The sequence below is a fragment of the Oryx dammah genome, unplaced genomic scaffold (assembly GCF_014754425.2).
Source record: "Oryx dammah isolate SB20612 unplaced genomic scaffold, SCBI_Odam_1.1 HiC_scaffold_7, whole genome shotgun sequence".
In the NCBI taxonomy this organism is placed as follows: Eukaryota; Metazoa; Chordata; class Mammalia; order Artiodactyla; family Bovidae; genus Oryx; species Oryx dammah.
In genome coordinates, this window is record NW_024070191.1 from 32,525,662 (window position 1) to 32,812,897 (window position 287,236).

Consider the following 287,236-nt stretch of genomic DNA (forward strand, 5'->3'; position numbering starts at 1 on the left):
CTTTTGGCATGTTTCCCCCAGTCGCCTAGGCAATTTCCACATGCAACACTTTCCGTCCTCATTGAGAGCAGAGTTGAGAGGGCTTGAAATAAAAGACCTTGCAGGTTTACAGGATTGGAGGGGGTGGGGAAGCCATCTCCACTGGATGCCAGGACAACTGGTCAGTTCAAACACTTTGGTCCGAAGCCCCAGTCAGTGCAGAGGAATTCAGGGCCTCATTTCTCATGATTAAGGGTAGCCTTCAGAGCTGATTTTTTTTTCCCCTGGGCTGACATTTAGCCCAGTTATAAAACCAAGCAACAAGACAGTCAGCTTTTGTAATGGCCAGGCTACTGAAAAGAGATTGCTGGGAGAGAGCCTCGAATTATCAGTGGGAAGGGGGACTCTGTAGCCAGGCTGCAGGGTGAAATCCAGGCACTGGGACTTCACGGCAGCCACAGATGGTCCTCTGAGAGGCACGCAGACACAGGAGAGCCAGGTCAACTTGGGAATCAATGTGGGTCAAATTTGGAAGTGCTCGGAGCTCCGGTCAAGCTGAGAGTGGCCAGGTTGCATATGAAGCAGCCCTTGCTTCACCTAAGAAAGCCAAGGAGCAACAAGGAAAAGACAAGAAAGCTCACTGGACCTCCAGGGGATGCTCAGGGTGTTATCTCAGGCTCTCCCTTGGGTAAGCCACACGCACCTCTTCCTCTGCATCCCAGAGGTTACCTTAGGATGAGAAGGACGAGGAGGACCATTTTTATCGATGAGACACCAGACTCTACCCAAAGGGACCACTTAAGTTACTGAAGCTTTAAATGAAGTTGGACCCTTAGTTCCTTTCCCTTTCTAATCAGTGGGTGAAGAGGGCTCAGGGAAGACCAGCAGAGTTCTAGACAAACGAAGTGCATCTTCTCTGCACAGCCCTGCTGTAGTGTGGATCAACCTTGCCCTCTTGCTACGGGAAAAGCAGGGCCTGGCCCCCTGCTCCTCAGCCCACGTGGTTCCTTCACCTCCAGGCAAACAGGGCCCTCTGGGTCTCTGGTCCTCAGGTGTTCTCTGTTGATGACAAGCTGCGATTTCCCTCCGTCTAGCCCGAAGGTTTGGGCTCCTGGGCTCCTCTCTCCCTGGCTGTGTTTACAAGTTTCTCACACATCGGGCATTCCGTTATTTCCACTCTGCAGGTTCTCTTCCCAAATCTCATCCATTGAGGAGGAATTGTCCTTTGTTCTCTTCCAAGGTTCCCAGGGGAAGGACCAGACCTAAGATGCATCCTGGCCCCAAGGCCATGAACGCGATGCAGAAAGATATCCTTGAGAAGGATCTCAAAGCTACACGCAAACGGACGAAATGCAGGCTCCTTAGGACATCTTATATAGACACAGTGTACCTAGGATTAAGTCAACAGGAAATCTTAGAAAAAAGAAAAAGGGTCTATTATATTTCTATGTAAAGATGGGCTCAATAAAGGACAGAAATGGTCTGGACCTAACAGAAGCAGAAGATATTAAGAAGAGGTGGCAAGAATACACAGAAGAACTGTACAAAAAATATCTTCATGACCCAGATAATCATGATGATGTGATCACTAATCTAGAGCCAGACATCTTGGAATGGGAAGTCAAGTGGGCCTTAGAAAGCATCACTACAAACAAAGCTAGTGGAGGTGATGGAATTCCAGTTGAGCTGTTTCAAATCCTGAAAGATGATGCTGTGAAAGTGCTGCACTCAATAGGCCAGCAAGTTTGGAAAACTCAGCAGTGGCCACAGGACTGGAAAAGTTCAGTTTTCATTCCAATTCCAAAGAAAGGCAATGCAAAAGAATGCTCAAACTACCACACAATTTCACTCATCTCACATGCTAGTAAAGTAATGCTCAAAATTCTCCAAGCCAGACTTCAGCAATACGTGAACCGTGAACTCCCTGATGTTCAAGCTGGTTTTAGAAAAAGCAGAGGAACCAGAGATCAAATTGCCAACATCCGCTAGATCATGGAAAAAGCAAGAGAGTTCCAGAAAAACATCTATTTCTGCTTTATTGACTATGCCAAAGCCTTTGACTATGTGGATCATAATAAACTGTGGAAAATTCTGAAAGAGATGGGAATACCAGACCATCTAACCTGCCTCCTGAGAAATCTGTATGCAGGTCAGGAAGCAACAGTTAGAACTGGACATGGAACAACAGACCGGTTCCAAATGGGAAAAGGAGTACATCAAGGCTGTATATTGTCACCCTGCTTATTTAACTTCTATGCAGAGTACATCATGAGAAACGCTGGACTGGAAGAAGCACAAGGTGGAATCAAGATTGCCGGGAGAAATATCAATCACCTCAGATATGCAGATGACACCACCCTAATGGCAGAAAGTGAAGAGGAGCTAAAAAGCCTCTTGATGAAAGTGAAAGAGGAGAGCGGAAAAAGCTGGCTTAAAGCTCAACATTCAGAAAACGAAGATCATGGCATCTGGTCCCATCACTTCATGGGAAATAGATAGGGAAACAGTGGAAACAGTATCAGACTTATTTTGGGGGGCTCCAAAAATCACTGCAGATGGTGATTGCACCCATGAAATTAAGAGACGCTTACTCCTTGGAAGAAAAGTTATGACCAACCTAGATAGCATATTCAAAAGCAGAGACATTACTTTGCCAACTAAGGCCCATCCAGTCAAGGCTATGGTTTTTCCTGTGGTCATGTATGGATGTGAGAGTTGGACTGTGAAGAAGGCTGAGTGCTGAAGAATAGATGCGTTTGAACTGTGGTGTTGGAGAAGACTCTTGAGGGTCCCTTGGACTGCAAGGAGATCCAACCAGTCCATTCTGAAGGAGATCAACCCTGGGATTTCTTTGGAAGGAATGATGCTAAAGCTGAAGCTCCAATACTTTGGCCACCTCATGCGAAGAGCTGACTCATTGGAAAAGACTCTGATGCTGGGAGATTGGGGGCAGGAGGAGAAGGGGACGACCCAGGATGAGATGGCTGGATGGCATCACCGACTCGATGGACATGAGTCTGAGTGAACTCCGGGAGATGGTGACGGACAGGGAGGCCTGGCGTGCTGCGATTCATGGGGTCGCAAAGAGTCGGACACGACTGAGCGACTGAACTGAACTGATGTTTCTAAAGATGCCCTGGTACGGATGTTGCCCGCTCCTTAACCGCAGCCCCATTCGCCTCCCTCCCTAGCGCTCTTTTCTTCCTTTTTGTTTGCCTATCTTTCTCCTAAGCGCCCGTGATTAATAACAACAATGAAAAATTGCCAACACTTACTGAGCACTTACTATGTGCCCTGGCTCTGTGTTAAGTGCTCATCATACGAAGCCACATCTGTTCTCTGTGGTTGAAGAAATACTGGGGATGGAAAAATAAGCGGAGGAAATTGCGGCCGGGGGTGTGGAGTGGTGGCCGGAAGAAGCTGGGTTGGAATACGGACAAGACACAGGCTCCCCAAATCATGCTGGACGCAACTCCTTTCGAGCTAATTTCCAGACTTTCCTGTTCCTTTTGCTGCCAAAATCCTCCACTTCTGTGGCCACACTCGCGGCTCCGTCTCCTCTTCCCTTAACCACTGACTCCCGCCCCCGTGACTCTATGGAAACATGTCCTCAAGGTCACTGTGACTGTCTGCTGGCCAAGCACAGTGTGTTTCCTTCCCCGTGGTCCTTGTCCTTTTTGACCTCACCGGCAATACTGGATGTAGTAAATGGCCTGCCTCCCTCTCTCTCTCCCGCCCACCTGCTCATTTGCTGTGCCCTGTGTCTCCACCACCACCCCCTCCACCCCCCCACCCCCATGTGTGGATTTTGCAGGGTCTCCTCCCCATCCCCTCTTCGCCGGTTGTAACCAGATGGTCTCTGTAGGGCTCCCAAACTTACCTCTCCAGCCCAGACTTTGCCCCACCATACCCCACGCTCTACGGTTACCTCACCCCCTTGTTGTTGCCGTTCAGCCACTAAGTCATGTCTGACTCTTTTTGCAATGCCATGGACTGACTGTAGCCCAGGTGGCACCATGGTAAAGCACCCACTTGCAATGATGGAGCCACAGGAGATGCTGGTTCAGTCCCTGGGTCAGGAAGATGACCTGGAGACCCCCTGGAAATGGCAACCCACTCCAGTACTCTTGCCTGGAGAACCTTATGGACTGAGGAGCCTGGTGGGCTACAGACCTATGCACAGTTGTGTCTGACTCTTTGCAATCCCAGGGACTGTAGCCCACCAGGCTCCTCTGTCTTTGGGATTCTCCAGGCAAGAGTACTGGAGTGGGTTGCCATGCCCTCCTCCAGGGGCTCTTCCTGACCCAGGGATTGAATCGGTGTCTCCTGCAGCTCCTGCATTGCAGGCAGACTCTTTACCACTGAGATACCTGGGAGGTCCGTGCCACACCCTGTGTATCCAAAAATAAATGTGTCTTCTTCCTTCAAATTTGCTTCTCCAGAATTTCCATCTCTAACCTGTATCTATGGCAAAAACAACTCCAAGGCCTTGGAGTCATCTGCTCCTGCCCTCCTTGGTCTCTACACACCCAGGCTCTCAGTGCCTTCCACGTCAGACCTCCCCTCCACCCCGACTCTCTGTCTAGGTCAGACCGTTTCCACCTCACCCCTCCTCCTTACACTGGTCTTCTAGCTAATTTCAGAGCCTCCACCTCTCTAGGGCTCAGTATTTTCCTAAAACATCTCATTGGAAAACAATTTTCATGAATCAACACCTTTAAAATCATCTTTGATCTGGAGATTCTATGTCCAGAAGTGTATCCTAAGGAAATTATTGAAGATGTGTGAAAACAAAGATTCACGAACAAGAATATTAAGTGATAACCAGTTAAATGGACAAAGGAGGTGTAGGGGTTAGTAAATATGTTGCAGTGAGTCCATCGCAGGGGAACACAGTGTAGCCCTTAAAAACCATGCTTCAGAAGGATGTTTAGTGAGAACAGAGAAATGTTTATCCTATGTTGTTAAGTGAAAAACACAGGCTACAATCTGGATTGTACACCATGACCTCTGTCTCAACCCACTCTGCTGCTCATTACATTCCAGTAGCATTCTTCTTCTTTCAGTTCCGTTAAGTTCTTTCCTTCCCCACGGCATTTGCACATGTCAGGAAAAACTGGGAAACACTTTGAGGTGGGGGCAATTATGGGTGTCTTAACTGGTTTGCTCATCCTGGTTATCTATATCTTTCCTTTTCTCAGAGCTAGTTTACAAGCCTATAAGTTGTAGATAACTGAGAATAATGCAAATGATTATTTTCCATATACCAGTGAATTCTGTCCAGGGGTTATTGTTGTTCAGTGGCTAAGTCATGTCCAGCTATTTCTGACCCCATGGACCACAGCATGACAGGTTTTCCTGTCCTCCACTGTCTCCCAGAGTTTGCTCAAGTTCATGTCCATTGAGTTGCTGATGCTGTCCAAGGGAGAGACAGCTAATCTTCTTGTACCCAGTTTGGCATCTGAATATTTGTATTTCATTTCAACCTTCCCGATTGATAAGTGTGGTTCTTTGAAGTCTCCTTTGGACCAGTTGTAATATCTTACTGGTTCTCTCATTACTTTATGAGTTAAATAAAATCTTTGATACACATTGATTGAGTAGTTCAACAGAGTCATAATTTACCTTTAAAAAAAATGTATCATGTAATCCTATTCCTCCCTTTCTTCACCTGTCTAAACCTTGCTCACAGCTTAAATATCACATCCCTGGGAGGGGCCTCCTGGGAGGGGCCTCCTGTGTTCTAGATGAAGTCCCCCGTTACTCACTTTCTTATTTATTTCTTCCTTCATAGCACTTGTTACATTTTGTAATTTTGTACTCTGCATGTTTATGAATCAAATTTATGAGTCAAATTACCTGTGATTTGCATTTTCTTCATTTTATTTGACAAATTTTCTATAATGAATATGTACGTTTCCTAATATGTATGTATTTCCTAATGCTATCTTTAATCACTACTTTCAAAAGGAAAAAAAAGAGAACCACAGTATGTCAATTGCCTCTTGCATGTCCAGTGAAACCTCCCTCCTCCAACTACCCGGGCCACCCAGATTGCTCCCTTACTTACCCAGATTACTCCTGTTGCAATTATTTTCTGTTTCACACAATTACACTTACTGGAGCATTCAGGAACAGCATAATGAGCACCGTGTGTGTGTGTGTGTGTGTGTGTGTGTGTGTGTGTGTGTGTGTGTGAGATGAACCCCTAAGAAAAGTAAGCTGTCTTTCCACCCTGGGGGAGTTTATAACCTAATGGGTACTTTAGGACAGATTAAGTGACAATGTGAGGTATTATTTAACAAAGTGCCAAAGCTCTACTATACAAATGTTCCGGCTGGAGTTGACTGAGGGCCAGAACGATCAAGTGGCCTTATGCCATCTCAGGTTTTCAGTTTGTTATTTCTGTAGGTCAAACTCGGATGCAACCTCACAGAAGCCCCAACCATGGTTTGGCTTCTTTAATACCCACAGGACTGAACGTGGCCCCGACACACGGCAGAGGCTCTTATCAATTCACTAATTCCCCATGATGACTGGCGAGGTCAAGTCTTTGCACTTTACTCAACTGAGAAATGGGAGTTATGCTAAGAGGCCATCCCCACCCCTGCAGCGGCTGTATCCATGTTTACCCTATAAACCTCCAAGTTATTGAAAAGTTAGGTATTCATGATTGCCCAGCTCCCACTGGGACTCATATAGGAAAGGTGGGGAATCACGCAAGGGCTGATGAAATTGAGATGTCTGAGTGTGGGCAGAAGGTTCTGAGACCTCCGCCTTGGGGTCCTCCCCTTGGCAGTGGTGGGGAGGGCAGCGGTCGTGACTGCTTCCTGTAAGTGGTCCTATAGCCCGGGGTCCAGGCAGCAGCAGTGTTTCCAGGAAGATGAGAAGCTTTGCTTAAGCAGAAGCTAGAGACCAATCACCTTCCCAGGCCAGGATCCCTAAAAATTCCATGCAGTCACTAGGGTGTCGACTCTCGGACAACAACTTGCTTAAGACTCCAGTTCAGGAACCCTGGGGTCAGACTCTGCCATCCTCCTGTTGTTCGACATCTTGCCTGATTTGAGTCTTCTCGGGGCCTCCTTGAAAATTGTCCCCCTCACCAACAGTTGCACCTTTGTATGGTGGCACAGCCTGAGCCACTTCCATGTTTGGATCTGTATAATGATCTGTGCGAAAATGAATGAATCAAAGGAATTCTGACTGGAGAGGGAGTTACTTTTTCATCACAGAGCTCTCTAAACGTTGGGTACCATGCTTTTTCCAGGTAGCCTTAGAAACTGGCCTTAGAATATGGTTCTTGGCCTTCTGATCTCAAAGTAGTTTAATACCGCCCCCATCACTTTGCCAACAAAGGTCCGTAGAGTCAAAGCTGTGGGTTTTGTCGTAGGCATGTACGGATGTGAGAGTTGGCCCATAGAGAAGGCTGAGCACCAAAGAACTGATGCTTTTGAATTGTGGTGCTAGAGAAGACTCTTTAGAGTCCCTTGGACTGCAAGGAGATCAAACCAGTCCATCCTAAAGGAAGTCAGTCCTGAATATTCTCTGGAAGGACTGATGCCTGAAGCTGAAGCTCCAATACTTTGGTCACCTGATGTGAAGAACTGATTCATTGGAAAAGACCCTGATGCTGGGAAAGATTGAAGGCAAGAGGGGAAGGGGATGACAGAGGTTGAGATGATTGGATGGAATCACTGACTCAATGGACACGAACAAACTCCGGCAGACAGTGAAGGACAGGGAAGCCTGGCATGCTGCAGCCCAAGGGGTCAGACACAACTTAGTGACAGAACTGAACTGATATCCCTTTTTAGAAAAACCTCTGTCTGCATAACTTGGGGTCTCATTTCACGAGGAACCATGTATCTCTCCATCTCTCTTTATCACTTTCGGGAGGCATCCAACTGACAGCAAAGAAGTCAATATACCGTCCCCCCTAGTTCTGTGATGCTGTTTTCAGGAAAGGCTCCTGGGCTGGATGAATCAGGGTCTAAACCAGTGTGGCTGTGATTCTGGAACAGCACCTTGGGGTCAGGGCACTGGTGCTGAGTAGTGACTGGCAAGGGCAGCCAGGGTCCCAAGTTGTGAACTCCGGGGCACCGTGGGGGTCCCAGGGCCCGCCTGTCTGGAGAGCATCGTGGGCTGTCTCCTGCCGGATGGGAAATTCTAGCAGCCAGAGGTGGGGCAGGAACACCAGAAGGACTATACCCTCTGCTCACAGTGTGGCCTTTTATCCCCCTCCAGGGAAGGATGAAAAACCGCCCTGTAAGTCCTGCAGCCTGGCTGTGATGATCTGCGCAGCAGGCATGTGGGCCACATTGTTCTCCCTCTCCAGGAAGATCTTTGGCGCTCTCAGCCCTGGCTGGCTCCCAGCAGGCCTCCCTGCAGCTCTGCTCCGAGGCCTGGATGCCTGGCCTGATTAATACAGTTCAGCTTTCCCCAAAGGTGTCTGGGGTTGGGGGTGGGGGGCGGAGTTGGGGGGAGCAGGAGGCAAGTCGTTCTAACAGCCTAATTGAACGATCATTTTTATTTCTCCTTTGCCGTTGACTTCCTGTTTACCGCTCCTTCCCCAAGCTGTTTGCAGCCCCACAATGTTTTAAGATTCTCTTCATTCAGGGAGAGCCCAGAGACAAAACTGCAGTCTGCCTGAGAAAACAAAAGAAACCCGGGCTCGGAGGAGCCGTCTGACTCCCCGTTGCGGGGGTGGCTGCCTACCACTCTGCCCTGCGATGTGATGATTGCAGCCATTAAGCTTGTCTGGTGGTGGGGAGGCTGAGTGAAGAAAAACAACAATAAAAGAGAGAGAAATGAGTCCCGGGGACTGAGAACTGTGCAGGCAGAGGAAAAAAAAAAATCTGCTGCACTCCTTTTAGAGTTCATAGCCAGAAGGATAAACACCACTTAATTTGCAAAAGATTGCCATTTGGAGATGATAAAAAAAAAAAAAAGTAAATGTGGCTGGAAGAAACACTTACATGGAAATCGCTAGATCCTGTGCTAAGAACGTGTGTGAATTTCTCAGCGGTCCCTGTTTGCAGCTGGACTCCAGGGCAGTTTGGGTTCTTGGTTTTTACAAACAGTGTGGCGGACTTGGGTGAGAGGGTGATTCCGCCCCCACCCTTCCTGAAGTCATTTATTGATGTCCTGTAGACGTTTTCAATCGTCACAACTCCTGTGTGTGTGTATATTTTAAATTATCACAACTCCTCTGTGTGTGTGTGTGTGTGCGCGCGCGCGCGCGCGCGCCCGTAGCGGGGGTTGGGTTGTGAACACGGGGCAGGTTCCATCCCTGGACAGGGAACTAGATCCTGCTTGCTGCAAGTAAAGATCCCGTATGCCACAACTAAGACTGAATAGCCCCGTGTGCTGCAAATAAGACCAGTCTTAGTTCCATTTAAGCACAGTCAAATGAATATTATTTTAAATATTTTAAAATAATAAAATCTAGGGCAGCCATCGCCACCTTCCATGGACCAAATGGATCAGAGGTCCATACGTGTACCGCCACTGCCCTCTAGGGGAAGAAATGCATGGAGCTGCCCACTGTGAGGACGGTTTTCAGGCAATGGGGTAAAACCTCGGTAAGCCCCTATTCACTTTAATGGCGTCGGGTGTGTGCATGTATGCTAACTCGCTTCAGCAGTTTCTGACTCTGCAACCCTACGGACTATAGCCCCCCGGGCTCCTGTGTCCATGGGGATTCTCCAGGCAAGAATACGGGGCTGGGTAGCCATTCCCTCCTCCAGGGGATCTTCCTGACCCAGGGACAGAGCCTGCATCTCCCGTGTCTCCTGCATTGCAGGCCGATTACCGCTGAGCCACCAGGGAAGCCCAGTGGCATCCGGTAAAGAACCCCAATTTTTAAAAATTTATTATTTATTTATTTTTGACCATATGTCGCTGCTGCGTGGGCTTTTCTCCAGCTGCAGCGAGTGGGGACGACTCTTCGTTGAGGTCTGCAGGCTTCTCATTGCGGTGGCTTCTCTTACTGTGGAGCGTGGACTCTAGGATATAGAGGCTTCAGTAGTAGAGCACAGGCTCAGTAGTTGTGACGGACTGGTGCTTGTCGAATCTTCCTGGACCAGGGATCGAACTTATGTCTCCTGCATTGACAGGCCTATTCTTTATCACTGAGTCACCAGGGAAGCCCCCCAAACCCTAATTTTATGGTTAGGAGACTGGTTTCAAGCTCTATCGCTTGCTCAGACTGACAAACCTCCTTAACCTCTCTTAGCCCCCCAGTCATGCCCTTTGTACTTAGTTGGTTCCAGGCATCTCACAGGAGCTTGGCTGAGCCGGTACTGGAGAGGCAAGAACATAGCACATAAATAAACATACACTGTTATGGTAACTCTAGGATTATAAGGTTGTGCATGCCTGCTAAGTCGCTTCAGTTGTGTCCGACTCTTCATGACCCCATGGACTGTAGCCCGCCAGGTTCCTCCGTCCATGGGATTCTCCAGGCAAGAACAGTGGAGTGGGTTGCCATGCCCTCCTCCAGGGGATCTTCCCGACCCAGGATCGAACCTGAGTCTCTCATGTCTCCTGCATTGGCAGGCGGGTTCTTTACCACTAGCGCCACCTGGGAAGCCCATAAAAAGTAAAAGTGAAAGTGTTAGGTGCTCTCTGTGACCCCATAAGTTTATCACCAGCCAGTTCCCTCTATCCATGAAAATCTTCAGGCACGAATAAAGGAGTGGATAGCCATTCCCTTCTCCAGGGGGTCTTTCCCACCCAGAGAGTGAACTTGGGTCTCCCGCATTGCAGGCAGGTTCTTTACCATATGTCAGAGATGCTCAGTTATTAACAGTAGTTACTGAAGGCCTGTCATGTACCACACTCCCTTGTAAAAACTGAAAATGTAAAGTAGACATGACTACGTCCATGGTTGGGGGAGACGGATAATAAACTGTCAACAAATAAGGTAAAATTGTTCTACCAGCTGGTGTCCATGGCTGTGGGGGAAATGCATTTAGGATGATGGCATAGAGTAAGACTGGGGTTGGGAGGTGGGCACTGCTTCAGTTAATCCAGGTGGTCAAGAAAGGGACAGAGAAGAAAGTGCCCTTATGAACAGAACTACACTTGGACCAAGGCACGTGGCAGTCTCTGGGCCCTGCGTGAAGAGGACTCTGAGCATCCTCACTATTTTACTGTTTGGACTCCAGGGAAATGCTTTTCCACTCTGCTGTCATGAGGCTAAGTAACAAGGAGAGGATTAGCATGGCAGGGGCCACTTAGGAGAGGGAAAGGACAATGAACTGATGAGTTAATTGGTTAAACTCTTCTCATATGGCATCAGTGCAAAGAATACTGCCTAAAGAATTGTTTCCCAGAATTCCTAACATACTTTTTTTTGTTTTGTTTTTTCTTTGTGTTCTGGAGATGCCCATGGTGCAATGTTAATAATTCATATTTCTCTTAAAGTTGTATGTCGGTGGGTCTAAAGGTTAGATGCCTGATGCATACCGATTATTTTCCTTGACAACGACATGGACATGCAAGACTCATCAAAGAAGAATTTTTAAAAAGAAGAATATTTAAGGCTTCCTTGGTGGCTCAGTGCTAAGAATCCACCGGCCAATGCAGGAGACATGGTTTCGATCCCTGGTCCAGGAAGATACTATAGACCTCGGAGCAACTCAGCCCGTGCACCGCAGCTCCTAAGCCTGTGCTCTTGAGCCCATGTTCCACAACACAAGAAGCTTGTGCACTTTAACAAAGAGCAGCCCCGACTCACTGCAACTGGAGAGAGCCCCCGCAGCAGAAAGACCCAGCACAGCCCCAAAGTAAATGATGAACATTTTTTAAAAATTAATACAACTTTGGTAAATGCTCCTCCAAAGTTCTTCAGCTTTATTTAAATAATTCTAAGTTAAAATGGTCACACCTGCCAACTATCATATGTATTTATGTCATCTTAAATAATTTTGAATGTTTGAGGAAAATAATTTCTTGAAAACATACATGAGAGCATTTTTAACTTTTCATTGTGTACACTTAACGTTCAGTTACATTTTTAATGACAATATATTCAGATTTTGTACCTCTGAGGACAATAACATTTAAAGCCTTTCAGATCATTCATCTCAATAGAATACAATATTCAAAGATGATTTTACTAGTGATTTCACTTAAAAGCAAAACAATGAATTTTTGTGAAGTAAACATATAAGTTATGAATAATGTATATATCTCTCGCTTATTCTAATGCCACCCGCCAACCCACAGACAATAATAATTAGATTCAATTTTGTGTTGTATTTTACTAACATACAGTCGTAAAAACCATAAGTTTATGCATATTTTTCCATTTTGCCATTAGAAAGGCATTTGTCACAGTACGAGGACAGAGCATACCTTATGTTAGAGTTTAGTGGTGTGGGGGCCTCCATTTGCAGTCTCTTCCTGGGCCCCTAGAATGTTAGAGGTGAGCCTGTGGGGAAGGAGGCAGTAACACAGTCAAAGGTCCTGAAGCAGCAAAGCGTTTGGTGTATTGGTGCGGCCCAGCCTCGGTAGTTGAGGTTGGAAGGGATAGGCTATCCACTCCAGTATTCATGGGCTTCCCTGGTGACTCAAACAGTAAAGAATTCACCTGCAGTGTGGAAGACCTGGGTTTGATCCCTGGGTTGGGAAGATCCCCTGGAGGAGGGCATGGCAACCCACTCCAGTATTCTTGCCTGGAAAATCCCCATGGACAGAGGAGCCTGGTGGGCTACAGTCCATGGGGTCCAAAGAGTCAGACACGACTGAGCAGCTAAGCACCACACATTGGAACTATCAGCCACTAAACTCCTTCCCAACTTTGAAATTCTATGATTTTAAGGTGACAAGGTAGGCCCTCAAAGTATTTAAATTTGAAGAGGAGGCTTTTTGAAAAGAGAAGGAGTCAGTCTGTAAACCTGGAGATGTGTGTGTGGCAGACTTTACACCAAAGAGGGTGCACCTTCACGCAGACGTCCTACAGTCAGAACTAGAAGCCTAGATTAGACGTCACCGTGCGCTCTTCTACGAGCCCACAGCGCTAGCACTCAAAGCCACGGCCCACAAGGACCAGGAAGAAGCTTAGGGCACAGCTGCTCTGTTAGTTGTCCTGATAAAGAAAGTGGGGCTAAGCTGCCACTTGATGGTGGATGGTACTGTTACTGAGAGGTCTGGCTCAAAAGCCAATTAAGAGGCCACGTTGGTCGACAGCTGGCTTTATTTTGGATGCCAGCCACTGAGGTGGGGGCAGGGGGAGGGCGGATGTCTGTCCAAAGGCTGACTCCACCCCCTGGGCGGGGCAAGAGGTTTAATAGAGAAAGAGAGAGGGGGCTCCGCGCAGCAACAGCAGTCAGCTCTGACAGTCAATTTGAAATTGGTCATCAGTGGTCTGACCAGCATCATCTTTTGATTGTTTTAAGTACAGTTAATCTTCAGTTCCAGGGTTGGTTTGTTTCCATTTCTTTGAGGCCAGTTCTTGGAATTGTGCAAGATGGAGCAGCTTATGTCATGCCTATAGTCTGGTCATCATGTAGCTAACTTTTCCACCTGGTGGGGTTTCAGTATCTATGAGACAGCTCACAGGATATGGCTCAGAATAAGATCTATAGCCCTTGGGAAGGAACTAAAGGTCCCTGACTATGCGTAAATGACTGCATTGTTTGGTTTCCTCTATTTCCTTTGTTTCTGTATTTAAGCATTTTGATTAAACTTATTCTTCAGCTAAAGTTTTTCCATAGACAAAAAAGCAGGCAGAGGACATGGGAGGCTGCTGTGTTTCGATACAATCACACAGCCAGCTGGTGCTGGACGTAAGCCCTGAGCCCAGAAGCTGGGACTTCCAGCCCAGCGTACTTCCCACAAGTAGAGTCTCTCTTCCTGGGGTGAAGCAAGGGGTTGTGCAGGGCCAGGACCTGACTTCAAAACAGGTCTCAGATTTCTTGCAGTGACAGCACATTCAGGCCATTTTCAGCTCTGTAGAACCTTATCATAAATCCCAAGAGCTCAGAGTTCTTTCATAAATATAGCAGCAGCATCCCCACTGTCATTCATTCAACCGACCATTCAATGGAACATTTATATGAGTGGCAAGCTCAGCGGTACTCAGGACACAAAATAGAACACAGCGCGTCCTCAAGGCGCTGCCCGCGTCTGTGTGTGATGGGGAGGGTGGAGGCGGGGGACACACTGACATCGAAGATTCCAGTGCAGTGCGTTCGGTTGGGAACCGTGGTGGCAGTGTGCCCAGGGTCCCCGGGGATGGCCCAAGACTGGCAGCAGAGAAGGGTAGGTACCGCACCTGCCAACACTGAGCCCTGGGCTGCAGTCAGGGGCTGCTACTGCTGCTGCTAAGTCACTTCAGTCGTGTCCGACTCTGTGTGACCCCATAGACGGCAGCCCACCAGGCATCCCCGTCCCTGGGATTCTCCAGGCAAGAACACTGGAGTGGGTTGCCATTTCCTTCTCCAATGCATGAAAGTGAAAAGTGAAAGTGAAGTCGCTCAGCCGTGTCCGACTCCTAGCGACCCCATGGACTGCGGCCCACCAGGCTCCTCCATCCATGGGATTTTCCAGGCAAGAGTACTGGAGTGGGTTCCCATTGCCTTCTCCTGAGAGTTAAACACCCAATCAGTTGCCCATGGACTGTAGCTCATCAGGTTCCTCTGTCCATGTAATTCTCTAGGCAAGAATACTGGAGTGGGATGCCATTTCCTTCTCCGAGTTAAATAGGAGAGAAGGGAAAAGTGTTGAAAGCGGTTTTAGGAAAAGGGAACAGAGCGCGCAAAGGCAAAGAAGGAAGGCAGAACCTGACACATTTGAAAATTTTCCTGTACTTGATACCTCGGAGCCCCGGGGGCAGAGCCGGGAGGCGGGGCGGGGGGGCGGGACATGGGGTGGGGAGTGGGCGGGGCCAGGGACTGTCACTTCAAGACGCTGGTGCTTCAATCCGAAGCAGGTGAGATTCCCAGGCCTTCAGGCTATTCGCTCCAGGGTCAAGAAATGCCTCCTCCTAAGGGGTGAGGAGGGGTGTGGGGTGGGGGTGATGCTTAACCAGTGGAAATCTTCGGAGCGAGTATCAAGGATAAGCACAGGCTCAGCAGACCAGGAGCCTATTCATCACCAGGTACCTAGCATGTCAGTACGTGCTTACTATATCTTCGTCATATGAACGAACGATGTGAATGCATCCGTAGAGATTCTTTGCTTTGTTCCCCCACCGCCCCTTTCTCTCATGGGCCAGGCCCCAAATCTGATTAGCTGGGGTTGGAGAGAGAGGAGCCTCATGGGTTTTTGTGTTAGACGGCTTCAAGCAAGCCGTCAACTTTTATCCTCACGACACCCTTGCGGTCCATACTGCAAATCCACAGTCTCTTACCCAAAAGCCAGGTGTGCTTCGGAATTCTGAGTCATTTCAGATTATGGAAATGTAGCGCTGACATTTTATGATAGTAAGCCCCCAGTGGACCCAGGGAGCACCTTGCCATCAAAAACAACATAAACCCTTTCTGCCGGGAAGTGTAAGAATATTCACCCTACATAGGAAAACACGTAACCTCAGATTGCTTTAGGTCAGGTCTTGCTGGCAAGTGAGTTACGAAACGCTTCTGGTTTGCCGAGTGCGGAGTCTGGAATGTGGACAAGGGAGTGTGGACCTCTGAAATCCTTGCTTTTTGGAGGAGGCAACTGAGGTTCCCAGAGTCAAACTCTACTCAGAGAGGGGGGATCTGAGTTAGCACACAACTTCGCCCAGCTCCAAAGCCCATGCTCTTTCCACGGCACATTCTGGACTCCTCTGCTGGTCTGCTGCCTGATGCAAAAAGGGATAAAGGGCAGACGTTGCTGATTCTCAGTTGCCCTAGCAATCAGTCAGTTCAGTCGCTCATTCGTGTCTGACTCTTTGCGACCCCACGGACTGCAGCACGCCAGGCTTCCCTGTCCATCACTAACTCCCAGAGTTTACTCAAACTCATGTCCATCATGTCGGTGATGTCATCCAACCATCTCATCCTCTGTCATCCCCTTCTCCTCCCACGTTCAAGCTTTCCCAGCATCGGGGTCTTTCCCAATGAGTCAGTTCTTCGCATCAGGTGGCCAAAGTATTGGAGTTTCAGTTTCAGCATCAGTCCTACTGAACATTCAGGACTCATTTCCTTTAGGACTGCCCCAGTACTCTTGCCTGGCAAATCCCATGGACGGAGGAGCCTGGTAGGCTGCAGTCCGTGGGGTCACTAGGAGTTGGACACGACTGAGCGACTTCACTTTCACTTTTCACTTTCATGCACTGGAGAAGGAAATGGTGTTCTTGCCTGGAGAATCCCAGGGACGGGGGAGCTCGGTGGGCTGCCGTCTATGAATGACTTGGCGGCGGCAGCGGCAGCAGCAATACCGTTTGGAAAGTTTTCTTCCTGGAATAACAATGCTGCCATCTAGTGGGCAAACCTGAGAATGACATCCAATGGACACGGAGAGAGAGGTTGATTGGCATGGAGGTGGCCTCTGTAAAGGGCAGCGGAATTTTCTTTCCCTCTGTAACCTTGCAAGCCGTATTTCAGGGACCAGGAAGCTGCTAATAAATTACCTCTATGTAATCCGTCCTTCAAAACAGAAGAACGATAATAAGAATGAAACTTCTTTTACCCAATTGCCAGAAATTCTGGACCACTTTCACCATTCTCACTCAGCACCTCTCAGAGCATCTCTTCGATAACATGACTCTCCCATGCTTCAGACTGTCCATCAATTACAGAACCACCTCCATAGGCCTGGTTAAAACCACACTTGCCGCTCCAGCCATTCCCCATGACATACATTCTCTGCTTTCGCCGGGCCCTTATCTTACCTGTACCTTCTATTGCCCATGACACTGCCTTCTTTGCTTGTTTCCTTTGCCAGACTCATAACTCCTGTACATTTCGGGCTACCTGGAATATAGTAGGAGTTTGATCACTTTTGAGAGATGAAAAAATGAGAATGAATGTGTTTCATTAGCTTAAAACACCCAACATTTTGTTCATTAATTACATACACATACAGTCAGAGCTGTCAGGCTTCTAAATCTCAGGTAGTTTTACTTTCAAAGTCCTTCTTAACATGCAGTTTGGTAGAGGGCAGGATAGAGAGAGTTTGGGGATATTTGTGTCCCCAAAGAAGGAAGATTATTAAAGAATCTCAATATGCAGAATAATGTGTTCCTCTAAGAAAATGATTCTTGGGAGCTCCTTGGTGGTCCAGTGGTTAAGAATCCATCTTCCGATGCAGAGGACATGGTTCAGTCCCAGGTCAGGGAGCTAAGATCCAACATGCCGTAGGCTACTGAGCCCACGCACCACATACAACTAGAGGGATGCCCCCCACGCCGCAGTGAAGATCCTGTGTGCAGCAACTAAGACCTGACGCAGCCCAAAATAAATAGTAATAATAATGAAGACTCTTTCCTTGAGTTTCCCACATCCTCTTTTCTTTTCTCAGACAGTGTCTTGAATTTCTCAAAATAAACCTTCAGATGAGTTAGTCAAGGAAACAAGAAACTATACCCAAACTATGGCACTTAAGAAGTTGGGGTTAGATTACAAAATACACAGAAATAGTTATCTTTTCAGGGATGTGTATTATTTTTGCAATAGCTTTATTTAGATATAATTTACATGCCACAAAGTCACCTATTTAGAGTGTACAATTCAGTGATTTTTAGTGTATTTACACAGTTGTGTGATCATTGCCACAATCAGCTTGAGAACATTTTTATCATCTCCCCCACTAAAACCCTGTACTTCTGTACCCTGTACTATCTCCTCCCAGCCCCCAGTTTCATCACCACCCCAGTCCTTGAGAACCATTAATCTACTTCCTATCTCTAGGGATTTGCCCATTCTTGACCTTGCAGGATAAATGGAATCATATAATTTGTTGTCTTTTGTGTTTGGCTTCTTTCACTTTAGCATGATGTATTCAAGGTTCATCCACATTGCACATAAAGGTTTGTGCGTGTGTGCATGCTAAGTCACTCCGGTCATGTCGGACTCTTTGCGACTCATCAACTATGGCCCACGAGGCTCCTCTGCCCATGGGGATTCCCCAGGCAAGAACACTGGAGTGGGTTGCCATGCCCTCCTCCAGGGGATCTTTCCCATCCAGGGATCGAAACCCAATCTCTTCCATCTCCAGCACTGGCAGGAAGTATCCCAATTTGTGCTGGCATTTGACAGTTCACAGACATGACACCCTCCAGGTGACTGTTGACAGCTAAATCTTAGGATGCCTATTTGCAACCCATCCCCACCCAGCACCTCCAAGAATCACAACCAGGAATCTTTCAACCTCATCCCTTGCAGGGGTTGGGTGGGTGGGGAGGTGGGAGGCGCTGAGGAAGTGGAGCTTGTAATTGGACCTGGTCTCCATTTAGGAAAGATAGCCAATTCCTGGGCTTCCATCATAGAAAGATCTAGAACTAGGAGAGAGCTGGAAGACAATCACTACCCCTCCCCTTTGACACGCAGCACACGTGGCCAGTGGGCAAAAGTGTGTTTGGGGGTGAGAGGAGGCTGACCAAGAAGGACCCCAGGAGCCCACAAACTAAGAACATTATCTCTGCCATCTTTCACCAATTTTATTATTTTTGTTATTTTTCCATTAGAGGGGTAGGGGGGAAATGTCAGGAGGGATGTGGGTGTGTATATTTCTTGGAATCCAAAGGTTCAGAGAGGGGAGGAAATTCATCAGAAATGTCCCCAGTACAAACGTTGGCAAAACAAATAGCGCGCTCTCTCTCTCTCTCTTTTTCAATCTTAACTGTGTAACAGGAGAAATTCTCTCACGAGGGGAGAGTGTTCCTGAGCCAAGTTTAGGCCTAGGGAAAATTTTCCAGCATGTCAGGAACGAAGCTGACGGTCTATTAAGGAGGGGAAAAAAGCAAATAATAATAATAATAATAATAAAATAAAGTGCTGGAGGAAAGCGTAAGGCGGGGAAAGCTCCAGGATTCAGACGTGGCTTTGCATTCCAGACCCGGCCGCAGTTGAGAGACCCCAGGAAGCTCCCTCTAAAGGGAGGCTGCGGAGATGCACCCTGGGCTCGCAGCCCTAGTGCACACTTCCTGTTCTGCCCCTGGACCTTCAAGCCAAAACTTACAAAACATCCTTTCCCCTGGAACCAAGTGCTTGCTTAGGGAGACCCACCCCTCCCCACGTCAGTGATCTCAGCCTGCCCTCCCCTTCCTTCCGCGGAACCTCTCCCACATCAGAGGCCCTCGGCTTCCCGAGCAGAGATGCTGGATCTGCCGTAGCAGGTGATGCCCGAGGGAGCGAGGCAACCGGGGACCACTGGCCACGAGGTAGGAACGGGGGGCTGGGCGCCCTGGGTTCACTTGGCATTTATTGAGCAAAGCGAGGGCTTGACCTTTAAGCCCCGGGCTGGGGCGTTTTCTGGCTGATGGGGGTATGCGGTGAGTGAGTGGACTTTGGGGGAGGTCAGCCTTTCTTTTCCCTCTTTATTTACAAATTTAACTTTAATTCTGGAGTCTCTGGAAGCACGCCGCCGTTGTTTGCCTGGTGTGGCTAGTGCAAGGGCAGAATTCTGGGGATTCCCTGATTTCTTTTCTCTTTTGCTTTCTTTTCTTGGAGAGAGGGAGCATGGGGAGGGGAGTCCTGGAATATCAGGGAAGGTTCATAAAGACCTTCAGCTCTGAATAGATTCAGAGAGAAAGGACCACGTGGATGCACAAGGAAAAGGCATTTTTGACTTGATGAACTGGGGTCCGGCTGTTTCCCAGGACCTGGGTCGTGTGTCCTCCTGGCCCCTGATGCCCCCCTCCCACCCACCCCCCCGCCTGCCACCTGCTGTCTTGGGGACACACACCTTGAGCTGTTTCTCAGCATGGGGCTGTGGCACACAGCCCCAGTGGCATGTGTTAATGAGCAGAACCCAGGCGTCCCTAGAGACTTAGATGTCTGTCTGTGGTAGAGCTAACTGGTCTACCCGGAAGGCAGCATGTGGCTTGTTAAAGACATGCCCCAGCTGGTGGCTGAGAGTCTGGCCTTGGCAGCACATGCTGACATTGGGCTGACAGTGAGCTCAGCAGGGCTTCTGCACAAGGAGTGCTCAAAATTTTATGAAGCAATAATAAGTGAAGCATTTCAAATGCCCTTTCTCTGAACTCCTATGGCCTTTATTTCTCTGCAGGACGCATTTGGCTTCTTATCCACATACTGCCTTGCACTGTTTTCTGGGCTTGCCTGATAGCTCAGTTGGTAAAGAATCTGCCTACAATGCAGGAAACCCTGTTTCAATTCCTAGATCAGGAAGATCTGCTGGAGAAGGGATAGGCTACCCACTCCAGTATTCTAACCAGGCAAATAAATGCGAGTGTATTGGACAAATGAGCCATAACCTGTTATTTGGTGATCCCGAGATAGGTACTAACGCTTGTTGAGCGCTGGCTGTGTGCCAGGCACCATTCTGAAGGTAGCAGGTATCATTATCATCACCATTTTACAGATGAGGAAACTGAGGCTGTAGACACAACTAGTAAGTGCAGAGGAGGAATCTGTACTGAGTCCAGGCTGCCATCCTCTGAAACCAGGATGGGGTTTGACTCTGGGGTCCTGCATTGTCTAGCTGGGTGACTTCAGACAAGTTAAATATCTTCAGCCTCAGTTTCCTCATCTGCAAAATGAGACAATAATAACCCCACCTGACAGAGGTGTTGTGAGAGATAAGTTAATCTTAGAAATTATTTTACTGAAGCAGGTCAATGATTCAGGCATGCTCCTCCCAGCCCCTATCTACCCTGTGCAGTATAAACACGGAGGAAACTTTTGCAACTGAAAAGCCTCAGGGCTCTGTAGAAGGTAGCAACGGTGCCTTGCTAGGATTTGTACCTTAAATGAGGAACACTGGAGTTCACTTACCAGCCAGTGCAAACCTGTAGCCACCAGCTCACTAACTCTAAGTTCGCTAAGAGCAAAGTTCAAATCGTATACAGGTTCTGCGTTGAACCAACCTCGGAAGGCCATCTCCAAAAAAATTCCAGAAAGTTCCCCAAAGTAGAACTTGAATTTGCATGTGATTATTTACATAGCATTTAGATCATATTTGGATTTAGATTGTGCTTACATTTAGAATGTATTTACATTCTTGTATTAGGTTTTAGAGATGATTTAAAGTATGAGGGAAGATGTATGTAGGTTATATGCAAGTACGTGCCATTTTGTGAGCTTCCTAGGTGACACTAGTGGTAAAGAACCTCTCTGCCAGTGCAGGAGATGTAAGAGACACGGGTTCGATTCCTGGGTCGGGAAGATCCCCAGGGGGAGAGCATGGCAACCCACTCCAGTATTCTTGTCTAGAGAATCCCATGGACAGAGGAGCCTGGCAGGCTACAATCCATAGGGTTGCAAAGAGTCAGACATGACTGAGGTGACTGAGCTTGCATGCCCTTTTATGAAAAGGACTTGAGCATGGGTGGGTTTTGGTGCCTGCAAGCATCTTGGAACCAGTCCTGGGGGCAAGGGGAGCCAAGGGATGACTATATATTTGTTTCTCTTGGAGTATGTTTCTCAAGCTGTGGTCTAAAGACCTCGGTGCCCTTTCGAAGGGACATGGGGTCCCTCTGGGGAGGAGTTCAACAAGTGGGTGCTCCAGGAGCCTCCTCTTCCCTCTCCCAACAAAGCAGCTCTGTCTTCACCTGACTGTGTGTTAAGGAGCCGAGTCGAAAGCAAGTTTTGAAATCAATGTTCAGAACTGCTAACCTGGGACAGGTAATGTTGTGTCTCAGGAGAAAATGACTGCTTACAGGACGGGGTTGATTTACAGAGGAGTTTCCAGCTTGGCCCTGTCTGGGCTCTCACTTGCCTCTCCGCATCACCTTCTACTTAATGACCATCTCCCGCCCTGGGGAACCCACAGGTGTCGTGTGCCAGGCAGGCTTGGGGGTGACCCCTTCTGTCTCAGGCAGCTGGTCCTCAGGTTCAGGGACGGATAAGGGACAGGGCCCCAGAGAGCATATATGACAACCTGGGCTCTCTCTGAGTCTTCTTGGAATGTGCCCTTCTCGGTTCTACTCACAGTGATAGACTGTACGATCAATACTCATAATAGCTCTTATTGATCTCCCTTAATGATGACAGCTTCCTTATTGAGCCCAGCGTTGTGCTGAGCACAGATATGCTCACGCAATCCCCACAAAAGCCCTGGAAGGCGGTTTCTACCTGTTCCCCTGCTCTACTGGTGAGCACGTGTGGGTGAAGATGTGGTGTGACTTGATTAAGGGTGCCCAACCAGTTAATGTTGAGGTTGGACTTGGAGCCCCTCCCCCAAGTCTGAGCCACCCTGCCTTGAATATTTTTGCAGCCCCCTTTGACAGAGGTGAGAAGGACGTTGTTGTTAGTAGGGTATTTCTTTCGTGTTTTTGGTAAAGGATGTCCCTTGGGAATAGGCTGGGAGAAATGGGGCTAGGACAGAACATTCTACGGAGGAAGGGTGCTGCTGTGAACACGGAGAGTCGGAATTCTTGTGCAAACTGCGTCCCTGGGAAACGTCACCTCTCTTAGGAGAGGGGATACAGTTCGGTGGGCAAGAGCCAGCTCTTTAGCCAGACTCCCTGGCCTCAAATCTCTGCTCTGCCCCAGATCAGCTAGATCCTCTTATGCTGCTGCTGTTGCTGCTGCTGCTGCTGCTAAGTCGCTTCAGTCGTGTCCAACTCTGTGCGACCCCATAGACGGCAGCCCATGAGGCTCCCCCGTCCCTGGGATTCTCCAGGCAAGAATACTGGAGTGGGTTGCCATTTCCTTCTCCAATGCATTCAAGTGAAAAGTGAAAGTGAAGTCGTTCAGTCAAGTCCGACTCTTAGTGACCCCAAGGACTGTGGCCCACCAGGCTCCTCAGTCCATGGGATTTTCCAGGCAAGAGTACTGGAGTGGGGTGCCATTGCCTTCTCCACCTGTTATGCAAATTTCCAAAATAATATTTCATGTAGAGAGATGATAATAATAGTACTTATATTATAACAACGTTATGAGAGAATGACTTAGTCCACATAAAGCATTTAAAACTGTGTCTGGCACATAGTAAGGACTCAATAAATATGTTACTATGGAGACTTCCCTGGTGGATCAGTAGTTAAGACTTCGCCTTCCAATGTGGGTTTGATCCCTGATCAGGCAGCTAAGATCCCTCACACCTCATGGCCAAAAACCCAAAACATGAACAGAAGCAATATTGTAACATATTCAATAAAGACTTTAAAAATGTCCACATCAAGAAAATCTTTTTTAAAAAATGTTATTATGTGTAAAAGAGTTTGGATTAACCTTAGGTAAAGTGGTTGGGTGGCAAGCTGGAAAGAAGAAGTAGCTAGTATTTGAGATTGAAAAAATCAACACCAACAATTTCAACTGTGAGCTGGGGGTGGGGATGGGGTGTTTACCCAGACCCAGGGTCCCTGAGAGACAGCTTACAACCTGCGAGAAAAAGCTTAAATGTTCTCTTGGAAGTTTAATAAAACTGGAATAACTAGTCTTCAGAATTGGACTTGCCAAATTGGATTTTTTGATTAAATGAAGTTTACCTTATTTATATTTGGAGTTATGGAAATCAGTCTCACCTCTGACCTATTGTTATTTCTGGGAAAAAAAAAAAAAAAAAAGAACCAAAAAAAACAGCTTGCTTGTAAATGCCATTGGCTGAACCACTTGTACTTTTGGAAGGATGACTTTAAGATTTCAAGCTGAGATATAAAATTTAAGAGCTAAATATAGCTGATAAAAGAGAAAAAAAAAACAAACCCAGGAAGGGATCATGACTTACAAAAGAATTTTGTGGCTTTCTCAGAGGATAAATCTGTGAGCGCCGCCTAAGTCTAGACTAAGTTTGTAATGATTTTGAGAGTAGCATGCACCCGTTTGCCTACCCTTACTGGAAGTAAAAGTAGGCAGGAAATAAACTGGGGGACTGCCATTTATTGAGCACTTACTATGAGTCATGCTTTGTACTAAGTGCTTCATACACAGCATCTCATGTTTAATCCCTACCTCTCCCTATCAGGGGAGTACAGTTGATCCTTAAGCAACACAGGTTTGAGCTGCGTAAGTCCCTATAAGAAAATGAAAGTCGCTCAATTGTGTCTGACTCTTTGCAACTCCATGGACTGTAGTCTATGAACTTCTCCAGGCCAGAATACTGGAATGGGTAGTCTTTCGTTTCTCCAGGGGATCTTCCCCACCCAGCGATCAAACTCAGGTCTCCTACGTTACAGGTGGATTCTTTACCAGCTGGATCACAAGGGAAGCCCAAGAATACTGGAGTGGGTAGCCAATCCCTTCTCTCGCAAATCTTCCCAACCCCGGAATCAAATCGGGGTCTCCTGTTGGTGGATTCTTTACCAACTGAGCTATCAGGGAAGCTATCCCTGTTACTACCCTACCTGGGGCTGGTTGAATCCACAGATTCGGAATCTTGGATATGGAGGACTGACTCTGTGGAGGGTGGTGGTCCCGAACTCCCCCCATGGTGTTCAGGGGTTAACAGTACTACAATTATCCCCAGTTTACAAATGAGGATAATGAGGCTTGGAGAAGGAACTAATGTGCACAGAAGCACACAGCTGCTAAGCCCTGGGTGGGAGTTCTAACTCAGGCTGTCTGGGTGTGGGTGTGAGGGGTTAACTCTGTTTCCCTTGTGGCTCAGACCGTAAAGAATCTGCCTGCAATGCGGGTGACCTGGGTTCGATCCCTGGGTTGGAAAGATCCCCTGGAGAAGGGCATGGCAACCCACTCCAGTATTCTTGCCTGGAGAATCCCCATGGAGAGAGGAGCCTGGCGGGCCACAGTCCATGGGGTCGCAAGAGTCAAACACGACTGAGCGACTGTGATTCACATTCATTTATGGTAAATGGAATCCTCCTGGATTTTAGCCCTTTCTGTCTGCCTGAAGAGGGCTGTCTGTGGAAAGGGATGGAGGAAGCAGTTACTCACAGCCTTCTTAGGCAGATGGAGAGCAGAGGTCAGAGGATGCAAAGGTGCCTGACAGAAGAGGCCCAGTGCAGCTGCAATCCCAGCCAGCAGACGGTGTCAGACTACCAGGGGTGGGGTAACTTCTGGATGCAGGGCTTTTTTTTTAGGGTAATCTCCTTTACTTGGGCTTCCCTGATAACTCAGTTGGTAAAAAAAATCCACCCGCAATGCAGGAGACCCCGGTTTGATTCCGGGGTTGGGAAGATCTGCTGGAGAAGGGATAGGCTACCCACTCCAGTATTCTTGGGCTTCCCTTGTGGCTCAGCTGGTAAAGAATCCACCTGCAATGTGGGAGACCTGGATTCGATCCCTGGGTTGAAAAGATCCCCTGGAGGAGGAAAGGCTACCCACTCCAGTATTCCGGCCTGGAGAATTCCATGGACTGTACAGTCCATGGAGTCGCAAAGAGTCGGACACGACTGAACGACTTTCACTTCCTAATCTCCTTTACTTCGGGCTTCCCTGGTGGCTCAGACAGTAAAGAATTCGCCTGCAGTGCAGGAGACTCGGGTTTGATCCCTGGGTCAGGAAGATCCCCTGGAGTAGGAAATGGCAGCCCACTCCAGTATTCTTGCCTGGAGACTCCCGTGGACAGAGAAGCCTGGCGGGCTGCAGTCCAGAGGGCTGCAGAGAGTCAGACACGACTGAAGCGACTTCACACGCACGCAGAGTTAGGGGCAAAAGAGGAATCTGTTGTATCTCCCAGCCCACCCAAGATAGGGGACTGGGGGTTGGGAGAGGTAACACTTTCTGCACTTTCAGCCCTGGAGAGTCTCCTGGCTTCACCTTCTATCTTCAAAAGGATGTTCCATGAAACAGAAGCAGACAGGAGTGATTGAAAAAGCAGCCAGAGTGCAGAACAGAATGCCCCAAGGCAGCAAGGGAAGGTTTGGTGTCTGCTCCTCGGTCAGGACCCTTGGAACTTTCCACAGTTTGGCTTTCTGGCTAATGATTACCAGCTGCGTGGGACTGGCAGCCTCCTCTGTGCTGGGTCAGCCAGCCTAGAGGCCTGAGGCCCCTAGAATTTTCTTCAGGAACAGGCGGACTTGCCCCGGAGCTGAGGGGCTGGCCTCTCCCCATTGGCTGTCCAGAGCCCCTTCTTGTTCTTCCGACCTCGGGCTTCCTTTTCCAGCCTCCCCGGCCAGCTCCTTTCCCAGAAGATGCTCTGGGCTGTGTGCACTGTGATGCCCGCCCAGATCTGTGGGGCATCCCAGAGAAGAGAAGCAAGGAAAGAAACAGCTGTGGGACTTCAGGCATGTTCGGATCTGCCTTAGCCTGGGAAGGCGATCAGTCTGCTTTTGGAACCATGAGCCTCAGATCCCCGAAAGGGCTCTCAGAGGCTTCCTGGTCCAAACGCTTCATTGTGGGGACTTCCGTTGTGGTCCAGTGGTTAGGACTCCGAGCTTCCGAGGGAGGGGGCGTGGGTTCATCTCTGGTTGGGGAATGAAGATCCCACAAGCCCTGCAGCATGGCTAAAAAAAAACAAAGACAAAAAAACTCATTTTACAGATGAGGAGACCATTTCCTGTGGAGGAGAGCTTGGACCCACAAAACCAGCCTGCTGGACGGGTGGTCTGGAAGAGGGTTACAGTATCTCAGGTGCTGGATGTTTCCATGGGCGCCCAAGTCCCCTCCCACCCCCTTCTCCACTCTCCTCTGCATCCGGGAGGCTGACCCGAATGGCTCCTTTGCAGCTGGCTGCTAGTTCAGGTTCAGCCAACCGAGGCCTCAGGCGGGAGGCCAGAGGGAAGAGAGAGGGACGCGAAGGCGGTTATTCCCCTTGCTGCCTTTCCTGCTGTGTCGCCTGGGCCGGCCGTGTCCCGTGACACTCCTGTCAGTGGCCCTCCTCAGAGCTCTGTCCCTCCCACCCCTGCAGGCCCAGGGCGGCAGCGTCTCCCTGACTGTACCCACCTGGAGAACAGCCCTGTCTCCCGTCTCCTGACTGCACAAGGCCTTTGTAAACAGTCCCTTTATTAAGCTCTCCAATTGGAGAGTGTTACCCTGCCACGTCCTGGCAGATAAAAGAGGCTCTGTGTACTAGAGAAAGAAAAGTCTATACGAAAGGAAGATGAAGTTTAGCAAGAGGGTGGGTTTGTTTCCTGAGGCTGCCGTGAGAAATGATCGTGAACTTGGAGGCTTAAAACAACAGGCGTGGGCTTCCCTTGTGGTTCAGCGGATAAGAATCCACCCGCCAATGTGGAAGACACAGGTTCGATCCCTGGTCCAGGAAGATCCCATATGCCGCAGAGCAACTAAACTCGTGCCCGCAATTACTGAGCCTGTGCTCTAGAGCCCGTGGTCCGCACACAACAGGAGAAACCACTGCAATAGAGGCCCATGCCCTGCAGCTAGAGAGTAGCCCCCCACTCACTACAACTAGAGAAATAGCCTGTGCAGCAATGAAGACCCAGTACAGCCAAAAGTAAAATAAATAAAATTGCAATACAAAACAAAAACAGGCATTTAATATCTCAAGGTTCTGGGGGCCAGAAGTCCAACCTCAGCATCACTGGGCAGAAATCAAGGCATCATCAGGGCCATGTTCACTCCAGCCTAAGAGAGGATGGTCCATGTGGGCTGGAGTTGAGTATTTCCCTTCCCAGATCAGTTAGACTCTGATCATAGCAGGGTAGACTCTGGTTAATTAGTTTTTGCTGAAGACTCACAGAATTCAAAGGCAAGGGGGAAATGGGGGCAGGGCAGAAGTATGGGATTGACATATCAGTTCAATTCAGTCGCTCAGTCGTGTCTGACTCTTTGTGACCCCATGGACCGCAGCACACCAGGCCTCCCTGTCCATCACCAACTCCCAGAGTTTACTCAAACTCATGTCCATCGAGTCGGTGATGCCATCCAACCATCTCATCCTCTGTCGTCCCCTTCTCCTCCTGTCTTCAATCTTTCCCAGCATCAGGGTCTTTTCAAAGAGTCAGTTCTCATCAGGTGGTAGCCAAAGTATTGGAGCTTCAGCTTCAGCATCCGTCCTTCCACTGAATATTCAGGACTGATTTCCTTTAGGATGGACTGGTTGGATCTCCTTGCAGTCCAAGGGACTCTCAAGAGTCTTCTCCAACCCCACAGTTCAAAAGCATCAATCCTTTGGTGCTCAGCTTCTTTATAGTCCAACTCTCACATCCATGCATGACTTCACTATCACTGAAAGATTGACATATGCACGCTACTATATTTAAAACAGATAACCAACAAGGACCTACTGGATAGCACAGGGAACTCTGCTCCACATTCTGTAATAACTTAAATGGAAAAAAATTTGAAAAAGAATAGATACATGTGTATGTATAACTGAATCACTTTGCTATACATGTGAAACTAACACAACATTGTTAATCAACGATACTCCAATATAAATTAAAACTTGAAAAAGAAGAACGGAATTCTCTGGCGTGTTTCAAATGGTTTCCTGCCCCTTACCTTTGCTGGAAGCCCAAGGTGATTTTTCTCTGTGGGAATCTGGTTGAGCTCCTGGAGGTAAATCTCACAATGCTGGGTCCCCTTGGAGTTTTAACCCTTCCAAGTTGTCCATACTGAGCCCCCCGCAATTCGTCAGGGACTGTTCATCCCAGCGTGATTTCCGTGGTGGTTCTGATTGTGTATTTCTGCTCTGCTAAGTGGTGACTTCCTGCCTTCCCTTGTACGTCTCTTCAGCCCTGGCTGCAGTGGTTTGCGCTCTGTCTTCCCCTCCTCTCATGAATCCCAGACGAGTTACTGACTTTTCAGTCTGTTTATCTTTTTACTTGTTGTTAGGACAGAGTGGTGACCTCCAAGCTCTCTATATGCAGAACTGGAAAACTCCACACATACGTTGACATGCTTCACAGAAACATCATTCAGTCATTGGGGGATACATGTTGCTGAGAAGGCCTTTCAGCCCCCAGACTCTCTGGTTCTCTTATCTTTGGGCCTGGCAGCTGGCCATCACAGTGACATTCCCGTGCTGAAGCCAGCCGACTTGTCACCAGATGAAACACCATAGGAGGCAAAATGCTGGCAGGTGTGATGGGGACAGCAAGATTGTGGAAGAGCCCAGCCAAGGGACATCATGGGTGCGGAGGCCGTTTGACTCCAGAGTTGAGTCCTAGAAGTAGGGGTTGGGGATTAACAGAAGCAAACTATTGTATATAGAATGGGTGAGCAACAAGGTCCTCCTGTACAGCATGGGGAACTATATTCAATACCCTGTGATAAGCCATAATGGAAAAGAATATAAAAAAGAATGTGTATATATATATGTGTGTATCACTGAATCCCTTTGGTCTACAGTAGAAATTAACACAACACTGTAAATCAGCTACACTTCTGTAAGATTGAAGAAAAGAGTTGAATCCTGGAGCACAAAAATTAGAATGCTCCCCAAAAAACAACCCCCCCAAAAAAAAACAAACCATGGACTTCTCTGGCAGTCCAGTGGTTAAGACTCTGTGCTTTCAACGCAAAGGGCATGGACTCGATCTCTGGCTGGGGAACTAAGATCCCACATGGCACGTGGCATGGCCAGTAGACAAAAACAAAACAAATCCGAATACCCTCAGAAATTACCTGAATCCACCACCTTGTTTTACAGATGAGGGAAGTGAGGTCTGGACAGGGGAATGTCCTTACTCACAGCTGGTCAGTGACGGATCCAGGAGAAGACTGGATGTCTCAGCACTCAGTGTGACACAGCTCCTCCCCGGTGCCCTCCTCTGAACAGTCTTTGCGTATTCTTTGTAGGATTGCTACCCCAGTTAAGTCCCACCTACTAGAAGCTGGTGGGCAGCAGGAATGCACTGGATGTCAACTGTATGTTACTACGTGGAAGGAGGAAGCAGTGCTGAGGGTTGTGGCCGATTAGTGACCCAGTCCACATGAGGTGAGCAGGCTGAGGCAGAGGAGAGGCCACACACAGCTCCCTTCACTGAGAAAGCCTTGCTATGGAAACAAGTCAGCCCGGCTAAACAATGCATTGACGATGTAGTCGATACTCATTCTGCTACAAGTTCTTTATCTGATCACACACTAGCGTGCTGATCTCTGGATAGAGGACCACTGGAAGGGCATCACTTCACTGCTGATTAAGCAAACCATCCCCTCAAGTCATATTGACAGAAGAATACATCAGAGAAGACAATAGTCCCGCTGTCCAGAGTGCATCTATTGGTAGAGTTCAGATCTGGAGCTACTCTTTAAGACTGAATGGCATTGAGTAAAATGATTGACAGGCAGATGTTAACTAAATATAGGAAAGTTAATATAAGGGAGTGATTTTTTAAAAATAACTTTTGTCTTTTACAACGGTTTCAGAAAAATTGTTGAAGGGAGTGCAGACTGCTCCAATATAACCCAGCTCCAAAATCCCCTATTGTTATCATCTAACAGTTGTGTGAGGCGTACATGGGCTTCCCAAGTGGCCCCAGTGGTAAAGAACACTCCTGCCAATGCAAGAAAATCCTCTGGAGGAGGGCGTGGCAACCCATTCCAATATTCTTGCCTGGAAAATCCCATGGACAGAGGAGCCTGGAGGGCTACCGTCCACAGGGTTACAGAATTGGACACAACTAAAGTGACTCAGCACGCACGCACGTGGTGCATGTGTAACAATTTTTAAAAATATTTTTTGGACCATTTTTTAAACGTCTTTATTGAATTTGTTTTAATATTTCTTCTATTTTTATGTTTTGGTTTTTGAGCCTTGAAACACATGGGATCCCCAACCTGTACCCCCTGCATTGGAAGGTGAAGTCTTAACTCCTGGACTGCCATGAACCAATATGGATACATCATTATTATTAACTAAAGACCATACGTCATTTCGATTTCATTAGTTTTTGCCTAATGTCCACTTTCTGTTCCCGAGATTGAATAGGACAGCCTTCAGACAGTGATGGTACAGGTCGGACTAAGTCTCTGCTGAGCTAACGTGAAACTCTAAAGCAGAGACTGGCAGAGAGAGACTGCCCACACTGGGCTGGAATGGCCAGGAGTTTGTACCCCCACCTTGCTCAGCCATTGACTGGGGGCTGCCAGAGAAGGCTGATAGCTCAGAAGCCCAGGCGTTTGCAGCAACGTGGATGGAGCTAAGAGTGTCATACTGAGTGAAGTAAGTCAGACAGAGAAAGAGAAATATCGTATGATATCCCTTAAATGTGGAATCTAAAAGGAAATTATATAAATGAACTTATCTACAAAACAGAAGCAGACTTACAGACGTGGAGAACGCATGTATGGTTACCAGGGGAGCATGATGGGGGATGGGATGGTTAGGGAGTTGGGGGTGGACATGTACACACTGCTATATGTGAAATGGATCACCAACAAGGACCTACTATGTAGCACGGGGAACTCTGCTCAGTGCAGTGTGGCAGCCTGGATGGGAGGGGAGTCTGGGGGAGAATGGAGGCATGTGTGTGTATGGCTGAGTCACTCTGCTGTGCACCTGAAACCATCACAACATTGTGAATCAGCTATATTCCAATATAAAAGGCTTTTGTTTAAGTTAAGATAATAAATGTTTTGTTTAGCCAGATTGTATATAAAGGAAAAAAAAAAAAAAGCCTGGGCAGACTCTGAAAGCAATAACAGCTGGATGTTAGCAGCTACCCATATTTCTTCATATGCTGTGTCCTCAGTTGCTCAGTTGTAGACTGTAGCCCACCAGGCTCCTCTGTCCATGGAATTTTCTAAGCAAGAATACTGGAATGGGTTGCCATTTCCTCCTCCAGGGGATCTTTCCCATCCAGGGATGGAACCCACGTCTCTTGCATCTCCTACATTAGGCAGATTCTTTACCACTGTGCCACCAGGGAAGCCCACATTCCTTGATGCTGGGTTGCTAAATCCATTTTTCACAAGAGTCTGAGTGCTGCAACTCTTTGTCTGCCAGAAAGACCTTTGAAGTTTCCAAGGAGAAGTTGGCTGACCATTGGTCAGGAATCTTGAGCAGAGGTGGTCCCACTGGCTTCTTTCAGCTCTTGGGCCCCATGACGAGCTGCTTTGATCCTGAAGACTCAAGGATTCCATTTCGCATATTCATTCCACCTTGCTCAAGCCCCTGTCTCTCTTCTTACACTTGCTAGCTTATGCCCTGCTCTGTCCTAGAGATAAGATCAGGGACCAAGCATATTCATGGAGGATGGAAACTATGACTCCCACTCTGTTGCCCACACCTTCTTAGACTCCAGATGCTCAAGAAAAGGAGGGGGGCGAGGGTAGATTACAGTACCAATAGCAATGTGGAGTGTAAATAAAAGGCTGTGAGTATCAGCAAGAAAATGTTGAAAAATTCAAAGCTAAGACTACATAGGCCAAATCCTGTTTGGAAATATCCCGTGCCTTGAACATGAAAAATTGCAGAACAACAGCACTACCTTCTGATCTGTGCATATGCCACGCCTGGCAAGGCAGGATACTTTTGTTTTCTTCCATCTTAACTCCTATGGGTGCCCCTGGATTTTTATCTGCAGATGTGGAATCACTGCAGTGCAACTCTGGTCTTTCAACCTGCAGGAAAGTGGAAAACTTCCTGAAGAAAGTGTGGCTCTGATGCTTTGTTCTACCTGTGTTACTTTTTCTTTTATTTAACTTATTTAAAAGGTTAAAAGCCTGTTTTATTCTTGCAACTTGGCAGCTCTGCCTGGCTCACAAATGTCCTAAGATAAACAAGCAAGGTCTGTACATAACCTCTTAGGACAGTCTTAGCTTCTGAGCCAAAAGGACTTTTAATATTTACTTTGTTTCTCTTTAAATATTTCCTTTTAATGTTTGTTTCTGCTTTGAAGTGTTTTCAGATTCCATAGACCCTGTTTGTTTTGCCCAGCCAGAGAATAGTAGATTTCTTTTTCTTATATTTATTCTGCTATTTTTAAACAGTGAACCATGCATACTGATTTTACTCTAAAGGTTCACATATGAAAGTGCTTCCTTGAACCCAGACCCTTAGGACTTTTGCCAGGCTTCTCATTCTCATGTCTGCTTTGTCATTTTTTGGTGGAATAACTGAAGTAAAAACCTGCTGGGTCAGGGGGTGGAAATAAAGTATTGGTGGATGAACTCTTCTGACCTTCCACTCCCAGGGCCAGATGGTGGGGTGGGAGCTGGTAGGTGATGATTTAGTCATTCAGTCATGTCCGACTCTTTTTCAACCCCATGGACTGTAGCCCACTAGGCTCCTCTGGAGTGGGTTGCCATTCCCTTCTCCAGGGGATCTTCCTGATCCAAGGATCAAACCTGCATCTCCTGCTTGGCAGGCGGATTCTTTACCACTGAGCCGCCAGGGAAGCCCAATGGAGTGGGAATCCATGTTTAAATACCCAATGGCTATTCCAGGTCACTACCCCAAAATTACATGAGACCCAGAAAAGTCCTAAGAGTTAATATTCCAAGAAGATACTTGTGGTTACTGAATCCAGGATGTTTGAATTAGAGGCAGTTTCTGTCTCTGAATACAATACCAGAGCACAAAAAAATACTCTGCCTAAAAAGTAAATCAATAAAAAGCTCACAAAGCTTGCAGTGTCCCTGAAGCATTATATAGAACTAGAAATGGCAACTAAATGAAATTTTTTAAAAAGAAGAAGAAGGTTTTTAAGTGCATTCATTCCTCTCCCTGAGAATACAGATTGAAATCGTGAACAGCTGCTTCTACAGGAGATCAAGGTCACAGGTCTGAAGAACGAGCTCTCGTCTGGAAACTTTCCGCTTATGATGGATGACATTTGCCTCACCTTGAAATAGGGGAACACTTTCTCCCCCAACACCCCCACTTTTTTTTTTTTTTTGCTAGCACAGCGTGTTGGAGAACAGTCACACCAAGTGGCTGTTGAAATTACAGAGGAATTGCTGAGAAGTCGCCTTGGGCGAAGGGCATTTGGCTGTAAACTTGCACTGAAAAGTTACTTTTTGAGTCAGCATGTGACTTCCACCTGACTTAATTTTCTTCAGTCCCAAGGGTTCCAAGCCAGAGGAAAAAAGGTCCTGGTCTGGGCTGCTGGCATGTTCATTCTTCACAGTCAATTGGGAATCAGTTCAAAGACAAATCAACAAAGGTAACTTCTTTTGACACTGAGGATATATGGGAGAGCTATTAAAGTAAAATGTTTTATTTTCGAATCAAAGTAACAGCCCTGTAATCTTTGTATTTGGATTAGGTGTGAATGAGGGAGGAACAGAGGACTGTGCAGGGATCGGCAAATATGCCTCCGGGTTCCAACCTTGGCTCTGTCTCTTGACCTTGGGCAAGTTGCTGGTGCACCAGGGCCTTGGCTGACTTATATTAAAAAAAAGAAGGTGGAACTAGATGGCCTCTAAAAGCCTTTCCAGCTCTGTTTCAGGAATCAGCCTCTTACTTTTTCATTTTTGTTCTGTTTAGGCCAAAACAATGATGCAAGGTGGAATTAGGATGTGGATTTGCAAGAAAGTCATCTTTAAAAATTTTATTTAAAACAATTTATTTTTAATGAATATAGTTGATTTACAATGTTGTATTAATTTCTGCTGTACAACAAAGTGAATCAGTTACACTGTTGTGTATATATATAAATATATATGTGAGTGGTATATATACATATATCACATATATATATGTCATATATATACAAATGACTGGTATATATACATATATCCACTCCTTTTGAGACTCTTTTCCCATGTAGGTCTTTATAGCACTGAGTTCCCTGTGTTGTTCAGTAGTCCTTATTAGTTATCTATTTCACATATAGTAGTGTGCATATGTGGAGAAGGCGATGGCACCCCACTCCAGTCCTCTTGCCTGGAAAATCCCATGGATGGAGGAGCCTGGTAGGCTGCAGTCCGTGGGGTCGCGAAGAGTCGGACACGACTGAGAGACTTCACTTTCACTTTTCACTTTCATGCATTGGAGAAGGAGATGGCAACCCACTCCAGTGTTCTTGCCTGGAGAATCCCAGGGACAGGGCAGCCTGGTGGGCTGCCGTCTATGGGGTTGCACAGAGTCGGACACAACTGAAGCGACTTAGCAACTGCAGCAGCAGCAGTGTGTATATGTGTGTACATGTCAATCCCAATCTCCCAATTTATCCCTCACTCTACCTCTTTCCCCCTTGGTAACCAAAGTTTGTTTTCTACATCTGTGACTCTAATAAGTTCACTTGTACCACTTTTTTAGATTCCACATACTAGCAATATCTTATGATATTTGTCTTTCTTGCAAGAGGGTTGGTCATCTTGAGGCTGGTAGCAGGCTTCAGGCGATTTTCACTTCATCCAGTATGTTTGCAAAGATGAACTGAGATTAAGACAGGCTTCAAGGTAGGCGTTTATATATACTTGTCAGATGAGTGAGTGAATCAATCAGTCAGGATAGCACCGAGGGAGAAGGGAATGGAAGCATTCCATTCAGTTCAGTTCAATTCAGCGGCTCAGTCGTGTCTGACTCTGCGACCCCATGGACTGCAGCACGCCAGGCTTCCCGGTCCATCACCAACTCCCGGAGCTTGCTCAAACTCATGTCCATTGAGTTGGTGGTGCCATCCAACCATCTCATCCTCTGTCATCCCCTTCTTCTCCTGCTTTCAATCTTTCCCAGCATCAGGGTCTTTCCAAATGAGTCAGCTCTTTGCATCAGGTGGCCAAAGTATTGGAGTTTCAGTTTCAGCATCAGTCCTTCCAATGAATATTCAGGACTAATTTTCTTTGGGATGGGCTGGTTGGACCTCCTTGCAGTCCAAGGGACTCTAAAGAGTCTTCTCCAACACCACAACTCAAAAGCATCAGTTCTTCGGTGCTCAGCTTTCCTTATAGTCCATACATGACTACTGAAAAAACCGTAGCTTTGACTAGATGGACCTTTGTCGGCAAAGTAGTGTCTCTGCTTTTTAATATGCTTTAGCATTCCATTGGAGGAAGTTTATTTGGAGTAGGGCATAGATTTGCTTGGGCTTCCCAGGTGGCTCAGATGGTAAAGAATCTGCCTGCAATGCAGGAGACACATTCAACCCCTGGGTCGGGAAGATCTCCTGGAGAAGGAAATAGCAACCCATTCCAGTATTCTTGCCTGGGAAATCCCATGGACAGAGGAGCCTGGCGGACTACAGTCCATGGGGTCGCAAAAGTGCTGGACATAACTTAGGGACTAAACGACAAATAACAACAAATAGATTTGCTTAGCAGTGATGCCTGGGAAGAAGTTTTATGGAGAGGTTCAGCCAGAGCTGAACTTCAGGCCTGGAAATATGAAGGTTAAGACTAGCTTACATAGCACTCTTTATATATAGAACAAAATGGGGTGATTACTGGTAGCCTGCCTAGTACGATAATTCTTACAGCTACAGGAGTTTTAAACTTCAAGACAATGGGACTCTTCTTCTCCCCGCTTTAATGACGAGAACATTGATTTGTATTTGCCTTGGCTGAGTCTTAGAGAAATCCAAACTAACAGTGGCTAAACTGTATGTAAGTTTGTTTTTCACTTACCTAAAAGAAATCTGTTGGTAGGCAATTCAGGGCAGGCTTAGAGGTTCTGTGGTGTTATGGATGAGAGTCCTTCCACCTCAAGTTTATGTAGGGCTTCGTGAACTCAGCTATTTCAACAGCATTCCAGCCAGCAGGGAAAAGAAAGAGTCAAAAAAAAACACAAAAAACGGTAGGGGGGGATCACCTCCTGTCTTAGTCCATCTGGACTGCTATTACAAAATACCACAGCCTGGGTCATTTATAAATAACAAAAATTTCTCATAATTATGGAGGCTGGATGTCTGAGATCGTGGTACCAGCATGCTGCTTTCCAATGAGGGCCTCTTCCCAGTTCATAGCAATGCCTTCTAACTGTGTCCTTACGAGGTGAATGGGGCAAAGAATCTCTCTGGAGCTCTATAAGGGCACTGACCCCATTCATGAGGGCTCCACCACCATGATTTTAGTGTCTCCCAACGGCTCCCTCTTCTAATACCATCACCTTTGCATGTTCGGATTTTAATATGAATTTTAGGGGGATACGAACATTTAAGCCATAGTACCCTCCCCACTGGCCCTGAGTGGTACTTCTCGGAAGTTGAACTTGACACCTCTGTTGCCATTCCATTGACCAAAATTTAGGTACTTGGTCACATCTAAGTGCAATAGAGACTAGGAAACATAGTTTTGTTCATAATATCTAAAAACCAGCATTGTTTTCACTTGTTTTAAGAGAGAGGGGGAAAACAGGTATTAGGGAATATTAGTCTCTGTCACCTTGAGAGATTACAAACTTATTACAGTTATGCAATGAACTACTTTGGTACTTATCTCTTAAAACATCTGCAGGGCCCATAGCAAATTATTTTTAGTATTCCAAATGAATAAATGAATCTGTATCTTGTGGAGGTGACTTTGATTTTTGAAAGCAGGCCAAAACTGTGATGAGTAAGATGTGTGATAAAGCTGAGAATTACCATTTCATAAGAATGAGATACGGGCTTTTACTCCTGGATATTATAGGCTCTACTGGGCATTAGGATCATTCTGACAGAAGTAACTCTAAGGACTTTACTGGTGGTCCAGTGGTTAAGAATCTGCCTTCTAATATAGGAGACATGGGTTCAATACCTGGTCAGGGACTAAGATCCTCCGTGCCTTGGGACAACTGAATCAATGAGCTGCAGCTAGAGAGAAAGCCCACCACCACGATGAAGATTCCACATGCCACAAGGAAAGATTCTGAGTGCTGCAGCTAAGACCTGAAGCAGCCAAAAATAGATTAACCCCTGGTGGCTCAGAGGTTAAAGCATCTGCCTCCAATACGGGAGACCCGGGTTCGATCCCTGGGTTGGGAAGATCCCCTGGAGAAGGAAATGGTAACCCACTCCAGTATTCTTGCCTGGAGAATCCCATGGACGGAGGAGCCTGGTAGTCCACGGGGTCGCAAAGAGTTGGACACGACTGAGCGACTTCACTCACTCACTCACTCAATATATATATAAAAAAAAGAAACTCTAGAACTTGGATAGGAAACATAATGCAATTACCTAAAGGCATTGAAGAAACAGAAATAGTTAGATTCTGGTGCTACATGTCGCTTGGAGAAGAGGAGATGAGTCAGACAAGCGGTCTCTGTGGCACAGGTTTTTTTTTTTTTTTTGGCTGTACCTACACCTCAAGGCATGTAGGATCTTAGTTTCCTGACCAGGGATTGAACCCACACCCCCTGCGCTGGAAGCCTGGAGACTTACCCACTGGACCACCAGGAAAGTCCCTGCTGCCAATGTTTTTGGCACAGGGCTGAGTGTAGTCCACACAGTGGCTTGTGTGATAAAGAGGCATACATGAGAAGCTCTCAAGTCCTGCCTGCTCTTCTAAGGGATGAAAGAAGTGAAGTCAGGAAATGCTGAATGCTGAAAAAGTGGGGGAACCCAGAAAGTCAAAGAGGAGATCCCCAAACCAAGTCACTGACTGACCCTTGAAACACGAGTGCAGAAAACACTCAGAGCAGTTCCGCTACACAGAAGGTCTGCACTCAGACTGGAGCTGCCACCCAAGAAGCAGGGAATGAAGTTCAAGCCCATCGAGAAAATGATCTGCTGAAATGAAAGAAGAACTCTCACCAGTGAAAAGTAGTGGAGCCTGAAATCGCCACAACTTAGTATTCAGGATGTCCACGATACAGCCCAAAATTAGATATCTAACATACGAAGAACTATTGGGCTTCTCTGGTGGCTCAGATGGTAGAGGATCCGCCTGCAATGCAGGAGACCTGGGTTCGATCCCTGGGTTGGGAAGATCCCCTGGAGAAAAGAATGGTTACCCACTCCAGTATTCTTGCCTGGAGAATTCCATGGACAAAGAAGCCTGGTGGGCTATAGTCTGTGTGATCGCAGAGTCGGACACGACTGAGTGACTCACACTTTCAGTTTCACTTTTCATGAAGAGCTATTAAGCCACAAGAAAGATATGGAGAAATCTTTAATGCATGTCCTAAGTCAGTCAGTCTTCAAAGGCTACATATTGTGTGATTCTAACTATGTGACGTTCTGCAACAGGCAGAACTATGGAGACAATAAACACATAATATCACTGGTTGCCGGGGAGAGGGAAGGGGAAGGATGAACAGGCAGAGAACAGAGGATGCTTAGGGCAGTGAAACTATTCCGTATGACACAGCAATAGTGAAGACGTGTCATTGTATATTTGCCAAAACTTGTAGGCTACATACCAAGAGTGAACCCTGATGTAAACTATCAACTTTGGGTAACAATGACATGTCAGTGCAGGTTCACTGGTTGTGACGTATGTATCACTCTGGAGGGAGGGGGTGTGAGTTTGAGGGCAGGGGCCATATATAAACTCTCTGTGCTTTCTGCTCATTTTACCTCTGCACCTAAAACTACTCTGAAAAATAAAGTCCAGTTTAAAAAACTTTTTAATGCAAAGATAGAAATGGATGAAAACTATTTAGTTAGTTCAGTCACTCAGTCGTGTCCGACTCTTTGCGACCCCACGGTCTGCAGCAGGCTAGGCCTCCCTGTCCATCACCAACTCCTGGAGTTTACTCAAACTCATGTCCACTGAGTCGGTGATACCATCCAACCATCTCATCCTCTGTCATCCTCTTTTCCTTCTGCCTTCAATCTTTCCCAGCATCAGGGTCTTTTCAAATAAGTCAGTTCTTCGTATTAGGTGGCCAAAGTATTGGAGTTTCAGCTTCAACATCAGTCCTTCCAATGAATATTCAGGTCTGATCTCTTTTAGGATGGACTGGTTGGATCTCCTTGCAGTCCAAGGGACTCTCAAGAGTCTTCTCCAAAACCACAGTTCAAAAGCATCAATTCTTCTGTGCTCAGCTTTCTTTATAGTCCAACTCTCACATCCATACATGACTACTGGAAAAACCATAGACAGACCTTTGTTGGCAAAGTAATGTCTCTGCTTTTCAATATGCTATCTAGGTTGGTCATAACTTTTCTTCCAAGGAGTAAGCGTCTTTTTCTTTCATCCTGCAGTCACCATCTGCAGTGATTTTGGAGCCCAAGAAAATAGTCTGCCACTGTTTCCACTGTCTCCCCATCTATTTGCCGTGAAGTGATGGGACCGGATGCCATGATCTTAGTTTTCTGAATGTTGAGCTTTAAGCCAACTTTTCCACTCTCCTCTTTCAGATGGATAGTAAAAGATATATCAATATTAAGCACAGAAGGCTAGAGAGGCTATATTAGCATCAAACAAAAGAGAATTCCAAAAAGAATTTATTACTAAAGATAACAGAATGATGAGTGTTATTTACTCAAAACGCCATAAAGATCACAGATTTGTCTGTGCTCAATAACAGCTTCAACATACATGCAGCAAAAATGGACATAATTAAAGGTAGAAATAGGCCATCATAACTGGAGATTTTAATGTCTCTCAGAAATTGAATAAACAAACAAAAGTGAGCAAAGACAGAAAATCTTAACAACCGTATCAGCCACCAGGACCTAATTGGTATTTAGAGAAACACTTCACCCAACAACCACAAAGTATATACGCAAGTGCACACAGTGGGTTTATCAGGATAGATTATATTCTGGACCATAGACAAGTCTCGGTAAATTTTGAAAGTTTGTCCTCCTATCACAGCAAAATTAAATTAGAAACTAAGAACAATAAGAGAGTGGGGAAAATCCCAAGTATTTGGAAATGAAACAACACCCTTTTAATATTGACTGGTGTGAAGAAGAAATCACAAGAGACAGAAAATATTTTGTACTGAAGGATAACAAAAACACATTTCAAAATTTGTGGGATGTAAGTAACATAGCACTTACAGAGAAATAATTTATAGCTTTGAATGCCTTTAAGAGGAAAAAAAGAAGGGTCTCAAATCACTGATCTAAGTTTCCACCTTTAAAACTAGAAAAAGAGTGGACCAAATTAAACCCAAAGCAATCAGAAGGAAGGAAATTATAAAGATAAGACAGAAATCAATGAAATAGAGAACAGAAAAAAGAAAACCAGTAAAACCAAAGGCCAGTCATTTGAAAAAGTTAATAGGATTGGTAAATTTCAAGCTTGGTTGACAAACAAGAAGAAAAGAAATTGCCAATATCAGTAATGAAAGAAGATGTTGCTATAGATCCCTCAGACATTAAAACAGATCCAAACAACAATCCATTATTAGTAGTATGAATAACTTTATGCCTTTAAATGTGATCCTAAGGACCTCCCCAGCAGTCCAGTGGTTAAGAATCTGCTTATCAATACAGATATTGTATAGAAAAACCTAAGGGGATGTGGATTCAATCCCAGATTGTAGAACTAAAATCCCACATGGCAACTAAGCCTACACGCCACAATTACAGAGTCCATGTGCTCTGGAGCCTGTGTGCCACAACTAGAGAGCCAGCAGCTGAATGGAGAGCCCTCGTGCTGTGAGGAAAATCCCTCATGTGGCAACTGAGGCCGGATGCAACCAATCAACCAGTATTAAGAAAAAGGAAGGCAAGAAAGGTTATTGCTTAACAAAAAATGACCACTTAGGTGAAATGGACACTTTCTGGGGAAGATGTAAATTATGAAGCTGACCCAAGAAGAAACAGAATGCTTGAACAACCCTGTATCAATGACAGAATTTGGAGTTGAAAAGCCTTCTGACAAAGAAAACTCCAGGCTCAGATGGTTTCACTGGTGAACCCTATCAAACATTTAAAGAAGAAATAATGTTAATACCATTCCTTAAAACTCTTTTTTATTTATTTATTTTTTATTTTACTTTACAATTCTGTATTGGTTTTGCCATACATTGACATGAATCCACCACGGGTGTACATGCGTTCCCAAACATGAACCCCCCTCCTTAAAACTCTTAAAAAAATAAAGGGAGTGGAGAAGGCAATGGCCACCCACTCTCGTATTCTTGCCTCGGAAGTCCTGTGGACGGAGAAGCCTGGTAGGCCACAGTCATGGGGTTGCAAAGAGCTGGACATGACCGAGCGACTGAACAATGGTAGCAGCCAACACCAGCCTTGGACAGCACAGACTGCAGCCGTGGAGGCCCGCTTTTTAGATAAGATTGTTTTCTCAGTTAATATTGCAGTCAGTACTGCATGGTCCATGGTTGGTTAAATCCATGGATGTGGAACTACAGATACGGAGACCCAACTGTCAAGTTTTATGAGGATTTTCAGCTGTGCAGGGGCCAGCCTCTCCAACCCCTGCCTTGTTCAAAGGTCAGCAGTACTATCTTTTCCCCATTATATCTTCTGTTTGTTGTTGCTGATGAATGAAAGTTATCCTTATGTTTGTTTTGTTCCCACTATCTTGTTGAATTCTTACTGTCATAGTTTCTTTAGTTGACCTTCTTGTGTTTTCCAAAAATACAACCATTATCACCTTCAACAATTGTAGATTTATCCTTTCCCACAATTATTATGCATCTAATTTATTTTTTTAATCTAATTGTATTCAGACCATTTTCCCTCCTTTAAACTTCTTCCTTTTTGTGTAAAAAAAATAAAATAAAATAAAATAAAGGGAGAGGAAACACTTTCCAACTCATTCTATGATGCCAGTATTATCTTGATTCCAAAGCCAGATGAAGACATCTTAAGAAAGAAACTACAGACCAATATCCCTCATGAATATAGATACAAAATTCCTCAACAAATATGAGCCATCCAAATATTAGCAGCATATAAGAAAACTATAAACCATGATCAAGTGGCTATACAAGACTGATCTAACATCCAAAAAAAATCTGTGCAATTCAACAAATTAATAAAATATGGGGAAAAACAATATGATCATTTTAATAAATGCAGAAATAGCATTTGTCAAAATTCAACATCTTTTTATCATAGAAGTGTTTTAGTAAATTATAAATTTAAAAAAATCTTCTCAACTGCATCTACAAAATCTGACAGCTAATATACTACAATGTGAAGGATTTTATGCTTTCTACCTAAGATAAGGAATAAGGCAAGCATTACTAGTTTTATTTAACAATGTATAGAAGTGCCTAGTCAATGCAGCAAAGCAAGGGGAAAAGAGCATACAGATTATAAAGAAAGGAGTAAGACTACCTTTATTTGCAAATGATATTGTATAGGAAAACCCAAGGAACACACAAAAAAGCTATTAGAAGTAATAAGTGAGTTTAGCAGGGCTGCACAATACAATATACAAAAATCAACTGTATTTCTATTTATTAGCAACTAACATTTAGAAAGTAAAATTATAAAACGATTCCATTTACATAGTATAAATACACTTAGGAATAAATTTAGCAAGAGCTATGTAAGACCTGTTGGCTAAAAACTATAAAACTATGGGAAATTCAAGAAAATCTACATGAATAGAGAGCTGTATCATGTCCACAGATCGACAGTCTTAAAACTGTTAAACTGGGAATCTCCATTTGAATTAGTCAATAGAATCAATAGAATCCCTGTAGAAATACAAATAGGTTTTTAAAAAAGAAATTTATAATTTTACTTTAAATTTTATTTTAATTTATTTAAATAATTTTATAAATAAATAAAATTTAGTTTAATTTAAATCATTTTATTACTAAATAAAATGATTTAAATAAAATTTAGTTTAAAATTTATACAGTAAGACAAAGGATCTAGAGTAGTCAAAACTATTTTGAAAATTGAGAACAGTGTTGGAGGACTACCTGGTTTCAAGAACAGTATGTGACTCTTAAGCAGTAAATCCAGTTTTATCCTATGGCTTATAAGCTGGCATTAAATAATTTCCAAAACAGGAAGGATGGTACAGCTCTAAGATAAGCATATAGCTTCCCAACTTGTCTACTTTGAAGGGTATTCATTTGGCATGATTACTGAGGATGGGGGGAAATACGTGTGAAACATAAGTTTCGTAATCAAGACAGAACTGGGTTTAAATACTGGATATACCACTTACCTCTCTAGTTGTCAGTTTCTTCAGGTTAAAGTGGGGTGCACAGTGTAAAAATTAAGGAAATACAGCATAGAAGCTAAGTTCTGTGTGATAGCTCTGGATCCAGCCTACCTGGGTTAGAACCTGGGCTCTGCTATTATTTATTCATTTACTTATTGCTGTGCTGGATTTTCATTGCTGTGAGATGGCTTTCTCCAGTTGCGGTGCAAGGCCTTCTCATTTGTGATGGCTTCTCTTGTCACAGAGCAAAGGCCCTGGAGCATGTGGGCTTCAGTCTTTGCAGCATGCGGGCTCAGTAGTCATGGCGCACAGGCTTAGTTGCTTCATGGGATGTGAGATCGTCCCAGACCAGGGATCAAACTTATCTCCCCTGCACTGGAAGGTAGATTCTTTACCACTGGACCACTGCTATTTCTTACTGAGTGGACTTAGGTGTGTTTAATCTTTCTGTTGAGCAAAGAATGCTCAAACTACCACACAATTGCACTCATCTCACATGCTAGTAAAGTAATGCTCAAAATTCTCCAAGCCAGGCTTCAGCAATACGTGAACCGTGAACTCCCTGATGTTCAAGCTGGTTTTAGAAAAGGCAGAGGAACCAGAGATCAAATTGCCAACATCCACTGGATCATGGAAAAAGCAAGAGAGTTCCAGAAAAACATCTATTTCTGCTTTATTGACTATGCCAAAGCCTTTGACTGTGTGGATCACAATAAACTGTGGAAAATTCTGAAAGAGATGGGAATACTAGACCACCTGACCTGCCTCTTGAGAAATCTGTATGCAGGTCAGGAAGCAACAGTTAGAACTGGACATGGAACAACAGACTGGTTCCAAATAGGAAAAGGAGTACGTCAAGGCTGTATATTGTCACCCTGCTTGTTTAACTTATATGCAGAGTACATCATGAGAAATGCTGGACTGGAAGAAACACAAGCTGGAATCAAGATTGCAGGGAGAAATATCAATAACCTCAGATATGCAGATGACACCACCCTTATGGCAGAAAGTGAAGAGGAACTAAAAAGCCTCTTGATGAAAGTGAAAGAGGAGAGTGAAAAAGTTGGCTTAAAGCTCAACATTCACAAAACGAAGATCATGGCATCTGGTCCCATCACTTCATGGGAAATAGATGGGGAAACAGTGGAAACAATGTCAGACTTTATTTTGGGGGGCTCCAAAATCACTGCAGATGGTGATTGCAGCCATGAAATGAAAAGACGCTTACTCCTTGGAAGGAAAGTTATGACCAACCTAGATAGCATATTAAGAATCAGAGACATTACTTTGCCAACAAAGGTCCATCTAGTCAAGGCTATGGTTTTTCCTGTGGTCGTGTATGGATGTGAGAGTTGGACTATAAAGAAAGCTGAGCACTGAAGAACTGATGCTTTTGAACTGTGGTGTTGGAGAAGACTCTTGAGAGTCCCTTGGACTGCAAGGAGATCCAACCAATCCATTCTGAAGATCAACCCTGGGATTTCTTTGGAAGGAATGATGCTAAAGCTGAAACTCCAGTACTTTGGCCACCTCATGCGAAGAGTTGACTCATTGGAAAAGACTGATGCTGGGAGGGATTGGGGGCAGGAGGAGAAAGGGACGACCGTGGATGAGATGGCTGGATGGCATCATGGACTCGATGGACATGAGTCTGAGTGAACTCCGGGAGATGGTGATGAGCAGGGAGGCCTGGCGTGCTGCGATTCATGGGGTCGCAAAGAGTCGGACACGACTGAGCGACTGAACTGAACTGAACTGAACTGAATCTTTCTGTGCTTTACTTCACTCTTTGTAAATTGAGGCTACTAAAAGTACCTACCCCAGATGCCGTGATGTACTAAATGAGTTAATAAATCTAACGCACTGAGAAAAGTATCTGGCACATAAAGTGTTCAACAGATATTACCTACTGTGATCCTTCCCCAGTACTCCGAGGACTAACTGTGGTTACTTCTGTCAACTACTGAGCACAGGGTACGCTGGTACCCATTAAGCATTAGCTCACATCCCTCTTCTGAGCAAAAGTAACCTTCGGGGGGTAGGATTTGACACTGAAGGGTGTCTTTTGCCATCTCAGGGGAAATCTTGAATTTTGGTTGGTTAAATTTTCTTTTTTTACTCTTTTTTCAATGTTTAAAAAATGCCTTACTAACAGAATTACAAAGCACAAAGGGAAACCCTAACACTGGCTATCAGATACTACCCCTTTGGTCCCCATCAGGCCTTTTCTTTGAAAAGCCCTCATTACGTTTATTTCCCCCAAAACAGTAATTCCCTTCACTAACAGACTCACGGACTTAGAGAATAAACTTATGGTTGCCCGGGAGAAGGGTGGGGGGAAGGGGGAGTTGCAGAGTTTGGAATTGACATGTACACACAACTATATTTAAAATGGATACCCAGCAAGGACCTACTGTACAGCGCAGGGAACTCTGCTCAGTGTGATGAGGCAGCCTGGATGGGAGGGCAGGTTTGGGGTGGAATGGATACATGGATATGCATGGCTGAGCTCCTTTGCTGTGCACCTGAAACTCTCACAACATTGTTAATCAGCTATATTCCAATAAAAAGTTAAAAAAAAAAAAGAATTCCCTTCACTGACTTCACTGATGACTCCTGGCTCTATATTAGCCCGGGCAGCAAGAGCAGTAAACACAAGCGTCTCAGTAGAGACGCCCTTTGCGCCCCTGTGGGACTACCTTTCACATACTTGTGCAGACTCCTTTTCCCCTTCATTCTCTCTGTTTCTCTGCACCGAAGTAGGATATAGGCTTCATTTCTTTTCCTTTCAACCATTTTAGTGATGCTACCCTCTGCTTTTCTGCAGAAACAGTAAGAAAGCTCCTCCCAACAGCTCGTCTTGTCTACTACGGGTGGGGAGGGGGATAAAACTTTCCCATCCCGCTTTTCCTTCTGCCGAGGCTTCCCCTCCCATTTCCCCCTTGGAATGACTCACCTTTCTCCCTGAGAGGGGCTGAAGAGTTCCTCGGGAAGGGGCCACAGCTCTGACAGGGTTGTTGGCCTTCTCAATGACACTTCAATCATATTGCCTTAATATTCCAGACAGAATGCCGGCAGAATTCGAACTTCTAAAAAAAATTATCTGCCAAGAGTTAACTTTTTTCAGCTCTATGAAATCCTCCCCACAAAACCTCATTCCCCCATCTCACTCTACTGATGTACTAATTAATGTTTCTTTTCCCAGCCCCAAATATTCTGCTTGTTTATGTCTATCTACAACGCAGCAGCATCCTGAACGCTGGGGACTTGCTGGCTATGGGAGGGTAAAGATAATGTATAAACAGGAAGTCAACATTTGACATAAAAAAAAGAGAGAGTCATTGTAAATATAGTAGGGGTTTCCCATCCTTTGTGGAAACATGAAAATGTAGCCGCATACTTCTTTCCTAGCTGTAGCTTCCATTCAAGGAGGAAGTTAACGTTCAGCACCAGTCTGTGTGCTTAACCACAGACTCATTCATTCATTTGGCAAATATTTATTGTACATAAACCAGGATACAGGCGTTGTGCCAGGCAGTAAACTTGGGTACAGAGATAAGGGTTTTCTTGCCCTTGAAGAACTGAAAGACAAATAAATGAAGAGATAGTTGCAAAATAAGATGGGTAGGTGCTGCTGCTGCTGCTGCTAAGTTGCTTCAGTTGTGTCCGACTCTGTGCAACCCCATAGACGGCAGCCCACTAGGCTCCTCTGTCCCTGGGATTCTCCAGGCAAGAATACTGGAGTGGGTTCCCATTTCCTTCTCCAGTGCATGAAAGTGAAAAGTGAAAGTGACGTCTCTCAGTCGTGCCAGACTCTTAGCAACCCCATGGACTGCAGCCTACCAGGCTCCTCTGTCCATGAGATTTTCCAGGCAAGAGTACTGGAGTGGGCTGCCATTGCCTTCTCCGAGGTAGGTGCTATGCTGGAGGAATTAACAAGTGGTATGGGAGCAGGGTGCTAACATATGTAGAATGGATGCATTTATCAGCACTGATGGTTATCTACTAGGTATGTGCCCGGCAGTACTGGGAAGACAAAACGAAATAAACTCCCAGTCTTCGCGGAGTTTACTTTCTAGTGAAGGACAGGCAATAATGAAAAGCTGTAAGATCAGAATGCAGGATAGTGGTGTGGAAGGCAATCTGAATTGGGTCTGGAAGGATAAACAGGTGTTAGGAAAAGAGGGCATTCCATATTTTAAACTAAAAGAAACCCTGGGATGGAGAAGAGATAGCTGGAGGGGAGCGAATTGGGAAGTGGGAACGGATGAAGTAGAGCCTGAAATATTTTGAAAGGAAGTTATAAGGAGTATGGGGTGTATGTTAGCCTCTCAGTTGAATCCGACTTTTTGTGACCTCAAGGACTGTAACCAACCAGACTCCTTTGTCCGTGGAATACTCCAGGCAAGAATCCTGGAGTGGGTTGCCATTCCCTGCTCCAGGGGGTCTTCCCAACCCAGGAATTGAACCTGGGTCTCCTGCATTGCACGCAGATTCTTTACCCATCTGAGCCACCAGGGAAACCCTGTAAGGAGTATGAGTAGGTACAACACAGGGGTGATGGGAGGGACAGGATCTTATTTCCAACACAAGAGTTCGGAAGAGGAATCATTCACTGGTTGTCAGAACCGGAAGGGACATTAAGAGGTCAAGAATGATCATAGCCCTCTTATTTTACAAATGAAAAGAGAGCAAGACTCGGGGAGGGCGCAGGAACTTGTCTCGAGTTTGGGGGGGCACGAACAGGTCCCCTCCGTTTTCTACACGACTCTGCGCAGCTCTCTGTGCCGGACAAGCAGCTGGGGGAGGCCGCCTGGCAGGGAAGGCGGCCCGGGTCTGGGGTGGCGGCGCACACCGCCCCCTCCCGGGGCTTCTCTGCACCGCCGCCCCGCGGGGCCCCCTCCCAGCTGCGCCGCTGGCAGCCGCGCGCGGGGGCTCCCCGGGGGCCGGCCCGCGGCCCGGGCGAACTGGGAGGGCGACTGCAGCCGGGCTCCCCCCTCCCGAGTCCACCTGTCGCCCTCCGCCGCCCGGAGCGGGGCTCTCTGGCTGCGTGACCCGCGCGTTCAGCCTCGCCCGGGCGGGATCTCCGCGCGGGGGTCCCCGGGCCGCCGGGCGGGCCGAGCCCTGCGATTGGCGGAGAAGTCGCAGCGTCTCCAGCAACGCCCTTTCGCCGGCGCTCCCGGCGGCCGGGACCCTGTCCCCGGCACCCCCGCCCACCCCGCGGCCCCACCCTTCCTCCGGCGCCCGCCTCCTCCTCCCGGCGGGGTCCGGGCCGGGCCGGCGCGCCGCGGAGCAAGCACCGGTGGGCGCAGCCGGGGCCCCGCGCTCTGAGCCATGGGAGGTGCCCACTCTCAGAGCCCGAGGGGCCGGGAGCCGACCGCGGAGAGGTCCCCGAGACCCCGAGAGACCGCGTGAGTCCCAGCACCCCCCACTCCCCGCCCCCCAGACCCCCGGGGCCGCTGTTTGGGGCTTTGAGTACCGGCTCGGGATGGGAGCGCACGGCGCCCGTCCCACCCGGGCTGGGAAAGTGGGGACTCCCGCGCGCGCCTTCAGGGTGCAGGGGTGGGCCGGGTGGGACATCCCGCCCCGAGCCTCACCTTGCGGGGCCCGAGGGACGCACGACCACGACCCCACGGGGACAGTATCGCCGGCAGGCGGGCTACTGACCCGCGCCCGCCCTTGCTGAGCCCGGGGCGGGGGGAGGCGGGGATTAGAGGACCCCGAAGTTTTCCAGACTCGTCCAAGCAGGAACACACACGTGTCCTCAAGGGCTCAGAAACACCCCCGAGATGGAGCCAGTTGCCGCAGGAGTAGAGATTAGAAAGGGACTCGAGTCGCAAAGATAACTCAGCTCGTGTTGGCCTTCAGGGTCCTGGAACTTGATGCCGTGCTCGTTGTGCGCAAGAACTCCCTCTTGTTTGCTCCGAGGGCTTCGCGATGATCTCAGAGAAAGGACTGTATTGTAGCGGCAGCAATTAGGCTTTTGTTCTGGGACAGCAACAACTGGGGACACCAAGTACTGAAATGCAAGTTTCGAAGGGCCATTTTTAGGAACGTGATTTAGAGCAAGTTGCTGCGGTTTGAAAGATGGCCTTGCTGTCTTATCGCAGAGAGGATGTGTTGATGATAACTATTTATCTGAGAACCCAAGCCATCTTTAAGCGTTTAATTAAAAATGTTTAAAGTGTGTGTGTGTGTCTTGGAGGTAATGTCAAAGAATCCATACTCTATTTTAATTCAGCCAGTGCCAAAGCTGTTTAGTTTGAGAAAGATACACTTAGCCATCACATACAGACAGCCTGGGCCATGGGAGGGGCCTCTTTGGATTCTCTTTTCAAGACAAAGTAATTTCCAGAATATCCAGATGATAGACATGTTAGTTGTTCCTCCTGATGGTTTACATATGTTCTCGAATCTAAACTTAGTCCAGGCATCTTATTAATCATAAAAATAGTTGAGAATTATTGAGTAGATTAAAAATGTGCCAAACCCTGTTCTAAATACTCTGCGTGTTAGTCCCCAAGAACACTGAATTCGTTTGTTATGACCCTCATTTTATTGGTGAGGAAGCTGAAATATCAATACAAAGAGAAGTGACTTGTTCAAGGTCACAGAGCTACAAAGTAGGGGACCGAGATTCTGATTCCAGAGGTCCTGCTGCAGCCATTTCCCATGGGAGCGTTGGGATTGATTTTAGGAAACAAACTTTTATCTCAGCAGGCAGAACACACCCCACTTTTTCCTTTAATTCCTCGCAAATGAGGGGGAAATCTGAATTAGCAATGCTTATAGCTAATGAGAAAAAAATTGCCAAAGTTGATTTAACTTTATAAAAAGCAAACGTAAGGGATGCCTCTGGTGGTCCAGTGGTTAAGACTTTGCCTTCCAGTGCAGGGGATGAGAGTTCGATCCGTGGTTTGGGAACTAAGCTTTCATGAGGCAGGAGCATGTTGTGGGGGGTGTGGCGGGTATAGGGCAGCTAAGCCCCTGCACCGCAACTACTGAACCCTCCTCTGGAGATCCCTGGGCCACAACTAAGACCCAATGCAGCCAAATAAATAAATATTAAATAAACAAGCAAATAGAAGAGGCAGTGTAATAACTGAGATGATGTTCAGAGTTTGAGAGGCAGATTGCCTGGGGTTGAATTTTAGGCTCTGCTCCTGAGTATCTGGACCTCTTTTATCTGGTCCTTAACCTCTCTGAGTCTGCTTCCTTGTATGTAAACTGGGAATGATGACAACGCCACTTCACAGGCTGCTCTGAGGGTGACATAAAGATCATATATTTATAGGAAAACCAAGCTAATAGGTTTTATCTCTGAGCAATAAGTTGTTTTAGCCAAGGATGACGGTTGACTATTTAATCTTGGTGAGCATGTGGCTGGTGTAACTCAAAAGTAAATATTTAAATCTTCTCTGATAGGATGCTGGAGAAATGAACTCAGGGCTTTTTGTGCTGGATTCAGCTGTCCAGGTGAGGAATTGATTCTCGATTGTCAGATTATCCTGTGCTTTTGGAATAGAGGGTCTCTTTCTCCAAGGAGATTCTGCACATGCCTTATGTATTTACCAAAGCTTGCCTAAAAATAATCATTAAAGCCAACTTTGGTCTAAGCCTAGGAATACCACCCAGGAATGCCCTACTCTGCTGGAATGAGGGCATTAAGAAGGACATAAACACATGTGGGCTGTGTTGAGAGTTTCGGCCTCATCAGAGTGTGCAGGCTTAATGAGTCAGCCCTACAAACCACTTGGCACAGACCGGGTGAAAGATGAGAAATACGAGCTTTGATGCCTGTGATATACATGAAAAGCGAAAAGCATGCTTTTTATCCTGCCTCATTCGGATGTACAGCCACAAGTGTCTCCACGGTCATTGTTAATGTCACCGGCTACAGATTTCCTGCCGGACACATGGTGGCCACGGATAACACTGACCTCAAGGAAGTTCCCCTACTCGGGCTGTTGCATTTTCAAAATCTATTGTTCCTTTTTTTAAAAAATAAAAATATACGAAAATCTCACAAGTGATGTGTAAATACTGGCATTTGTCTTTTGAGGGAGAAAAGTATGTTTCAGAATGCTCACAATTTATATTTTAGAAGAATTTAATCAGGTATGAAATTTAACCAGGTAAATCTGTCTTAACAGAGTTCTACTATGAAATATCAACACATATGGGGGACTTCCCTGGTGGTCCAGTGGTTAAAACTCCACACTGCCATTGTAAAGGGCAAGGGTTCAATCCCTGGTCGATGAACTAAGATCCCGCATGCCATGAGGTGCAGCCAATAAATAAAATAAAATTACTTTAAAAAAGAAATGTAAACAAGTATGGACATGTATGAAGAGAAAGTTCTGATTTTAAGATAAAACTGATTATTATGGAAAATTATAGCTTATAGGCTTGTAGGAAGGTCTACCTTCCCCAAACCGGAGGAAGCAAGTGAGTTGGCTTTGGTAAAAGCTACAGGGAAGTGTCATTTCAGTTATTCAGGGAGGCTGCACAGACAGTGATTAAGAGCAGAAGCTGTGGATCAGGCAGACCTGGGCGGGAATTCCAGCAGTAGCTTAGTTCAGGAAGCTTTGGAAAGTAATCACTTAACTCTTCAGTTGGGCAGATGTCCACATCTTTAAAATGGCAATGATAATCATACCTACCTTATGAACTAGTGTGTATTATTAGTGCAGGGTTGGTACCTAAAGCGTGCTTGCTTACCTGAGTTATTAATACATTCCCATGTGTCAGTTCAGTTCAGTTGCTCAGTCGTGTCCGACTCTTTGTGACCCCATGAATCGCAGCACGCCAGGCCTCCCTGTCCATCACCAACTCCTGGAGTTCACCCAGACTCACGTCTATCAAGTCAGTGATGCCATCCAGCCATCTCATACTCTGTCGTCCCCTTCTCCTCCTGCCCCCATTCCCTCCCAGCATCCGAGTCTTTTCCAGTGAGTCAACTTGAGGTGGCCAAAGTACTGGAGTTTCAGCTTTAGCATCATTCCTTCCAAAGAAATCCCAGGGCTGATCTCCTTCAGAATGGACTGGTTGGATCTCCTTGCAGTCCAAGGGACTCTCAAGAGTCTTCTCCAACACCACAGTTCAAAAGCATCACTTCTTCGGTGCTCAGCCATCTTCACAGTCCAACTCTCACATCCATACATGACCACTGGAAAAACCGTAGCCTTGACTAGATGGACCTTAGTCAGCAAAGTAGTGTCTCTGCTTTTGAATATGCTGTCTAGGTTGGTCATAGCTTTTCTTCCAAGGAGTAAGCATCTTTTAATTTCATGACTGTAATCACCATCTGCAGTGATTTTGGAGCCCCCCAAAATAAAGTCTGACACTGTTTCCACTGTTTCCCCATCTATTTCCCATGAAGTGATGGGACCAGATGCCATAATCTTTGTTTTCTGAATGTTGAGCTTTAAGCCAACTTTTTCACTCTCACTTTCATCAAGAGGCTTTTTAGTTCCTCTTCACTTTCTGCCATAAGGGTGGTGTCATCTGCATATCTGAGGTTATTGATATTTCTGGTATTCCCATGTATATGTACCTATAAACCAGGTGCTATGCTCGCTTCTGTGGGATGTATATTTTGAGTAAGGCTGAGATCAGTCCTGGGTGTTCTTTGGAAGGACTGATGCTAAAGCTGAAACTCCAGTACTTTGGCCACCTCATGAGAAGAGTTGACTCATTGGAAAAGACTCGGATGCTGGGAGGAAATGGGGGCAGGAGAAGAAGGGGATGACAGAGGATGAGATGGCTGGATGGCATCACCGAATCGATGGACGTGAGTTTGAGTGAACTCCGGGAGTTGGTGATGGACAGGGAGGCCTGGCGTGCTGCAATTCATGGGGTTGCAAAGAGTCGGAAATGACTGAGCGACTGAACTGAGTCTGTTCTGGGGCCCTTCCAGGTGGCTCTAGTGATAAAAAAAAAACAAACACAAAACTGCCTGCCAATGCAGAAGATGTGGGTTTGACTCCTGGGTCAAAAAGATCCCCTGGAGGAGGGCATGGCAACCCACTCCAGTATTCTTGCCTGGAGAATCCCGTGGACAGAGGAGCCTGGAGGGCTACAGTCTGTAGGCTTGCAAAGAGTCGGACACAACTGAAGTGACTTAGCACCCACACACAGCTCTCTTCTAAAGGGAAGGTTGACTTGCGTGCTAATTCAGCGAGGCCTCTTGGAGAACCAAGACTGGCTCTTTCGAATTAACTTTTTCCTCAATTAATTTCCGTTTTCCAGAAAGAAGCACTGTCCTGAGAATGGCCCTGTGTTTGGGGATGTGGTAGTTTGGTGAAATGTTTGAAAACACTAACTCCTGAGTTGAACTGTTTTTGGCAATGGGGCCAAGATGGGTTTTCTAAGAGCAGTAAATAATTTGTGGAGCGGTTTGGACAATGACATAAAGCAGAACCTATTTTTCCGTAAGGACTGTGGTGTGTAACTAACTCATCTAGGGCGTGTTGAGTTTGTCCGTGAGGAATGAACTATAATGCACTTGTCAACGCTTTCAGTTAAATTTCTAGGGCAATCTTGGTTTGCATTTGGAATATATTCTAATGGATTAGATTATGGGCAAAGTCAAGAGTTTCTGAGAACTGGAGTGTTTTTGCCTTGGGGTTTTCTGATCACGTGAATTATATGCAGGTTCTATAAAGGTCTCATGAACTGCAGAGATAGCAACAACAACAGAGATAACAACAACAAAAGATAGAGCCTTTTGATGAACGCAAGTCCTGACATAAAGAGGTGCTGGCTTTGAAGTTTTAGACACAAGCAAACAGGATTCAAAACAAGTAATCTTAGGAGGCAACGTACTTGAAACCCACGGCTTTCAAATTCATAATGTTGTTCACCGCTCAATTTTTACTGTCATTGAAAACATTTCAGTCCCCAGTTGCTGTAGAAATTTTTCGAACATCCATCAAAACTGTTTTAGTGTACAGTTAAGAGAGAGACTTAGAGTCAGTTTGTGGACAAGATCCAGAAAAACCTGCTCTATGAAAAAATGTTAAAAGAAGTACTTAGCTTGAGGGAGAGACTGGTGACATGGTGGAAATATATAATTTTTAGAGGATGTTGGCTGCCTCTCTCTCTGGTGAAGTCAGCCCCCCCAGGAAATGGTTTGCATTGTAGGACATGGGAATTATTTGTGTGTGTATGTTGAGTTTAGATAGCACAACTTCTAGATGGAGAGGGTAGCTGATATACTAAACAAGAGTTACTAAGGGAAAAAAATCCCTTTTTGCAAATTATTAAAAGGTAAGAGAGATACTCTCTCAAGGATTGAGACTCCAAGGAGGTTCTGGTCTGGTTTTGCTCAATTGCTTCTTTCTTTGAGCATCAGGGAGCACTTCCCCACCCTTAACTCCACCCCACAGCTTCTCCGGGCTGGTGTATATTTCGGCTGGTGTATATTTCATGTCAAAAATCAAGAGGTGGGGGGGAGCAGGGCGGATGGGCACAGCTGCTGGTGTCCTGGGCTAGCGAAGCGGGTTATTTAATATCTTTGTTGGCTGGTAGCCAGAGTGGGCTGCAGGCTGTGTGAATTTGTTCACCCCAGGTCAGGAGATGAATCGGTAGCATCCTGAATGGCCATGGAACGTACCATGCAGGTCCATGTTCTGAAACTCGCTCTGAGTCCTATAGGATGCTTTTTTTTTTTTTTTTGGCAATTTTTTATTGTAAAGTATATGTAAGATAAAATTCACAATTTTAATCATTTTTGTGTTTAATTAAGTCCACTGACCATGTTGTGTTACCGTCACAAGTATCCATTCACACTTTTTCATCATCCCAAAGAGCAGCTCTGCATCCAGTAAATAATCACTCCCCTTGCTTCCGTCCCCCAGCCACCGGTGACCTCTATTCTACTTTATGTCTCTATTTACCTGTTAAATAGAGTCATTGAAATCATTTAGGTCCCCAGTTGCTGTAGAAATTTTTTGAACATCCATCGAAACTGTCATTTAAGTGGAATCATAGAATATTTGGGAATCATAGAATATTTGTCCTTTTATGGCTGGCTTAGTTAACTTAGAATCATGTCCTGAAGGTTCACTCATGTGTAGCATGTTTCACAGTTTCATTCCTTTGACTGGCTTAATAATATTCCTGTGTATGTAGAGACCACATTCTGTTTATCTGTTCATCTCTTGATGGACACTTGGGTTGCCTCCACCTTTTGGCAGTTGTAAATAGTGCCGATACACACACTGATGTGCAAGTATCTGATTGAATACCTGATTTCAGTTCTTTGTGGGTATTTGCTGAGGAGTAGGCAATGGCACCCCACTCCAGTACTCTTGCCTGGAGAATCCCATGGATGGAGGAGCCTGGTAGGCTGCAGTCCATGGGGTTGCTAGGAGTCGGACATGACTGAACAACTTCACTTTAACTTTTCGCTTTCATGCGTTGGAGAAGGAAATGGCAACCCACTCCAGTGTTCTTGCCTGGAGAATCCCGGGGACGGGGGAGCCTGGTGGGCGGCCGTCTATGGGGTCACACAGAGTTGGACATGACTGAAGCGACTTAGCAGCAGCAGCAGCAGCAATAGACAATGGCACCCCACTCCAGTCCTCTTGCCTGGAAAATCCCATGGATGGAGGAGCCTGGTAGGCTGTAGTCCATGGGGTCGCTAAGAGTCAGACTCGACTGGGTGACTTCACTTTCACTTTTCAGTTTCAGGCATTGGAGAAGGCAATGGTAACCCACTCCAGTGTTCTTGCCTGGAGAATCCCAGGGACGGGGGAGCCTGGTAGGCGGCCGACTATGGGGTTGCACAGAGTTGGACACGACTGAAGCGGCTTAGCAGCAGCAGCAGCATTGCTGGGTCACCTCATAACTCTGGGGCTTCCCAGGTGGTACAGTGGTGAAGAATCTGCTGGTGAATGCAGGAGACACAAGAGACACAGGTTTGATATCTGAGTCAGAAAGATCCCCTGGAGTAGGAAATGGCAACCCACTCCAGTACCCTTGCCTGGAGAGTCCTGTGGACAGAGGGGCTACAGTCCATGGGTCGCAAAGAGTCAGACACGGTTGAGCACGCATGCACGTAGTAACTCTATGTTTAACTTATGAAGGAACCAGCAAATTGTTTTCCAAAGGACTTTACCATTTTACCTTCCTGCCAGTTATGCATGAGGCTTGCCATTTTTGCTCATCTAAGTTAACACAGTTAATAAATATTCTTATAATTATTTGTGCATCTCTGGTCAATAATTTAGAACACATTCCTAGAAGTTTAATTATAGAGTAAAAAATGTAAATATTCTAAAGGGTATATTTTGTTATGTATTACTGTATATTGTCAAATTATTCCCCCCAAAGTCATCCCAAATTATACCCCCCACCCTCACACTGCCACTTTCAGCTCAGTTCAGTTGCTCAGTCATGTTTGACTCTTTGTGACCCCATGGGCTGCAGCACGCCATGCCTCCCTGTCCAACAACTCCTGGAGTTTACCCAAACTCATGTCCACTGAGTTGGTGATGCCATCCAACCATCTCATCCTCTGTTTTCCCCTTCTTCTCCCATCTTCGATCTTTCCCAGCATCAGGGTCTTTTCAAATGAATCAGTTCTTCGAATCAGGTGGCCAAAGAAGGGAGTTTCAGCTTCAGCATCAGTCCTTCCACTGAATATTCAGGACTGATTTCCTTTAGGATGGACTGGTTAGATCTCCTTGCAGTCCAAGGGACTCTCAAGAGTCTTCTCCAATACCACAGTTCAAATGCATCAATTCTTCGACGCTCAGCTTTCTTATATAGCCCAACTCTCGAATCCATACATGACTACCGGAAAAACTATAGCTTTGACTAGATGGACCTTTGTTGGCAAAGTAATGTCTCTGCTTTTTAAGATGCTATCTAGGTTGGTCATAACTTTTTTTCCACTGCCACTTTAGCAGTGTAATAGTATCCTTTCCTATGCTAGGCACTTTGCCAGTTTGGTAAGAGGAAAAAATTATAATCTTGGTTTGACTTTTTACATTCCTTATCAGTGAGGGCGAACTCCCCCCTGTATGTTTATTTGCCGTTTTTTTGGCTGCCCTGGGTCTTCACTGCAGCACACAGGCCTTCTCTAGTTTAAAGGCTTGTTCTGGAGCACAAGCTCCAGAGCTCAGGGACTCAGTAGTTGTGGAGTGCGGGCTCAGTTGCCCAGAGACATGTGGCATCTTCGTTCCCTGGCCAGGAGTTGAACCCTCATCCCCTGCATTGGAAGGAAGACTCTTAACCACTGGACCACAGTGGTTAAGCACCCAGTTCCTTATCAGTCATTTGTAATTTCTTAATATCTTAATTTCTCTTTGCCAGTTTTATACCGAGGTACTGATTTTTCAGGGCTTCCCTGGTGGCTCAGATGGTAAAGAATCTCCATTCAATGCAGGAGGAGACCTGGGTTCAATCCCTGGGTTGGGAAGATCCCCTGGAGGAGGGCACGCAACCCACTTCAGTATTCTCGTCTGGAGAATCCCACGGACAGAGGAGCCTGGAGGGCTACAGTCCATAGCATCATACAGAGTCGGACATGACTCGAGTGACTTAGTATGCATGCACGCACTAATTTTTCTACATTTTTTGGTGAGAATTCTTTATACTATGAAGTCAGCTAACATTTGCTGAGCACTTACTATGTTCTTGGAAAATGTTAGTCTCCCACGTGCATTCACTAATATGATTTTTTAAAATTATTTTTTAATTGAAGGATAATTGATTTACAGAATTTTGTTGTTTTCTGTCAAACCTCTTAAAATAACCCAGTGAAAGTGTCGCTCAGTTGTGTCTGACTCTTTACGACCCCCTGGCCTATACAATCCATGGAATTCTCCAGGCCAGAATAGTGGAGTGGGGAGCCTTTCCCTTCTCCAGGAGATCTTCCCAACCCAGGGATTGAACCCAGGTCTCCCACATTGCAGGCGGATTCTTTACCAGCTAAACCATCAGGGAAACCCAAGAACACTGGAGTAGGTAGTCTATCCCTTTTCCAGGGGATCTTCCCAACCCAGAAATCAAACCCAGGTCTCCCGCATTGCAGGCAGATTCTTTACCAACTGAGATATCAAGGAAGCCCCAAATAACCCAGTCCCAGGGACCAAAGTCTTGTCTCTTATGTCTCTTGCATCGGTAAGAGGGTTCTTTACCACTAGTGCCACCTGGGAAGCCCAAGGAAACAGATACAGAGAGGTTAATTAACTTGTCTAGACTGTCACAGCTGGAGTGACAGAATTGAGATTCAAGCCTAGGCAGCTTGAATCCAGAGACCTACATGCCTGGCTGTTGTCTTCCATTTTTGTTTTGTTTTGAAGGGGAGGTGTTTTGTTCATTAGCTTTTTATTTTAGAACAATTTTGGATTTACAGAAAATTTCGGCAGAAGTGCCAAGAGTCCCCATAAATTCCACAAGCAGTTTTCCTTATTATTAACGTCTGCTATACTATGGTACTTTTGTTATAGTTATTGAAACCATCACTAATATACTGTTATTAACTAAAGTCCATATTTTATTTAGATTTCCTTAGTTTTTAACCTGATTTTTTTTTCTGTTCTAGAGCATATTACAGTTAGTAGTCACATTACTTTTTAATATAAAACAACTTATCATGCTTTGCTTTTGGGTTTTCCCCCCTCTGTTTTGTACTTATAGTAAGCTCTTCCCTGTCCTCAAATGAGATAACTCTTTTCTTCCAGTTGTTTCATGAAGTCCTTCTCTTTATAAGAAACCAATTACTCCAATTACTGAAATTTCTAGAATTACTAGTGTAAGATAAGGCTCTAATATGTATTTTTTCAAAATAGATAACCAGTTACTCCAGTACTAGTATTTTTAAATAATCCTTTTTCTCCCCACCGATTTGTAATACTTTTTTTTTTTTTGGCCATGTGGTGCTGCTTGTGGGATCTTAGTTCCCCAACCAGGACTTGAACTCAGGCCCATAGCAGTGAGAGCACCCAGTCCTAGCCACTGGACCACCAGGGAATTCCCTGTGCAGTAACACCATTTAAAAAATTCTTTCCTTCTGTTTAACCCTTGATGGCTTTTTCTCTATTCTCACTCATTCAACAAATTTGAGTTGACCACTTTCTTATGTTCAGGCACTGTGACTGTTATTTATTATTTACATGGAAATTTACAAGGGCCGAGGAAAGCATTTCTAAATGTATAAAATCTGAATATTCATTGATAGTATTAGGGGCAGGACATTTGCCAGAAATTACAGTCCATGGGGTCGCACGACTGAGCAACTTCATTTTCACTTTTATGCATTGGAGAGGGAAATGGCTACCCACTCCAGTGTTCTTGCCTGGAGAATCCCAGGGACGGGAGAGCCTGCTGGGCTGCTATCTATGGGGTCGCACAGAGTCGGACGCGACTGAAGCGATTTAGCAGCAGCAGCAGCAGGACAAGGGGAGGTAACTTGTGAAAGGAGTTTGGGGCAAAAGGACATTAATAACTTAACTTTTCTTGTAGGTCTTACACCGCCCTGGGTCACTCTGCAGTACGTCTGAAGGTTTCATTTCAAACAATTTAGCATCCTGTGCAGAAACAGTAGTGCCCTCAAATGTTCTCAGGTCACCCGCATGCTTTGGCAGGCTCACATTTTTCATGTACTGTCTAGACTTTAGTTTCTGCAGTAACATGATATAAAGTCCTAGCAGATTTAGATCAAGAATGACAAATGATAACCCACTCTCCTCCCCTCCTCCTGATCATCCACCTCTTCTACCTCTGGAGACTTGGGAACCTTGGAAAGTGCGAGAATCCTTCACTTTGACATTTCTTCATTCTCTGGATTCTTACTGTTAAGGATACTTTGGGTATCTTTATTTTACTTTGTTTTGCTGTGCCTGGTACAATTTCACCTTTAGCCAATCTGATGATGTGTCTGCTGTGAGTGTTATTAATAGCAATTTTAGGCAAAATAAATTATATTTGGCTTTAAAAAAGAAATTATATTTGGCTTACTTATATTTAGGGGTTAGAATCGTATCTATTTTCTGAAGGCAAGATAGTTCTCTTTCTAATATAGCCCGTACATCTGTCTTGCACTGCATGTCCCCATAAAAGCCTGATAGCTTAAGAAGTCGCTGGTGAGGATGCGACCTCCCAGGAACCTGACAGAGAGGCTTCACTTTAGAGCAACACCTCTGAAAACTCATTGAGTCAGAGATCCCGTGATAACATAAAACTTTTATAGACTTTTTTCAAACAAAAAGACACATCCACACAGTACAGAAGAGGCTCCCCTGGTGACTCAGTAGTAAAGAATCTGCCTGCCAGTGCAGGAGACGTGAGTTTGATTCCTGGGTCAGGAAGATCCCCTGGAGGAGGAGTGGCTGGCTGGCAACACACTCCAGTATTCTTGCCTGGGAAATCCCATGGGCGGAGGAGCCTGGCAGGCCACAGTCCATGGGGCTGCAAAAGAGTCGGACACAACTGAGCAACTGATCAACGAACAGTATAGAAAAGTTACGAGAGTCAGAGATCCTGAGGCCTAGGCATTCGCTCGTTTCATCCTTTCAGGGACCCTGTGAAGCAGGTCTGTTTCCTCCATTTTACAGGTGAGTAAACTGAGGCTTGGAAAAGTTCAGAAACTAAGGCTGCAGAGCTGGCAGAATTCAAGTGAACCTGGCTGAAAGGAAACGATTACCGGTCATTTCCGGAGTGGGTCTACCGTGGAGCAAATTATTAACCAGCTCAGGCTTCTGTTTATATGCTAGAAAATAAGTTTTTATGGGTCTCTCCCTACTGATAACACAATTTCAGGAAAGTAAATATTTGAGAGAAGTAAATGTTCGAAAAATACAGCCCATTTTGTAGACAGATACCCGAACACTGTGTTGCATTTACACAGGGCGGCTAGAACGCCTCTCTGGGGTTTCTTTGCTGAATTATTTTCATCTGTGAGTCTTCTTTCCTAACAACTGCAAAATGTTATGTTTCCATGGCAACCTCAAAACTGTTCTTAAGTAGGGGGTTGAGGAAACAAAACTCGGAAGGCTTGGGCCGGACATAATGGTGGGAAGAGGGCTGACGTTTTCCCCACTGAATATCACCTTCTTGGCATTTCTCTGAGTCCAGTGGTGTCTTGTCTGTCCCTTCCCCAGTTGCCTCCTTTGCCTTTTTCGATCCGTGATTCTCTGGCTCCACCACGGGTGAAGCCATGATTCCTGTGAAATGTCCACTGATGGATATTTGGGGAAACAAGTTGTGAATAACATGGGCCACCTTTACAGGTGATACCTGGGGCTTGGCAGGTTCTATTGAGGACAAGATTAGAACTGAGAGATGTGCCCACATTTCAGGAGTGGCTGGCGGGGAGGAGGAGGAGACAGAGATCCTCAATGGACTTCGCCTGTTGTCCATCGGCCTGTGGCCCGGTAGAGGGTGCTGTTCTCTAGTTCTCCCACCAGGGGGCGCCAGCCACCATGTGCTTAGTTTCTGGCCTTGGTTGGCCAGAGGTGACCAGGCCGGTCTTTAGCCGGTTCCTTGGCCGGGTGGGATAAAAACCAGAGAGTCTAAGGATGCTAGCTTACATGTGCATGTAGGGGAAAAGGAAACAGACTAGGGGGCGCAGGAGGATGAAGCTGAAGGTTTTGATATTTATTTCCATTTCCTCCTGCTGGCTGGGATCCACCTCTCCTGGGTGTGCTATTTCTCATCACTCCTCCAAACTGCGTGGTTCAGAGCATATTTTTGTGGAAGTCTCCCCCCTCCTTCCCATTGTCCACCGGTTGAACTGCAGTATAAACACCCAGGGTTGGACTCAGACGGGGCTCACTGTGACCTTTTGATGGATAGAAAAACAAAGCTGAAAGAAATGCCCTTCAAAAAAATCTGCTGATTGAATGTGTAACAGAGTTTTCTGACGCCCCCTGGTGGCTACTGTGGAGTTCGGTTTCGTCCTCAGAAAGGGGGAGACCCCCCACCCCACAGCTCACGGCGTCCCCTTCAATAGGCCTGGGTCATCCCAGCTTCAAGGGCTACTCTTCAGAGACCAAAGCCCAGACAGTTCTAGGACTTGACTGGCTCTTCCAACGTGCCTTTTTCGCACTTTCTTTTGCCTTGCACTTTCAAATTCGTCTTGTGTTTCCCATTTGGCAATCTTTGCCCAGTTCAAGGCCTTTTTCTTTTAAGGAAAAGTTGTTTTTAATCCATGACAATTGTCTGTTTTGTTTGGTTGATTCCATACCCCTGTTTGGATGGTCAGTGCGACTGGGGAGGGTTTTGTGTTTGGGACTGAAATGCTTGAGTGCGGTGTGTGTGTGACTATGTGTGGCTGAATATATATATATATGTGTGAGGTGTGTGTGCGTCTGTGTGGCAGTGTGTGTGTGTGTTGTGCGTAGGTGTGTGCGTATATGTGGGATGTGTGTGTGACTGTAGTGTATAGGATGTGAGTGTGTGTGTGTGACTGTGTGTGGGAAGTATATATATATGTGTGTGTGGGGTGTGTGTGTGACTGTGTGTGTATGTGTATGTCTGGTATGTGTGAGTGTATGTGGGATGTTGTGAGGGTGTGTTGGTGTGTACATATATGTGTGGTGTGTGTGTGACTGTGTGGGTGAATATATATATGTGTGTTGTGAAGGTGTGTGTGTACATCTGTGGGTGTGTGTGTTTGTGTGTGATTAGGTGTGTACGTATATGTGGGATGTGTGTGTGACTGGGTAGGAGGTGAATGTGTTTATGTGTGGTGTGTGTGAGTTTCTGTGGGATGTTGTGAGGGTGTGTGGGTGTGTACCTATATGTGTGGAGTATGTTGTGAAGGGTGTGTCTGGGGGGGGTGTTGTGATTGTGTGTAGGTGTGTGATGGTGTATGGGTGTGTACAGATATGTGTGTGGGGTGTGCATGTGACTGAGTGTGTTTATGTGTGGTGTGTGTGAGTTTATGTGGGATGTTGTGAGGGTATGTGGATGTGTGTTGTGAAGGGGTGTGTGTGGGTGTGTGTGTGTGAGATTGTGTAGGTGCGTACATATATGTGGGTGTGTGTGTGACTGTGTAGGAGGTGAAAGTATGTGCATGACTATATGTGAGAGGTATGTGTGTATATGTCTGTGGTGTGTGCGTGTGACTGTGTGTTTATGTGTGGTGTGTGTGTTTATGTGGGATGTTGTGAGGGTGTGTGGGTGTATACCTGTATGTGTGGTGTGTTGTGAAGGTGTGTGTCTGTGGGGGGGGTGTTTGTGATTGTGTGTAGGTGTGTGCTTGTGTGTGGGTGTGTACAGATGTGGGGGGGTGTGCGTGTGACTGAGTGTGTTTATGTGTGCTGTGTGTGTTTATGTGGGATGTTGTGAGGGTGTGTGCGTGTGTACCTATGTGTGTTGTGTGTTGTGAAGGTGTGTGTCTGTGGGGGGGGTGTTTGTGATTGTGTGTAGGTGTGTGCTGTGTGTGGGTGTGTACAGATGTGTGTGTGTGTGTGAAGGAGGCCCGGTGGTGCCAGCCCTGACTTGCTGGCGCGTCCTTTGTCACGGAGCGGTGACCCTTTCACACACACACACACACACGTCTGGAGGCGCGCCTTCCCCGCTGGGCTGACGGTCCGCGGTGAGTCTGGTGTGGAGCGTGAACACCCCACTGACCCATCAAATCCTGCGTTCTCCCTTTCTTTACGAAGCGCGGAGGGGGTTCGCCAGCCTGAAACTCTCTCCGGGTCCCGCGTCTCCCCGGCCCGCAGCCCCTCCTCGCTGCCTGCACGCACGCATCGTCCCTCACGCGGTCGAAAGCCCGCTATGGAAGCTGAAGCGTGTCGCTTCCTTTTTTGGCCAGCCTGGAGCTCTCCTGCACTCGCGTCACTCGAGGGTGTGCAGCACATCATTTCCTCGCGCTGTGTGGTCTGTAACGTGTCTGCTTTATGCCTCTGGAGTTCAGAGAGTGCCAGCGGGGCCCTGGGTCCGCCCCATAGACGCTCTTGAACAAGTCAGTTTCATCAGAGTGTGGATGCAGAGATAAAACCATCCTGAATATCTTATTTGAGTACAAGAACAACAACAACAATTAGCATCCAAGGGAAAAAGTGAAGGTCCCAGCACAAGGGCAGGTGATGTCTCTGAGCTGGGGAAGTTCTGCACATTTGGCCCTTGGTGTTGGCGAGGGGGGCAGTTCTAGGAACGTCCGAGACTGAGCTTGCCCCAGCAGACACCGGGAGCCCTGGAGTGAGGCTGAGGAATGTTGCCACGCGGCCTCCACGTATCCACCCCAACACCCGCCAGCCTGGGAAATGTGTCTGCCAGCTGTCGCTGCTGAAGGCTTACGGAGCGTCTCAAAGGGATTATGGACCCAGGAGGCTGGTGACTAATGGAAATGCCCATCCTGGTGGCTGATCCCAGCACAGAGTCACGTTTCTGCACGTCCGGTCCCTGAATACGGCTGAAGTGAGCTCAGCCTGTCCCCCTGGGACGCAAGTGGCCCCTCTGGGCAGTGGTCAGCACACCCTCTCTCCCTTGGGAATCCTGCAGAAGGGCCTGGATTTGCTGCAGGAAGTAGGAGGGGTGGTGATGGAAGAGTTGAGAGAGGTTGTCCAGGAAACAAACTTTCTGCGGGCTTGGGTCCTGGGCCCTTGGGGGAGCCGAGCTGTCGGCGTGGGAGGACTGGAGAGAGTGGGGGGGAGGTGGTGTCGAGTCAGGCCTGAGTCGCTTTCCCACCCCTGTACTAGAGCCAGACCACAGGTCCTGAGAGTGGAGGGTCAGAGACAAGACAGATTGTGGCTCAAAAAAGGGGACCGATGCTGGGCAGATGAGAACAGGGAGTCCCTTCTCAGCATTGATTTGGCTGTTGTGAGTTAGGTGAGTTTTGTGGTGTTAATTCACAGTCTCTCTCTTTTTAAAAAAGTTTTTATTGGAGTGTGGTTGATTTACAATGTTGTGTTAGTTTCAGATGTACAGCCAAGTGAATCAGACTTAGATATACATATATCCACTCTGTTTTAGCTTTCAGCCCTGTATAGAGTATTGAAGAGAGTTCCCTGTGCTATATGGTGATGGTGGTGGTTTAGTTGCTAAGTCGTGTCGAGCTTTTTGCGACCCCATGGACTGTAGCCCATCAGACTCCCTGTCCATGGAATTCTCCAGGCAAGAATACTGGAGTGGGTTGCCATTTCCTTCTCTAGGGGATCTTCCCAACCCAGGGATGCGTCGTTACTGCTGAGCCACCAGGGTCTTAATTAATTATTTACAGAATCTTCTGGACTAAAGGTCCTTAAATGCTGATTTAAGGAGGAAATGTTGAGGATGCAGTTGATCGAAAAGCTTTGTGTCACCAGTTTAGAAGTTAGGGACATGTTTCTTATACAAAGAATGAGAGTCTAGTATGACTGAAATCCCAACGATTGAAGGCATTTCAGCGTCCATCCAGAGTGGTCATCCACTGGATGACCCATGCCCAGAGCTTCTGATTCGACAAGTCCAGCGTGGGGCGTGGGAATTGGCATTTCTAATTCCCAGGTGATGATGCTACCTGGTCAGGGACCCCTCCCCCCTTCATTTTACTAATTTCGGGCAAAGGATTGAAACACTCTACTTACCAAACAAAAAAAAAAAAAAAAAAAAAATAAAGAAGAAAAGGAAGAAAGTCCGCCAGCGTTTCAATAAATACAGGACAAGATGTTCAGACTTCATGGATAATCAGATGTGTTCAGATAAAGCATCGCATTCCTTCCCAGTTGCCAGGGTTTTAGAAGATGGACTGACGTGGCCTGGGTGAGGATTTAGGGAAGGGGCTGTCCCCTACTCGTTGTTTAAAACTGTGAATCAGTACAGCCTTGCTGGTGGGCAGTCTGGCTCTGTGTCTCCAGGTACAAAACGTGATCTAGAGTTTTAACTCTAGGAAGTAATCCTGTATATGGGACAAGATGTGTTATTCATCCCAGTTTCCTTTGTAAGGAGGAACAGTGAACCGCCTAAACATCCCTCCACAGGGAGCAAGTTTTGTAAATCACATAGACACACCAAGGCTTGTTATGCGGCTGAAAGGAGATGAGAGCGTGGGCTCTGCGGGGTCAGGAAGGGTCTTGGCCCCACTGCCTGAATTCCACTTCCTCCCTTTGGGAGCAGAGCTTGTGATGAAAACAGGAGACGCTGGGAATAAACCCTTACCTCTAACTGAGAACAGTACATTTATTTTTTAATACATTTTAAAAGTATTCTTTTTCATTATGGTCTACCTTAGGAGATGTAAGAGGTGCAGGTTCAGTCTCTGCATCAGAAACATCCCCTGGAGAAGGAAATGGCAACCCACTCCAGTATTCTTGCCTTGGAGAATCCCATGGGCAGGGGAGTCTGGTGGGCTATAGTCCATGGGGTTGCAAAGAGTCGGACACGTCCGAGCGACTAAACCCAAACACATTTCTTAATTGGAGGGTAATTGCTTTGCAGTGTTGTGTTAGTTTCTATTGTACAATAGTGTGAATCAGCTGTAAGTATACATGTGTGTGCTCAGACACGTCAGTCCTGTCCAACTCTTTGCGACCCCATGGACTGTAGCCTGCCAGGCTCCTCTGTCTATGAGATTTCCTAGACAAAAATACTGAAGTGGGTTGCCATGCCCTCTTCCAGGGGATCTTCCCGACCCAGGGATCGAACCTGAGTCTCCTGTGTCTCCTGCATTGCAGGAGGTTTCTTTACCGCTGAGCCACAGAGGAAGCCCATACGTATAAATATATCCCCTCAATATGTATATTTAAATTTCGTTTGTTTAAAAGTACCCATCTGTCTGTCTGTTGTCTGTTTAACTGCTCATCTGTCTGTCTGCTTATCTGTCTGTCTATCCATGCTCATAGTACATGCTTGCATGTAGGAAAACAGCATGATTTGGGAGGTTTCTGTCTGTTCATCTAGTCGCCACATATTACAGAGCAAATAAATCAAGGTAGACAAGACGCTTTGTGTTCACAGAACACACTTCTGGTTGGGAAAGACAGTAAGTGGAAAAATAGAAATAATTTCATTCCAAGTATAAAAGTTGCTTTAAGAAAAAGATAAAAACGGGGGTGTTGCTCACCATCATCTTAACAGTTGGCTGTTTAGCCAAAAACAGAACTCTGGGTAAGTTTTCCTTTCTTCCTTGTATTTTTCTGTGCCATCCAGAATCCACCATTTCAAAGACTGTGCTCCTTGATGTTCGAGGATCCTCCCCCCGATCACTTGGCTTAAGTCCCACTTGCTGCCGAGCCAGGGCTGCTGACCACACAGTCCTCAGGCTCCTCCCTCAGCTGATCCTCAGAGCAGCCTCCCCGACTCCCTGATTCACCCCGACTCATCCTCCCTCCTCAGCCTGCTGTGCCTCTCTGGGAGGTCCTGCACTTTCCTTATACATCACTCATGACAACTAATAAGTTACACACTTTCTTTGCTTACCGAACTCAACACTGTGCAGGCTCTGTGATGGCAAGAAATGGGTCTGCCTAGGCATTTGTAAAGTGTGCGGGATAACTGAACTCAGGTTCGGCTGCACGCCACTCAAAAGCCAATAATTCAGGAGGCAAGGGTCAATAGAAAGGAAAGGTGCTTTCATCAGAAAAGCTGGCAGTTGCAGGGAGAAGGCGGACTCATGTCCTGAGACCACCTCCAGAGATTCTGCTCAGCCATGACAGTGTTTGGGTTTTTTGTTTTTGTTTTTGTTTTTTCAATATTTATTTGGCCATGCCGCATCTTAGTTGTGGCACAAAAGATCTTCCATCTTAGATCTGCTGTGTGTGATCTAGTTCCCTGATCAGGGATCGAACCCAGGCCCCATGCACTGAGAGCGTGGAGTCCCAGCCACTGGACAATCGGAGAAGTTCCTTCTTCCTTTTTTTTTAAGTGTACTTTAAAAAAAAATTATTTCTCTGGCTGCATCAGGTCTTAGTTGCGGTGAGTGGGCTCTCTCCTTGTGGCACGGGCTCAGTAGTTGCTCCACAACATGTAGGATCTTACTTCCCCGGCCAGGGATCCAACCCACATCCCCTGCATTGGAAGGAAGGTTCTTAGCCACTGGACCACTAGGGAAGTCCCTTCCTTTTCTTTATTAAACAGTTCATGTTGCCTTTTCAAACGAGGTGAATTTGGGGAGATGTTGTATCTCTGTTGCTCAGGTCAACTGTGTACATTGTTGGGGAAGAAGATATTTTCCTCTGCCCTTCAGGGTTCTTCTAGCTAGTCTAGGAAGTAAATGGATGTAAGGGCTTCCTTGGAGAAGGTAATGGCACCCCACTCCAGTACTCTTGCCTGGAGAATCCCATGGACGGAGGAACCTGGTAGGCTGCAGCCTATGGGGTCGCTAAGAGTCGGACACGACTGAGCAACTTCACTTTCACTTTTCACTTTCCTGCATTGGAGAAGGAAATGGCAACCCACTCCAGTGTTCTTGCCTGGAGAATCCCAGGGACGGGGGAGCCTGGTGGGCTGCCGTCTATGGGGTTCCACAGAGTCGGACACGACTGAAGTGACTTAGTAGCAGCAAGGGCTTCCCTGGTAGCTCTGTTGGTAAAGAATCAGCCTGCAATACAGGAGGCCCAGGTTCAGTCCCTGGGTGGGGAAGATCCCCTGGAGAAGGAAATGGCAACCCGCTCCAGTATTCCTGCCTGGAAAATCCCATGGACAGAGGAGTCTGGCCGGCTACAGTCCATGGGGTCTCAAAGAGTCAGACTGGGCGACTAAACCACCAGCAAGACTGATTAATGGGAGAAAATCAAACAAAAGTTCAATAACATATGTCCATGGGAGAGACCCCGGAAAACTGTCACTCACCAAAGTGGCAGAAACCCTCACCTTATATACCACCTTCAGCTGAAGATGAGAGAGGATGTTGGAGGTAATGTTTTGGGACTTCAAAGGGATGGAAGGAAAGTCACATCAAGATGGAAAAGCAAATGTTTGGTAAGCAGCTGTGTGCTGGGCCTGTGGAGACACTGGGACCCAGAGAGGACCCTGGTCTTTACGCCCTGTCCCCTGCCACACCAAGCCCACTCTGCAGATGACCCTGGTGACAGCTCTATCCTGGGAAGAGGACCTCTATTTGATATTTAAAAAATAATAATTTTATTTATTTGTTTATTTTTGGCTGCACTGGGTCTTCCCTGCTGCTTGCAGCTTTGTCTAGTTGCAGCAAGCGGGGGCCACTCTCCAGTTGCGATGCACAGGCTTCTCTTGTTGCGGAACATGGGCTCTGGGCAGCACAGGCTCAGTAGCTGTGGCTCCGGGTCTCTAGAGTGCTGGCTCAGTAGCTGTGGTGAGCGGGCTTAGTTGCTCCCTGGCCTGTGGGATCTTTCCTGACCAGGGATCAAACCTGTGTCCTCTTCATCAGCTGGCAGATTCTTTACTACTGGACCACCAGGGAACTCCCTATCTGAATGGTTTTAATCAGTTGAGGGAAGGTCAGAATTTCTTCCTGAGTTTTGGGGCCTTGATTATTTTTACCTTAAAGTAATCCACATGCCAAAGAGACATTTTGGGGTAGTGAATTTTGCTTCCCTATAATATCCTTCAGGGTTGGGGAGAAAGCTTAGAATTCAGATGTCCTCCCCAAGAAGTCTGAGTCCCAGCCATGCAGACTTTGGTGCCTGGTACTCCTCAGACGTACTCCTGAACGCCGAGGACTCACCGGCCTGTCTGGAAACCAGAATACTGGGCCCAGTGATCTTTGGCAAAGGGCCTTTCCAGCTAAAACTTCCTGTGGTTCTGCGAGATCTGGGGTGCATGCTTAGGCTGGGCGTCAGTGACTTGTTAGTTCAGGAAACAGCTGAACACAAATACATTCTACTCAGTAGCCAGCTGTGCCTTGACCAAAGGAAATAGAAAATACACGTGATCTTACTATATCCTATGTGGTGAGGTGCCAAAAAGAGCAAAGGGTAACCTTGCTTACACTAGGTTTGTAAGATAATTTTAACAAAATATCCTGGGAATTCCCTGCAAGTCCAGTGGTTATGACTCCGCACTTTCACTGCTGAGGGCCCAGGTTCAGTCCCCGGTCAGGGAACTAAGATCCTGTAAGCCATGGGGCATGGTCAAATATATATATATATGTATTTACTAATTATGTGTCCATAAGAAAATAGTTTCTAGGGACTGCCCTGGCGGTACAATGGTTAAGTCTTTGTGCTTCCAATGCACAGGGTGAGAGTTTGATCCCTAGTCAGGGGGTTAAGATCCCACATGCCACATGGCTTAGTCAAAAAGTTAAAAAAAAGAAGAAGAAAATACTAAGGAAATCCTTTGTTGGGTGAGTGCTGAAAATCATCAGGCTTCCCAGGTGGCTCAGTGGTAAAGGACTACGCCTGCCAATCAATGCAGGAGATGCTGGAGACACCGGTACTATCCCTAGGTCAGGAAGATCCCCTGGAGGAGTAAATGGCAACCCACTCCAGTATTCCTGCCTGGGGAATCCCATGGATGGAGGCGCCTGGCGGGCTATAGTCCATGGGGTCACAAAGAGTCCAACATGACTGAGTGACTGAACATGCACATGCTGAAAATCATCACTAACACCAGTTAGTGTTACAGACAAAGGATAACAACGATTAATTTATTTATAGAGTATCGGCCAGTTATTTTGTTGTTGAGTCACTCAGTCGTATCCGACTCTTTGCGACCCCAGGGACTGTAACCTGCCAGGCTCCTCTGTCCATGGAATTCTCCAGGCAAGAATACTGGAGTGGGTCGCCATTTCCTTCTCGAGCGGAATCTTCCTGACTCAGGGATTGAACCCGCATCTCCTGTGGCTTCTACACTGCAGGCAGATTCTTTGCCACTGAGCCACCGGGGAAGCCAGTTATTAGTTTAGTTTTTGAATTGGGATAAGATTCTCATATTTATTATATAGTATTTCCGGATTTATAAAAACCGTTATTTTCAAGGAAATCTCCCCAAACAAGATAATATTCTTGTCACAATATCCAACCTTCCTTTCCCTCAATGTATCAATATTTCCACTTACCAATTTGAATTTACCATGAAGCTAATGAAGCTTGAACTTCAAGACTCCTCAGTTATGCGGTCCCTCCTTGGTCTCCAGAGGGGCTCTGGCATTCTATTTGTAAGGTTCTTTTGTAGTTTTCTTCAGAAGAGCCCCCGACCCCTGCCTGCCTCCCAAATTCCTAAGCTTCCTGCTTCACAAAATGGGGCTTTGGCAGCCTGCTCCATTGCCACCTCCCTCCTCAGAGCCCCCCACATTTCCCACTTTTTCCCAGATGGGAAGAAAAGCTCCCAATAGTGCCATCTGCCTCAGCAACATGGTTTCCTGGAAGAAACCAACCTAATGGGAATGTTAGAAAACAATTCAACCAAGTCAACTGAAAGATCAAATTGGCTTTATTCTATGAGCCAAGAATCAAGCAGCATCCTATGGAGCAAATAGGAAAGAGTTCCCTGGAGCTGCATGAAATGAAAGGCTTTTATGGACAGAGGGGAAGGAGAGAGGAACTAGCAAAGAGTGGGTCATTTTCATAGGGAAGATCACTTCCCTATGGGGGGCTCACTGTAGGGGGCTATGAGGCATTTGCCTCCCTAGTGCTGACCAGGGAATTCCAGACTGTCTGGTTAAGATCATATTCCTGCGAGAGGCTGAAACTGCAAGCAGGTTAGGTATTAAGTCTCCATTTGGCATGGTATGCTTAGCACAAGTGACTCCATTTGGGCCTGTTGTCTTTTTTTGAACAGTTTCCCCTTTTGATCAGACCTTGAAAGTCACTCAGTCCTGTCTGACTCTTTGCGACCCCATGGACTGTAGCCCACCAGGCTCCTCTGTCCATGGAATTCTCCAGGCAAGATACTGGAGTTGGTAGCCATTCCCTTCAGGGACTCTTTCCGGAACAGGGATCAAGCCCAGCTCTCCTGCATTGCAGGCAGATTCTCTACTGTCTGAGCCACTAGGGAAGCCCATTTGTCACTGAGAAATGTGGTAAAAATTTAAGGTGTTAGTGCCACTCTCAGATACTGTTCTCAAGTTCTCTGTTTTTGTTGATTTACAGGTTGTAACTTCAGGCTCACTGTTTTTCGGCTGGTCATTGTCTTCATTCCTTTTCTGGCCTTCCAGTCTTAGGGAGATCATTTGCTTGGTGGTTAGTGGGTACGAACATACATTTAAACCTTTTGAGAAAATACAGCATGACAGGGAGACTACTATGATTATTACAAACAGGAAAATTTCCTAATGTTTGGAGTGCATTTTGGAGCCATGGTCCCCGTGATACAAACCAATCAACATCAAGTAAGTCAAAGAAGGACTCCACTGAAGGAGTGAGAGTTTATCTATAATATCTGTAGTTTGAGTGAATTCCTCTTTTTTCAATATCCTGGGGTTCCTGAGCCTGTCAGGCAATGATTTTCTTTGTTGTTCAGTCAATAAGTTGTGTCCAACTCTTTGTGACCCCATGAACTGCCACATGCCAGGCTTCCCTGTCCTTCACCATCTCCCAGAGTTTGTTCAAACTCATGTCCATTGAGTCAGTGATGCCATCCAACCCTCTCATCTGTCACCACCACCCCCCCTTTTCCTCTGCCCTTAGTCTTTCCCAGTATCAGGGTCTTTTCTAGTGAGTCAGCTCTTCACATTAGGTGGCCAAAGTATTGGAAATTCAGCTTCATCATAAGTCCTTCCAGTGAATATTCAGGGTTGATTTCCATTAGGATTGACTGGTTTGATCTCCTTGCAATCCAAGGGACTCTCAAGACTCTTCTCCAGCACCACAGTTCAAAAGCATCAATTTTTCATCTCTTAGCCTTCTTTGTGGTCCAGTTCTCACCTGTATATGACTATTGGAAAAACCATAACTTTGACTATATGGACCTTTGTCGGCAAAGTAATGTCCCAACTTTTTAATATGCTGTCTAGGTTTGTCATAGCTTTCCTTCCAAGGAGCAAGCATCTTTTAATTTCATGGCTGCTAAAAACCTTAATTTTTAGTGAAGATAAAGTGATAAACAATTGTGAACCTTCTTTCATATTAGCATTTTGTGGCCTGTGAATTTGTAAATACTCTGTGTATGTGTCTGTGTATAAATGCTTTCTATAATCTGTAGAAATGTGTTCTCATAGTAAATTTTTCAGTGTGGCACAAAACATGTTTACTAATAAACCCAAATATCTTTAGGTCCTTTGTAGAAGAAATCCCCAAATGGACAAATCTGTGTTCAATAATTGTTTTGTCTTATTTGGAAATGATTTAGGTATTTGATAACTATCCACCATTTAATTTAACTTGGCAAAACTTTAAGGTTTCAGGTTACCAAAAAGATTTGGGGAAATTATTTCAAAAGTTCACATAAAATTTTTATTCTGCAGTATCGTATTTATTTCTCCTGTTCTCAATAATTATGCTTAGACTAAACACAGAACTTTCATAAGATGTTTTGACAAAATCAGCCATCATCCCAAGCTGTTTTTCTTGCTGACAAATTTCATAGCAGAGATAACATGAACTTTTTTTAACCAATGGACCCAACTAAGATAATATGCTTTGGCATTATTTTAATGCTGATAATTCTGAAGACATACCTATCCAACAAATTTAAACTAGGCTTTATTTACCAAAGATTTTCTCAGATCAAGTAAACCTGAAAAATATTTGAGTTAGTTTCTATCATATGTCTGAAAGTTGTAGGTATCCTTCATATATACAAGTGCTTTATTCTCTTCAAGCCAATTAAATAGAGCTCTACAAATTAATTTTAGCAATACCATCTGAAGGTGGATAGTACCATACAACACATATACATAGACATACACACACACAGACAGAGGCCAGCAGAGACCTTATAGCTGTTGTTGAAAGATTTAGCCATGAATCGGGTAGTATAAAAGAGATTGGATCCAAATTATGTTTCTAACAGCTGCAGTAACCTAAGGTGACCTGTTGAGATGGCTAAAGCTTTTTATTAATATTTATGGAGAAGACCTTTAGGATTTTTCAGTTGCCTAAGTTTCAAAATACCTTTTATCCCTTCTGTTTTCCTTCTGATAAGAATCACCTCCTTGAAGTTGGTATTTTAAAGAGATGACCTAAATAAAAGTTGCTGGAACAGAATTTCTGGTTTTTCAAAGATATGTGAGAGAAGGACAGTTGCTTTTAATTCCTGAGGATTTGGGCTGCAACTTAAATGATATCATAGGTCGATCCACCTATAAATCCTTTTACAGGGGCTTTAGAAGGTTTTTCTTTCCTTCTGAGTACATAGTTTTATTTTAGGGAAGCAGGCCTTAACGTTTTTCTATCAGGCTCTGCAACGTGGCCAGTTTCTGACCACAGAGATACTTCGTAGCTGTCACCTGGGACAAACAGTAAATATTTCTGACAGTACTGAACAACCGCTTGGATTCAAGAGGTACCTGCAAAGAGGGCACAGAAGGTATTTTATTTTTGGACTTCCCTGGTGGCCCAGTGGTTAAGAATCCACCTGCAGTGCAGGGGACACGAGGTCTCTCTGTGGTCTGGGGAGATTCCATGGGGCACCCAAGCCTGTGCCTGACTACTGAGCCCATGTGCCCTAGAACCGGGGCTCCGCAGCAAGAGCCATGCACCACAACTAGAAAGGAGCCTCCGCTGGCTTCAACTAGAGAAAGCCCACGTGCAGCAACGAAGGCCCAGCACAGCCACAAATAAACAGATTTTTTAAAGATATTCTAGGCGAGTCTGGAAGAGCCGACTGTGGTGAGAACTGCCACCCTTAGGTGGCCTCGTCTAGAGGCCACGAGTAGGATTCAGAGTAGAGAGGGGAGGACCAGTAATCTACCAGAATTTAGCCTGGTTTCTCATGAATGTTAGTTTCCCTTGGCAGTTTAAGGGAATAATGTCGTGGTTTACCAGAAAATTCTGGTAAAGAACTCACCAACTCATCAAGAGACATCCCTGGTGGTCCAGAGGTTAGGAACCAATGCTGGGAAAGGCCCATAAGGGGGCGCCTTCCTTTGAGAGTAGATATGGGGGTGTCTGTGAGCCTACAAACTTGGTGGATTTTTGTTTATTGTGTTGTGGTCTCTTCAGAGTAGAAAGACATTCGGACAGAGGATTGCTAGAAAGAATTGAGTGCTCAGAGGAGGAGAGAGGGGAGCTCTTACTGAGTTCCTTAGATAATAACAGTGCCAGCTTTGGGTTGCCACTATTTTCCTCAGCCTGTCGATTTGCCTTTTAAACGTGTATTTATTTATTCGGCTGCTTTGGGTCTTAGTTGAGTCGTGTGTGGATTCTCTAGTGGTGTGTGGGCCTAGCTGTCCCATGGCTACGAGATCTTAGTTCCCCAATTACGGACTGAACCTGTGTCCTCAGCATCGTAAGGCCGATTCTTAATCACTCGACCGCTAGGGATGTCTCTTGATTTGCCTTTTAATTTGAAGGCAGACATTAGGAGTTTTCCTCCTCTTATGGAGCCAAATCTCCGATCATTATTTTGTGTGTTATTTTGTTAATTATGCCGAAGTTTGGACAGTCAGCCTTCTAACAGAGCCCTGGCAGATTCTGTTGCTTCTTGATGGTTTTCTCCCCGTGGTTTGATTTGTACTATTTAGCCATCTAATCCATCTGGAATTTATCCTGGTATATGCTCTGAGGTAAGGGTTGAATGTGATCTTTTTCCCATTGCCAACTAATTAGTCCTTCAACCACATATTAAGTCATCTTCCTTTCTCCACTGTATCGTAACCTCCCCTCTATCATATAATAACTTCTTGTATCTTACCTGTAAGACAAGGTAAGATATCTTACCTTTCTGGGCTTTTTGTTCTGATTCACAGAACCAGGATATGCCTGTTTCTGCATAAATGTTTCTAAATGTCTTGCAGAACTAATCCCCTTCTTGACTTTCAGCTAGTCACTTAGCTTGTGTTTATTAGTGAGGAAAATGAGGAATGTGTTAACATTTGGCACTGTCACAAATTTTAACACCCACAGAAAGGACAGACTTCCCTTCTCCCTGCTTTGTACTGTAACAGAGATATAAAAGGACACAGTTTCCTTGAATTTCCACACACATGTAGTCTCAGAGCCAACTTATGGCAGTGAATCTTTTACTGTAAAAGGATAAAAGCCAGAAGTAACAGAAGGTTGCATACCATGTTACGGAATTTGCTTCTTAGCTTCCTATCTTTGTCTTTGAGAAACATGAGATTTTCAGCCACAAACACATGAGGTCCTGTGATGAAATCCCCACACATGTCCAGAGTGAGCCTTTTGGTGGAGTGAGTTTCCCAGTTACTCTGGAAACCTTTATGTGGTTTCATTCTTTCTTCTGAGTACATACCCTTCTCCCATCCTCCTACAATGACTCTCTGCTGCCCTTTCTAATTGCCCTCCCAGTCTGTACCCTCTAACTTCTTTTCTTCTTCTTTTTTCAGTATTTATTTATTTGGCTGCGCCAAGTCTTAGTTTCAGTAATGGCACGTGGGAGCTTCGATCTTAGTTGCAGCGTGAAGGGTCTAGTTCCCTGACTGGGAATCAAACCCAGGGCCCCCTGCACTGGGAGAGCAGAGTCTTAGCCACTGGACCGCCAGGAAAGTCCCTGTACCTTCTAACTTTTTAGTGACAATGTTTCATAAGTGAAAATGGGGACATATATTTATGAGAATGGTGGATGGAAAATCTAGGCCATCTGATTAATGATCTTCTAGTCTAATAGATGGAGAGGTTTATTGGGGGAGGTTTATTCTATTTTGGAGGTAAGGTAGAAGAGACGGAGTCAAAACAGAAGAAGAAATTGTATTCTAATTTGATTTCCTAGGTTCCCCAGGTTTCCCAAATTCCTTCAGCCTCCTTCACTCCAACCAGTCGCAATTCCAGTCTCCCTTCACAGGTTCATGAAGTAAAGTAGATCTCTCAGATTTGGAGCAATGTGTATTATTAGAAAAACTCATAAACAAGTTAGGGTTTCAGATGGGTGTCTTGTCTAAGGTTCTGTGCGTGAAGCTCTCTGTCTTGGAGCTCTCTGACCTTTTCTAATCTTTCATCTTCTGAAAAGAGTGTAAGTTCCACAGAAGAAAACAGAATGTGCTAAATCAGTAATTCTGATATACCTGTTGAACAGGCTCTGCAATTGCAGTGATGTTGTTTAGCAGGAAAAACCTTTATCTATTAGGACAGGTATTTCTGAATTTAAAGATAGTTCACTGCTCTCAGTGGGTCTTTTGTGTTTGTTTTCAACTGTAGATTTGTGGTAGTTGGTGAAGGATCAGTGACAATGTTTTTTTGTTATTTTCCTCACATAGAACAGACTGATTGACCTAAGTCTGTTTATATCTTTTGTACTCAACAGCTGTTTTCCTAGTACTCTTATATTCCAGTGAAAGTGAACTTTCTTATAAAGTCAGTAAACATATAGTCATGACATCTGCTGGGGAAGAGCAGAAAACCTCACAGAATGGGTTCTTCCATGATACTGCATGCTAAGTCGCTTCAGTCAGGTCTGACTCTTTGCGACCCCATGGGCTATAGCCCACCAGGCTCCTCTGTCCGTGGAATTCTCCAGGCAAGAATACTGGAGTGGGTTGCCATGCCCTCGTCCAGGGGATTTTCCTGACCTAAGGACTGATCCCACGTCTCTTGTGTCTCCTGCATTGGCAGGCAGGTTCTTTACCACTAGCGCCATCTGGGAAGCCCCTCCATGACACTCAGTTCAGTTCAGTTCAGTTCAGTCGCTCAGTCATGTCCGACTCTTTGCAACCCCATGAATTGCAGCACGCCAGGCCTCCCTGTCCATCACCATCTCCCGGAGTTCACTCAGACTCAAGGCCATCGAGTCCGTGATGCCATCCAGCCATCTCATCCTCTGTTGTCCCCTTCTCCTCCTGCCCCCAATCCCTCCCAGCATCAGAGTCTTTTCCAATGAGTCAACTCTTCGCATGAGGTGGTCAAAGTACTGGAGTTTCAGCTTTAGCATCATTCCTTCCATGACACTAGCTGCGTGTAAACATCATAACATATATCTGTTCCTTTTCTCACTTCTCTGAAAGCTGGCATGGTGTAACTCTGTTGTGTTCTCCGCTAGGTCTGATTGTGATCTAGGTGGAATGACATACTTTCTGGGGAAGTCAAACTTTGCTCTAGTGATAGAGAACAAAATAAATGAGAAAGTGGATCTGATGAGAGTCGTTCACCAGAGCAGAGCCTGGACAAGGGTCTTTGAGGAGTTCCCCTAGGTGGGATGCTTGGTGAAGTCTTTAATGGATGCAATCTGGATCGCTTTTCATCTTTCTGGAGCTCTTCAAGCATCTTAGCTGTGGACATAAATCCAGGTTTTCTGTTTTTTAAAAAAATGAGACAGTTCTCTTTAGGATGTAATTTTTGGTATAAACGCATAGTATTAATATAAGTCCCCTGGTTTGGACATGTTGGAGGGAAGTTTGAGATTCTGTAGCCTGCAGGTAAAGGATAACATTAGATCTTGCAAGGTTTAAGACTGTAATGTTGAACTTAACCTGAATACCTCAGATGCCATTGTTGGCAATGGCATTTCTTCGTGGGTGGAGTGAGGTACTCCTAGTTGGGAATTTGTAGCCCTGGCCAGGTAAGCAGGAAGCCAAGACTGCAGCAGCAGCAAGAAGCTGAGTAGAGTGTCCCGCTGATGGAATCTCAAGCTGCCAAGTGGCTGCGAGTGCTTTCTGCGTTCTTCAAGGAGAGCACTGAAAGGTAGGACTAGGCTCCTGAGTCAGCCCTGTGCCACAGTTTTAGGCTGGTGACTGCCTTTTCTGCTTCAGTTACCGCATCAGCAAACTGAGGATGAGAAAACCTGCCCCACTCCCGGAGAATGTTGTAGAGATCAGAGGAAACTTGATTATGTAAGGTACTGTTATCATTGCATCTTAGAGACCTTCTGCTCTTCTATATTCGAGAAGACAAAAGTGGAGGGTTGAGGGGGCTTAGCTCAGTGTGTGGGGTGAGATGAGACCATCCAGTGGTCGGGCTGGTGGAATGAGCACGCACCGGGAACGCCCCACTGTGCCGTATGTTCCGTGAACAAGGTGGGTCTCAAAAGCAGGATGGGGAGGGGAGATGGTCTACTGAGGCATCCATACTTCGTTGCCATCAGCTGTTTCAAGTCGCATGGGCCAGGGCCTTTTCTCAGCCCTTTAGAGCCACTCCTCTGGTTTGATGACATTCATCCATCTGGCATGCGTGTGCTCAGTTGCGTCCAACTCTGTGCGACCCCGTGGACTGCAGCCCGCCAGGCTCCTCTGTCCATGGGATTCTCCAGGCAAGAATCCTGGAGTGGGCTGCCATTTCCTCCTCCAGGGGATCTTCCCCACCCAGGGATCGAACCCGTGTATCCCGAATCTCCTGCATAGGCAGGCAGGTTCTTTACCTCTGGCGCCACCTGGGAATCCCTCAATTTGTCATTTCATCTTAATTGAAGTTAGGTGTACCTTTTGCTCACTGAATTTGTAAATTGTTAGGAAATACAGATAAGTTGATGGGTTTGCCTGTCCGCCAACCTGAGCTTTCTCTTCTCTCGGTGGTGACCTCAACTCTGTGATTTCCCTGTTGCCACCCTGGAGCCACCCTCGTCCTCTCCTGGAACATCATCTCACAGACACGGCCTTCTCGTTTCACTGGCCGTCGGAAAAGATTTTGTTCACAGTAGCTGTTTTTCCTTCCTTCTGTTGTAAAAGGGTTCCCATTGTGCGTGGATTGCTTGCAGCTCCGATACTGCTCGAGTGAAAGATTTGTTGTTATTGTTTAGTTGCTAAGTCATGTCCGACACATTGTCTAGGAAGGGAGTTGTGTTTGCTTGCCTACTGCATGATAAAGTTCAGTTTGAGTTAAGACCCAGTCCTTAATGGGCTTCCCTGGTGATTTTTAGTCGGTAAAGAATCACCTGCAATGCAGGAGACCCGGGTTCAATTCCTGGGTTGGGAAGATCCCCTGGAAGGCATGGAAACCCACTCCAGTATTCTTGCCTGGAAAATCCCATGGACTGAGGAGCCTGGTGGGCGACCTGACTGAACAACTAAACCACCACCACCTTAATTAGGTTTAGGAATTCTTCCTGGTCAGGCCCTGCCCTACCCCACCCCACCCCCACCCCAGCCCCTGACATTCTCCCAGTAGCTGTGCCATACAAATGGAGAGTTGTTTGCTTGTGTGGAGTTAGCTTACTATATTATTCTATTTTTTACCAAAGAGACCCATTTCGCAGATTCCTCTGGGGCATTCATTAGTGGCAAGGTATGTGTGTCTGCCCTGGCCACCACTGTGGACGTGTCAACGAGTTTCGTTTTAGATTTTAATGGAGTATTGACCCAAAGCTTCTGTGAAGGGCAAGAAGCAGAGGAAGGAAGAGAACAGATGGGCCCTTCCTGTGCTTCCGGTCATTTCCAAAACAAAGACATTCCATTCGCAGACATCTAGTCCTTGAAGCTAAGGGCGTAGCAGCAAAGTGATTTGATTTACCTTCTTGGTCAAACACTGCCTGTTCCTTCCAGAGTTATAGGAAAATTGATGTATCAGCCTCATTATTTGTTCTTCTAGACAATAAAATTAATTCAAGCTATTGAATACTTATTTTATTGCTGTTCCCATTAAGTCCAGAAGTTTGCAGAGATTTTCAGAAACCTGAGCTTTTGTTTCTCCAATTTCAAGAAATTTCTGTATAAGCTTTTGTCTTGCTGGGGCCATCACTTGTCTGGTTTTCGTTGTAGGCTGGTTCAAAATCTTGATTTTGCCAGGAAGAGTCAGGCTTTAGGAATTTCTGGCACTGTAGCCAAACTTAGAAGGTCTGTTTGTAAACTGGAATATTCCTTTTCTGCACATTAATTCAACACCCTACTGACAGTGCGGTCCGGTACTGATCTCTGGGCAAACAAAAATAAATCATAACTGCGATGTGGCCCCTACTGTTTAGAAGCTTATGGTTCAGACATGGGAAAGACATGTAAACAAACATGTTATGTATAGCGTGTAGGATGACCTTATGTCCTGGGACATCCTGTTGTATGCCTCTTGTCATGGTGATAACGATTAATAGTTGTTTAGTCGCTCAGTAGTGCCCGACTCTTTTGCGACCCCAAGGACTGTAGCCTACCAGGCTTCTCTGTCTATGGGATTCTCTAGGCAAGAATACTCGAGTGGATTACCATGCCCTCCTCTGGGGGATCTTCCCAACCCAGGGATTGAACTCATGTCTCCTGCAATAGCAGGCAGATGCTTTACAACTGAGCCACAGTGAGAGTCTCTATGAATGTTTAGGGTATAGAGATGGTAGAAAGCAGGGAGAATTCCCAGAGGAGACACCTGCGCTGGTATCTTTGGACCTTCAAGGTCTGAGGGCTTGAGGTCAGGGTGGAGGTGGGGGGAAGAGTGTGCAAAACACTGCAGGCAAAAGGGAAATTGTTCCAGAAGCAACATTTAGTCAACTCAAGCTAGTCATTGTTCCCAAATTTATCCTGTGGAATAAATTCCCCAGGACACTTGGTCAAAATACAGATTTCTAGAACCTGCTGGGGCAATTTGGATTTGGATTTTAAAAAATTTTTTTCTTTTCAGTCCAGGTGCTTGTCTTTTTTTTTTTTTTTTAATGTTTACTTGTCTGCACTGGGTCTCAGTTTCGACATGTGGGATCTAGTTCCATGACCAGGGATCGAGCCTCAGCCCCCCTGCACCTAGAGCTTGGAGTCTTAGCTGGTAGACCACTGAGGACCTCCCCTGGATTTGGATTTTTAAAGAAGGGCCACAAATGATTCTTGGACATAGTAAAGGTTCGGCACCAATTCTGTAGGGATTATGGCTACGACTATAAAGGGCTGGAGCAGAGGAGAGCAGGAACAGCAAGGCTAGAGTAGGAGTCACAGATCAGCCAGGCAAGGGTGACCTGGGCTGGAAAAACCCTCAGAGGTCGAAGCGGTTGGGAGACATTTACAGAGGATCTATGAAAAATGGGGACTGCAGGAATCATAATGGAATTGCAGAGGAATGTCCATCCTAAAGGAGATCAGTCCTGGGTGTTCACTGGACGGACTGATGTTGAAGCTGAGACTCCAGTACTTAAAGACTCTGGTGCTGGGAAAGATTGAGGGCAGGAGGAGAAGGGACGACAGAGGATGAGATAGCAGGATGGCATCACCGACTGGATGGACATGGGTTTGGGTGGACTCTGGGAGTTGGTGATGGACAGGGAGACCTGGCGTGCTGCTGCGGTTCATGGGGTCGCAGAGTCAGACACGACTGAGCGACTGAACTGAACTGAAAGGATTCGAGAACATTCAGGAGTAAGAATGAACAGGACTTAGTACATAACAATTACTGATGTATATTTGTGTGTGCGCTTAATTGCTCATTCCTGTCCAACTCTTTGCCACTCTCTGGATTGTAGCCCCCTAGGCTCCTCTGTCCATGGGATTTTACAGGCAAGAATACTGGAGTGGGTTGCCATTTCCTCTGCCAGGGGATCTTCCTGACCCAGGGATCGAACCCACGTCTCCTATGTCTCCTGCATTGCAGGCAGATTCTTTACCCACTGAGCCATCAGGGAAGCCCACTGATGTATGTGGACAATATCATTTCAAGCAGCAAAACGCTTGTGTCAGATCCAGGAACCTGCGGAACCTTATAATCTGAAGGGTTGGGTGGTGAGCCATAAATCTAAAAATACAAACAATGGGAGCGTGTTGTGGCATATTTCATGTAGACCTAAAAAAACAACTCCTGCTTATTCTTTGTAGTCTCCAGAATGATCGAAACTGTTGTGTTTATCTCTGGGAGCTGGATGAATTGTAAAGTATCCAGACACCCCAGCCCTCCTGTCTAGACTTCAGGCAAACCCCTCCCCTTCTGTTACGGTTAAGACCCACCCGCCAGGCCTTATCTTGCATCATTTTTTGCTTTTGTTCTTGTTATCAAAATGTGTAAGGCAGTCATGATTCATCAACAGTATGCTATGCCAACCCCTTTCAGGGGAAGACGTCTGTCTGGCAGTGTCAGCCTTTGTTCTTAAATCTAGAGCTGCTCTTTCTGTGGGAACCTGCAACTCTGAAAATTAAGAGTAGGATAAGAAACGCCTTTATCCAGGCACGGAGATCATGAAGTTGAGGCAATCCATTTGCTTGGTGCATTGGTGACTCTGAACTGAATTCCTGGAATGAAAATGAAGAAAATCCGAGGACAGCTCTACTTACTTCCCTCTCCCTTCAAACATACAGAATTTTTTTTTTTTACTTTGAAGGCTGAAATCACCAGGCCTGTTGACCGACTTTCGAAGGAGCAATCGGAGTCAGAAGCCGAATCAGAACTTATGAAAAGCCTCAAAAAAAAAAAAAAAAAAAAAAAAAGAATGGGAAACGGATCAGGCTATAATTTCAGTGTCATTTAGCACCCTTTACCCAAGACCTGGCCACGGCGCGTCCACCAGTTTGGACTGGGGAGCTAAAAAAGTATCGAAAAATTCCAGCCCTTGGCTACTCTTGTACCACCGCTGAGGGATCTGACGGGTGAGGGTGAAAAGGCTGACATTTTCCACGCCGTTCTATCAGAGAGGGGAAAACGCCGTTAACAGCAGCCTCAAAAGTTGGTTTGGGGTTGTTTTTTTTTTTTTTTTACAATAAGAGGCTTAACTTCTCTGTGAGCCCGTATCACCAACGCCATTAAGTCGCAGTAGCAAGATGAAAAAATAAACAGAGAAGGAGGGACACCCAGCGTGCGCCGACTCGGAAAAACGGGAAGCCGGCAAAAACCGTTGACGGCGCCCGGGTCCTCCGCCCGTCACCGCCTCCGAAGTCGCAGCCGCCAAGCCCCTTCCCCCGCAGCGCGGGCGCGACCACCGCGGCGCGAAGGCGGGGGGGGGGGCTCGGCAGCTGAGCCGTGCGCTTCCGAGGCCCCGCCTCCGCCGGCGCCCCTCGCCGCGCGCGCGGGTGGTACGGCCCGAGGGGGGCGGCTCCCGGGGCGCGGCTCCGCGGCAGCTGAGGCGCGGCCGGCCGGCCGGGAGGCGGGAGCCGGGAGCCGGGCCCCTCGGAACGCAGACGCCTAACCGCCGGGCAGCCGAGGCCGAGCTGCCGACCCGGGCTCCCCTCACCCCACCCCGAGGAGGCCCCAGGAGGGGCTTCGGCGCCGCGGCCGCGCGTTCGGGAAGGAGGACGAGGGAGGAGCGGCGCGCGGCCGGCCGGCTGAGAGGAAGCGCTGCGCCCGCGCCCCCGACGGCGCCCGTGAAACCACATCCGCGCCTCCGCTGGAAGCGCGTCCGGGCCCCTGTCACCCGGTCCCTCCATCTTGAAAGGGAGAAAAAAGCGCTCTCCCGTCCCCGCTCCCCTCCTCCCAGGAGCCGGGGGCCGCAGGAGCCGCGCGCATGGCGTTCAGCCCCTGGCAGATCCTGTCGCCCGTGCAGTGGGCGAGATGGACGTGGTCCGCGGTGCGCGGCGGGGGCGCCGGAGAGGAGGAGGCCGGAGGGCCCGAGGGCGACCCCGAGGACGAGGACTCGCAAGCCGAGACCAAATCCTTGAGTTTCAGGCAAGTACACGCGTTGCTGCCAAGATTCGGACGCGCTGCCATCCATCCATCCATCCGCGGCTCATTCTGTGTGTGTGCGCGCGCGCGTGTGTGTGTGTGGTCGCCACCCGCGTTAACCGTGTTCATGGCAGTGCTGCCGTCCCTGCCCGTAACCAGGTCCCCGCTGTGCAGTCGGAAGTTCAGGACGTTGTGCCCTCCCGCCGGGTGCTTTCCTCCCCTCGTTTCAGTGTGAGCTTTCTGAACCTAACCCAGAATCTGCAGTCTCTCCGCATCCCCGTGTGCCTCAGTCCCTTTCTCTAAGCTTCAAGACCCCAGCCCCCGCCCCTGCACAAACACACACACACACGCACTGTCGTGGATCCCACCCGCTGGCACTTGGGGCCCTCCCTACGGGGAAGAAGTCGCTCCCAGGCCCTCCTGGGACTCCCCTGTGTCCCCGAAAATGCAGCCTTGGTGAAGAAGGTCGCGTGATGCAGGGCCCCCTGGCCGCTGGGGGAGAAACGGTCGTCTCTCCTGAGCTGTCAACCCGTGTGATTGCGGGAGACAGGTGACAGCGTCCTCGGCCTCTGGCCGGGTGCCTTGCAAACAGGTAGAGAGAGGCCTAACTCCAGAAAAAGGGCATCGAGGCGAAAGCTGGCTTCGTGATTTTAGGCTGAGAGAGGCGATCTGAATTTTTAAGCCTGTGGCAAAGGGCTTTTTTGAGAAAAGGAGTCTGTTGAGGAGCTTTTGGGGGGCTGTCAGAGGAAGGGAAGGATGACCTCAGAAATAAACGTTGCTGGAGAAAGGCCCCGGAGGATGGAGATTTCAGGGAGACGGAAGCTGGAGGAGGGCGCTGCCTCAGCACTGCTCTCCCCTCCCCCCCATCCCGGGCCAGTCCACACTGAAGACCCCCGCGCGGGGTGCGAAGTTAGCAAAAAATATTGGACCTTGTGGAGATGTAGCCTGTAAAGAGGTATCGGAAATACCGTTGAAAGTGGTAATTCCTCATTTTTCCCCCTTGGCAGCTCGGATTCTGAAGGTAATTTTGAGACCCCTGAAACTGAAACGCCCATCCGATCCCCTCTCAAGGAATCCTGTGAGTCGCACCTTGGACCGGCAGGCTCTGGGGCCAAGACCCAAGGTAAGGAAAGACTTCCCTTGTTCTGCCTTTTTCTTGCTGCTGTTGTTTAAAGTTTTGAAAATGTAAATAAGGGAAGGAAAAGTGTTAATGCAGGGCCATTTTAAAAGGTGGGGGGTTGTCTCCTTACTCAGCAGGAGCTGTTTGAAAGCTCCTGGCATATTTGAAATGGTTGGTTTGTTTGTATTTTTCCAAGTGTGGAAGCCAGAATCTTTCTTCCCTAAGTAGGTTGTACATTTTGCAGTATGAAATTATCATTATCAGAACATTCCTGCTGGGCCCTGAAAAACAAAAATGTGTGTGGTGGTGTTGGGATGGAGGTGTGTTTAGATTTGGCTTCACACATTTCTCAGGCCTTCGCATTTTCTCCAGGGTGTGGCTGGAGACAAGAATTATAGGTAGGAGTTGAATTTTTTTAGACAAGGAGGAATCTTAAGAGGCGGTGTCAAAGTTCTTCACCGCCCCCGCTTCTGCCAGGGATGGTGGTGAGCCCCAGTCTACCCAAGAAAGCCTGGCGTGGAGACGCCCTGCTGCCCTCAGAGCCCAACCTTGAGCCTGCATTTCATCTGCAGAAGCTGCTGCTGTTCCTCTCGATTAGCGGAAACCGTTTTTGTCCCACAGCCAAAATCTCACCTGGCCTGATCGCAGTTAGATGTTCAAAGTGGCTGTGATTCAGCAGTGGAAACAGTCCCCATCTCTGCAGGCCAGCGTCGTGGAGGGAGACGGGCCTTTCAGAGGTTAAGCAGAGTGTACCTACCTGTCAGCTTGGCCTCCCTGGTGGCTCAGTGGTGAAGAACCTTTCTGCAATGCAGGAGACACAGGTTCGATCCCTGGGTTGGAAAGATCCCCTGGAGGAGAGCCTGGCAGCCCACTCCAGTATTCTTGCCTGGAGAATCCCATGGACAGACGAGCCTGGCGCGCTATAGTCCTGGGGTCACTATGGTCCTGGGGTCACAAAGAGTCAGATACGATTGAGGTGACTTAGCATGCACGCGTGCACCCGTCAGCTTTGGCCTAAGTACAACAACGGAGAAAAATGAAGCCGGGGAAGGGGGAACAGAGTTGGGGGAGGGTTGGTAGGAGGTGCTGAAGGCTGATGGGGGTGGGGAACCTGACTGGTTAGGGGATTTGAGCAGATTCCTGAAAGAGAATTGAGGGGACATCTGTGCAGTTTCCTGAGGAGAACTCTTCTAGCAGAGAGCATGGCTCCTGGGAAGGTCTGAGACAGCACCAGCCTGAGGTAGAGGGGTGGGGAGGGAAGTGCCCAGGGGGGCAGCATGTTGGAAGTCAGGGAAGAGGCCTGGTGGCTGTAGCAGCCGGAGTCAGCCAGGTAGGGGGCTTTCTGGGTCCTCTAGTCGCAAGGTGTTCATTTTTCCTTCTGAGTGAGATCAGAAGGGCTGCCTTTAAAAAAGGCCACAAACCGGGCAGCTTAAAACAATGGAAATTGGTTCCCTCTCTGTTCTGAAGGCTAGAAGTCTGAAATCAAGGTGTTGGCAGGGCCAGGCCCCTTCCAAAGATTCTAGGGACAGATTCTTCCCTGTTTCTTCTGGCTTCTGGTGGTTGCCAGCGATTCCTGGTGTTCCTTGGCCCGTGGCAGCAAAGCTCCCATCTTAACTGGTCAACTTCTCCCTGTGTATCTCTGTCTCTTCATGTGGCTTTCTGAGGAGGACACAAGTCATTGGGTTTAGGGACCACTCCAATCTTAAGTCGACCTGTTACCTTGATTGCATCTGCAGAGATAACTGCAGTTGAGCCTTGAGCAACATGGGTTTGAACTGTGCGGGTCCATTTGACACAGATTTTTTTTCACTAAGTATGTTCTAGAGCAGGGGTCCCCAACCTCCAGGATCTAACTCCTGATTATCTGAGGTGGATCTAATGTAATAATAATAGAAGTAAAGTACGCAGTAAATGTAATGCAATTGGGTCACCCTGAAACCATACCCCATCCCCTACCCCGGTCCATGGAAGAATTGTCTTCAGTGAAATGGGTCCCTGATGCCAAAAAAGGTGGGGACCACTGTCTTAGAGTACTACACGGTCCACGGTGGGTTGAATCCAAGGATAGAGAAACGTGGATATGGAGTGTTTTCAACTGTGCTGAGTGGTTGGGGGTAGACACCCCTAACCCCCACATTGTTCAGGGCTCAACATTTATGTCCAGATAAGACCACATTCCCAGGTGTGGGGAGTTAGGATTTGAGCTTGTCTTTTGGGAGGAATATAGTCCATCCCACAGCAGGGCTTTGAACAGAGGGACAGTGCTCTCGCTTCCTTTTTCAAAGGATAGCTGGCTGCTGTCTGGAGAAGGCGCACCAGGATGGATGTCCTTTTCCTGTGTTTTCTCTATTCCAGTGTGTGTCACTGTCACCTGCAGTGACAAAGTAGAGCCAACTTTCAGTTACCCTGTTACCTGAATTTTGATCGGGTCATGAATTTATTCTCCCAACGGTCATTATATTTCCTTGCTTAGCAACTTCCTCAAAGGTCACCTGGGGAGGTCACAGGAAGTCCGTGCTGGATTTCGTGATGGAGCTGGACTTACTGGGGAAATGTTACCAGCTTTTTGTGATTTGGTTTTGCTTTCAGTGGTGAGCTACAGGGACTTCCCTGGCAGTCCAGTGGTTAAGACTCCATGCTTCCCATGCAGGGGACGCGGGTTTGACCTCTGGTCAGGGACTGAGATCCTGCATGCCACGTGGTGTGGCCAGAAAAATTTTTTTTAATAGATCAATAAATGGTGAGCTCCATACTGGGCTGCCCTGCTGAAAATTCCCTCAGCTGGCCCTGGGCTGCTTTTTTTACCATGAGTTCAGGCAGAGACCACATGGGAACAGGCAGGTTTGCATGTTGGAGGACTTGTGTGTGCCACTTGGCTGGGTAGCAGTCTCCATGACAGAAGATGCTGCTTCATAGCTTCCCCTTTCTTCTCTCAAGATTGGCAGATCTGAAGGGAGATTTGAAAGCCTGAGAGAACTATTCTGTGGCCTTCCCCTCAAATTTAAATAAAGCTCACAAGACAGTTTGAAAGCCTCTTTGAATTGCTCAGCCTGGGCCGCCTGCTTCCTCACCATCCTGTCAGCTGGTGGTCTGATTCATCCTGACAGATTCTTCGCTAATTAAATGGAGGCCAGTATGGCCCAGGCCCTCAGAACCACAGAGACCCAATTGTTTGGTCCTTCCTATGCCACGGACTCATTTTTACAAGTTTTGGTCACTTACGGCTCATACTCTCTTTTCTCGGTCTCTCTAGAATTTTTCTTTTTAGAGAGTCAGGGACCAAGTCAGGAACTGGCTCAGCAGTAAAGAATCCGCCTGTAATGCAGGAGACGTGGGAGATGTGGGTTCCTTCTCTGGGTCGGGAAGATCCCCTGGAGGAGGAAATGCCAGCCCACTTGAGTATTGTTGCCTGGAAAATCCAATGGACAGAGGAGCCTGGTGGGCTACAATCCATGGGGTCATAAAGAGTCAGATGCAGCTGAGCGTGGATCAAGAGAGCTCAGCGGAGTAGCTCAAGATTGTGGACCATGAAAGTGGCAGGCGGTACAAACTGGGAAAAAAGCACTGCATATGAAGAAGTCTTGCCATTTAGTGTCTTTAAATAACAGGATGATTCCCCATCAACCTGGCAGTATCCTGCCCTCTGGGGCTTCTTCTCCCCAACACCAGTCCTTGTCGAGAGTTCTGTGGATGGCCTTGTTATGCATACACAGTGAGTGTAAAAGTACAGCCAGAGCACAGATCTGACCAGGGAAGATATCAGTGGGCAAAAATGGAGTCTAAATGTTGAAGTCTAACTTCTCAGCCTGGAAGCTTCTCTTTCTAAAAACTGTTGATTATTCGACTCCTGATAAGGTGGTGTGCATTCTCACTTTTGCTCAGTTGTGTCTGATTCTTTTGATCCTGTGGACTGCGGCCCTCCAGGCTCCTCTGTCCTTGGGATTCTCCAGGCAAGAATAATACAGGAGCAGGTTACCATTTCCTCCTTCAGGGGATCTTCCCCAACCGGGGATCAAACCCGCATCTCCTGCCTTGACCGGCAGATTCTTTACCACTGCACCACGTGGGAAGCCCCCTAATAATACGGTTAGTCTTTGATGCGGGGGAACAGCGCGTGTAGGTCATGTAAGACTGTCTTCTGGCAGGCTGTTCTATAAGCTCTGCAAAGGGTGTTGAAGTTGCTGATGTCACTGTTCTTTCTCTTTGCTGGGAGATGTATCAGTAAGGAGACATCACCTAGGAAAGGATGTTCGAGAGGTACAGTCTCAAGTTTATCATTTTTTGGCTTGTTTGTTTCCAGTGCTGATGGACTGTGGTTTTGTCCCATGTTTTAGATTATAAAAGTGAAAGCTGCAGTGGCTGTCCTCTGTTAATTGAACTCTCCCCCAGCCGGCACACACAAACACACACGCCTTTATTTACAAATTGTTACCTTTCTTTGAGAGAGGGAATTTTAATTCACACTGAAGCTCTTTATGCCCTTGGAACAGTTATCCTGTTTGATGTGTTGATTAGATGACTAGATACACCAAACACATAAGGTAGTTCTCCAGAACAGGAGAGAGATAAACAGGGTCAGTCTATAGGTGTTTACTGCCGGAGGGTTGTGGGGACTGCCGACTTATTTGTTGACATAGTTTGGGTCAGTGTAAATCAGGCATCAGCCAGCAATAGCTCATGGGCCTGCCGTTACCTGTTACTGTTTTGCTGGAGAGCTGAGAACTGTTTCTACATTTTTAAATGGGGGAAAACAATATTTTGTGTGAAAAGTACATGAGGTTCAAATTTCAGGGCCCATAAATAAAGTTTCATTTTGGAACGCAGCTGTGCATTTAGGTGTAGTCTGGCTGCTTTTGCAGTAAGATAGCAGATTGAATACTCAGAACAGAGGCAAATGCCTGAAATATTTACTATCTGGCTTTTTACAGGAAGTTTGCCGACCTTGATCCACACTTGCAATGATTTTGGTAAAATGATAAAGTTTAAATACTTTATAATTTGACCTTTATAATTGAACTTTAGTTTTAAAAAAAGCTACAAGGCTTAGCTGATTAATTAGCAAGTGAACTGTGGGAACTGGGTGCCACTCCTGTAGGCCTGAACGGTCAGGGATGGCATCAAGAAGAGACTGGTTTGGACTGACTGTTTATCTCCCTTGCAAAATGACGTTTCAGTCTGGCTCATACTTAATTTTCAATTTTCTAAAAGATATGAGCAAAAAGGAAATTAGGGAAGAATGGGGAGAATTTGGCAATCATTTAATATAAGTACAAATGCAGAGACTTTTCACTTTTGTTTCTAATGCAACTTTGGGTGTTTGAGAATTTGTAATTTGACTGTTGCTATGGTGTATTTTTGGTATAGGTTGTATGGTTGATTGGTTTAGATTGTACCTATGTAAGAGTTAGAAGGGAAATCTTATTAAAATCTGAACCTTAGATGTTTGATCCTAAGGCTTTGGGCTACTTGTATAAGCAAATATACAAACATTGAAGTGTTCTAGTCGAATCTGTGAGTGTGGTTCTCCTAGGGACTGTCTGGCACCCTTTCCAGGCTCCTACTGCAGGGATTGCTTTATTAGAATATCCTAGAGGTAATGGGACTGATGGACCTCCCTGGTGGCTCAGATGGTAAAGAATCTGCCTACAATGCAAGAGACCTGGGTTCAATTGCTGGGTCAGGAAGATCCCTTGGAGAAGGGAATAGCTACCCACTGCAGTATTCATGCCTGGACAAATTCATGAACGGAGGAGCGTGGCGAGCTACAGTCCATGGGGTCACAGAGAGTCAGACCCGACTGAGCAACTAATACACACACACGACGCGACCAATAAGGAGCCTTCATGCCACCTGACAGTTCACCCCAGTGGCTCCTTCAACACCATTCCAGGTTACTGCTCTCATTTTCTTGGCTCTTTCACACAGTTTAAGTTTTTATATTACACTACTTCATATTATTATGAAATGCACTTAAAAAACCTCTGCAGCAGGATGCAGTTCCATCCCCCACCCCCTTGCCCTGTATGTTTGTAGCTCTCAGCTTGGAAATTCCCACTAGTTAGTAAACGGGATGAGGCCATGCGGCTCTGTTGCTTTATTTTATAATAACGTAAAGGAGCCATGTGGGCATCCCTGGTGGCTCAGCAGTAAAGAATCTGCTTGTCAATGCAGGAAACACAGAGACGGGGTTCAGTCCCTGGGCTGAGAAGAGCCCCTGGAGAAGGAAATGGCAACCCACTCCAGTCCTCTTGCGCACAGAGGGACCTGGTAGGCTTCAGTCCATGGGGCCACAAGGAGTTGGACACGACTTAGTGACTAACCAACAGCAACAACAAAGGAACCGTGTAAGGAGCACCTCTTCCTCTGTGTGGTGCTCCACCCAAGGAGATACTTGGGGGAAGAGTATCATTTTTCCAGCAGAGACTCAGAGAGTATTAAATAAAAAGTTGGGGGCGGGGCAAAGTCTGCATGCTAGAAATGAATATTTTATTTTAGTAACTGTCAAAGTAGTTATTATTCTTTTAAGGTGAATAGCGAATTCAAGACCTTCTTAAATATCGTGATGATTATACTCACCTCACACCTGCGTTTCCCAGTTTAGAGCTTACTTGAGCTCCAAGTGAAGCAGTATAGCTTCCTTTGAGAGCTTCTGACGGTGGAGGTGTTTTCTCTCGTGTACTGAGGGGGCAGCCCTGCTAAACTGTATTGCTACCACTTAATTCCCAGGTGGCACAGTGGTAAAGAACCTGCTTGCTAATGCAGGAAACACAAGAGACTCGGGTTCTGTCCCTGGGTCAGGAAGATCCCCTGGAGAACGAAGTGGCAGCCCACTCCAGTATTCTTGCTTGGAAAATCCCAAGGACAGAGGAGTCTGGTGGGGCCATCTCAAGGACAGAGGAGTCTGATGGGCTACATACAGTCCATGGCCTTGCAAAGGATCGGACACGATTTAGCAGCTAAACAACAGCAGTGCTCCACCTACAGAATGGATGTGGTCTGAAGCCTTTTAACACATTTAAAGAGCAGTCATAGTTTCTTTTTCAAGTGACTAGTAATACTACTTACTGTTCATAGGAAACCCGAGCAGAATATACCATTTTGTCACAGTCTTCTGAACTCTGGTGAGTGACAGGAAGACCATGGTTTATCCACCCAAAACAGCCATCTCTGTAGGGATTTGATAACTAGGGGTCCCTGAAGTGTCCAGTAAAGGTTTAACCTTGGGCCTGGAAAGGGATTGCAGCTTGTAAGTTCAAGGTCTCACCCTCACCTTCACACGTACATGAACCTAATTTCATGGGCTTGCACAAACATAATCAGATCCCCAGGGCCTAGACTGATGATGGCCAGACTTGGCAAGAGGATAGTAATCAAATGGATTATCTCATTAATTCACAAGTGGAAAAATGTGATCTGGCAGCTCTGTTTGGCAGATCTGGATACTGTCCTGGCCAGTCCTTGTTCGCTATGTCATTGCTGGAAATATGACAGCAAATTATTGATCTCCAGCTTTCCCACTGCAGAATTCCGACCTAACAGATTACCAACTTTCTGTTCCAGCTGCATTTATCGTATGTGTTGAATGCAGTTTTTTTTCAGCATCTTACTTGGTTTCATAAAAATGATGCTCCGAAATAGACCACACATGATTTCCAGTCTAAAAATTGGGAAACGGAGCCTATACTGCTAGTAGTACACAGGGGTCATAAATTCAACTTTTAAAAGGAAGATTTGTTTATTTGACTGTGGGATCTTTAGTTGCGGCCTGTGGGATCCAGTACCCTGACCAAGATCTAGCTCTTCGTTGGGAGGGCGGAGTCTCAGCCACTGGACCACCAGGGAAGTCCTGTAAATTCAGCTTTGAAGATCACACACCCAGCTTCTCTGCAGGGAATGTATGTATCTCTCTCTTCACTGCCTTAGGAAATGACTTATCAGAGGAAATGAAAAGTTCTTAAAATGTTACCAGGACAGAGTATATGATGGGGGAAAGCATGTTCTTTAGTATCTTGTAAAATGATGTAATTTGAAAAAAAAATCAAGAGATTACATCTTTCACACATGTTAACTTAGCATATATGATGTATGAAGGATAAAATGTATTTTAGGAATTTTGAACATCAGAAGCTTACAGTACAATTTAGACATCAAATCAGAAGGGGAAAAAGTAAAAGCATCACTGGGTAAGCAGTGCTGTTGGATTAAAAACATTTGCTTCCTTTGTGCTCAGCGTCTGCTCATCCGTGAGAAATAAAAAGGCACTGGGAGCATTTGCCTTCACTTTGCTTCCCTCTCCACCCGTGAGTCATGTGTGGGTGAGGAGAGGCAGGTGCATGGGGGCGTGTGCAGCCTCCTGGGACTTTGCACCCATTTTGGGGTAGAAGGAGGAGGTTCTTAAGAGGCTGGTATTGCTGCATAGCTTACTCCTTGGAAGGAAAGTTATGACCAACCTAGACAGCATATTAAAAAGCAGAGACATTACTTTGCCAACAAAGGTCTGTTTAGTCAAGGCTATGGTTTTTCCAGAAGTCATGTATGGATGTGAGAGTTGGACTATAAAGAAAGCTGAGCGCCGAAGAATTGATGCTTTTGAGCTGTGGTGTTGGAGAAGACTCTTGAGAGTCCCTTGGACTGCAAGGAGATCCAACCAGTCCATCCTAAAGGAAATCAGTCCTGGGTGTTCATTGGAAGGACTGATGTTGAAGCTGAAACTCCAGTACTCTGGCTACCTGATACAGAGAGCTGAGTCATTTGAAAAGACCCTGATGCTGGGAAAGATTGAGGGCAGGTGGAAAAGGGGATGACAGAGGATGAGATGGTCACATGGCATTACCGACTCAGTGGACATGAGTTTGGGTGGACTCCGGGAGTCGGTGATGGACAGAGAGGCCTGGCGTGCTGCAGTTCATGGGGTCACAAAGAGTCGGACACAAATGAGTGACTGAACTGAACTGATTGCTGCATAGCAGATAACTCTGAAACTGGGTAGTAGCTCAAGCCACTGGATGTTTATTATCTCACATTGTTTTCAGAGGTCTGGAACTTGGGAGCAGCCCAGCTGGGTGGTCTGGCTTGGGGTTCTTGGTGAGAATGCAGTCCTGGCGTTGGCCGGAACCCTAGTCATCTGAAGGTTGACCAGGTCCAGAGGATCCCTCCTCAGCCACGTCTGGCACGCTGGTGCTGGCTGCGGGTGGAAGATCTCAGTTTTTTACTGTGCGGTGGGGCTCTGTCTGGGGTTGCCTGAGCGTTCTTCCAGTATGGCAGCTGCGGTGTCTCTGATGACAGCCTCAGAAGCCATACTCTGTTATTTCTACAATATCCTTTTGGTTACCCTAGCCCAAGGGTGTGAATCCCAGGAGGTGGCACTCGCAGGGGCTGCCTTGGAGACTGCCTGGCATCAAGCTCTTGCTTTGCTCTGCCTCTCTGGTCCTCCTTCTGCCCCTCTTTTTTAAAAAAAATTTTGATGTGGGCTCTTGTAAGAGTCTTTATGGAATTTTCACAATATTGCTTCCGTTTCATGTTTTGGTTTTCTGGCTGTTGGGCATGTGGGATCTTAGCTCTCTGACCAGGGATCAAACCGGCACCCCCCGTGATGGAAGGCAGTCTCACACACTGGACCGCCAGGGAAGCCCCCTGCCTCCCTTTTTAGGTACAGGAACAGAAGGGCAGGAGCAGCGACGTGGCCTCCGGCCAGGGTTCCCGTCCTGCCGCAGAGGCGTGTGGTTGCTCTGTCTGGAGGCTCCTCTCCTGTAGAACATTCTCCCTCTCTCTATCCTGCGTCAGCTTCCCAGCTCAGTGTTGGCGGTTGCTACTTTGCGAGAGAGGCAGTTGGTGTTGTGAACGCTCTCGTAATGATTTCTGAAGGTGCGCGTTGTGGTGGTTTAGCTGCAGTGAAGTTCAGGTCTCGGCGAGGAGGAGCCATCTGTTAACACGCGCCCTTTCTCCTCTGCTCCTGCTGCTGCCTGCTGGGAACGGGGAGCAGATGACTCTGGGGGGCCTTCCGGGGCTTCTGTCTGTTTGGGGGGGTCTCGGCTCCACTGGAAATGCAGCCTTAAACAAATCCAGGTGGTTGCAAAAACCCAGGGCACCTGCTGAGTGCAAAGAGAAGGCACACCCGTCATTGGCTCAGCTTCCAGGGAGGCTTGGGTTCAGGGTGGGGAGGGCCGACTCCTACTGGTTATGGGCCCCACCCTCTTATCTTAACCTTGGCCTTCAAAAGGGAGGGTTTGGGTCTCTTTCTAAATAAAACAGCACTGAGCACTCATTTGAAAATTTGAGGTACTTTCTTCATCCTTAGCACAAAGCTTTTCCAGTTTATCAAATGGCTTTCCAGATTATTCTTTACCTGTGGAGTCTTGCATGTTAGAGTGAGCCTCTCTCAGGAGTTAGAAGCTTCCAGCACCTGGCCCTGACTATTACAAAAAGCAAATAAATTATCCCCCTCCCACCAGCTCCTGGGTGATATTTTTGTTTGGTTTTGCGGGGAGGAGATTTAGCCAGTTTGTTGTCTGGGTTCGGGCATGGGTGTCTGTGTGCGTTGGTGGTGTTTCTCTGCTGTTAAGTAGTGACGCCTTAACATTGCAGCGTACCTCAGAGGCTGTTCTGCTTTTTCCCGCCTTGACTCATCCACCTGGACCCCTCTCGCCGCGCCCAGGCTCTGTGTGACCTGGGGCCCCCTGGTTGTTGGGAACGTGAGTCCTGCAGCCCACACCATTGGGGTCTACCCAGCAGTCCTGGAAGAGGCCTTCCAGTCCTGTTATCCTGTCTGTGGACAATACACTGTGTCCACTTCTACTCCATTTTAAGGCTGATGTCCTGGACTGAGTGGCTAAGAGCATGCATTTATGAAATATATTTCAACTTTGGGGGAATTCGAGGGACTGGGATCTCAGAGTCATTAAACTGAGAAAAAGGTCCCATTTTGGACACTTGCCTAAATGCGAATGTGTACCTTATTAACAGCCTTCTCAGATCAGACCCCCTTGTCTCCCTTCTGAAGCCCTGCCTTGGTTCAAACTTGGGAGAGCAGGACTGGGAGGGAAGACCCTGAAAGGAGGAAGGTCTTCACAGGGAAACGGTCAAGTGAAGAACAGGTGTTCCTCCTGTGGGTAGGAGCGCTGAGCGGCTGTAGCCCCACTTACTTTGTATACATTTTTCTGTATGAAAGGTTATCAGGCAGCAGGGGGTCCTGTATGTATCAGACGTCTGCTCAGCAGTGACCCTGTGCTCAGCTCTGTCTTGGGCGCTCAGTTTCTGCTTTGGGGACTCAGGGAATCGGTGGTAAGATCCCTGCTGACCTCAGTCTGGAGGGAGCTGGCTGCCTTCTGTTCCCCAGGCCCCTTGGCCTCCTTGGCTTCCCTAGACGTTTTAGCAGCCAGTAGTTTTAGCAAGGGAATGTGTGAGGGAGGTCTGAGAAGGCAAATGTTAGCAAGAAATAAATGAAAGAATTTTTTTTTAAAAAAACAACCCTACCCCCACCCCCAAAACAAAACCAAAAGCCTTTTGAGTGTGCCAATTGTCATGTCTCTAAGATGCTTCCTATACTTGGTTACATCTGTTACAGGAAAAAGAGTGATGTCATTTTTTTCACCTCTTTCTGTAAATAGAATTTATCTAACACATGGTAGGCTTCCTTAAGAAAAATTTGAAATCCCAAATTGATGTGATGCTGAGCCCTACCAGCTCTCTCAAGTATGGGACATGCATAACAGACTATTTAAAGCATTTTCTGAAGTGTAAGTCTGCGGTGTAATAGAACATGTTATAGGAATTGCAAGACATGCTTTCTACCCTGTTACCCTCTGAGTCTCTTTGTTCTGTCTCTTTTGTAAGCAGTTTTATTGAGATATAATTCACTTGCATGCAGTTCACCATTTAAAGGGTTTATAGTGTATGAACAGAGTTGGGCAACTATCACATCAACCTAATTTTAAGAATGTTTTATCACCTACCCCAAAGAAATACCATACCCGTTAGCAGTCATGCCCCCATTTTTCTGCCACCCCTAGTCCTAGGCACCTGATAATCTACTGTATTATGTCTCAGTACATTTACTTATTCCGGACATTTCATGTAATTGAAATTATACAGTATATAGTAGTCTTTTCTGATTGGTTCTGTTCACTTACCGTAATGTTTTTCAAAGTTCATCCATGTATATATATTGGTAGTTCATTCTTTTTTAAAATTCTTGATTAATACTTCATTCTCTGGATAAACCATATTTTATTTACCCATGCATCAGTTGATGGACATTTTAGTTGTTTTCACTTTTTGGCTGTTCTGAATAATCCTGCTGTGAACATTCATGTTCAAGTTTTTATGTGGGTGTACGCTTTTCATTTCTCTTGCTGTATACCTAGTCGTGCAATTGCTAGGTCATGAGGTAAATATTTCTAATTTTGAGGAGCTGTCAAACTGTTTTCCAAAGTATCTGCACCCTTTTACATCCCCATCAAGAGTATATGGGGGTTTTCAGTTTCTCCACATCCTAATCAGCACTAGTTATCTGTTTGATTGTATCCACCTTCATAAACATGAAGTGATGTCTCATGGTGGTTTTGATTTGTGTTTCCCTAATGACTAATGATGTTGGGCAGCTTTCCACACACTTTTTGGCTGTTTGTATATCTTCTTTAGCAAAATGTTTATCCAGATTCCTTGCCTATTTTTCAATTAGGTTACTTATCTTAAGAGAGTTGTAAAGAGTACTTTATGTAGTCTCAATACAAGTCCCCTATAAGGTATCTGATTGTAAATATTTTGTCCCATTCTGTGGGTTGTCTTTTCACTCTTTCTGTGATAGCATTTGAAGTGTAAAAGTTTTTACTGTTGATGGAGTTCAGTTTATGTACTTCGTTTTTGTCATTTTTTTCCCCTGCTTTTGGTGTCATATTTAAAAAGTCTTTGCCTTACCACAGTCATAGAGATTTACTACAGTGTTTCCTCCTAAAACTTAATAGTTTGAACACTTACATTTAGGTCTTTGATCAGTCTTGAGCTAGTTCTTATTCACGTTGTGAAGCAGTGTTACAGCTTCATTATTTTGCATGTGGACATCCAGTGCTCTAGCACTATGTTGAAAAGACTTTTTTCCTCCCTTTTAATTTAATTTTGCACCCTTGACAAAAATCAGTTGACAAGAGATGTAAGAGTTGAACTTTTGATTCTGTTTTTATTGATTTGTATATGTCTCCTTAAACACACTGTCTTGATTATGGTAGATTTATAGTAAGTTTTGAAATCAGTAAGTGTCAGTCTTCCAACTTTGTTATATTTTTTTCAAGGTTGTTATAACTATTCCAGGTCTATTACATTTCCACATGAATTTTAGGATCAGCTTGTTAATTTTGCAAAGAAATCAGCTGGAATTTTGATAGAGATTGTGTTCAAACTATAGTCAAGTTTGGGGTGGATTGTCACCCTAAGATATTAAATGTACATGGAATGCTTTTCCATTTATTTAGATCTTCTCTGATTTCTTCAATTAGTATTTTATAATTTTTATAGAACACATCTTGTACTTCCTTTGTTAAGTTTATTTCAAAGTATTTTATTCTTTTTGATATTGCTGTAAATGGAATTGTTTTCATAATTATGTTTTTGGATTTTTCATTGCAGGTGTATAAAGTTACAGTTGATATTTGCATATTGATCCTTCCTGAAACCTTGATGAATTCATTTATTATAATAATTTTTGGTGGATTCCTCAGAACTTTCTGTATAAAAAGTTGTGTCATCTGCAAATACAGATACTTTTCCTTTCCAATCTGGATGCATTTTTTTTCTTTCTCTTGCCTAATCAACCTGGCTAGAACTTCAAGTACAATTTTGAATAGAAGTGGTGAGAGCTGACATTCTTACTCTTATCTCATTCTTGATCTTAGGGTAAAAGCATTCAGCTTTTACTATTAAATATGATATTATCTTTTACTATTAAATATGATATTAGCTGTGGAATTTTCATAGATGTTCTTTATCAAGTTGAAGAAGTCCTTTTTTTTTTTTTTTTTGGCCACACTGTGCAGTATGTGAAATTTCCCCAGCCAGGGCTCGAAGTCATGCCCCCTGCAGCGGAAGCACAGTCTCAATCACTGGGTCTCCAGGAAGTCAGAGGAAGTTCCCTTTTACTCCTTATTTGTTGAAATTTTTTTTTAAATTATGAAAGAACATTGGATTTTGTTAGATTCTTTTCCCATGTATATTGAGATGATTATATGGGTTTTATCTTCCGTTCTATTCCTATGATATGTTACACTAAATGATTTTCAGATGTTAAACCATCCTTGCATTCCTGGAGTAAATCATGCCTTTTCATGAGTTGGTGGACTTGGTTTGCTGGTATTTTGCGGATTTTCAATAAGGAATAATAGTCTGTAGTTTTTTTGGTTTTGTATTTTCAGATATGTTTGGTTTTGGCATCAGGGTGATATTGGCCTGATGGAATGAATTGGGAAGTGTTTCCTCTTCCTAAAGTCTTTGGATGTTTTTGAACAATTGATGTTAATTATTCTTTAAATGATTGATAAAATTTACCAATCTGGTTCAGATTTACTAATTCAATCTCTTTTATTTGCCTTAGATCTATTCAGATTTTTCTATTTCCTCTTGAGTCAGTTTCAGTCATTTGTGTCTTTTTAGGTTTTTGTCTCTTATATCTAACTTATTAAATTTGTTAACATACAGTTATTCATAGTGTCATTTTCTTATTTTCAAGCAGAATTAATCAGCCCTGCCATGCCTGTTTCACAGGGTTGATTTGAAGATCAGGTTAAGCAGTATGTATGGAAGTGCCTTGAAGACCGTATGACTGTGAAGTAGTGTATTTGTGTAAATTTTTAGTTCCAGGGCACCACAGTCTGCAGTTTATGCAACTTAACATTCCTACTATCTTCCCCCTTTGTGAGTTGCATTTCATGGGTGAGATTGTCGACCTTGTTACCAAAGGACTATAAGCTAAGATTGGGCTGGAGGGGAATTACAGTGGTTTGGGGGCCTGCCTCCCTGCTTCTTGAGGGGTGGCAGAACATAGCTTGTACACTTTCAGGGTTGGAGGGCATCAGTGCCGCATTAGGAACTCAGCTCCTGCCCAGCCCTGAGAACTGCTGGTTCAGCCCCAGATGTCCTCCTCTCTCCTGTAACCTGTACCTTAGAGGCACTGCATTCATTCACCTCACCTTCTCTCAGCTTACTGCTCTGTCAGCAATAAAAGTCCTTTTATAATACAACCTAGTGACTTCCTGGAGGTCCAGTGGTGAAGCCTGTGCTTTCACTGTGGAGGGCTCGGGTTCAGTCCCCAGTTGGGATTAAACTAAAAATCCTATATACTTGGGATTGAACTAAGAATTCTATAAACCGCACAGCCAAAAATATAAAAATAAAGTACAGCTGAGTTGGTTTTCAAAAATGAAGAATTACTGTATTCTGGAAAGTTCTCTTGCTAAATATGGAGGCAGATTCATAGGGGAAATAACCCACTTAGAAAGGGAAGGCAAGTCCAGAGATGGAGCTGTGGTAATATCTTTTCTGTAGGAACAGGGGAGGTGGCCGTCACGTGAGAAAGCGGTAGGAACTTCCTTAAGCTCAACTCCTGACTGTTCTCCATAGGGCCTTGGAGTGTGGCTCTCATCTCCTTGACGGGATTATAAACCCCACGTGCTTATTCTCTGGTCACTTCATGCCCGGTGCAGCGCGTGCTGCAGGTTCACAGGGCCTGTGGTTGGTTGGGTAGATGATTATCTTAGACATTATTTTATGATTTGATTTTAAAGCTTCAGGTCCTGATGCAGCTAAGGGTTTAAGCTAATTAGGGAGTGCTGACACTGAACATCTGGTTTGGATCTTTATGTAGGATTTCTTAGTGCTGTGACTCAAGTCAGCTTGGCTCATAGTCAGTAATACAATTGTCAAACTTCTCTGTCATCGCCAGACCCTCCAAGTTTGTGTTATTTCTGCGTATATCATCTCTTTGGTCCCGAACCGCAGAGACCCACCCTGCGGGCTAGAGTTCAGAAATCCAGGCCCCAGGGCCTTGGTAACCAGGGGTCCTGTTCTCGCAGCTGTCAGATTGAGCTTTGCCAATTATGAGACACATTGCAACCCAGAGGGTTGTGTGAAACTGTGGGATCACCTCCCCCGAAGTGAGGGAGGAATAGTCCCACCTTTTTGTTTTCGTTGTGGCTGTTCCATGCATGTTAGTTCCCCAACCGGGGATTGAACCCGGGCCCAGGGCAGTGAAAGCACCAGAGGCCTAACCACCGGATTACCAAGGAAGCCCCCAGTCCCACCTGTTTGAATGTCTAGCCCAGTGTGGTCACGTGGTTCCACCCCTGCCTTGTGAGCACTCAGAAGCATGACATGGATAGTTTGTTCCTAGAAACGGACAGCCCGCTGCTTCCATCCTGACTCAGGTGCCCACCCCCTTCATAGATGTAATCCCGTAGAGCGATATACTTGACTCTGTCCTATTGTAGCATTGAAGCTCCACCTCAAAACCTCTCTTCTTGGGCTTGTGGCCCTATTAGGGTTTTCTAAGAGTCATCCCAGGAGTGAAGAGAAATTGAGTGATTGAAGACAGCTCTAGAATTAATTCAGAGGCTACGTAGCATGGTTGAGCCGTAACCCACCTGTACCCTCGACCCAGCTCCACGCCTCTCCTCTCTCCTGCTCCCTCGCTCTTGGTTCCAACCTTTCTGAGCTGTGGTCTCGTCACCTGTAAGATGGGGTTAAGGAACACCTCGTAGGGGTGTTGTGAGTGTGAAATAAAGTGCTGGAACTCACAGCACAGTTACAATAGTAGTGTTAACTATGAAGAACTTTGTCAGGAGGGAGATCCTTCAAAAACAGCCCTTTATAATAATAAGTCCCACCCTTCTGTCTTGGGAAGAGAAGGCAGGGTGGGGCTGGGTAGGCTTGGAACAAGAGTCCTGTGTTGAGATGAAGACAGAGGAGAAAGGGTAGAAGGGGATTAGGTTTGAGAAAGAAGAGGTTTTTGTGCTTAAGAAGGATTCTGGGCCTCGAAATGGGAGGATTGGCTTAATATTAGTCATTTGTTTATACATCTGAAACACTGAGGGATAATTTAGTACTTATCTAAGGTTTATTGCCTGAAAATCATTACACAATAAACAGTCTGTGGATAAGTCATTCTGAAAGTGAAGCCAAAGTTCTGGTCCCAGTGTTGTCTAGAAACTGGTTTCTCTAATAAGATATAGCGAGCATCTTTCCATGTCATTAACTACTTCAAAAACAGTTTTTAATGTTGCACCACAATATGTTGTTTTGCTTTAATCATTGGCCTGGAATCAGACAGCTATTAGCGATAAAGGTAAACAGTGCCGTGGGGAGACTTTTCCTCTGTTCTTTTTCCTGGGGGATCAGGCAGGGTTATCACTGCTGGACGTTTTACAGCGTCTGCCTGGTTTCCCTTGTGAAGTTCCTCAGCCTTGGGTAATTGTGAATCAAGCTGCTTTTTCCATCACTTGGAGACAGAACCTTTGTCTTGCTACTAGATAAGACTATGTTTCTCTTCTGCCCATGATCAACCTGTAGGTTATTAGCAGACGTAAATATGTGAATAAATGTAAATAGCACTTGTAGTTGAGAGTGGTTTTCTTTTTGACAGCAAATATGTGGTGTCTTTTCAAACACCAATTCCCTGAGGGCTGGACCCACTGACTGGGTGTCCTTCAGTCCAGTCCTGGTCTGGCACTAATGCCGAGTTAGCATCGAGGCTGCCCTCGCCTTAGCTGGCAGGTGTATCCCAGCTCCCCAGGCTGCCCACATTTCCCTTCTGCTTGGCTGCAGCCCTGAGGGGGCTCCCACAAGCCCCTCTCAGCTCCTATAATTCACTACAGGGGCTCAAACAAAATTCAGGAAGATACGCTTACTGCTTTATTGTAAAGGGTGCAACTGGAAACAGGTGAGTGGCAGAGATGCAGGGGCCAGGTGGGGGGCAGGCACCTCCCCAGCACCTCTGTGGGTTCACCAGCCTGGGGGCCCTGTGACTCTCACTGTCGAAGGCTTCTTATAACCTGACCAGTCGCCAGCTCCCGAAAGTTCCCACCTTCTCATCACGAGTTTGGTCTTTCTGGTGACCAGCCCCATCTGGACACCCTCTGGGCCCTCCATCCTGAGACACCTCATTAAACTCAGGTGTGATCAAAAGGGGCTTGTTATCAGTCGCCTGACACTCCAGTCATCCAGGAAAGTTCCGAGGGTTTTAGGAGCTCTGTGCCAGGAACCTTGGACAAAGGCCATTCTTATTATACTACATCTTCTAGTATGAAGATACACAGAAAAAGGTTCATCACAGCAGTGATTAGAACGACAAAGGAATTTGGAGACCCTCAAAAATTGCCTGATATGGGACTTCCCTGGTGGTCCAGTGGTTAAGACTCTGTTCCCAATTCAAGGGGCCTAGGTTCAGTCCTTGGTCAGGGAACTAGATCCCACATCTAAGAGGTCAGATGCCTCAACTGAGACCCAGCACAGCCAAATAAATAATAAGTAAATGAATAAATGTTAAAAAAAAAAAAAAAGCCAAATTACCTGCCATGTAGTGTGACTTCAGTGTTGCTGTCATTAATTGAACAAATGAGTGTGTATTTTAGGATGGAGGGTAGGGGAGGGGCAGGGAGAAATGCCAGGTGCTGCTGAGTGTGAAGGAGGAACAGGAGAGAGGACGTGAGGGCAGGCCCCTCTCCCGCCCTGAGAGCCTTTGCAGACAACTGCACTGGACGCATCTGTTTCCTTGGGCCTGCCTTCCATCTGTCTGTCCGTCGGGCGCTCCCGCGTTCTCCACCGTCGCACAGCTGGCTCACCTTCGGCTCCGTCCCGCAGCCTGTGCTGTTCCATTTCTGCCTGAAACCGCCTGCCGTTTGCTTGCCAATTTTACACTTGCTAATATAGCCAGACTGTGATTATCCTTCCCGCTTCAGCTCTTGGAGAAATGTTTTGTCTGGTTGCATCGTGCACCAACACTGTGTTTAAGTTGCTTCTCGTCCTTCTGACAGGCTGTGTCTGGAGGTCGTTTTCTGAAACCAGGTTTGAAAAGCCGTCAAGCACATCCAGGCACTGGCGGGGGTGGGATCATAGGGATCCGCGCTTCTGTTCCTTAGCGTTGTGCTGGGGGTGGGAGGCTGAGGGTGCTTGGAAAGAGAGGGAACTTGTCTTGAACTCTCCGGAAATATGTATTATTGTATGTGGCTGTGGAAAATTATCTTAAGTCCTATTAATTGTAGATACAAAGTAGAAAATAACAGATAAATAAGAGAGGAAAAATAATAAAAGTAAGCTATTGTCCCAATTGAAGGGATTAACTATTTAAAAATACACATCTTTCCAAAGTTTTTTCTAGATATTCTTATTTTTTTAATCTTATGAAAAGGGTAGGCATGTAATAATAGAGTATAATGGATCTGCATGTATTTATCACTCCATTACAACAGTCAACATTTTACCATGCTTGCTCCTTTTTTTTGAAGGATTTATAAGATGAGACATTTTCTCTAAATATTTAAGTGTGTATCTCTAAACATAAAGATGTTTTTCCTGTTAACCATAAGATTGTTATCATATCAGTAAAGTTAACCTAATTAATATCATCTAACCCTGGCTGCCGTCTCTAGGGTCGCACAGAGTCGGACACGACTGAAGTGACTTAGCAGCAGCAGCAACCCAGGCCATGTTCAATCAGGCTTCCCCAGTTCTCCTTAGAATGTCTTTTAACATTGAATCCAAACTAAGTCACATATTGCATTTGATAGAATTAATGTCTTTTTGGTCTGTGTTAGTATATTAACCTGTTTCCTCCATTCCCACACCATCTCTGTATGTTCCCCTTAACTTCCCTTGTGATTACATGAGTCTTATTTGTTAACTCCCCCGTCCCCAAGCAAACCCAGTAATCCATGCCTGACTCCCTCCTCCTCTTCTCCACCGTGTTGCCTTGCTGGGTACCAGTCCTGCTGGAGGCAGTCTATCTCCTGAGGCCCAGCCACGACCCCAGCGTCCCCTGCTTGTCTGGTGTGCACGCCTGTCTTCTTGGGGCCTCAGACACTGGGCTGCTGCGGGGCCAGTCCAGGCCCCGGGTCCCTGCAGGCTGGCAGTGTGGCGGCCCCTCGAGGGCAGGCTCCTTGGGTACTGGCAGTTAGTGGAGGTGAGGGGCTCCTTTAAGCAGATCGTGGAGAAATCTCTGCAGACTTAGGCCAGGTTTTGGCTGCCTCCTGCCCTTACTCTGCCCTCCAATTCCAAACCACCCTCCAGAGAAGGAAAGTATTCACCCAGGTCTGTTCCTCGGAGACCTGGCTTCCCATAGGGTGGTCTGTCCCAGCGCCACTTCCTTCCACACCAGTGCCCTGCCAGGACCACCCCCACCAGCTTTCACCACACGTTCGGTGCCCCTTCGGGCCTGGCCACACACACCCCCCTACCCCTCATCATTCCCATCTTAATGTCAACATATGCAGAGCCAGTGACTCAGTCCTGTTTAAACAGACTATTGAAATGTGTGTTTTGGTGAGTGTTCCCTCTCAGAGGTTCATTCCACACTTAAAACTGCTTAAAACAGCACTCGCAGCATTCCCTTGGAATGTTCTGGGAGGTGGTGAGCTTTGTTCTTTGATGTTAGGATATTTTCCCCAGTAGCTAAGGGTCCTTTAAGCCTTGATGTGGTGATTGCAGGGTGGATGGGGGGTGGAGAGGCAGTTGAAGTTGTAACTCTCAAGTAAAGAGAGGAGCCCTTCGAGGTGCCCTAAATATGCCGCTGAAATACAAGCTTCTGCTCCGTGGCTTCTGAGGCTAGGCTTTGGAGAAGGCTGTGGATTTTCTTCCCTGGAGAAGGCTCTGATGTAATTTTTCACTGAGTTTCTGGGGCTTCATGGACCCTCTGAACATTTATCTGAGACCCTTTCTTCCTGAATTATTGTACAGACATTCATTTTCATGTACTCGGAGATTTTGTTTTAGCCTCAGAGTCAGACCTTGCATCCTAGACTTGGATGTGAGATGCTGGTTAAATTTTGAGGTTAAGAGGCCGGAATGTGTGTTGACACAGGAGGCCTGTTCAAATTTTGGTGGATTTATCACTTTACATGTTCAGTATTTGTTTGTTTTGATTTTTGGCCCCACTGCAAAGCATGTTGAATCTTCGTTTCCTAACCAGGGATGGAACCCGGGCCCCCTGCAGTGGAAGCGCAGAGTCTTAACCAGTAGACCACCAGGGGAGTCCCACATGTCCAGTATATAAAAACCCATAAAAGAGGGGACTTCCCTGGTAGTCCAGTGATTAAGATGTCACCTTCCAATGCTGGGGGTGCAGGTTCCATTCCTGGTCAGGGAACTAAGATCTGACATGCCTCAGGACCAAAAATACTAAAACAGAAGCAATCCTATAACAAATTCAATACTTTAAAAATGGTCCACACACAAAAAAGAAAAAGCTGTAAAAGAGACCTCTTATAGCTGAAGCAGAAGTAGTGATGGGCAGATCCAAAAGGAGCTTGCTGACAGCGTTTCACCCAAAAGTTAAAATCTGAGGTGGAAGAGTCAAGCATATTTGAGAAAAATGCCAAATCTGCAGTGTTAATATACAATGTTTTCTGAGTGGTTGCGGTTCACCTCCTATTAAATGAGGTTATCCATGTGGAAGCAGCCAGCTGAGCAGGTTCTCAGTATATGCTAGCTGAATACATTTCTGAGTTTCGAAAATATTTTCTGTGCATGGCATTTTCCCCTCTTCTGAGGGGAAACCTTTTCAAGGTTTTTCATACACTTGTATTTGAACCCAGTGTATTTTCAACATGCCGCAACTACTGCTTAGTCGCTTCAGTCGTGTCCAACTCTTTGCAGTCCTGTGGATTGCAGCCCACAAGGCTGGGATTTTCCAGGCAAAAATACTGGATGGGTTGCCATGCCCTCTTCTAGGGGATCTTCTCAACCCAGGGATCAAACCTGTATCTGCTGCGCTACAGGCAGATCTTTACCACTGAGCCACAAGGGAAGCCCATATTTTCATCGTACCAGAGTACAAAGCAGAAAGTCAAGCTGTTACCGCAGCCTTTTGAATTTTGGCATTCTGTGCCTTTTCTTTTAAAAGTATTATAAAGGCGGGGTGGGGGCGGGGAAGGGAAGATCCCTTTTTACAAGAGACTAGCCTACATCCTGAATAAGCATAAAAGGCATCTGTGTTAGAGCACCCATGGGTGCATCACACATTTTAGATCTAGGGGAGGGTGCTTGTTGAAAGGAAGAGTTTGATTAACAGCAACAGACGTGCCAGAAGTGGAGATGTCGGTCTGGTTTTGGATTGCCTCAGTTTTTGCTTTGAAATCATCCACTGCTCTCATCTCTGTCTGTTCATCGTGCCGCCAGGCCGTGCTGTGTTTGTCAGAGTCATCCAGACGCAGGAGACTCATTCCAGGGATACAGCTTATCAGCGCCCCCGGGAGGAAGGCTCTGAAGGACAGCAGGATTTGCGTAAAAATGGAAGGGTGAATAGAGGTTAGTTACATAACGGGCTCTGAGATGAAAGCCAGGACTGAAGACCGAGGTTAGAACTCATGCTAACCAGTGGGAGACCTACCCGGAGCCTGAGCACACTGGCTGTTTTACTTCTTCCAGTTACTAGTAGTGCGGTGCTTGCCCTTTAGGTCCTGTTTCAGGGCAGCCCCAGGTAGGGGGTGTCAGCTGGCACCGGGACGCTTGCTGACGGAGAGTATAAATGCAAATAAAACATCACTCAGACGTATCACTTCAAGTTAGATGAGAAGCTTGGGTTTAGCTTTTACATTTTCTCAAACTCCCCACCCTGGCTTAAATCATTGAGCTGTCCTCCCCCTCCTCCCATCCCCCCACCCCCTCCACCCCCACCCCCCCCCCCCCCCCCCCCCCCCCACCCTCCTGCCCGGCGGTGCTCTGTCCTGGTGACTGACGATGCCAGACCAGGCTGGGGCCTGCAGGGAGTGTGCTTAGGATGGGCAGGATTGCCCACTTGGTACCTGCCTAGAGTTGGACAAGAAATCCTGGGGTGGGGGTCTTCTGCTCAGACTGGGGGGGTGAATTCAGATGAGGGGTCTTGTCTGCCTTCCCCTCGCCCTTGCCAGGTGGCATGCTTTAGGATGCAGCAGCCCTCCAGGTGTCCCCAGGTTGCAAAGGCATATCCATCCTCATCCCTCATCCCTCATGGCTGGTGGACATGGGGAAGGGTGGGGTCTGGAGGAGTAGAGGCAAGTGGAGGGGGGTGGGAAGTGGGAAGGCCCTGCCTTTGCTAATAGGGGAGACTAGGACAGAAGTAGAAAGCTAGGAGAGACTCAGAAGGTGACTCCAGAGGTCTTTCCTCCATCTTTGGGAGGTGCGGGATTGATGGTGAAGGAATCAGGAAATGAAGACCAAATGTTGCCGTAAGGGACAGGGCCGCTGGGCTGGAGACACTGTCTTCTCCTGTCTCAGCCTCACCCTTCCCCTCAACTGATCTCCAGCCTGTGGGGGAAGAACACAGAGGACAGGGCTCCCATAAGAGAGACCAGCCGTAAACGTTTCTTTGATTGTCCTCAGCTCCCAGTGTCATATGGAAAAGCGGAGCCTCTGTTCCTACCTCCTGGGTTAAATCATTGTCCAGATTTTCTCAGACTTGGTCCCATCGTCCCCTCATCTTCTTTTTCTTCTGTTTTATTACTTCAGTTATTTTTAAAACAAATTCCAGATAGCATGTCACAGATGTTTCAGTAAGCATCTTAAAGATGTGTGGACATGTTCCTATGTAGCTGACATTGTATTGTTATTAATAAAGATACAGATGTCATTATTAATAGCATTACTTTTAATTTACAAAAGATACACTTCAAGTTTTTATTTAATCTTTTTTAGGTTTACCTTCTTTTGAGAGAAAAAGATAATCAGCTTGTATCTATAAAATATGCTAAGGCTCAAAGATGGAGATAGTGTGTAGAAGGGAGATACCTTTTAGTTGTGTAGCATCCAGTGTGACTTTGAAGGTAATGACATGAACGTCATCACTTCAGTTATGTCCAGTACTCATCGCAGCTTAGATCTCTCTGTGCTCACTTACTCACTTCCTACTCAGCTTCTCTGTTTCAGGGTCCCAGACAGCTCTCAGTGTCCAGGGGCCGACCTTGAGCCCCATTCCAACAGCCCCAAGCTCCTTGGCTGGTACCCCCAAGTCTCACTGAGTAGTAGCACCATCCCATTTCACGAGCAGAAAACGTACATGCCACCCCTGATGCCTCCTCCTCCTTCAGCTCTGCATCCAGCGCCTCACAAGCCTTCTCCGTCTCACCTCATTTTCTCAGTTTCTGTGCACGTCTCTTCCCTTCCATTAGCACCGCCCTAATCAAAGCCCCAGAATAACACACTAGCAGTTCTGTTTGTTCCTTTTTTGACCTCCTTCCATCCCTTCCCTGCATTTCAGCTAGAGATGTTGAGAACATAAATATGATTTATAAGTAAATCTGCTTAAACACTCTCTGTGGCTCATGTAAAATAAGTAGTCACTTTCTGTACTTTGTGATAATAAAGATTTTATTTTTTTCAACCGACTGATGCTAGGGTATGAGCAGGCGTGCCCAAACCCAGCCTGGCTTCTAACCAAGACTGTCACATGTAGATTTTTGCAGCCCTGGGTTTTTGATGGCATGTTTTCACTGTTACTTGTCTACCTACCTCCCATCAGCACAGAGAAACAATCAGTAACACCCTCATCACAGCTCAAATATGTAGGAAGAGAATAGAGAATCTATATGCATGCAAGTTAAATTGTCAGTACACTTTAAAATGTTTTTGTTAAAATCCTGTGTGTAAGGCAGTTGAGTTTTGAAATTTTTTATTTTGCAAGATTTTAAGCGTATACGATAGAGGAAATAGTACAATGAAAACTCCAATTTACCCAGCCCTGGATTCAACAGTTACCAAGATTTTGCCACACTGGCTTTGTCTTTTAAAAGAAAATCCTTTTAAAGTATGTTCAATCCTAGATACCACACATTGAGAGTTTTATTAAAAATTCCAGCATTGGGGACTTGCCTGATGGTCCAGTGACAAAGACTCTGCACTCTCAATACAGGGGTCCCAGGTTCAATCCCTGGTCAAGGAACTAGATCCCACATGCTGCAACTAAGACCTGATTCAGCCAATAAAAGTAAATTTCTTTTTTAATTCCAGCATTCAGTTCAGTTCAGTTTAGTTGCTCAGTCGTGTCCGACTCTTTGCGACCCCATGAACTGCAGCACGCCAGGCCTCCTGTCCATCACCAACTCTCGGAGCATGCTCAAACTCATGTCCATTGAGTCGGGGATGCCATCCAACCATCTCATCCTCTGTCATCCCCTTTTCCTCCTGCCCCCAATCCCTCCCAGCATCAGAGTCTTTTCCAATGAGTCAACTCTTCCCATGAGGTGGCCAAAGTACTGGAGTTTCAGCTTTAGTATCATTCCTTCAAAGAACACCCAGGATGATCTCCTTTAGAATGAACTGGTTGGATCTCCTTGCAGTCCAAGGGACTCTAAAGAGTCTTCTCCAACACCACAGTTCAAAAGCATCAATTCTTCAGTGCTCAGCTTTCTTCACAGTCCAACTCTCACATCCATACATGACTACTGGAAAAACCATAGCCTTGACCAGCATTAATAACAGTTAAATATATCTTTAAGAACAAGACAAAAAAAAAAGAACAAGACATATTGAACGTTAGTAGAATATCTGAAGTATCTGTGCAGAAAAGTTTATAAATGCACTGCCCAGTTCCAACCATAAAGGAATCATGTAAAAAGATGTGTGAATGCTTTCAAAACCTCTCCCAGTGATACTCAGCTCTTTGATCCTGGATTATGATTAGGAGGTATGACTAGATGGTCATTTCTGAGTTTTTGTTAAATCATGAGATACTATGATAATAACCAGTTTACTCAGTTTTTGCTGCTACTCTATTGTCATTTCAGATACCTAAGTCAGGAAAGCACTATCTTAATTTGTGCTTTTAAGAAATACCCTCATTTACACAACTTCTTGGTAGCAGTGTTTCTCCTTGAGTTCAGTTCAGTCGCTCAGTCGTGTCCGACTCTTTGCGACCCCATGAACTGCAGCACGCCAGGCCTCCCTGTCCATCACCAACTCCCGGAGTTTACCCAAACTCATGTCCGTCGAGTCACTGATGCCATCCAGCCACTGATGCCATCCAGCCATCTCATCCTCTGTTGTCTCCTTCTCCTCCTGCCCCCAATCCCTCCCAGCATCAGGGTCTTTTCCAGTGAGACAACTCTTCGTGTGAGGTGGCCAAAGTATTGGAATTTCAGCTTTAGCATCAGTCCTTCCAGTGAACACCCAGGACTGATCTCCTTTAGGAGGGGCTGACCCCAGTTAAAAAGGATCTTTCATTTTCACAAATGATTTGAGAGAATTCCTGGCCAGCTGAGAAACAAAGCTTCTAAAGACATAAAACTTTTTTATGATTTGTGTCTTAGTAAAATAAGGACTGTTTGTTCCTGAAACCACTTTGCTATCTCTGCTTTTTCTAATTAGCTTTTTTATTTGCTTCTTTTGGTTTTTACATGTACAGAGAAGTTATTCTCAGCAGACCATGATGAGTGTTTCATTTAATTTTAAAACAGTCCAGTTATTTAAATTCTATCCTGGGGAAGAAGGAATTCTTATTTTTAACATCCAGAGATTAAAATCCATTTGCTGCATAAAATCCAGACCCTGAACCTCTCAGGCAGTGCCTGGGAACCATGTCCATGCCAGATGAGATCCCTGTTTGTGAGCTGTCAGGGTTCAAAGCTTCTTCCAAACCAGTTGTTTTAACCTGTGGAATTTCAGCATAATTTTAATATGCTTTGCAGAGGGCCCATGATCTACTTCACCTTTTCTTAAATAGCTCTGTTTGGTATAATTACTATTTGTATAACTTTTTTTTTTTGGCGGAAGTCCCGTAGCATGGGCTATCTTTAGTTCCAGGGACTGAACCATGTGCCCTGCAGTGGAAATGTGCAGTCTTAGCCACCAAACGCCAAGGAAGTCCTAGTAAATTATTATTATGACTTGGGTAATACACAGGCACCCTTTAGAGCGTAGCACCAAGTCTCCCCTTTCAGGCCTCACCTCCATCAATACAGAACCTTAGGGATGCTTGTAAAAGCAAAATGGAGAGAGCCTGCTATCTGTCTATGTGGCTTCGGCTAGTAGAGAAGATTCACTAATGTCGAAAAGGTCATCTGTTAACCGACGGCTTTTGTGTTTTGTTTCAGACTCACAAGAAGAGGACGAAGAGCTGGTGGCTGAAGTGGTTGGAAGCTGTTCATCTGTGGCCGCTTCTCGACCCTCAGGGCAGGAGGCAGCGTCGCCCGCTGGCGGGCCTCGCCCAGTCAAGGATTTCCGAGAAGAGCCCGAACATGACGCAAGCAAGATCTCTGTCGTTAGGCCATTTTCCATAGAATCCAGGAACTTCGGGGACGTCCCCGGGGCGCCTGGCACAGCCGTGCTCCTGGGCCCAGCCGCGGGCGTGCAAGACAGCGAAGCCATGACCGCTGGCACCACCCTGGAAGCCGACCCCGCGGCGGGCAGCCCACGTCCAGAGCCCGGGGCTGGCCGGAGCCGCCTGCGGAAGCCGCGACCCGTGCCCCTGCGGAAGAAGGCGCTGGGCGGCGAGCTCTCGGAAGCGGCCCCTGCCCTGGAGGGTGTGCGTCCCGACGGGGAGGATGGGAAGGCTGGGAGCCAGAAATGTGCCCCTGAGATGATGGAAACGCCAGGCGGAGATACCCACGACTCGGGGGCCGAGCGGCCAGAGGATGCGAGGAGCCCCCTGCTGCAACGCGAGTTCGATTTCGCCGAAGATGCAGAGACCGTGGAGTCCAGGAGAGCCCTCCCGAGGAAGCCTGGCCGGAAACCGGGCAGCAGAGTCATGCCACAGGTTCATGGCGCCAAGGCGCCACCGGAGCCGGGCCCCGGGGCGAGCCCCACCCTGCAGCCCTGCGGCGGCCCCCTGGCGCGGCAGCACTCGCCCCCGCTCTCCGCCCAGGGCTCCTACCACTTTGACCCAGACCACTTTGACGAGTCTGCAGATCCCTTTAAACCCAGTATGACTTTCACCAGCGGTGACTTTGGTTCTCCCGCCGGTAATCAAGTTAATGAAATCTTAGAATCACCCAAGAAGGCCAAGTCGCGTTTAATAACGTGAGTGGGGCCGGGCGTGGGTGTTGTGTTCTGTGTCCTCTCTCAGAGTCTGGCCACTGCTTTTGGTTTGGGGGGAGGCCCCCGGGGCAGACACACAGCTTGTAGCCTCTGACGCAGCCTTCACTGTTGTGCCTGACTCTGCTGTGGAATCAGAGATGCCAGAGGTCTCCTTTTTAGATATCTGCCTTGCTTGTGAATCCTCAGCTTATTCAGCTGAGTTCTTTACCCCCTAACCTTGGATACGTTTTTTCCTGCTTTTAAAAAGAAAAAAAAAAAAAAAAAAGAATATCATGAGCTAGGCAGGTAGAGATCTGATGGTTTTCAGAAATCCTGTCTGAGCTGTGGGGTGTCATAGACAGAACTCAGGGATCAGTGCCAGCCACCGTCTGCAGATTCTCTGGATGGAACAAAGCTCCCAGGGCTGCAGGTTGCCTGTGTAGTGTCAGTAACCTGGGGGAAGGGGCGTATAGAAGTCTTTTCACTTGAACAGAAAGCTGTGATTCCTGTTGAAAACAAACCTACCACTCAGAGCTACTGTGAATTCTTAGGTCTCCTGGTCAAACTTCTGGCTCTTATCAGTAAGGAAGTGAGTTTCCAAAAAGAATCAAGAATCTTTTAACCAGTTGCCTGAATCTGACTCACCTCTTCAACAGCCTTAGAATATGAAAGGTCATCTGTTGTTCTTACTCTGTTCTTTGATTGTTAAGTGGTTGCTGAGCCAGACAGGCAGTTAAACAGTTGCCAAAAAATATTGATCAGCTGTCCTCAGGATGCTCTTCTGTGGCTCGGGTTAGTTACCTGTATCTAGTTACGTGTGGCCTGGGGGATGTGATGGCCAGGTCTTTGCCTAGGTGCTTTCTAATATGGGGTCCTCTAAATATCAGTGACCCTACCTCTCAGGGTTGATAAGGGCTCACTGGGAGCCTCTCTTTCAGTCGCTTATTGAAGATGTGGAGCCCGTGCATTCATGTGGCATAAAACTAAATCCAAAGGGAGGAAAATTAATCCTACATCTTGTTTTCGGTAGCAATAAGTACCCTCTCCCAGCCATACTTCCCTCACTTGCTAGCATTTTCCTTCCATTCTGTTTTTGATGAATGAATTTCTTGGTCTAAAATACCTTATGTATTTAAAAAAAAAAAAAAAAAACTCGTTTGCAACCAAGACTCTTGCCTCCTTCTTTCCACAGGAGAAAGATGCTCGACCTGTTGTGTAACTCTGGGGTTTTATTTAGCAAATTCCATTATTGTAGAAAAGAGTAGAAGTAAACAGGTAGAAGTAGGTAGCACCTAGCAGAGAGTTCGAAGTTCTGATAACAGGGTCCTTGTGTGACTTCTTAAAAGATGATACGACTGACATCTCAGATTCTTCTCCTGTAATATAGACATCCAGTATAAAGACAGTTTAATGCATGCTAAAGTTTCTTTACTAATCTTTTTTATTTAAACTTAAATTTTTTAAAAATTTCAAATAATATTTAAATCTTCTTGGCTAAGTCTATCAAAATCTCACTGACTTTGCAGATAGAGGAAGACAAATATCATATGACATCACTTAGTATGTGAAATCTGAAAAAATGATACAAATGAATTTATTTAGAAAACAGGTGTAGACCAACAGACATAGAAAACAGTCTTCCACAGAGGAAAGGTAGGGGAACAGGGCTAAAATAGAAGTTTGGGATTAACAGATACACACTCCTATATATAAAATAAACAGCAGAGACCTAATGTATAGCACAGGGAAATAGAGTCACTGTTGTATAATAAAAATGAAATAAAAAATAAAACATCATCCTATGATTGGGATTTTGTTGGGCAAATAAGATGAATTAGGTAAAGTCACTTTGAGTTTCTTAGTGATAGACACAGGTATAAGCAGATATATTTTCAATTATATTTTTATTCATGCATTGATTATCTTTAATCTGGATGACTAGACATTTAAGAGTAAACATACTCAGCAGTAATGTTATTTTTTTTACATTTACAACTGTTTGGTAGTTTACTTTTCATCCTTAAATTTGACCGTGTGGCATTTCTGAGTGTTTCCACCACTCTCTTACTCCTGAGAGTCATTCACTCACTAGTGGTCATATTGATGAATCTGACATTTATAATTTCTGTCTCATCTCATAGAACTTTGCAGCCTTTACGTCTGCCAGACTAGAGAGAAATATTCCAGGCTTTACATGATTTTTTCTCCATCTGTCTGTCTTTTTCCCGTCTCTAATTTTGTTGGTGCATCAGGACTACTGAACAAGTGACATTTCTCTGTTTTCTGTTGTAAGTACCCCTGCTGTTTCGGGCTCCCCTGGGACCCTTGGCAGTTCCTCCCCCGCCCTCCCCAGACCATCTCCTCCACAGCATGTTGGCTTCCCTTTCTGAGTTGAATCTTCTGATGACTTTTTGCATTTCATTTGCCACTTCATGAGTCAGCTTAGCCTTGCCATCTGTACCCAAAGGCTTGGAGACAGGCCCTCCCACCTTAGGTGCGAGAGCTTGCGTCCCTGGCTTGGCACGCCCTGTGTGGCGCTGTGATGCTGCGTGCTGGCTTGGCCGCCTGGTCATCCCCGCGGTGGTTTGAGGAACTTCTGGGCTGTTTAGTGTCAGGAACAGTTGACTTTTTTGATAAGGCTGCCGCCTTGGAGCACAGGGGATACATTTTCCTGAGTCAGCTCAGCTTGAGTTTGGTAGCAGGGTGACACTCAGGCATTAGGAAAGAAAATCAGGCACTGACGAGGTGGGGGTCCATATTCTGGTACCGTCTATGCTGGTCTTTGTTTTTGTCCCACAAAACGAGAAGAACTTGCAATTTGGTGATGGGGGTGGGGTGGGTCAGAGTGGTGGTATTGGAAGTTTTAGGTTCATTAAAACAGAACGGAATTCTGGACTAGTCTTCAGATCACAAATTACATGCGAGTTTAAACATAGCGGGCGGTGTGAGTGTCCCCAGTTCCGGCCATGATGTTCATTTTCTATCTTACTACTGTGGTAACAGATTGCTCAGATATTTTTATCTTCATATTTTCTGTTGCCCACAGCCCTCTGTGAGCACACAGGTCTGGAGCTGTCTTACCAGACTTCTGTGGCTTTTAGCACAATAAAGAATTTTTAAAGAATGTGGTCCGGCGTGGTAATTTTTCTGGTGCCTGTCAAAGCCAGGTGAGCGCGGATCACGTGACCCGCCGTCTCTAGGTGCTGGGGCTGTTCTTGTGAACGCTGTTGCAGTTAAAAACCATAGGGGCCCGAGAGCCAGTGTTTAGCATCCCACAGAAACAAGCGAGGGGATCACTGAATTACAGTTTTCGCTTGCCCTGTCTCTTGGGAGAGGATTCAGAGGCGCCAAGGTGTTCCCGTCTCTGACATGGGGCGGTGTGACTCGTGTGGGGCTGTGCGCTTTGGCTGGTTTCTGCACACACCGCTATCTGCTCCATCTCACGGCTTGGGAGCTTGTCCGTGTGATGCCAAACCAGCCTGGTGTTCTGTTTGTTTTTCCCCAGGAGTGGCTGTAAGGTGAAGAAATATGAAGCCCAGTCTCTTGCTTTGGATGGGTGTTCTCAGGTAAGTCTGTCCCTTTCATCAGCTTATCTCTTAGACCAGTGTTCCCCATGAGGGTGGTGGCTAATGAAGATTTTTCCAGTGGGATCTGAGTATTCCGCTTTAAGGAAGCTGATTCCCAGTCCCTTGATCCTAAGTGGATCTGAGAAAGGGCCCTATTCCTTTGGGAATAGTTACTTTGTTCCCACTTTTTGGGGGGAAAAGTTCCTTCTCACCCACTCTCCGTCTTGTTGTACTATTGGATATGGAACCTCTGAGCACCAAAGAGGGATTTGAAATGTTGGTGTAAGTTTTAAGGTGATTGACTGCAATAACTGGATAATATATTTTTAAAAGTCAGATCGTTTTCCAGTTCATTGCTTTCCACCAAATAGGAGAACCTGAATTGTCAGCTGATAGATGATTAAAAATAACTTTTGACACAGTGATATATGTCACTTATATCTCCATTAAAAAGAAAATTATTGATGATAGAATTTTTTGGTACATAACTTGGAAAGGGGTTCAAAGAATTGAGACGTTTCTGTTATCAAACTTTCTTCTATTTAACTTGTTTATTTTAGTAAGGCTTCCGGCTTTATAAAAATGGAAAGCAGGAATAAAATTGATGCTGACTTTTGCTTTATTCTAGCAGTGAATATTTATCCTTGACTATATGAATTAATTGGAAAACACAAACCCCCCCAAACCCAGGCCCATTTGATTGCAGTGAGGTGCTTTATTTTTCCTTTTTAAAATTTTATTTCAGTATAACCATTGCAGAAATACATTCATTGATTAATAGAATGCATTTTAAGGTGAACTTAACACAGGACCAAAAACTTGGTACATAGTTTAAGATTAAAGAAAAAGATTTGCAATTTGATTTTTCATCTATTACAAGTGTATGAACTATCTACTTTCAAATGCTGCTAAAGAGCAGGCAAAAAGAACCATGAAAAATTTACCTTTTTTTTTTGTTTGCCTTTGTTTTTAAACTTTTTTATTTTAGAATAAAGCTAGTTGACAATGTTGTGATAGTTTCAGGTAGACAGCAAAGGAATTCAGCCATCCATATTTCATGTATCCATTCTTCCCCAGACTCCCCTCCCATCCAGGCTGCCACATAACAATGAGCAGAGTTCCCTGTGCTGTATAGTAGGATCATTTGAAAATTATCCACATGAAAAATTTACCCTGGACTTGCTTCGGAAAAATAACACGTATTACTTTGTAAAATTACTTTTAAAATCGGTGCAACAAAATGTTATAATTTCCATTTTTTAAAAATTTACTTTTGTGTTTGATTGTACTTATAAAACACTAATATTTTTAGAATAAATTGTGTATTTGTAAATGAAATAACTCTCCAGAAGAAAAAAAATGTTGACACTTGACTTAGGCTTGTAGAAAAAAATTTTTTTAATAAATATAATAGCAGAACTTCAAAAGACTTTCAAGCATGCAAATACATTTCTTTGGGATAATTTCTTAATGGAAGTAGAGAGGAAATACAAATTTAGAGAGGAAACGGAATGATGTAGATTTCTGACCATTAAGAGCATATTTATGTTCAACTTTAAATAGATGATAATGTATCGGATCACTAGAGTAACTGAATTAAAGCAAAATCAATATTTAAAATAGAACAAAATTTTTTTCCTTTATTTTGTATTTATATGAGAGGATAGATTTTCTCTGAACTTACTGTAATAATTTCATGACGTCTGTAAGGTCATTATGCTGTACATTTTCAAGTTATATAGTACTGTATGTCAATTACATCTGAATGAAACTGGAAGGAAAGATAAATAAGCAAATAATATATAGCAGATATTATATCCTTTGTGACTGTTTAAACTCATACTGAAAGGTTTTAGATGTCACCTGAAAAACAATGGGTTACACAAATTTTCCCAAGTAATTTAGTAACTATTGGAGCAAAAAATATGAAGACCACTGCCTTCGGCCACTTAAACTTCTTTCTTATAATTTAGGCTAGAAAAGCCTAATTTTTCAAACCCTGGAGTTGAATCACAGAGGGTAATCCCTAGAAAATACACCTTACATGGTTCAGAGGCTGCAGCTTCTTCCTTGGTTGGTGCCCAGGTCCGTGGAGAGCATCGTATAGCATGGAGGCTGCTTTGCTGTTCCTGACGTGTTAGTTTCCCTCCTAAATGGCAGCATCGCCTCTGTTGTCTTTCTCAGGATGAAGGAGCAGTGATCTCCCAGATCGCAGACATTTCCAACAGGGACGGTCATGCTACCGATGAGGAGAAGCTGGCATCCACGTCATCGGGTCAGAAACCCACTGGGGCTGAGGGGAAAGGTGAGCCAGAGGACGACCTGGAGTACTTTGAATGTTCCAATGTTCCCGTGTCTGCCATAAATCATGCGTTTTCATCCTCTGAAGCAGGTATGGAAGCAAATCTTCATCTTTCTTACATACATAAGCATAAAAATGCCTGGAAGCCTAGGGCAAGGAGGCAGCTTAGAGCGATTGGAGAACTGGGCCCCCAGAGGATAGGTTAGACTGCTGGTCTGTGCTTTGCTTCTTTGCCTGGAGAGGAGACACCAAGGGGCATCCGTGGAATGCCAGGCAACATGTGGATAAGTGTGACAGAGTGTGCGGAAACACTCGTGTGTGGGACTGATTGATTTCTTTAAATAATTTATTTCAGTCTGGCCACAGCTTCCAGTGTAGTGATCTGCAACCATGTTGTGATTTTTGAGTTTCGTGTTTCATGTATAGAAATAGTAGTAACTAACAGATATAGTTACTTCCACATGTAGGCACAGGTTAGAGTGCTTTATGCATAGTAAGTCATGTCTCCTCACTAGATAGTGTTCTTTTTTTTTTAATTGCAGTTGATTTACAATGTTGTGTTGCCTCCAGCTATACAATAAAGTGATTCAATTATATATATATGTAATATATATGTGTGTGTATATATATGTATTTTTCAGATTCTTTTCCAATATAGGTTATTATAAGACATTGAATATAGTTCCCTGTGCCATACAGTAGGTCCTTATTGTTTATCTGTTTTATATAAGGCAGCACAGGTAGTTCCCTGTGCTGAAGCTTCTTGCTGTTTTCCACCTTAGAACATTCTAGATCCGAGGCCCTTTGCCAGGTCCCAGATTGTATCTGTGGCCTTAACCTTGACTTGTGAAGTGCTTGGCACCATGATCCTGACTTCATTAACCATTATTGGAAACTAAGTATCTTCAGCAACATAATTTAATGTGAGGCTTTTATACTTAGATTTTAAAAGATCATGCTCTATCAAATCAGAGAAGCAGGTGGAAATCTGCACTTTGCAAGCGTTATCTCCCCAGCCACCACCACCCCCACCCCTATCCAGATCTCAGTTTCCCGTCTGTAAAATAAATACTCCAAGGATTGTTCCAGATTTCTTCCCAGGCTTCTTTCTGCTTTGACATTTTCCCCAAAGACCCTTTTTGCCTTTTTCCCCTGTGCCCCTTTGCCTGTTACTCAGGCTCACCCCAAGGACTCTTGCCTACACTTATTTCTTATGTATGAAACACTCTTCTGCACCCTCACCCTGTAAAAACTCTTCCCCTACTTGCAGGCCTCTCAGAAAAGTCACTTGGTTCCCACTGCATCTCTTCTTCTGTTCCCGTTCCGTGTAGTAGTCACAGAAGGTCATTTTTGATAACTCCTTGAGGTTAAGGACTGTGAATGAATGACTCATCTTCCAAGTTTTCCGTGGTGTCGGGGACTTGTCCATATCTGTTGAATTACGCCCTCCCTCACTAGGAGGAGATTCCTTTGGCAGAAGCTTACAGAGCCACAGGGTTCTGCTAACAGAACAGCTACTCCTGTTAACTCTGTTGATGCCTGAGTAGTGAGCAGAGGCCCAGTTGCATGGGGCGGGAGGGTGTGAGTGTGCCGTGCTTGAGCTGTTCCCGGGGGCCACCTTTGGGCTGGGTCCTGATGGATATGTAGGCAGAGGTGCCCCGGGGACTCTCTCACGGGGGTGGGAAGGAGCCTGCTGCATGGCTAGAATGCCCAGCAGTTCCCCGGGAGTCCTGGGCAGGTGGGAACTCGAGGCAGGGTTGTCCTGAGGAGTTAGGGCTTTTGACTATAGGGTTTTTAAGTGGAATACCAATGGTCCCATTTGTATTCTGAATAATTCACTCTTGACAGTGCCCTAAAATAATAATTTGTGATTGTAGGTGGAGGATTGTAGCTTTAGCATTTTGTGTGTTTTTCCATATTTAAAATTTTTCTTCGGCAGATGCGTATACTTTCATTAGAAAAAGCATAGTGTTGGTTTTTTGTAAATGTTGATTCCTGTGGTAGAGTAAGAATGAGGAAACCAACTTAAAGGGTGTGGAGAGGATATTGCGTTTCCAGGCATCAAAATTTAGAGCTTTTTTTTTTTTTGATCTGCTACATTAATTCCATTGAGGGTACCCTTCAGGGTTAGAATTTAGATTCTCTCCTCAATTTGGTAATAAAATACTTTTCAGTGTTACTATTGGAGAAGGCAGTGGCACCCCACTCCAGTACTCTTGCCTGGAAAATCCCATGGATGGAGGAGCCTGGTAAGCTGCAGTCCATGGGGTCGCTAAGAGTCGGACACGACTGAGCAACTTCACTTTCACTTTTCACTTTCATGCATTGGAGAAGGAAATGGCAACCCACTCCAGTGTTCTTGCCTGGAGAATCCCAGGGACGGTGGAGCCTGGTGGGCTGCCATCTATGGGGTCGCATAGAGTCGGACACTATCGTAGCGATGCTGAAGCGATGTGGCAGCAGCAGCAGCAGTGTTACTATTTCCTTTTTGTGAAATGATCCTGTGGTTAGTACAGCTCATTTGCAAAACTCTTAATGGACACAAGGGGGCAGTCTTGCCGTTCTCTCCACTTGAGGACACGATTCTGCCTGTGGCCGACTGGCCCCAGCGCTCTTTCCTCTGGGCGTTCTGGACTTTGAACACAGCACAGCGGTCAACAGAATGCAGTGTACCTTTAAGGGTCTTGAGATACTGGGGTTCAGAGGTCCATAGATGTCCTTCCAGGCCCACACTGGGGTTTCCCGGAGTCTCTCAGTGGGAAGGAAGGGCACCCACCTCTCGGGATGACTATAAAAATGACCCTCTGTGTTTTAGGCACTGAGAAGGATCCGTGTCAGAAGATGGAGAAGGATGGATCCACCGTGCCCGTGAGTTCCCAGGCTCATGGGGGTGCAGGGTGGGCACGGGAGCTTTCAGTCTTTGTTTTGAAGCCCATGTTAACTCAGTAGTTAAATTCTCATCCATGTTTGGTGATGGGCGCGAAATAGAAATAAAGCTCAGTTCCTTCAGCTGGGGAGCTTAGCACCTGTCTGAGGCGTCTTGAGCAAGACCACCAGCACTCAGACGGCAGCTGAACATCCTCAAATGTCCCCCAGGTGTAAAGTACAGCGAGCATTTGAAGCCGCAGTACCAAAAAAAAAGGAAAATGAAATACCTATAGCTTTTTATATTGATGACATGTTGACATTTTGGATCTGTTGTGTTGACAAAACTATATTATTAAAATTAATTTCACCTATTTATTTTTACTCTGTAAATGCGGCTTCTGAGAATTTTTAACTTCCACATGGCTTCCGTTATTTTCCTGGCCACAGATGCAAGGTGGAAATAGTTCCCCTGTGGGGAATGTCGCACAGGGTGCGTCCCCCGGGCGGACCCACTGTATGGCAGGTGTCAGGAAAGCTGGATTTGAGCTAACTGAGCTAAAAACTTTTTTTAACTTTTAGGCTTACGAAAATAGTACAGAGAACTCCTATACCTCCTGTACCCATCCATGCTCCTCAAACATTAACCTTTTCTGTGATCACAATACAGTTATCAGAATTCATTAACACTGGTGCAGTATTGCTATCCCGTCTGTAAACCATATTCAGGTCTTATCAGCTGCCCCAATAATGCCCTTTTTCTGGTGCAGGATCCAGGGCAGGACCCCACAAGGCATTTGTTCCCGTGTTCTCTGTCTCCTTTAATCTGTGATAGCTCCCAATCTGTCTCTGTCCTCCCCGACCTTGACTCTTTTGAAGAGTGCTGGTCAGTTGTTTTGTCAACTTTCTTGCAATTTGGGCTTGTCTGGTGTTTCCTCCTGAGGAAATTCAGTTAGTGCATTTTTATCTCAAGTGCGTCAGAAGTGACCTTGTGGGTATCAGTGTATCCATGTGTCCGTTATTGGTGCAATTAACTTTGATTAAGTGTTGTAAATCCATCCACTTTTGTCAAACCCGTGGCCACCACCAGCCTTTTTAAATATGGTGGCAGTTTCCTAACAAACTTCCCTCTTCCTGGGGTTTTTCTGTCCTCCTTTTCCATAAGCTGGAGTCGTTCCCTTTTGCTTAAACTGTTTCATTGGCTTTCCTTGTCTCTAGGCTCATCTCAGACTCAACTGCTGCTGACTTGGTTTTCTGCAGAACCCTGCCTCCTTCCCACATCACATACGTGCCCAGGCAGACAGGGTTTCATTCGGTTCTGTGGACCTGCCCCTTGGCTCTCTTTGGCTTCCTGCCTGGCTTCCTCCATGAGGTGGGGCCATGACTGTGCTCACTGCTGTATCCCAGCCTTGACCATAGTGACCACTGCTGAACATAGAAGCCCGGATACTAGGAATACAGGGAGAGCTGAGTCGTGCAAGTTCAGTGTTAAGATGTGTGGCCTTGAGACGTCTGTGTGACCAGCTTCTCGGTTCACATTTGCTGTAGGCCCTGTGAAGCACAGCACGAGCCCAAGAAAAGTGTGGTTTGGCTTAATAGGTCTCAGGGGCCTTAGGATGGTTGAAATTGAAGGAGTAGGTGACGTTGTCATGGAAACATTCTTTACATTGATCCACGGTAAAAACACATGTTTGCATCTTTTTCTGGCCACTCCAGTAGGCTTGCAGGATCTTAGTTCCCTGACCAGTGATTGAACCTGGGTCCCCGGCAGTGAGAGCATCGAGTCCTCACCACTGGACTGCCAGGAATTCCCATGTTTTGCATCTTAACTAATAGATACATAGGAAACTGTCTCCACACATGCATTTGTATTTTTATAAAACAAACTGCTCAAGACAGTATCCACGTTTCTTTCAGTGGTTCATTCTGATTTTTTTCGATTGCATTGCCATTTTTTAATGCACATTGTTTGCTCCAGGAACTGTTTTCATGACTCACCGTGAACCATGTGTTTCCCTGGAGGGTGCAGAGTGAGTGATGTGGGGCGGGGGAGGGGCTTGTGGACACCAGGCAGGAGGAGGACATGCACACAGGGATCGGGGACGTCACAAAGGACAGTTGTTTCTCGACAGAAGCACTCCTCTGGGATTTGAGGGGGTTTCTCTGCAGCGCCCCCTGCAAAGAGCACATCCTGGGTCATGATTTTTGAATGGTAATCCCAGTTGAACTGGCTGAAATTAATTTCTGCTTAGAATGTTGAACAAACACTGCATAAAGAACTTGTGATATTTAAAACGCCACATGAGAAACCGGCTCAGGGCTTCCCTGGCGGTCCAGTGGTTAAGAATCTACCCAGGCGCTCGCTTCGGCAGCTCATATACAAAAAAAGAATTCCCCCCGGAGCAACGAAGCCCGTGTGCCACACTACTGAGCCCCCACTCCTAGAGCCCATGCTCCGCATCAAGAAAAGTCACTGCAGTGAGAGGCCTGTGCTTTGCAACGAAGAGCAGTCCCCACTCACTGCAGCTTGAGGACGCCTGCTCACAGCAACAGAGGTCAGTTACTTAGGAAGAAGAGAGAAACCTGTTCAGTCTAGCCTTTGCCTTTGTGAGCCTCTGGGTGTTGCTCCGAAGGGCGTTCCTGTTGCATCCTCCATCCAGCTCTGGGGAACGGCCAGGGTGAAATTACTCAGGCCAGAGGACAGTTGTCTCACTTCTCAGCAGCTGGTCTGCAGCATCTCTCACTTAGGATTGAGTTTATTATTTTTTTCAGAGAAACCTTAAACTTCTCAAACGTTGAGCTCACAGTGTGTCTCTGTTAGAAGTGGTGGGGGCGGGGGGCCCCTGCTCTGACAGGTTCAAGGACAAATGGGATGAGCCTGACAGATGAGGAACCCAGATTCTACCATCGCCAGGACAAGTACAGAGAACTGCTTTGTAGCATCTGTGCTCACTGTCAGCTTGCAGCCAAGACATCCCTGGGCCCCACTGTCTGTAGACAGGTCTTCATGGACCCTCAGGGTAGGTGCTTTGTGGGACGGGGTTAAGGACTAGGAGATGTGAAGCAGGACCCTCTCAGAAGGATGTCAGTGATAAGTGATCTGATTGGTTTAACATCTTCATTAAACACATACTAGGTTGCCCAGCCTGGAGGAGATGGCCGGGCCAGTTTCTGATGATGGTAGATTCTGTAGGCTTTCTGTGTTGTTTGAGAAACATTATGAAGGACTGAGGAATGTAAAAAAGCTAAATAAATCCTAGAGGACCAGGAAAGGCAGCTAAAATAGGCCACAGCTATAAATTCCTCATAAGAGCCATTGCATTTTGAGGCCCTAGGCTTGTGGCATGTGGCCAGGCAGCAGGGGTGGCCAGGGAGAGCCCACGCCTCTGGGTGTGTTCACTCCCGTCTAAGGTCTGTCTGATCTTCCAGCACAGAGTGCTGCCCCTTCCAGATACCTCATCTGTTTAGAGAGAAGTCGTTAAACAAGCAAGCAGGCTGAGTTCATTTATCCCCTCGCAGATGACTGAGGTGCAGAACTCCAGAAGAGACAAGTATTTTCCCTACCAAGAAAACTTGGCTTATTTCCCAAATTCTTGCTAACATGAGGGTCATGGAAGGCACAGGGGGCCAGTTTCCCAGAGTTGACTTGACTCAGTTAAAGTAATGAAAGACAAAAGACTGATATAAAATGTATTAATTTAAAGTCAGCAGTGTAACAAGATGAACCAAAAGTGTGGGCAGTACCTAGTAGGCGAGTTACACAGGGGAAGCGAGGCTGCTGCGGGGAGATTTCTTCGTTTAGTTTTTGTTTTGTTTTGTTTTTTTGCTGCATCGGGCCTTAGTTGTGTCATGTGGGATCTTTCATCTCGGTGCTTGGACTCTAGCTGTGGCTGGAGGGCTCAGTAGTTGCAGCTTGAAGGCTTAGTTGATCCATGGTATGTGGGATCTTAGTTCCCTGACCAGGGACCAAACCTGAGTCCCCAGCATTGCAAGGTATATTCTTAACCATTGGACCTACCAGGGAAGGCCCCAAGGGGAGGTTTCTTGATGAGGAGTGCGTGGCACAAGAGGTAAGGGGCTGACTCAGATGTGCAGTGTGCTAGTGATCAAGTGACACACTCTCAATCTCCTCATTTTGGGGTCAGGAATCCTGGGGTGGCTGGGCTGGGTGCCTCTGACTCAGGGTCTGTCACCAGCTGTGGTCACCTCCGGGCTCGATTGGGGTGGATCCGCTTCCAGACCCTCTCACCAGGCAGAACCTCCCCACATGGCTTCTCCGTAGACCTTCTCACAGCCTGAAGCCTGTTTGTAAACCAGTGACACTCCGTGACGTTTACCATCTTCTGTTTTTACACAGGTGTCACTGGGTCCAGCCTAACTCAGGGTGGTGGGAGGCTGCATGAGAACCCATACAGGAGCTGGGGTCACTGGGGGCTGTTTTGTTAGAGATTGCCGACCGCAAATGCCTTCTGGCTCTGGTGACGGGTCTCTCCCAAGATAAGAGTGTTTCTGGGGGACCTCGGGCTTCTGTCAGGTGGTGGGCTGCCCTCCCCCACATGCTGCTGGAATGGGCCCTGCCAGCCTCTGGCTTTTGCGTTTCCCGTATCTGTGGCCTCAGCCCCAGATTTCTGTGTTAGGCCCTCGGCTGAGGGCTGTGAAGCTGTATGCAGAAACGGTGTGTGTGTGTCCAGGTGTTTGCTAGAGTGAGAATGAGTGTCTGAATGTTTTCTAAAGTGAGGGTGAGTCCATAATGACCTTGAAAAGTTTACAACCCCCTGGTCTAAGTTGACCTTGGATCTCCTATTCAAATTTGATTCAAACAAGACACCAGAGAACCAGATTGATTATAATCAGTAATTGGTCAGTCATACTGACATTTTAGATTATTAAGATTATTCCAGAATCCTAACCCTAATTCTAATAATTAAAAAAAAAAAAAAGATTCCCAGGTCACTTTGACTGGCATTTTGGGTGTTACTGGATCAGATTTTTCTCCATTTATACAAAAAGTTAACATAGGTGGGGGGAAATAACCCTCAAAAATGCTTTTTAGGAAGAAAGGTGGTACAGAGCCCACATTCCTGTGAAAAACAAAATCCTAACCGCACGTGGCTCCCGGGAACACGTTTATGGTAAAAAATCAGGCTGGCACCTCAGAAGGTGACATATTCACCAAAGGAGCTAAAAACTCTGGCAGGAAGGCCCGAAATGAGGAACTGCAGCCCAGACCCTGACGCCTGTGCCCCTGACGGCACCGCTGGATCCGCATGCCAGTCCTCGGGGCCTCTGCCCTTCCCAACGACCCCGGGGCGTCGGCGTTCACTTACCTTCGCCATATGTGCCTGCCTAGGCCTGAAAGTCACATTTCCATCCAAAGTCGCTAAAGCATAGTACACAGAAGGCAGTATGTAAAAAGGTTGACGCTCGTCTTGAAATTTATTTCCATGGACCACGTCATCCCGAGACCCCCAGGTTCACAGGATATTAACAGCGGGTGTTTTTCTCTCTTCTGCACATGACTGTCTGGTGACTGACCTCTGAGATAATTACACTTTCTCCTTTTTGAATGAGAAAACTTCTCTAAGTCACCTGTTAAAAGAGAATCTAAGACCTGCCTGATACTCATTAGAATGTTTTTCCCTTTTAAAAAAATTTTTTACTTTTTATTTTTGTATTGGGGCATAGCCAGTTAAAACTGTTGTGATAGTTCCAGGTGCAAAGCAAAGGGACTCAGCCATACATGCACATGTATCCAGTCTCCCCCAAGGGCTCCCCCTGGCTCAGAAGTAAAAGAATCCGTCTGCCAGTGCAGGGGACGAAGGAGACTCGGGTTTGATCCCTGGGTCAGGAAGATGCCCTGGAGGAGGGCATGGCAACCCACTCCAGTGTTCTTGCCTGGAGAATCCCACGGACAGAGGAGCCTGGAGGGCTACAGTCCCCAGGGTTGCAAAAAGTCAGATACAACTGAGCAACTTAACACACAGATTCTCCCTCAAACCGCCCTCCCATCCAGGCTGCAACATAACATTGAGCAGAGTTCCCTGTGCTGTATACAGCAGGTCCTTCTTGTTGGTCATCTGTTTTTAAATACAGCAGTGTGTACCTGTCCATCCCCAACCCCCTAACCATCCCTTTCCCCTGTTCTTCCCCCTCCCCCCACTCACAACCATAAGGTCATTCTTTAAGAATGGTTTTTCCTTTAGACTGTACTCTAGCTAGATTTGTTGTTTTGTTTTTAAGCTTTCTCCCTGCTGGTTCCTGCCCCGCTTCCAACCTGTTTTTAAAGGATGTGATCGTTCTCATCAGGAGGAAGTCACGGAAGGGTATTTGGGGTTAAGCAGCCGAGGCCCATACGTCTTAACCTGCGCCCACTCCCCCAACAGGCACTGCTGGAATCCCCGGTGGAGAAGACCCCTGTGTCCGTGGCCTGTGGGGTGGAGAGCCCCCTGGACGGCATCTGCCTAAGCGAATCAGATAAGACCGCTGTGCTCACCCTGATAAGGGAAGAGGTGAAGGCTTCCCCGCCGCGTCGTCTGTTGCTCATTTCTTTGTCAAGCCTGTGTGCCAGTTGGGGAGGTTCCATCTCTGCTGGCTTGAGTTCTTGCTCCCCAGCTGGAGAGCTCATATAAAGGGCTCCCTGTAAAACAACCCTTTGGAGCTGGAGTCCTGGCCTTCTGGTGTCCAAGGGGCAAAGCTGACGCTTGGAAGTGTCCTTGAGAACTTCAGGACACTTCTTTATCGCTTATCCTTGAAGTTTTAAGTACCCAATTTTCCCAACTTTACCCACATACGTAACTAAGTCAGCACCCCTTTGTTTTACAGAGGATATAGGCTCATGCCTAAAAGTTCCTCAAATTCTAGACTTGTAGGAATATAAAATTGCTAATTAACTCTCAACTTCCTCTGTTGTGTTTATTGAACATCTTCTGTTTGAAATAGATCACTGCTGGGCCTTTCCTGGGTGATCTGGAAAATAGACACTTGTTACATACCCTTAATTCGTCTCCACCCTCCCCTTACACCTCTGTGCTGTGTTTGATATGTTTGGTTTATATGTTTCTTGGATTTCTTCCACTTTTTTAAAAGAAGGTAATTCCCTTGGTGTAGTGATTTTATTTTTATAATGTGATGAAAATGGTTAATTAAGTACCGCTGACCTAGGTCTTTCAAACCTTTAAAACAGAGCAATAACTTTGGTAATTAGTGGTGTCAGTTAGTCCTGTTGTCAGAACGCTGTGGTCAGGAGGCTCCACAAAGTCTTGTAAATGAGAAAAGTGTCTTTTTTCTTCTGAGAGTTACAATTATGAGATAACTACGAGCAAAGATATGCTAGGACTTCCCTGGTGGTCCAGTGGTTAAGACTTTCCCCCCCTGCAGGGGGATCTAAGAAAAGGTCCTATATGCCGTACAGAGTGGCCCAAAAAACAGAGATGTGCCTGCTTCCTCCCTGAAGCAGAGAGGCTGGCTTCTGGTTCTTAAAATCCTGCTTCATGGCACCAAAATAAAGATTGTACCAATTAGAAAGAAGCACAGGGAAGTATAATCACAGGAGAACAGTAGATTCCCATCTGAGCCCTGTGCAGGGGAAGAGCCATTTGAGACCGTGAATCTAGAGTGTTTCTTTCCAGCTAGCATGGGCCTCCCAAATGTAGGATATGGGTCTTGGTCTAACAAGCAGGATCTTGCCCACTGTGAGTTGGATGCCTCTGCCTGGAGGCACTGACCTTCTGGGCCCTATTCTGACTCAATCTGAAATCTCTGCAGAAAGAGACTGCCTGGCCAGGCCAGCTCCCCCTGCTCTGATCCTGTGACGGTTTCATGTCTCAGCCTAATTACTAATAAAGTGGGGTTCTGGCGTCTTACCTTTAAGAGGAGTCTGCCAGACCAGTGGCTCAGCTGTTGGCGTCCTGACCCAGCAGGGTTCTAGGCCGAGAGCCAGACCCTGGACTAACATGGAGTTTACAGAGATGGTAATTCCCACCTGGGGCTTTCCTGAGAGAGGTTCTCCTCTCCTTCATCCTGGTGACCGCGTTCCAGCATCCTTATGTGGCTGACATTTCCCCAGTGTCTGTGTGCAGTACACACAGAGGTTGAGGTTTTTTATTCCTAATGTAGAATATCTTGGGATGAACATTGGCTGTGTGTTGTTTTCAGGCTCTAGTCTTGAATTCAAACTGTAGAGAGACAGAGCCAGTAAAACTAAGCTTTGTCTGCATTATAATCTAGATAATCACTAAAGAGATTGAAGCAAATGAGTGGAAGAAGAAATACGAAGAAACCCGACAAGAAGTCTTGGAGATGAGGTTAGACTGGAGGTTTGAGGGAGGGGTGGGTACCTTTATGTATTATTAGATTTAGTGCAAAGGAAGTGATGACAGTACTTGCTTACATAGACCCAGCTCTTGAGAACTTGAGGGTTTTGCTGTTTGCACCTTAACTTGTGATGGGTAAGGTCATTTCCTGAGGATTGCTGACCAGTTACTATATTCAAATGTGATAGTTTATTTTGGGTTGTTCAGAAAATGACAAGTAAGCAGAACCCACAGAATCCCTGTCTTTTGAAAAGACAAATTTGTGCAAAAATACCCATTCAAAACACAGAGTAATAAGATTTATTGACATCTTCAGTTATGGAGGCATTACGATCCATAATCCTTTTCTAAAACAAACTATACATGGTAGCTTCAAATTTCATAGCCACGAGATAGAATGTAAAAAGCATTTTAACAGGAAACAAAGCTGACTGACTCTAACTTGGAATCTCTTTACTTTTACTATTCATTCCTACATTTAGGAGCTGTGAAATAACTAAAAATGGCATCAAAGAGTGGGGGGCATAAATAATTTACAGACTGTTCAGTGGGCACTTGGATGAAACATTTTAAATGGGTCCACTCTAGTTTGTGGCTCTTGTATTATTTGGTGTTTCGAGTGCTTGCTGGGTCCCTGTGCCGGCTTGCTGGGGAGGAAGGCACAGCCCCTGATCTCAGCGAGCTTTCCGCTGCCTTCATGAGAACTTGGATGCCTGGTCAGAGTGAGGACTGGAGTTCTTCTCACCAGGGGTCTCAGGGAGGGGCACCCACCACTGGAGGGTCAGGAGAGACTGCACTTTTCCTGCATGAACAGGACAGGGTGATCTTTAAATAACTTTGAATAACTAAAATGCTTCTGTAATTAGGACAATAAAAAAAAAAACCTGGATCTGAATCATGGGACCCACTGCCTATAAGGGTGGATTGGGGCCAGGAAAGCCTGAACTCAGATCAGGCCTCTTAGGAGGAGCCCCCAGGAGATCATTAACTCATTTTGTAAGAGTCACTTCTCTAAGCAGAATTCATGGACTACCTTGGCGTCATTCACAAAGGTGCAAAGAAAAATGAAGGCAGTTGTTTCGGCGGATTCTTTACCAACTGACCTATCAGGGAAGCCCAAATAAAATGCAAGCCTTGTTAAACAGAACCTTGAGAAAAGCCTTTCTGAGCATTAACAAATCTTATATTAAATATTTAAAAAGCAGGGGGGCACCCCAAAGCAGGTGGCTGGGTTACGTAGGATTGTCAGTGCATGTTACTGTGTTTCATTGTTTACAGCAGCATTTGTGCGACTTCCCTTGTCTGGATATTCTCTTCTGATAAGACTTCTTGTCTGTTTGTTTAAGGAAAATTGTGGCTGAGTATGAGAAGACCATTGCCCAAATGATTGGTAAGGAAATTTTTCTCTAGAATATGAACCTCAGGATCCAAAGACGATTTTCAAATCATGATATAAATCTCAGTTTGTTCATGCCTGAGATACAGTTGAGTCTCATTATATGCAGTTCTTGTTTTTATAAAATTGCCACAAACACTGAATTAGGCAATTCTAACCCATTGATCCTCAGAAAGGCAAAGCAGGTGCCTATGAGCCTGTGGTCACAACAGTTTTGTCAATACATAACCTTATTTAAGGTGTATTGTCGTTTCATTAATACTAAGCTCATGCCTGGACGAAGCTCATCTCACATGTGTTTTCCCCCAAGACACCTCCAACCTTGTAGCTTTTAAGACACAAGACAGCTCCACAGTGCCAGGCTTGGGGCCCATTTAAAATTCCCCAACAGGAAGCACAAAAGTGCAAAAATAAGGCCCGAAGTAGACTAAATAGGGCCCTTGTTGGCAGTATGCAATATGGCAGAGCATCTCCTGGTCCAGCCTTAGGCGAGAATGTGCTCAGCAGGTCACCTCAGTTCTCTTCCACCCGACACGTGCCCCTGAATGGCCAGGAACCCCCTGCATGTCTTGACTTGGAGGCGACATGGAAATTACAGCAAGCAGGCGAATTCACAAATACAGAATCTGCAAATACTGAGGCTCCATTAAGATTAGATTCCTTGTAGAGATTGAAACTTCCAACACCAGGGTGGGCGGCCCTCTCCACATCCTTCCTCCCCGCCCCCTCTGGTGGGACGTCTCTGGGCCTCACTCCACTGCAGGTCCCGCTTTCCCTGCGTCAGACCCATCAAGGCCTTTAGAAAGGATAGCGCTTCATCCTCCTGCATTGAATTTAGAACCTCTTGTAGCCGCTGTTGTAAGGACTGTCCCCAAGTCACTTCAGGTCTCTCTGCATTAACCGAAGTGCTGAGATGATAATTTATGCCATCCACGCCACCTGACACCTAGGAGCTGCCTGGCTCCTGCCCTCGGCTCCTCTGGGTCTCTGCTTGCATCTCTCCTCTGACAGAGGCCATTTGGTATAAAGGCACCCCACCTGCTTGCCCTGCTTTGTTCTTTTCCCCATCACCTGTTGCCTGTTTCCCCCACCAGAGTGTCAGACCTTGAGGGCAGAAACTGGTCACCTTCCTTGCTGGGTTCCCCTCCACCCACCCAGAGTAGTGCCTCGCAGCTCAGGAGGGCAGCTGTGGACTGTCTGTTGAGTGAATGTGTGTTCTCTGTGACTCACAGAAGATGAACAGAGGACAAGCATGAGCTCTCAGAAGAGCTTCCAGCAGCTGACCATGGAGAAGGAGCAGGCCCTGGCTGACCTCAACTCGGTGGAAAGGTCCCTCTCCGACCTGTTCAGGAGATACGAGAACCTGAAGGGCGTCCTGGAAGGGTTCAAGAAGGTACCTGTCCTTTGCCTTCTGTGTCCTCGATGGCGTGTCTTCTTGCTGATGGGTCGTCAAACCCATGTGCCCAAAGTGTGGGTGGCCCAGAAACGGAATCAGGGACCCTGGGCAGCATGTCTGAATCCTTCCTCTCCTCAGTCAGGGCAACAAGCCCTGGACACTACCAGAGTGTGGCACAGCGTGTAAGAACCTGGGGCCCTCAGACCTTAGGAGAGTTCTAGAAATGTTCTTTTTGATCATTCACCAATTTATCAAAAGTAAAAGGGAGTCAAGCCATAGCACTGAAAAATTCAAGCCGAAAGTATCAAAGAAGGAAGTATGAGGTTTCAAATACAGGTGTAAGTGGACATATTGACTTAATTTGGTCACTCACTATCACTAAAGACACACTTACAGCAGGGAGCATTCTTTTTTTCATATTAAAATAAAAATGACCGTCCAGTATGTCCAAAACAGGAATCAGATTGCCCTTCAGGTTTTTGTTTGTTTTTGGCTGCCGAAGTTTCCGTCGCTTTGCTCGAGCCTTCTCTAAGTGCGGCAGGCCACCCTTGGCTGCAGCGCTCCGGCTTCTCTTCCTGTGGAGCTCGGGCGGTAGGCGTGTGGGCTCCAGCAGCTGCTGCCCTCGGGCTCAGAGGCTGTGGCCCACGGGCTCAGTTGCTCCCGGCATGCAGAATTTTCCCCAACCTGGAATCGAACCCATGTCCCCGGCACTGGCAGGTAGATTCTTATCCCCTGCGCCACCAGGGAAGTCCTACCCTTCAGTTTTGAATAACTTTGGCCTTCCTAAAGCCAGGTGGTGCTACTGGAAAAGAACCTGCCCGCCTGTGCAGGAGACATAAGAGATGAAGGTTCGATCCCTGGGTGGGAAAGATCCCCTGGAGAAAGGGCATGGCAACCCACTCCAGTGTTCTTGCCTGGAGAATGCCGTGGACAGAGGAGCCTGGCGGGCTACAGTCCACAGGACCACACACAGTCAGATATGACTGAAGCGACTTAACACACGTGTGCACACTTCCTGAAGCAGGTGTGTCAGAACTCACTATCTGATTTGAAAGTTACTGCGTGCTGTTATCTACAGTTTCCTCAGTGGGAATTATTTGTGCCTTTTTCAAAGTACCATGGAATCTTATTTGAAGGCACCTGAAAGTAATTAGGTTTTCTCATGTTTTAAAAAAGGAAAGCTCTTGACACATGGCAGGTTACTAGTAGAAAAGAAACAAAATGACCTGTTTCTTTCCTTTTATATTGTCACTTGGTAACAGAATGAAGAAGCCTTGAAAAAATGTGCTCAGGATTACTTAGCCAGAGTTAAACAAGAAGAGCAAAGGTATCAGGCCCTGAAGATCCATGCCGAGGAAAAACTAGACAAGTAAGAGCCTGTGTGGAAGAATTCCATTTTTCCTATTGTGCAGGACGACTGACACAGGAGAGAAAAAAAAGAATTACTGGTTTGCATTTGTGTGTGTGTGCTTTTTTTTTCATTTTGTTTTTCTGGAAAGGCGTTTTATTTTAAATAAAGTACTGTGTACCTGTTAGTCCCACACTCCCAGTCTGTCCCTCCCGCTCCGCCCTTCCTCCCTGGTGACCAGAAGTTCATTCTCTAAGTCTGTGAGTCTGGTTCTGTTTTGTAAATCACCTCATTTCTTTTTTTTTTTTTTTTTTTGAATAGGTGAAATCTTCCTCTAGTTCAAACGTTAAAAAGAACAAAGAGGATACTGAGTAAAGTAAATCAGACAGAGAAGGAGGAATATCATATGACATCCGTTATGTGTGGAATCTAAAAAGAAATGATACAGATGAACTTACTTGCAAAACAGAAAGAGACTCACAGAGTTAGAGAACAAACTTACGGTCACTGGGGTAAGGGTGAGGGGAAGGGATAGTTAGGGAGTTTGGGATGGATGTGTACACATGACTATTTAAAACGGATACCCAACAGGGACCTACTCTACTGCACAGGGAACTCTGCTCAAAGTTTTGGGGCAGCCTGGATGGGAGGGGCGTTTGGGAGAATGGATGCAGTATGGCTGAGTCCCTTTTGCTGTCCACCTGAAACTGCCGCAACATTGTTAATCAGCTGTACCTCGATATAAAATGAAAATTTTTTTAAAAGAATAAAATGATACAGTCTCTCCCTCCCACCTTGTCCTCCCCCTGCGGAGTTCCCTCCTCTTCCCTCACCCCAGGAAATCACCATCCTTTTACCCTTTCAGACATGCTCCCCTCCTTGTCCCCCACCCAGCTGCACTGGGCAGTGAGCGGCGGCGTGGAAGGCTGAGGTGTGCAGTGCTGATGTGATGCCCTTAGCTTTGCACCACCATCGAGCTGGCTCAGGCTGTCACAGTCCTTTTTTTTTTTTTTTTTAAATGTGATGAGACTCTCCTTTTTTTTTAATATACAGGTGGTAGCGTACTCACTTTTTTTCACTCAGCAGTTTATTTTGGAAATCTTTCTGTGTCAACCCATGAAGAGCCTCTTTATTTATTTATTTTTTAATCTGGTGTTCCGTTGTCGGAATGTATCCTTTACTTAACCAGTCCTGCCTGTTGGACACTTAGGTTATTCAGCACCTCCTGCTACAAACAGTGCTGCAGTAAAGTAAGTAACCTCAGACGATTACCGTCTGGGAGGCAGGTGAGATCCCTATATGTGAACTGCTGGGCAAAGGGATTTATGGATTTATAATTGTGATCATATTGTCCAGTTGCCCTCGTTAGACTTTTATTACTTTACAACCCTGCAGTGTGAAAGCAGCTCTTATCTCATACAGCTTCACCAACAGATCAGGATTCAGGTTTTCGATACATCTAACCAGTGAAAGATGGTTATTTCAATTTAGTTGAGTTTTTTCTTTTATTTCGGCAAGCAACACAGGATTTCTTTCATTCAATGTAGTTTTGATTTATATGTATTTTATGAGTGAAATTGAACACATTTTAGCAGCAGCAGCAGCATACATATATTTAGGCAATGGCAACCCACTCCATACTCTTGCCTGGAAAATCCCATGGGCGGAGGAGCCTGGTAGGCTGCAGTCCATGGGGTTGGGAAGAGTCGGACACGACTGAGCAACTTTGCTTTCCTGCATTGGAGAAGGAAATGGCAACCCACTCCAGTGTTCTTGCCTGGAGAATGCCAGGGACGGGGGAGCCTGGTGGGCTGCCGTCTGTGGGGTTGCACAGAGTCGGGCTCGACTGACGCAACTGAGCAGCAGCAGCAGACGTGTGTTTGCTTCTCCGTGAGTGTCTCTTCTTTGCCTGGTTTTCTAGTGTCAGCTTATGTATTTTAAATAGAAATATATTGCAGCCCGTTGTGATATGAGTTGTGAATAATTTTTCTAGTTTGTTACCTTTTGGCTCTGCCCATAGTGTTAGATATGCAAAATTTTACTTTCATATAATGTAATTTCTCAATCATTTATTTTATAGCTATGAGATCTTCTGTCATAGTGACAAAGATCTTCATCCTGCTCAATGTAAAACATTTTCCCCTGTTTGCCTTCCGGTACTTTTAATGGCTTAGTTTTCTTTTTGTTGTTTAAAATTTGTTTTGACTTCAGTTGAAGTATAGTTGATTTACAATGTTGTGTTAGTTTCAGTTATATATATGTATATTCTTTTTCAGATTCTTTTCCATTATAGGTTATTAAATAAGGCTTAATTTTTTTATGCTTAAGTCTGATGCATTTACAATTTATCTTGGGGAATAAAGGATCTATGAAGGATGTACCCAACTCTCTTTTTTAACTAAAGAGTAATACATCCTTGTACATTCTGCCACCTTCCTGTTTGTAAAGCCTTGTAAGTTCCCCTTTTCCCTCCCCACCCTCAGAGGTATTGGTATTAAAGGTTTATTTTGCATCTTTCTAATCTTTTCTATGAGCCTTTACAAATACTACCCAATGGCTTTGGGCTTTTTTTAAAAAAATAATACAGTATTATATAGGTTTCTATTTTCATGTAATCATATATTATGGCCCTTTTTTGTCACATTAGAACATATTGCTCAATCTAATTATTAGTTTGTAGACTATTTCATGCCTTTAGTGGATAGGCATTTCACCCTTTTCCTGTTGCAGACAGTGCGGCAGTGAACACCCTGTGCCCTCAGCGTGGTGCTGGGGAGTGTGCTCCTCGGGAGATTGCTAGGATGGACTCATTGGGCCGGAGGCATGCGGTAGTTCCCACCACACCACATCCACAGAGAGGGCTGTGTGGGTTTTCTTGGCCCGTCAGCACCCGAGCCAGTTACCTTGCATCTTGGCCAACACAGGCCAAGATCATCCTGGCTAATTTCTGCCAAGCTGATACATTTTAAAAGTTTATCGTTTTAATTTGCACACCTCCAATTACAGTGAGTTTTTAGCATCTTTTCATCAATTAACTGTTTCTCAAATGACATCTGTGGTATTTAAATTTTCCTTTTGCATCTCTTCAGTAAAGTTACCTGTAGGTCTGTGTTTCATAGATGCCACCAGTTAGTATCCTGGTTTGTTAGCTGTTAATCCACAAAGATCTTGCTTACTGTTGTCCTGGGTTTTAAGAAAAATCTAAGGTTGTTGTAGAAACTGGCCTGTGATTCCACTTCTGGGTGGCATGTGAATTTTGAAGGGCACCATGTGCCTTAAGATGAATTCTGCCAGTAGTTTGCACCAGGGAAATCTCCTTAGCGGTTATGTGTAATTAAATTTTTATAAGTTAAAATTGAATCCTGTAGCTCACTGATGCCTGTCTTCCCTCTATGGTGAAGTCAGCTGACTTAGTCCTGTGTCACAGATGGCAGCTGTTAGCATCCTGGCTCTTGTGCCATGACCAATGACAAACCGTGTGTTTTTTATCCCTTCCTTCCATAACAGAGCCAATGAGGAGATTGCTCAGGTTCGAACAAAAGCCAAGGCTGAGAGCGCGGCTCTCCACGCAGGGCTCCGGAAGGAACAGATGAAGGTGGAGTCCTTGGAGAGGGCCCTTCAGCAGAAGGTACGAGGGGTGGGATGTCATGCCCAGGAGACCTTTGGTTTTCCTCCTCATCTTGGGTCTGGATGAAGGAACCTTGTCTCTGCTCAGACACTTCAGTCCACTGACTCGAGTGGAGACAAAGGAGGGGAGCGTGAGTGGGACCTACCCACAGAGGGGGCAGAGGGAAAGTTGCGTTCACGGAAGCTCGGTGGACCCAAGGCTTAGGCTCCGAGGCTGCCTTTTTTCTTTTTTTTTCTGTAACACATGAAGCTATTGTCCCACTTCATTGCAGTTTTGCCCTCCAGGAGCCATTAGGCAAAATCTGGAGGTGTATGTGGTTGTCTGGACTGGGAGATGCTATGGGCATCTTGTGGGTAGAGGCCAGAGATGCTGCCAAACACCCCAAGGTGCACAGGACACCACAGAATCAAGACCCTCTTGCCCCGATGTCAGCAGTGCCACGGTCTAGAAACTGCTGTTGTCGTCGTTGCTAAGTCGCTTCAGTCATGTCCGGCTCTGTGCAATCCCATAGACGGCAGCCCACCAGGCTCCCCTTCCCTGGGATTCTCCAGGCAAGAACACCGGAGTGGGTTGCCATTTTCTTCTCCAGTGCAGGAAAGTGAAAAGTGAAAGTGAAGTCGTGTCCGACTCTTCAAGACCCCATGCACTGCAGCCTTCCAGGCTCCTCTGTCCATGGGATTTTCCAGGCAAGAATACTGGAGTGGGGTGCCATCGCCTCCTCCATTAGAACCTGCTACATAAGCAAAAACCATGCTGCCCAGTGATTCTTAGACTTCATTCCTTGTACCTCTTCTGTTTTTGTTACTGTGTTTCCAAACATGTTTTCAGGCCTGTGGCATCTGTTCCACCAGGGCAGGGGTTTTATTGGGGAATCTGATAACCCCAGAGAAGGTGGCCCTTGGCGTTCTTAGCCTCCAGAATCCCAGGTCCCTGGAGATGCTGATGGAGCAAGTGAGGCCCAGATATCTGGCATTTCTAACAAATACCCCCAAGTAATTCTCGTGATAGCAAGGAAATTTGAGAAACAAACTTTAGAGGGCCAGTCATTATACTCGCCCCTTACTCAGTCTGAGCAGAACTTGGCAAACACATGATCATCTCCTAGGAGAGAAGGTATAGAGCCTTCCCTTCTTTAAAGGGCTTCCCAGATGGCTCAGACAGTAAAGAAACCGCTTGCAATGCGGGAGACTGGGATTTGATCCCTGGGTCAGGAAGATCCCCTGAGGAAGGGAGTGCCAACGCAGTCCAGTATTCTTGCCTGGAGAGTCCCCGTGGACAGAGGTGCCTGACAGGCTACAGTCCATGGCATCACAAGAAGTTGGACACAGCTGAGGCGACTAGCAAAAAGCTTTCTTTAGAAGGGTTTCTGATGCAGAGCAGTGAAGAACCATCGAGTCAGGTGCCTAGAGAGGGCATGGGCAGTCTAAGGACGACTTCACCACAGTCCTTTCATCTTGGGACACACAGTGCATCATCCCATTGTTTATTTTTCAGAACCAAGAAATCGAAGAACTGACGAAAATCTGCGACGAGCTGATTGCCAAGCTGGGAAAGACGGACTGAGTTTCCCCTGTAAGCTCAGCAGATCTGCATTCGGCTGCTTCTCTCGTGACCACAATTATCTTGCCTTATCCAGGAATAATTGCCCCTTTGCAGAGAAAAAAAAACTTTATGAAAGCACATGCCTACTGCTGCCTGTCCCGCTTTGCTGCCGACACGCCCGCCCCGAGAAAACGCTGGAGGATTCATCACGCAGACGTGGAAAGAGTGGCCCGACCATCCTGTTGATGGGCTCTGGGCAGGATTCTCTATCTTTGGTTCATTTTAAAGTCGTCTTTACTTTGCCCAGGTGCGTTCAGTTTATGATTTGATGGCTATTACTTGGGACCATATCCTGTCCACCTGATATTTTTAAGTTTATTTATTACATCTTTTACATTTAATTTTTAATATTAGTGTTTTATTTGAGGAGATGATTTGGCCTATTGTTACTTCCAGTTGAGTACCTATTTATAGACACATTCACTCTCATACACATACGTGCATATTTATACATGATGCTGGTTTGTTCCCCCCACCCCCCAGGAGCATAGTCAAATAAGAACTTCTCTACAGAAAGGCATATTCCCATAAACCATAAAACCTTATTTGAAAACAAAGTCCTGGCTCAAAATGCCGATTGCAGAATGTGAGGGGTTGAAGAGGTGAAGCCTGCAGACTCCATGTGTGGCATGGCTCGTAACCTCAGACTCAGGTGTCACGTGGGGGACACTCTCAGCCACAGCATCCTGTCCCCCCCATGTCTGGATGGCGCTCAGCCTGGGGGCCGCCGCCCCTCTGGGGTTAGTTCTCAGACCCAGGGGATCTACTTTGTTCCCTCACAACTGGGGTTCGCAAGTCTGTCCTAGAGCCATCAGTCCCCTCTACTTCAGTTTGTTGCTACATTTGCTCTCTCTTGTCTTTCTGTTTGAAATATGCAAAGGAAATCTGCTTATAAAAGGTTTAGACAACCTTCTTGAATGAACCCCATTAGCAACTGTAAGGTAAAGCAGCAGTTGGATTTTTGCAAGTGTGATGAATTATTCTTCAGATTTTTTTCCCCAAAGGCTACCCGCCGCCCCCCCCCAAAAAATCCTTTCAAGCTGAAAGATAGTAGAATTTAGAATTTTCAACCAAACGGGCAGGAAAATCACATGAGCCACTCCCCAAATCAGTGCATTTTGAGTATTTTTAGACCACAGTCATTTGAATACTGGTGGAGGGAGCAGACCCCTACTCACGAAACCAAATTCCTCAAGCTGTTCCTGGACTCCATTCAGAGTGGCGGGGAACCTTACTCCCAAATGGAAGTGTCCTGTGTGAACCCCCTCCCGTTCAATAGGCAAAACCAAATCCATGCAGGCGTCTTAAAGCGCTCTTTTGTCTTAACCTGAACACCCGGCGCGTCTTCATGGTGACATATGTTATCTCCAGTGCACGTAAGTTGTGTTACTTTTCCTGTACAACTACTGCATGGTCCAGCTTCAGCAGTGAAGTGTGCCTCGTGGAGACCCTCCCTCGCTCTCTTAAGGTGACCTTTTCTTTAGCCATGTACTGTTCACGTGGTGCAATCTTTAGCCCCAGGGAGGTCAGTAATGTCTTTTAAAGCCAGAAGCCCCGTTTTTGCATTTCCCATAATTGGTGCTTAGGCTGTATTTTAAAGCCTACTGTCTTAACATTTTGTACAAAAAAAGAAAAAAAAAAAGCAACAACAAACCAGGACAGCAGAAATGATCTGTGTTTGGAGAAGTGATGTGACAATCATCCAGGCCCTGGAAGCAGTCCCCTCGGTGTGAGGTGAGTGCCCTGCTGCAGCCTGTGCCCTGCAGGAGCAGGCGCCTCAGGTGTGACCGCACCCTCTTCCAGCCCTTCACGACTGGAGAAACTCGCTTCACAGTTTTGCAGAAAGAAACGTTGCTAAACCTCTTTGCTGCTGTGTTTTGGTGACATACCCATGCTTACTTATTTCATATTGCTCTGTTTGACACATGAAAGGCTTATTATCATAGTCTCCATTAGAATCCCACAGTCCTCTTTTTTTAGGCTTCTTTTTTGCATAGAAAGAGAAAAAAGTAGCTGTGTATTGAAACAGAGGTGATGACAATCCTTCCTGAGCACACTGCTGGGAAGAGACCCCTGAGAAACTAGACCCTACCAAGTAAAGTCACTGCGCAAGGAAAGCGAAACAGCCCACATTAAGTAACATTTGCCACTGGCCACTCTGCTGTGGCCATTACAAGGAAATCGTCTTTCTTCTGATTTAGTGGATGGACAGTCTCCTGCAGGAAGAAAAATGTAGCGTGTACAGCTGTCACATCAGGAGAATATACTAAGCAGAATGAAGTATGTTTATTTTAAAAAATAAGGGTAAGAGACCTACTCTGGGAAATAAGAATACAGCCTAGAGTTTTGCTTCAAAACACCCGTGGGCCATATTACTTGTGAATTGGGCAGTAATTCACCCCGTGACAAACATGAGAGGGAAATGAGAAAAAGCCGCAGGCCTGGACAGTGGTTTGGGAGCGTGAGTGGTCTGCTTGAGGCTTTTGATCCAGAGCTGTTTTTTGGTTTTGTTTTTTAATTTTTGAGTTTGCCAAAGTGTAGCTAGTCTTTACCTAAAAGTGTTTTAACTGGAGGATCTAATGTAACCAGACTCCTCAGTCTGTCACTTGGTTGGCTAAGTCATTGACAGACCTCATGACATTTACTTTATTTGGAGATGCTCCTGAAAACAATGAGAAGCCCACTTTGCTCATGGCTTCTAGCGTCCTCGGACCCAGCCCAGATTAGGAAGTGCTGAGGCGCCTGACCGTGAGAACACCGAGGACCTGGCGGCCTTCCCAGGTGGCATGGAGTCCAAGGAAAGGTTCACTCTGTTTTGGAGGATGGCTCAAGTCAGATCTGCTTACCAGCCAGTTACCCTTTCTTCCTATCCCACCCTTTCTGCAACTCTCACAGAAGTACCTAGACACTTTTTAGCTGGGTCCTGGATTCATCCTGACTGGTTATAAGCTGGGAGAGTGAACTGCCCCAGATATCCCTGGGCTGACTCAGTGCAGCCAGAGGGAAGCAGTCATTGTACCGACAGGTAACAGAGGACTTGATGACTCTGAAGCTCAAAACCGAGTTGTGAGGATCAGGAGTGTGGCGAGTCTGAGTGCACTAACTGGAGATGAGCCAGCATGTCCTTTTTTAGTGGAGTAGAATCCGTAAAGCTCCCCCTTTTTTTTCTCCCCTTTTTGGTCTTTTGCTGCAGTTCATAGCTGTCTCATGAATCGTCCATGACTGGTGTTCTTTGTAGTTTTGTTGACCGTGCAAGTTTGCTCTCAGACTCGGGTGGTTTCTTATTTTATCCTCTTGTTGGGGAGAGAGAAACTAGACATTGGAAGGATTCAGTGATTCAGGCAAAGCATTTTAAAGTAAAGATGTATATATTCTGAAGAATTGAAACGATGGCAGATTATTATTTCCTTATTAAAGAACAAATAACAGTCTGGGAATCCCAGAATGTCAAGCCAAAGGTCTATAGGGTCATCTTCTTCAAAGCTTTTCATGAAGAAGTATTTCAAGGAGACTTCTGTACAAAAAGGTTTGACTGGCTTCCAGATCCCAGTGACTTAAAGATAGCAGTCTGTCTCTCAAACCTTGAGTCTCCCATGTAGAAAAAGGAATAGACGTAATAGAGCCCTCTCTCTAAGGATCTCCTCTGGAAGGTCTAAAAATGACACTTTCCGGGGAAGACTTCCTCCCTAGTGCCCAGAGCTAGCATTCTGGAGACTAAAGATTGCACTTTTCATAGTTTTTTTCATCCAAATGCAATCCCATTTCTGTGCCTCTTCGCATGCAGTTAGATTTGGACTAACAAGATTCCTAAGGAATGACTTTATTAACTATAATATGGTTACAGCTACTATATATATATATACACACATCTGTACACACCCTCTGGTTATAGTTGTCCCATGGAGATGGGGCGGGCGATGCTGGCCATGGCAGTCGTCCATCCAGCACTCTGACTGAGGCGGCGAAGGCCAGGCATGGCGCTGAGGTGTGGCCTGAACCTTCCCGGTACCCATTCATCACTTTAGAATCATAAAAATGCCACTTTTCTCCCCCTCTGCCTTTTAGCGGCATCTGAAACGTGCTCCACAAAGTATCTCCCTGTCCCACCATTAAGTGATGCTCTCTGGATAATTTTCAAGGGGACATATAAAAATGTGAGCTCTGAAGCCCTCCCCCACCTTCCCCCCCGCCCCCGCCCTGCCTGCCCCCACCCCCCACCAGTGCAGGGTGGTCTGCAGGTTTCGTATCCTCAGCCTCGCGCTCTGCCCTCCCGCCCAGTGAGTCAGGGTCCCGGCATCTCTTTCTTCTCAGAGGTGGCAGACTTTTCAGTGTTGCTGTAGCAAGTGTGTCTTTGCCAATAGACACCTCTGTGTACTTACTAATGTGCCAACAAGTAAATGTTAATTAATTGCACATCTGCTTCCACTGTGTTCCCACGGGTGCCATGACGTGTGTGAGGAGCCTCGTCCGGAGGAATCTAACGCTGCATTGACTACTGCTGTCAGGATTGTGTTGTGTGGAATGATCATCAACATAAATTTTATATGCACAAGTGATTTCCCTTTTATATGTCAGGTAAATATTTGTAAAAGTTATACTCACAAATGAAATTATTATAATGATTACTAATATATTTTTTCCATGTTTCATTGCCTGAATAAAAACTGTTTACCACTGTTAGATGTGGCTTGTGTAGACTTCTTACCGCCCCCCCACCACCCACAGTTATAAGTCACTTTATCCCCAAACATGAAGATTCATGACAGCCTCGCTTTTACGGGCTCCATATTTCAGTCTAAAAATAGAAAAGAAGACATTTCCACTACACTCATTTTGTGAGGTTTTATGCATTTGGTTGGGTGTGTTAATTAAAAAACGAATTTTGGAATTCGGACCTTGCCATATAAATTTCCATGCCTTTGCATCTGTGCAAACAAAGTGTTTGACTGGGTACTTGTTGGTTTTGCTTACAGACTGCCTGTCTGCCCCGGCATATGTCAAGCTGTAAAATCCTAAGTCACTCCAAGCTTTCCAGCTCTTGAAGGACACAGGGCCAGCCCGAACCGTGTACCCATTGCAGTGCAGCCCACAGAAACGAGATGATGTTTTCTAGTTTTCCCAGGTTAATATTAGGAGAAAAGTTTCTCACTATTAACCAGACCAACTCTCTGCTTCAAGGAGAGGATGTCATGAGTTTTTTTACAGGAAAGGATAAATTAAGAGGCCAGTTAAGTCTCCATCTACAGCTTAGGTAGGTATCCTGAGGAAAACCGGAGCACTGTCACTCTTAGATGTGGCAGCCTCTGAAGTTCTTAAAAAGAATATTTCTCACTCACGAGCCCCCTCAGCTGCCCAGAGGGAATCCTATAAAATGACCAAAGGAAGGACTTCCCAGTGTCTGGGACTCTGCACTTTAGGTGCCGGGGGCCTGGGTTCGATCCCTGGTCAGGGAACTAGGTCCCACATGCCTCCGCTAAGACCTGGTGCAACCAAATAAATACATCTTTTTAAAGAAATGACCAAACGAGGTGGCATGGCACTTAATAAATTAATACATAATAGAAAGTACAGTAGGAAGTAGCGTGTGTTACACAAAAGGGTGAATATTCATGGAGTTTCAAATATAAGCAAATGTGTGCTAGGTCATGATGAAAAATTATTTTCTTGGGACTTCCCTGGTGGTGTAGGAGTTAAGACTCCATCCTTCCACTGTAGGGGCACAGGTTCAATCCCTGACCAAGGAAATTTCACTTGCCACTCACGTGGTATGGCCAAAAAAAAAAAGGAAAAACAATCTCTTGCTGTGGGTGGTGGTCAAGTATGAAAAACTCTTGTCAACAGAGTCACTTTACTGTGGGAGACCCCGAGGCCCAAAGAGAGCAGAGCAGTGCCAGGACTGCAGAGCATCAGCGCTGTTACTCAGAATGGGCAACAGAATTCGCTGCCTCTTGGTCCTTTGTTCTGCCTGCAAGTGCTCCCAGGTTTGGATGGTGGTATATGTATGTCAGTTTCTAAGTCGAGGCATTTAAGGACTAATCAAAAACCAAAGACCTTTTTTTTCTACCTTCATTCATTTACCATATACTGCATTTGCAGAGTTAAAGTGAAACAGGCAAAAATCTCTGAGGCTAACTGGGAATTTGCTGTGTGAGTCAGGAGTACTCAAACTGGGGATCTGTAACAACCTGGAGGGGTGGGGAGCAGTGGGAGGTGGGAGGGAGGTTCAAGAGGGAGGTGACACGTGTATACCTATGGGTGATTGAGTCTGAGTGAACTCCGGGAGTCGGTGATGGACAGGGAGGCCTGGTGTGCTGCAATTCATGGGGTCGCAAAGAGTTGGACACGACTGAGCGACTGAACTGAACTGAGCTGATGGCAGAAACCAACACAATATTGCACAGCAGTTATCTTTCAATTAAAGATAAAATCAATTAAAAAGATTAAAGAGAAGCGATTGAATCTTGTAACAGGGTATCATTTCCCACCAGTCAAAGTGGTTATCATTTAAACATCTACGAATAAGTGCTGGGGAAGGTCTTGGGAAAGGATGACCTCCTGTACTGTCCAAGAAAATGAAAAGGTATAGAGCTGCATGCAGAACACTATGGAGCTCCTTTAAGACACCAGAAGTCAAGCTGTCAAGATGATGAGGCGACACTGTGCCTGGGTACATACGCTGTGGTGCTGGTTTAGTCGTTAAGTTGTGTCCGACTCTTGTGAAGATACAGACCGTAGCCCACCAGGCTCCTTTGTCCATGGGATTTCCCAAGCAAGAATGCTGGAGTGGGTTGCCGGAGAAAGCTTTAATTTGAAAAGGTGTGGGCACCACAGCACTCGGTACTTAAAAGAACCAAGTCACAGGTGCGATGAAAATGTCCATGGAAAGACGAGAGCATAAGGAGAAAGTGATGCAGAGAGAAAATGGGCTCTGAGCCACAAAGAGGAGTGAAGTCCACCCCGGTAACACGAATGGACCCATATATGATCATACTAAATAAAAAAAGACATAGACATCATGTAATGTTACTTAGCGGTGGAATCGAAAACGCAACAAAATGAACTACATTTCAAAAGAGAAATAGAAAGCAAACGTATGCTTACCAATGGGAAAAAGTGGGGGAAAAGATAGAAATTAGGAGGTGGGAGAAACCTAGATGCACTGAAACGTATGTAAATAGTTCACGAGCAAATGTACTTAAGAGTAAAAGGAATGCTAGTCAACATGCTTCAATAACCTGTACTAGAACATAAGCTCCAAAAACTTCTTTGCGACCCCGTGAACCGTAGCTGCCAGGCTCCTCTGTCCATGGGGATTCTCCAGGCCAGAATACTGGAGTGGGTAGCCTTTCCCTTCTCCAGGGAATCTTCCCAATGCAGCGATCGAACCCAGGTCTCCGGCATTGCAGGCGGATTCTTTACCATCTGAGCCACAAGGGAGGCCCTGGTGTGTGTAGATATCAATGAATCTGTCTGCCCACATAAAAGAAGCAACACGCTGTCAGTCAATGATATTCCTATTTTAAGAAAAAATTAAAGTTGGCTTCCCTGATAGTTCAGGTGGTAAAGAATCCACCTGCATTGCAGGAGACCCCAGTTCGATTCCTGGGTCAGGAAGACACCCTCACCCCCGGGGAAGGGAAAGGCTACCCACTCCACCCTTGTGGCTCAGTTGGCAAAGAATCCTCCGGCAATGCGAGAGACCTGCGTTCGATCTCTGGGTTGGGAAGATGCCCCAGGGAAGGGAAAGGCTGCCCACTCCGGTATTCTAGCCTGGAGAATCCCATGGACTGTATAGTCAGTCCATGGGGTCGCAGAGTTGGACACAACTGAGCGACTTTGACTTTCATAAAAATTAAATAGAGAAAAATAAAATCTCTGAGGCTAGTCACCTAAACAGAAATGTTTTGAAGTTTCCCTGAAACTTCACTCCACTATAAACAGTATGCTAATAGAAGCTATTCTTTCCCAGAAACCAAAAAGCCCTTCACATCAAGCAGCCAGGAGCGCGGCTGGCGTGTGAACCCAGGTCTCTGATCTGGAATCCCACTGTTCTTCAGGCCACTACGTGTCGTGTCAGGCACACTTTGGAAAGTGTTCCTCACCAGGACTCAGGAGCCACTCTGTCTTCACCAAGTGAATTTGCTTGCTGTTTTCTCCTCTCAAGTGAGAGTATTTCAGTGAATGTCAGAGAAGCCATTGCATAATCATCTCACCAAAGTTTAATAAGAACACAAAACCTGAAGATGCATAATTCATTGTTGTCTTGGAAAGGCACCGGGAGGGAAATCAGAGCTCCAGTTCTCCTTTCTGCCCTCCTTGTTTGCAGAAAGAGCTTTAGCGTGAAGGCTGAGATGTGCTTTCTAGTCCTGGTTTGGGTCAGCTACCTTGATCAGGCCCTTAACCCCCTCCTGTGCACTAAGGATGCTAGCAGGCCCTTTCCTGTGATCTGTGATTTTACAAGTCTGCCTCAAGTACTAACTATAAGGTCACAGTCCCCCAGGTTTTCTTTGAAAATCATTCTGAAAATGCTGGTTGTGAGATGCCCTGAGTAGTGGACTTGCCGTAAGATGGTGGATCCGCCGGACTTTCTGCCGTGTTCGCTGTGGCTACAGTGTTGAGAGAAGTGAACGCTAGCCCACGTCACCTGGGAAGGGAAGAGGCCTGGACCCAAGTCCCAGGTGAACACCCAAGCCCATGCCCTTGTGTTCTCTAGCCATTGCAGCTCCCTGGCTCAGCTTTGAAGGATGGACAAGCTGGGTTCTATCCTCTGAGGCCTCCCCCAAGAGTGAAAGTGTCACGTTACCGGCCCTTTCCTCAGACAGCAATACCGTAGAAATGAGTATCACTTCCCCAAGACTCAGGCAAGAAAAGCTTTTAATCATTAGACAGCTGTGCTTTTTAATAAAAGAGATAGTTTGTGCCCAACACTGAAGGTGGAAAAGAGTGCCAGCTCCTGGAGTAGAAGGAGCAAAATTGAAAGGGTTAGTTGCTCAGTCGTGTCCAACTCTACGACCCGAGGGACTGTAGCCCGCCAGGCTCCTCTGTCCATGGGATTCTCCAGGCAAGAACACTGGAGTGGGTTGCCATGCCCTCCTCCAGGGGATCTTCCTGACCCAGGGATCGAACCTGCGTCTCCGGCATTGCAGGCAGGTTCTTGACTGTCTGAGCCACCAGGCTTCTAAAAGGGAGGTTTGCCTTAGGATCACTGATAATTTCTAGAAATCGTCATACTTCTTTGATCAGCTTCAAGTGGCTCTTTTAGTGGCTGTCAGGAACAGGAAGGGCTTCTCTGAGGGGAAAAAAATACATGAGCATTTTCTGCAATAAAGCACCAGAACAGAGAGAAGTTTAAAATTTTTAGTGGAACTTCTTTCTTGTGGCAACTAGGTATACTGGTGAGTGTAACAGAGATAAAGTGAATCTTTTATTCCTTCAAGCCTGTTTTTTTTTTTTTTTCCTCCGGCCTCAGGCCTCAGAATCTTTGTTTTTAGTTTCCAAGGCCTGTTTTGCCCCATGCCATTCCCCGGTCCTTTTCCAGAATGGCTGTGCTCTTGTCCTCCTGCCCAAACTACAGCTGCTGGATCCACTACCCAACGTTCCTCCACTAACGTGCCCACAAACCCAGCAGCTCAGTTGCACGCCACGTGAAGGAGGCCAGCCTGTCTTGTCTGCATTTCTGAAATAAGCTGACTAAATGTGTTCAGGTCTTAAAATACGCAAGCTCATAATCACAAATATTCAACCAGAAGACACTCTGTAGATTCAAAAAGGCATTTTGGTGCTAGATACCAAAACTAACAGCACAATGAGCGAATTTGGTGCATTCAGGCACACTTGCAGTATTTTGCTGAAGTCTCTGCATCCCCAGACAGACCAGTCCAGGCTTTGTGGTGACCTACCATGATGTGCCTTCTACTTCCCTGGAAAACTGGCACTGAAAGTGTGTCTTTTATGAAATCCTGATTTTCGCCACCCCCCCCCCCCGGATGTTTTTCTTTCTCCCTTTCAATTGATCTTTGTAACATCAGTTTTAGGCAAAAATACGTTGGGGAATTCCTTGGTGGTCCATTGGTTAGGACTCCATGCTATCACTACCAAGGGCTCGGGTTCAATCCATTGTTGGGGAACTAAGATTCCACAAGCTTCACAGTGAGGCAAAAAAGAAACGAAGGAGGGATGTAGGGAGGAAGGAAGGAAGAAAAAAAGAAAATAATAACACAATTTTATTTGCTGCATCAGTTTCTAATGCACATGTGTGAGACTGGTCACTGGGGGGCCCCAGTCCCACAGCTTACAATCAGCCTTTCGGACCGTGGTTTTTAAACTGGCAGGTCAAAACCCACTTAAGAAGATATGGATTAGAAAACTGCAGAAAACTCCTTTTGTAAGAGTAAACAGTGAAGGCAAACATTGTTTTGTGAGACTTCTATTTCACTTAAACATGCACACGTGTGTACTGGCTTGCAATTTTTAATGTCTTAGCTTGGGGGCCTAAAAAGGCCAGGCAAAGAAAAAGGTTGAAAGCCACTAACTTTAGGTTATTGGGGCAAAAGGGGTTGTGGATTCAGTCAGGATTTTATGGGAGGAAAAAATAACTTCTGTTCACATTATCCATCTTTTAAAAGTAAACTATAGAGTTAGTAACCAGCAACCACAGTTTATAGTAACTTAAATAAATCAAAACTTTAGCACATGAAGCTGCGTTCAGGAAAGAGGTCATGATAACCATTTCTTTCTAATGCTGATTTGCCTATTACATGGCAGAAACCAACACAGCATTGTAAAAAAATTTTTTTAATATATTTAAATTTTTTTAAAGTTGTCTATGAAAAACTTACAGCTATTATTACGCTTAGTGGTAAAATATGGAATAGGAATAGGGTACAGATGTTCATTTTTATCATTTCTATTTATCCCTATAAAGCAATGAGGCAAGAAAAATAAAAGATAGCTGAGAAGGTTCTGAAGAAGGAAACAGAAAGCTAACAGGCAAGCATATGAAGAAGAAAATCCTCTGAACCTGAAACTGCTCTAAAAAGTAAAGTGTGTTAAAAAATAAATAAAAGCGTAAGTCTTTTTTCCTTCCCCAAACCCCTCCTCCCCTTCTCTGGCAGTGGAGGGAGAGTTACTTGGGTTCAGAAGCCTCACTTTTGTTTTGCGATCATTGCTTTAAAAAAATGAACCCAACCCACATCTGAAACCTCCTGTTAGAGGGGCTTTCTTGGTGGCTCAGATGGTAAGGAATCTGCCTGCAATGCAGGAGACCTGGCTTCAGTCCCTGGGTGGGGAAAATCCCCTAGAGAAGGGAATGGCTACCCACTCCAGTATTCTTGCCTGGAGAGTCCCATGGACAGACGGGCCTGGTCTATAGTCCACGGGGTCGCTAAGACTCGAACACAGCTTAGCAACTAAGCACACACTTCCTCTGTTATAAGCAAGAATTCTCCTTGATTGTACTTAACTCTCTTTTTACAGTTCAGTTCCAAATGATGAACATTTGTAGCTGCAGCCACTGAGATCTGAGGTAAGTCTTCACAAGATGGGGGTGATTTTCTATGACCACATAAGCCATCCCTCACCCTGGTAACCACAAGCCGTTAATCCACGTGTCTGAGATGAGTGACTACGTCCCGAGGGGCCCATATATTTGCAAAAGGGTGATAAAGTTTGAAGTTGAATCTGAGCGTTTGAACTGAAGACATAAGTGTAAGAAAAAAGTAGGAAGGTTCACCCCAATGTCAAGCGGGTAGAAATCAGAGAGTTCCAGAGGTTCTGGAAAATAATTGGTCGGTTGGAATATTTGTTGAAATTGCTGCCGCTGCTCAGTCGCTTCAGTCGTGTCTGACTCTGTACGACCCCATGGACGGCAGCCCACCAGGCTCCCCCGTCCCTGGGATTCTCCAGGCAAGAATACTGGAGTGGGTTGTCATTTCCTTCTCCAATGCGTGAAAGTGAAAAGTGAAAGTGAAGTCGCTCAGTCGCTCAGTCATGTCTGACTCTTTGCCACCCCATGGACTGCAGCCTACTAGGCTCCTATACCCATGGGATTTTCCAGGCAATAACTGCAGGCTTCCCTAACGGTTTTAAATTTATTTAGCAATAATTGCAGATGTACAGGAAAGTGGCAAGCCGAGGCTGCCTGCCTTTTTACAAGAATGATTGTACTCGTGTGGTGAGCTGCACAAAGGGGCAAGGATGGACCACGAGCTCGTCGCCCCATCTTAGACACAAACATCACTGCAATTGTTGCTGGGTGGTGGTATCTTGGGTAATCTCTCTCCCAGTAAGATGTAGTACCTTAAATTAAAAAAAATTTTTTTTGTTTTTATTTATTATCTATGGCTGTGCTGGGTCTTCCTTGCTGCTCAAGGGCTTTCTCTAGTTGTGGCAATCGGGGGCTCCTCTCCAGTTGTGGTCCTTGGGCTTCTCATTGCAGTGGCTTCCCTTGGGAGTGTAGGGTCTAGGGCATGGGCCTCAGAAGTTGAGGCCCACGGGCTTAGTTGCCCCGAGGCATGTGGGATCTTCCGAGAGCAGGGATCAGACCCATGTCCCCCTCATTTGCAAGCAGACACTGAACCACTAGACGATCAGGGAACTCCTACCTTAAATTTTTTAAGTCGTTATGTGATAATTCATCTTAGATGAAAGAAAGGCCCCCTTTGTTCCCTGTCTGCATCTTCTATGCTAAGAGCCAGAGTCAAGTGGAAAAAGAGAGCTTGGCTGAAGGCCATGGGGCTCTGGACAGTCACTGTCTGGACCTCCTTCCTAACCTATAAAATACCAGGAGTTGAGACTTGGTCTATGACTCTATGTTCTTTTTAAAACTGTGTAAGTGTTTAGGCATTCTATCATTTTAAATATGTCTTTACATAGGAAGGCAAATATCATATGTTATCACTTATCTGTGGAACCTACAAAAAATGATATGAATTCACTTATTTACAAAGCAGAAAGAGACTCACAGACAAATGTATGGTTACCAAAGGGGAAAAGGAGGAGGGATAAGTTAGGAGTTTGGGATTAGCACATATATACTACTGTATAGCGAATAGATAAATAAGGGCCTACTTATTTAGTTCCCTGAATAGCCCAGGGAACTATATTCAATATCTTGTAATCACCTATAATAGAAATGAATCTGAAAAAGAATATGTTGTTGTTGTTCGGTTGCTAAGTTGTGAGACCCCAAGGACTGCAGTATGCCAGGCTTCCCTGTCCATCACTATCTCCTGGAGTTTGCTCAAACTCTTGTTCATTGAGTCAGTGATTTGATCTAATCATCTCCACCTCCACCGCCCCTTTCTCCTTTTGCCTTCAATCTTTCCCAGCATCAGGGTCTTTTCCAATGAGTTGGGTCTTCACATCAGGTGGCCAAATTATTGGAGCTTCAACTTCAGCATCAGTCTTTCTAATGAACATTCAGGGTTGATTTCCTCTGGGATTGACTGGTTTGATCCCCTTGCAGTCCAAGGGACTCTCAAGAGTCTTCTCCAGCATCACAAATTGAAAGCATTAATTCTTTGGCACTCAGCCTTTTTTATAGTCTAACTCTCACATCCGTACATGACTACTGGAAAAACCATGGCTTTAAATAGAAACACATACACGCACATATATATAACTGAATTGCTTAGCTGTACACCTGAAACATTGCAAATCAACTCTTCAATTTTTAATTTTTAAATTTATTTTTTAATAATTAAACACTTTTAAATTTAATTACCTTAAAAATAAATGTGTCTTTAAAGCTCGAGCTCTTTTCCAGTTTCTGTCCTGGTTTCCTTCCTATTCCAGAGAGTTTCTCTGGATACAGCTGTTCTAATTGATCTGGTCATAGGTCTGCCTTAAGAAATATTGCTTTTTATGGGATTCCTGTTTGGAACCTCGCCCTCCACAATAACCTTTGCCTGAGCCCTAAATGAAATTGGAGGCACAAAAAAATGAAATGGAATTACAGTGGCTCAGACGGTAAAGAATCTGCCTGAGTCGTGGGAGACTAAGTTTGATGCCTGGGTCGGGAAGATCCCCTGGAGAAGGACATAGCAACCCACTCCAGTATTCTTGCCTGGAGAATCCCATGGAGAGAGGAGTCTGGCAGGCTACAGCCCATGGGATCACGAAGAGTCGGACACGACTGAGCAACTAATACAACAGAAAGCAAAAATACGGCCGTACCTTTGTGGCGGTGACTTCAGTGACAGTGTTTAGGGGCTATGATCTTCAGGGAGGCTGGAGGCAAATGCTCCTGTTGGTCCAGGAGAAGACACGGGGGAGGGGGTCGGAGAGCGAGGGGGCAAGAGGCATGGTCACCCGGAGGTGAAGCCTGCGGCCTCCGGAGCTCCCGCCGGAGCCTCTTGTCTCAGAGGTGGATCACACTCATGGGCCTCTGTGTGTTTGGTCACTAAGATGCCAGTTTCCTAATTCTAGAAAATTCCCAATTCAGGTCTCTGAAACTGACCGGTGTCGATAGAATAAGTCCAACAGGTTTTCTAGCTTGTCTGGAGAAGGGATCCTGTAATGCGATTCAGGTCTTGTTTTCTGACCAGCCTAGACTCTTCAGAATTATTTATAATTCCATTTTGTTCTGAAAAGGTTTCGAGGCAGCCGATGGGCAGGCCGTAAAAGCGTCAGTGTCACTGAAGGTTTCAGTGAAGCGTGATGATGACAGAGACTCGGCTGACGGGCGTGGGACCACTCCTTCCCACCCACCCGCGGGCCAGGCCCCAGCCACGCTTGCATCCTCCTGTCAAACTATAGGTTGAATCTTTCTGAAACGATTCAGTAAGTTACTCTCCCAAAATGTCTCCCTTTTGCCTTTGTCCACGTGTTGCCTAAGCCCACAAATATCTGAACATCTATTCCACTGAAAGGACTGAATGAAAGGCTATATGAAGAAGACAAAATTCTTGGCTTTGTAGGACCCAGCATCTAATTCGGGGCTCAGCAAACCGTGGCTGATGGCCAAGTCCGGCCTACTGCCTGTTTTTATACAGCCCTCAAGCTAAGAGTGGCTTTTACATGTTTAAATGGGCGGAAAAAAATCAGAAGATGAATAATATTTCATGTTGTATAAAATTATATTAAATTCAAATTTCAGCATCTGTAACGTTTTACTGTAACAGCCGCCCCCATTCATTTATGTAACGTCTGTGTGGCTTCCCCACCTGCACAGCAGAGTTAAGTCATTGGACAGAGACCGTGTGACCAGCAAAGTCTGCGTTACTGTCTGGTCCTTTATGAAAAAAATTTGCCAACCTCTGTTACACTATTCAACTAATCTGTTGGCTGTCTACCAGGTTCTTTCTTGGCTTTTGTTTTTATTGTTCTTTGTGCTGCAGTTCCTATCCCAAAGGACCTTACATCACAGAGGGAGATGGACATTAACAATTGTATCACAGGGTACTGAGCGCTGTGGTCTAGATAATTACAACAATCAGTAATTCATGGTGCTTCCCATGTGCCAAGCACTACTAAGGATCATGTATACATTAACCCACTTCATCTTCACAATAACCCTGTGAAGTATGAAAAGAATTTTTATAAAAGTCCTCCAAGAGGTGGCTTTGTTTTTATTTTGTTTTTTAATTAAGAAAAAAATAATGGTTTGGATGTGCCCGGTCTTAGTTGTGGCATGTGGGATCTAGTTCCCTGACCAGGGATCGAGCCCAGGCCCCCTGCACTAGGAGTGTGGAGTCTTAGCCACTGGACCACCAGAGACGTCCCCTTGTCATTTTTTCACAGGTTAAAAACCAGTGCATTTTACTAACATTTATTAAGTACATACACGTATTCCCAGGTGGCACAGTGGTAAAGAGTTTGCATGTCAATGCAGGAGACAGAGAGATTTGGGTTCGATTCCTGTGTCAGGACCGTCCCCTGGAGTAGGAAATGGCAACCTGCTTCAGTATTCTTGCCTGAAAAATTCCACGGACAGAGGAGCCTGGCATGCTACAGTCCACAGGGTCGAAAAAAGTTGGACGTGACTGAGTTACTGAGTGCACACACATACAACTACATATACAGTCTAAATAAAGCTTTTTGAAATCCACTGTGTGATCCTCAATCAAAATACAGATAACAAGGATTCAAAAACCTTCTTGTTCTTCTGATATAAGGATCCGAGAATTGTGATTTCTATAGTTTCCAGAACCGAAGCTAATCAGTTAGTAAACATGGACATAAACTAGTTTTATGATCTATACTTTTCTTGGCTAACCATGACTGTCATATGGATATATAAAATGAACACATTTCAAAGATTTTATTCAACTCATTAATTAATGAGGGAAACAGTAAAATGGCACAAAAGGCTCAAAGGAGAACTCAAAGAGCCTAGACATAGAAAGAGAATAAAGAATTCTGCACTAAACTTAGGAATAGGTGCAAAGCAGGTGTAGCCACAAGGCAATAGTCAATTGCACGGCACAGACACGTTTCTATGGAAGCGGATCACTTCCATTAGTATCGGTTTTCAACAGGCTTTACAGAGTTGAAAGGAACTGGAGGGTGAAAGGTGGAGATAACAGAGCTGGAGAGTGGATCGGAGCACTTGCGAATCTGTTTTTACCTGCTTACTCTTTCACAGTCTTGTTCTGACAGAACTCAGTACGACAGGGGACTTGCCTGGTGGTCCAGTGGCTGAGACTCCGTTTTCCCAATGCAGAGGGCCCAGATATGACCCCTCGTCAGCGCAGTAGACCCTCACGTGCCTCAACTAAAGCCCTCACATGCCTCAACGAAGACTGAAGACCCGGCACGGGCAAATTAACAAAGGTTTTTTAAAAAAGTCAGTACTACCATGTGTCCATAACAATATATTTTTTATAGATTGAAGATGCCCTTGAGGACATCCATACATTTCCAGAGTTGATGGATTATTATCATCTCCGTTTCATAGACAAAGAATCTAGAAAAAGGCATCCTGCCCCAGGATCCACACCAGCCTGTGGCAGAGTCAGGGGTGGAACCCAGATGGGCTGGTGCAGCGTGTGAGCTCCACGCCTGTGGAGAGCAATGCTGGTCTACACTGCCTGCTCCCTCGGACAGATCACCTGGGATTTGCACAGCCCCCACAGAGCACTTCCTTCTCTCCCACTGGAGGGATGACTTGATGCCTGACTTAGTTGTCACCTAGGGATTCTCCCTGACGCTGGTCGATGCTTTGGGCAGGATGGACTTCAATCTCCAATCCCTGGCTAATAGAAAATCCAGTGTCCTCGCCAGACCACCAAGAACTCTACAGCAGTTTCCCTTCTTATGGTGAGCTTGGAGCCATCTTTCTTCCTCCAGGGAATCCTTTCCTTTATTTTAATTGAAGTCCAGTTGATTTACAATGCTGTGTTAATTACTGCTGTATAGCAAAGTGATTCAGTTATTCTTACATATGCATTCTTTTTTTATATTCTTTTTGGTTGTGGTTTATCATAGAATATTGCATATAGTTTCCTGTGCTGTACAGTAGGACCTCATTGTTTATCTGTTCGATATATAACAGCTTATATCTGCTAACCCCAACTTCCCACTCCATCCCTTGGCCTTCCCCCTGCTCCTTGGCAACCACCAGTCCCTCCTCCAGCGAATTCTTATTCTTTAAATCTAATGACTGTTTCTATGTCTCTATATTTGCATTGACTCAAATATGTACCTTAGCATCTTTTTTTGGAGGGGGTTCCACATTTCACTGCATGTGGAATCTTAATTCCTCAACCAGGGATTGAACCCATGAACCCTACAGTGGAAGCATGGAGTCTTAACCACTGGACCACCAGGGAAATCCTCCTTAAAATATTTTTAAAGAAATCATCACCAAAGTAGTAATAGTGATACAATAATAATGACATAGAAATCCTGTGGATGTAGAACAAGTTCACATCACAGGAATGAAATGTCGTGCTCTGTGTGTGGGTTGGAAAAGAATTTCCAGATGTGAGACAGAATGAGAGGGAAATAAAGTTTATTAGAGTGGGAGACGCTGTTAGAACAGCAGGCCAACTCAAGAGAGAACCAACGTTGAACAGGAGTCCTTAGTCCACTTTTATACCTAGGGTACAAGGAGTGGGATAGGGGTCTTGCAGGGCATTTGCTAATTGGATGAGACTGGGGGGAAGAGTAAGGCAAATACCTTCTCCCTATGGGGTAGAAGGGGAGACAGATTATACTGCTCAGGAGGACCTGAAATCCAACAACATGGGGGAGGGAAGGATGGTAAGGGTCTGGTTTTTCCGTTCCTGCACTCCAACACCCTCTTTGGTTTTATCTGCTCTTCAGTTCTTGGGTCACCACATTAAATACGAATGCTAGACGTGCCTGGTACCTACTGAGTGCTTACATGCTAGATATACTCATGCATTTATATACACAGTAAACTCTTCCATAGGAGATACACAGAATCCAAAATTTTCAGTCCCTCAAATGCAGGATTTGGATACAGGATGCAGGAATACAGAAGCAATGCTGTAACAAATTCAATAAAGAGTTTTAAAATGGTCCCATCAAAAAAATCTTTTAAGAAATGGTTTAAATAGTAAATGGTATGTTACATATCTTGTACCACAATTTATAAAAAAGAACCTTACCCCAAGCCTGGTTGAGAATGGGAGTTGGGCAGAGAATGAAGCCAAGTACCATTCTCTTACATCTAAATACATTAACCAATGAAATGACTGGGGTGAGCTTGTCCCACCCATTGGCCATGGTTCCCAAGGTCAAGTTGTGTCCTCTGATTTCATCCGATGACTGGGTACCATCCACTCACCCTGGGTTACCTGTGGATGGGGTCAATCGCCCATCCTGGGGTTAGCTCATTCTCCAAGATGGAAGCAGCAACTTCAGGAACTTTCTAGTTAGATGGTACCAGGGAGACGGGCAGGGAGAACACAGGAGATGAAAGTGTCCTTCTGTTTTCTGAGATTGTGTCAAACCTTCCCCCTGAGAAAATAAGAACCTGAGCCCAGCCCAATGTGGAAGTACTCAACACTAGTGAACTGCCCACTTTAAAATGGTTACAATAAGGAATTCCCAGGTGGTCCAGTAGTTAAGACTTTGCCTTCCAAGGAAGGGGTGTGAATGCCTGGTTGGGGAGCTAAAATCCCACATGCCTTGTGGCCTAAAAACCAAAACACAAAATAGAAGCAAAGCTGTAATAAATTCAATAAAGACTTTTAAAATAGTCCCATCAAAATAATCTTTTTTAAAAAATGGTTAAAATAGTAAAAGCTATGTTACATATATTTTACCACAATTAAAAAGAAAGCATCTTGGCCCAATCCTGGTTGAGCATGGGAGTTGGGTAGAGGATGGAAGCCAAGTACCAATTCTCTTACATCTAAAGTTGCTTTATTACTAAACACATCACTGTGAGTTTCATAAACAGGAGGCTCAGTGACCGAACTGAGTCCCTACTTACAGCCATTTGCACAGACCACACACCACCATTCCACCTCTTGCTCTACCTATTTCCAACAACAATAACAAACAAAACCACCCCATTCCTTCCTCTTTATTATGCACAATGATTCGATAATTCCTCCACTGATCTGTCTTTTCAGGGTCTGTCCCATCTTTTAAAACCTAAATGTCTCTTCAGGGTATTTTCCCAAGCAAAAACAATTCCCTCCTTGAGAAGGATTCCTGCAAAGGACTTTCAGAAAAAAATCTCTATATTGAAAGATGACCGTAAATATAATCTATATTTTCAAAACCCTTTCAAAGTTTAGTGTTCTTAGTATTCATTAGGAAGAAATTACTTGGAAAAGGTCAGTTTTCATTCCAATCCCAAAGAAAGGCAACGCCAAAGAATACTCAAACTACTGCACTGTTTCATGCAAAGATGGGCACAATAAAGGCCAGAAATGGTATGGACATAACAGAAGCACAAGACATTAAAAAGAGGCGGCAAGAATACACAGAAGAACTGTATGAAAAAGATCTTCTCGACCCAGATAATCACAATGGTGTGATCACTCACTTAGAGCCAGACATCCTGGAATGCAAAGTCAAGTGGGCCCTAGGAAGCATCACTACAACAGACTGGTTCCAAACAGAAAAAGGAGTACGTCAAAGCTGTATATTGTCACCTTGCTTATTTAACTTACATGCAGAGTACATCACGAGAAACGCTGGGCTGGATAAAGCACCAGCTGGAATCAAGATTGCCAGAACAAATACCAATAACCTCAGATATGCAGATGACACCACCCTTATGGCAGAAAGTGAAGAAGAACTAAAGAGCCTCTTGATAAAAGTGAAAGAGGAGAGTGAAAAAGTTGGCTTATAACTCAACATTCAGAAAACTAAGATCATGGCATCTGGTCCCATCACTTCATGGGAAATAGATGGGGAAACAGTGGAAACTGTGGCAGACTTTATTTTTTTGGGCTACAAAACCCCTGCAGATGGTGTTTGCAACCATGAAGTTAAAAGACACTTGCTCCTTGGAAGAAAAGCTATAACCAATCTAGACAGCATATTAAAAAGCAGAGACATTACTTTGCCAACAAAGGTCCATCTAGTCAAGGCTATGGTTTTTCCAGTAGTCATGTACAGATGTGAGAGTTGGACCAAAAAGAAAGCTGAGTGCCAAAGAATTGATGCTTTTGAACTGTGGTGTTGGAGAAGACTCTTGAGAGTCCCTTGGACTGCAAGGAGATCCAACCAGTCCATCCTAAAAAAGATCAGTCCTGGGTGTTCATTGGAGGGACTGATGTTGAAGCTGAAGTTCCAATACTTTGGCCACCTGATGCGAAGAACTGACTCATTGGAAAAGACCTTGATGCTGGGAAAAATTGAAGGCAGGAGGAGAAGGGAACGACAGAAGATGAGATGGTTGGATGGCGTCACCGACTCGATGGACGTGAGTTTGAGTGAACTCCAGGAGTTGGTGATGGACAGGGAAGACTGGTGGGCTGCAGTCCATGGGGTCGCAAAGAGTCGGACACGACTGAGCGACTGAACTGAACTGAACTGACTTAGAATATCATGCCCCCACCTCCCATCCCTGCTCCAGAAGCACTGTTTTAATTTTCTAATTCAGCACATGTGTTAGGTTATAATCATTCTCGAGGTTCAGGAGTATTGTTTACAAGTTGTCTCCTCATACCCCGACCTCCTGACTAATGCTGGCTGCTGCTAAGTCGCTTCAGTCGTGTCCGACTCTGTGCAACCTCATGGACTGCAGCCTACCAGGCTCCTCCATCCATGGGATTTTCCAGGCAAGAGTACTGGAGTGGGTTGCCATTGCCTTCTCCAGTTGGATGCAGTCAACTAAAGAGACTTGTCTCCTGAGCCCCCTTCCTGGAGCTTGGTATCATAGAGCAGTTCTGGAATTGCCAGTGTCTCTCCTCTGTCCTCCGTACTGGCTTCTGACCCCTGGTGGGAAAATGTTGGCCAAGTTGTGATTTGATAGAGAACAAAACCCAGGAGGAACAGTGATTCAGCCTTCACTGCCCCAAACTTAGAACGGATGCTTTGTTTCCTAAACCTTCCAAGTTATCTGGTTAACCTTCTCGCCCCTTTTGTTTGCAAAAGTGAGACCCGAAGGGGCCACTGCTGCTATGGAATGTCAAAGGACCACCTCAGTTAACTCCTCAAATTAGTACGTCTGGTTTTAATGGCTCAGAAAAGATCCAAGCTCAGAAAATCAAGGAAGAAAACTGACCTGCTGAGTCTGGATTCACTGGACTTCAAAATCCACAGTCTTGCAAAGAGAGTGCTGGATTCGGAACCGGACTGAACAACTTAAGATGCCAGTGTAACGCTGGAAGAAAATGACTAAGCAAAAATTGCCCATCATGGAACTTATTGATCAAAGACATCTCACTTTCTGCTGGTCAGAAGACATCATTGGAGGGCAGAGCGCTTGGCGATGACCCAGTCCCTTTTCCCTATTTTGCAGATGTGTGATGTGGGCAACCAGGGGACTTGTCCAAGGCGTGTGGTGACTCTGTGACTGTGACAGGCTGTTGGCAATGATTGGTATTCTTTCCACTCACCAGCTTACCTAATGTATAGACGAAAAAGGAGAGATGATGTCTCTGAGTTTTGAAGAGAAGTAGCTTGGGTTTTGTTGGTTTTCGTTTAATTGAAATATAGTTGATTTACAATACTGTGTTATTTGAGCAGAAGTGGCTTGCTATTTTATAATTATATATTATAGTCTGTGTGAACGGCTCCTCTGGAGTTGTGACCAGTCCCTGAGAGGTAGATGGGGCTTCCCTGCTGGTCCAGTGGCTGAAACTCTGCCCAGTGCTGGGTGCTTGGGTTTGAGCCCTAGTCAGGGAACTAGATCCCAAAATGCCACAACTATAAAGACCCTGAATGGTGCGAAGAAAATCAAAGATTCCACATGCCTTGAATGGGATTCCGTACAGCTTTATACACACACACACACACACACACACGTACATATGTATATATACACACACACACATATATATATACACACGCATATGTGTATGTGTGTGAGTCACTCAGTCATGTCTGACTCTTTGAGATCCCATGGACTGTAGCCCAGCAGGCTTTTCTGTCATGGAATTCTCCAAGCAAGAATACTGGAGTGGGTTACCATGCCCTCGTCCAGGGGATCTTCCCAACCCAGGGATCAAACTCAGGTCTTATGCATTGCAGGCAGATTTTTTACTGTCTGAGCCACTAGGGAAGCCTTCATATTCATATATATATATATATGTGTGTGTGTGTGTGTGTGTGTGTGTAAACTGAGAGGCATCACCAACTCCATGGACATGAATTTGAGCAAACTGCTGGAGTTGGTGATGGACAGGGAGGCCGGGCATGCTGCAGTCCACGGGGTCAGTTCAGGACTGATCTGAACTGAAACTGAGGGGTAGAGTCTATATAGGGAAAATTTCACCAAATTAGGCCAAACTGTCAACGGCGATGGTGGAAAACAAGACTGGAGGAGACGTTGCCCTTGTGGGCCTGTTTTGAAGAGCGACGGTGTTGGTGACCGAAGAACAGGTTGTGATTTGCCTGCTTTTCTGGTTGTGACTGCCAGCCTCCAGGCAGTCTCATAATTAGAAAGCTGCTCCCTGTTGCATGGTCCTGGGGCTGGTCCTCCCTCTCACACTAAGCCTGTGCTGTGGGTCCCAAGGCCCCTTCTGAGGGCAGCTCTGGCCTCAGCAGACTGAATCTGCATGAACAATGATGCTCCCCCTCCTTCCTGACCCGGGCTGGCGTCACTGCTCCTAGTGGGTGCAGCTTTGGCTGTGGCCCACGGGAGATAACCCTGAGACATGGAAATTCCAGAAAGTGGGGGAAATATTTTTAACCAACAGTAGAATTAGTCTGAGTTTGAGAAATGGGGAAGTGGGTGCGTGAGAGAGAGTTGAGCTGCGGGTAGCAAAGGGAACAGAGAGGAATCAGTCTGACTGGCTGCTTGAAAGAAGCTCCAAATGTGAAAATAATTTGCCGCGGAATGTTTACACAAAAACTAATCTAAAGAAGAAACAACTTACACACCAGAATCGAAATGTCACTTGTTCCCAGAGGGAATGAGCTCAGAAGTTAAAAGGAGGGGGGGAGCCTCTCCAACTATTAAATGTATTTTTTTTTAAGGCTCCTCTGGGTTTACATTGGTTCCAGGAAGAACAGAGGCTCCTGTCTCCTGGGAGGTATCTCTGTAGATGTGGAAAGGAGGCCTGAAAAGCTCTGTGTTCAGAACAGGGTGGCTGGTGCTGAAGGCAGAGAGGTCAGCCGGAGACATCCTGTCGATGGTGGTTTCAGCAGATAAATTTAGCCAGATTTTTGAGATCAAACGTTTGGAACTTGAGAAACTTCCTCCAGGGCTTCTTTTGTTTATCATACTTTCCTGGCCATTGGAGTTCGCAGAGAGTGATATCAGAGAGAGAACTCACCAAGTAGATCCAAGTTTGCAAAGGCACAGTCTTAGGAATGGAGAAGAGCCATGGGGTCAGTGTGAAAGGGTCTCACAGAAAGCAAAGTGGGCATTCTTCATAGGTGTGTCCTGAGCAGGGACAGAAGTTGAAAATACAGCTGCCCCGATACAGGCAGCTAGCTGGGCAACAGAAGAGAGAGGGGAACCAGGCCTCCTGGTCTTGTTCTTTTTTCTTTTACTATTATTTTATTATTATTGTATTATTATTTTATTATTATTGTATTATTATTGTATTATTATTGTATTATTATTTTATTATTATTGTATTATTATTTGGCTGCACTGGGTCTTCACTGCAGCTCAGGGGTTTCTCCAGTTGTGGCCTGCAGGCTTAGTTGTGTGTGAGACCTGAATTCCCAGACCAGGAATTGAACCTGTGTCCCCTGCTTTGGGGGCTTCAGGTGGCGCTAGTGGTAAAGAACCCACCTGCCAATGCAGGAGACATAAGAGATGTGGGTTCGATCCCTGGGTGGGGAAGATGCCCTGGAGGAGGGCATGGTAACCCACTCCAGTCTTCTTGCCTGGAGAATCCCATGGACAGAAGAGCCTGGTGGGCTACAGTCCACGGGGTCACGAAGAGTCGGACACGCCTGAACAACAGAGCACAACACAGAGAACCCGAGCTTTGGAAGGCAGATTCTTAACCAGGGGCCAGCAAGGAAGTCCCTAGGCTAGCTCTATTTTATAAGCTTCATCCAACAGCCTAGAAGTCAGCCCTAGAAGTATAAAGTTCAGTTCCATCACACAGTTGTGTCCAACTCTTTGTGACCCCATGGGTTGCAAGCATAATAGTAGCTCCCAGAATGAAGTTGCTTCATGTACTAAGTGCAGAAAGAAACACCTGATGTCCCCAGACACCGCACAGAATCCAGACCTGGAAGCAACTTGTCACCATCTAAGGTCATCACATCAAAAGGGGATCAGGAAGATGCTGTTGCCCAGCCTGAGAGAAAAGGAGCCTGACAGCTGAGAGGTGTGAGCTAAATGCCTGGGGAGGCCTTACCGGTGCAGTAATTTCAGGAGGCTCCGACTTCCCCTTCTGCAAAACCTCTGACTTCCTCCCCCTCTAAGGCCAGGGCCTAAAGCTTCATTTGTTTGCTTCTGAACCCCCACCCCACTTGTCGCTGTGCTTTAGGTAAGCAAGTGAAAGTCGCTCAGTTGTGTCTGAATGTGTGTGACCCCAGGGACTGTACCCACCAGGCTACTTTGTCCATGGAATTCTCCAGGCAAGAATCCTGGAGGCCGTAGCCATTCTCTTCTCCAGGGGATCTTCCCGACCCAGGGATCGAACCCGGGTCTCCTGCATTGCAGGCAGATTCTTTGCTGTTTGAGCCACAACGGCTGGAGGAATTAATTTTACTGCAGGGGCCTTAAAGGGAACACTGATAAGTCTTCCCATCTTCCTCTTTCTGGGTCTCCCCTCATCTTTACTTGCAAATGCACTTCCCTCCCCGACTTCCCCCTTGTTTGGTTGAAGTTTTTCCCCTCCACTGTTTTGTATCAAAAAGTCTTCTAGGTAATTACTGAAGTCTGTGTGTGATCTACCCTGAGGCCGCAGCAACTTCCATTCACTCAACAAACCTTCACCAAGGGGCTTCTGTGATTCAGGCGGTGTGCTAAGTGTTAGGGACTCAAAGGGCAGTCCTGGGGACTTACTTGGTGGCCCAGTGGTTAAGACTTCACCTTCCAGTGCTGGGGGCGTTTGTTCGATCCCTGGTCAGCGAGATAAGATCCCACATGCCCCACGGCCAAAAAACTGACACCTAAAACAGAAGCAATATCATAACACTTTCAATAAAGACTTTAAAAATGACACACATCAAAAAAACAAACAAACAATCCAGTCTTGGTCCCTCCATAGCCAGGCGGGGTGAGTCAGAGAGTCAAGTATTAAGGACGTCTTGTAACAAAGGACCCGTGCCCAGGGGAGCGGGCTACACAGGAAGCTAGCTTTGCTGGGAAATCTAGCAGAGGACAGCCCAGCAGGTAGGATGCTGGAGAAAGGGGACCAGAAAGTTCACTCTGGGGAAGGATGGGGCTCGCAGATGTAAGGTTTTATAGAGAGAATGGATAAGCAACAATGTCCTACAGTGAAGCACGGGGAACTATATTCAATATTCTATATTACGCCATAATGGAAAAAATATGATGGCTGTATCACTGAATCAGTTTGCTGTACAGCAGTAATTAACACCACATTGTAAATCAACTGTACTTCAATTAAAAATAATAATAAAAGAAAGTTCACTCTGAACCCAGCTTGTGCAGAGGAATGGGGTGAAAGAGATCATTTCTGGGGACCATGGCTGGCAATTAGGCATGTCCAAGTTGAAGGCACAGGCAAGGGTCAAATTGTGAAGAGATGGCCCACCAAGCTGCAGTCTGGGCTTTAAGCTGGAAGAAATGGGGAGCCATTGAAAGTTTTTCTTTCACTGTTTGTTTTTCATTAATTTTAACTGGAGTGTATTTGCTTTATAGTGCTGTGTTAGTTTCTACCGTACAGCAAAGGAAATCAGCCATACGTATACACATATCTCTTTTTTGGGTTTCCTTTCCATTTAGGGCTTTCCTTGTGACCGAGTTGGTAAAGAATCTGCCTGCAATGCGGGAGACCTGGGTTCGATCCCTGGGTTGGGAAGATCCCCTGGAAAAAGGAAAGGCTACCCACTCCAGTATTCTTGCCTGGAGAATTCCATGGACCGTATAGTCCGTGGGGTCACAAAGAGTCAGACACGACTGAGCGACTGTCACTGGGTCACCGCAGAGCATGGAGTTGAGTTTCCTGTGCTATACAGCAGGTTCTCATTAGCTATCTATTTTATGCATAGTAATGTATATATGTCAATTCCAATCTCCCAATTCATTCACACATTACCCCCCTTCCCTCCGTGGGACTCACGTTTGTTCTCTATGTCTGTGTCACTATTTCTGCTAGATGGACCTAGAGACTGTTACACACAAAGTGAAGTAAGTCAGAAAGAAAAACAAGCATCATACGTTAACACACATATGTGGAGCCTAAACAAATGTTGTAGGTGATCTTATTTGCAAACCACTGAAGGTTTTTAAGCAGGAGACAGAGGCAATCGGATTTCTGATTTGGAGAATCACATTGGCTGGGGTGAGGAAAATTGGTTCGTGGAGAGGTGAAAGTGAAGTTGCTCAGTCATATCCGACTCTTTGCGACCCCATGGACTGCAGCCTACCAGGCTCCTCTGTCCATGGGATTTTCCAGGCAAGAGCACTGGAGTGGGTTGCCATTCCTTCTCCAGGAGATCTTCCCAACCCAGGGATTGAACCCCGGTCTCCCTCATTGTAGGCAGACGCTCGACCGTCTGAGCCACCAGGGAAATCCCACATGGAGAGGTGAGCCTGCAGGCAAAGCAGATTGGGATCCCCGCATGGTTTCTCGGCCACCTTTATCCCACTTTGGCAAGTTCTAAGTTCTCAAGAAACTGACCCTTGTGCAGAGATGGGCAGTGATTCCCAGCAAAGCATTCTACAGAGGTCTCTCCCCACATGCAGCTGTGGACAATTTCCTAGGATTTTTTCTTCAGTCCTCAAGTTTCAGGGAAGAGAATCTGAGACATTCCTAACACACCCTTATGACAGTGGTTCTCAAAGTGTGGTCCCCAGCGCAGCAGCAGTCACTATGAGAACCCTAGAAAAGCACGTTTTTGAGCCTCACCCCATACCTACTCATCAGAAACACAAGCACCCCCTGGCTAAAGCTTGAGGACCACTGCCCTGTGGTCTCACACAGGAGACGGGCTCCAAGGGAAAACTGAACACCAGCCTCAGAAGATTCTCTTTTGGTTGTTGCTGTTTAAGAGAGAGAGAGAGAGAAAGCGTCTGCTAAGCAGGATAAAAGTCCATGTGGCAGACATGGAACTATAATAATCGTCATTTATTTAATACAAACCTAGTAAATGATTTTGAAAGCCGACTATGTGCACAGTACTCACTGGGCAGAGGGAAGATAAAGATTTAAAAAGACAGAAGGAAGACTTTGCTGGTAGTCCAGTGGTTAAGACTCTGAGCTGCCAATGTGGTGGGGGGCAGGGGAGCATGGGTTTGATCCCTGGTCAGGGAACTAGGATTCTGCATGCTGTGCGGTGAGGCCAAAAGTAAATAAATAAGTAAAAAATAAAAGTTAAAAAAAATAAGTAAAAATGCACAGGGTTCCTGCCTTCCAGACTATCCAGCCATCATCATCAATATCATCATCATCTACGAAAAACCTTTTTTAAAGTTAATGACGGTCACTTGTAATCTACATATGAGACCTCACAGGATTCACGCTGTGACCTAAGGTTGCTGCCCTCGGGGGGTTTACTGTGGAGCTGGCGTGGAACTTGAACACAGGAAGCTGTCTCGGTCACCCGAGGCATTGGATAATCACTTACTAAACTGTGATGAGACTACAACAAGCCTTGTCTACTTGAGTCCTCCTCCAGCCTTGGTCACATGGCCTCTGTTCTCACTCCTTCCCCAAAGTCCTGGGTTGTTTTTTTTTTTTTCCCTCTCTTTTTTTCCTTAATCTAAATAATGACAATTCCATTCTCCACCACCTGCAAAGTCAGGCCTCCTTCCATCTTTCTTCTCTCTTCTAATAGCAGTTTTCTCATCAATTTTTCCAAGACCCCAAAGGAATTGTCAGGTCAAGCAGACCCCTGATGCTACCAGAGTTTCCCAGGAACTTGACTCACACTCTCCGAAGCCCTTGATCCCCGAGTCCCCAGGCAGGAGCACTGGCTGCTCCTTTGGGGCTGTGAGTGTGCAAGTTGTAATAATGCTCAGTGTTCAGCCAGCCCTGGGAGCTCAGGCCTCTTGAGTCTGCCCCACAGAGGTAGCAGGAGCAGTCCTTTGGTGCCCCGACCCTGAGAACTCTGGCCTTCGCCCTGGGATCTCTGGTTCTGCCCAGCGCTGTTGTCTATCTCCCGGCGTGGTTACTGAGGATAAGGCAACCTGATGCCCTAACAGCCAACTTTAGGAAGGAGAGGAAAAGCCCAGTTCTATAAATAAATGGGCTGCTCCAGGATGAGGCGCTGTCCACCCCTCTCCCAGCCCCTCACCCTTGTGACTGGCCCATTGCAGCAGCCTCATGCCAGGGATTAGTGTGATCACAAGGTCACGGTAGATAGCTGGGTCCATAAATACTTCTGGAGAGCATTAGTCATTGAACAGGAGCCAGGAGGGGAAAGACCATGGCGGGAGAGAGAGTTGGATGCCCGCTGGAGCCAGCTTGGAAATCAACTATAAAAACAGCAAAAAAAAAAAAAAAAAAAAAAACCAGAGAGAGAGAGAAAGAAGCCTGGCTTTCCTCCAGAATGTGAAAATCCATGTACTCATCTTTTTAGGGGGTTAGCCTGAACCTCAGAACACCGTTCTGTCCCGTGAAGTTGGAAAAAGAAACTTGAGAGCTGATGCCGTTGGAAATTTCAGAATCTCTGGTAATAGCATCAAAATTGCTGAAAAGTTCAAAGAAACTGAATTTTTGGCACCTTTGCCAGGAGAGAATCTCAGAGAAGCAGGAAGAAACAGCAGGCTCCTGGGCTGATACAGCTGGGGAAGAGCTTACCATGCAGTCTCCTTGGATAAGCAAGGGCCACGGAGTAAGGTGGTCACTGCCGGAGGGGCTGCTCTGTGGGTTCTGGGGACCCTTGGGATCCTGGGGTCCTCGCCCCCTTTAAGGTTCATGCTCTGGGAGGTACAGGCAGATAGAAATGGTGGAGAAATGTAATCAAGAGACGAAAAGCTCCATGTGGGAGCAAGTTGCCTAAGAGCATGTTATCTAAACAAAGGAAGCCATGCGGCGCTGGAGACAGTGCCGTGGAGCTGATACTCTGCATTTTCACCGGGCGAGGGGAGGGCAGAGGGTGGATCAGCTGCACTGTCACCAGTGGAGACAGCTTCCCGAGCAGCTTGGATGACTCATCTGGCACACGCATGCTCAAAAAATGTTACCTATGGAAGGGGGGAGGGGCGATGTCCGCTAACAAAGGCTAGATTTGGGGCACATAATTTGGGGGCCCGCCATGTCTGTCCTCAATGACTGAGTCGTTTGGCCACTTTGAGATGACAGTGACTTGGGGTGCCTTACCTAAAGACAGACCACCACGAAGCTTTCATGGTCAGAAGGCAAAGGCCTGAGTTACTTCGGGTGATGTGGTTAATTCAAGCAGCTAATCAAAAAACAAATTAGCTAACCGGGACATGGAAACACATTATGAATATCAAATGCTATTCATAGCTTTGTTTTCCTTTGGAAACCAAGCTCCAGAGTGAATTTGTGTTTACAGCTGATGTTCAGAGGAAAGGTCTGGAACACGGCCTGCCCTTCCCACACCTCCCTTGGAATCTGTGTTGGAGAAGGGATGTTGCGTTGGATGCACAACAGATCTGATGCACAATGCCAGTTCTGGTCCACAGAGAAGAGCCAGGGAATTCAATTTCTCCTTTGCCTTTAAGGACACAGGTTCTATTTCTGCAGAAAAATAGAGGTCACAGAGAGACTGTGACCAAGCAACTGGGAATACAAGAAACTGTCTTAAGAGGTTCAGAGGTTAAAAGCTAGCCAACAATAGCTGTAAAACAGGGGTTCTCAACTTCTGGGATGCAATGGTTGATGATCTGAGGTGGAGCTGATGTAATAATAGAAATACAGCCATACATGTAATGCACTTGAATCATCCTGAAACCATCCCCTTTCCTCCTGGTCCATGGAAAAATTGTCTTCCATGAAACTGGTCTGTGGTGCCAAAAAAGTTGGGGACTGCTGTCATAAAGGATTTTGTGTGCCCTTGGAGCTAGGTGAATGTGGACTCTATTTGGTGATATTTAATCAACATGAAATGTCTTGCTGTGGTCTAAACATATTAGGCAAGAGGCAGATATTTAGAGTGTGTTTGTCATGGGCCATGAACTGCACGGGCCCCTGCTCTGAAAACACTGTGTCATGTATCACGTAGATGGATGAGTCAAGAAATAAACGTACAGAAAGCTAAGAAAGAGTGAACTGAACTTTTGTACCACTAAATGAGTACACGGACTTGAACTTCACGAGGAGCGACACATGGCTTGCTGCTTGATTCCAAGTGAAGTCACCACACTTAGGATTTATGGAAGGAATGAGCCATCATAATTTGTAGTTTGATTTAAAGTTTTCAAGTCTTTCTTCAGGAGTCGGTAATGGTTATATCTCATCTGAGCTCTGGCCAGCCACCCTCTGCTCAGCCTGGCTCCGTGTGTGTCTGTGCAGACAATGATGTGTTCTTGGCAAAGCCTCTGGGTGAATCGCTGCAGCTGCAGCTGTTTGGGGAGCGGGAAGATTTACGACCGTTGGTCTTCCCCACGAGGAGCATATTTGCCTTTAGAGCATATTATGCCTTTAGCATATTTTCCCATCAAGACTTTTTTTCTTTCAGTGAGAACTCATAGAAAAGTTATCCGTGGACCACGGTTCTCCTGACCCCGGTCAGCAGAGCCCACGAACGGCACGGATCCCGTGTCCCGTGTCTGTTTCCCAGGACTCAGCCACCTGGCTGCCTCCGAGCTCCTCCAGGTCGGGTTTTCCTCCCTTCCTTCTGAGATGCAGCTGCCGAAAAGGCAGGGGACCTTTGGGATGCATTTCTCAGTACTCTGGCAAGCACTTCGAATAAATGGCAGAGAAACCGTGGGGACCCACAGCAGAGCCACTTTCTGACTGTCCTTTGGTTCATCCTCATTCAGGGTCCAGCCCATGATAAGCAGACACGAGCTGGTAGATTTCTAATTTTTCTCTATTTTAAATACACAATGGTTTTAAAACTTGCTGTAATGTTAGTTTGCTCAAGCAGCCATAGCCAAGAACCATAGACTGGCTTAACCAACAGGAATTTTTTAAAACATTGACTTATTTATCTGGCCATGCTGAGTCTTTAGCTGTGGCAGGAGGGATCTTTTTCAGCTGTGGTGTGAGAACCTTCAACTGTGACATGTGGGATCTAGTTCCTTGACCGAGGATCAAACCTGAGTTCCATGAGATGGGAGTGCAGAGTCTCAGCCACTAGATGACCAGGAAAGTCTTGGAAATTTATGTTCTCACAGTGCTGGAGGCTGGAGCTCCGGGGTTCCAGCGTGGGCAGGACTGGGCTCTCCTGAGGGCTCTCTCCTCGCCTTGCAAACGAGCCCCTCCTTGCTGTGTCCTCGCACGCCTTTCCTTGTCTGCCTGTGTATCCTAACCTCCTTTTCATACAAGGACATCAATCATACTGGATTAAGGCCCACGCTAAGGGCTTCATTTTAACCTAGATCTTTAAAGAGCCCACGCCCAAACACAGCCACCTTCTGAGGGTACTAGGACTTCAGTGTGGGGGTTTGCGGGATGAGGGTCAGGGGACACAATGCAGCTTAGAGCACACTGGGTATAATTTTTTCTCACCCGCATTTTAGATTATTTCCTCTGGACTGATTCCTAGAGCACAGATCCCTAGGCAAAAAAAAAAGTAAAAAAAAAAAAAAAATTAAATAAGGCTTTTGAAAATTGTTTTCCCCAAAGAATGTAACAATCAGTACTGTCACAGTCTACTTTAAAAAATATTTTTATAAAAAGTGGATGAATCAATGAAGAATTCTGTTCGGTTGTGTCAAATAGAAACTCACCTCCAGTGACTTGACAGGGGTTTGTTCTGGGACTTACAGGGCAGCGTGGAAGCCGTTTAGAATTTGTGCAGTGGCTTCAAGGTAGCACTGGGGGGGCCGGCCCGTCCGAGTTTCTGCCTGCTGCTTTCCCCGTCTTCACCACGTGGCTTTCAGGCCTTTGCCCTGAGCCCTCTGCCTCTCCTCCCCGGATCTCCCCTGGCTGCTGCCTCACTGGCTTCAGACTTTTATTCCAGTGTCATCTTCTCAACGACACGTTTGGGTGTACATACAAACTTCACTTCCTCTTTACTTCCAAGTCTTTTTTCCATGTTTCATTTTTGCTTCTTAGCATTTATTGTTATTTAGTGTGGTGGTGGGTTAGTCGCCAAGTCGAGTTTAACTCTTGCAACCCCATGAACGGTAGCCCGCCAGGCTCCTCTGTCCATGGGGATTCTCCAGGCAAGAATACTGGAGTGGGTTGCCATGCCCTCCTCCAGGGGATCTTCCCCACCCAGGAACTGAACCCAGGTCTCCTGTATTGCAGGCAGATTCTTTACTGACTGAGCTATGAGGGAATCCCCCATTATTTATTATGTATATTTTAATTTTTTCATTGTTTGTTTTCTTTTTCTTCCTCTAGGAAGTAAATGTCATAAAGACACATTTGTTCATTATGGTTTGCGTGTGCACGCATGTGCACACACACACACACACACACTTCCACTTTCAGGAAGGACTAAGCCCACACTGGTCTTTCTTTCTTTCCTTCTTTCCTCCCTTCCTCCCTCTCTTCTTTCAGCTTGCTGAAGGTCACACAAAACATTAGTGACTGACCAGAAGAGTATGAACCCCAGTTTCCTCAATTTTTTGCCCTTGCCACTCTTCTTAAATAAGAATGTCCTCAACCATAAAGAAGTAGCCTAACAGGTTTATATTACTAGATATTGACTGCCCGTTGAATTTAGATTTCACAAAGCTTTTGAAACAAAGCATGGACTAAGGCTGTATTTTAAACTCAGTAATACAGTATCTCCAATTACTGACATTTCTCAGCAGGTTGGATCGAGATGATAAAATATGTGTTTGTTCTGCCATAAATTCCTGATGAACGTTGAGTGCCCCTTTCCAAAAATCCTTATCAAGTAGAGAACACTGCATATAATATGTTAACATGTTGTAAAACAAGAGGCTAAAAATGTATTAGGATGTTCTTATCGATGCACAAAATATCCCTAGAAAGACACATGAGTATCCATCAACGATAATTGTGGGGAGGGGGCAATGGGTGGCTGGGGGCACAGGTGGGAGAGGTGACCTGTGTGAATGGTGATGTCACCATGAGACCCAGGATACCTTTAAATCGGTCACAAAAAGATAAAACAGACAAAAGACCCCAACTGTTCAGTCACTGGGTTGTCCCAGGCTTGGCTGGCGCACTGTGTTAGATGCGAAGCTACTGGGTCCCCAGGGTATGTGGCCCCCCAACACGCATCTCCTACACTCCCCCTTGTACACTCGCTCCAGCAATAAGGGCCTGCAGCTGTTCCCTGAACAAGCGGATCTCGGGGCCACAAGGGCCTCTGACCTGCGTTCTCTTCACCTGCAGCCCTCCTGCCCCATCCTTTCGTGGCTCACTCCTTCACCTCTGGCAGGTCTCCCCTCCACCTTCCCTCGCCACCTCGGATCCCCGTTGCCCCCCACTCCTCCCATTCCGCTTACTCCATCCTCCCCGCACTTCTGTCACTTACTCGTAGGTTTCCTTGCTCCATGAGCTCCACGAGCCAGAGACTGTTTTCCTGAGCATCTAGAACAGGGCCTGCCCCAAAGGCGGCACTCCAGACAGCATACGTATTTTCTGAATGCATTAATAAGTTCACGAATGAATGCTGTCGAGGAGCTTAATGCAAGGTACTATTAAAAGCTGCCTAGTTCAGGAGAGGCAAGTAGGTTTCATTCATGGACTGGCTCTGGTTTCAGCTGCTTAGAAAGCTGTATTGAGACTCAGAGACTTTGACTTAGGCCATGAAAATGCTGTGGTCAGTTAACTAACGAGTGTCAACCATGGACCCAAGAGGGAAAAAAGAGCTCGTGTGTCCCATAACAGCAATCTGGTTGGCTTGGCCAAAGACGTGGCCAGATCAAGAGCATTGAGAGTGAAATTCATTTTGAGTAATGACCTTGAAAAACTTAACTCTGTATGTCTAAAAGCAAGAGAATTCGCTTGTTTCACGTTCCACATGTTTGCCTGCCTGGCTGCTTCACTGCTAAGAGGTTCCCTGTTCAATAGTCTAAATCGATGTTCCAAAAATCTTAAACATTAATTTATTTTTAAGCAAAATTTATTTGATTAGCTCCAAAATTGGTAGCAATTGCTTTTCAATTCATGGATTTCTGCCAGTTCTAGGAACACAACTAGATATTAAAATTTTCAGTTATCCAATAAATGGGAAAATCTGGATTTTTTTAAAAAGCCGATTAGATTTTGAGCATTATATGAGACTTTTGGTTACAAGTAGCAGAAACAACCCAATATAGCTTAAGGAAAAGGAAGGATTTGACGAGTGCCCTCTAGAATTTCACATGGGGTTTTTACTTCCCCAGGATTGAGGGGCCCAGCTCTTCAGTAGCCCCTACAACTCTTAATATTTTGTTTTTTTTTCTAACCTGGGGGCTTCATTTTTCTCAGAGCAACTTTCTTTACCAGCCATTGGTAATCAGTCTCACATCCAACTTTGACACACACAAGAGGACCTGGATTTTTAAATTCAACTCTAGACTTCGGCTCAGATGGTAAAGAATCTGCCTGAAATGTGGGAGACCCATGTTCGATCCCTGAGTCTGGAAGACCCCCTGGAGAAGGGAATGGTACCCACTCCAGTATTCTTCCCTGGAGAATTCCATGGAAAGAGGATCCTGGCAGGCTACAGTCCACGGGGTCACAAAGAATTGGACATGACCTGGTGACTAACACTAGACTCTCTTGGCCTTAGCACCATCTTCTGAGAAACCTCCACGCCATGAGAGCCAAGTGGAAAAAGAAGCAAATACACAGGCTGAAGTGCAAAAGAAGGAAGACAAGGCAGAGGTCCAAGTGAGCTTGTATACCCATGGCAGCCACGGGAGCAGAAACAAGGGAAGCCTTGTTTCTAGGGACGGTGGGACCAATTTATGGACTGCACGCCTACTGTCTAGAACTTGTCTCAGTAGATCTGGAACATCCGGGACCATTCCGATGGCCTCGAACACCTTTGAGAGACCCACCTTGCTTGTATCAAAACGGGCCCCTTTGGGCCTTTGCCCTGGACCTGTGACCATCTGGACTAGTTCTGGTCTCAGCTGTGACTGAGTGCGACACGTGTACGAGAAATCATCTCTGTTGCTGTCGTAGCTGAAGAAAAAAAATGAATTCAGCTCTGATTTGAAACATCCCAAATAAGTTGATGAATAGGCCAGACATGGGTCACAGACTCATCTATGGACCAATCAACTGAGCCACGTAGGTGGGACATGAGATGGAGAGGGACAGAGGAGCCTGGCATGCTGCAGTCCAGTCCGTGGGGTCACAGAGTCGCACACGACTGAGCGGCTGAACAGCACCCGAGGTGGGATAGGGGGACGGGTTCAAATTAAAGCAGGGACCCATCGGTACCTGAGGAAGAACATGGAGACTCCTTCCCAGGAAGCAGAGAAGTTGGGGCTGGAGAAAGGGCATTCTTCAGGCGAAAGGCGTGGGGAGGGGAGGGAGACTTCCTCAAAGCTGAGACGTGTGGCCAAGTACGCTGGGTGAGTAGACACCGGGGCCAGCTTTCCAGCTCTCCCTCCCTTCCCACCGCAAGCCCTCCCAGCTCTCACCCCAAACGCTCACTGGCTTTTGGCCCCACACAGTTAGCAGCGGTCCTCTTCTGAATCAACAACGCCGACGGAAACGGTATTGTTACTGTTTTCTGGGGTGACCGAGCTCGGCACAGGCCGCTCTTGCCAAAGTCACCTGAAGCGATGTGGGTGGAGCTGCTCTTTTCCTCATAAATTATTCCACCTGCGGTTGACTCACGCTTTATTTTACTTCCCTTTTCACATCTGTTGCCCGCTCGGCCTTCTGCCACCTGGTACGACTATTTTTCCCCTCTTCCTTCCATATTGAACAACCCCATTCTTTCCCCGCTGTGGGGGCACAGGCCCCACCAGCCCTGGCAATGTGTCTGCTTCCTCATAAACAGTCAAGACTTGTGCAATCTTAGCATGAGAAGGGCCTGTAGCAATCAGCCGATCCAATGATTTATCTTCCCCGGGGAAAAAAATGAAGCTAAACTAATATATCTGAATTTGTGAAGGTTGCTCAGGACAGCAGCGGCACAAGATAGCTGAGGTCTTGGTGCTTTCTAGTACCTAGCACAGTGATGTTGCCGGGAACTGGACGAAATGACCAGCCAAAAATAGAAACAGAAGGTGGTACAGGGAACCACTCAAGCAGTTCCTCGGGTCCTATGACTAAAATCCCCCGCCACCATCATGCTTTTCTTATTCTCTTTTAAAATAAACCTTTCCCCTTTTATGGACACGTGCACCAAGACTCTCACCAAGGCAGAACAGGCAAATAGTAATCAAGCCACTGTCATGACCGGTGGGGAATGGGAGAAAAACAAACAAACAAACCAAAATCCTCAAACAAGCAAACAAAACACACATCAGTGATGGTCCCTAACCATGGACTTCCCTGGTGGCTCAGACGGTAAAGTGTCTGCCTCCATGCGGGAGACCTGGGTTCAATCCCTGGGTGGGGAAGATCCTCTGGAGAAGGAAATGGCAACCACTCCAGTACTCTTGCCTGGAAAATCCCACGGACTGAGAAGCCTGGTAGGCTACAGTCCATGGGGTCGCAAAGAGTCAGACATGACTGAGCGACTTCACTAACCATGAGGAAGTTTTCAACCAGTTTGGGGAGAAAGGGCAAAAATATTTGATCGGGTTTAGGAGATCAGGATGTGATGTCATCAAACACACGTGGAGACCAGGTTCCCAGTACTGCTCTAGCTCTGCCTCTTCTCTTATCTTTATCTCATGTAAAAGAAAATGGAATAAAAGCTTCCTCCAACCTCCATAAAAATGCCCCCAAACCTCTCCAGTTTACTCTCAGTTCAGTTCAGTCGCTCAGTCATGTCCTACTCTTTGCGACCCCATGAATCGCAGCACGCCAGGCCTCCCTGTCCATCACCAACTCCCGGAGTTCACTCAAACTCACGTCCATTGAGTCTGTGACGCCATCCAGCCATCTCATCCTCTGTAGTGGCCAAAGTATTGGAGTTTAAGCCTCAGCATCAGTCCTTCCAAAGAACACCCAGGACTGATCTCCTTTAGAATGGACTGGTTGGATCTCCTTGCAGTCCAAGGACTCTCAAGAGTCTTCTCCAACACCACAGTTCAAAAGCATCAATTCTTCGGCACTCAGCTTTCTTCACAGTCCAACTCTCACATCCATACATGACCACTGGAAAAACCATAGCCTTGACTAGATGGAACTTTATTGGCAAAGTAATATTTCTGCTTTTGAATATGCTATCTAGGTTGGTCATAACTTTCCTTCCAGGGAGTAAGCGTCTTTTAATTTCATGGCTGCAATCACCATCTGCAGTGATTTTGGAGCCCCCCAAAATAAAGTCTGACACTGTTTCCACTGTTTCCCCATCTATTTCCCATGAAGTGATGGGACCAGTTTACTCTAGAGGTTGAATAAACCTAATTATTATGGGAAAGGGATAAATTCCATGTCCTGGGAGCTCAGAGGATGAGAAGAGTGTTTGGGGAGACTCCTCTCCAGGGCTCTGATTAACACCCCTCTTCTGATACCATCAGCTCATCTGACATATGAGAAACTGAAATTCTGTAGCCGGGATGGAAAGAAGAGGACCCGAACTCAGATTGTCTGGTTTGTCAAGTTTCAAGCAATCATATGGAAGCCACAGAAGCGCTCAGTTTTAAAAACATGAAATAGCTCTACAAGGCTCATCACCAAAAATAGCCCCTTGCTTCAACTGTCAGCCTTATCTGGGAGGCAGTCACTTTCAACCCAGCAATATCCGATGCTGTTTACTTTCCTAGTATTATATGTCATGCTTACGCTGCTAGTTCTTGATTTTTCCTTCTATGGCTATCTTACCCCAGAATGTGAGATTCTAGCTTCCTTATTACTCTCCCTTCCAGTTACGTAACAATTTTTATCAAATCAACATTCTGTGTTTATGTCAGTAATGTAATAATGTGATGTTTACATTGACAATGCAAACATTGTTCAGAGAAGTGCCATGCAGCACGTGATGATTACTTTTTTCCTTTCCATATAACTTTTTGTTTTTCCTGGAATTAATAATTGCCTCTTTGTTGTCGTTACTATTGTTTAATTGGTTTTCTATGTCTCTTTAATTCATCTTCTAACTATAAATTATAAAATTATAACTTAAGCATTATAAAATTCTTAATATTATAAATAAGAACGTAATTCTGTAACTAACAAGAACTATGAAATTCTTCCTAATACAGTCAAACATATCAGGCTCTTATTTTTTCCTTTGAATGTCTCTGAGATTCAGCAATCTTGGATTTCTCTGTCCTCCAGAAAGCAGATACAGACTGCTTTCCCCCTGGGTTTGCTGCACAGCTATGATTTGGAAACTTTCCTTCATCTTCATTGTGGGAATTCTTTCCACTTCTCTCCTGTCTTTGGCCTATTTTTCAGGGATCTTGGTTTGTCTCTTCCTTTGGTAGGGAGGAGTACATCTTCCAGTATATTTTTGAGAATAAGGGAATGGCAAGTGAATTTTTTGAGACCACAAATGCCTGAAAAATATCTTTATTCTGTTTTCATGATTGGTCTACACTTTGGTTGGGTATAGAAGTCTAGGTTATAAATCGTTTTCTCCTTTCAGTGCCTTTGGAAGGCCTTGATCCCTTTGTCCTGCTGTTCGGAAGTCTGAAGCCATTCTGACTCCTCGACTTCTCGGAGTGTGACATACTTCTTTCTGGAAGTTTTGAGTCTTCCCTTGATCCCTGAAGTTCTGAAGCCTCACAGTGATGTGAGATGTGCCTTTGTGTGGGTTTGCTTTCACTCTTTGTGCTGGGCACTCATTGGCCATTAAAAAAAAATTATTTATTTTAATTGGAGCATAATTACAGTACTGTGGTGGTTTTTGCCATACAGCCACATGAATCAGCCATAGGCACATGTGAGTCTGCTTTCCTCTGGGAGCCCTCCCACCTCCCTCTCCACCCCATCCCTCCAATTGACATACTTCAGTTCCGGGACTCTACATTTAGTTTCTCTGTTTTCTCTTTTCATAACTCTCGGTTAGCAGATATTGAGTCTCCTGAATTTATATCCTTTTTTTTTTTTCATCTTTCTTACTTTCTAACTTTTTGTCTATTTTGCTTTTGGTAGATTCCCTCAACTTTACCTTCCAACCCTCCGAAAGAATTTCTTTCTCTATCATATTTGTAACCTCTGTGACATCTTTCTTGTTTTCTGTATGCTCTCTCTCTCATTAAAAGACATCCTGATATTTTTAGAAAATTATTATCATTTTGAAAATGAACACAGTATCTTTTTGTTTACCTCAATGTTATATTAAAAGGATTTTTTTCTCTCCCTATATTGCCTCTGTTTCTTCAAAGTGCTCCCTTTTCCCCTCCATTTGTTTCAGTCTACCTTTTATGTTTGAGTTCAGTTCACTTCAGTCGCTCAGTCGTGTCCGACTCTTTGCAACCCCATGAATCACAGCACGCCAGGCCTCCCTATCCATCACCATCTCCCGGAGTTCACTCAGACTCATGTCCATCGAGTCCGTGATGCCATCCAGCCATCTCATCCTCGGTCGTCCCTTTCTCCTCCTGCCCCCAATCCGTCTCAGCATCAGAGTCTTTTCCAATGAGTCAACTCTTTGCATGAGGTGGCCAAAGTACTGGAGTTTCAGCTTTAGCATCATTCCTTCCAAAGAAATCCCAGGGTTGATCTCCTTCAGAATGGACTGGTTGGATCTCCTTGCAGTCCAAGGACTCTCAAGAGTCTTCTCCAATCAAAAGCATCAATTCTTCGACGCTCAGCCTTCGTCTAAGTTGGTCATAACTTTTCTTCCAAGGAGTAAACGTCTTTTAATTTCATGGCTGCAGTCACCATCTGCAATGATTTTGGAGCCCTAAAAAATAAAGTCTGACACTGTTTCCACTGTTTCCTCATCTATTTCCCATGAAGTGATGGGACCAGATGCCATGATCTTTGTTTTTTGAATGTTGAGCTTTAAGCCAACTTTTTCACTCTCCTCTTTCACTTTCATCAAGAGGCTTTTTAGTTCCTCTTCACTTTCTGCTATAAGGGTGGTGTCATCTGCATATCTGAGGTGATTGATATTTCTCCCTGCAATCTTGATTCCAGCTTGTGTTTCTTCCAGACCAGCGTTTCTCATGAGGTACTCTGCATATAAGTTAAATAAGCAGGGTGACAATATACAGCCTTGACGTACTCCTTTTCCTATTTGGAACCAGTCTGTTGTTCCATGTCCAGTTCTAACTGTTGCTTCCTGACCTGCATACAGATTTCTCAAGAGGCAGGTTAGGTGGTCTGGTATTCCCATCTCTTTCAGAATTTTCCACAGTTTATTGTGATCCACACAGTCAAAGGCTTTGGCATAGTCAATAAAGCAGAAATAGATGTTTTTCTGGAACTCTCTTGCTTTTTCCATGATCCAGTGGATGTTGGCAATTTGATCTCTGGTTCCTCTGCCTTTTTTAAAACCAGCTTGAACATCAGGGAGTTCACGGTTCACGTATTGCTGAAGCCTGGCTTGGAGAATTTTGAGCATTACTTTACTAGCATGTGAGATGAGTGCAATTGTGTGGTAGTTTGAGCATTCTTTGGCATTGCCTTTCTTTGGGATTGGAATGAAAACTGACCTTTTCCAATCCTGTGGCCACTGCTGAGTTATCCAAATTTGCTGGCCTATTGAGTGCAGCACTTTCACAGCATCATCCCTCAGAACTTGAAATAGCTCAACTGGAATTCCATCACCTCCACTAGCTTTGTTCGTAGTGATGCTTTCTAAGGCCCACTTGACTTCACATTCCAAGATGTCTGGCTCTAGATTAATGATCACATCATCATGATTATCTGGGTCGTGAAGATCTTTTTTGTATAGTTCTTCTGTGTATTCTTGCCATCTCTTCTTAATATCTTCTGCTTCTGTTAGGTCCATACCATTTCTGTCCTTTATCGAGCCCATCTTTGCATGAAATGTTCCCTTGGTATCTCTAATTTTCTTGAAGAGATCTCTAGTCTTTCCCATTCTGTTGTTTTCCTCTATTTCTTTGCATTGATTGCTGAAGAAGGCTTTTTTAAAATCTCTTCTTGCTATTCTTTGGAACTCTGCATTCAGATGCTTATATCTTTCCTTTTCTCCTTTGCTTTTTGCCTCTCTCCTTTTCACAGCTATTTGTAAGGCCTCCCCAGACAGCCATTTTGCTTTTTTGCATTTCTTTTCCATGGGGATGGTCTTGATCCCTGTCTCCTGTACAATGTCACGAACCTCATTCCATAGTTCTTCAGGCCCTCTATCTATCAGATCTAGGCCCTTAAATCTATTTCTCACTTCCACTGTATAATCATAAGGGATTTGATTTAAGTCATACCTGAATGGTCTAGAGATTTTCCCTACTTTCTTCAATTTAAGTCTGAATTTGGTAATAAGGAGTTCATGATCTGAGCCACAGTCAGCTCCTGGTCTTGTTTTTGTTGACTGTATACAGCTTCTCCATCTTTGGCTGCAAAAAATATAATCAGTCTGATTTCGGTGTTGACCATCTGGTGATGTCCATGTGTAGAGTCTTCTCTTGTGTTGTTGGAAGAGGGTGTTTGCTATGACCAGTGCATTTTCTTGGCAAAACTCTATTAGTCTTTGCCCTGCTTCATTCCACATTCCAAGGCCAAATTTGCCTGTTACTCCAGGTGTTTCTTGACTTCCTACTTTTGCATTCCAGTCCCCTATAATGAAAAGGACATCTTTTTTGGGTGTTAGCTCTAAAAGGTCTTGTAGGTCTTCATAAAACTGTTCAACTTCAGCTTCTTCAGCATTACTGGTTGGGGCATAGACTTGGATTACTGTGATATTGAATGGTTTGCCTTGGAGACGAACAGAGATCATTCTGTCGTTTTTGAGATTGCATCCAAGTACTGCATTTTGGACTCTTTTGTTGACCATGATGGCTACTCCATTTCTTCTGAGGGATTCCTGCCCGCAGTAGTAGATATAATGGTCATCTGAGTTAAATTCACCCATTCCAGTCCATTTTAGTTTGCTGATTCCTAGGATGTCAACCTTCACCCTTGCCATCTCTTGTTTGACCACTTCCAATTTGCCTTGATTCATGGACCTGACATTCCAGGTTCCTATGCAATATTGCTCTTTACAGCATTGGCTCTTGCTTCTATCACCAGTCACATGCACAACTGGGTTTTGTTTTTGTTTTGGCTCCATCCCTTCATTCTTTGTGGAGTTATTTCTCCACTGATCTCCAGTAGCATATTGGGCACCTAATGACCTGGGGAGTTCCTCTTTTGATATCCTATCACTTTGCCTTTTCATACTGTTCATGGGGTTCTCAAGGCAAGAATACTGAAGTGGCTTGCCATTCCCTTCTCCAGTGGACCACGTTCTGTCAGACCTCTCCACCATGACCCGCCCGTCTTGGGTTGCCCCGCAGGCATGGCTTGGTTTCATTGAGTTAGACAAGGCTGTGATCCTAGTGTGATTAGATTGACTAGTTTTCTGTGAGTATGATTTCAGTGTGTCTGCCCTCTGATGTCCTCTTGCAACACCTACCATCTTACTTGGGTTTCTCTTACCTTGGGCGTGGGGTATCTCTTCATGGCTTATGTTTGAGGATTCCCCCAAATATTCAATTTTTTTTTGGTGGCTCTGTGTGACTTCTGGGGGTCGTAGTTTCCTGATCAGTGAGAGCCTGGAGTCCTAACCACTGGATCGCCAGGGAGTTCCCTATTTGGTGGTCCTCATTTTTTTATTCAGCTGCAGCATGCAGGATCTTTTATTTGTGACACTTGAACCCCTAGCTGTGGGGTCTAGTTCCCTGGCCAGGGATTGAACCTGGCCACCTGCATTAGGGTGACAGAGCCTTAGCCACTGGACCACCAGGGAGTTCCCTTCTCTACAGTCCTTGATGGTGGCTCACAGTTACCGGTGAGGCACTAAAATCTACTTGAAACTGTTGAGCATAACTGTGGGTTTGAAGACAGGTGGGCTGTGTCAAAGCCATTGAACTGGGAGACAAATGCTTGATTTTGTAGCATTTTTTCTCTTGAGCTGGACCGTTTCCCAGTGAGATTACTCCTCCACATTCTTGCTAGAGGTTAGGGGTGGAAATTGTGGAAATTTAAGCTTTCTTCAGCATTTTTTCCAGCCAAATATAGATGGAGGCTGGGGCAAGTGGTGGCACTCTGTTCAGTACATGGGCTTTCGGTGACCACCCCTGGCTGTCATTCCACTCTCATTTCTGTCCTTGGTGGAGCCTAGATCTTAAGCCCCAAGGCTTCTGTGTTCACTCTTCTTCCTCCTCACGCAAGCTTTCAACTCATCTTCCTGTTTCCAGCCCCACCCTAACCACACCTCCTCTACCACCCAGTTCAGAGGCTCCTGCTCCTTGAATTCTTGAGCCTGTCTGGGGCTTGGAGATGCTGAACTGCTGGTTTCTTGGTGCTTCCAATCTTCACAGGTCTAAGTTTTTCTGATATAGTAGCTTAGTTTCCACTGATGATAGCTTTTGTGTTTTTTAAAAGGTTTAACATTTTTTGTTGGTTGTTGCTGTTTTCACATTCTTTGTCCTTGAGGATGTATGTTTCTTTCCTCCTTTGCTATCATTTTAGTGGAGGCTTAAGAGAGAGCAGAGATAAAATTACGTGTCCAGTAGACCATGCTTAACTGGGATTTCCATGTGCCTGTTTGAAAATCCACTGTTCCAGCTTTCTTTCCCTCCCTCCCATCCTTCTTCTTTCTTCCTCATTCCTTCCCCTCTCTCTCTCTTAGAATGCTGTTCCTCCCTCTTTGAATGTGTTGGGAAGGCTGATGTCCTCTGCTCTTTAAAATATAATACTTTGAATATAAACAGCACCTTGGACTCTGGCTTTAATTTGAACACATCACGGTTCTGCAGTGGATTTAGAAATACCAACAACCCACAGTCTGTGCTTCTGAATCTCTTGCCTCCCTGTGCTTGCTGAGAAAACTCTTCGGTATTTTTAGGAAGTAGAGTACTGGCATTTCATCCACTACAGGTCTGATGACCTTCGTTCAGAGTTTCAGAATGGTGGTCCAGGGAGCATAGGGAGAGAGGGCAAACAGGGCCAGGTGAGGATGGGACTGGGTATTAATTAGTTGATGAATTAATTTAAAAATATATATTGTCTACTATATTCCAGGCACTGTAATAGGTAGAGTGAGTATGTGCATGCTCAGTCACTCAGTCATGTCTGACTCTTTTTGATCCCATGGACTGTAACCCACCAGGCTTCTCCGCCCATGGAATTCTCCAGGCAAGAATACTAGAGTGGGTTGCCATTTCCTACTCCAAGGGATCTTCCCGACCCAGGGATTGAACCTTCATCTCCTGCATTGGCAGGCAGATTCTTTACCACTGAGCCACTTGGAGAGCCTGTCACAGATAGAGGAAATGAGCAAGACATTCAGAGTCCAGTGAGGGAAGACAAACAGCTAAGAAAACGCAACATAAGTGTAAATGTCCTTTATGCTCAATGAAATTAATTTAGCATCTACTGTACGTCTGGCACTGTACTACCATACTTACATTTTATTTATTCCTTACAGTAACACTGTGTGGGGGGCATTATCATTACCCATTTTAATATAAGGAAGCTGTCAAAATAGAGGAATATACAAGTTGGCCCTCCATCTGTTTCTTCCTCCTTTCTTTTCCCTTTTCTTTCTTTCCTCCTTTCTCAATCTCTCCCCTTCCTCCTTCTTTCTCATCTCTCTCTAGGGGAGAGGTGAGTCATCTCTCCTCCTTGGCCAGGCACCCAAGTGCCCACCATCCTGGGCTCAGCGCCTATAGTCTCAGAGTCCACTGAGCCCCTGCTTTCTGCAGAACCGAAAGCAGGGGCTCTGGTTGGTGCCTGAAACTGGCTCTTCATCCCTGCACATCACCCCTCTCATCTCCTCCCTCCCAACTCCGAATCCAGGAAGAGCATCTCAGGTTGGACCAGAGAAAGAAAAGAACATCCTGCAGGCAACTAGCAGTGCTTCTGAGTGCTGTCTTCAGCTTGGAAAGAAACACGGGAGAAGAAACAAGTCATGAAAACATTGACCGAAAACTGTCCCAGACTACAAAAAAACTCATTCCTTTTTCTCTTTCTCATTCCACCCCTCGCCCCCTTTCCTTATTCTTGTAACAAAAATGTACCAGGGTATTGAGACACCAGCTAAGGAACGGCTGTGAGCACAGAGGGCCAAGGAGGGGCTGAGGCTAGATCTAGAGAGATTTTTTTTTTTTTGACCACACCACACAGCGTGTGGGATCCTAGTTCCCCAGTCAAGGATCGAACTCGTGCTCCTGCAGTGGAAGCTGAAGTCTGAACTACTCAGCCACCAGGGAAGTCCCTAGAGAGATTCTTTAGAAAAGCGGGTCAGCTGTCCCCCAGAGAAAGATCAAGGGGTTACGGGGATGACTGGGGGAGAGGGAAACACATACACCTCCTCTATGAATTTAGTCAGTTTTTCCATTTCTAAAACTGTTTCTGAAACAGGAAATTGCTTGGGTCTCCTGAACCGAGGGGCTCAGGTCTGGCCTTCCTCCTTATCGCTATCACCTTGTCCTTGGCCACGTGGAGGTGGCTTCCTACAGTTGATGAGAAGCTGGCTTTCTTGTGCAAAGAGCCTTGTTCTTCCCAAACCAGGGCAGGTAAGTGGAGGCCGGGGATTCCTGAGGGGCTCCTCTCACTAATGAGGTAGAGAAGGTTTGTGGCAGTGGGGTATGGAGGTACCCGAACACCCAAAGTGTTGAGAACGGGAGGCGGGAGTAGGGTACGGACAAAGGTTCTGCTAAATTCTGGATGCCACCACCTAGATCCAGACCAATTCTCAAGGGAGGCCAAAAAAGGTTTGAAATTCAAATTATTTTTGGTGCTTGGGAGATGGGAGGGGAGTGAGAGAGGGCAGTGATAGTAAACAGAACAGAAGGGGAAAGAAAAAAAATGAAAGGCTTGATCGGTGTCTTTCCTAAGAAGCAGCTCAGGATGACGTGTGGCGAAGGTGATCAGACTTGCAGTTGGACTTGAATGATATTTTCTGTTATGTATCCATGGGTTAGCCTGTGATGGGGAATATTTATAAATTTCATGTCGCTTTGGTGTCTGCCCTGAAAGAGAGGCTTTTAATAAGCTCTCTCCTTTTTTTAGCTGCTGTTTTTGAGGTGACAGGGCAGAGATGTTTTGCCCACACTGTACCCACACGCTCTCTGCTTCTCTCAAGACAGTTCCTGGTCTCAGTTTCCCCTGACAGCTTCCGTCCTTTCACGCATATCATAGCCTGTTTTGTTATTGTTGTTGTTTTTGCTCTGGGTAAGGAGGACAAGAACACCGTAGGAGGGACGGATAAACATGGGCCCTGTGATGAGAGGCGAGAAAACATGAGCTCTATTTGGGATTTCGGTGGAGGGAGCAATAAACGATCCTTGGCACTTTGTTCTTTTCAGGACAGTTTCTCTCATCTCTGAAAATGAATGATCACGATGAGCAAGGGTTGCCAGGTAGACCGTAGATACTAGACATGCAGTTCGATTTGAATTTCAGACAAACAGTGAATACGTTACTAAAAGTCTGATGTTACAATTCTGTGTATTCGAGGTAGTTCTTAAGTCACCTTGGTGGCTCAGATGGTAAAGACTCTGCCTGCAATGTGGGAGACCTGGGTTTGATCCTTGGATGGGGAAGATTCCCTGAAGAAGGAAATGGCAACCCACTCCAGTATTCTTGGCTGGAAAATCCCATGGAGGGAGGAGCCTGGTGGGCTAGAGTCTATGGGGTCACAAAAAGTCGGACACGACTGAGCAACACACTTAAGTCACCTCCCCTGGCTGGTGTTCAAGACTCAGACTTAGGAGAATCAGTTTCTCCATCTCCCGGAGACGGACAGACAGCCAGGTGTCACGTCCGCCTGCCCATCTGTCTCAGCTCCCACCTGCCCTCTCACACCAGCCTTCTCTCTCTTCTAAAAAGGAAACAAAGGCATTGCCCTTTGTTGTAAAAACCTCCAGGGTGGAGACAGGGGGTGAATAAAAATATCTGTTTGCACTGCTGTATTTAAAACAGATAACCAATAAACAAATGAATTACTTTTTTTTTAAATTTTACTTTACAATTCTGTATTGGTTTTGCCATACATTGACATGAATCCACCACGGGTGTACATGCGTGAGAAGACATTAAAATAAAAGGGCGAGGGACTTCACTGGTGACGTAGCTGGTAAGACTTCCTGCTTCCACTGCAGGGGACATAGGTTCCATTCCTGGTTTGGAAACTGAGATCCCACATGCCGCTTTCCATGGTAAAATAGACATCTGTGTTTGCATCGAGAAAGCAAAAGCCTTTTGTAACTGAGGTGCAAATCACTCTGCAAGGTAGGTGGCTTCCCGTGTATGATCTTCTGTAAAACTTGGAAGAAAAACACCTAATTGAGTTGACCACTGATAGGTCATTATCGTAATTTTAAAAAAAGAAGACTTTATTTTTAAGAGCAGTTTCAGGTTTGCAGGAGAACTGAGCAGACAGTACAGAGCGTTCCCATATGCTCCCCCCAACTTCCCCCACAGAGTAATTTTTGAAGTGATAGCTGACCTACAGTTCGAAGGAGTTAAAAAAAATTGAGCAACGCTGCCAATTTCAGCTCTGCTGAAAAGCAGATTTCTTTTTGTTTTATTTTTTTATAAACTTTTAATTTTATATTAGAGTTATAGCCTATTAACAATGTTGTGATAGTTTCAGGTGGATAGCACAGGGACTCAGCCATACACATACAAGTATTCTCCCCCAAAACCCCCCTCCCATCCAGGCTGCCACATAACATTGAGCAGAGTTCTCTGTGCTATACAGTAGGTCCTTGTGGGTTATCCATTTTAAATATAGCAATATGCCCATGTCGATTCTAAACTCCCTAACTCTCCTTCCCCTCCCCCTTCCCATAAGCTTGTTCTCTAAGTCTGTGAGTCTGTTTCTGTTTTGTATCATGTCTTTTTAAGATTCTACATACAAAGGATGTCATACAATATTTCTCCTTCTCTGTCTGATTTATTTCACTCTTATGACAATCTCTAAATCCATCCATATTGTTGCATGTGGCATTATTTCATTATTTTTAATGGTTGAGTGCACACATACAGTAAAATCCCATTGTATGTATGGACTATGTCTTCTTTATCCATTCCTCCGTTGGTGGACATTTGGTGGCTTCTATCTCTTAGCTATTGTGAACAGTGCTGTGATGAACATGAAAAATAGATTTTAAATTCCCTAGCAAAGGTGAACTGGCTAGAAATCTTTGCACAGGGTTTGTGTTCACTCAGTCATAACAGACTCTGCTTGAAAAGCCTTTCTTCTGATTAACCCTAAACACTGCTGTAACAAAACTCCATACAGCCCCATCTATTTGTTCTGGTCAACAAGTTTCCTCAGTCCATGAAAATAAGAAATAGGGATCGTATTGGTGCTGTACCTGCTCATTCTTGTACTAAGTAATATTAATTGATGAATATTTGAACTATTACATATATATGTAAATATATAAAAATAACATATTTTAAAATTCATCCTCATCCATCTCATTAAGAGAATAATTTCCAGTAACATTTTACTGCTTCATGTTTAGTGATCAATGACATTTGTATTTATCTTGTTACAAATTATGGCAATGATGAATTAGTCTCCCAAAATATGTCTTCACACTTGGAGCCTGAAGGTTGCAGGATAGTTTTTAATTTCTAAATTGTAAAATCAATTTATTATTTTTTTCTCATTATATAATTTTGTTTATTTTATTTTTTAATGTTTTTAATCTTTTCTTTTTTAAAATTTATTTATTTTAATTGGAGGTTAATTACTTTATTTTATTTTATTTTTTTAAATTTATTTTTTATTTTACTTTACAATTCTGTGTTGGTTTTGCCATACATTGACATGAATCCATAGAGGCATTTTTGTTTCAGAAAATGGGATGGGGTAATCGGTAAGAGATGTCCAAATAGTAGATGTTCAAGTAATAAAGACATCAAAAATATATGACATTTGGACAAACTTCTCTAGAAGTGGAATGAAAATAGAGTTTAAGGAGGAAAGGGAAAAAATTTAACATCTCCGACTGTTAAAGAGCTACTTGCTCATTTCTAAAAAGGAATGGCACCGTCAAGTTACTATGATACTTGATTTCTATTGGATACCTTTAAAAAGAGTGATATGACAGTTTCATTTAAAAATATCCTATGTTAATTAACAATTGGCAGAACACATTTTTTGCAATCACTCAAACTTGTGATTAAAAGTTACAAATGTCAGCTTAAAAATGTGTGTAGAGATACATAGTTTTCCAGCATTTAAAAAATTAATGTTAACTTATTTACTTTATTTTTGGCTGTGCTCAGTCTTTTTGCTGTAAGCGGGTTTTCTCTAGTTGCAGTGAACAGGGGCTACTCTCCAGCTGCTGTGAGAGGGCTTCTCACTGCCATGGCTTCTGTTGTGGAGCACAGGCTGTAGGCACAAGTGCTCAGTAGTTGTGGAGTCCTGGCCCAGCTGCCCCTTGACATGTGGCATCCTCTGGGACCAGAGATTGAACCTGTGTCTCCTTCAATGGCAGGTGGATTCGTAAACACTAGCCCACCAGGGAAGTCCTCCAGCAGTTTTTAGCGGGTGTTGGTGAAGAAGTTTGAAGATCACTGTTTTATATCATTGTCTCCCTGCCATTTCTGCTCATAATACTTATATTTCTAGACACTTTATAACTTTGAACAATAAAACATGTCAGCATCATTTTACTAAAATTTCAGAGGATTCTTGGTCCCAAGTTCTTGGTACCCCATCACGCTGCCCTTCTACTCTGAACTGAGTGGTAGTTGCAGGGTCATGATACAAGGGCTTAAATTGGAGAAACCAAAAATAAACCAGCCCCTGGAGCTCACCACCAAACTATTTCAAGAACACGCAGTTACTTTTCACTGGCCATGGTTTGACTCATGGTGTACTCAGTAACATGTAATTACAAGGCTACATTCTAACAGACTTGACTTCTACTCTAACGCTTGCTTGTCACCTTCTGAGTATAGCGGAGCCACCGCAGTCCTGGATAGTAACTAATAGAAGTCATCTAACAGACCCTGATGCGAACCCCTCATAGGAGAGTGACTTTCTCGAATACCAGCCGAGGTTCTGGTGGATTTTCTTTTAAAGGAAGGCAAAAAAAAAAAAAAAAAGAATGGAAGCAACCATATGCCCATATGGCAGAGGAAATCCACATGGAGAAGCTGGGTCACAGGGACTGTAGCAGTTGAAGTTGGGGAGAAATAAGGAACTAAAGAGCCTCTTGATAAGGGTGAAAGAGGAGAGTGAAAAAGTTGACTTGAAACTCAGTGCTAAAAAACTAAGATCGTGGCATCTGGTTCCATCACTTCATGGCAAATAAAAGAGAAAAAGTAGAAGCAGTTACTTTTCTTTTCTTGGGCTCCAAAATCACTGTGGATGGTGACTGCAGCCATGAAATTAAAAGATGCTGCTCTTGGAAGAAAAGCTATGACAAACCTAGACAGTGTATTAAAAAGCAGAGACACCACTTGGCTGACAAAGGTCCATCTAGTCAAAGCTATGGTTTCTTCAGTAGTCATGTACAGATGCGAGAGTTGGACCAAAGTGTGGTGCTAGAGAAGACTCCTGAGAGTCCCTTGGACCGCAAGGAGATCAAACCAGTCAATCCTAAAGCAAATCTACCCTGAACTTTCATTGGAAGAGCTGTTGCTAAAGCTGAAGCGCCAATACTTTGGCCACTTGATGCAAAAAGCTGACTCATTGGAAAAGACCCTGATGCTGGGAAAGCCTGAGGGCGGGAGGAGAAGGGGCTACAGAGGATGAGATGGTTCGATAGCATCACTGACTCAATAGACATGAATTTGAGCAAACTCTGGGGGAGAGTGGAGGACAGAGGAGTCACAGTCCATGGGATTGCAAAGAGTCAGACATGACTTAGCAACTGAACAACAACATAGTCATTTAACAATGTTGTGATAGTTTCAAATTTGAGAAGCACTGTTCTTCACATCAGAACAGAAAAGGAAATGATAGTTCTTTCTGTGATGTGCACATTGAGACCTACTCTTTTATTCACTTTCAAATATACAGGGTGGTACAGTTAGCTATTGTTACCATGCTGTACAATCCACTCCCAGAAATTATTTATCTTATAATTGGAGATTTGCACCTTTTGACCACCTTCTCTCCCCCTACATCGACTCCCAGCCCTAGCTCCCACCACTCGCCTCTGGCAACCACCAATCTGTTCTCTGTTTCTGTAAGTTCAGGGGTTTTTAGATTCCACATAAAAGTGAGATCATACAGAATCTGTTTTTTCTTTGTCTTACTTCGCTTAGTATAATGCCTTCAAGATCCACTCATGTTGTTGCAAATGGCAGAATTTCCTTCTTCTTTATGGCTGAATAGTATTTCATTGAATATATGTCACCCTTTCCTTATCTATTCATCTGCCAGTGGGCACCTAGTTTGTGTCTATGTCTTGGCTATGGTGAATAAAGCTGCAGTGAATCTGGAGTGCAGATATCTTTTTTGAGACAGTGATTTTGTTTCTTTCTGATATATACACAGAAGTGGAACTGCTGGATCATACGGTTGTTCTATTTTTAATTTTTTGAGGAACCTCCATACTGTTTTCCATAGTGGCTACACCAATTTGCATTCCAGCAGGGCCCAAGGGTTCCCTTTTCTCCACATCCTTGCCGACTTGTCCTTTGCTGTCTTTTTGATAAAAGCCATCCTTATTCATGTGAAGTGATACTCACTGTGCTTGTGACTTGCATTTCCCTACTGGTGAATGATGCTGAGCATCCCTGCATGCACCTGTCAGCTATTTGTATATCTTCTTTGGAAAAATGTCTATTCAGCTCTTCTGCCTATTTATAAAAACAGATTGTTGGGTTTTTCCTTGTTGTTGAGTTACATGAATTCTTTATATATTTTGAATATTAACCCCTTATCAGATATACGATTTGCAACATTTTCTCCCATTCTGTAGGGTGCCTTTTCATCTTGTTGATGCTTTTCTTTCCTTTGCTTTCTTCCTGGGTAGAAGAATTTTAGTTTGGTGTAGCACCATTTGTTTGTTTTTGCTTCTGTTGCCTTTTGTGGCTTTTGGTGTCAAATCCAACAAGAATAATTTCCAAGACCAATGTCAAAGAGCTTACCCATGATGTTTTCTTCTAGAGTTTTATGGTTCCAGGTCTTCCATATTTTAATCTGTACAATTTTCTTTTCATGTACTTTTACTTTAAAGTCTTTTGTAGGGGCATTAAATAATTTGAAAAAAGTATATTACTAAGCAAAAGAAACATAATGCACATAATATTTTAAAAATATACAAGAGCATGAATGAATCCTGTCTTCTCTTAACCACCTCAGAAATGATCTCCTCGAGTTCGCCACTCTTACTAGCAAAACTGTATGAAACTTCTCACCTAAAATCAAGGCGCCCATCACAGTTCAACCACTTTTTGCGACCCCAAAGTCATCAACGAAAGTGATGCAGATTATCTTGGGCACATGTCACTTCGGGGAATGCTTATTAACTTTTCTCTCTCTCCTTTGTTGTTGTCAGCTAATCCATTTACAGAGAGAGGAATCAACTGAATAAAGTCATTTTTCCCTCCCCCGGCCCTCTCCAACTCCAAAAGCTTTTCTATTTTCTTGGTTTCTAGTCCACTGAGGACTGGGAAACCACATAACTGGACCTTTTGAAATTAGATCTTTAGCCAGAATCAATAAGCAAGCCTAAAAAAAGCATCTCCGTGAAGACACAGGGACTTGGCTACTCAGAGGCTTTTTCCTTCTTATCTTCCGGTTCAGAGTTCTCTTCCAGAGATTGAAGTTGCTAGAAAGTGACCTTCAGGTCAAGACCATGTTCCTGATATGTCTGGCAGCCAGCCAGGACTGTGACATCTTCTGACATCAGATGCTGGAGGGAGCATTTGGCCACTTATCCAATTAGAACATCCAAACCGTCATTATGTATTAGGTGTAAGGATAAATTTAGCTTGTTATTGTTTAATTACTAAATGATGGAATGAAGCCGAACTGGGTTTAACTCTCCAGCCTAGTGTTACACTTAATTTTAACAAAGTTTGACATGTGGAGTCATTGTACAAATTATGATGAAATTTGAAAGAAGATTCCTTAATAAATTACCTGTCTCCGGTGACTCACACTGAACTTCACAGGTCTTGAGGTTCAAACTGCCAGTCAGGTTTCATATATCTTTTCCAGTGGCAGGAGTTTTAATGTGAATGGATACAAAATTGGCTAAAATTTCTTGAAAAATATATCCACGGACTCACAAGTATTTTTAAGTTGAAGATAAAGTTAGTTCTTTTTTTTTTAGTCACAAAGCAACTATAAGATGTCTGTGGTATTTTTAAATTAAAAGCTAGTTATTTGCCTAGCTTGGAAAGTTCAGAAATAGAAAAGACTTTTTAGAATAAAGTATTTGTTCATTCTTCCTCTTTTGTACCTTTTGAACTTTGTACTGTGTTCATGTATTTCCTAATAACAAAATAATGGAAGGACATAAATCCATCTGTCCAAATATCCTGTTTGATTTTCTTTGTTTTGTAATCACCAGCTTGTGTTGAGAATCACTGAGGTAATAGCCAATCCGGTTCACTGACCACCACAGGCATCTCTTGGAATAAACCGGACAGAGTTTATTCCAGCTACCAACTTTGACCACCTTCACCCCAGTATTTTCTAATTGTAGCCCTCATGTAGGCTCTGTGCTGAGGAAATGAATTATGAAACTAGTCTAAGAAAAAATATGTTAACTATAGTACCAAAGCACGGTCATGGATCCAAACCTAAGGTATTAATGTCTGTCTATTCATTCTCTCTCTCTCTGATTCCACAGACCCAGTTCTTTCCCTGTAATCACAGGGAATGCAGGAATCCCAGCCATGCACTGCCCTTATTCAAACTGACGGAAAAACAATACCATAGCATGAATCAATAGGAATGGTGCATTTGGCCAGGAGACTGTGATTTCTGGGGACTGGACGGGTGCTTCGTTTTAAAGTTTATATTAGCATCAGATTTAACAGTATGGCAATGTTTCCCAAACTTTGTCACTGGGAAGTAATTCTGGCATGTGTCCGTATGCACTGTCTTTCTCTATATGTATGAGTATAAAAAGTACTATAGAGTGGGTGGCTTAAACAACAGAAATTTCTTTTCTCAGCGTTCTAGGGGCTGGAGTCCAGGAGGCAGTTGCCAGCTAGGTTGGGCTCTGGAGAGAGCTCTCTTCTAGGATTGCAGATGGCTGCCCTCTTGTTGTGTGTTCACACGGCCTTGGAGACAGGGCGAGATCGCTTCCTCTTCTTATATGGCTATCAGTTCTGTTGGATTAGGACCTCACCCTTATGAGCTCAGTTAACCTTAATTCCTTCTTAAAAGGCTCTATCTCTAAATGCAGTCAGATTGTGAGTTAGGTCTTCAACATACACGTTTTATTTTGAGAGGCAGTGTAATTCACCATATAATATACACATATCAATATGTATATACTTGTGTATATAAAATTTTATTTTACATACACACTTCCAGGCATTTTTGCCAGTGTTCTTCTATCTTTTTCTGTTCTCAAAGCTGAGGATTGGAGCTAAGCAAAAAAGCTGAGTGTTGGGCGGGGACCACTGAACCAAGACTCAGAATTCATGTCTGGCTCTGTGATTCCAAGAGTGTACCTCTCTCCTTAAAAACCTAAATTCTTTCATCTGTGTAAAACAGGATTGATAATCTATAATCCTGGGAAAGTGTGAAGAAGGAACAGGTAATAATTTGTTGTGTAATGTGAGCTCTTTTTAGTAAAAGTTTCAAAATGAAATGCAAAGATTTTAATCCAAAGGTATGAAACTGTTAAAATTTAACTGACATTCTCAGCAATTACCATGTGCCCTAAGAACATTAACTCACTGAATCTCAGCAACAGTGGTATGAGATAGGTTATGTGTTATCACCACCTTTTCTATTTTATAGAAACACAGGAAACCAGAGTATCTGGTGCATGACTACACAGCTCATTTGGGAGAGTCAGGAGTCACATCCCTGGTGGTAGCTTTGGTGTTAGAGACCAGTTACCATGAAGCCACGAACTATGAAATTGCTGCTTATTCACTTCTAATTGTGTGACTCCCTTGTTCAAAAACCTCCACTAGCTCTTTTTTTTTTTTTGATGTGGACAATTTTTTAAATCTGTATTGAATTTGTTACAATGTTGCTTCTGTTTTCTGTTTTTTTTTTGACTGAGAGGCATGTCAGATCTGAGCTCCCTGACCAGGCATCGAACCCACACCCGTTGCATTGGAAAGCAAAATCTTAACCACTGGCCCGCCAGAGAAGTCCCTCCATTGGCTCTCAAAGCCTAAAGTAATATGTACAACTCATTTGCTTAACAATATATACCCTCCGGCAACCTTTCTTTCCTGTTTTGCTCCCCAAGAAAATCCTTCCTTCATTCCTCCTGGTCCCTCTGTACTCCAGCTGAAATGGACCAATCCCTTTATCTGAATCCACCTATTCTAACACCTGTCTCCACCTTCTGTATTTTACACTATCTACATCTTCAAGGTCCCTCCAAAATGCAGTCTCCTTCCTACGTTTTCTCTTGCACCTCTCAACCCTGGCTGGCTGTTTTTTCTTTCCCACAGAATTTTCTCTCTCTTCTCTGCATGTATTAATAAGAGCTTCTGGCTTTTATGATATTTCTTTCTGTATGCTATATTCCCTCCCAACTAAATGATGGGATCCTTGAGGGCTGCAATATGCTTTCTTGGAGCTCTTTAACACTTTTCATTAAAATTTTAAATCATTATTGTTTGGTAGCCAAATGTATGCAGATTTATTGGAAAAAATAAAACATTACAGAAATACATCTCTTAAAAACTGAGATCTATCATTAGAACCCTTCCTCTGCCGCCCAAAGAGAACTGTGGTTAACAGTTTGCAATGCATTCTTTTAAACTTTTTTTTTTCACAAAATAAACATACAATTTTTATTTACACAAATGGGATTCTACTATATAGGTAACTTTGTACCTCCCTCCCACTTAATTGATATTTTTCATATAAAGAGGTATCTCATTTTTTTTAACAGCCACTTAGTATAATATTAAACGGAATCAACCCTGAATATTCACTGGAAGGACTGGTGTGGAAGCTGAAGCTCCAATACTTTGGCCACCTGATGCAAAGAGCCAACTCATAGGAAAAGACCCTAATGCTGGGAAAGATTGAGGGCAGTAGGAGATGGGGGCAACAGAGGATGAGATGGTTGGATGGTTTCACTGAGTCAGTGAGCATGAGTTTGAGCTAACTTCAGGAGATAGTGAAGGACAGAGAAGCCTGGCGTGCTGCAGTTTATGGGGTCGCAAAGAGTCAGGCATGACTTAGCAACGGAACAAAAACAACATAGTATAAAATTATGTGGCTGTAACAGTACTTACCTGTTCAGTCCCTCACTGAGAAATATGACAGTGATTTCCAAATTTCACTATTATGAGCAATGCTGAAGTAAATGTATTATTCGATATATACACTCTTCACCGTTCTGATTCACCCACCACTTTGAGGGGACCTTGAAAGACTGAGAAAGCTGGACAGATCACTAAGAAGCTGCCTGGGCCTGAACCAATATGCTTCTTGTCATAAAGGAGGGCACTGGAAGCAGGAATGTCCTCAGCGCCCTACTGGGGGACGCCAGAGAGGCAGCCCTGACCAGCCCCAGTTCTTTGTGAATAAGTTGGATGAGAGAGCCCACACACTGAACGATGCAGCCCGAGGGCCTGCCTGGCTATGGATCCCACTTGATCCACTCTCATTATCCCAGCGGAGCCTTGGGTCACCCTTGATGTGGCAGGTAAAACTGAATTTCTTGTAGACACTGGATCTGCCTGCTCTGCTCTGACTCGGCCAGCCGGCCCCCTTCTCCATCTGTGGACCACACTGTGACGGGAGTTGGTGGACAGCCCAAGGGAGAGCGATTTACATCTCTCCTTGGCTTCCCAGGTGGCATAGTGGCAAAGAATCTGCCTGCAATGCAAGAGACACAGGAGACTTGAGTTCAATCCCAGGGTCGGGAAGATCCCCTGGAGAAGGAAATGGCAACCCACTCCAGTATTCTTGCCTGGAAAATTCCATGGACGAGAAGCCTGGTGGGCTACAGTCCATGGGGTCGCAAAGAGTTGGCCACAACTGAGCACATACTCTTTACATACACAGAAACATACGTTCCATATATGTTATCTATATCCACAGATAACTTTCTGTAGGACAAATCTTCTGGACATGAAATTGCTAGCCAAAATGGAATGGATATTCTAAATGATGATAATTATCGAATATGTGTAGGGAAAATATCTTGTTTTATGTCTTCCTGTATGTATCCTTCACAAACTTGTGGTTAAGGGGGCTGGCTCTGGCATCCGACTGGACAGGTTTGTGACTAGGCTTGGTCCCTATGTTTTAGTCACCTCATCTATAAAATGGGGAAATAGTTGTACCTTACTCCTTGTGTTGTAAGACTTAAATAAAACAATACATGTAAAGCAATTAGCATTGAGTAAGTACCTGGAAAATAAGTAAGTGCAAGATACATGGGAGGCTTCCCTGATGGCTCACTGGGTAAAGAACCCGCCTGCAATGCGGGAACTGCAGGAGACACTGGGTTTGATCCCTGGGTCTTGACGATCCCCTGGAGGAAGAAACGGCAACCCACTCCAGTATTCTTGCCTGGGAAATCGCATGGACAGAGCAACCTGGTGGGCTACAGCCTAAAGGGTCGCAAGGTGTTGGATGTGACTGAGCACAAGATATATGGGAGGAAAATATGGTTAGTAGGTTCAGATAACTGTTCACCGAGTGAATAGGACTGAACAGAACAATAGCAGTTTGAGTAATCTTTCGAGAAATGGATGGTATGTGGCTACTGAAACCAATAGCAACTCTACAAAATGACCAGCTAGCATTAGAAGTGCAATGGCTTTGAAACAATTTATCTTTGTGCAAAATGAACCGGTCTGAACCAGGATCAACCACTGACCTTGGCCTCTTCAGTCCCACACTGTCCCCAACAGAACTCACTGGCCCCAGCTGCAACCTGGTACCTTATATAATGTGTGTCTCTAAGGACAGAGAACAATGCGGTTCCCTGGAGGGAGCCGTGGCTCAGCACCGAAGGTTGTTAGGGCACCTGGTGAGCCAGCAGTGAACACTGAAAATGAATAGAAAGTGCATAAATGGCGGGAGTATAAGACTCTCTGTTTAAACTCTTAGGTTCTGCCTAGTCTCCATTGTCATGGGAAGGTTCCTGTATCAATACTAAGATTCTCCACCCTGGGTTCCAGAAACATCTCTGCCACTAACCAGCTGCAAAACCTTGAGCAAACTGTTGAACCTCATTTGCACTGACACAACAGGAGAGTGAAATAGCTGCTGTGAAAGGCCCTTTTTGACATTCCTTTCCCCACAGGCAGAGTCACATTTTCAGACGTCTGGGCTGTCTATTGCACTGAAAAAAAACCCGCATAAAATCAGTCAATGGAAATATTTTCAAAATGTGTCAGAGATGGTCAATGGACCACAGCAGGGCTCAGACTCAATTGACCATCTTTGCCTCTATGGTAGAAGGTAATGGGGGTCTTCTGAGGAAGCACCAGAAATACAGAAGTCGGACTGGGGCCAGGTCCTGGCCAGGGACAAGTCTGGCAGTAATCGGGGCTTCCCAGTGAAGAATAAGCATCACTGGAAGTGTACCAGTGACCCTTCTCCTAGTCTAACATTGGAGTCGAACTGCACCGGTCTTCTTAGGCCTATTCCTTTTTTTTTTTTTTTAATATAAATTTATTTATTTTAGTTGGAGGCTAATTACTTTACAATATTGTATTGGTTTTGCCATACATTGACATGAATCCTCCATGGGTGTACATGTGTCTCCCATCCTGAACCCCTCTCCCACCTCCCTCCCCATCCCATCCCTCAGGGTCATCCCAGTGCACCAGCCCTGAGCACCCTGTCTCATGCATTGAACCTGGGCTAGCGATTCATTTCACATATGGTAATATACATGTTTCAATGCCATTCTCCCAAACCATCCCACCCTTGCCCTCTCCCATAGAGTCCAAAAGACTGTTCTATACATCTGTGTCTCTTTTGCTGTCTCGCATACAGGGTTATTGTTACCATCTTTCTAAATTCCATACATATGTGTTAGTATACTGTATTGGTGTTTTTCTTTCTGGCTTACTTCACTCTGTATAATCGGCTCCAGTTTCATCCACTTCAGTAGAACTGATTCAAATGTATTCTTTTTAATGGCTGAGTAATACTCCATTGTGTATATGTACCACAGCTTTCTTATCCATTCATCTGCTGATGGACATCTAGGTTGCTTCCATGTCCTGGCTATTATAAACTGTGCTGTGATGAACATTGGGGTACACGTGTCTCTTTCAATTCTGGTTTCCTCGGTGTGTATGCCCAGCAGTGGGATTGCTGGGTCGTATGGCAGTTCTATTTCCAGTTTTTTAAGGAATCTCCACACTGTTCTCCATAGCGGCTGTTCTAGTTTGCATTCCCACCAACAATTTAGGAGGGTTCCCTTTTCTCCACACCCTCTCCAGCATTTATTGCTTGCAGACTTTTGGATTGCAGTTCTTAGGCCTGTTTCAAAATCCACCTCCTTCCAAGGACCCCCTCCCAAATGAACCAGCGCATGCGGTGGCACTTCCTCACCGTGTGCCACTTTCATGGCCCTTCCAGGAGGGATACAAGGCTGCCTCTGAGTGACACTTGCATCCTTTCAGCGAGATTTGCCTCCCAGGCATCCAATACAGTAGTGCTCAGGAAATATTTGCGGCTCTGTGAATGAGCGACTCAGGCAAGCTCCCCGGGGGACTACAGTTTTATGGGTTTTAATATGAACCATACCATGGAACCTGAGACTTTTCCCTCATTGCTCCCACTGGAAACTGTCCGTTCCAGTCGGATTTGCTGGCAGTTGGATGGAATTTTGTTCCTTTTCACGCTGAAAACCATAATCTAATTTTTAAATTAAAAAAAAAAAAACATTTTCATAGCACCTACCTCACGTTCTGCAGTAATCCAAACATTCTACAAATGTTAATTCATTTATTCTTTGCAAGCACCCAGATGTAGAAAATAAGACCAGGAAAGGTTGTCACTTTGTTCTGAGATCAAAGCTAATAAGCTCCAGAGCTGGTGTTCAAACCCAGGCCATCTGGTTGTGGAGTATACGCTCTGCCTGAAATGTATGTGAGTAGCAAAAATCGTCATGAGCAGGAAAAAAAAAAAAAAAAAGATGTTGATGTATTTATTTCAAAGGAAATGCTCTTTCTCTTGTGTCCCCCTTTCCTTCCTCATTCAAAGCAAAATGTTCTAAAGCAAACAGTCTTTTTTCACACCTGAGAGAGCGAGGAGGCTCATTTTTGCTTTGGCAATCAAAATGGAAGAGGAAACGTGTGTGGTTTCATCACCGGTGTTTTCGGGGCGTGTGCTCTGCCTGGTCCTGCCTGCCTCCCGGCTCATCTGGCTGGGGCCCCCTCTCTCCAAGCTTTGCTGCCTCAGGTCGCAGAGACTTTTAACAGTCTGTCTTTCCCCTGCGTCTCTGGGTCACGGACCAGCCTTTCCTGCAATCCCGCCCAGCCAGACTTTGAGCCTCGACGTCTTCTTAGGCCCTCCCCTCAGTCAAAGCCTTGCAATTAGGACTCCGACCTCATCAATTGCAACTGCATCCGAATCCCCAGAAATCGCAGCTCCAGGTCCTCCATCCTGGGGTGAATCCACTGCGTTTCTGGGTTTCGAATGTTAGGCGCCTGACTACACGTACATTTCAATTATCTGTCTTCTCGGTGCGAGGCTGGCGTCAGAACCCGATAGACCTGCCATTGGTAGCCGTGGGACCCAGGGCAAGTTACTTAACGTCTCTGACTCTCGGTTTCCTCATCGTGGAGGGGATTGATACCCATAGGGTGGCCGCGTGGATCAAACGAGATAAGGCAGAGGCTTCGCCGGCACCCTTGAGTTCTCTTCGGTCCCTCTCGACAATTGGACGTCATACCTGCTTGTCGGTTTCCCATTTTTTCCCCCAGAGCACCCTCCAGCTCCGAGGGCTGGGAGGGCGTCTTGGCGCCACGCTCGGAAAAAAGCCCCTAGGCACCCTTAGAACGTGAGACCCCCCGGGCTCCTGGGGCTCATTCGTGACAACCCGAGAGAGCTGAGATAACTTGCTTCGACCCTAACCCTAAACCTCAGCCCCGCGGTCCCAGATGGCTAAAGACTCGGGGTCCGACAGAGGACCGCCTGAAGTGTCTGGAGGAGGGGGTTGGGGAAGAAGAAATGGAGTCAAGAGTGAGCCCGCGCTCCGGCTCGCCTCCCTCCCCCAAGGATGCTCTCATCCCCGGGCCCCCTTCCCACTCGGACACCTGCTGCCCGGCGTCCGAGGCAGGGCCTCCCTCCGCCAGGCGGGCTTCCCGGCCCGCGTCCCACCTGCGCGGCCGCCCCGCGCGGGCGAGGTCTAGGGTGGGGGTGGTTAGTGATCCCGGCACCCAGCCTTGGGGGCCGCCGCCGGGCTCCCCGCCCCCGCCAGGTCCGCGCCCCCGGCCGCGCCCCCTGGCCGCCCCGGCACCCCTCTCCTCCCCCGGCGGGCTCGGCGGAGCTTTGTACTCACATCCGGGGCTGGGTTTTGCTTTAATGCGAAACGTAATTAACCCGGAAAAAAGGGCCGAGAGACAAGAGAGAAGGAGGGAGTGAGGGCTTGGGGGGAGAAGAGCAGGAGGAGCCGGAGGAGCCAGAGGCCCCCGAGAGTTTGGCGGCGACAGAGACCACCTTCCGTCCCTTCCGTCCCCCCGAGAGCGACGGCCCGGCGGGCCCGAGAGGCGCTTCCAGCCGGATGTAACGCGCGCACCCTGCCCGAGCCCCGGCCCTGCGCGGCGGGGTAAGTGGGGCGCCCGCGCCGGCAGGGGCGCGCGCCGCCGGGGCCGGCAGGGAGGCCGGGCGGGTGGGGGGTGCCCACCTGCGGACCCAGGACCCCGGGGCGGGTCGCCACCGCCCCCGGCCGCCTCCGATGGCCCCCGGGGAGCCCGCAGGGTAGCCCCCACTTCGGCCCTCGGGAGCGTCCGGGGTGGCCAAGGTCGCCGCCGCCAGGGGTCGGGCTGCGGGGGTGGGGCCGCCGACTGGGTGGGGGCGGGTGTTCTGCCGAGCTGCGATTTCTCACGTTTGCAGCGGTGAAACTTCTCGGCGGGTTCTGGCGCTGGGGTAGCCGCCCTGCAACGACTGCCCGGGCTGCAGGTAGGGGAGGCAAGAGGACGACGTCCAGGCAAGTCCCCCGGGGCACGGATGGGGCCTCGGAGACGCATCTTTCTCTTCCCCTGTTAGCCTTATTCCGTGGCAGGCCTAGAACGCTCTCCAGGGAGATCTCGCCCCTGCCCAGTGGGCCCAGCCCGAGCGCCCTCGGGCTTCTGGACCTGCGGGCTCTGGGGTGACTTGGAGGAAACGGCCCTAAAATGCAGGTGGGGTGCTAGATTGGGGAAAGCAGGCAAGGGGATCTGGCTGGCTGTCTCATCAACTTCTTCCCCTCCACCTTACACGCTTCCCTCTTCTGCTCCAGTTCTAAAGACTGTTAATGCATCGATTAAAAAAAAAGAGGAAAGGGAAAAGAGAGGCAGTGTAGGAACGAAAAGTGTGCAGACACGTCCAGAGAGGAGGCGCGGCCGGGCCATCTTCCCCGAGGCGGTCACATCTCCTCCCCAGGCCAGCCCTGCCCCCAGCCCCTCGCAGGGAGGTTTCCTTCCTACTTGGTGCATCTTCCCCTTCTAACTCCTCTCGCGCCCCTCCCACCCCTCTGTCTTTCTTTCGGACTCCAAATGGGGATTTTTGGAGGAGAGCAAACAGCGGAGCAGGGGGAGGGGACGGGCCTTCTACCGGGACGCCAGCTGTGGCTCCTGGAGGAAGGAGGAGGGGGAGGGGGCGCCTCGGGCCGCCGAGGGGTGGGTGCGCTTGGGCTGAAGTTCCAACACTGTACTCCTGTTGTGTTCAATATATCTAAGTCAGCCCTCCCTCCCCCCCCCCGCACCCCCCCCCCCCGGCTTTCCTCCTTTCTGAAGCTTCATCATCTTTCTTTCTTGGGGAGCAGAGCCTTCAGAAACAGTGAGGCCAAAGATCTGGGAAGAGTAGTGTTTGTTTTCTATTTCAGTTACATTCAATGGGTATTTTTTGGGTAATTAAGACACCGAAGACGGTGCTGAACAAAAGATAGCCTCTGTCTTCAGGGGGCTTACCACCTGAGGAGGCCAGAGGAGATCCACCGGTATTTAAAACAGAGTGCAGATTGTGAAAATGGAGATCCAGCATGCTTTGAGAAGCCAGAGGCTTTAAATTTTTTTTAATTAATTTCTTAATTTTTGGAATTAATGTTTGCCTGTGCTGGGTCTTCCTTGCTTCTAGGGCTTTCCTCCGGTTGCGGCAATGGGGGAGGCTGGAGGAGGGGGACTACTCTTCTAGTGGGCTTCCCATTTCGGTGGCCCCTCTCCTTGGGGAGTCCTGGCTCTGGGGTGCAGGGGCTTCAGTAGCTGTGGTTTCCGGGCTCGAGCAGAGGATCAGTGTTTGTGGTGCAGGGTCTTACTTGCCCTGTGCCATGTGGGATCTTCCTCAACCAGGGATCGAACCCATGCTCCTGTATTGGCAGGCAGATTCTTCACTACTGAGCAACCAGGGAAGCCCAAGAAGCAAGAGGCTTAAAAAAAAAAAAAATTCATTCTTTTTCACATATTAGCCTTCTCTGTTGTGTGCCACTTGAATGCAGGTGACTTTTGCCGTACCTTGTAGTCTAGACTCTGTGCCAGCCTGGTGGTGTATGACATCTGCTAGGTGCTAAGTAAATGTTTGTTGAATGAATGAGTGACTGACTGCAAGCACAGGAATCGTGTGCCCCGTCCAAATGGGAGAGCGCACTGTGAAAGTGCCTCGGACTGGTTCAAGCGGGTTTGTGAGGATTTATCTCTGATGTTGCCTTTGGACCTAAGTGCCCTTTGCCCTCTTTGTAAGCCCTGCTTTTTTTTTTTTTTAAATTAAGTCTCATATGGGCAATATATAGCTGATACTTTATTTTAAAAATATTTTATTTCTTTATTTGGGGCTGCACTGGGTTGCTGGGTGTGGGCTTTCTCGAGTTGCGGGGGGTAGGGGTTACCCTTTGTTGTGGTGCAGGGCTTCTCACTGTGGTGACTTTCCTTCTTGTCGACTATCTAGAGCCCAGGCTCAGTAGTTGTAGCGTGCGGTTGGCCCACAGCCTGTGGGATCTTCCAGGACCAGGGATCAAACCCGTGTCCCCTGCATTGGCAGGTGGATTCTTAACCTCTGGACCCCCAGGGAAGTCCTAAGCCCCGCTTTTGACAAGTGTGTGTGGCACTCCTACTGCTGGGAGACTCACTCACTTCACAGGTGGGTGGGTGATCACCTGGGTGTGGATCAAGAAGCCACCTGCCCTTTGGTGGAGAGTCTGCAGCCCTTCTTTCCTTTTGCCATTGGCGCTTGCTTCTCTCTTCTGTATAAGGAAGTGGGCCTGCAAATCCCGTCATGTCATAGTGTGCTGAACTGTTCTCAGCTCACTATTTCCCCCCGAGGTTAAAATAAATACTGGAGATATGCTGCTTTTGGTTGGTGTGTGCTTATGGAGCGATTCTGCAAAAAATGAAAAGGGTGAAGCCTCAGCGCTATCACCCAAGCCCCTCTGAACAGCCTGCCTGCTGGCTTGCCTGATATTTGCTGTAAGTGCTGGGTCACTAAGGAGCCCAGATCAGCAGGGGGATGGTTTTTGGATGTGCATTCAGCTGGCGCTTTGTGGATCTCCGGTCTTCTTCATGGGGCAGGTAGACAGGTGGGTGATGCCCCTCACATTAGATGTTACTGTGGCCCCAGTGCAGTAAATATCTCTTTGCTTTCCCTGAATCTGTGGTGTTGCTTATTCCGGCTGACATAGTCCTGGAGTTTGGAAAGGATGGTCTGGGTGCTGGGGCGCTGCTTTTCCCTGCCTCTTTCCTCCTTCACCATGAGCAGCTGTTGTTGTTCAGTTGCTCAGTCGTGTCTGACTCTTTGCAGCCCCATGGACTGCAGCACACCAGGCTTCCCTGTCCTTCACTGTCTCCCAGAGTTTGCTCAAACTCATGTTCATCGAGTCAGTGATGTCATCCAACCATCTCATCCTCTGTCATCCCCTTCACCTCCTGCCCTCAATCTTTTCCGGCATCAGGGTCTTTTCCAATGAGTCGGCTCTTCGCATCAGGTGGCCAAAGTGTTGGAGCTTCAGTGTCAGCATGAGTGAGCACTTGGGGCCGCCTTACTTTCAGTTTTCTGTGCATTTTGGTGAGCTGGAGAGGACTCCGGTGGTCCCATCTGTTAGGCTTTGGAAAGGAAGAGAGCAGAGCAAATATTGTAGTGCGACAGCAAGAGAAGACTGCTAGCTCTGTCTGATACAAGCTCATCACTGAGCCAGGGAATTGGCCAGGGGCGATGGGGTAGGAGGGATGGGTCTCCACAGGCTGGTGGTTGGTGTGGTGGGGCAGTAACTGGAAGACTCCATTGACCTTTACTCCGAATCTTGGGTTTCTCTGCTCTCCCCTCCCCTGGTCCCTGCTGGTAAAACCATCCACCCTTTTGGGCTTTATGACTTCTCTCTCTCCTGGAAGCCTTTTCTTTACCCTTGACCCCCACTGAAAATTGGGCTCTTTCTTCTGGGGAGGTGGGGGAGATCCACGCCTGCTGGGACAGGAGCTTCCAACACTGCCCAGGGCGGCAGGAGGCTTTCAGGTCTGGACCTTTGTGCCCATAGAGGCCGGCCAGCTGAGATAAAGAGGGTGAGAAGTGAGGTCCCCTTCTCCTTGAGACACACGATAGTTAAAGGGCAAAGGTGAGGGCTTGCTCTCCCATCAGTGTGGACTCCATTTGGCTGTCCACTTGCAGAGAGCATCTATGATACCTCCCTCCTCACCCCCACCTCCACCCCTCCCCCCCAACCCGGGCTGAGCAAGAGGTGGCTCCAGAGTCCCTTTCCTGGCACCTGATTGCAGGCCTGGGTCTGTGAACCTGCTGGGTGACCTGGCCCACATGGATCCCATGGATCTCTTGCACTTTTTTCAATAACTTCTTGGAGAAATTTATAGGTGAGAAATAGGATGGTTCTCTGAGGAGAACATTCAAATGAGACAGCTCGTTTGAATCCTTGTGAAAGATTCCAGCATCACTGCTTTCTCAGTGGGATTTGCTTACTGATAACTGGAGGGCTAGAGTCAGTCTGGCAGCTGTCCGCCCCGTTTAAACTAGCGATGGGAGTCATATACTACTTGTTAGGCACTCCACACCTACCCAACCGCACACCCAAACCCACCCACCCACACACACACACACACACACACACACACACACACACACACATTTACCCAGTGCTTCGTCTTTACCAGACCTCCTGTTAAGCACTTTTCACACATTATTTCGTTTAATCCACACGGCAGCCTTTGAAGTCAGTACAGCAGTTCTCTCCATTTTGCACACGAGGAAACAGACCCCGGAAAGTTAAGTCTCGTCTGTCTGGCTCTGAGACCCACGGTCTTTCCCTTTACCCCAGCACGTCGGTGAAGTCAGCACGCCCTCTTCTTGCAAGAGTTTCATCAGATGCACTCTAACCGACTGATCGCTGTCATCTGCACATCCTCTGGGCCACACCCAGCCCCTCCTCCTTCCCTGCTTCCAGGGATGGAGCCCAAGGCATTTAGACTAGCAGGCTTAGGCTGTTTCTACTCTCCCAGCACCTTGCAAAAGGCTAGTACCTAGGAGAAATAAGGATGCTCTCTTTGCTGCTACCATTAGGAAGCCCTACAGCGAAACTGAACTGTTGAATCTTCTAACTGAGGGACTGTCACATTCTGAAAGTGGAAGATCTCAGTTTCTATAGGCTATTTATAGCCCCCGCACCCCCCCCACCCCCTTGGCTGCTTCCAGTGCTGTGAATTCCCTGGGGTTAGGAACCTTGAGTCAAAGGCAGACCTTTGCTTCCTGCCAGCTCCATCCAGCAACCACATTTTCTCTGAACAGAGATGAGGCTGTTGTTCAGAGAGATCATGAGTATGTAAAATATTTTGTCATTTTCAGTATCAGTATTCAGTCATTTCTGCGTTTTCCCCAGCATTTTTCCCCCCTGAAAACTTTCCTCGAGTGTTTCTTGCTTCCATTCAGGGTTCTCGGGTCCACTGGGGACTGGGCACCTTTTCCTCCCCTCCCCATTCCTGTGGATGTCTGCATTCCTCAGCCTGTTCTTCCGCTGGGAACGTGTTCTCAGGACATTCCCTTCTCTCGCACATTATTCTCCAGCCTCAGACTGTTTGGAATGTGCTCTTATGACAGTTTCAGAATGCAGTGATATTATAGCCATAGGAAATAGATGTTCCCACACTTTCAAAGTTGGACTCTTTGGCCCAGTCTCAGGGCTGGGTTGCCAAATAGATATTGCTTGTGTTGTTGTTATTATTGCTGTTGTGTTTTTACTGGGCCCCTGAGTGTTGCTGGGCCCTCCACAATGCACCCTAATGTAGGCTGGAGTATTGAAACACAGGCGACCTCTCTGATCGTCTGGCCCAGCGTTTTCTAACTCCACAGCCCAGTTCCTGTCTGCTCATTACAGCCCTTGCTGAGACCTCTGATGTCATTTCCTGATTCACTTTCTCCTGTAGAAGTTTAGCAATTTCCTGCAGTGTCCCTCTCGCTCACCACCGATGCTGCTGTCCCCAGCTCTACCCTGGAGGGTGACAAGATAGCACAAGAAACACCTTGCTGACTTTTTTCTGAAGCAGAATCCTTGGAATTCCCTGTCCTGCTAACACCAAGTCACGTGAAAGAAAAATCTCCAAATGTACAAATGGATGAATTTTTTTTTTTTTTTTCAGTTCTGAACTGCAGGAGATTATAGTGGATTATTTCATCCTGGGACCATTTAAGTACCATTTAAGGCTTTATCTCTGTTATCACTTCGGTCGTTTGTATTTATCTCAGAAGTATCAGACCAATCAGGCAGATGACTTTCCCTTATTTCCCTCTGTTTTTTTTTTTTTTTTTCTGTATCTTCAAACCCATGATCTTAAAAATAAGACATCCAGTACACTAAGCCGGAGCTTTCATGACTTAATAGCTCTTTAGCTTTTCTTTAAAAACTCTGTTTATCCACCTTTTCATTCATTTGTCTAAGCATTTAGCTGAAACACGTCAGTCTCATCTCCCAGAGTTCAAGAAGGAAAATTCCACTGGGTCGGGGCGGGGGGGTGGTGGTCTTTGTTGGGGGTCCTTGCTTCCCTTCCCCAGAGCACTTGGCGGGCTGTGTCACAGAGGTCACAGAGGCTGTATCACAGAGGCTGTGTCGCAGAGGGTGTAGCAGCAGCAGGAGCGAGGCACTGACTTGGCTGTGAATCTTCAGCTGACCTCCAGGACAGGGGCTCCTTTTATGAAGACCAGAGAGCAAAGAACCAAACCCACAAGGGAAAGAAAGAGCCTCTCTTAGAGGAGGTTGCAATAGGAAGTAAGAAACCCAACTAGGCTAGAGAGCGCCAAAGCCCTCTGGGTAGGTACCAAGCTTTTAAGCAGTTGTGATGGGTAGAATAGGGCTTTATTAGATTTAAGACTTTGAAACACCAAGAAGTCCCAAGAGAGCTATAATTTAAGCATGGTTTTGCTTCTTTATGGACTCTGGAGAATTGAGAAATTTTTTCTCAGCTTCAAAACTTCTACTCTGGGGATGGGGGGTATGTGTGGAGTTAAATAGCTTTCCTCCCTGCTAAATAAAGTAACATGCATTTCCTGTATAAAAATTTGGAAAATATGAAAAACATACAGATGTAGATAAAATTTGCCCATGACCTATGGGTAATAGCTGCTAATATTTTAGTGTCTGGATGTCAGTCTTTTTCTATCCAAATACAGAAATATAAAAACAATATTTAGAGGCCTGTGTTCATATTCAAAATTGTGTTATTGTATCTTAAAGCTTATGGTGAGTTTTTCCCTAATTTATTTAAAATTATGGGAAAACATAGTTTTTTAAAGATTGTGCAGCATTTCCTTATGTGAATATCCTGTCACTTTGTATTCCCTAATCATCGGAACGCTCAGGGTATTTCCAACTTTTTGTCATTATAAATTCAGTTGTAGTTGCTATCTTTAAATTTCAATCTGTATTTGCATCTTTGTTTATTTACTTGGATGGAATGCTAGAAGTAGAATTATTGGGTCAGAGGGTATAAACTGTGCATTTTTGTTTCGTATTGCTCTCTTGTTTCATATTGCCAAGTTTCTTTCCAGAAAGGTTGCTACTCCTGTCCTGGGTGTGTGAAAATTCTAGGCAGTGTCTTCAAGTAGATGTCATGTGTTTCTGGCTTCAGCCTTCTTACTTTTCGTCCTCACTGGTGCATCAGTCTTCTGCTGGGACATGTTCTATTTTCTTGGGGTCTTGGTCCCAGTGATCTATTATATATAAATATTTTAAATTAAAAAATATTTATTTATTTGGCCGTGCCAGGCCTTAGTTGCAGTGCCTGTCCTCTGGTTTCCTGATTAGGGATCGAACCCAGGACTCCTGCATTGGGAGTGTGGAGTCTGGACCACCAGGGAAGTCCTAGTTATCTGTTAGATATTAATGAGCCTGATGAAGATGTCAGTTGCCTCAGTTCCTAGGGGACAATTTTATTGGCTTGAATCTCCTCCTGTGACGGAGCCCAATGCCCTGGAAGGAGCAGTGGAGCGACGTTTGGGACAGGGGTGTTGCCCGATGCGCTCATCTCATTGGAAGGTGGGCAGCCGTTGACTGCTTCTCCTGACCTGTATCTCATCAGTGGGCAAGTGTTGGCCAGGAATTTCAGGTTAGGCCAGGTTGGCATTTAACTCATTTTCTGCCGCTGATCAGTAGGCAAACTCCACGCAAAGTCCCTTTCTTTCTAAAAGTTTCACTTTTATCATGAATTAAATATTTAACATATTTTCACCTGCAGCACATACTTGGAAACTTACAAGACATCTAGATTATGTAAAACTTGTCTCTTTTACTTTTCATTATGAACCAGTATTTTCTTACTTGGATTATGTGCGGCCATGTTTTGGTTTTGTTTGACGTGTGTGTGTGTGTGTCTGTGTGAAAGGGAGAGAGAGGAAGAGAAATGGATTGTGTACACACATAATTTTGATTTGCATTAAACAAAGTCTAGGAAGGAAGATGAAGCAGGAAGTGAACATGAGAAAATGTGCTGCCTCCCTGGCATCGTTATATATTTAAACTAGCCACAGTTGAAAATAAGAACATTCAGTGTATGTAGGATTATAGCAATGTAACAGTATGTTGCTGGCTGCAGTGTAAACAGATGAAATAATTTTAGAAAGCAATTTTGCAATGGGTGTCAAGAGTTATAAAAGATTATAACCTATGATCTAGTCTTATTATGACTTAGAATTTATGTGGTATCCGAGTGCAAAAGAAGAAACAACGTATAAAAACATGAATTTTAGCATTAGAAAAATTGGATATCATCTAACTGTCTAATCATGGAGACATGGTTTAAGTAAATTATAGTAAGTCCAGTCCAGTGATGTTATGCAACCATTAGAAACACTGATTATAAAGACAGGGTAGGAACATGGAACATGTTTATGACATAATTGAAAGTTTTAAGAAAGGTGATTATGTGGATAGGGGCATGAAAAAGCATGCAAAAGTGTAAACGATTGGCTTGAGTGATTTTTTTTTTTAATGCCAGCATTGTTATATGGTGAGTTTTGCACAAACAGAAAACACTAGGGAGGTTGGTGTGCTTTGGAAGGAGAGGGTGCTGAAGGGGGTGTACTGAGGGCCCTTCCTGCACACAGTTTGCCCTCCGTGCGTTGAGTTCCTTGCTAGGTGGTCTTGGCACTGCAGGTGGAGGGGCTGGCCTGAGCGAATGCTGCCTGGTGGTCTGACCCAACAATGAGAACACTTGCCATGTTGTCCCAAGAGATGGGACCAGAGTCATTGTCTGGGTGAGGGTCCCAGGATACGGAGTGTGTGTGTGGGGGGCAACTCCTGGGACGTATCCCCCAGTGTCTCCATTTACCTTTTATTTTTACTTTGGGGAACTTGGTTAAAATGAAGAATTTACAGGACAGGCTAGACTGTTACACCTGAGTGTCATGAGAGCTGGAAAGGACGTTTTGAAGGGGTGAGAGTATGTGTGTATTTCAGCAAGGTGTTCTGCCCCCTTACGGACTGGGGGCTCTTTCTCCCCTCCAGGCCAGATGGTTGGGGCTGGGCCAGGGGTGTGGGGGGCTGGAGGCAGAGGGAATTGTCTTTGAGGGGCCTCTGTGGGAAAAAGGGGAGCAGCGCCCGGAGACTTGGTTGATGATGGAGGCAGGCTGAAGAGGTAGGGAGAGGGGATTTGGAGTCAGGGGCGGCCGGCGCCCTGTACCAAATCTTAGCAGCTGCTGGGATGAGGATGCGCTGCCAGAATACCGGGCTCAGGACCTCAGGTTTGCGTGTCACTTCTGTGTGGGTTGATCTAACCACATTTCTGTGTGATGCTTCGTTCTCCTGCCGCTCATTCTGCGTCCCCCCACCCCTCCCACCTCCCACAGGATGATGAGCTCTGTGACTCAGCTGCTTCTTAGGACATCTGAGCAGCTTTTTTTCACTCCCCCGCCCCGCCTCCCCGGGCTAGAACCACACTCAGGAGATACGTAACCAAAATTCTTTTTATTGTCTTGCCTTTTGATCCCTGCGAGTCCTCTCCCTCCCTTGAAAAAAGTGAAAGTGAGTTGCTCAGTGATACTGGACTGTGCGACCCCATGGACTGTAGCTTGCCAGGCTCCTCTATGCATGGGGATTCTCCAGGCAAGAATACTGGAGTGAGTTGCCATGCCCTTATCCAGGGGATCTTCCCGACCTGAGGATCGAACCTGGGTCTCCTGCATTGCAGGCAGATTCCTTACCAACTGAGCCACCTGGAAAGCCCACCCTTGGATCCATGCAAATAGGCAGGCCCCTGTTCACAAATGTTGATGGTGGAAAGAATTTCTTCTCTGGCCTCTGACTTCGGTAAAAGACACTGATTAATCCTGTGGGCTAAAGAGAGGATATTGGAAAGGAAGCGTGAAGACAGATGCCAGTATTTTGGTCGACTGTGTTATCCGCTGCAGTTTATACCCTTCCTCTTAGAGATGTCCCAGGAGTGATGACAGCCCTGAAGCCCCTGGAACGTCTGTCGCTGTGGCCGGGCTGGCATCATGAGAATTTGCTGAGCTTTCCTGGGGGATGGGTGTACACTCACTGCAGGGCTGACCCAGCCTTTCTGCCCAGGACTCCTGAGTTCCCCTGATTCCCTGGGGAAGCTGCATCCTTTCTCAGGGATCCATCCACTTCCTCTCCAACCAGCCTCTGACCTCTCTCGCCCCCATCTTTGACCTGGCATCTGCGAGTCTTGAAGTCCCTCCCGTGGCATTCGTTCCTTAACTGTTGGCTTAAAAAGCCCATCTCATCTCCTTTTCCTGAACTCACTGCCGGGCCAGTTGTGAGACTAGAGCTGGGATGGAGGCTTAGTTTGGGAAGCTGCCCACAGGGACCTCAGCCCACATGATGCACTGTGTGCAGGGAAGCGGGGTGTCTCCCCCACCCCCACTCTTGGGGTCCCTCTGCCACCGTGCTCTTTCCTTCTCCTCTGCCATCTTCTAAAACCTCTTCTTTCCACTGTTTCTCCCTTTCTCATCTCTTCTTTTGCTCTCTCTTTCTAGCTGTGCTGTTCCATCTTCGTCCTGTTTCTCTGCCCACTATATTTTTTGTACCCCATCATTACTTAGTGAGTTACCACCAGATCCCTGACCTGTCTGCCTCCTACCTGAATCGTCTGCCCCACGGCCCAGTTTCTGCCTGACTTTACCTAGAATCTGGGATTTGCTCTTCCCTGGCATCTTGGTGTGTGAGCAGAGTATTTTTTTCCCTTGGGACAGCCTCTCAGCTCCGCAGGGCCCCTTAGAGAGTCCATCATGGCATCATCAACATCCTTAGAATCTGCCTCACCTTTTGGGAATGCGTGTCTCTGCCTGTGGGACGTTCCTCCTGGCCTGGAGGCCTGCGGGTGTGGCATCTCGGCTCCCAGGCTGACCCAGGGTCTGCAGGGCACGGCCCGAAGCCAGCCATCTCTCTGAGCTTAGTCATAGGCTCAGGGCCATGGCGGGTTTGTGTCACTGTGAATTTTGCTTTGTTGAAGCCAATGCCATTCTCTCAATTCATCCCACCCTCTCCTACCCCCACTGTGTCCACAGGTCTGTTTCCTGTGTCTATTCCAGTGGGACCACGGGTGTGTGGTATCTGTCCCCGAGGGTCTGACAGTCGCGTGGGGTTTTCTGCATGTGCTGTGCTCTCAGCTGGGATGTGCCTGCCTGTTGGAGGGCGCTTATCCTCGTGGGGAAGAGAACGGGGCTTTTACATCGGCTAATCAGACAGGAGGAAACCAGAATTGGGGAGGCCCAGGGCGCGGCTTGTCTCAAATCGCTGGACCCTGTTCTGCAATCAGGGGAGCTGTTTGCAAATGGATGTTCTTCTGCTCCCTTACTCTTCCGATGACAAATGGCTTCTGGGAAATAGTGAAGTGAAGGAAGTGAGACGGGGCTGAGGCCTCTGGGGGCTGCTGTCTGCACCTGAATTCCCAGCAGAGTTTATCCAAGTTTTGTACTGGAGCTTAAGTCCTTTCTGGACTTCCCTGGTGGCTCTGTAGTAAAGAAGCCATCTTCTTTGCAGGAGAGGCCGGAGACATGGGTTTGATACCTGGGTCGGGAAGATCCCCTGGAGAAGGGCATGGCAACCACTCCAGTTTTCTTGCTTGGAGAATCCTATGGACAGAGGAGCCTGGCGGGCTATAGACCACAGGGTTGGAAAGAGTTGGACACAACTGAAGTGACTGAGCAGTAATTCCTTTCTGTGATATTTTCTTTACATATAAAGTTGGGTTATGACCTATTTTACAAGGCTTTTCTGAAAGTGATAATAATGCCTAGTGTTTTTCAGTGCTTCATGTCTGCCAAGCATTTCAGTTCAGTTCAGTCTCTCAGTTGTGTCCGACTGTTTGCAGCCCCATGGACTGCAGCACACCAGGCTTCCCTGTCCATCACCAACTCCCGGAGTTTACTCAAACTCATGCTCATCAAGTCGGTGATGCCATCCAACCATCTTGTCTGTCATCCCCTTCTCCTCCTGCCTTCAATCTTTCCCAACATCAGGGTCTTTTCAAATAAGTCAGTTCTTCGCATCAGGTGGCTGAACTATTGGAGCTTCAACATCAGTCCTTTCAATGAACACCCAGGACTGATCTCCTTTAGGATGGACTGGTTGGATCTCCTTGCAGTCCAAGGGACTCTCAAGAGTCTTCTCAACACCACAGTTCAAGAGCATCAATTCTTCGGCTTTCAGCTTTCTTCACAGTCCAACTCTCACATCCATACATGACCACTGGAAAAACCATAGCCTTGACTAAAGGGACCTTTGTTGGCAAAGTGATGTCTGCTTTTCAATATGCTATCTAGGTTGGTCATAACTTTTCTTCCAAGGAGTAAGCGTCTTCTAATTTCATGGCTGCAATCACCATCTGCAGTGATTTTGGAGCCCCCCAAAATAAAGTCTGACACTGTTTCCACAGTTTCCCCATCTATTTGCCATGAAGTGATGGGATCAGATGCTATGATCTTTGTTTCCTGAATGTTGAGCTTTAAGCCAACTTTTTCACTCTCCTCACTCTCCTCTTTCACTTTCATCAAGAGGCTTTTTAGTTCCTCCTCACTTTCTGCCATAAGGGTCCCATTACTGTCCCCGTTTTACAGAGGCAGAAACTGAGGCCTGGAAAGGTTAGACAGTTTGTGGCCACACAGTCAGTAAGGGGCCAGAACTGGGCATAGAACTCAGGTCCCTGACCCAGAGTCTGGGCTTACATTCTCTGTGTGAAGATGCTTCGCACTCTGCCTGGCACATAGTAGAGCCTCAGGGAAGTTAGTTGAATACACGTTAATGGATTTTGATGACCATTTGTGGAACAGAGTTGGTGGACGTTTCCGGAGTCTGGTTGGGGTGGGATGTCCGGGGCCCTGGGGAAGAAGGATGCCCGTGGGAGAGGGTGCCGGCCTCCCTGCTGGCAGAGGTGAGTCAGCCAGAGCGAGGCACCCGCTTCGCCCTTCTTCTCACAGCCTCTCCCTCCCGCCACGCAGGGTGATGTGAGCAGAGCCCAGGAATGCCTTATGTGGATCGGCAGAACCGAATCTGTGGGTTTCTGGACATCGAGGAGAATGAGAACAGCGGCAAGTTTCTGCGGAGGTACTTTATTCTGGACACGCAGGCCAACTGCCTGCTCTGGTACATGGACAACCCCCAGGTGAGAGGTGGCATGGGAGGGCACAGGTGGCTGCCCGGTCATCACTGGGGGGGTCCTCTCTCTTGGGCAGTACAGCCTACTGGTCGGAAGGGAGGAGAGAAATCCCACAACACACACACACACAACATACACACATACAACACACACAACATATGCATATAACACACACAATGCACATGCAACACAACACAGACAACACACAAGTAACACAACACACATGTAACATGCAACATACAACATGCAAGTGCAACACACAACACACACAAATAACACAACACATGTAACACACACAACACCACACACAACATATAAATACAACACACACAACATGCACACATAACACAATACACAACACACACAACATACAAATACAACGCACCACACACCACACAATACACACAACACATATGTAACACACAACACACAAAACACACACACACAAGACATACAATGTATACACACAACACAAGCACCACACACACACACCACATACAATGTACACACACAAAACACATCACATATATCACACACAACACACACAACATACACACAACAAACTCCACACAAACATACAGATACAATACACACAACACACAACACACGCAACAGACACATGCAACACACAACACATATCGCACACACAACACGCACACACACATACATGCACAAGAAGCCACCCCAGATTGTAGAAAAGGAAGCTCGTCTCTCCTGCCCTCTGGGGATCTGGTGTCTTTTCTCACCATCAGTAACTTTTTAAAATGTCAATATATTTTATTTAATTATAACTCTATATAGTTTAGTTTTTAATGACGGCTATCATTACAACTGGCTTGCAGATTTCCAGAAATGTAACAGCTGACTCCCGTGAGCCAGTGTGAACTGACTCTGTCACAACTATGAAGTAGGTATTGTTATCATCTGTTTTACAGATGAGAAGATAGAGCTTCAGAGAGATTATCTGCTCTTTTAAAAAATCAGTCTCTATTAGAGTATAGCTGCTTTACAACGTTTCTCAGTTTCTGTTGTACAGCAAAGTGAACCAGCCGTACAAATACCTGTGTCCCCTTTCTTGCATTTCCTTCCCATTTAGGTCGCCACAGAGCATTGAGTTGTGGTCCAGTGGTTAAAACTCCGAGCTACCAATGCAGGGGGGTGCAGGTTCAATCCCGGCTGGGGAACTAAGATCTAGCATGCCGTGCAGTACAGCCAAAAGATTAAAAAAATTTTTTAAATTAAGTTAAATTAAAATTTAAAAAAGAGAAAGGATGCAGGAATTTCACCCTTGCAGAAGTCCAGCAGAGGCTGACAGGGCTGGATGCTGGCTCTGGGCAGCGTTTCCTCTTTCCTCTCGGCAGGGCTGAGTCTCATGGCCACTCCCGTTCTTCCAGTCTGGGGCCCCGCCCTGGCAGAGAATGTGACCTGGCTCCCTGAACTGGACAAAGGTTGGACCTGTTTGGATCCTGGGTGGGAGGTGACTCTGGGGGCCACCCAGTTTGCCACAGATGAGAAACGGAGGCTCACATTGGGACTGCCTTTGGCAAGCACACAGCGGAACTGGGTGCCTGGCTCGGGGTTCCATGGGGGTCAGGCACCGAGACGGCGCCTGAGGCTCTTTAGTGCTATGCCCGGAATCCCTCGAGTCATCACTAGTCTGGGAAAAAGTTGCCCTGCTCCTGACTGGGGATCTCGGGTCTTTTTTTTCTGGCCCTGTGAGTGCTCTTGGCTCTTTCCTTCCTGCTGTCCTGGATGGGATGGAGCCCCAGAGCCTGGCATGGCCCCCAGACCCGGCAAGGTCATGGGTCACGGCCGTGTTGGGGTTGGGGGCTGGCATACGGCTGAGGGTCGGCTCTCGTTCAGAGATTTGGGAAGAGGAGAGGCTGAGTGTTAGGGGAGGGCTTTGTGCCGTAAGATGTGAAAGTGCAAGATCTCTGAGGGCTCACCCACTAGAGACCTGTGTCCTGTGGATCCGATGGCTGAGAGAAAACGCTATAGATACGGACAGCCTACTCAGGTCACTGGCACCAACTGCCTTCTCCCGGAAAGTTATTGTTGTTGCTCGGTCACTCAGTCGTGTCCGACTCTTTTGCAGCCCCATGGACTGTAACCCGCCAGGCTCCTCTGCCCATGGGGCTTCCTAGGCAAGAATACTGGAGTGGGTTGCCATTTCTTCCTCCAGAGGATCTTCTTGACCCAGGCATCAAACCTGTGTCTTCTGGCCTTGGCAGGCAGATTCTTAACCGCTGAGCCACCTGGGAAGCCCCTTTCAGGGAAAGACTTAAATAGAAGCCCCGTGGTTCACCCACATCCCTGGTAGCCCTTCTGTGGGCGTCTTTCACTTAAAATGCTGAGCGTGCAGAGTGAAACCCACACACAATCTCTCCCATTCTGGGCGGACCGGGAATGCTGGCCTCCTAGGATGTGTTGGTCTTGGGTTTGCCTTCGGGCTCCGCTGCACCATTTTCCTGGCATTGCTCTGCACGGGTGCCCACGGCTGGGGCAACATGTCCGCTGGGAAAGGAAGTAGCATTTAAGGTGCTCCCCACCATGAGAGGGATTGCAATCAAGTTTTGGATGCCAGTAGACTTGGCTTCTGACGGGCCAGGCCTGAGCCCTGGGCTGGGGTCTCTGGGTCTTATCCTTCCCCTTTTCTCTCTTTGTGTACCTTCTGCTCACCTGTCTTATTAGCTCAGGGGATTAGCTCTTGCTTTCTACTAGGACTGTTTTTAACCCAAATTCATGTGCTTGGGTGGGAGGGAGGCTCAAGAGGGAGGGACTATATGTATGCTTATAGCTGATCCATGTTGTTGTATGGCGGAAACCAACACACCATTGTAAAGCAATTATCCTCCAATTAAAAACAAATGAGAAAAAAAATTCAGGTGCTGGGGGAATCCTGCCCAGCTCTCTTCCCCTGAGAGTGGATGGATCACCCAGGACCACCGGGTCAACCTCTCAGATCTGGACTGTTACCAGTGCTCAAGAGTTCCCTGGCTCTGTGCTGCCCTCTGATCGGCTGTCTGTGGTTCTAGAAGCTGCAGTTCCCTGGGATGCTATGCCTCGGGCCTCCTTGCCGGGGTCTCTGGGGTCCACCTCTGAGGCTCTTTCCATCCTGCCCAGGGCAGCCTCCTGAGCCTCTCTGACCCTCTGCACTGTCAGGATGCTCTCTGTGCTACAGCCTTCTTCGAGTCTGGATTACAAATAGAGCTTGTGGTCCCTGCTCGGGATTCTTTACATTTTCCGTGGAAGCAGAGGTTTCAGCTGGCTGGCAGATGCCTAAAAAAGGAGAGACTTTCTGTGACATAGCAATAGTTCAGAACATCGTACTTCAGATGTTAGCTTTAGCCCTTCATTTGTGTTAATGGCCAGACAGCTATCCTCTCTAAAAGCTAGATCTTTCTGTAAGCTGTAAAATGGTAGAGTGAGCATTTATTGCTATGTGCCAGGCACTATTCTAAAGACTTCTTTGGGTTTTTTTTTTTTTTTTCCTTTGCGTATATGCATGATTTGGGGCTTCCCTGGTGGCTCAGACGTAAAGAATCCATCTGAATACAGGAGACCTAGGTTTGATCCCTGGGCCGAGAACATGGTCTGGAGAAGGGAATGGCTACCCACTCCAGTGTTCTTGCCTGGAGAATTCCATGGACAGAGGAGCCTGGTGGACTACATGTAGACCATGGGGTCACAAAGGGTCAGACACAACTGAGCAACTGACATGTAAATACATGATTTTATTGCATAATAGTTTGTAGAGATTTTGGATACAAGTACTCTAGGACCTTTTCCAACAGTAATATTTAGAAAAATGTTTTTATTGTCTTTGTCTCACTCTCAGACTTATACTTTTATTTTTTATTTAAATTTTATTGGCGTATAATTGATTTATAATGTTATGTTAGTTTCAGGTGTATAGCAAAGCGAGTCAGTTATATATATATATATATATATATATACACACATGTATCCACTCTTTTTTAAGATTCTTCTTCCATACAGGGTCGTTGGGTTTTCATTTCATTCTGACAGGTCTAGTTGGCAGGCATCACTATCCTCATTCTAACGGTGGGGTGGGTGAGGCAGAAAGGGGAGGAAGTTTGCCCGTGGTTGTGTCATAAGGAAGTGGCTGAGCCGGGGTCCTAACCCCGGCTATCTGACACCAGCTCCCCTGCTCTTATGGCCGAGGCAGTCACCTTAGTGTTGCTTGGGAGGAAGGAGAGCTTGCAAACGTGAGTCTCTGATTGAGATAAAGAAGCCAGGACACTCTCAGGGCTGGGAGGTCTTAGAGGGCGTGTGCTTGTCTGGCTTTTGATCCCCAGTGTCCAGTATTTGATAAATGTGAGCTCATTGAATGAATGAATGAATGAACGAGGCTGTTAAAGAGATGCCTTTGTGAAATGGAGAGTGTCCAACATGGCTCTCCTGGGCCTGGGACAAGAGCCTGTACCAAGCGAAAGCCCTGCAGAGTGAGGTGAAGCAGAGAGCAGGGGGTCAGAGAGAGGGGTGGACACTCACTCCAGTGTCTACCCTCTTCACCTGTTTAAACAATATTAATTTGGCTGCATGAGATCTTTCAGTTGCGGCATGCGGGCTCTGAGTTGTGGCATGCAGGATCTAGTTCCCTGCCCAGGGACAGAACCCAGGCTCTCTGCGTTGGGAGCTCAGAGTTTTAACCACTGGACCACCAAGGACCACCACTGGTCCCTGTATTCTTCACCTTTGTCTCCCTCTTTCCTCCTGATACATGTGCTCAACCCCATGCTGATGTGGAGGAGATGATGTGGAGGGGAATTCAGAGAGGTCTTTGCCACCAGAAAACTTCAGATTTTGTTGGCAAAATGAAAACAGCATACATAGAACTACAGTGGTCAAAATGCCAGTCCGTCTTTACAACAGGTAGCATGTCATCAGACTTCCCTGGTGACTTAGATGGTAAAGAATCTGCCTGCAATGAAAGAGACCTGGGTTCCATCGCTGGGTTAGAAAGATCCCCTGGAGAAGGCAACCCACTCCAATATCCTTGCCTGGAGAATTCCATGGACAGAGGAGCCTGGCGAGCTATATAGTCCATGGAGTTGCAAAGAGTCGGACACAACTGAGTTACCAACACACACACACACACACACACACACACACACCCCATGTTGTTAAAGTGAACAGCCCAGATGCCACTAGTTTGGGTGCAGGAGAAGGAGTTGCAGTTTTCCTCTGTGCTGCTGGTCCAGGGAAGATGGAGGGCCTGGAGGTGGAGTCTCAGATGAAACGTTCCCAGACCTGGGAGATGAGGGATCAAGCATCAGGTTCTGACTCTGGCCCTGAGGTGTTTTGTCTGTTAGGCAAGTCATCGTGGGCCCTTTGGGTGATCCTTAACCCGGCCTTTCACCCTTCCATTTCCTAAGGGACTGAGACTAGAGTGGGATCTTTGAAATTCAGCATCATTATTTATCACATATTTGCTAAATATGCCCCATATGCCAGGCACCAGCCTAGATGCTGACGCTGCAACAGTGCCTAAGACAGAGTCTGGGCCTTTTGTGCAGCTTGCACTGTAGGTGAGGAGACAGAGGATTAGATAAAATTGAGGCAGGGAGAAAACTGCTGGGCCCCCCTTCATGGAGGGGTGGCTTAGATCCAGGTCTGCAAGGATGAGTGAGGTTAGAGTCGTAATTGCTACAGGTGATGCACATTTGTTGTGCATTTTGCAGGTTGAAGTGTTTTCACTTAACAGTAGCCTGGAGCGCTGCAGTCCATGGGGTCGCAAAGAGTTAGACACGACTTAGCGACTGAACAGCAACAATCTCGTTTGATTGCTGTGCACCCTGTCTGGAGCAGAGCCGAAGTGGATAAGGAAACAAGGGGAAAAGGAAACAGCGCCACTATAGAGGTGGCACCCAGGAGGAAAGGCGAGCTTGCCTGCCTCAAGGGTTTTCAGGGTTCTGAGTTCCCCAGAAGACCAGGACTCGCCGAAGCTAGGATTCGTGGCAAGCTCTTTATTAAGAAGAGAGCTGGCAACAGGACAGGGAATGGGAGGGAGCAGATAGGGCCAGCTCTCCCGCAGAAGTTGGCAAACAATGGGCTTAGCCTTATGCTCTGGGGGACTCGAAGTTGTCCCAAGGGGGCTGGCTTCCGCATCCCCCAGGGTGGACTGTCAGGGTTCCGGCCCTCCGCAGGTGGACGGAATGGATTCAGTAGCTGAGGACAGCCCTCAGATGCAAAACAGAGATAGGAGGCCATCGCCGCATCTGCTGGGGAGGGTTGGTCGTGGGTGTGTGTTCGGCGGGTATGGGTGCCAGACCAGGTACAGCCTTGAGTGCCTGATAAAGAGTCTAGAATCTGTGTGCTGAAGTATGTAATCAAGTTGCTTTTAACTCCAGACAGAGGTGGCACCAAACAGGTAGAGGATGAAACCCATTAGTTCTAAAGGACCCTATAAATGGAAAGTTTTAATATTATTGATTATGGCCCCTGACTTGGTTCATGCATTTAAAAATCAATCTGCTGACAACGTCAAGGATACAGATAATGCCTGAATAGGGACAGACATTGGCTGGATTTCCTGTCAAACATTACAGTGAAGTCATGGCAGGTGTATTTTACTTTAACGTTGATCCCTATCATGACAGAAAAGGAGAAGTTCCTTCGTTAGGCTGCTCTACTCTATTACCGACTGAGTAACCAGCTCTGTTTCAGTTGCATGGCAACACTTACATTCTGCTCTTGTGATGGCCATTTGGATAAGTAATTGGGAGACTAAATTATATGGCCCCAAACAAAGGATAAATTGAAGCATGAAAACAGTATTATTGCACTTAGGCAGTTGTTCTTGTCAGATTTACTCCATAGATTGTGTTTTCTCTCTTTTGCCAAAAAATAGGCAGATGCTTTTATTTTCCAAAGGCCATGATGTGAATTGTGGATCACCATAGTATCCAAAAAGATGACATCTCTCCTGGTAACTCTTGGACCCTGATAAAAGCCCTTTGCTGTTTTGTTTTTTTTTTTTTTTTTTTCTGAAGCTGAAAGCAGTTCTTTCCTTTGAAAGGGACGGAGAGCTTTAGCTGTATTGACATAAAGATGGATATTTGGCAGCATTTTAGTAGAAATAATATGAAAGAGTGGTAGAAAATGATATTAACATGTACCATGGCATGAACAATAATTTTGTCCTAAAGGCTAGGCAAACATGGCCATGTTTAAAAACTTGTGCTTTCTGTATCAGAATCCTCCTTGAGCAAAATTTCGCTGAAATCCAACAATATTCAAAAGATTTTGGGGGAGTATACTATTTTATTAACATTTAATTTCTTTACCGAGAGTTCAAGTATGTACTCACCTTATATTCAGATTTTTGAAATGAAGGTAAAATGGAGCAACAGCTTTAAGGTTGCGGTGTGTTGAACGCCGCATAGCATACTCACCAAGGACGCAATCTAGGGGAGTGCTGTAACTATGCACTTAGGAGCCCAAGTACAGGGAACAGCCCTGGAATCTGAGGAAAAATCCACCATTCAAGACTGAACAGAGGCCCTTGGTTGCTAACAGAGTCTCTCCTTGACTTCAGATTTGACACAAACCGAGGGAGTCTGTCAGGGTACAAAACCCACTGGATTCAGGACAAGCAGTAAAGGACAGATTGATTCATGCCAGTCCGGATTGAGGGGGTGCCTGGGGGCTAGGAAACGTTGCAGTTCAAGGCCGGGAATGGTAGATGGGAACAGCCGTTCTTCTGAGCATTGCTCTTTCAAACAAGTTCGAACAATGTTTAAAAGATTTTGGGGAAATTCGCTGGCTGTCCAGTGGTTAGGACTCAGTACTTTCACTGCTGTGGGCCCGGGTTTGATCCCTTGTAGGGGAACTAGGGTCCCTCCAGGGATTTTACGTGGCTTGGCCAAAGACTTTTGCACGATATGCTGAACCTATGAAAATGCCAAGAACCAGAAAGATAACTTGCTTTTAAAAATGGTCAGTACACACACATGGTATATAATTCAAAATCTGGGAGAACTGATTTAGTGACCAGTTTCTCCCTCCCACTCCTGGCCCCCAGTCACGTGTCCCTCTCACCAGAGGCGGCCAGTGTTTCCACGTTCTTGTATGTCTGTTGAGAAATATTCTCAGCATATAACTTTCGTGGTGTAACTTTAACATCTGCAGAAATTTGGGGGACAGAGTGTTTTTAATGCATGGATTTTATGTAATTGGTATATTAACTATCCATGTAAACACATGATTTAAAGGGTTAAGTGGAATTTCTGGCATGCTTTTGTCCATTCTGGGTTAGAGTAAGAATGCAGAATTCCTTTGGGGAAAAAAAAATTCCCCAAAGAAGATTTCAAGCAACGGATCTCGCTTTTTTCCCCCCCCACCAAAAAGCAAATTCTGCTTAGGGTAAATTATTAAGAAGTTGATGTTTTAAGAATTAAAATAGTGTAGGGACTTTTTGAGACTTAGCATAGAATACTGTAAGTGCTCTATGTGCTTTCTTTGTTAATGTTAGTCATTTAGAAAGCTTCTTGTTTTTATAACAAGATGTGCTTTGTTTAAATTAAAAAGAAGTAAAAACTGAGAAGCACTTTGGGACAATCGTGTTAGTCGTTTGCATTCAATTCAGTTCAGTTGCTCAGTTGTGTCTGGCTCTTTGCAACCCCATGGACTGCAGCACACCAGGCTTCCCTGTCCATCACCAATTCCCGAAGCCTGCTAAAACTCATGCCCATCCAGTCAGTGATGCCATCCAACCATCTCATCCTCTATCGTCCCCTTCTCCTCCCGCCCTCAATCTTTCCCAGCATCAGGATCTTTTCGAATGAGTCAGCTTTTTGCATCAGGTGGCCAAAATATTGGAGTTTCAGCTTCAACATCAGTCCTTCCAGTGAATATTCAGGACTGATTTCCTTTAGGATGGACTGGTTGGATCTCCTTGCTGTCCAAGGGACTCTCAAGAGTCTTTTCCAACACCACAGTTCAAAAGCATCAATTCTTCGGTGCTCAGCTTTCTTTATAGTCCAACTCTCATGTCCATACATGACTACTGGAAAAAGCATAGGTTTGACTAGATGGACCTTTGTTGGCAAAGTAATGTCTTTGCTTTTTAATATGCTGTCTAGGTTGGTCATAGCTTTTCTTCCAAGGAGCAGGCGTCTTTTAATTTCATGGCTGCAGCCACCATCTGCAGTGATTTTGGAGCCCCAAAAATAAAGTCTGTCACTGTTTCCATATCTGTTTGCCATGAAGTGATGGGACTGGATGCCATGATCTTAGTTTTCTGAATGTTGAGTTTTAAGCCAACTTTTTCACTCTCTTCTTTCACTTTCGTCAAGAGGTTCTTTAGTTCTTCGCTTTCTGCCATAAGGATGGTGCCATCTATGTATCTGAGGTTATTGATATTTCTCCCTGCAGTCTTGATTCCAGCTTGTGCTTCATCCAGCCCAGCATTTTGCATGATATACTCTGCCTATAAGTTAAATAAGCAGGGTGACAATATACAGCCAATATACTCCTTTCCCTGTTTAGAACCAGTCTGTTGTTCCATGTCCAGTTCTAACTGTTGCTTCTTTACCTGCTTACAGATTTCTCAGGAGGCAGGTCAGGTGGTCTGGTATTCCCATCTCTATAAGAATTTTCCACAGTTTGTTGTGATCCACACAGTCAAAGGCTTTGGCCTGGCCAATAAAGCAGAAGTAGATGTTTTCCTGGAACTCTCTTGCATTTTTTGATGATCCAACGGATATTGGCAGTTTGATCTCTGGTTCCAAAGAATGTTCAAACTACTGCACAATTGCGCTCATCTCACATGGTAGCAAAGTAGTTTGCATTTAGCAACTGAAGAGACAGAAGATATGAAGCTTAACAGAGGTTTTACTAGTGTAGAACCGTGGTGATGACTGTTCTTAGTTTTCTTAAAATTTGTTTTTGGTTATATTGTTGTCAGGTTTTGCTTTAGATTGCTTTAGATTCAGCATTTGTTTAGTGTATCTGTTGTATACATCTGTTGTTTTATATATATGTTTATTTATATACAAACAAGTTATATTTTTTATTATTTTTTAAAATGCCTCTAACACAAAGCAGGTGATTTCGCATTTGTGAGAAGTGCTGCATATCAGATTTTGCTTCAGAATCCATTGTGTTAGTTACATCAGCCAAGCACAGGACAACTTGATGAACTCATTAAGCTGTGTGTTAGGAAAAAAACATCCCCGTTTCTGAGCCTCTGTTACCTCTAGCTCTGACATTGTTGCTGTGAAGATAAATGAATAGGAGAGTGCTCCGACAAACTCTAAAGTACTACTTTAGAGATGCTACTTGTTCAAGTTTGTTCTGCCAGTGACGTCAGGATGTACAGGGAAGTGGGAGGGCCTGGAATTGAGGATAACAGTGAGGAATTTGTCCTAAACCTTCCTGCGGTGTCTGAGGGGGTGGTGTAGGGGCACCAGAGAGGAGGGGTCAGATCTGAAGGCTGTCTGAAGCAAGTCGGTGGCAAGCTTGGTGACTGACCCAAGGGTGAAGTAGAACAGTCAGCGGTATGCTACCCAGTTGAGTGGGGGAGAATGTGGAGTGGTTGATGGATGTGAGGAAGTTGGGAAGAGAACCATTTAGAGGGAGAGGGGGTGTGATGATGGAGTTTGAGGCAAATGGGCTGGAGGCTGAGTTGAGCAAAGGGACAAGGAGATGGCTTGTCGAGTTGAAGGTTTTGGCACCATGTCCGTGGCCATCAGTTGGCGTCTTGGAGCTTGAACTTGTCCAGGGGATTAAATAGAGCCCAGGCCTTCGACCAAGTCTGAGGTCACTATGACCAGCCTTGGAAGAGGGAAGTGAGGAGCTGGGGGTTGTGGTGGCCAAGAGACTGATGCTTCATGACGTCCATCCTGGCTGAACCGGGGCTGGCGTGTGTCCACTAGAAAGAGACCGCCAGATAAGAGCATGAAAGCCTTACCCCAGTGCAGCCATTTATGACACATGATTGACTTTTTAGTTTATTTTTACTATTTTTTAAAATTCAAATTTACCTATTTTTAAATGGAGGATAATTGCTTTACAATATTGTGTTGGTTTCTGCTGTATATCATCATGAATCAGCCTTAGGTGTGCATATGTCCCCTCCCTTTAGGACTGACTTTTTAAAAAATGCTTATTTGGTTGCACTGGGTCTCAGCTATGACATGTGGGATCTAGTTCCCTGACCAGGGCTCAAACCCGGGCTCCCTGCATTGGGAGCTCACAATCTTAGCCACTGGACTACCAGGGAAGTTCCAGGAGTGACTTTTCTTGAAGGGAAAGATTGAATGCATATTTGACCTGGAGAATGGAGAGAGTAGCTTTTCACCTTTCCTCACAGTGTTCTCGTTTGGGCTTCCCTGATGGCTCAAACGGTAAAGAATCCACCTGTAATGCAAGACATGCAGGTTTGATCCCTGGGTCGGGAAGATCCCCTGGAGGAGGGTGTGGCAACCCACTCCAGTATTCTTGCCTGGAGAATCCCATGGACAGAGGAGCCTGGTGGGCTATAGTCCATGCGGTTGCAAAGAATCGGACAGGACTGAGTATCTAAGTCAAATTGGTACCAGCAGCTGGAGCTCCTGAGTGAGGGGAAGACATGTGTTGGTCTCAGAGCATCTGGTAGAGCATCTGGTAAAGCCTCGCCCACCCACCTACCCACCCAGAGCTTGGGAGTATCTTGCTTACTTGCCTTTGGGTCATTCTCATGCCAGGCCAAGGCTGGGATGTGGACAGAGGGCATTAGGGTCTCCCCTCCCTCCGTTCCCATCACACCACCCTGCTTACTTAGCAAGTCTTGCTGTTCCGAGTGTCTGTGTCTGGCCTTGGCTGCTGGTGTTTCGAGTTGTGGTTTCAGTCCGTGGGCGGCCTTGGTGGCTCGTGCCGTGGCTGTGGAATTCATGTCCACCCCTTCCTCCTCCATAGGTAACCTTGGGCCAGCTGGTCCTGTCTGCCAGGCACTCGGGAAGCACAGAAGAGACAGCGAGACTGGCCAGCATCTCTCCTTCCCCCTGCTCACTCTCTGAATCCTGGTCTTTTGGAGTTTGGCATCCAAGAGCCGGTTTGACTAGTTCCTGCCCTGCCCAGTTTGGGCAGCTGTTTAGGGCCTCTTGGTATAACCCTGCTGGTCCTGCTCTTGTGTTTACCTTTCGGTGATAATCAACTTGTAGATGCTGAGCAGGTCCTGGTCGATGTGAAGAACTGTCTCATGGGAGGTGACCTGGTATAAAAGATGGTGCATGGGATTTGAGAACCAGGCAGGGTTGGGTTGGAATCTACACGAGACTATTGTGGGACCTGGTTAGCAACTTGCTTCACCTGCTCCATCCTGAGTTTCCTCATCTGTGAAATGGGGTTGTCAGGGTGAAGTGAAGTGACCTCGCACAGCAAGCCTGGTGCATAACAGACTCAAAATATTTGTCAGTTTTGCCTTCCTTTCTCTGGCTGTGCTTGACCCCAGGAGTAAGGGGCTCTGTCTGTTTGTCTTCACTTGACTCTTTGGGGAAGTCATTTCCCCAAGGTGAGGCTTGGAGGGCTCCTGGTAAATGACCAGGCAGCCACAGAACCTTCTAGCGCTGATGTTCCCTGAATTTAGGAATCTGGAGATGGGTCTTCTGGTCATTTCTGTGTTTCCGTTACTCTCACTGATTTTTCTCTTTCGAGAAGAATCAGCATTGCTTCTAGAAAAAAAGGCTCCCCTGGGAGGTACACCCCCATCTCTGTGGGCACCTCCATTCCTTCCTTGGTGTTCAGCCTCCCGCTTCCCACTCTTGGTAGTGGGCGCTCCCTTTGGGACCTTGGTGGCAGGAGAACCCTTGAGCAGAGAGCAGAGGTTGGCGGCGTCTTCATGAAACCATCTGGCTTCAGTAGGAATGTGCCCTGTGCCCTACATTGTTCCAGAAAATTCAGAAACCCCAGAAATGTACAAGCTGCTCCTGACTCCCAAACACCCAGTGGGGCCCTGGGATCTACCCCCAACCCCACTCTGCCTGCGGCCCCGGCTTCTTCCTCTTCCCTCTTGGTGCTGCTGCAGCCACAGGGTGACTCTCTGGGCCAGCTGGGTGTGGCCTCTCTCCCCAGCTGCCTGGGCTCCAGCGCAGAGTCAGCAGGCTGGGTGGTGTCCCCAGCAGGGGTGGGGTTGGGGAGGAGGAGGGGGTACTCAGACCTGGCCTTGTGGTGGGATCTCCTGCGAGCTTAGAAACCTGTTGCTACCAGGGCCCCTACCCTTTATGTTAAAACCCTGGGAGGAAGCGCAGGCATTGAAGTGAAAGTTGCTTAGTCGTGTCCGATTCTTTGTGACACCCTGGACTATACAGTCCATGGGATTCTCCAGGCCTGAATACCAGAGTGGGTAGCCTTACCATTCTCCAGGGGATCTTCCCAACCCAGGGATTGAACCCAGGTCTCCCACATGGCAGGCAGATTCTTTGCCAGCTGAGCCACAAGCGTGGGCATTACTTGTGGACAAATCTCCCCAGCTGATCCACACAGGCAGCCTCCCCATCAGCCTCTGTCTTTACTCCTGTCTGCTCAGAGGCCCCTGGTCCCCTCCCTAGTTCCTTCCTCAGCTCCTTCCCCCAGGTCCTTGACTCCCTTCTACTCCGGGCTGTCTCCTTTCATACTTCCTGCACCCAGTTCCTATCCACAGGAACCGCCCCCACCCCGCCCCCCGCCCAGGACCGGGGAACTGTAGACTCAAGTGACACCTGAGTTCGAACTTGAACTTGTCTTCCTAAGGACACAGTGTTTCCCAGTGGAGAGAAGCTGTTCAGGTCATCTAGTGTCATATGAGTGTGTGCGTGCCTGCTCAATTGCTCGGTTGTGTCTGACTCTTTGCGACCCCATGGACTGTAGCCCACCAGGCTCCTTTGTCCATGGGATTCTCCAGGCAGGAATACAGGAGTGGGTTGCCATTTCCTCCTCCAGGGGATCTTCCCAATTTAAGGGCTGGTTTGGGAACTTAACCACCATGCAAATTGTGTTTTCATTTAAAAATCAAAGAGTCTCCTGGGTAGAGGAAGAAGATTCTACTCTTGTCCTCAGTGTGCTTAAAATCTAGCAAGAAGAGACTTAAAGGCATAGTAAAATACCCTCCAGTATAAAACTCAGGGCTGGGGGATTCCGTGGTGGGCTGGTGGTTAATTCAGTGCGTCCACTGCCGGGGGCACAGGTTCTATCTCTGATTGAGGAGGAACTAAGATCCCTCAAGCCACCAGGCATAGCCAAAAAAAAAAAAAAAAAAAAATCCAGGGCTAGATTTTTGTCCTGTAAACCAATTGTTCTCAAACTTGGGCCCATTGAGGGATCACTTGGGGACATTTAAAAAATGTGAATGTTCTGGGAATTCCTTTGGTGGTCTAGTGGGCTGTCACTGCTGAGGGCCTGGGGTTGAGTTCCTGGTTGGGGAACCAAAATCCAACAAGCCATGTGGCAAACAACTCCGGCACGTTCTGACTGCTTTCCAGTTGATTCTGATTCAGTGTTTTTTGGGTGGGTCTTTTAATCAAGCTCCCCAGGAGAGGGTGATGTGCATGAATTCAGGGAGGGGGCGGGCAGGCTGCTGTCAGACGATGCTGGGTTGCGCTGCACTGTGGCTTCGTGAAGGTGGGGCCTCCTGAACGTCCCCTGGAGGAGACGGTGCGTCCCCAGGTGGGCTCTGACACCCGGCCCTCCCCAGGTGCAGGCTCCAGCGTTCCTGCCCTGACATCTGGCTGCTCAGCTCCGGCAGCTGGCACAGTCCTCCTGGACCTGGAAGTGTCCGGCCTGGAGCTGCCACTCTGGCAGTGAGCTGTCACTGTTCATCTCCGAGGTCCGGCGATTGGAGCAGACACTGCGCCGTCAGTCTGGATCAAGCCTCGGTGATCCTGGGTGATCCTGTTTTCCCCCCGTCACTCACTTCCCCCTGGGTGAGGAGCACAGTTGGGGGTGGAGCAGGGGGGGAACTGCGTTTTCAGACATGCGTCAGATTTTCCTGGCCTCTGGTGGTGCAGGGAGGTGCCTGTGATCCTAGGAGCAGGCAGGCAGAGGGAGGACCGTGGTGAGGGGCTGGGGACACCTCCACCCTGGCCTCGCTGGGCTGAGAGAACGACTGTGTCCTCTTCAAAGCCAGAGAGCTGAGGGCAGCCGGGGCTGAGGGTGGACCGCCCTCCCTCCGGAGGGAGATGAAGTCGTTGCAGTGGGATGGGTTCATATCTGGCAGGACGTGTGGGTTTGTGTCTTGAGTGGCTCCTCAAATCCCACTTGATCGCTCGTAATTCCAGCTAGGGCTCTGGAGGCCTCCGGCTGTGGTCTGGGGTGAGGAGACTGAGTTGGGCAAGAACGGCTCCGAGACTTGGCGTCTGTGTCTGGCAATTAGCGCCGCTGGTCGGGGATGGAAGCTGCCCTGGGCTGGGCTCCACTGTTTACCCTTATGTAACTCTCACAACCAGCCCAGGAAACAGGGCTGATGAGCCCCGTCTTCTAGGTAGAGGAACTTGCCTGCGGGCCTAGGACAGTGATGTCTCAGCTAGAATTCCAGCCACTTAAGTTAGACATGGCAGTGTGCTGCTTCTAGGGCTTCGGGTGGAAGTCAGGAGACGCCGAGCCAGGTGTGTGACCTCGGGCAGATCCCCTCAACACACAACTCACTGCCCTCAAGTATGCAACAGGGGCTGGGGCTGGGCCAGGCGGCCAGTGTCCACAGTGGCGGGTGGCGGTGTGTCCCCGGGGCTGTGCAGATGCAGCCAGCTGTGGGCAGCCTCTTTCTGCAGAGCTGTCTGCCTTGGGTGGTTCACAGCCTTCTCAGAGACACTTGTCAGCTGCTCACTGGCCTTTTGGGGTGCTGTGTTTCCTTTTTGGAATCAGATTTAGGGGGTATAGATTTCCCTGGTGGCTCAGACGGTAAAGAATCTGCCTGCAATGTGGGAGATCTGGGTTCGATCCCTGGGTGGGGAAGATCCCTTGGAGGAGGGCATGGCTATCCACTCCAGTGTTCTTGCCCAGAGAATCCCATGGACAGAGAAACCTGGAGAGGCTACAGTCCATGGTGTTGCAAAGAGTCAGACACGACTGAGCGACTGACACTTAGGGGTACTAGGCGACTGACACTTAGGGGTACTAGGCCTATCTGTTGTTACCCAATAGAGAGTTTTCTTTTAAAAAAAAACCCAACAAAACAATGCAGTCACTATGTAGTTTAAAATATGCCTAAATCCAGTCATCCATATTCAAAATGCTGATTCGGATACTCAAGGGCAGCTTTTAGATTTATGGCCTCATTTGCAAAAGAGAGGAGATATCCTTTCTGGATCTCTTTCTCTAAATTTTTAGGGCTCTGAGAATCCTTTTATCGCGGTTTTATCTCCATCCATTTTATTTTCTTATGAATAGGAAGCTTCACACACTGCCTTACTTCAGGTGATGCCTGTGAATTTAGGCTGTTGGACTTGGAAGGACTCTTCCCTGCTATCTAAGATATTTCTTAGGGGCAGTCTCCTGGAATGACACGTCATCCCACTGTTGACCCTTTAGGAAATTTACTAGATAGTGAAGGACCGGGAAGCCTGGCGTGCTGCTGTCCATGGGGTTGCAAAGAGTCGGACATGACTGAGTGATTGAACAGTGATCTGCAACCATTATCCTAGATTTGCCTTTGTTTATTGCTTTGAGATGACCCCAGGTCTTCAAAATAGGGGCTCCCAGGTTATTCTTTGAGGCTTACGGCAATAGTTTAAGAGGTCACCAGGAGCTGAGGTCCCGTGGGAGTGGATTTGCCAAGTTATATGCGAGAAACTCCACAGCTGTGATTTCTAACGATGGTCGTTTCTTTGGTATGCTCCCACCCCTGTGTTTTCATCCCTTCATTTCTTACAGTGCAGAAGTTAGAGAGCCAAGACACTGTGTCAGGGTAAAATGTTGCCAGACAAGGTGCCTGTTTCTTAATGTTTTAATAATGCATTTATTTTTTTATACTGTACAGATATCATTCCATTTTAGTACTTAAAACTGCCCTTTGAAATAGACTGAAGAACTATGTTTTTCTTTCCTTCCCCCCCCATGTTGTGTTACTCTGTACCATATTTATTAAGAAGAGAATTTGAAGAGTCATCAAATAAGATAAAGCCAACAGGGATATCAGAGCAGTCAGGACAATATATATTATATATATATAACTAGCTAACACTTGTTCAGAGTCATATAGATGACTATATAACTCTAAACAGGGACAATTCCAAGTGTCTTTTTAAAAATATTTATTTACTTTATTTATTGGGCTGTGCTGGGTCTTAGTTGTGGCACGAGAGATCTTTAGTTGTGGCATGCAGGATCTTTTTCTTCTTTAGTTGTGGCACGTGGGATCAGCTTCCTGACCAGGGCTCGAAAGACCCCTGCATTGGGAGCATGGAGTCTTAGCCACCAGGGAAGTTCCCGCAAGTGGTCTTAAGTCTATTAACTCACCCTTAGAACTGTCTGGTGAGGTAGGTACTATTATGATCCCTGTTTTTACAGAAGGGAAAACTGAGGCTTAGAGATGAAGGAACTTATTCACAAAGTGGTGGAGCCCCCACTTTTAACCACTATACTAGAATGCCTCTCTAAAATAAAGGAGGCCAAGGGAAATGTTAAGTCCACATACCGTGGCAAGAATGATCACTGTGGTGAAGTGAAGAAAGGTAAGTGACTAGAGAACACACTTATGGGGAGATGGTGGGGGAGGAATAGTTAGGGAGTTTGGGATGGACATGTGCCCACTGCTGTATTTAAAATGGATAACCACCAAGGACCTACTGTATAGCACAGGAAATTCTGCTCAATATTCTGTAACAACTTCATTGGGAAAAGAATTTGAAAGAATTTGAAAAACAATAAATACATGTATATGCACAATTGAAAGGCTTAGGGTGTCCCAGATGATCTTAGTGGTAAAGAACCTGCCTACCAATGCAGGAGATGGTAAGAGATACGGGTTTGATCCCTGGGTCGAGAAGATCCCCTCGGGTAGGAAATGGCAACCCACTCCAGTATTCCTGCCTGGAGAATCCCATGGACAGAGGAGACTGGCAGGCTACAGCCCTTGGGGTTGCAAAGAGCTGGACATGACTGAAGTGGCAGCACGCACGCCTGTATAACTGAATCACTTTGTTGTACACCTGAAACTAATACAACATTGTTCATCAGCTGTACTCCAAAATAAAATCAAAAGCTAAAAAAAAAAAAAATTAAGTGACTAGTCAAGATTGCAAAGCCAGAAAGTGGCATCAACAGAATGAGACTCTCAGCCCTCTTTAGTCCTATATCCACTGCCTCGCATAGCATCCTTCTTCAAACGCAAAACCCATGTCTTTCAGAACCTGGCAATTGGGGCAGGAGCTGTTGGATCTTTGCAGCTGACCTACATCTCGAAGGTAATGTCGGCCTGGAGCTTTGGGACTTCATTGTCTGTAAGTAGGTTTAGTATCTAAACTAGAGGAAGCACACACCTCAAGCATCGGCTCCTAGGGGTGTTGCTGGGCTGTGATGTGCTCCCCATATGCCCGTGGAAGCCTATAACTGACCGGGGCTGGGTGGCCTGTGGTCAGCAGGTTCTTGGAGGGCGGTCTTGCAGCCTCTCACTTCTGGGACCCATTAGTCAGTGATACTGCCACCTCCTGCAAAGGTGGGATGGGAGGTGGGTGGGCAAAGACTGGGACATGATCTTTTTTTTAAATTGGGACCAAAAGGAACACAAACACAACAGCAAAAAACCCAGTGACTGCAAAGGATTCTCCCAAAGTGTATGGTTTGACTGCCATGGCTCAGAAAGCGTTGGGGTGGCACTGAAAGCTTATCCATGGGCTGGACCAGATCACTGTGGAGGGGAGCTCAGGAGGGCCCCAACCACTCAGCAGCCAGAGAACAGCTGGAGGGGCTGGCAGGCCAGCCGACAGCCCATCCCCTTGTCTAGTCTGCACAGAAGAGGTGAGAGCAACCCCTCTTTTGGGCTGAGACCTGGGTGGGGCCTGGGGGGGCTCCAAGTGGATGGTGCCCACTCGTAGCTGCTGAATTCAGCTTTGTGTAGTGGCTTCTCCCTGGAGCAGGCACTGGCGCTGACCTGTGACACAGCAGTGATAAAAAAAAAAAAAGAAGGCTGGGGGATTTAGAGCCTTGCTAGAAAGAGGAACTATTCGTCCAGCGAGGAGAGCCAGGTGGCCCCAGCCAGCTCCGAGGTTCTGGAAGGCCCTCACTCAGGCCTCTTGGGGACCTCAGCTTCCTTGTCCACATTCTCCCCTCCTCAGGGGATGGGGCTCTGATCTGAGTGGCTCCTGGCTCCATCTCATAATAAGCTTTGGGGGTCCTTAGGCAGCCCTCCCATCTCAGCTGGGCCAGAGAGGAAGGCAGCTGCAGGGGTTGCAGGCGGGAGTCCAGCAGAGGTGACTGGTTGCAGGGCAGTGTTTGGGCACCTTAGAGCGAGGAGGGAAGGACCGGGAGAGGGGAAGGGCTTAGGAAAGCAGGCCATTTGCAAGCTTTGTGGTCAGAGTGTGGCTGCCTGGCACCCGGCCAGGGGCCTGGGCCCCCGCCTCTCCTGTCCGGTCCTGTCCTGTCTTGCTGTGAGCTCATTAGGTCATTTCATTAGGAGGATGGAAGAGAGAGAATTCAGAGAGTGGGGAGCAGAGACCCTCAAGATTAATGAAACTCCGAACCATCTCCTGTTTGAGAGGTTGTTTTTTTTTTTTTTTTTCCTCCTTCCTGATGAGAGAAGAGGGAGTACAGTCTCCTGCAGAATCGTGATTTATAAATGCAGCTCGGATGAGGGTTTCTCGAATTCTCGGCTTGGGAGGCTGCTTCCTTTAGCAGGAGGGACCTGCCTTTTACCCTCCGTGGAGGGGAGAGGCAGGTGGGGATGGGTTTTGCAAAACCCACAGCTGCCAGTGGGTCAGGTTTCACGGAGAGGAGAGCCTTGAACTGCTTGCTGCCTGACCCAGTGCCAGAAAGCAGGGATTTTCCCAGAAAAACAAACAAAAAAAAACATTTAGCCTGTGCTGGTATCAAATTAGGCATTCCAGGTTATTTCTTGTTAACCCCTAGGTGTCCCCTCCCTAAGGAACGTGTTGCATCAGCAGCGGCCGTGGTGCGTGTGCCCTCCGCTAAGGGTGCTCGTCCTTGTGGGCTGCTGTCGGGAACATCCAACCTCAGAGGAAGGTTCTGAAATTGATGTCGTCACAGCAGCAGGGCCAGTTCTCAGGCCAACTAGAAAAAGATGGATGCTGGCCTTTGACTCCACCCACCTCCCCGCTTTGTTTGCGGGTCCTCCTCCATGCAGCCAGCTCCACCTCTGTTAATGCGAGTCCTGGCCTGACCCGTGAGGCCAACCAAACTGAAATGTGGGAGTCAGGAGCAGACAAAGCTTTACTGCAAGGCCATACAAGGAGATGAGGTGGCTCATGGCCTTCAGGAGTCTTAAGCTCCCTGAAGTGTTTCAGCAAAGCATTTTTAAGGGTAGATGAGAGGGTTGAGGGTCTCAGGGAGCACGTTTCTCTGACGGGCTGATGGTGAGACAGCTGGGTGGTGTCATGGGAGCTCATGTTAGCGGTCCTCGGGCTCTAGGAGACGTGGGACCATGTACTCAAGGTCATCTAGTCCTTCCTCCGTTTGCTGCTGGTTGTTGGGGGGTGAGGTTCACATCTGCAAAACAACTCAGGAAATTTGCATCAGATACTATTATCTGGGTACCTCAGAGGGGAGCTCAGGCAGAGGATACGGAGAAGGCTTTGTCTGTGGAAGTCCCATAGGGTCCTGTTCGCTTACACTTCCAGCTTGTGGCCTGCCTCTCTGCTAACTGCAACAAAGACCTTCCTGGAACAGGGCTCACTCCTGGCTTTTGACCAGCAGGGGTGGGCGGGGCCGTGGGTCCTTAGGAAATTCTGATGAGAAGCGTGGATTCATGTCCCGGGTAAATCATGTGTGCGTGCACGCACCCTGATTTCGCCTAAGCCTCCAGGGCTCACTGACCCCTGGAAGCTGGTTCAGAGGCTCCGGCTTCAAGCCTGCTGTGACTCTGGGTGGCTGACTGCCTCTTCCCTGGCTCTTGATGCTGCCTCATGGGGCAGGGTCTCCCTGGGCAGCACCGAGGCTCCAAGGCCTTGGGCTGCTGCTGCTGCTGCTGCTGGAGGGGCCCCAGCCCTACTTCCGGCCCAGGGGGGCCAGGGTGGGGCGGGCTTGCAGTGCCCCGGTGCCCCATGGCTTTGCTGCTCCTGTGGTCTGTGCACGATCTGATAAGAGCGAGTTCCTGAGAGTCTGTCGGGCTGGTGGGTGGGGGGGGCGGCCTCGCCTGTGTTACTCTGCAGGTGACCTGTGCTCCGTCCCTGCCTCACCTCCCCTGCCCCCCGACCTCTCCCTGCCTCCTCACCCAGGACCCACCGGTCAACCACTGCTGCGCAGCGACTTACTTGTGGCCAGAGTCAGCCCTTCCACCACGCTGCTTCTTCAGCAGCCTCTCTGCTCCTTCACCACGTGTGAAGGAGCCGCATGGGCTGGCCTGGTCAGCAGCAGGTGCTGCAGTGGGGCAGTGGTGCTATCCCTCCCAGGAGGCAGGGGTCCTGCCTCCCATCAATGGGATCTGGGGGGAGGCCAGAGCTATACTCCTCCAGAGAGAGTGAGACCCCCTCTTAGACCCGACCTTAGCCTTTCTTTTTGAGGGCATAGCAGCCAATAGATGGGACTTGCTTTGTTGTGTTTTTTTTTGGCCACACCAAGGCATGTGGGATCTTAGTTCCCCAATGAGGGATCAAACCCATGCCCCCTGTATTGAAAGGCTGGAGTCTTAACCACTGGACCACCAGGGAAGTCCCTTTATTTTCTTCGTCATTCCAGGACTGTAAGAAGGGGTGTAGTTGCTTCTCCTCTGGCTTTGCCAATCTGGGGGCTGATCAGAGATGTTGAGGATTTTACCCTTGCTAAACAACCCATCAGGGTTGACCTAGAACTGGCGTCCTGTTAATTCAGCAAGAGCTGCTTGGCCAGGTAATCCTTCTGTGGTCACCACAAAGCAGATTACAGGTGTGCAGGTGTGTAATCACACGTACTCCCAACTGAACACTGGATAAACACGTAAAAGCAAATGGAAAGCCAAGTGATCTCTTTGAAAGCTTTGACTTCCGGTAATAAGCACGTTTTCCCTCGGATAGGCTTGACTGTGTGGATCACAGTAAACTGTGGAAAATTCTGAAAGAGATGGGAATACCAGACCACCTAATCTGCCTCTTGAGAAATCTGTATGCAAGTCAGGAAGCAACAGTTAGAACTGGACATGGAACAACAGACTGGTTCCAAATAGGAAAAGGAGTACGTCAAGGCTGTATATTGTCACCCTGCTTATTTAACTTCTATGCAGAGTACATCATGAGAAATGCTGACTGGAAGAAACACAAGCTGGAATCAAGATTGCAGGGAGAAATATCAATCACCTCAGATATGCAGATGACACCACCCTTATGGCAGAAAGTGAAGAGGAGCTAAAAAGCCTCTTGATAAAAGTGAAAGAGGAGAGTGAAAAAGTTGGCTTAAAGCTCAACATTCAGAAAACGAAGATCATGGCATATGGTCCCATCACTTCATGGGAAATAGATGAGGAAACAGTGGAAACAGTGTCAGACTTTATTTTTTGGGGCTCCAAAATCACTGCAGATGGTGATTGCAGCCATGAAATTAAAAGACGTTTACCCCTTGGAAGAAAAGTTATGACCAACCTAGACAGTATATTCAAAAGCAGAGACATTACTTTGCCGACTAAGGTCCGTCTAGTCAAGGCTATGGTTTTTCCTGTGGTCATGTATGGATGTGAGAGTTGGACTGTGAAGAAGGCTGAGCGCCGAAGAACTGATGCTTTTGCACTGTGGTGTTGGAGAAGACTCTTGAGAGTCCCTTGGACTGCAAGAAGATCCAACCAGTCCATTCTGAAGGAGATCAACCCTGGGATTTCTTTGGAGGGAATGATGCTAAAGCTGAAACTCCAGTACTTTGGCCACCTCATGTGAAGAGTTGACTCACTGGAAAAGACTCTGATGCTGGGAGGGATTGGGGGCAGGAGAAGAAGGGGACAACCGAGGATGAGATGGCTGGATGGCATCACGGACTCGATGGACGTGAATCTGAGTGAACTCCGGGAGATGGTGATGAACAGGGAGGCCTGGAGTGCTGCGATTCATGGGGTCGCAAAGAGTCGGACATGACTGAGCGACTGAACTGAACTGAACTGAGGCTGGTAATGAGTTGTGGTCAGAGTGGACCGTTTGTCACCCAGCCATGGTGAAAGTGTCCGGAAGGCCTGGATGGCTAAGGTAGTTCTGCGATGATCAGGGTCATACAGGAACCAAGGGCGGGGCGCACAGGAGCTCTGAGCTTGAGGACCTGCAGAAACACAGGTGCTGAGGGAGGAAGCCCATGAGTCACCGACAGATCAGAACATCAGATGCAAACAGGAGGAACGCACGCAGTGTGGCTCAGGCTGAATTCTGGGGTCTGAATCCCAGGAGAACAAGATGGCATGGGGGCCAGGGCTTGTTCGCAGGGCTCCACTGCACAGATGCTAAAGAGGCAATGGGATTTTCATCCTCTTTGAAGGCAGATATGCGGGCTCACCTTTGTCTAAATCTTCATCATCTGGGAGATGATTTAAAGACTTTCTTAGGCCCTCTAGCGTACACCTCACATCATGGTAAACATCAGAATGACTCCACTTCTCTCATTGACTGTAATTGTCTGGCTGTGAGATATTTGAAAGGATTTTCATCATTTTACTTTTTGAAATGATTTGACTGTGAGTAACTCAGTTTATGATTGGCTCTAATTTCTCAGCTATCGTCTTGCACATCCAGGGATTCTCGTGAACCAAGAAAATCAAAGCTGCTAATTATTTTTGAATGTTGTGCAGTTTTTGTGACTGTTTAATTAGACGGTGAATGAAGTTGGCTTAATGCAACATCTTGTAGGCATTTAGTTAAATACTTGCTGATGAGGTTGGTATAACATCATATAGACATTCAGTTGAATAGTTATTACTGTTGAGTGTGCCATATTCATTTTGTGTGTTGGAGGTGAGGTCTCATACATGTTTTGGGGCCCAGAGAAGCTCACAAGGCCCTTAGCATTTTGTCCATCATGCCAAGCATGAAAAGTGAAAGTTAGTCACACAGTCGTGTCCGACTCTTTGCAATCCCATGGACTGTAGCCCACCAGGCTCCTCTGTCCATGGAATTCTCCAGGCAAGAGTACTGGAGTGGGTTGCCGTTTCCTTCTCCAGGGGATCTTCCTGACCCAGGGATCGATCCCAGGTCTCCTGCATTGCAGGCGGATTCTTTACCATCTGAGCTACTAGGGAAGCCCCTCATGCCCAGCATAGCATGGCTTGTATTGGTACATGGAATGAGTGTAAACAGCTCCTCCTTGGTTGAGCAGCTTCTGCATGAAAAGGTGGGTTAAGTGCTTCACCTGCTCGGTCACATTTAATCCTCACCATGGCCCTGTGAGAGCGTGATTTATTATTACTGTTCAATGGACTAGGAAATGGTGAGACAGCTGGGATGCCTGGGATGGGGACCTGGTGCTCTGGCACCAAAGCCCAGGCTGTGCCGCCTGTCCTTCCTTTGATCTTTTATAGGCTGCCGTCTCGGTTCCCATCTTGAGTGTTCTGAGCAGTATTAATTTGGGTTATTGAGAAATCTGGGCCAGGTCTGTAGAAAGAACTTAGAGCCAAGAGGGAGAATCCAGTCACCCTGGTGTGTCAGCTTGGTGTGTCAGTCATGATCAGATCCTGAGCCACTGTGAGCCATAATGAGACCTTAATTTTTTTTTTTTTTTTTAATGTTGGAGCTTTCCCTCTTGTTTTTATTTTATTTATTTGCCTGCACTTGGGTCCTTTAGTTGTGGCAGGGCAGGATTTTTGCCAGGTGGCGCTGTGGTCCGGAATCTACCGGTCAGTGTAGGAGACACAGGAGACGTGGGATCGATCCCTGGGTTGGGAAGATTCCCTGGAAGAGGAAATGGCAACCCATTCCAGTATTCTTGTCTGGGACATCTCATGGACAGAGGAGCCTGGCGGGCTGCAGTCCAAGGGGTCGAAAAGAGTCGGACATGACTGGGCACACATGCACTATAGGAACTCTCAGCTGTGGCATTTGGGATCTAGTTCCCCAACCAAGGATGGAACCTGGGTCCCATGTGTTAGGAGCACAGGGTCTTAGCTACTGGATCACCAGGGAAGTCCTGAAACCTTAATTTTGACCCCAAAGTTTTCTTTAGCTCTTGGCTTCTAATGAGCCTCCTGTTAAAGCTAGAACGACTCCAGGAGCCCCTGGGCGAGAGCAAGTTGGACAATGCCCCTGACCAGAAATGCGGGAATGGTGTGCATGAGTGGATGATAGCCACGTGTGAATAGTGGTTCCCAGCCTCGGTCCTGGGGGAAGGGGCTGCCCCCTTAGAAATCCCAGGTCCAGTGGGGGAGGCCTGCTCCAGGGACGTTCAGCCTTCATCAAGGGCAGTCATCTAATTCCATATGATGGAATATGCTTTCCTTTCCTTCTTCAGAGTATTTGAACTCAAACGAGACGGGCTCACAACAGGCACAGAATCAGAATGTACATGTGGGGGCAGGCTTGAAAAGGCAGAATGACACAGCAGGAGGTAGAAAAAGTCCTGCTTTCTTATGCTCTTGCCTTCAATATGGGATGTGCCCTGATCCCGTCAGCTGCTCTCTGGGCAGGTGGGAAGTGCTTATTTTCATGGTGAAGCAGTCAGGGTAAAGCTAAGGGAAATTGATCTGTGTGTCTCAGTGAGTGACTCACCTTTGTGTGGGCTCTGTTTGAAATCTGTGTATTTGTGACAATTCCACCTCTAATTCACAGAACTGTTTAGCAGAGGAGGTTGGTGGTTGGGAGAGGAGTAGGGTCTTGCTAATGTGAAAGGTACATATCTTTGTGGTCCAAAGAGGATTTTCTCAGGACTCAGTGGCTTCTGAGCATTTTTGCAGATTCAACACACACATCAGATAGCGGTTATCTCTGAGGGGTGGGGCTGGGATTCTGTCTACCAGGGAGGGGCACAGAGGGCTTCTAAGAAATAGGATCGATAGTGGGTGGTTTCTTAATCTGGATGACGCATGCAAGGCTTCCACTCAGTCATTAGTTTTTAAAATGTTCTCATATGTTTTTGTATACTCTTCTTTTTGTATCAAGTCTCCTAATGTATAAAGTTTTGAAGGAAAAAACAGCACAATTTTACAACACTGTTGGAAACACACTCACGTTTCTTTTCTTTTTCCATCTGATTTAGGTGAGCATAGCCACCCCAAAGCAGAAACCCAAAACTCCGTTTTGCTTCGGTAAGTCCTGAGCAGAGGGTGGGTTTTCTGAACACTCCTACAGCAGCTTCCTCTTTTGCGTGGAGACGGTCCTGTGATCGATCACATGTGACTTGTACCGTGTGTGTGTGAGGGACCGCTGTCCCAGCCATATCCCTGGGTCTCACGTGATCTTCCTTTCCCTGGTCTCCCTGCGAAGATTGTTAATAACATAAGACGGAGGCACAGGCGCCCATGATGTCTCAGTTCTCCTGGCTCTGCAGGGCAGGGTGCCAGGTATCTACCGGAAGTCTTAAAGAAGCTTTAACTCAGAGCAGAGGAATGGTATGGAGACTTGAGGGAACTAGGGAATGTTCTACTGAAAGTCTTATTGCCAGTGAATGATGGCTGGGGGTGCCCCAGGAAGCAGAGCCGCTCAGTGGATGCAGGTCATTGAAGCATCAGTATTGAACTGGCTTCTACTGCCTTCTCGATGCTGTACTAAGTGCTCTGAGCAGATGCTAACAGATAGCTTCTGTTTTATGTCTGGGGTGTAAGCTCCACGAAGGTAGGGATGCTCCCCGGCTTTGTCATCGGTGTATCCCTAGCACTTAGCATGTGGTTCCTGGCACAAAGCGCTTGCTCAGTAAATATTCGCTGAAGGAATGAAGGAATGAACTAAGGGGTTGTCTACCCCCTGATGCTCACCTCCTCCAGTTCTAGCTTATTTTTGCCAGGAGAGTAACATGGTCCTTTAAACTGTCCTCTTTCCCCACTCAGGTTGGTTCAAACTTCTTTTGCACTTTCTCCCACTTCCTTCAACTATCATTGCCAAGCTCAAAAATCTGACCCTCAGATTTTGTGGTCAGCAGATCTAAAAAGAGAGGAAAAAAAAAAAAAGAACCCAGAAGTGAATTGTTGACCTCATGGAGTGCTGAGGAAGGACCAGGTTGAAATTGGGGTCTCAAGGTCACAGACTTGAACCCAGGCAACCTTAGTTCCATGTCTCAACCACAGACAAGACCCCTAACCCGGGTCAGTTGTCCTAGTGGAAACCAGGAGCATGGGGGCCAAACTTACATGTGTATTATCATGACTGTCCAGCGTTTGGCGCCTCGGAAAAGCTGTCCGGGCGTGTGTCTGGTGGACGATGAATGAGCCGCCTTTCTGCACAGCAGCACACGAAGGCCATTAGTGTTGTCTTGTGGCCAATGGAATAATAACCCACATTTTTTTTTGAGATTGAGAGCGCTCTGCTTCCCAGATATTCCCAGGTGACTTTGCACCACGGGGAACATCTTGGCCTCCCCGGCGGGAATCCTCTGCCCTGCTACGTCAAGCACCTTAGTTTTGGCGTGTGAGTTCTGACCTGGATTCTTCTCTCTTCATCCCATGCCTTTTGCAGTCATCAACGCCCTCTCGCAGAGGTATTTTCTTCAAGCCAACGACCAGAAAGATCTGAAGGACTGGGTGGAAGCCTTGAACCAAGCCAGCAAAATCACTGTACGTATGATCTTTCTCCTTTCTGGTGAGAGTCTTTCTGCAGTCAGTGCGTTTCGGGTGGGGAGTGGCCCAGGTGGTGACGGGGACTTTCCCAGGACCCATTCCAGACCGGTTCCCCTACCTCTTCAAACCTTGGTCGACTAGCCGCAAGTTGAACTGAGAGTCTGAGTCTGAATCAGGTTCGAGGGGAAGTTTATGGAGTGTCCCGCTGTGCTTCCTGGGAGGGCTCCCAGGCGGTCGTGGTTTGGGTCATTCTGGGATGCTGATTCAGAATGTGGTGGGATTGGAAAATGGAGTGCTGACTCTGAGAAACAGAGTGGAGGAAACTCACATGAGGGGGGATGTCGGAACTTTTTCCTGGCTTGCGGGGAGACTCTTCTAACTTTAAGAGGCCACCTGGGGACCAGTCCAGGTCGTCCACTGACCTGTCCTGGGAAAGCCTAACATTTATAAGCACCCGCTTGCTGGCTGTCCTATGAGGACTCTTGTTTTCCTTGACTTGGCTAACGAAGAACTCCTTTCTTCCTCCTTAGAAATACAGAAAAAGAAAGGGAGATGGGTAGGAATGAGGAGAGGGGAAAACTGTTTCAGGGAAAAAACTAGACCTTTAACCAATAATATAGGCCGACTTCTGGCATGTAAGCCACACTTTGCTGAAAAGCTTGATTTTCTGTATCATATCTTCAGAAGTGCTAACATTCTAGTGACTTCCAGTAAAAACCAGTATGTGCTGGGGCAGATTATTCTCCCCAATACCTCAGGGTTCCCGTGAACAGTTCCATAGAAGAAACCTGTACAGTTATCCAGCGCCTGTGATCCTGCCTCTGAGCAGAGTACATCGATGTGGTTTTGCTTGTCGGCTTATTATTCTGATAAACCTTGGTAAGGCGGTGAAAAGAGAGGGAAATGGTGGGGGTTTGTGAAGGGGGGTAGCTGCTAACTCAGGCACGTCAGCTACCCACATGCTTGTGTGTGTCTGCAGAATGCTGACGGTATTAAAGGTTTCCTTTGTTCATGTTGGAGTCTTCACCCTTCTGGGTCTTCCACACTGTGGGGAGTTTCTTTCAGTGTCTAATACTTTCTTCTCATTCAGTGTTATCTCTCTTTTTTTTTTTTTTAAAGTTTTTTTTTGTTTTTTGATGTGGATGATTTTTAAAAGTGTTTATTGAATTTGTTACAGTAATGTCCCTGTCTTATGTTTTGGTTGCTTGGCTGCAAGGCCTGTGGGATCGTAGCTTGGGAAGCTAAGATCCAGTCATACCCTCTGCATTGGAAGGTGAGGTCTTAAGCACTGGACCACCAGGGAAGACCCCAGGGTGTCCTCTCTTGGACCTGCCTGGTGAACTGGACTACACAGACTGTGAGGCAGTGGGGGCCTCTTTGTCCTGCTTTTGTGCCTTGAGTGAGGAGTTGCTTCAAGCGGCCAGTTCCACGCCCTCTTTCTGCCTGCCAGGATGTCCCAGCCTCTGCAGGGGCGCCGTAACCTCTAGGGTGCCCCTGACTTTCCTCTGCTCTATTTATACCTCTCTTTACTCCTCCTGCCAAAGATCCTGTGGGACAGAAGGAAGAGGAGGGGCACCTGACTTCCTTATTACGGGCAGATTTCTCTTAGTGCACCTTATGTGCAAAGTGAAGCATCTTGGGGGCAGAGATGAAGGATACAGACCATGTATCCAGGTGGGCTTTCTCACCGGCCTCATTGCTCACCCTTTGAATCACTCCTGTGAGGCGGGTGCTTTTGCTGCCATTTTTATGATGAGGAAAACGGAAATCAGAGTCTTGCCCTAAGTCTTTGAAGTCACTTCAGTCGTGTCCAACTCTGTGTGACCCCATAGACAGCAGCCCACCAGGCTCCCCCGTCCCTGGGGTTCTCCAGGCAAGAACACTGGAGTGGGTTGCCATTGCCTTCTCCAGTGCATGGAAGTGAAAAGTGAAAGTGAAGTCGCTCAGTCGTGGCCGACTCTTAGCAACCCCATGGACTGCAGCCTACCAGGCTCCTCCGTCCATGGGATTTTCCAGGCAAGAGTACTGGAGTGGGGTGCCATTGCCCTAAGTCTAGAGTTTGCTAAATGACAGAGCTGGGATTCAAGCCTAGGACCTTCTGACTTCTGAGACCTGGAAGGGTTTATAAAAATATGAAAAACAAGCAGCAGACGTACAAGAAGTTAGATGACATACCACTTTCACTTTCATGGCTTCTTGTTAGCCTCATGAAAACCTCAACTAGGGAAGGCGGGAGTGATCATCTGGTTTATAAATGAGGCAGTGGAAATGCCTGGAGATCAGAGTGACCTGCCCAGGTTCAGGAGCCAGTAACCACAGATCCCTGGTCGTTGAGTGCTGGGTCACTGAGTCCTTATGATTGAAGATAATGGTGAGCATATGGTATTCAGCCAGAAGTGCAGATGCCAGGGGGGAGAGGGGTGGGGTGAATTGGGAGCCTGGGATTGACATATGTACACTACCATGTATAAAATGGATAGCTAACGAGAACCTACTGTATAGCACAGGGGGCTCTATCCAGTGCCCTGCGGTGACCTAAACTGGGAGGGAATCCAATAAAGAGGAGATAGCTGCGTACAGATAACTGACTCACTTTGCTGTACAGCGGAAACTAACATAACATTGTAAAGCAGCCATATACCCCAATAAACATTTTTAAAAAAAATAAAGAATTGGGTTTGCTCAGAGTAGTAGTATTCCTATATTCGTTTCCTAAGGGCTGTTGCAAAAGGTGGATGGCTTAGAGAAACAGAAATGTATTCTCCCACAGTCCTGAGAAGTCTGACATCAGAGTGTCAGCAAGGCCCTCCATGTACCCGTTGAAGGCTCAAGGGGAGAATACTTCCTTGCCCTTTCTAGCTCTCAGAGGCTTCCCTGGTTTGTCCTGCATCCCTCCACTTCTGCCTCCATCATTGTACAGCCTGTGTGTCTGTATGACCCCTCCTCTTAGGAAGACATGAGTTATTGCACTTAAGTGAAGTGAAGTCGCTCAGTCGTGTCCGACTCTTTGCGACCCCAAGAACTGTAGCCCACCAGGCTCTTCCATCCATGGAATTTTCTAGGGAAGAGTACTGGAGTGGGTTGCCATTTCCTTCTCCAGGGGATCTTCCCGACCCATTGTACTTCGGGCCCACCCTAAACCAGCATCAGTTCAGTTCAGTCGCTCAGTCATGTCTGACTCTGCAACCCCATGGACTGCAGCATGCCAGGCCTCCCTGTCCATCACCAACTCCCAGAGTTTACTCAAACTCATGTCCATTGAGTCAGTGATGCCATCCAGCCATCTCATCCTCTGTTGTCCCCTTCTCCTCCCACCCTCAATCTTTCCCAGCATCAGGGGCTTTTCAAATGAGTCAGCTCTTCGCATCAGGTGGCCAAAGTATTGGAGTTTCAGCTTCAACATCCATCCTTCCAATGAACACCCAGGACTGATCTCCTTTAGGATGGACTGGTTGGATTTCCTTGCAGTCTAAACCAGCATGGCTTCATCTTAATTTAATTACCTCTGCAAGAACCCTATTTCCAAATAAAGTCACATCTGAGGTTATGGGTGGACATCTTGGGGAGACATTATTCAACTCACTACATTTTTTCGAAAGGGTTAAAAATTGGACAGTGAAATTATAGCATACTTTCCCCTATCACAGTTAGACTATTCCTCATAGTCTTGCCCTGCCTGTGGCAAGAGAGTCCTTGTAAATTTCATTTCCTGTTGGAAATGGAACCCTGTGGATCTCCTCCATCAGGGCACCCTTCACCAGGGAGGGGATGGGGTGGTGGAAGAGGGCCCTGTTTCACTGGGATCTTGGGAGACGGACAAGCCAAGAGGATGTCCTTGTTTTCAAGACCTGGCGCATGGTTATTGGTAAGTTTGTTCTCTGCAGGCTGATTCACCGTCTCAGGAAGTGTAAGCTGTTTTGGAGAGCCAGGCCATTGGTCAGAGGGAGCCGATGATGCAGGGGTGTGAGCAGTGATGACCAGCAGTTCTCTGGGTGGGCTGACGGGTAGAGAGGCAACATGACAACCAAGCTGCCAGGGGTCCTTTCCCGGCCATCGTGAACTCTGAAAGGCTACTCCCCTCCTCCTTTGCTGGGTTTCAGGAATTTATTTGGGTCACTAGGGGGCAGGTGTGCTGTTCAACCCTGGACATATCACTGGACACCCCAGCACTCACCCATATCCCAAAAGGATTCCATGCACCGGAGCAAAACACAGAAGAACTGGCAAGGGTGGTCCCAGTAGGTGGTAGGTAGTGGTGTTTAGCAGTGGCGACAACTTTTAATGAGCTTTTGTTTACCTGATCTATGAAATAGAGAAACGGATGCCTGCCTGGTAAAGTGGCCTCAGATGAGTAGTAATGCAGGAAGAGAGGAGTACTTCCTCCGCCTGGCACTGAGCAGAGGCCCAAAGCAACTGTTCTCTCGGAAGGAAAGGAGAGGGAGGGTTTCTGGCCTCATCTGGAGAGGTGGGGGGCAGAGGTCACCCTTGACTATATAAGTTGAGCGCATAGGCCAGGAAGAAGGGTGCTGTCCTCTTTCTGGGGCCCCAGTGTTGATCACGATGGTCTTACTCCTTTGAATTAGATGCATAGGGGTGTGGTCCTTCATTCCCATCCTTAGTAGGCAGAGTTAGTTCTCCTATGGCCCTGAGCTGTGAACTCTCCCCACCCCACTTCCTGGCTTACAGTAGCTTTTGAAAATTAATTAGGCTGCTCCAGGTCATGTATGGATGTGAGAGTTGGACTATAAAGAAAGCTGAGTGCTGAAAAATTGATGCTTTTGAACTGTGGTGTTGGAGAAGACTCTTGAGAGTCCCTTAGACTGCAAGGAGATCCAACCAGTCCCTCCTAAAGGAGATCAGTCCTGAGTATTCATTGGAAGAACGGATGATGAAGCTGAAACTCCAATACTTTGGCCACCTGATGTGAAGAACTGACTCATTGGAAAAGACCCTGGTGCTGGGAAAGACTGAAGGCAGGAGGAGAAGGGGACGACAGGATGAGATGGTTGGATGGCATTACCGACTCAATGGACATAAATTTTAGTAAACTCTGGGAGTTGGTGATGGACAGGGAGGCCTGGCATGCTGCAGTCCATGGGATCGCAAAGAGTCGTACATGGCTGAGCGAATGAACTGACTGAGATATTAGTTGCAGCATGTGGGATCTAGTTTCCTGACCAGGGATTGAATCCAGGCCTCCTGCATTGGGAGTGTGGAATCTTAGCCACTGGAGCAATAGTGTTTTTGTTTTTCTTTTTTAAACTTTTTTTTTTTTTAACAGTTTTTAGAGGTTACTTTCCACTTAAATGATTACAAAATATTGGCTATATTTCCCATGTTGTATAATAGATCCTTGAGCTGTGAGCTCTTGAAAGATCTGGATTCTTAGGTCTTTCCAGCTTCCCAGGCTGTAGAAGAAGTGAAACAGGATGTTAGGTTTTCTTCTGGGGTCTGCAGTTACTTTCCTGGCAGACTCACATGGGGTCTTGGGTCCTTGTGAAGGACAGGCTTTGTGGTGTGGTGGGGGCTGAACCAGCAGAGTTCAGGGACTTGGTCTCTGCTTAGGTGTTAATATTAATCATGGCTTTGGGCAAATGATTGGACTGCTCTGGGCCTCTCTGGTGATGAAAGATTTTCCAGTATAAATGAGAAATGGACAAGGAGGAAGAAAAGTGGCAACATGAATGAGGATAAATGACCTCGGATTGGGAGGATGGTCAGGACTGGGACAAACTGAAGAATCTGTTCCTCATCCAAAGACTGAACTGCTGCTTTGCTGGAAAACAAGATTGTTTTGTATTCAGATTTTAATTGCAGAAATATTTCAGATTTTAATTGCAGGTTGAAAAACATACTGGATAGGACAGACGAGACACAGTTGGGGCAAGTCTGCCTTTGGACCACCAGTTTGCAACCTGTGGTCTCAAACGTGCCCTAAAAATTCTGTGACTCTTTGATCAGCTGGAGAGGATCAAAGATAAATCATTTTGCAGAAGGGTGATATTTGTAAGTGCTAGTACCATTAATAAAAAGTTATTTAGAGGGACTCCCTTGTGGTCCAGTGGTTAAGAGTCCACCTGCCACTGCAGGAGATACAGGTTTGATCCCTGGTCCTGGAAGATCCCACGTGCCACAGGGCAGCTAAGCCAGTGCGTCACAACTACTGAGCCCAAGCGCTGTAGCTTTTGAACCAGCATGTTGCAAATACCGAAGCCCACACACCTAGATCCCAAGCTCTGCAACAAGCGAAGCCACCACAATAAGAAGCCCAAGTACCATAAGGAAGCATAGGCCTGGCTCACTGCAACTAGGGAAAGCCTGTGCAACAGCGAAGACTCAGCCCAGCCAAAAAAATATAAATTAATTAATTTTAAAAAAGTTTACTTAGAATACCTTAATTAAAATACTTTTGTATTTTTATTCATATTTTAAGTGTTTGAATTTATATCCTCTCATCGTTTGATGACCATGATAACTCTATGATGGTGTCACTCATTTAGTGACAGGTCAGAGGTTACACCCCAAGCCCTGGGACATGCTCCCCATCCTGTACTGTATGCCACAGGCGTCTCACCTACTGCCGAGCATCCTCTCTCCCGTCTTTATGTTCCTGGCTCCGTTTCATCCTCCAGGTCACTGTTTGAGCATCTCTTTCCCCTGGAGACTTACACCAACCATGCCCACAATTTGCCCTGCTGTCAGTCTCAGCTTCTGTTTATTGTCTTCAAGGCAGTCACCACGGTTTGTGATTATTCTGTTAGTCTTGCTGTATGCTTGTGATCAGTCTCCCTGATCAGCATGGATGTGGAGTGAGGGCAGGATATGTGCCTGTGTGTGCTGGTTTATCTTTGGTCTCTAGCCAGGCAGGGGCTGACTCACTCAGAGTAGGTGCTCAGTGCATTTGTTGAGTAAGTGTGTGCCTCTGTGTGTGTGTGTGTTTGTATGGCGGGGGTGGTTTGCTGAATTCCTCATGTCCAGGTTTGGATGGATGGAAGGACATGGGGGAAGGGGTTTCTCACTATAACTTGGCACATTAACTTTCTTCTTCCTCCCGCCATCCTTGGCCACCTCCCTGCTTTTTCTGGGCTTTCTTTCCGGGTTAACCGTGCTGTCATTTCTTCCCAGGTACCCAAAGCTGGGAACCTGCCCCTGACGACTGAAGTTCTCAAGAGCCTAGCAACTCCTCTGGCCTTAGAGAAGAAGCCACAGGTGGCCTACAAGACAGAGATCATCGGAGGGGTGGTGGTACACACGCCCATCAACCAGGTGCTGGGGCCTGGGGCTGCCAGGCTAGGGCACGGGGGGTCCGGGGGTGTCCATGGTGTGTCAGTGACATAACAGGAGGGCAGGACCAAGGAAAGGGCAGGGGTGGGGGAGCCCGTGTACGTGGGCTGATGGAGAATACCGACAGTGCAGAGACTGCGGCCGCTGCGTCTGGAGCTCTGTGGCCAGGACAGCTCTGCATCACCCGCGGGGACTGGCACCTGTGGAGCCTGTGGGAAGCGGGCCGAGGGTGGCTGGCAGCAAGCTCACTGTGCCTCTGCCTCGTCTGGTTTGCTTTGGCAGCCCTTCCCTTTCTCCTGGGTCTCCCGGCCCTCCCCAGCCTTGCTCTGTGAAAGCATCCTGTACAGTGCCTGCCCAAGGCAAAAGTCTACTTTCTGGTTTATTTCTTATTTGACTGCCCTCGTGGGCCAAGAGGAAGAGGTGACTGGCCAGGGCGGGTGGGGCCGTGTCAGGAGCAAGGACATGCTAACCCTGCCCCCCCCACCCCATTTTCATTTAGAACGGCGGGGATGGGCAGGAAGTGGGTGAGCCCAGCTCCCACGCCATCCTTCGGAGGTCTCAGAGTTACATCCCCACGACCGGCTGCCGGGGTCCCACCGGGCCGCCCCTCATCAAGAGCGGCTACTGTGTGAAGCAAGGGAACGTGGTGAGTGTCCGCGAGGAGAGCTGAAGGGGGTTCTGGGGACCCCAGGAGCCAGTGGGTGTGGGCGAGCCCGAGGGGAGGGCAGATTGCTGGGAGGAGGTTGGAGCCGGCCACACCCACATTGGCCGATTCCCGGAGGGGGCTCAAAGGAGACATGCGCCCTGCTGTCCGAGGTGCTCCCAGGCATTTCTGCAGAGGAAGAAATCCTTGGCTTCTCACTCTGGTCCCCCAAGCTGGGAGCCTGGCCTTTGCGGGGCGAGGTCCCCAGGAGCTTAGGACCAGAATGCACCCCCGGGGACCTCTTCTAACATTCTGCTCTCTACCTTCTATTGCAGCGCAAGAGCTGGAAGCGGCGCTTCTTTGCGCTGGATGACTTTACCATCTGCTACTTCAAGTGTGAGCAGGTTTGTCGTGGCTCTGGGGCCCTCAAGAGACCGAGGGGTCTGTGTGAGCATACACGCGCATGTGTGTGAGCAGAGATGTGGGCACACAGACTCATCTGTGTGCTGGGAGTGTGCGGCATCTTAGCTCCGTCCACCTGGCGTGGGCAGCTTCTCCATGATATTAAAGTGGCTTTGACGAACTCCCTCCCTGTGTGTGCTGAGAACCGCAGAGCATCTTCTTAGATTTTTTTTTTTTTCCTCTCTTGATTGTTTTGGGACCTTGTCTTGTTTGCGACCTGGTTTCAGCCAGTCATGTCTGATGATAATGGCCGGCTGGTCCCAGCGGTGGCCTTGGGCAGACAGCCTCATTCACTCTGTCTCCCCGTTTCCTCCCCCAGGACCGAGAACCACTTCGTACCATATTCCTCAAGGATGTTCTCAAGACCCACGAGTGTCTGGTCAAGTCTGGGTAATTGTCTCTGCTTCTACTTCTGTGGTCAGAACCCCGTGTGCCATTTTAGCTCTCCCGATACTCCCTGTCTGAGGCTCTGTTCCAGAGCCTGCCTTTAAGAGCAGGAAGACTTCGTCTCCCTGACATCTGTGGCTGCCTGTCTCCATCCAGGTGGTCACAGCGGCAAGATGGTGCACTGGGCCAACCTGCCCACTTCTCAGCCCTTTACTCTCACTCCTCAGATAAGCCTGTGTAACACTGTTCTCATGGAGGAAAAGAAAGAATATGGAACAGAGGAGAGAGAGGTCCTTCTCAGGTGTCGGATGCTCATTGCCCAGGAGGACTGACCTTCAGGGGAGGGGGCCACTGTACCCTTAGTCACTCACTTTTTAGCACATCTGCTCAGAGCCTTGTTTGTACCAGTGCCTCTGACCTGAATTGTTGTGCCTTTTCTCTTCTCTTCCTTTTGACAAAGTCCCTGATACCTTCTTTAAAAAAAAAAAAAAAATTTACTTTTGGCCGTGCTGGGTCTTTATTGCTGTGTGTGGGCTTTTCTCTAGTCGTGGCCAGCACGGGCTACCCTGTAGTTGTGGAGCACACACCGGTTTTCATTCTGGTGGCTTCTGTTGTTGTGGAGCACAGGCTGTACACATGCAGGCTTCAGTAATTAGGCTCCTGGGCTAAGTAGTTCTGGTTCCTGGGCTCCAGAGCACAGGCTCACTCGTTACGGCGCACGGGCTTAGTTGCTCCGCAACATGTGGGATCTTTCCAGATCAGGGGTCGTCTCCTGCATTGGCAGGCAGATTCTTTATCACTGAGCCGCCAGGGAGGTCCCCCGATGTCTTCGTAACATAGGGCTGATTCACGGCAATGCTGTCGGGCAGGAAGAAGTATTTTTTAAGATGTTCTTCTTTCCACCAGGAAATGGTTACCTTTCCAGGGCCACGGAGGGCAGGACGAATTTGGGACCTGGGGCCCACTCAATGGCTCTCCCATATCCGGCACCCATACCGGTGCCTTTGGAGCCAAGCTTTAGAGACCTGGGGGCATCTGGGCACCGGGCGGTCCTCGCTTGGCCCTCCGTCAGCAGTCTGCAGGGGCAGTTTCCTGTATCTCCCTCCCACGGACTGTGCGTGCAGAGCCCGTGTCAGCAGGGGAGCTGTTGACAGCAGGCTGACTGTTCTCACATGAAGGCGTGGGAGGGTCTTGCATGAAAGCGAGGTGCGCTGTGGCCCATGGAAGCGGGGACTGTCGTGAGCCTTGCAAACAGCAGTTGCAGAGTTTAGAAGATAAGGAAAGTTCCCACCGACAGATTATCACTTGTGAGAGCAGCTACAGATGGAAGTTCCAGAAGCGTAGCTCTGGAGCTGACCATGGGTGGAGGAGAGATGGGACTTGTTCCCACCCCTGGAGGCCTGTGCAGGTCAACAGGCGGGCTGGGGTGACTTAGAGAACCCAGATAATGTTCGGTCCTGAGAGTGCTTCACATTTCACCTGAGCCGCTCACCGGCAGAGTCAGACTGACCTGTGGGAAAGAGAACTGAGAGACGGGCAGATCCCTGGGGAAGGAAGCTCCCAGACTCTGCAGGTTCCAGGCCTGTGAGACTAGGCTTCTGCCTAGCCCAGTCAAGGGGATTCTGGGCATCTGGGTAGTCAGTTAATGTTTGTTGAATTGAATTGAATTAAAAGGCTTCATAGGTGAAGGAAATGGCAACCAACTCCAGTATATTTGCCTGGAGAATCCCATTGACAGAGGAGCCTGGCGGGCTTTACAGTCTATGTGGTTGCAAAGAGTCGGACATGACTGAAGCAACTGAGCACAAAAGGCTTCATGCAGCCTGAGAAATGGATGCAAAACGGGTGGGGATTTCCTCCCGGTTTTGCTTTTTCCTCCCCAGCAGTTGATTACATGACTGTATGTATGTGCATGAATAGTTTGAAAGGTTAAACCACTTTAGCCAGAAGGAAGTGCCATCTCCTCTCAGATACTCAGAAAGGGACGACAGTAGCTAATGGCATGCATTTCAGATGAGCACCATGTGGCTTTCTCGTTGCACCAGATGCCGTGTATAACTTACAACTGATCTTTGTGGTGATAAGCTTGATAGAGACGGGCTTCTGATTTCCATTGTACGGCTGGAGTGCAAAGGCTCACAAAGTTTTAAACATATTCCTAAAATACCATTTCCCAGTGGAGTCAGGATCAGGCCCTAAGTCTATCTGACCCCCGCACCCCCACCCCATAGCTGTACCCTCCCCTGGGGGTCTTTAATCTCATGCTTCTCTTTTGCCCACATGCCCCTGTCACTGGCCACACATCTGCCATTTCCTTCGAGGCCCTGATTCCTGAAGCCAGCCCTGTCTGTGATCAGTCCTGTCTTTTCTTTCTTACATTAAAAAAAATATTTTTGGCCGTGCCACTCAGCATGTGGGATCTTAGCATCCAGACCAGGGAATGAATCCGTATGCCCTGTAGTGGAAGTGCAGTCTTAACCGCTGGACCGCCAGGGACGTCCACCTGCAGTGAATCCTTTCTTGGAATCATTCTAACTCTTGGCATGTAACACACACTTCAGCGTCTGACTCTATAGTTTTGCTTTTTAATGTTCTTTTATGGGGAAGGAGGTGGATCTCCTGCTCCTGTATGTTCCCCCAGAGACTGGATACACCAGGCAGGCGTTTCACCCTGGAAATCATTTCAACCATTTGGAGGCTTGTGGCTAAGCATCAGCTACTTCTAGCCTTTTTCCTTGCAGAAGTCAAAGCCCTCTTACAAACCTCACCCCCAGTTTGAAGCACCTTTTAGTGGTCCACACTCTCCTTCCCTTTCTCCTCCTTCACATCTAGCCCCCTTCTGAGAGCTAGGATTTGGTGAAACGGATATAGTTGCTGTGTGGATGGAGAAAGACTTTGGAAATGAGAGATTTGGGTCCCTTAGGAGAGGCCTGGTGGTGGAGTAATTAAGAGTGTAGACTCTGGAATCAAACCTGGATTCAAATCCTGACTCTGCCATTTATTTACTTCGGTGCCGTGGACCAGTCACAGAACCTCTTTGAGCCCGGGTTTCCCCAGTGGGGAAAGTCTTACTGCCTCATTGAATGGTGGTGAAGACTGGATGAAATAGCGCATCTCAAAACACAAAGACAGGGATTTCCGTGTGGTCCAGTGGTTAACACTCTGAACCGCCAACGCAGGGGGCATGAGTTTGATCCTAGCTGGGGAACCAATGTCCCACATGCCATATGGCTCGGTCAAAAGATTTTTTAAAAAGCACAAATAACAGATTGGTGGTTACCAGAGGTGGATGGTTGGGGGTAACCAAAATGGGTGGAGGGAGTTGAGTGGTACAAACCTCCAGTTATAAAATAAATAAGTCCTGGGAATGGAGTATATAGCATGGTGACTATGGTTAAGGGTACTGTATTTGAACGTTGCTAAAAGAGTTGATCTTAAAAGTTATCATCTTACCACAAGAAAACAAATTTTAACTATGTAGTGTGGTGAGTGTTGCCTAGACAGTGATCGTTTGCAGTATATCCAAATATCGAATCATGTTGTACACCGGAAACAAATTTACTGCTCTTTTTTATGAATATACTATTGTATGTCTGTTATCTCTCTATAATACATACAATTAAATATATGTATATAATATATATATTTAATGTAGATATAATGGATATATAACAGCTTGTGTGTTTACATGTGTGTGTTTGTATCCAATAAGACTTTCACTACTTGACCCTAAAATAAAACCCCTCAAAATGGTACCTCTCACAAAGCACTTGATACATCTTGGCCACTAAAGAAACACAACTGTAGGCAGTGTGGGGGTGTGGCGCATATGAGGCAAGAGGTCTTAGAAGCAAAGGAGCTGTGTCTTGTGAGAACTGATGGTGGTGTGTATTGGGGAGGGGGTGTCCATGGGGGTGGTTAAACCACTGGAGATCCTCCAGGAAGTGAAGCTGAAGGAGACATGGCAATGCTTTCTGAGGCGGGGCTGCAGGAGGAAGGGCCTGTGAACCCCCTGTTTGCGGTAGGCGGCACACGTACCTGTCTTAGCTTGAATCAGGTCCCCATTGGGTGACCAGCATACCTGGTAACTTTCTTTCCCTCTCTCTGTCTAGCGATCTGCTGATGAGGGACAACCTGTTTGAAATAATAACCAGCTCCAGGACCTTCTACGTGCAGGTAAAAAGCTCCTCCCCCACCCCGAGAAGACGGGGACTTTACTTCTCTGTGGCGAGTATACTTGCAGGCCTACCTTTCCCTCTGCTTTCTTTTATTTTGTTCGAAATTTCTCGGCGGTAAATTTAGGCCCCCAATAGTCAGACCGGGTCCCATTTCATTCTAAACAGGATGTTTGCCCCAAGCTTCCCAACCATAAAATAATAAGAGTGGCCCGAGCCATCTCACTGGGGACTGTGAGCTTGTACCAGCTGCTCTCAGCTGCCGGGCGCCAGCTAAGCAGAGAAAAGGAGAACTGGTCAGTGGTTTCGCTTCTCCCTTGGAGGGTATTTATAAGCCCCGTCTGTGTGTGGACGGAGCTGCGTGCGGAAGGACCAAAGCACAGAGGGCCCTGTGCGGGGACCAGGTGCATAGCCAGCTGCACAGAGAAAGCCATTGTGTGGGCGCCGACCGTTCAGCTCTCAGAAGCGTCTCCCCTCCGCCCACGGCTTTGGAGTTCTCCCAGCTCCTCCTCAGATCATGGGAGCTGGAAAGGCAGATTTCCAGCCTCTAGCGCGGCCTAGACTTTCAAGGCCTAGTCCCCACCCTGGCCCGCCTAGCGGTCAGTCCACAGACGGCATGCCCCATGACTCCCCCACCTTGCAATGATGCTGCCTTTCTAGTGCCAGGGCTGCTGTGGGGTGTGTTGGTTGAAATCTGGGGCCTCCCCGCACAGTTTCTCAGGGCTCCCTGCATGCTCCCCACTAAATGCCCTTCCTTTCGAGAGGTTGCCTCTCAGCCATTTCGTGAGCAGCTGCGCCCTCTGAGCCGGTTCCCTGGCTGAGCCCAGCAGACCTGTTGGCAGCCGGAGGCATCTGTGGGTTCCATTTATTCAGATGAACACCCGGGAAGAGCCCTGGAAAGTGCTGGGGCCTTCGAGAGCCTCCGTGCTGTTCGGGGCCAAAGTCTGAGCTGTAGGTACAAGAACTTCCAGTTCCTGGATTTGACAGATATTTGTAGATTCTTCTCAGAGTGCAGGGCGTTGCCTCGTCCTGGGGAACCCGACGTTCAACAGATCCTGAGCCAGAGAGGGAGACAGTCCAGAAAACCGGCAATTAGAACAGTGTGATGAGGTGGGGGTCAGCGTGTTGGGGAGATGAACACAGGTGACCTTTTAGGGCAGTGTAACTATTCCACGGGCTTCCGTGGTGGTGCCAGTGGTAAAGAGCACCCATCTGCCAGTGCAGGAGACATAAGAGACAGGGGTTCGATCCCTGGGTCAGTAAGACCCCTGGAGGAGGGCATGGAAACCCACTCCAGTATTCTTGCCTGGAGAATTCCCATGGACAGAGGAGGTTGGCAGGCCACAGTCCATAGGAGTCGCAAAGAGTCGGCCGCGACTGAAGCGACTTGGCACGCAGGCAACGGTTCTGTATGATACTGTAGTGGCAGATGTGTGAAATCAAATTTTACAGCCCAGAGTATTAACTAAATATATGCAAATTAAAAAAGTAATTTAGACGGTTGGGTGATCCCAGTATGGCATGCAGAATATGACCAAAGAACCTACATGTGTTAAAGTATGAAGCAACCTCATTCATGGAGGTGGGGTCGGGGGGCAAGAAAGTCTGAGAAGGGCTGCCCTTAGAGTAAGTAGTGGTTGCTATGGGAACTCCTAAGAAGGGTACCTCCCCTAGTCTCAGGGAGTTAAGGGAAGTTTCCTGAAGGAAGATGGAGGAAAAGTGGCCCAGAGAGTTGTTCAGTCGCTAAGTCATGCCTGACTCTCTGTGACCCCATGGACTGCAGCACGCCAGGCTTCCCTGTCCTCCACTATCTCCTGGAGCCTGCTCAAGTTCCATATCCATTGAGTCGGTGAAAGTATCTAATCATCTCATCCTCTGTTGTCCCCTTCTCCTCCTGCCCTCAATGTTTCCCAGCATCAGGGTCTTTTCTAATGAGTTGGCTGTTTGCATCAAGTGGCCAAAGTATTGGCCCAGGGAGAGGGAAGAGCAAGCAGCATGTGAAAAAAAAATGCCTAGAGGTGAAAGAGGCTCAGGTGTTGGAAAGCTGATATAGAGGGTCCTTGTTAAAAAGCTGTATTTTATCCTGGGGGTTAGGCCCTTGCAGGTTAAGCTGGGGCAGTGACCCAATCAGATCTGCCTCTTAAAAATCCCATTTGCACAATGGCGTAAGTTTCAGAGCCTTGTTTTCCTCATTTGTAAAGGGGAGATGGTAGTCCTTGATCCTGGCCACTTCGATGGGACCCTGGCAATGAATGTCCTGGCTGGTGCGGTGTAGTGGCTTGGCAGTGTAGGGGACAGTTAAGAAAAGGATAAGACAGGAGCCAGCAGAGCAGTTGGGAGGCTATTTATTGTCATGGTTTCAGTGAGGGATAAGGAAGCCTGATATCGGATGGGTGAAGAAGAGTCCTTTCCAGGACTTTAAAGTTGATTGGATGTGGGATGAAGGGAGAGACGGGAGGTGAAGACCCTGCCCAGATGTCTAGCTGGAGCCTCAGGGCGACTGATGGCAGCCGTCACCACGGAGGACGGACACACGGAAGGAGGGGCTGTCAAGGGCAAAGGGAAGCCTTGATGTCCAAGGTGACCTGTTAGGACAGCCCCAGATGGATGGTGCCTGACACGGTGGTGGTGCTGAGTAAACATGCCAGGTGAACGATGATGCCAGGTGAGGGTCTAGGACGGAGCTTTGGGTGGAGATAGTGACTTGGGAAACATGAACGCCGCAAAAAGTGTTCAGAAGACACTGCGTCGTTGGCAAGAGTGTCTGCAGTTAACCAGAACCTTATCATCACTTCTGTCCTCCTTTTCCATCTGCTGTCACATTTCTAGGGTAAAAGAACCCTCACATGGCCCTGAATAAATAAATGAGGGACTGGGCAAATCTGGGTATAGCAGCAGACTCAGAAAGTTGGAGAAGAGTAGAGATTGAAACTCTTTAAGAATATGTATTTATTCATTTAAAAACAACCACGGTATACTCATTTATGTTATCACAAGTAACATTTCATGAAAAATAACTCTGTTTCTAAAACAGAGGAGCAACAGGAGTAGCTTCATTTTTTTTTTTTTTGTATTTTTGCAAATCTCTTTAATGGCTGGCTTATTGGAAGACAGCAGGGTTCTCAGATCTGCTTCTGCATTCAGTCTGGGGCCATATGTTGTTTTGATAGAAGAGTGTGAAGAAAATCTGGCCCCGCAGAGACATGTATTTGGGAAAAGGGGATATTTTAATCTCTCAGATGAATTGTGGTCAGTTTTGCCCTTTGAATGGATCATTCGTGGCAGGGCTGTATCTGAAGGTGGGATTTGCTCCTGGGGAGAGGGTAGGGGTGATTAGCTGTTGGAAAGGAGGGCTGCAGAGGTTGGGAATAGAATTAAGAAGGGGCTGCCTAAAAATTCTGGGCAGTTGCAACAGAAGTAACCAGTAATATATATTGGAAGTCTCTTATTTTTTATTTTTGACTGTGGCATGAGGATCTTAGGTCCCTGACCTGGGGATTGAACCTGTGCCCCCTGCAGTGGAAACCACTGGACCACCGAAGGAGGTTCTAGAAGCCTTTTATTGATGACTTGTTAGAATTCAGTGCTTAAAACCGTTGCATCTGTTATGACGCTGATAGCACATCCTCAATCAAAGCTCATCGGACTGCAATAAAAACCACAGTCTGCAGTGATTCATTTAATACCCTTTGTTCCTCTCACCTCAAAAACTGCCCTCAAGGACAGAAACCCCACTTTTTCTTTTGAACCAAGCACCAGAAGCATAGCACACCTTTAAGCAGACCCGTAAGAGGTGAAGGTATAAGGTTGGCACTTCCCTTCTTGTTCTGCTGAGTTTCTTCAGCCTTTTTTTTTCAGTATCTTAGTAATTCACCGTAGGGTGGGTGGATTTCAGCTCTGGTTTTTACCTCTGGTTCATGAAACTACCTTTGTGATGTGGTTTTAAGATATTTTTGAGTTTCTGATGAAAGCTAAGCACAGTCTTTCCATAAAAGATAGATATACACATATACTGTAATCTTCACATATAGTTTTGGAGGTTTCACTGAATTTCTGTCGCCCGTGGAGTCCAGTTCTTAAAACTACTAATAGAGATTTTAACTGTGAGCTCAATAACATAATATCCTATTTCTTCTCATGTGGGATCAATATCTGCCTTTTTATTTGAAAAATATTTTAAGCACTAGAATAATGTTTATCCAGAGAAAAGCAATATCTCAAAGGCGAGTTGAAATATAAGACAATTTTACTTTAAATGTCCAAACTATAGAAATAGAGATGAGCATTTATGAATAACATTATTTATAATAGAAATAATGATCAATATCTTTTCAAACAATCCAAGGAATCTGAGAGACTTCAAGAAATATAGAAATATGTACAGAAGTCCTTAGGAAGGCTGAAAAGAATACCACAGAAAACAGGTAGGCAGTGAAGACCTGGTCAGCTTCCCGTCTGTAAACCATTTTATGGAGTTGATAAATAAGCATATTAAGAAAAAGTACGTTATCTTATTTGATCCCAACAGTTTGATCCCTTTAGAATTATATGCAGTTTGAATATGAAGAAAATGGAAAAAAAAAGTTGTAGGGGAGAAAGGCACGAAATATATTTATAATATTGGAATTTAAGGCTTCATTTGAGTCCCTCATATAATAATAATAACAACAGCGATAATTAATATGAAGCCCTTTCTGTGTATCAGGCACTTTCAAACTGCTTTGGCTAAATGAGTTCATCTAATTTTTCCTAGTAGTTCTACTTGTGGAACAAGTCAGCTAGCCCTGCTGTACGTAAAATGCCTTCTGGAAGAATCTTGGAGACTGTGTCCTGGTTCTCTTTTTGGACTTGGGATGGGTTTCTTTTTCTGGTTGTCCAGTAACTGGGAAAAGTCCTGGGGAAAGAGAGAGCAGGTGGATTTGCATGAGAAAGTCCTTCCACTGGGGCGCCCTTGCTGCCTCTCTTTGGCCCAGCGCGCTGGGGTGTGAAACTGCTCCCCTTGTAAACGTCCTGCACACATCTAACCAGGGAGGGTTGGTTTGGCGTGACAGGAAGGGGTAGGCGGGCAAGTTTGAGGGTTTAAAAAAAATTAGTTGTGTATTACCTTGGTGTGTAATGCAAAGAGAAAGAAACCTTTTAGGGGGTGGGGAGAGTGAGGGGTGTATGTGGAAACTTTTGCAGGGCCAGCCTGTGATTGCACTCACGTGTGCCCAGGCACGCAAGTGCACACTGGTAATTTGGGGTGACTCTACCCGAGGAAAGTGCAGGGAGACAGAGAGGTGAACAAATATAAGTTTCTGGATGTCAGGCCTTCAGTCTTGGTCCCAACTCTGTGCCCGATACCTGATGCCATGTGCCACACTGGGTAAGGCCTCAGTAAACGTTTGCCGGGATCACTTGAGCTCAACCTGGTAAAGCGGGAAGGCACTGAGAATTCCTGGGGCTCTAACCTGCTGTGTCGCAGCTTGGGACTCTCCTTTCTTCACAGAGCCGCTGCTGCCCTCTTCTGGCGTTGCTTGGTATTTCTCGGGGGGAGTCCTTGGGCTACACTGAGCATTTTGCAGGATCTCAATTCCCCAACCAGGGATTGAACCCTCACCCTCAGCAGTGGAAGTGTGGAGTCCTAACCACTGGACCACCAGGGAATTCCCAGGGCAAGAACTTTCTAAGGGCTCAGCAGTGCGGTACACATTGGTGAGCCAAGTGCTGCAAGTCTAGCAACTGTGGAGGCCTGGGTGGGACTCAGGACAGACCCAGATCGTTTGCTTTTTGAGAGAGGCCCTGTTCCTAGAGAAGCTGCCTCTCTGGGAGATTTTACAGAGTATTTGGTTTCAGTGGGACTGGAGCTGGAAGTGGAATTGTTTGTTCTGATAGCTATAGTAAAACAGAAAGATGACTGCTTTGGGTATCTGGGGAGTGGAATCAAAACCAGCCCTAAACTTTGGGCTCTGGTTTTCTGAACCTCATTTTACTTTTCTGTGAAACAGGAGGTGAGGCCAGGTTGATCTTGTTCCACAGGGGGTGAGGGATTTCACCTCTAAGCTCTCCCTCTCTCACGACCACTGTCCACTTTATTAATAAGGTGACAGAGACAACTTTGCTGGGGGAAAACAGATATCCTCAGAGGTCTGAAAGCCACTTGGATGATCTCTGAGATCCCCTCCCGCTCCAATGATGTGGTTTTCTGAATTTAAAATTGAGTTACAGACATGAAAGCTGAAGTCACAGTGCCGTTCGTGGTTCTGTAAGTGCCTTGGGTGTTTTGCAGGCGGACAGTCCGGAAGACATGCACAGCTGGATTAAGGAGATCGGGGCAGCTGTCCAGGCCCTCAAGTGCCACCCCAGAGTAAGTCACTTCCTTCCTGCTCACAGTCACTGTCAGCCTTGCGATGAGTTGTCCCGAGTGGGCAGGTTTTGGTGACATAGGCAAGCAGCCCGGAGCCCAGATGCAGCAGAAGCTCCAAGCTGTCTTGTTTGTTTTTCTCTTTCCACTGATCTGGGTACAAATTTTTATTTCTGTTCAGTCATTGGAGGAGGTGAGGTAGAGTTGGATAGAGAACTAGGGCTTCTGATGTGTCCTACACATCTCCCTGCCAGGCAGTCCTTGACACCTGCGGAGTGAATGCTGCCGCTGGACATAGTTGATCTCTGTAGACATGTATCTCTGGGCCTGTGAGGAGGTGATCCTGGGTGGAGGGCCTCTTCTTGGGCCTTTGGAACGAATATTGTCAGGAAACCTTTTACTTTTCTTTTTTTCCCCCTCCCTCTTTTATTTTCCACAGGAGATGTCCTTTTCTCGGTCCATTTCTTTGACCCGCCCCGGAAGCTCCAGCCTCTCAGGGGGGCCCAACTCTATCTTGTGCAGAGGGCGAGCGCCCGGGGAGGAGAGAAAGACCCTCTGCAAAGCCCCCTCCCTGGCCTCCTCCTGGCAGCCCTGGACACCCGTCCCCCAGGCCGGGGAAAAGCTGCTTCCCACCGAAGAGACTGCTGAGGACTCTTTGTTCACGCCTCGACTTGGGGAGAGCAGTACGTCTGGGGTGCTGCCCAGCTCCCGGATAAGACACCGATCGGAACCCCAGCACCCCAAGGAGAAGCCATTTGTGTTCAACCTCGATGACGAAAATATACGGACCTCTGATGTGTGATGAGGCGCGGTGCCTGGGAGGGAGAGGGTGGGCTCAGGCAAGGGGCCGTGACTCAGTGTCTCCATCTGATGCAGGACAATCAGACACCTTCCCAGCACTCGCATCCCTGTGGAGTGGGAATCCAGCTGACTTTTTAAAGAAAATGAATGCAGTGTTTTTCATTTGGGAAGGTCACTAGGTTAGACCTGTAGGCTTGCTCAGTGTGCCTCTTGCTCGACTCTTCCACAGTCCACCTGGTGAGCGGAGGTTGGAAGTCCAGTTTCATTCCTAACCAATTTTTAGTTCCTTGTCTTTGTCTTAGCTTCTTCCCTTTGTTTTCAGGCCAGGCACAGAACCTTGAGGCCAGTCATCTGGTCTTATCCTATTCTTATACATTGGCGGAAGTTTGACTTGAAGTGGGAGAGTGGTAACTAACCCAACTGAAAGGGTAGAGGGGGCAGTGGTGGTTAGGGGGCGGGGGACCCAGGCTCCAGCTTGGTCAGGATACATTCTAAGGGACGGTGTTAAAATCTGGGGGCTTGTGGGAGGCCCCCAATGTCAACCAGGGAGATTTCCACCCCCCCTCCAGGGGACCGCCATAAGGAAGAAATAGGGGCCTTTTGAAGGTATGGGGAAATAATTCAACCTGAGTGGATCAGCCAGTTTTGAGGATTACTCTGTTCTCTTTGAGATGTTCTTTGACCCCGAATACTGCCACCATGAAAGACAGACCTCCCCGCCCCATTTCTGTGTCAGACCCTTAGGATGGGCTTATCAGTGTTCGGTGTTGAGAACGAAACAGACATTGCCCTTGATATGGTGTTAACTGAAATGTGTGGAAGGTTGTTGAGTGTATGGTAATTTACTTGTGTGATCCATCAGATCTCTATCTTAGAGTTTGAGAGTTGCTGTAAAGCAGGTGCCAGGAAGAGACAGAGTTTAGTTCACCCAGCTAAAATGTTTTGATTCATGTTTTCCTGACAGAGGAAAAAGTCTCTTTTAGCAAAGACAGATTATCTCGGGTCCTTGCCTCTCAACTCTTCTTTCATGGGCTGATACTAGTCTAGTTTTCAGTGTTTTACATGGTATACCTGGCAGAATTGATTTCTTTCTGTTCTCTGTGTCGCCTTTTGGATGATGCCTTGTGTCTGTACTTGCATGATGATACCTCATTGTCTGATGAGGTTCTGTGTGCTTAACACCGAGGAGATAACAAAGATAGCCTTGAGAGATATTTATATTTTTAACAAAAATAGAAACTGTACATAGAAACATTGATTTAGAGGCTCTGCATTGCTGGCTAGAGGTTTCCCAGGTAGACGAGCATAGATTGTATTTCCCATCCTGTATTTTAGGATGTACCTTCGTCCATTTGTCAAGAGATACTATTTCCAGATCCCTAGAAGAATCTTGTCTGTCCAGCTTATGTGGTGAACTGCTACCAGGGTTCCCTCAAGGGAGGGAATTTGACTCATTTCTGTCTATAACTTTGCATCAGCTAGATCAGTTAATTTTTGTCTTTAAATTAAAACTTAACAAATAGATCAGGAGACTAAGATAAGCATTTTTACCTAAGTCCTTCCCTTCCCCTCCTGATGTTCATATCCAATGGCAGCAAAAAACATGTGGTCAGAAAATCCTTAGTGGCTTGAGGAAAATCTGTTTCTTTCAGGCAGGGTAGTTTCCTTCTCAGGCTGTGAACTTTTCTTGACTGAACTGCTTTAGAGATAAGCTTCACTTAAATTGTTTGGCCCCCTGGTCCTGGTTTGAAAAAGGAAATCTACCTTGAATTTTACTCTCTTTCTCTTTTCTTTATTCTGCAGCCTCTTGTATACTTTTGTCTGAAAAATCCCTTGTTTGGGGATTATTTATTTATGAGTAATCAGGCGGCAACATATTTCAAGTCGCCTGATTTCAAGAAGCCATTCCCAACTCTTCAAGTTCTTTGTCTCAGGTTTCATCTTCAAAGTTCCCGCAAGAAAATTCTTTGGCTAGGTCAAAGAAAGTGCACAGAGATACGGAACTATAAAAATAAATTAGGAACTTTTGAGATCTCTTATACATTCCCTGACTCATGGAAATATGTCATCTCTTGGTGTGTCAGATGTGAAAATCTACCAATTTCTTCCTCTCTTTTCAATAAGCGCTCTGCTAGATTACTACTGCTGAATTAATTGGCCATTACAGTAAGCTGATCTGTTTCTTACTCAGTAAGAGCTGTTTTGAGAATGTATTAAATTAAACATACTTATAAATCCAGATTGTATGACCATGATAGAGGGAAAACAAGGATTCTAGTTGGCAGATACTTGGGAATTCCAAGTTAGAATGTTGTTAATGTAGCTCCAACACCAGATAAATATAATTATCTTCAGTGAAGCCTAGAGGCACACTCATTGCCAAATCTTATTTTAGAATTCCTTTTGTGTCCATTGTTTCTTAGCCTCTGGTTAATTTCACATCATACCTTTTAACGTCACTACACGTGTGAGCCAAAGATGGTGCATATATGACCAAAGTGTTTGAAGTGTGAAAAGTGGAACCAAATGGGAAAAGCAGGGCAGGGATGCAGGATCAGTTAGTAGTTAAGTGCATAGGCTCTGGAATAAGTCTTGTTTCTTTAAAAAAGGAACCAAAAAAGGTACTGCATTTTTTTGTGTATATGGGATAAAAGCATTTTCTGAGTTGCTGTTTTGCATAAGACTTTAGACTTGGTCTTCACCCAGTGTGTCTAACAGTTTCAAGTTCTTGAAAGTTAAGGATTTGCTAGCTCAGAGCAAATGAGCTGATGGCTGATGGCTGGCGAACGTAGTTTGGCCTTTTGCATTCTGTGAGATGACAGTCCTACTAAGATGTTGTGAAAACAGAAGAGGCACACATCAGTTTCTGAATAGAATGCTGGGCTCCCAAAGAGTCCAATTTCATAGCTCACTTGAAGCAGAAGGTAGTTTTTTGGTTTTTCTTACCTCCCCTCCCCTACAATGTAATTGTGGTCTGATATGGACTAAAAGGATCCAATACATAAGTGGCAGATTCAGTAGCTGAACTGTGAGATTTGATATGTTTGTTTTCACTGTTAACCAGATAGACATAAAGAGGTAGTAACTAGCATTTTGGAAATTGAGTTTCCCAAATTAGCTTTGTTTATGAGCTTCCAACATGTCAAAAATAGTTTCTGCCAGCCATCACTTTCTTTTCCCTTACTCCCTTTTTCTCTCTGTGTTATTGCCTGCAGTAGTGAATTACAGTCACTCATGCCTGGTAGAGTTTGAATAAAGCGAATATTTGGCCAAAAACCATACTGTTTGACCCCTTACCCGCTGTTCCAGAAGGTGTGGTATGAGCCTGTGTTTTGAACCAGTCTGTTTCAGCTGAAATGCACTGACTTGCAGGCTGAGCTGAGTGCATGGAAACTCTTATGCTTCTCATTTTATGTGATCTCTTAATTGGTATGTAGCAAAAATAATTTTCTAAAACTGTTTTGTTGCTTGTTTTGTAATAAAACCACGTGAAATACTGAAATATGGTGCATGTTTTCCTAACACTGACCGTCTGTCCGTGGGTGGGTAATGTGTCTTGTCAGTCTGCCCCCCTTCTGGGTGTTACTGGTTTCATGAGGTGGGTCCCTGGCAGGGTGCGGGGGGGGGGGGGGGGGGTGGCGGGGAAGGGCCGAGGACATGTCTCCATCTCCTGGGACTGGTCGGGATGGGTTGAAGCGGAGGTTACTGGGGAGTGTGTGGAGAGGGCTGCCAGGCTCTGCCCCTTAAAGTCGGGGGCTGGCGAAGGCAACACCCCAGTCCGGAGACTGCTGCTCATCTGAGAGGGTCCAGAGGGAAGGTGGGAGGCGAGCAGGATGACCAGACCCCTGCGGCAGCCTGCCGGGCTCGGACCGTTCGTTCTGCTGTGGCTGCTGCTGCCCGCGCCAATTGGGCGCGGGGTCCAGGCCGGGCGGGCCTGGCCCGTGCCGCCCTGCCCAGCGGTCTGCGAACCCACGCGCTGCCCTCCGTTGCCCCGGTGCTCGGCGGGGACCGCGCCGGTGCTCGACCGCTGCGGGTGTTGCCGGGTCTGCGCCGCGGCCGAGGGCGAGGCCTGCGGCGGGCCGCTGGGCCGGCCGTGCGCCCCGGGACTGCAGTGCCGCGCGCCGCGCGCTCCCCGGCTCCTCGGCGGCCGCCCGCTGGGCACCTGCGGCTGCCCGGCTGCGGGGGCGACAGTGTGCGGCAGCGACGGGCGGACCTACCCTAGCCTGTGCGCGCTCCGCGCCGAGAACCGCGCCGCGCGCCTCCGTGGCGCGCTCCCGGCAGTGCCGGTGCAGAAGGGGGGCTGTGGGGACCCAGGTGAGCCGCGGGCGCGCGCTCTCGGCGCCCCCTTCTCGCTTCTTTAAGCAGCGAGTTCCCATTGCGGGGTTTGCCGCCGGCTCCTCCCGGCTGCCTTGCCAAAGGGAGTCAGTGCCTCCCTCCTTAAGTGTGGCGGCTCAGGGGTAAAGAATCCTCCTGCCAATGCAGGAGACGCAAGAGATGAGGGTTCGATCCCTGGGTGGGGAAGATCCCCTGGAGGAGGGCATGGCAACCCACTCCAGTGTTCTTGTCTGGAGAATCCCATGGACAGAGGAGGCCTGGTGGGCTAAAGTACATGGGGTCGCAGAGTCCGACACGACTGAGCACGCACGCTCCTGGTTTGGTGTCTGGTTCCCGGCTCCCACGTGGTTGCTCCCCAAATTCCTCCCCATAGCTGTTGACCACCGTCTTCCCTTTTAATTAATTTCCCAATCAGGATGACAAGTCTGGTCTCCTCAAGGTGCAATCTCATGGGGACCCCAGTGAATACACAGAGGGAGACGGTAGAGAGGAAAGGGAGGGAAAGACGGGAGAGAGGATGAGAGATTTGAGAGGTAATACTCGATGCGGGCAGGCAGCCGGGGTCCTACTCCTTCAACCCCTGCCCCAAGAATAAAGCATCTTTTCGCAGGGACCGGAAGTGCAGGCTGGCCCAGAAGCAAGTTCAACTTCATCGCCTCGGTGGTGGAGAAGGTGGCCCCGTCCGTGGTTCATTTACAGCTGTTCCGCAGGTAAAAGGGGTCTGAGGAGGAAGCTAGACCCCTGGGCTAAGTTTCCTGAGAGCCTCTCTGCTCCATACACTACCCCCCTCAACCCCCCGCCCCACTCCCACCGCATCCGCTCTTCCAGCTTCAGTTAGTTCTCCCAGCCTCACTTAGTCTTAAAAACCGCCCTCAGAAAAATCAAGGGGCTCAAAGACCTTGTATGGTCTGCTGGTCGTTTCGCCAAAAAGCCCTAGTCATAAGGATTCCGACTTGCAAACCTGAGCTATTCCTCTGCCTCTGACAAATTCGAGGTCAAATGCAAGAGCCAGGAGGCATGTCGATGGTGATCTTGCCTGGCATCTTCTACATGAAAGGAATCCCAGACCCAGAGGGCAAGAGAAACTTGTATATGTCAGTTCGTAGGCCAGTTCGTAGTGGAAACTAGGCGGGGACCAGACTTCTCTGACTCCCTCCCTGCTTGGTTGGGTGCTGGATAAAGTGGCACTAGGTCTACTTCTGACCCCAGGATTAGGTTTAGTCGTTGAGTTGTCTCTGACTCTTTTGCGACCCCATGGACTGTAGCCCACCAGGCTCCTCTGTCTGTGGGATTTCTCAGGCAAGAACACTGGAGTGGGTTGTCATTTCCTCCTCCACAATTAGGTTAGTCCTCTTTGAAGCAGAGGACAGCTACTTTGAGCAGCAAGACGGGGGCATTCCTGGAAAAGGAGAATTGGAATCAGCTCTCAGTCCTGTTCCTAAGGGATGGCCAGGGCACTGAACACACAGTCCAGTTAATGTGGAAAGAATGGAAACAGGGAAAAGTAAAATGTCTGAGGAAACTAGGGTGAGAGAATGTTTGATAAATGCCAGGTTTCTCGTGTTTCCAGACTACGGTGGATGCCCTGATTTGCCTGCCCTTGGCTTATGCTGTTGTCTTGCCGAGACAGGTCGCCTCTCGGCAGTGAGGATGTTCCTGTGTCCAGTGCCTCTGGGTTCATAGTGTCTGAGGATGGGCTAATTGTTACCAACGCCCATGTCCTCACTAACCAGCAGCGGATCCAGGTGGAGCTGCAGAGTGGGGTCCAGTATGAAGCCACCGTCAAGGACATTGACCATAAACTGGATCTTGCCCTGATCAAGATTGAGCCAAATGTGAGTCTGCGTATTTGGGGATTTTCATCAACTTGCTGGTCTTTTCTTCCCCACCCGATCACACATCTTTTCTTCTTGCTATATGTTTCCTTCGTCCCCTACCCCTGTTTGTCACTCCTCCTTTTTTTAATTTTCTTCCGTGCCTGTCTGTCCGTCCCTAGCAATTTCTATTAACTACACAGCTGTCTTTTTTTCTCCTTCAATTCCTTCTCCAACAGAGACTGCTTCTGGGAAACTTACTTCTCTGCTGTCTTAGAACATCAGACATAACTGTAATGGATTCCAAGCTGCTAATATGTACTTTGAGTTTCTTGCTATGCAAAGGGGTCCACGCCCCGGCAGCACTGACATCATCTGAGAAGTGTTTAGAAAACTCAGATCGACTGAATCAGAATCTGCCTTTTCTTTTTTTATTTTATTCTCCTCTATAATGCTACGGTACTAGGCTCTCTTTTATTTTTTTTCCTCTTTATTTTTTAATTGGAGGATGATTGCTTTACAATGTTGTGTTAGTTTCCGCTGTGCAGCAAAGTCAATCAGCTACTTGTGTACGTACATCCCCTCCATCAGGAGCCTCCCTCCCACACCCCGCCACCGTCTCACCCCTCTAGATCATCACAGAGCACGAGCTATGCCACAGCTTCCCACTAGCTCTCTGTTTCACACATGGCGGTGTGTATGTGTCAGAGCTACTCTCCTGATTTGTTCCACCCTCTCCTTCCCGCCCTGTGTCCACATGTCCATTTGCTACGTCTGCGAGAACCCACCTCTTAGTATGATTCCCAAGAGGTTTATGTGCACAGTTAAAGAGAAAGACTGCTTTGGGTGACCTCCTTTCTGTTCATGGCTTATTAACTTTGCAAACGTGTGAGCCGGAGTGGGGCTGAGTAAACTGCTAACGTCGGTTTATGTTTCATCAATTAACTTCACTTTGTTTACTTATCATTATTTCTACAAGCAGTGATTTTAGATTTTAGAGATGGTCTGATCATCTTAACAAGTGAGAGTCTGGTGTAGTCGGAGTGTAAGGAAGAAGCCTCAGGCAGTTGTAGAACCGAGGTGTGTGGTCGATTCTTAGATTCCGGGTGCTAAAATGGTAGTGGCCGTGTCATATATGTGTTACACACAAATGCTGATTGAGTCCATTCTTGATTTATCCACCTCATCCCTCCTCACCCACATACAGACTGACCTCCCTGTATTGCTGCTGGGAAAGTCATCTGACCTGCGAGCTGGCGAGTTTGTGGTGGCCTTGGGGAGCCCGTTTTCACTGCAGAACACGGTGACGGCAGGAATTGTCAGCACCACCCAGCGAGGGGGCAAAGAGCTTGGGCTGAAGGATTCAGACATGGATTACATCCAGATGGATGCCATAATTAATGTAAGTCACGGGGGTGGCTGTCCTCAGCCCGTAAGATGCAGTGGCCAGTAAGATCTCACTGGCAATGCAGTGAGAAGAACCGTTCAGGGTACCTTTGTTTCCCTTCGGCCTTTCAGGGATGTCCAGAGATCAGGTCTACCCTCGTGGGAGGGATGGAGTGCCATGCTGTTAGAGGTCAGCCTGTGTGATGTGATAACTGGCATCCACGATACTGGATGGTCTCTTAGGGTCTGTCACAGAGGTCACTGCTGCCATAGGAAGTGGTGGTCCTTCCTCTGGCTGTTGTTCTTTTCTTTAAATTTTAAAATATTGTTTATTTATTTATCTATCTGTCTGAGTTTTAGTTGTGGCACTTGGGATCTAGTTGGGGCATGTGGAATCCAGTTCCCTGACCAGGGATGGAACTCGGGCCTCCTGCCTTGGTAGCGCAGAGTCTTAGCCTCTGGACCACCAGGGAAGTCCCCTCTTCCTATTGTTCTTTACCTGCACTGGTTTCGGAATTGATGATGATGTGGCCTGCCTTTGCCTGCCCTAGGGGAACAGGGCCTCACTAGAGCGGGCTGCTTTTGATAAACCTCTTTAGGGACTCTGTAGACGTGACCAGGGAAAAAGTACTGATGGCTTTTTCCAATTCTGTCTTCAGCACGGGAATTCTGGGGGGCCTCTAGTGAACTTGGTAAGTAGCCACTTTTTTTGTTGCCTCACACCTCTTCCCAGCTTTCAGAGACTTGACATTTCATGGTGCAGATGGCCATGTTGCTCCTGTGTAGCAATGTGTGGTCTGGTGCTTTTCTATTATTGCACCGTAAGTAAAGAGGAAAATTTCAGATCTACGATGGGTTTGCCATCCTGGTGTGTGAGCTCATCCAGTTGAGGGTGCCAGAGTTTCCTTCACACTTACTTACATCTCTTCCACGTGTTCTCCGCTTTCGTTGGGTACTTAACAAAAGTCCTGGGTACTAAACCCAAATTATGTCAAACGACCACTGTACTGTGGAATGTATATCCTTGACGACCTCCTGCTTCTGCATGTGAAGAACTAACTCTCACCCCAAAATGCTAATTTAGTATTGACCTGCGTAGAGATGATAAAGGCATCAACAGCAGTCCATTGCTCTGTCATGTATTTAATTCTTAAGTTTTAATCAACATCCCTGGTGGCAACTCCAGGGTTTCTAGTTGCTCAAATACATGTGACAACCTGAGAGGGCAGTGCTGTCTGAAACACAGCCTGTGACCGTGGCCTCTGAGTCCCTTTGCGTGGGTCATTTTTGGTTCCTCTTTACACGTCACACTTGCTTGTAGGAGGATAAGTTGGGTGTGAAATCACTGAGCACTTTTTACTTGTAACATTGCGCGTGGTTTGGGGCCTGCTTTTTCTCCAGTAGACAATGAATTTACCAGAGTGAAGGAAATGCAGAATTTCAAAGTCACGCTGCAGACCTACTGAATTATGATCTGTATTTCAGTGTGATAGGAAGTCGCTCTTTTTTTTCCTCCTGCCCATTACCTAACAAAAGCTAAGGGATGATGAAATCCAGAAAAAGTATTTCCCACTTCATAAATTATGTTTAGGGGACATAAATTGACCTTATGTTCCTAAGGTCAATTTGCCGAATCTTCTGAATAGTTTCACTGAAGTGTGACTGAAAGTCAACAGCTTTTTGACTTTTCCATGTTTATTTTTAGTCTCATTTAAGGAGTGGAAAGGCATATATTCCTTATCCTTATATCTGTGTGAAATATAAACTGTGGTTCACTCTGAAAAATCAATGTAATTTGAGCAAGAAAAAAAAAAGTGAACTCAGGATTAAAACCCCAAACTCCTCAGCAGGAATCTGTACTGGAGTAGTTCCCCTTTGTAACCCACACACTGCTGGTCCCCTAAGATGCCACCTGCTGCTCCACCCTAAGCTTCTCTCCTTCCTTTGCCTGTTCAGTCTGCACAGCTGGGCAGCTGAGCGATGTCCCCTCCTTTGGCAGGATGGTGATGTGATTGGCATAAACACACTGAAGGTGACTGCAGGAATCTCCTTTGCTATTCCCTCGGATCGCATTCGGCAGTTCTTGGCCGAATTCCATGAGCGCCAGCTGAAAGGTAAGAGGAGTTGGTTTGGACTTTTCTTCCCCTCCAGGCTTCCTGGTGACTCAGATAGTAAAGTATATGCCTGCAATGCAAGAAACCCAGCTTTGATCTGTGGGTCAGGGAAGATTCCCCTGGAGGAGGAAATAGCAACCCACTCCAGTATTCTTGCCTGGAGAATTCCATGGACAGAGGAGTCTGGCGGGCTACAGTCCATAGGGTCACCAAGAACTGGATGTGACTGAGCAACTAAGGCTCTTGAGAAACCTATATGCAGGTCAGGAAGCAACAGTTAGAACTGGACATGGAACAACAGACTGGTTCCAAATAGGAAAAGGAGTATGTCAAGGCTGTATATTGTCACCCTGCTTATTTAACTTCTATGCAGAGTACATCATGAGAAACACTGGAAAAAAAAAAAGAAAGAAAGAAACTCTGGGCTGGAAGAAGCACAAGTTGGAATCAAGATTGCCGGGAGAAATATCAATAACTTCAGATATGCAAATGACGCCACCCTTATGGCAGAAAGTGAAGAGGAACTAAAAAGCCTCTTGATGAAAGTGAAAGAGGAGAGTGAAAAAGTTGGCTTCAGTTCAGTTCAGTCGCTTAGTCGTGTCCGACTCTGCGACCCCATGAATCGCAGCACGCCAGGCCTCTCTGTCCATCACCAACTCCCGGAGTTCACTCAAACTCATGTCCATCAAGTCAGTGATGCCATCTAGCCATCTCACCTTCTGTCGTCCCCTTCTCCTCCTGCCCCCAATCCCTCCCAGCATCAGTCTTTTCCAGTGAGTCAACTCTTCACATGAGGTGGCCAAAGTACTGGAGTTTCCGCTTTAGCATCATTCCTTCCAAAGAACACCCAGGACTGATCTCCTTTAGAATGGGCTGGTTGGATCTCCTTGCAGTCCAAAGTGCAACATTCAGAAAACTAAGATCATGGCATCTGGTCCCATCACTTCATGGCAAATAGATGGGGAAACAGTGGAAACAGTGTCAGACTTTATTTTTGGGGGCTCCAAAATCACTGCAGATGGTGATTGCAGCCATGAAATTAAAAGATGCTTACTCCTTGGAAGGAAAGTTATGACCAACCTAGACAACATATTCAAGAGCAGAGACGTTACCTTGCCAACAAAGGTCTGTCTAGTCAAGGCGATGGTTTTTCCAGTGGTCATGTATGGATGTGAGAGTTGGACTGTGAAGAAGGCTGAGCGCTGAAGAATTGATGCTTTTGAACTGTGGTGTTGGAGAAGACTCTTGAGAGTCCCTTGGACTGCAAGGAGATCCAACCAGTCCATCCTAAAGGAGCTCAGCCCTGGGTGTTCTTTGGAAGGACTGATGCTGAAGCTGAAACTCCAGTACTTTGGCCACCTCATGCGAAAAGTTGACTCATTGGAAAATACTCTGATGCTGGGAGGGATTGGGGGCAGGAGGAGAAGGGGATGACAGAGGATGAGATGGTTGGATGGCATCACTGACTCGATGGACATGAGTTTGAGTGAACTCCGGGAGTTGGTGATGGACAGGGAGGCCTGGCATGCTGCGATTCATGGGGTCGCAAAGAGTCAGACACGACTGAATGACTGAACTGAACCGAGCAACTAACACTTTCACTTTTCACCTTTTTCTTCTCCTCCAGTGGTTTTCAGGAGCCCTCAAAGGCCTTACCTGTGGTGGAGACACTCCTTCGAGTTCTGCAGAAAACAGAGTCGTGTTTCATGTTAGACCCAACTCAGATCACAGTGGGGCCAGGCAGCAATACTGGGGGCCAGGCGCAAGGCCTGGCGTGAGGTGTGCCCAGAAATACTCGGATTGAATTGATGTGGAAAGGAAAGCCCGGGGCTGGAGGTGGGGCGGTGAGCCTGCGCTAATGATGAAGGTTCTCTGAAGCACGTTTGTCTTGGCCAACAGCCTGAGAGGGCACTTATAATTGGAAGGAATATTCTGTGACTCCGGGTCTTTTAAGCTCTGCCAAAAGGAGAGAGGTCTTGTTGTCAGTAACACATTATAATTTTTCTTTCCAGGAAAGGCTCTCTCACAGAAGAAATATCTGGGTCTGCGCATGCTACCCCTCACAATGAAGTAAGCATGGGCTTTGACTATGTCTGTGTTGTATTTTAGAAGCAAAAGTTACAGGTAGAGAGTCTGAACGGAGAAGGTAGAGGATGTGGTCAGCAGCGGATGAATCACCTACCACTTGTCACAGAGTCGATGACCGCGTCTGGCAGCACCAACACACTGTACTTTCCACAGGACTCTTTCACTTGTGGCTGTATTTTTTTTATTTACTTATTTTTTCTTTCGGCTGCACCACGCGGCACATGGGATCTTCGTTCCCTGACCAGGGATTGAACCTGCTCCCCTTGCAGTGGAAATTCAGAGTCTTAACCACTGGACTGTCAGGGAAGTCACACTATGGCCACACTTTATAACGTCTAGTGGTTCTAGGCTTTGGCACCGAGAATCGAGGAAGAATGACTGTGGCCCTGTGACCAGCTAGATGGTGTCCTTGTCCCCTTGGTGCGAGCCTTGGGCCGAACAGAGAGTCCCCGCTGAGAGCTAGGGGCGGCCAGGGCTAGTTCACTGTGCTTCCTAACCTCCTGGGGAATCTCTTGTCACTCTTCCTAGCCTGCTTCAAGAAATGAAAAGGCAAGATCCAGAATTCCCTGACGTGGCTTCTGGGGTTTTTGTACATGAGGTGATTCAAGGAACAGCTGCTGAAAGGTAAGAGCAGTGCAGGCCCCGGCCCAGGCTCCTCCGTTCTCACTAGATGTGTCCCGCAGTAAACGTGTGTAGGATCCAGGGTCCTGTCCCGTACCGTGGGCTCCACCCCCAGAGGCCACTGAACAGCTGAGGGGTGTGACTGACCGAATGTATTTTACGTTTTGTGCATGCTTGCATGCTAAGTCACTTCAGTCCTCTCAGGCTCTTTATGACCCTATGGACTGCAGTCCACCAGGCCCCTCTGTCCATGGGATTCTCCAGGCAAGAATACTGGAGTAGGTTGCCATTTCCTTCTCCAGGAGATCTTCCCAAGCCAGGGATCAAACCTGCTTTGGTCTCTTAAGGTCTCCTGCATTGGAGGGTATGTTCTTTACCTCTAGCCACCTGGGAAACCCCATTTTGCATTTTACTTAATTTTAATTGATAATTAAATTAAAACAGAACAGAAGCAATGTAAAATGTTTTCCCATGAAGCATATCTTTTGTTGTTGTTGTTGTTCTGGGAAGATTGCATTTTATTTTAATAACTGCAGTGTGGAAGAAATTATCATCAGGTATATGCTGTTTCTAGAAGATTTCAAAGAGTGTAAAATATGTATAATAATTATTAAAATGTGACATGTTAAAATGACATTTTAGATATACAGTTAAGACATCAAAGTACATTTTTATATTATATGTTAGTTTCATCTGTTTAAAAGTTAGAGAAAAACTTTTTTTAATGTGGCTACCAGTTCACATAAATTTAAATTAATTTTGCTAGAATTTCCAAATCTACTCTTTTGCTTAATGCTTTACTTAATAAGAATTAGAAGAATCTGGAGGGTTAGGAGTTTAGGAACATATTTTAGGTACTTTAAAATCCTGGATGACACTAAAGAATTCTCTGACACTATCAGAGGCCAGCCCAGCACTAAACAAGTACATAAAGTGAATAAAGCAAAGGCTAGAGACATTTCGAGAGATTTCCAGTAACTACAGAGAGAAAAGATGACTCGGCCTACAGTTATTCTCCTGATCTCTCTCTTATGCTTCTTGCATACCCTTCCCTCACCGTTTTCGTTTTTCTAAGAGCTCAACAGTCTGCTTAGATTATGTTAACCCTTTTCATAGGGCAAGAATCTATAGGGTACTAACTGTTCAGAATAGCTAAGCGTTAGGCTTCCAGTTACTATATTTGACTTGCCATTGGCATTTCTAGACTTTCTGGGTCCCTGCCCCCACTTATTTTTAACTTCTGGTTCAAGGCCAAAGCTATTTCTTTCAGCTCTTCAGTCCTTGCTCCTCAAAATTTGGTCTGTAGACCAGCAACAATGGCATCAGCTAGAGCTTTTCAGAGTGACAGGAGTGCCACTGGAAAAGAATTTGGAAAACAATAGATACATGTATAGGCGTAACTGAATCACTTTGCTGTACACCGAAACTAACACAACATACTCTAATATATTTAGAAAGAATCAGAATCTGCTTTTAAATAAGATCTTCAGGGGATTCAGGTGCTCATTACACGGTGGGAATTGCTGCTGGCTTGAAGTCTCTGATAAACTGGAAATCTTCCTGGTGTCACCCACTTATAATAGTCATTACAATTCTGGTAATAACAGCTGGCATTTATCAACCACTTACTGTGTCAGGAATCATTTAAAGGGTCTTATGTACTTGTTCAAGCCCCCAATAATTTGGGGATATAGGTGTTATTTTACAGAGGCAGCAAATGGGGTACAGAGGTTAATTACCTTGGAAGTTACGTGATGTGTCAGTCAGAAGGCAGGGATGTGGGACCTAGCTTGGCTCCTGTATTATCCTACTCTTGCGGCTGCTGCTATTGTTTCTGAGAGGCAGAGTGACTGGCAAGAAGATGGGTTTTCAAGTCTGAAACATCCAGGATGAAATCCTGCTTTAGCTTCTTACAAGCTGACAGTCATGGGGGAAGGTCTATTTGTCTGAGCCCTACTTCCCCATATTTGACGCATAGTTTGCATCCGGTAATACTTTACAGATTTCTTTTCTTTTTCTACTTACAGAACTATTGTGAATTAACTTCTTTCTTTGTGCACCATACCAGGTACCAACCCCTCCTCCTACGCGCCCCCCTGCCCCGCCCCGCCTGGCAGCTGCCCTTGTTCTCAAGGTTTTCTCTGCTTTTAGCTCTACCCTTGAACTTCTCTTCATAGGCACGTCCTTTACATTTGTTTTCTCTTTTCTTCTTCTTTTTTTAAAAATAAACTCCACATACCCTGATAATCCTCCCACATTATCATTTCTTCCCTGGGCTTCTCAGCTTCCTATTCCTCATTCTTTTTTTCTTTTTTGGCTGTACCTGGTGGCTTATGAGATCTCAGTTCCCTGACCAGGGGTCTAATAACCTCCCCCCTTGGCAGTGAGAGCACAGAGTCCTAACCACTGGACAGCCAGGAAATCCCACCAACGCCACCACCCCCCATTTCTCTCAAATGGTATCTCCTGTGGTCATTTGACTTCCAGCCTGTTTTTGACTTTAAGACAGATCGTCCACATGGCTATATATTTACTGTAACGTTTTGTATCTGGAACTAGTTTTGTTTCTAGAACATATATTCTATTTGAAACAAATATTTTGGAGGCTGAATATAATCACAACTTTGAGGAAAAGAAGCCTTAAATATTTAGAGCTTGGAGCTTCGTGACTGGTTTTTGACTTTCTGGAAACTGCTTCTGTAGCACAGCTCAGCATACCCTCCAGGTCCATAAATTATAGGTGAAGGTGGGGCAGGTAAGTGGACTGTCAACACCCCACTGATCAGAGTGTAATTGTCTGGAAAAATATGTATTGCTTGGGCTTTTCACGTTTATTGGTAAGGTTGAGGGTATGTTTCAGGTTAAGTGAGGTCAGGGATTAACAGAAAAGCTCAACTCACTATTCAAAACCAAATCTAACATATGGGAGGTGCAAATTTCATACATATGATTCTGGTGGAATATGAATTTTAGAAAGGTGAATAGGGTTGTTGTCCTCCAGTGATTCTGCAGCATATATTAGAAGACCCCCCCATATTTGGAAGTGAAAAGTGAAAGTGAAGTCGCTCAGTTGTGTCTGACTCTTGCAACCCTATGGACTGTAGCCTGCCTGCCAGGCTCTTCCAAAAATGGATTTTCCAGGCAAGAATTACTGGAGTGGGTTGCCATTTCCTTGGGATCTTCCCATCCCAGGGATCGAACCCGGGTCTCTTGCATTGCAGGCAGACTCCTTACCATCTGAACCACCAGGGAAGTGGCATATTTGGAAGGATGGGGGCTATTTTTGGTTCCCTGGTTTGCATGCTTAATGTCAGCACAATAGTAGTGCCTTAAGAGACAGACATTAAATTCTAGATGGGGATTAAGTCAAACTCTTACAGTTTCATGGTCCTTTTTTCTCCCCTCCCAGCTCTGGGTTGAAAGACCACGATGTAATTGTCAGCATAAACGGACTGCCTGTCACGACAACAACCGATGTGATTGAAGCTGTTAAGGCCAATGATTCACTTTCCCTCCTGGTTCGTCGGAAAAGTCAAACTTTGATCCTGACAGTCACACCTGAGATAATCAATTAAGAGCCTTGCTTTAAAGATAAATTATCTAACAAAACCAAAGCTACATTACCTGGTTTGTATCGAGGATGTGCCAGTGATGGCAAGGGGTTTTAGGATCTCTTTCTTCTGAATAAAAATGTGTGCTTTTAAAACACATATACACACATTCCAGAACCATCAGGTTGGGGGTGTTACAACTGCTGATAAGGAGCCTAAGGCAAGAAGAAGAAGGACATGGTGCCAGGAAGTCTGGGGAGCTGATAAAATTTTATTTAAAGACCGGAAACAACTGAAAACAGGCAGTTTCTAATTTATCCTTGATGGAAGGACACTTTAGTACTAAAACTTCTCTATCGCCATAAACTGGATATAACACTACACACACACACACATACACCTATCTACCAATATTGAGAAACTGAATCCAGAGTGCAAAGGAAATCACATTTTTAATATTATTCCTTTACTCAGTTTTCCAGGTTTATCACAATTGGCCAGGGTTTGTAAATACAGAGGATGCTCGTCACTTAGAATTCACACTGAAACTAACAAATTTGGATGGTCACAGAGGAATATAGATTCTCAGGTTGTTAGCTAGCAGTGGAAACAACTCTGGTTCCCATCAGCTTTTCTGTGAGGAGGGCTTCTATAAAATATTCTATAAAATAGAAACTTTAATAATTTACAGACTTTTACCTCTTTACCCAAGTTCTTCTTCCTGGAAACATTCATGACCAATGATTTTGAGTCTGAAAGCTGCCACAGTTTATTTTTCAAAAATAACTTTTGATGGGGTTTGTGAATATCTTTAAGGATTTGTTTTTTTTTAAGTGTGAGATGAAGCAGGATTTGTGGTTTAAAGTAGTATCTTATTTGGGGCAGGATTTCAATTTTAGTTTTCCAGATTTTTCTTAAAAGTGAGTTTTTCTTTTTAAAAAGGGGCATCCTTGAACTCTCTTAAGTTCTATGCAGAAATTTTAAGTTTATGTGCATTTTTCTGGGGAGAAGGTTCAATTTCTTCAGGACCCACAGCAATTTAAAATATACTGCCTTAGACTATAGAGATTATAAATAAGAATTTATCAATTTACAGTTATGAAGAAGTTGAGGTCAATGTGGTACAGAACTTTTAAGACAAAAGAGAATAATCTGTTTTCATTTTTACATAATTGCCTCCATTTAATACCATAAGAAGAGTGGTCATATTAATCAGGGATAATAAAGCTGAAACTTTCAGGAAAACTGCTTCATAATGATAGAGAGTATCCAGTTATTTTAACTGGGATTCTTGGCTTTCATGTCAATTATTACGAGACTAAACTTTGAGCGGTTCTACCTTGATTGTTCTTAGAATTTATACGTTGCCCAAATAGCAGGCTCTTTGTAAACCCCCCTTTTACTTTACACTTAACAGTTCTTTTCAACTCAGACTGTAAGGGATGGGAACTAAGTTTTAAAAACCACAAGTTTAGAACTTTTTTTTTTTATCCCCTGTGATGTGGGAACTTGAAAGCTTGGCTTGTCTCTTTGCCTATGACTGACTGCTATAGCCCAATGAGAGACTTTGGTACCATGCTTATTTTGACAAATGTGTCCAGTTTCTTTTTGTTTCCCACAAGTCACATCCTAATTCTATCTAGCACTCAGCAGTAATATCCTTTAAGGAAGAGTCTGTTTTTCTTTCCAAGGATGTTAGGCTCTTCATTTTATATTATGTAATCATGAAGAAGAGATTTAGTTACTTGTATGATTTTTTTTTTAATCAAGTCTATAACATGGGCTTTCTAAATTGGTAAATGATACCTTTGCAATAGGAAAATTCTGCCAAGAGGATAGCTGAACCCAGACATGTCTGAAACTGTTGGCTTTCAAAATATAATTGGACATTAGAGGGAATTACTATACTGGATATATTGCCTTTCAGGAGTAATAATGATGAAACAATAGGGCTTATTAATAGACTCATTTCAGATGCTCAGCTTTAAGCACAACAGATATTGAGTTTCATTCTACCTATTGAAAAATACCCAAACAAGCGTTCCAGGTTGGCAACATTCATTCCGCAATTCAAACTCAGAAAGTCAGAATTTCAGCATGTATTAAAATCGTCTGCTGTTTCTACTTCTGCTGGACATTTTTGTTGGTTCAGCTTCTGACCTCCACTGCACGAAGACTCAGGGTCACAAAGGCACAGGCCAAAAACATCCTGTTGGGTCCAACTGCTCCAAAGGGTTGATGACATAGCAGCACACAGAAATAAAGAATAAGGAGACGCTTCTGCAGCTTATAAGTTAATCACTAGTCTTTATATTTTTGGTACATGAGGAAAGGTACAAACTTGATAGCCACAATACTGTCTGCTTGTCATTTCTAGTCTGCAGGGTCAAATTTGGGTCGAACATCCATAGTCTGAAGCTACCTTCCTAACCAAACCCATTCTCTCCAACGAGGGAAAATACTGGTCAGGCCTGACATCGAGGAGTTCTGAGCCTGCAGAGATGAGTCCAAGAGCCTTGCCTCTCTGGGCCACAGCAGCAGCTCTTCTTAGTAAATGGTGCACCAATTGCTGCCGTCACTGGGCATCAGCCCTCCAGTGATCAGCAAAATAAGGTCAACAAACCACCAAATCCCAAGTCCTCCAAGGGTCAAGAGCTTCCCCACTGCTGTGCCAGTGTGACCCAGGCAGAAACGATCTACTCCAAAACATCCCAGGAAGAAAGAGTAGAGCAAAGTGGTTATGAAGTAGTGTCCGGTATACCTAGACAGAGGGAATCAAGAGGAAGATGCTTACCATGTGAAAATGAAAACACTTAATGCTTTATTAGTGAATTTCACATAAGTGACAAGATGGGAAGATAGTCCCTCTGTGACTTCTTACCAACCCCCTCTTCCCCAAAGGAAGATCTCTAGTTTGTCTAGATTCTCATAAAGGTACTTGTTAAGGTATGGAGGGGGCTTCCCAAGTGGCACTAGTGGTAAATAACCTGCCTGCAGTACAGGAGACACAAGAGACGTGGGTTCAATTCCCGAGTTGGGAAGATCACCTGGAGGAGGGCACGGCAACCCACTCCAGTGTTCCTGTCTGGAGAATCCCATGGACAGAGAAGCCTGGCAGGCTACAGTCCATAGGGTCGCACAGAGTCAGACATGACTGAGCGACTCAGCACACACACACACAAGGTATAGAGGACCCAGAGGAACCAATACAGAGTTGGGCTGGATAAGAAACTATTAAGGACATTTACAGGATAGGTATCCTGGTTGGAGTGGTGGCTGGCGCCCAACCCTTTCCTGCGTAGGCTCTTTTCCTGAGGGAGGCTGTAGTTCTGAATGTAGCTCTCTCATGAGGTGTTCCCTTCCCTTAAATGAACACTAATCTCCACGCTTCTCTCCTGGCACCTGAAAAATGGTACTTCTTGGAAGGACTTCTGTCTTACATACTGTGACGACATTCAATTGCAGATACTCTAACGGCATCAGCTAACACAGGCACAACTCTCCATCAGCAAATGGTATACACAAGTTCTGTGCCTTCAAGTGGAATTTACAGAAATAACCCTAATTCGTTGTTTTAAAAGTTAATTAATTTTTGGCCGTGTCAAGTCTTAGTTGAGGCACTCGGGATCTTCGCTGTGGTGTGCAGGCTTCTCATTCTTAGCACGCAGGTTCTGTCATTGTGGTGCATGGGCTTAGCTGCCCTGTGGCAAGTAGGAGCCTGGTTCCTGGACCAGCGATCGAGTCTATATCCCCTGCATTGGAAGGTGGATTCTTAACCCCCGGACCACCAGGGAAGTCTCAATAACCCTAATTCTTCAAGACAATACTGCTTTTCAGGGAGAAAGGCCTGCACTGTTCATAATAAAATTTTTCCTCCTGAAATTCTACGGCTGTTTTCAAAGGATGTATGCCTATCGTAGGAGTTCTGAAGTTGGATCATCTGTTCCACCTCCTTCATTTTGTGGAGGAGGGGACAGAGACTCTGGGTGCCCAGAGGTCCTTTAGCTGGTTGGTGAAAGGCACATTTAGAATTCACAGCCTCTGGCCTCCTGTCCAGTGTCCCCTACGTTATCACCCCATTGCTTGTGTCCGTGGAGTATGCACAGCAGTAATCATGCTGTCCCTTTAACACTTAAGGTAAAAGAAAAAAGTCAACATCAAGAGAGGACAGAACAGCCCTACCTCCATCTAAGTACCAGCTACCCCATGCAGACAGCACTTACTTTATACAAGGTTTGTTCTCTCGGAGGAAGGTCCTCGTGCCGGCACACTCGATTCCCTCCAGGGCCCGGCACTGCACGCGAGTGTGCTCCACATCTCTGTAGGCCTGACCCCCGAACTGCGGGGTAACAACCACAAGAGAACAACCAAACTAGCCAGAGCGAGCAACACAAAACATCTCTCCATATGAAGTAACAAAAGCTGGCCCAGGACAGTAACTATTCTAACAAAGGTGGGGTAAAGCTGTGCTGAAGAGTGAGGAGTTTAGTGACATACTTCAAGCGATTTTCAATGAGACGATCCTAAATGGACATGGTTTTAAATAAACTCCTTTTCATCCTTTTCATTTTCTTTCCTTGTGACTACCTTTTTTGATAATATAGTACAGAAGTTTAAAATTAGTTTCACTAAATGTCATTTTGGATTAGCGGGACACAGTGCTTTAATTAATCCTATATTTACAGAAGAGAAGAGCACATGAGTGCGTATTTGGGAATGGGTATTCAGAAAGTCAATGTGTAGAGACTATCACACAGAGTGAAGTCAGAAAGAGAAAAATGTCATGTATTAACGCATACATGAGCAGTCTAGACGGAGAAGGCAATGGCACCCCACTCCAGTACTCTTGCCTGGAAAATCCCATGGACGGAGGAGCCTGGTAGGCAGCAGTCCATGGGGTCGCTAAGAGTCGGCTACGACTGAGCGACTTCACTTTCACTTTTTACTTTCATGCACTGGAGAAGGCAATGGCAACCCACTCCAGTGTTCTTGCCTGGAGAATCCCAGGGACAGAGGAGCCTAGTGGGCTGCTGTCTATGGGGTCGCACAGAGTCGGACACGACTTAAGCGACTTAGCAGCAGCAGCAGCAGTGCAGTCTAGAAGTGTGGTACTGATGAACCTATCTGTAGGGCAGGAATAGAGACACAGATGCAGAGGCTGGACTATGGATGTGGATGTGACTGGGGGGGATGGGAAAGGAGAGGAGGGAGGGAACTGAGAGAGCAGCACTGACGCACATACGCTGCCAAGCATAAAACAGCTAGTGGGAAAAGCTGCTGAATGGCACAGGGAGCTCACCTTGGTGCTCTGTGATGACCTGGGGGTGGGGATGGGCGGTGGGTGGGAGGGAGGCTCGGGAGAGAAGGGATATACGTATACATACAGCTGACTCACGCTGTTGTACAGCAGAAACTAAAACAACACTGCACAGCAATTATACTCCAATTTAAAAAAAAAGCCAATGTGTATTTGAGGCCTGTTGGCTCAGATGGTAAAGCAACTGCCTACAATGTGGGAGACCCAGGTTTGATCCCTGGGTTGGGAAGAGCCTATGGAGAAGGAAATGGCAACCCACTCCAGTACTCTTGCCTGGATAATCCCATAGACGGAGGAGCGTTGTAGGCTACAGTCCATGGGGTCGGACATGACTGAGTGACTTCACTTCTTCACTTCACTTCTTATACATATATTATAAATGAACATCGTTAGGAAAGAACTCAACATGTCAACTGACTCAGGACTTTATGCGGGTCTTGAAACTGTGATTTTCAGCTCACATCCATAGTAATGTAATACATCTATATATGTTTAAATTCCAGCAAAAAATTTCAGAAGACCTCTGACCCTTTGTGTAACTGAATTCTAGCAGAGGAAGCACAGCTGGGCATTCTCCACTGGCACCTTATTAAGTGCTTCACTACTCTTCTCGCTGGAACATTCCTCAAAGGGAAGTGGGTGGAACATGAGGATGTTTACTCTTGCCCCTCCCTTGGGACTTGGGGGCCCGAATGCTGACAGTCCCCCAGGACTTCCGGGGGAAGTGACAGTCTGAGCACCTTGACAGGATCAACCCAGTGTTGTAATGAAAATGGGCAAAAGTAAGTATTGTATAGAGATCACTTATTTTTGCCTATTTTCATTAAACACTGGGTTGATCCTGTCAAGGTGCTCAGACTGATCTCT

The 287,236-nt window shown here is 46.4% G+C and overlaps 4 protein-coding genes across 17 annotated transcripts in view; 3 read left to right on the plus strand and 1 right to left on the minus strand.

Moving 5' to 3' along the window:
* The first annotated feature begins 18,884 nt into the window (after positions 1 to 18,884).
* On the plus strand, positions 18,885 to 145,607 carry TACC1 (transforming acidic coiled-coil containing protein 1). 12 transcript variants are annotated; one of them, XM_040242967.1, is made up of 15 exons: positions 18,885 to 19,291; positions 33,906 to 34,009; positions 86,221 to 86,336; positions 113,585 to 114,515; positions 116,765 to 116,800; positions 118,018 to 118,078; positions 120,263 to 120,470; positions 123,196 to 123,248; positions 129,629 to 129,754; positions 131,472 to 131,548; positions 132,904 to 132,947; positions 134,186 to 134,346; positions 135,612 to 135,718; positions 139,205 to 139,325; positions 140,820 to 145,607. In XM_040242967.1, exons 1-15 carry the CDS (start codon positions 19,250 to 19,252, stop codon positions 140,886 to 140,888), a joined length of 2,256 nt encoding a protein of 751 aa, XP_040098901.1. In that variant the 5' UTR covers positions 18,885 to 19,249; the 3' UTR covers positions 140,889 to 145,607. The 12 variants fall into 12 exon arrangements, with proteins under 12 accessions (XP_040098901.1, XP_040098903.1, XP_040098907.1 ...); XM_040242969.1 differs by lacking the exons at positions 18,885 to 19,291; positions 33,906 to 34,009 and adding an exon at positions 49,074 to 49,225; XM_040242965.1 differs by lacking the exons at positions 18,885 to 19,291; positions 33,906 to 34,009 and adding an exon at positions 84,694 to 85,216.
* A 57,914-nt stretch (positions 145,608 to 203,521) lies between these two features.
* Positions 203,522 to 268,645, plus strand: PLEKHA2 (pleckstrin homology domain containing A2). 2 transcript variants are annotated; one of them, XM_040242979.1, is made up of 12 exons: positions 203,522 to 203,784; positions 217,098 to 217,261; positions 235,579 to 235,635; positions 243,536 to 243,584; positions 244,948 to 245,045; positions 252,174 to 252,314; positions 252,832 to 252,978; positions 253,311 to 253,379; positions 253,757 to 253,827; positions 257,937 to 258,000; positions 264,268 to 264,345; positions 264,782 to 268,645. In XM_040242979.1, the coding sequence occupies exons 2-12, from the start codon at positions 217,121 to 217,123 to the stop codon at positions 265,142 to 265,144; spliced, it is 1,278 nt and encodes a 425-aa protein (XP_040098913.1). In that variant the 5' UTR covers positions 203,522 to 203,784; positions 217,098 to 217,120; the 3' UTR covers positions 265,145 to 268,645. The 2 variants fall into 2 exon arrangements, with proteins under 2 accessions (XP_040098913.1, XP_040098914.1); XM_040242980.1 differs by lacking the exon at positions 203,522 to 203,784 and adding an exon at positions 204,040 to 204,137.
* A 202-nt stretch (positions 268,646 to 268,847) lies between these two features.
* On the plus strand, positions 268,848 to 281,740 carry HTRA4 (HtrA serine peptidase 4). Its single transcript, XM_040242981.1, has 9 exons — positions 268,848 to 269,457; positions 270,089 to 270,188; positions 271,109 to 271,313; positions 272,500 to 272,694; positions 273,338 to 273,370; positions 274,678 to 274,792; positions 276,805 to 276,862; positions 277,409 to 277,504; positions 280,911 to 281,740. Exons 1-9 carry the CDS (start codon positions 268,977 to 268,979, stop codon positions 281,074 to 281,076), a joined length of 1,449 nt encoding a protein of 482 aa, XP_040098915.1. The 5' UTR covers positions 268,848 to 268,976; the 3' UTR covers positions 281,077 to 281,740.
* Positions 281,486 to 287,236, minus strand: part of TM2D2 (TM2 domain containing 2) — an 8,316-nt gene continuing 2,565 nt past the window's right edge. The window contains exons 3-4 of one of the 2 annotated variants that reach the window (XM_040242983.1): positions 285,276 to 285,391; positions 281,486 to 283,813 (exon numbers count right to left, since the gene is read on the minus strand). In XM_040242983.1, the coding sequence (XP_040098917.1) occupies positions 283,600 to 283,813; positions 285,276 to 285,391 (330 nt within the window). In that variant the 3' untranslated portion in view covers positions 281,486 to 283,599. Of the gene's footprint in view, positions 283,814 to 285,275; positions 285,425 to 287,236 lie in introns of both variants that reach the window. The other variant, XM_040242982.1, reaches the window with a different exon arrangement.

Coding starts and splice junctions, on each gene's coding strand:
- TACC1 (XM_040242965.1), top strand. CDS start 85,056: ATGGCGTTCAGCCCCTGGCAGATCCTGTCGCCCGTGCAGTGGGCGAGA. Junction 134,347..135,611: donor TCCTGGAAGGGTTCAAGAAG/GTACCTGTCCTT, acceptor ACTTGGTAACAG/AATGAAGAAGCCTTGAAAAA. Junction 139,326..140,819: donor AGAGGGCCCTTCAGCAGAAG/GTACGAGGGGTG, acceptor TTTATTTTTCAG/AACCAAGAAATCGAAGAACT.
- HTRA4 (XM_040242981.1), top strand. CDS start 268,977: ATGACCAGACCCCTGCGGCAGCCTGCCGGGCTCGGACCGTTCGTTCTG. Junction 270,189..271,108: donor CATTTACAGCTGTTCCGCAG/GTAAAAGGGGTC, acceptor TTGCCGAGACAG/GTCGCCTCTCGGCAGTGAGG. Junction 273,371..274,677: donor GGGGGCCTCTAGTGAACTTG/GTAAGTAGCCAC, acceptor CTCCTTTGGCAG/GATGGTGATGTGATTGGCAT.
- PLEKHA2 (XM_040242979.1), top strand. CDS start 217,121: ATGCCTTATGTGGATCGGCAGAACCGAATCTGTGGGTTTCTGGACATC. Junction 217,262..235,578: donor GGTACATGGACAACCCCCAG/GTGAGAGGTGGC, acceptor CATGTCTTTCAG/AACCTGGCAATTGGGGCAGG. Junction 264,346..264,781: donor CCCTCAAGTGCCACCCCAGA/GTAAGTCACTTC, acceptor TATTTTCCACAG/GAGATGTCCTTTTCTCGGTC.